At 33.0% G+C, this 230,301-nt stretch overlaps 19 protein-coding genes and 1 long non-coding RNA gene across 30 annotated transcripts; 8 read left to right on the top strand and 12 right to left on the bottom strand.

Annotated features, from left to right (window-relative positions):
- Nucleotides 1–37,267: 37,267 nt before the first annotated feature.
- On the bottom strand, nt 37,268–50,411 carry LOC144575643 (LIM domain-containing protein HDR3-like). Of its 5 annotated transcripts, none has more exons than XM_078325852.1 (15): nt 50,260–50,411; nt 49,423–49,522; nt 44,349–44,461; nt 42,437–42,517; nt 40,643–41,431; nt 39,827–39,975; nt 39,621–39,702; nt 39,420–39,534; nt 39,222–39,342; nt 39,027–39,110; nt 38,581–38,913; nt 38,435–38,497; nt 38,199–38,314; nt 38,055–38,113; nt 37,268–37,804 (listed from the first exon to the last, which is right to left on the bottom strand). In XM_078325852.1, the coding sequence occupies exons 5-15, from the start codon at nt 40,677–40,679 to the stop codon at nt 37,485–37,487; spliced, it is 1,479 nt and encodes a 492-aa protein (XP_078181978.1). In that variant the 5' UTR covers nt 40,680–41,431; nt 42,437–42,517; nt 44,349–44,461; nt 49,423–49,522; nt 50,260–50,411; the 3' UTR covers nt 37,268–37,484. The 5 variants fall into 5 exon arrangements, with proteins under 5 accessions (XP_078181978.1, XP_078181980.1, XP_078181979.1 ...); XM_078325854.1 differs by having other exon boundaries at nt 49,423–49,482; nt 50,260–50,406; XM_078325853.1 differs by lacking the exon at nt 50,260–50,411 and having other exon boundaries at nt 49,423–50,189.
- Nucleotides 50,412–53,041: 2,630 nt separating this feature from the next.
- Nucleotides 53,042–58,522, bottom strand: LOC144575486 (protein S-acyltransferase 8-like). Its single transcript, XM_078325650.1, has 5 exons — nt 58,269–58,522; nt 57,309–57,494; nt 56,059–56,343; nt 54,637–54,870; nt 53,042–53,759 (listed from the first exon to the last, which is right to left on the bottom strand). Exons 1-5 carry the CDS (start codon nt 58,305–58,307, stop codon nt 53,319–53,321), a joined length of 1,185 nt encoding a protein of 394 aa, XP_078181776.1. The 5' UTR covers nt 58,308–58,522; the 3' UTR covers nt 53,042–53,318.
- Nucleotides 58,523–63,573: 5,051 nt separating this feature from the next.
- LOC144575781 (uncharacterized) lies at nt 63,574–68,085 on the bottom strand. 4 transcript variants are annotated; one of them, XM_078326028.1, is made up of 6 exons: nt 67,955–68,085; nt 67,787–67,873; nt 66,120–66,576; nt 65,662–65,881; nt 64,290–64,366; nt 63,574–63,789 (listed from the first exon to the last, which is right to left on the bottom strand). In XM_078326028.1, exons 3-6 carry the CDS (start codon nt 66,573–66,575, stop codon nt 63,703–63,705), a joined length of 840 nt encoding a protein of 279 aa, XP_078182154.1. In that variant the 5' UTR covers nt 66,576; nt 67,787–67,873; nt 67,955–68,085; the 3' UTR covers nt 63,574–63,702. The 4 variants fall into 4 exon arrangements, with proteins under 4 accessions (XP_078182154.1, XP_078182152.1, XP_078182153.1 ...); XM_078326026.1 differs by having other exon boundaries at nt 66,120–66,594; XM_078326027.1 differs by having other exon boundaries at nt 66,120–66,594; nt 67,787–67,854; nt 67,955–68,037.
- A 2,376-nt stretch (nt 68,086–70,461) lies between these two features.
- LOC144575276 (uncharacterized) lies at nt 70,462–71,757 on the bottom strand. The gene is made up of 5 exons (XM_078325370.1): nt 71,354–71,757; nt 71,129–71,238; nt 70,896–71,041; nt 70,748–70,792; nt 70,462–70,635 (listed from the first exon to the last, which is right to left on the bottom strand). The coding sequence occupies exons 1-5, from the start codon at nt 71,415–71,417 to the stop codon at nt 70,629–70,631; spliced, it is 372 nt and encodes a 123-aa protein (XP_078181496.1). The 5' UTR covers nt 71,418–71,757; the 3' UTR covers nt 70,462–70,628.
- An 11,120-nt stretch (nt 71,758–82,877) lies between these two features.
- On the bottom strand, nt 82,878–87,351 carry LOC144575796 (uncharacterized). Its single transcript, XM_078326043.1, has 8 exons — nt 87,088–87,351; nt 84,740–85,207; nt 84,470–84,650; nt 84,055–84,361; nt 83,878–83,950; nt 83,656–83,746; nt 83,490–83,569; nt 82,878–83,353 (listed from the first exon to the last, which is right to left on the bottom strand). The coding sequence occupies exons 1-8, from the start codon at nt 87,097–87,099 to the stop codon at nt 83,120–83,122; spliced, it is 1,446 nt and encodes a 481-aa protein (XP_078182169.1). The 5' UTR covers nt 87,100–87,351; the 3' UTR covers nt 82,878–83,119.
- Nucleotides 87,352–112,246: 24,895 nt separating this feature from the next.
- On the top strand, nt 112,247–118,348 carry LOC144575869 (putative serine/threonine-protein kinase At1g01540). The gene is made up of 8 exons (XM_078326119.1): nt 112,247–112,892; nt 113,226–113,401; nt 114,710–114,814; nt 115,858–115,980; nt 116,120–116,290; nt 116,673–116,802; nt 117,503–117,712; nt 117,880–118,348. Exons 1-8 carry the CDS (start codon nt 112,506–112,508, stop codon nt 118,027–118,029), a joined length of 1,452 nt encoding a protein of 483 aa, XP_078182245.1. The 5' UTR covers nt 112,247–112,505; the 3' UTR covers nt 118,030–118,348.
- A 3,679-nt stretch (nt 118,349–122,027) lies between these two features.
- On the top strand, nt 122,028–124,545 carry LOC144575314 (subtilisin-like protease SBT3). The gene has a single exon (XM_078325408.1). It carries the CDS (start codon nt 122,194–122,196, stop codon nt 124,462–124,464), a length of 2,271 nt encoding a protein of 756 aa, XP_078181534.1. The 5' UTR covers nt 122,028–122,193; the 3' UTR covers nt 124,465–124,545.
- Nucleotides 124,546–125,512: 967 nt separating this feature from the next.
- LOC144575277 (pentatricopeptide repeat-containing protein At4g08210-like) lies at nt 125,513–127,630 on the top strand. The gene has a single exon (XM_078325371.1). It carries the CDS (start codon nt 125,513–125,515, stop codon nt 127,628–127,630), a length of 2,118 nt encoding a protein of 705 aa, XP_078181497.1.
- A 6,390-nt stretch (nt 127,631–134,020) lies between these two features.
- LOC144575433 (chromosome-partitioning protein, putative (DUF639)) lies at nt 134,021–139,837 on the bottom strand. The gene is made up of 11 exons (XM_078325581.1): nt 139,518–139,837; nt 138,794–139,031; nt 138,357–138,504; nt 137,772–137,876; nt 137,517–137,674; nt 137,261–137,423; nt 136,792–136,928; nt 135,871–136,525; nt 135,564–135,676; nt 134,915–135,170; nt 134,021–134,469 (listed from the first exon to the last, which is right to left on the bottom strand). The coding sequence occupies exons 1-11, from the start codon at nt 139,711–139,713 to the stop codon at nt 134,167–134,169; spliced, it is 2,472 nt and encodes an 823-aa protein (XP_078181707.1). The 5' UTR covers nt 139,714–139,837; the 3' UTR covers nt 134,021–134,166.
- A 2,342-nt stretch (nt 139,838–142,179) lies between these two features.
- Nucleotides 142,180–144,708, bottom strand: LOC144575852 (uncharacterized). Its single transcript, XM_078326099.1, has 4 exons — nt 144,369–144,708; nt 144,154–144,214; nt 143,076–143,220; nt 142,180–142,586 (listed from the first exon to the last, which is right to left on the bottom strand). The coding sequence occupies exons 1-4, from the start codon at nt 144,616–144,618 to the stop codon at nt 142,332–142,334; spliced, it is 711 nt and encodes a 236-aa protein (XP_078182225.1). The 5' UTR covers nt 144,619–144,708; the 3' UTR covers nt 142,180–142,331.
- Nucleotides 144,709–150,001: 5,293 nt separating this feature from the next.
- Nucleotides 150,002–154,008, top strand: LOC144575597 (magnesium transporter MRS2-F-like). The gene is made up of 6 exons (XM_078325794.1): nt 150,002–150,538; nt 151,453–151,707; nt 152,021–152,149; nt 152,434–152,609; nt 153,089–153,224; nt 153,553–154,008. The coding sequence occupies exons 1-6, from the start codon at nt 150,164–150,166 to the stop codon at nt 153,856–153,858; spliced, it is 1,377 nt and encodes a 458-aa protein (XP_078181920.1). The 5' UTR covers nt 150,002–150,163; the 3' UTR covers nt 153,859–154,008.
- A 3,064-nt stretch (nt 154,009–157,072) lies between these two features.
- On the top strand, nt 157,073–160,928 carry LOC144575315 (uncharacterized). Of its 2 annotated transcripts, none has more exons than XM_078325409.1 (8): nt 157,073–157,230; nt 157,710–157,822; nt 158,415–158,486; nt 158,738–158,773; nt 159,663–159,708; nt 159,844–159,931; nt 160,027–160,084; nt 160,611–160,928. In XM_078325409.1, the coding sequence occupies exons 1-8, from the start codon at nt 157,152–157,154 to the stop codon at nt 160,659–160,661; spliced, it is 543 nt and encodes a 180-aa protein (XP_078181535.1). In that variant the 5' UTR covers nt 157,073–157,151; the 3' UTR covers nt 160,662–160,928. The 2 variants fall into 2 exon arrangements, with proteins under 2 accessions (XP_078181535.1, XP_078181536.1); XM_078325410.1 differs by having other exon boundaries at nt 157,094–157,201.
- Nucleotides 160,929–161,680: 752 nt separating this feature from the next.
- On the bottom strand, nt 161,681–174,834 carry LOC144575316 (ARM repeat superfamily protein). The gene is made up of 31 exons (XM_078325411.1): nt 174,630–174,834; nt 173,985–174,182; nt 173,555–173,736; nt 173,161–173,281; nt 172,655–172,867; nt 172,200–172,416; nt 171,723–171,868; nt 171,410–171,567; nt 171,146–171,295; nt 171,020–171,068; nt 170,648–170,839; nt 170,097–170,279; nt 169,669–169,820; nt 169,311–169,437; nt 168,946–169,095; nt 168,395–168,463; nt 168,018–168,154; nt 167,672–167,789; nt 167,202–167,336; nt 166,657–166,856; nt 166,173–166,320; nt 165,548–165,685; nt 165,044–165,118; nt 164,290–164,637; nt 163,203–163,270; nt 163,064–163,115; nt 162,894–162,983; nt 162,794–162,822; nt 162,608–162,694; nt 162,411–162,532; nt 161,681–161,905 (listed from the first exon to the last, which is right to left on the bottom strand). Exons 1-31 carry the CDS (start codon nt 174,711–174,713, stop codon nt 161,736–161,738), a joined length of 4,308 nt encoding a protein of 1,435 aa, XP_078181537.1. The 5' UTR covers nt 174,714–174,834; the 3' UTR covers nt 161,681–161,735.
- On the top strand, nt 172,861–173,333 carry LOC144575317 (uncharacterized). The gene is made up of 2 exons (XR_013518385.1): nt 172,861–173,004; nt 173,133–173,333. It is a non-coding gene; the product is annotated as an uncharacterized LOC144575317 (long non-coding RNA).
- Nucleotides 174,835–192,362: 17,528 nt separating the features above from the next.
- Nucleotides 192,363–194,524, bottom strand: LOC144575732 (BTB/POZ domain-containing protein). The gene is made up of 3 exons (XM_078325970.1): nt 194,301–194,524; nt 193,846–194,147; nt 192,363–193,437 (listed from the first exon to the last, which is right to left on the bottom strand). The coding sequence occupies exons 2-3, from the start codon at nt 194,144–194,146 to the stop codon at nt 192,512–192,514; spliced, it is 1,227 nt and encodes a 408-aa protein (XP_078182096.1). The 5' UTR covers nt 194,147; nt 194,301–194,524; the 3' UTR covers nt 192,363–192,511.
- A 2,955-nt stretch (nt 194,525–197,479) lies between these two features.
- Nucleotides 197,480–198,152, top strand: LOC144575588 (zinc-ribbon domain protein). The gene has a single exon (XM_078325784.1). It carries the CDS (start codon nt 197,544–197,546, stop codon nt 197,874–197,876), a length of 333 nt encoding a protein of 110 aa, XP_078181910.1. The 5' UTR covers nt 197,480–197,543; the 3' UTR covers nt 197,877–198,152.
- Nucleotides 198,153–199,042: 890 nt separating this feature from the next.
- On the bottom strand, nt 199,043–205,558 carry AUG7 (nuclear matrix protein). 2 transcript variants are annotated; one of them, XM_078325999.1, is made up of 10 exons: nt 205,206–205,558; nt 202,647–202,806; nt 202,253–202,338; nt 202,111–202,172; nt 201,916–202,007; nt 201,464–201,589; nt 201,050–201,140; nt 200,183–200,290; nt 199,996–200,094; nt 199,043–199,478 (listed from the first exon to the last, which is right to left on the bottom strand). In XM_078325999.1, exons 2-10 carry the CDS (start codon nt 202,778–202,780, stop codon nt 199,290–199,292), a joined length of 987 nt encoding a protein of 328 aa, XP_078182125.1. In that variant the 5' UTR covers nt 202,781–202,806; nt 205,206–205,558; the 3' UTR covers nt 199,043–199,289. The 2 variants fall into 2 exon arrangements, with proteins under 2 accessions (XP_078182125.1, XP_078182126.1); XM_078326000.1 differs by lacking the exon at nt 205,206–205,558 and adding an exon at nt 204,820–204,843.
- A 3,173-nt stretch (nt 205,559–208,731) lies between these two features.
- LOC144575885 (uncharacterized) lies at nt 208,732–210,529 on the top strand. The gene is made up of 3 exons (XM_078326137.1): nt 208,732–209,079; nt 209,372–209,649; nt 209,948–210,529. Exons 1-3 carry the CDS (start codon nt 208,824–208,826, stop codon nt 210,248–210,250), a joined length of 837 nt encoding a protein of 278 aa, XP_078182263.1. The 5' UTR covers nt 208,732–208,823; the 3' UTR covers nt 210,251–210,529.
- Nucleotides 210,530–214,449: 3,920 nt separating this feature from the next.
- On the bottom strand, nt 214,450–216,251 carry LOC144575748 (BTB/POZ and MATH domain-containing protein 2-like). Its single transcript, XM_078325984.1, has 3 exons — nt 216,122–216,251; nt 214,930–215,781; nt 214,450–214,851 (listed from the first exon to the last, which is right to left on the bottom strand). The coding sequence occupies exons 2-3, from the start codon at nt 215,763–215,765 to the stop codon at nt 214,623–214,625; spliced, it is 1,065 nt and encodes a 354-aa protein (XP_078182110.1). The 5' UTR covers nt 215,766–215,781; nt 216,122–216,251; the 3' UTR covers nt 214,450–214,622.
- A 409-nt stretch (nt 216,252–216,660) lies between these two features.
- LOC144575505 (uncharacterized) lies at nt 216,661–221,637 on the bottom strand. 2 transcript variants are annotated; one of them, XM_078325671.1, is made up of 5 exons: nt 220,814–221,637; nt 219,694–219,913; nt 219,037–219,263; nt 217,215–218,813; nt 216,661–217,043 (listed from the first exon to the last, which is right to left on the bottom strand). In XM_078325671.1, exons 1-5 carry the CDS (start codon nt 220,928–220,930, stop codon nt 216,843–216,845), a joined length of 2,364 nt encoding a protein of 787 aa, XP_078181797.1. In that variant the 5' UTR covers nt 220,931–221,637; the 3' UTR covers nt 216,661–216,842. The 2 variants fall into 2 exon arrangements, with proteins under 2 accessions (XP_078181797.1, XP_078181796.1); XM_078325670.1 differs by having other exon boundaries at nt 217,206–218,813.
- Between the last annotated feature and the right edge of the window lie 8,664 nt (nt 221,638–230,301).

The following is a 230,301-nucleotide window of genomic DNA, read 5'->3' on the forward strand; positions in this document are numbered from 1 at the left end:
TATTCGCAAAAACACTATTTACGACAGTTGACACTATTCACAAATCTCGAAAAAACTGATTCATGACAATGTGTAAAAACAGAAACCACAACTTTCGTAAAAATACTATTCAAGACTACCGTAAAAACACTACTCACAAGAATATACGTGGATTACGTATTCTTTTCTGAGAGGATAAAACATGAGAAAAAGAGAATGATATTCGAATCGATCAGACACGAACTATCGGAATTGACAATCTCTTTCTTTCACCCTACATGCCTATTTATAGGCATATGAGTTGGTTTCAAAATTACCAAAATGCCCCTGATCTTTTTGGAAATTACCAAAATTTCATTGGGTAAGATAAAAAAATTACCAAAATACCCTTGATGGATAAGATTGGAAAATTATCAAAATACCTTGATGGATAAGACTGAAAAATTATCAAAATGCCCCTCGAGCCATAAGCCTATAATTCAATTGGTTAATTCTGATTTGGGCTTTTGTATTTGGACTTTTGATTTGGGTTTGAATTAAATTCTAAATTTAATTCAGGCCCAAATTGAAACGGATTTCAAGCCCAAAATATTAATTCATAATTAATATTTGTTATCCATTTGATATCTATATAATTGTTCTGAACAATTATATTTCTTGCGTATGTTGTTGTGATAAATTTTGTACAACGTGTCATACACTATTATAAATTTAATCTGTTTAAGCTTGTCATCTTTATGATATTTATATTAATTATAACATTTATAATTAATCATAAACTTCTCTGATTAACTTCCTATTGGTGTGACCCGATAGGATCTGTGTTATGTTGGTAAATAGAATTAAAACATTTTTAACTTCTACAAATCATAAGCAGCATCTGGCAGAATGCATTATGATCATCCAATTTACTCGTGTTAATTCTTTTGTCTCATAGTATCAGATTATGATCTTGTACAGTACAATATCACAATCCAGTAAACAATTTACTCGTGTTAATTCTTTTGTCTCATAGTATCAGATCAGTTTCAAGGTAGATGTGTGTCATCCTTGCAAACTTAATATTTTCTCGATCTTCAGCAGATTATCAAATATGATTAACTCTGTAATCATACCGCGCGCTGATAACCTTACTTCATCAAGAGGCCTAGCGATACTATCACTCGTATTATATACAAGAGAAAATAGTAGCCATGTATACTGAAGTGTCACCTGTATAGCTACTTTTTACGGATATCATTGAACAATACTCACGAATACACACTTCTCATGTAGGAAAGACAAATACCTCATATTTTAGAATTTAACACTGAATGAAACATTAATGACCTGAACACAATCCATTTAATGTTTTATTTAGGGTCTATCAAATACCATGTTCTGTAACATGTATCTATGTAATTAAAATGACAACTCATTTGTTTATGGTCTGTAATACTTAACCATCATTTAATCCACATACTAACATTTTTACGGTCAATTAGTATTCCTGCTAATTGCCACTGTTAAGACTATTAACAGTATTTATCATCTATATTATGAAGTTCTACAATTTCAAGTCCTTAGCTCGAAATGATTCATAAATCCGATAAATCTTAAGAAACAAAATGATATCTTTATTAAGCATCCAATTCATAAACAAAATATATATAATACAATGATCCTATAATTGACTTCTAAATTATTACATTAACATTCGCTTCAAGGTTCGTGCTAATCTAGCACGCACGGATCTCAAAACAATTTTGATCCACATCCATCGCATTAGGATCTGTGCACATTGCTTCAATATTCGTGTCTGTTCACTTCAAGATTTGTGCTGCTCTAGCGGGCATGTATATTAAAGCAATTCAGACAGTAGAGGAACCTTCAGATTCAAATTAGAGTCAGATGGACGTTTTATGCTTTTTAATAAAAGGGTAAAATAGGTATTTTATAAATTTAGAATGTGTTTTAATATAAAAGACAATAAAATGGGTAAATATGTTAGTTTTTGAAGTTTAGATAGGGAGAATATGTAATTTTAAAATTTAGAGGGGGAAATACATAATTTTGAAGATTTTGAGGGGTATATGTGAAATTTTCCCTTTAATATATATATATATAAAGAGAGAGAGAGAGAGAGAGAGTTGGGCTACGATACTTTGCAAAGTAAAGCGAGTGTTTTACTTCACGTCTATATCTTCAATTTCAAAGTTTAAAACGTCGATTCGAACCGTTTAAGTTTATCTTCATATTAAATTGTGCTTGGAGACTCAATTTTACATTTTTTTTTAACTTTTTACTTTTTTTTAGAATTTTTTAAAATCACTCATTTTGTATGGTCCGCGATTTTTTGAAAAACAGTGATTTTAGAAAATCCAAAAAATAGTAAAATTTTTTTCTAAAACTTGTAAAATTAATTTGGTCTCCAAGCACAATTTAATATGGAGATCAACCTGAATGATACAGATCAATGTTTTTGAACTTTGAAATTGAAAATTTAAACCCTCGCTTTACTTCGCGAAGTATGTAACTCATCTATCTCTCTCTCTCTCTTTTTGATATCTCCACAATAGCTGCCAAGTTGGAAATTTATTTAAATGTGAAAGTAGCCATTACATCAAGATAAAAGAAAAATAAAACATCTAGAATGACACACATCACAACCTCAAATAAATAGGCAGCATACCTACCTAAATAAGCTGAAAAGAAAAAAACATCCTCATTTTTTACCAGTATCACATCAGCACAGCACAGATCAGTCTGGCTCCTCTAGCAAGTTATGATCCCTCTTTCTTGGAGTACAGTACCGCATCCATAATGTCGCATATTGCACTACTCGGTGTACCAGTCTCTGTACCGGTACATTCCTTGAGGCAAACACCTTCTCATTTCATTGCTTCCACAGTGTCCAGCACACACACAAAAAAACTGATTTCCAAATCTCCTCACCATTTTGAACGTTAATAATTTAAATTTAAAATTTAAATGGCAAAATAAAATCATTAGATTTGATCTATTTCATCTCTATGTATATATAAAAGATTACAATATTTACATACTTTGTTTTGATCAGTATCAAGAGTTTGCAAAATACATTAATATTGATAAATTTTGGACGTTGATTATCATCTTATTGATTTATATAAAAATAAAACCGAAAAATGATAATTTTTTATGTGCATATAGGGACACAAATATATATCACATCTGACTATTTTATTTTGAAATACGAGTTTTGTTTTTGTTTTAGAAAATAAAAAAGTGAAAAAGACATGATAAAAAGCATAAAAAATGAAGGCTTTGGAACCTTCCACGTAAAATTATAATATGCATGCATCTTTGGCAAGTGAAGTAGTCTAAGATAAAAATAGTGCATAATTAATTTTATTACACTTGTATTTTTATTGATGTTTTGGGGATGAAGGCTAGCTAGTCGACTATATAGTGAGATGCTATAATATATATATATATATATATATATATATATATATGAGTGAGTCTATGGTACTATGCATATCACGGGTTGTTACCGTGCTACGGCTCTATATTTGAGTTTTCAAATCCTAACGGTTGATCCAAACCGTTCATCTTGTTCTCCATATTAATATGTGTTTGGAGACCAAATTTTATATTTTTTGAAATTTTTTTACTATTTTTTTAGATATTTAGAAAATCACTTGATCTGAAAATTCTAGACCATCCAAAAACAGTGATTTTTAATAAATCTAAAAAAATAGTAAAAAAATTTCAAAAAATGTAAAATTTGGTCTCCAAACACATTAATATGGAGAACAAGATGAACGGTTCGGATCGACCATTAGGATTTGAAAACTCAAATATAAAGCCGTAGCACGGTGCCAAATCGTAATATGCATAGTACCATAGACTCACTATATATATATATATATAGAGGAGGGTTCAAATGCCTCCATGTTTTTGTGCCTCCATCTCTCTCCATCATTTTCAAAGTTCAAACAGTCGATCCGAACCGCTCAACCTAACCTCCATACTAAAATATGTTTGGAGACCAAATTTTATATTTTTAGGAATTTTTTTACTATTTTCTTAGATAGGTACAAAATCAGTAAATCTGAACCATCTAAAAACAGTATTTTTTTACCTATCTAAAAAAATAGTAAAAAAATTTCTAAAAATATAAAATTTGGTCTCCAAACATATTTTAGTATGGAGGTTAGGTTGAGCGGTTCGGATCGACTGTTTGAACTTTGAAAATAATAGAGAGAGATGGAGGCATGATGGAGGCACAAAAACATGGAGGCATTTGAACCCTCCTCATATATATATATGGTTGTTAATTAGTATAGAAAACTAAAAGGTTCATAAAGTTCGAATTGTATATGTTAAGGATGATGGTTTTATTGATTAATGATTCTTTTGGATAAAGAAACCTTACATATCACGTACGTTTGTGTACCTAAACTATTTCAGCGTTTTAATATTGATGTTGCATAATGCATGTATATATGATGAAACGTGATTAAAATAGGTTTCACCTGCTAAATCGCTATAATTAATCCACGTGCGACATGTGAGGTTGTAGAGAAATTAAATAAAAATTATGCGCTAAATAATTGTACAATATGAAGAAAATTTAGAGATCGAATAAAAAAGCCGTGCTAGTACTCGTGCAAATACGGAGGAAAAAAGAAGAACCGCTTTTAAATTAAATAATATATAAAGAGCAGGACATCCATATTGGGAATGTTAAAGTCTCAAAAAGAACACTTTTTTTTGTCAAGGATCATTTTACTTTCTTCTTAAGAATAAAAAACAGGGACATAGAAGCACCTTGTATGTGATCATACTCAGGGACGGACTCAGAGTAGAACAGGGTCTCTCTCCTAGATTTTGAATTTTAGTGGTGATTTGTTGGTACCGATCGATTTTGCTCATCTCTGAAAATTTTTGATGTTTGATCTGTAATTCGGGTTAAATTTAGTGTTAAAATTAAAATAATTTTTTTGAATTATGATTGGCAATTATAATTATAAGTTAAAGCATTATAAATTATAAGTCAGAGTATTAGAAAATATAAATCAAAACATTATTTTTTTATCAAGTAATCAATTAGTTAATGAGTTTAAATCTGATAAGCTATTTAAATCCGATTTGATTTTTTTTTTTTTTGCCCTCCCGATGAAAATCAGGGGTCCGCCCCTGATCATACTTTGTGCGTAATAATTAACATTAAGAACCATAATATTGTCAATTTGGTAATATTTTTTTATTTGGAGGGGGAGGTTGGAAAAGAAAAAAATACAAAGAAACTTTCCGATCATAATAGCCGAACAAATTTTATCAGATAGATTGTCTTTTAACGTTTCTTACTTATCTAAATAGATTTGCTTTTATTCCAAAGGAATAACATGAACATGTTAATTATTGTCCGATTTCAACCTTTGATCTTCGTACAGATTGACGTGTAAAAAAAATTCTTTGAAATTCGCACGTGAAAGAAAAACTAAACGGTTAGAATCACAATAACAAGCTTCTGTTGTTCCATTGAAATAACAACAGATTTATTTCTAGTCTCCACATGATTATGCATGATAAAATTTTATAGATAAGAAAATTTATTCTAGTATAATTGTATAAATTGCTTATACGGAAATGATTATTAAAATATATTGAAATAAATATTTGATTGTATCGTAAAAATAGCTGTACAAAATACTGATGTGTGAAATATTTTAAGGGGCAAATGTATTTTTCTTTTTGAAAGATGTATTATCGATATTCATTTTTTTATTAATGATTATTAATAATTTCTTATAGATGGAAAAATACACCTTTTTAAAGTTTCATGATATAGATGGAAAAAATATACGTTTTATAATTTCATTGCACAATTGCATTTTTAAAATAATAATATACGACTGTCGTTATATTTACAAATGTTTATATTAAATTGTTTATTTCTATACTTGATCTAACCTCCTGATCAATTTTAAGGATATACAAACATTGATTATTAATATCCACATAAAATGACAAAATTAAGAAGAAGAAAAAATGAATTAAACACATTAAATATTATAATACTACAACCAGAAGTGAGTATGATTGCGCAAAAATTAATAAAAAGCTGAGAGTACAAATAAAATATTAAATGACAAAATTAAAAAAAATTGAATTAGGTACATTATAGTATTATAATAAAGCAACCAAAAATGGGACTAATTGCGCAAAAATTCTCTATATTAAATGAGAATTTATCTTCCTATCAAGTAGAATTAAGAAAGCGCTGAGGAATAGAGATCTTAAGAATCCAGATCCTCTGTTTCAGAGTCCCTGATGCAATCCCTGTTATGATTCACTGACAGCGAGTATCTTGGCCGAAGAAAGCTTTCGACTTTCGTGTTTACTGTTCAGTAATAGATAGACACCCGCTAAGTTCTCAAAAAATAAAAATATCTTGTGGATCCACCCGTCAGTAACTTGCTACAGTAAAATTTCAGAGAAGCTGGAACAGGGAATCCAGACTAGAGATGTAAAGAAACTAAAGAATGCCGACATCGATTTGAATTCGTATCCTCTGAGATATCTCAAACTTTGTGTGACTTTATGGAAAATCTTAACCGTTGAAATTAGCTATGCACGAATCTTAAAGCACACATAATATTGACCCCCTACATCACCTCCGAATAGGCACCGGACACGTCAGTCACGCAAAAGTTGAGATATCTCAGAGGATACGCACTCCATCGATATGGCTTGGTCTGGGTGCTAATATAGTCAAAGCAGTGACGTGGTTAGTACGGTCAAAGTGCTTAATAGCACATAAGCCCCTGTTAGTTTTCATATTTATAATAACGGTTTTGAACAAAATTTACTTCGACTCTCATTCGTACTAAAAATAAATTATATTTAAATTTAAATAAAAAGTAAGAAATTGCATTAATATATCACAATTATAAAGTTCGTTCCTAGTTTATTATGCTTTGTTAGTGTTTGTTTGTTCTACCAACAAAAAGTGATTGTTTTGTTTTTTTATGGATCGCCATTTGAAGTATTGTTTCTATTGGTCTTCTTATGTCAGGATATAGATCGAATAATAAATACTTCTTTTCAAGTGGTCTACGAGCTGCTGCTCAATCTATTAGTTATGAAATATTATAACTCTATGTTTATTATCAATATATCTACATGTAATTCGTTGGAATATGAACTTTTACCTCTTTTTCTTTTAGGAATCAAAGAACAAAAAGAGGTTCAATGTATTAAATAGGAGTCCAAATCTGTTGTAATTCTGAAAGGAATTACAGGGACCTGAAATTCCAATATCAACCATCTATTTTTTCAGTGCACAGATCTCAAAAACATTATAAAAAAGTAAGTTTTCATACACACATCTCAAGAAAGACCAATGGCTGAGATCAGAATTACAGGGTCCTGAAATTCCTCAAGAATTACAGCAGATTTATTTTCATTAAATAGTAGATGTTTTCATTTTTTTATTCAACATTCAGGTTAATGAGTTAAACCATATAGTTATATGAGTGAAACAAAACAGCTTATTCATTTGTAGTATCATATACCAGTTTTCTTGCTAAATATATTTTCAAAGACTTGATTTTTTATTATGATCATATACTATAAAGTGATAGTTTTGAAGTCAAAATATTATTATCAAATAGCTTTTTCTCTCGATAGGCATCTTTCACTATTCTTCTTTATACAGTCATTTTCTCTCTCTTTTTTTCTAGTTACAAGTGATAACAAAGTTCATGAGTAATATATGTATTATATTCGTTTTATTTTTACCAACATATCATCTGAATTTTTTAGAATTTGACGAATTGTAAGGACAAAATGTTATGTATCTCATAATGCTTGTACAAACTACGATCTTTTTGTTCTTTTCTATGAATAATAATAGTTTCATATATTATTTGTGCTAAGTAAATAAAATGTATTTTGATATTTTCAATTTATATTCTTACTATACCTAAATCAGTAATCCGAGATTTTGCTGAGTTGTTTTAAATTATTTCACTATAACTTGAAATTATTGTAATTTAATGAAATGCATTATCGTTATTTAGACATAATACATGTATAATTTGGGATTAGCTTGTTTTAATAAATCATCATAGTAATATTTTGTACAAAATAAATAAAAACTTTATGATACCGAGAAAAAAATTATGTTTTGTGCATATAATTTGTTGAACTCGAAAAAATATCAGAAAAACAAACACTTCAAAAGAATAATTCAAGTATAATGTAAATATTAATAAAAAGCATTTACAATGGTTATTACAAGTTAATTTAAAAATTATAATCTTTTATGCTAAATATTAATGAAACTAGCTGAGGATCATTTATAAATATTTATTTCATTCTCTATCCCAAAAAAGAGTATTGAACAAACTAGCATTGAGCAATCATGGAACGAGTCCATGCAAAACTTCCTTGAAAAGGAAAGAGACCGGGTCCACGGTCTACCGATTTGAAAATAACATTAGATAGAAATAGATAGACCGAGTCTTTCTGGCTGCTGGAGGTGACCATTTTGATCATGATTAGCTACTTCTACATTTGCGGTCTTAAAAAAAAGAGAGTAAGAGTTGAATGCTATGAATATTTATCCGTGCTATGGTTTTAAATATTTATTATCGTATAAATTTTAAATTTTAATTTAAATAAATTAGTTATAAATAAACTTGTAGAATATTAAATTATACTATTTTTTATTATTTATAAAAAATAGCAAATAATAATCTAAAATATCGACAATTTTATTTTATTTTAAAATTATTTTAGCCATCTTTCATAAATCATAAAAAATAAAAATAAAAAATAGTAAAAATTAATATTCTACAAGTTAATTATATAACTAATTTGTTGAGCTACTTAAATCAAAATTTAAAATTTATACGATAGATTTTTTATACCGTAATAGCCTTATGTTATTCATATAGCACCCAAGCCTTACTCTTCAAAGAAATAGAGAAACAAAATACAAAATTTCCTTCTTTGTTTGGAAAATAATTAATTTCTACTACATGTATTGCGTTATGAGATTTTTACAAGATGAAAAACTATTTAATGGCTAATATATCCTCAGTTCCTCTTATGAATGAATCCGGGTTAGTTCAAATCATAATGATTTCGTAATGTAATAAAGCAAAAAATGTATTTGACTACGCAATCAATAAATTATGTATGAAAATGCGAAACATAGTCAAAGATGTTGAAAATATTTGATTAAATTTAGTAGATTAAGTTGATATTCAAGACGGAGCCACGTAGGTTAATCAGGAGATGACACTTGTCACCTCATGGCCCAAAAAAAAATCAACAATATATTTTATTACTACAATTTCTTAAGAAAATAATATACAAATTACTCAAATAATTATTAAATTATGTCTTATTTTAATAATTTTGTCCCACTATATCACGTTAACTAACTCTGCTCCTGTTGATATTACTAGATTTGTCAACAAAATAATTATTCAAAAAATCTCTTAACAGAATAAAGTGAATATTTTCACTGAATTTTGTCCTTTGTCATTAACTTGGTCATTCAAATTTAATATGTCTCTCTCTCTAAACATTAAATTTTTTATTTGTTTCAATTAAGTCACTCTATAATTTTTTTCATCTAAACTACTAAGAGCTTTGTCCAGAAGGAGATACGTGGAGAGAGGGGAAGAAACATTGTGTAGAGGGGAGATGTCCCCAAACCACACCTCACCGAGCGACTTCACTTGCTCCAAAAGAAAAGAATCGAAGAGAGAGCGAAAAATTTGCAAAGGGAAGCAGAGGTTAGAGCCGTGTTAATTTTTGGCTAAACTAAACACTTTCAAATTAGAATGTAGAAACACTGTGCGAAGGGGAGCCTCACCTCTGTCTCCTTCTCTTTCCATTAATGACATTTCACCTCATTGTTGTGGAGCACAGCCTAACAGAATATACTCAATACTCAATATATGTTTGATCCTCATAATTTGAATATATGACTCATGCCCAACTTTCTATATTCTAAATAGACACTAAATTAATATTTTTAATAATATCATAAACTATCTATCTTTTTTCATTCAAAATAACTTAAATATCACAGCATAAACTATCTTTTTTTTCTATTAGAAAAAAACATAGGCATCATAGAATAAACTATCTTTTTTTTTTCTATTTAAAAGCAAAATCAATATGGATCTTGAAAAAATTGATCTTTAAAATTAATCTATTTTTTTTTCTATATTCTAAATAGACACTAAATTAATATAACTCAACTGAGAGTATTCTTCTAACTCTATGCATGAGTGGATATGGAATAATTATCATATGACAATAAAATTGCCACGTTTTTAATGGCATGTGTTGGATAATTATAATAATAACTAAGTGTCCACATCATTAATTGAGCCATCGAGTGGCTGACGTGGACACTTGTGGTCCGTCAAATGATTTGGTTGCCATGTGGACGAGTTCAATTTGTTAGTTTCCTAGTTTGGAATTTCACATGATAGCCGAAAGATTTTGGTTGGCTGAAATGTATCTATCAAATTGTTTTTCATGTTCTTTATTCGACACATTTTTTTGCAGTATATATTGAACTTTTTTTTAGAAACCACAAATAAATAAATAAATAAATTAACCAAACCAACTTGATTGATTTTTTTTTCTTTTCTTTTGAGATCGAATTGTCATTTCGGTCCCAGCCGTTTTCATAAATTTCGAGAAAAAAATACGTTGAAAAATTGTGAAAATACATGGGACTGAATTGCCATTTCGCCCAAAAAAAAAAAATTCGGGACCGAAATGACATTTCGATTCTTATTGTTTTGTAAAATAAAAAAGTAATTATGTTGATTTCATAAAAAAAAATTTAATTATGGTTTATAAAAAAAAATTGGTATATATTCCCTCTTCTTCTTTTTTATCCGTATAGAGTATCTGTTGTATGACATATGATTCTGTCTTTATCATTTTGCTCTGTTTACCTTATTATATTAGAAGCTAATATATCGGTATTATGATTGTTATTATCATTGCTAGCAACTTATTTTAATCAGTCAATATTTTTTTTTACTAATTAATATTTTAAACAATATATCTCTCTTCTAGTGTCCGAGTCAGACTTTTAAACTCTAGAGGTCAAAATACATATTAAGGATAAATAATATAAAATTTTCATATTAAATATGAAATCAATTTTAGAGTACGAGAAGGGATCAAGTTACAACAATTTTTGAGTTACAACAAGTTATAACAAGTATTTTCTACATTTTTAAAGTCCGAATCGTCGATCCAAACCGTTAGATGTGATCTCCACAATAAAATGTGCTTAGAGACCAAATTTTACATTTTTTAGAATTATTTTACTATTTATTAAGATGGGTACAAAATTCAATAGTCTGAATTTGACTAGTTTTTGTACCCATCTTAATAAATAGTAAACAAATTTAAAAAATATATAAAATTTGGTCTCCAAGCACATTTTATTGTAGAGATCACATCTAACGGTTTGGATCGACGATTTTGACTTTGAAAATGTAGAAAATGCTTGTTGTAACTTGTTGTAACTTCCCTCCTTTTAGAGTACACATAGTATTTTACTCAAAAATACATGCAAAATATTTTACGGTGCATATAATATTTTAAATTGTACATATAGTATTTTACAAAATACATATAATATTTTACCCTCATTCATTGTACATGGATCCGCCATTGCTCTCTTCTGATGAACTTTCGATGGACTTCAATAAAAACATTTAAATTGAATAGATAATTATAAACGAGAAAAAGTAGCGTAGAATATTAAAAAAATGATGTGACATAATAAACGATTATAAAATTAACTTTATGTATATCTAATTGTTGGTACAACAATCTTATTTCTCCACGTGGTTACATTCAATTTTTCAAAAGTCGGTGACAGGTCCTTCTTGACGCATATTTATAGTGTATTTTTATTTTAATATTTTACTTTTGGTCATTTAAAAAAAATGTCCAATAAACATAGAAATTATTTAATTGTAGATAATTATCTCCTAACTTCTGAGTTCTGATAGCAAGACAACAAAATGATCCAGGGGATGACAATGCATCCATGATCAGAGGCGGACTCAGAATTTTCGTCAGGAGTGACAAAAAAAAAATCGAATTGGATTTAAATAACTTATTAAATTTAAACTCATTAACTAATTGAATACTCGATAAAAAAAATAATATTTTAACTTATATTTTTCAATACCCTGACTTATAATTTTTGATCCTATAACTTAAAATTAATATTACCAATCATAATTCAAGAAATTTATTTTGATTTTAACACTAAATTTAATCCGAATTACAAATCAAACATTAAATAAAGGGGGCAAAAAAAATTTCAGAGAGAGACAAAATCGATCAGTACAAATAGATCACCACTAAAACTCGAAATCGAGAGAAGACGACTGCCCCCTGTGGTACAGTATATCCGCCCCTGCCCATGACCCATCTAATCTATCTTTTTCTTCGAGATCCTTATCGATTTATCACCAAAAAATTATTGGCCATATATAATAGTACAATTAGATCTCAGGAGCGCACTACTGAGATTGCAGCATGTGATAGGCACAGAAAATGCAACTATCAAATCCTTGATCTTCTATGGCACCTACGTGTAGTAATTCCTTATTCCAAGTTTCCAACCATAGTGACAAATGAATTATTTGGGCTCAGTTCGGCGTGATCAAAAATTCGTGATTCGGGAATAATTTAGATATAATTCGGGAATGATTTGGAATTATCCGGACCAGAGATCTCAGTCCTGTAAGAGAAAAAAAAATGTTATGGGAAAAATTCGGAAAAAATTCACGAATAATTTGGAAAATTCGGGAAAAATTCATAAAATTCAAGAATTATTGGGGTTTAGTTCGGTTAAAGTTCGGTCAACCAAATAATTCGGCGTTCGGATCGACATCACCAAAAATAAAAAATAAATTATTCATGAATCTTGTAACTGATTCCAATAAGATTTTTTATTTTTTTGGATTAGAAATATTAATTGGATATAATTAAATTAGCTGGAACTATTATCCCGACACAAATAATATGCATTAATGTTTAAAAATTTAAGAATAAGGTTTTTATCTAGTGGTAAAAAAATATTTTATGCGTGAGAGATTACAATGTTAAGTTTTAGGTGGCCTGAAATGTTTTTTAAACCTTAAGATTTACAATAAGCTCTTCTACAATGTTAAGTAATAAAATAATAAACTATAGAACTAATTAACAGCGTAAGCTATAATCTGGGAAAAAAAATTTCAATGCATGAAAATAACATTTATTTAAAAAACATTGTTATTTTTTCTACAGAGTAGCAATAAATTACCGTCATTTTGTAAGAGAAAAAGATATTAGAACTTTTGTAGTCTATTCCAAATTATACAATTTTAATAATAATTATACTAATTTATTCCACATAGTTCAAGATAAACATTATTTCCACACCATTAAATTACTACTTCTTTCACACTATTTTTACAAACTAATCGGACTCAGTGTTGTAAAAAACGTCCGTTCATACCGATTAATCGGCCGATTAGTCATTGGCAGTAATCAAATTGTCATGAATTTTCTCGATTAATTAGCTGACTATTTCCAATTATAGTCGATTATTTTCTATTAATCGCTTGACGGTACTCTGTTCGTCTGATAACCGCATACCATTATTTACAACACCGATCGGAATAACAATTCTCACATTATTATCTTCTCTGACAATCCAAACAATATTAGCAAAGTTAGTACCAAAAGATTCCAATTATTTAGTTCCTAGCCTTTTTCTTTGTCTTTTCTGGTATTGTCAAATGTTTGCAGAGTCACTTTCTAAGAAGATCAACCCAGAGAGAGGGAGGGTATCTATACAATCATTTATAATCAGCTTTTCATGTTTCGGCCAAAAGACTAGGATGTAGATGATGTGTGATCCATTTTAAGATTCTGATAATAATAACCAAGCATGCTACTCAACTGAAATACATGAATAAGAATCAAAGGAAAAGGATAAAATGGAGCCTACTAGTTGTTCCACTAGTTTTAGATAAATACCAGCGCCAATAAATGCTAAGATTCCACATGGATAGAGTCAGAGTGTCAGACAAATTGAACAATTAATTAGTGCTTTTAATAATCGTACTTTATCACTGTATGTCATGTTTATCGTTTTTTATTTTCTTTTTTGTAATTTTGCCGCATTGTAATTACACAAGTTCACATTTTATTTTGAAAGAAAATAGGAAATATAGTTGTTGTTTTTTTTTTGGTAGTTTGGATCTCATCTTCCAATGATTCAAGAAAAAAAAAAAATTGCTTAAGACTTTCTTTATTTTCCAATGGTAATATGAATAAGTTATATTATTTACCATAGATAATTCATATTTAGAGTAGAAGTAGGGTGTTCTTAAGTTCATCAAGCTCTTTGGTGAACTCAAGTCTAGAACCCGTCAAATCAGCTTCAAACGATGAATCCGAACCGTTGAAATCCGTCCATCTTACGAGTGATGCGTCTACATTTAAAAAATAATAATTTTGCAAAAAGTCAAGTGGTCAAAATACGTTCAAAAAATGAATGCATTAAACTTAATTTACTAACCTTCTAATTTTGACCGCTTGATTTTATACTAAATTAATTCAAATATTTAAAATTTTCACATGTAAACGCATCACTCGTAAGGTAGACGGGTTCCAATGATTCAGATTTGTTATTTAAAGCCGATTTGATAGATTTTAGACTTAAGTTCACCAAAGAACTTGATGAACTTCCCTGGTTCTACTCTCATATTTATATTGACCATCCTTGAGGCATCTAAGAAAGTTAATTTAATGAATATCGTTGCTGGTATTGCAATTTATTGACCGTTTTATCATAACTGAAACGCTAAATGTTTTCAAAATTTTAAAAAATGAAGGTCAATTGACCTATTCATACTTCTAGAGGTGCTACTTTTATCCGATTACCTGGATCCGATTCGGAACCGAACCGGAACCGACCCGGATCCGATTAATTTGGATAGGATATGGTTTAAAAAATATAACCGGTTAAATTATGAGTATGGTTACAAAATTAATAATTTAATATCCGACCCGAATCCGAACCGGAACCGATACTGTAATGGGTAGGATATAGGTTTCATTTAATTATCCGACCTATAATCGAACCCGACCCGATACCCGTATAAATACCCGATAAAACGTATATTAATAACTATTAATATATAAAAATACAACTTTGCATATTAATTTTTGCATAAGCCGTGGTGAGTCTATTACTTTTTTTAATATGAGAAAATAGAATGCAGCGACATATTTGTTGGGGTTTCTTCGGTGCTAACCGGAAACCGTTTAGGCTTAAGGTGCGGAATGAACGTAGAACAAAAATTTCTACGGCCAACTTAAGCTCAGGATTAAACGGGGTATGTCAGGAAACTTTCCAAGGCGGTCCACCTTCAGTATTCCTTTGGCATCAAAACCCAATTTAATCCTTTTACAGATCTACTCCATGATTGATTTCTAAAACTTTAATCTACTTACCAATTAAATAGATTAATATAACATATTTATACCTTGTTTCCAAATCACAGTTGGAATGCAGACCGAGCGAGTAGAGCCTCATCAGGGAAGGAATCGACTCGGAGTATCACAGTGTGATACCTCTATCGGTTATCCACCAGGACTAACCGGAGAGCGGTTTATTTCTTCTGCCAGAAATACCGTAAACCGCAAAATTCTGCAAAAAACACTATTCACGGGGAAAAGACGAAAACCCGTAAACACGAATTTTCGGTTGCTCAGTTTCATCAATATGCAAAACTGACATACCGCTAAATTTGGTAAAACACTATTCATCGATCCCGTAAATATACTCCACAACAACCCGCAAGATTATACGTCAAGTATGTATAACTTTCTTTTCTCAACCGAAACACTATTTGGGAGAGAAACCGAGAAAGAGAGAAAATACCGATTCGTTTCGACACGAAACCGGTACGAATGAATTAGTTTATTTCTCTCTACCCCTCCACCCTTATTTATAGTGTTTAGGGTCGGTTGCAAAAGACCAAAATGCCCTCCAAGTTCGGCCTATTTACAAGGTATGCCATTGACACCTCATCCTTTTATATGTGAAATGACCAAAATACCCCTTCCACACCCTTCCACACTCTTCTCCATGTTTCTACACATGCAAGGTGGCATAGGTGTGAAATGACCATTTTGCCCTTGTGGATAGGATTGATGACATTCATCTGGATAGGATCAATGACATGTCATGCGGATAAGGACGAATCTGAAAAGACCCGAATGCCCTCGGCCCGAACACAAATAATATTCGTATAATTATTCTGAACAATTATATATATATTTTTCTTGCGGTTTGTTGTTTCGGTAATTTATACAACGTGTCCTGCACATTTATAAATTAACCGGTTAACTTTTATACAACGTGTCACACACGTTTATAAATTAACCAATGTTTTTGCTTGTTATTTTTACATAACATTTATAATTTAATTATAACACGTATAATTAATTATAACCATCTTAATATTAATTATAATCAATTTATAATTAATCAGTAAGATTCTCCAAGTAGCTCCTATATGGTGTGACCCAATAGGATCTGTGTTATGTTGGTAAACAGAGTTAAAACTGTTTTAACTTCTATAATCATGAGCGGCATCTGGCAACACATCATGACCATCCAATTACACAGATGATGCTGTACTGTACAATATCACGATCCAGTAAACAATTTACTTGTGTCTGTTCTTCTGTCTCATAGCTATCAGATCAGTTTCAAGGTAGATGCGTGTCATCCTTGCTAACTGAATCTTTTCTTGATCTTGAGCAGATTATCAAATATAATTACTCTTGTAATTATACCGCTAGCAGATAATCTTACTCTATCAAGGGGCCCAGTGATGCTATAGCTCGTGTAGAGATACGAGGGACAAATAGTATTCTTGGTAAACTATCACTTCCTCAGCTAAGCTATACATATGGAAAAGCTACCGTTATGACTGCTTTTTACGGACAGCGGTAGATAACAATCACACATACATATTTCTCAGTGGGAACGATAAATACCTCATACTGTAGAACCTGACACTGAATGAAAACATAAATGACACGAACACAATTCTATTTAATGTTTCATTCGGGGTCTGTCAAATACCATGTTCCTAGAACATGTATCTATGTGATTAAAATGACATCTTGTGTCAGGTGGTTTGTAAAACTTAACCATCTTTTAATCCACATACTAACCTTATCGCGGTAATTAGTGTTCCTGCTAATTACCTTGGTCAGTGACCTTTTAAGAGTATATATCATCTATATTATGGAGTTTCACAATTTCAGCTATGAACTCGAAATGATCCATAAATTCAATAATACTCAAGGCAACAGAATGATATATAAATAAATATTCAATTCATGAACAAAGCTTTATGATAATTTATCGTATTATTGACTTCTAGATTATTACAAACTAACAATATTCGCTATGTTTATACACATAGATGGATGCCAAATTTATTCCTTCTATAACAGTCGCATTAATTTTTTAAATAAAATTTATTACTATGGATACATGATACATCCTTCAATATTTGTCTTGATATCCTCTGCATAATAATGAAAATTTATTGCTCTCATTGATATGTCATTTCTACAAATTATTAGTATTTCATTCATAGATTTTTTGAACCATAGAAAATAAAATTGTCATCTCTAATAGTTTACTTTTTAAAAATTATATCTCTTCTTCAATATTTTTTTTTCAAAAGTTATTTTCTCTCCATCTTCTTGATTTTTTTGTGACATATACCCGCTCCGGATCCGGAACCGCCTCGTATCCGAACCGGACCCGATCATCTACAAACAAGTTATGGGTATATAGCTACCCGGAACCGAAAGACTGGACCCGAAATATCTACGAGTCGATAGATACCCGGATTCGACCCGAATTGAAACATATAAGTGTATGGATCGAAATTTGGACCCGAAAACTTTTAGGGTACGGGTCCAAATATAATAGTATCCGGACCCGACCCGACCCGATAGCACCTCTACATACTTCTTAGCTCCGCTCTTGACACTGAAATAATATTAACTTAAATGATAGTTATTCCATCCCACGTGGTACCGCAGAGGATAACCCTAAATATGGCACCTCCCATTCTGATATGTTGTAAATCTATCCTTCATTGAAAATTCAATTTTCTTTATCTGTATCTTAATTTGATTTAGAGTACAACAATATATCCATATAAGAAAAGGTAGAGGGGCAGTGACGCAGTGTTAGTTAGTATGATAGGAGCCTCCAAAATGCGAATTCGCATTCTCTGAGATATCTCATATTTTACGAGACATTTTTGGAAAATCCCAACCGTTCAAATACGTTCTGCACGAATCTCAAGATCAAATAATACTACCCCACTGCGCTATCCCGAATAGGCACCGGACACGTCGGTCACGCAAAATATGAGTTATCTCAGAGGATACAAACTCCCACAATGCACCCCATAAGGCAGGAAACAACTCAGAAAAAAAATGTAATAGTTCCAAAAAAATATAAAAATGACTAAATTAGCCTTCACGAAGTGAGAAGAACAAATTGTAGGCTGCATTGCAGTTAGAACCTCTCGGGTAGCTTATTTAACGACTAATTTGGGGGTAAATTTGTAATTTTATCAGAGAAATTCATCTATAAGTACCGCACAACATAACACTATTTTAATTCCCTTCAAAACTATCTGAGTCTCATTGTCTATAATCAGCCAAATTTCTAAATCTTTCAAGCTCTCAAACGTTCTGAATTTTTTTTTATTTTATTAATTTATTGAGATGGAAAATATATTTTTAATTTATTGACAGATTGTGAGATTGAATTAAATCATACAAAAATTATATATATGGGTTATGTAAAATTGCTTAGTTGATATAGTGAGTACTGTACTTGTAAATATCTTTTATTTTGTGGTTCTTACCTTTTTTTTTATCAATTTTAATTAGGAATCTGCAACTCATAATAATTAGGAAAAGTAAAAAAAATAAAGGAAAATCACGTTAAAGATAAAATTGACTCATTTTCCTCATTTTTTGTTCACTTTTACTAATTTTTTTTTATCTTCAACATGATACAGGTCGAAATAATGAGAAATAGAAATCTATATTAAGTTTCAATTTCTTCTATTCCATTGTTTTATCGTCATCGCAAATCGATGATGTTATCTCAAATTTTTAGGGTAATTTCATGTACACCCTTCAAAAACTTTGAAATTACTTATTTCGTCATATAGAATGCATGACATTATATTTATTCTTTTAAATTTTAAAAACTCACAAATTTATTTATTTATTGTCTTTTTTATTAGCATTCATTTTAAATTGATAAAGTACTTATTTGATCCTTTCTTAAAAGAAAAAAATATGTAGCATATTTAAGAAAACTGTCATCCATCTAATTAGTATGTTTCTGAGGGTAAATGGTTAATTTCTCTACTTTTGATCTATACACAGTGACATTTAGCTATACACTTGTGTATGCATCAGAACTTACAAGTAAAGAAATGAATCATTTGCTCTCGGAAACTGACCAATTAGAAGACTGTCATTTTTCTTAAATATGTTACACATTATTTATCTTTTATGATAATGGGTAAAATTGTTACTCTATAAATTTACATGATTTTTATAGAAAATGCAAAAACATAGATAAATTTGTGAGTTTTTTAATTTTTAGAAGGGTAAATATGATATTATGAATTTTAGAGGGGGGAATACGTAATTTCAAAGTTATTGAAGGATATACATGAAATTTCCCCCAAGTTTTAATATATGGTTACGTTTTCATTCTTTTAATTAATTAATAAATAAATCTGACTAGGATTGGTAAAAACATACCAAAATTAGGGACATTTTAAGGTGGTTTCTCCAACAAACGTCGGCTCTTACCAAAATTAGAATGCAATTCAACTCAATCCTCTTGAGGGTTGTTATAAGTTCAAGTTTGAATACTATTTTCCATGAACAAAAACCAGCTAGATACAAAGAGTTCAGAAAGTTCAGCATATGACCGTTGAATCTCTGAAGCATATATATGAGCGGTTTCCGCTGAACCAAAAATGAGGTCAAAAGAATTAAAATTGAAACATTAACTGAATAACAATAGTGGTAATGATGATGCTTAGGTGATGATGATGGTAAGAGTGAGACTATGATACTATGTATAACGCGGATTGATCTGTACTTTGATTAATATTTTTGTTTTCAAAATTCATATAGTCGATGTGAACTTTCAATATGATCTTTATATAAAAGAGGAGGGTTCAAATGCCTTCATTTTTTGTGCCTCCACCATGCCTCCATTTCTTAAAATTTTAATAACTTAAAAGTTAAAATAAAACCGTTAGATGTGATCTATGTTATTTTCTCTATGTGCTTGTAAAAAATTATCATATTTCAATTTTATTTTTATGTGAATCAATAAGTTCAAAAATCAATGTCTAGAAATTATCCAAATTAGTACGTTTTTTGTAAGCTCTTGATGACAACTAAAATAAAATTGAAATGTCAAAATTTTTTACACGTGTATAGATAAAATGATATAGATCATATCCAACGGTTTTATTTTGACTTTTAAGTTTTAAAAAATGGAAGCATGATGGAGGCACAAAAAATAAAGATATTTGAACTCTCCTCTATATAAAAATGTATTTGTATACTAAATTTATATATTTTTTATTATCTTTTACTATTTTTTTAGGAGCAGGATTCAAATACCTCTATTTTTTGTATTTCCATCGGGCCTTCATTTTTTTTCTAATAACAAAACTTTTAAATTTATATGTCAAAATAAAAATTGAAAAATCAACGTTACAATTTATCTATATCAATTTATTTTTCTAAGCTCTTAATATCGATCAAACAAAGTTAAAATATCATAATCTTTTGTATGTACACAGAGAAAATGATATAGATCAAATCTAATAATTTTATTTTGATATTTGAGTTTAAAATTTTAAGTTATAAACGTTTAAAATAAGAATTTATTTGAACCCTCCACATTTTTTAAATAGGTAGGAAATCACTATTTTGAATGGCCTATAATATAGATCAAGTGACTTTCTACCTATATAAAAACAGAAAAACAAAAAGAATCTCAAAAATAGAAAATTTTATCTACAAGTATATTTTCATGTTGAACGGTTCAGGTCAAATTTTTGACTTTATAAATGGAGAATATCAATTCATAGCAAAGACCATAACCTTCTTTTATCATTATTGGCACTTCAATAATCTTATATTTTTCATTGATTGAGAATTTCATTTGTGAACATGCATTTATAAGAGTCTCATTAATTGTGTCTAAATCTCTAACTTCCCTTTTATATATGAAGCACCATGTAAAGACTATAAGCCAATGCTAACCTAAATGCCCAATTAAAATGTCCTCCCTAGTATATAATTTTTCAGTTTTTGTATTAACATGCGGTAACTCAATTAAAATAAAATAACGGCTTTGTGTTAACAAAAGCTAACCCAAATAGAATGAAGCATCGATTTTTTTTTTTTTTAATAGAAAAATAGAGGTCAGGCCTTCAAATTTCAAATTCGGATTTCGAACCCATAATCTCCTACATCAGAGACCATGTGTTCTTATCATTAGCTCTTAATTATTTCGCGCTAAAACAGCTAATAATGGAATTACTTATTCCTTGAAATATCGAAGTTAGATATAAAGTTGAATAGATTTTCTAGCTATTTTAAAAAATAGTAAAAAAGTTCCAAAAAAAATGTAAAATTTGGTCTCCAAGCATGTTTTAATATGGATATCATATTGAATGGTTTGAATCGATTATTCAGACTTTGAAAATGCAAAAAAAACTTAATAGGCATATGATGTTGAAGTACTTATCAAATTGTATTAGCTTGTCTCATAAAAAAATTAATTTATATATATGAAGGGCCCAAAATTTTTTCCCGCCCCAGACTCCAAAATCTTCAGAACCAGCTTGTATGAACAAACTACTAACTAGTAACTACTAATTGTAGAAATGACTTGATCAAAATTTAATTACAATAAGTCTATTTCATAGGATAACTGATAGAGGCAGTGTCAAATTTTCAAATTATAAAAATCACATGTAAATTGAGTCAATCATATAATTTTTTTGTGTTACGAATATGAATTAATTTTACAAAAACTATAACATTTTACTCTAAACTTGATACAAATCCGTATACAAAGTACATAAATTTTAAATATAAATAAGGTCAATTAATTCTTATTTTTTTAATGTGCCTCCGTCTCTGATAACTGATGTCAATCGACACAACCAAACGTACCAAGATTACATCGGTAAATGCATTGTTTTATAAAAGTTTTGTGCATGTTTATTGGAAATTTAAAGTTAAAAGAGTTAAATTTAATTACTTCAAATTAGGTCGGCATGAGCTATTTTTGTTTGAATAATTATAACAAACCCCCCACTCCCATCCCCCAATTTTTCCCGCACTCTCTCTCTTCCTTAACTGCCATATATCCCCCCACTAATTTTCCTAAAAGTTTCCTTTTATCCCCCCCACTAATTATAAGAAACCCCCCACTCTCATCCCCGCATTAATTATGCATTCCTCTAATAACAATTCCCGCATTAATTATTGTTTTAAAAACAATATGCACATTAATTATACTGTTATCTAATAACAATCACCGTTAATAAATGCTTATCTGTTAATTGATGTTCAAAAAAGTATTTATCATTATTTCTGAGAAGTATTTACCCTTGTAAGATAGAGTATTTATCCATGTAACATAGAGTATTTATCATTATGTCTGAAAGTATTTATCATTGATGTTTTACTGTAAGTTGCAATTATGTCTGAGAAGTATTTATCTATGTAATACAAAGTATTTATCCATGTAACATAAAGTATCTATCATTATGCATGAGAGTATTTATCATTGATGTCTTACTGAAAGTTGCAAGTATACCTGAGAAGTATTTATCCATGTAACATAAAGTATTTATCCATATAATGTAAAGTATTTACTTATGTAACATAAAATATTTATCATTATGTCTCAGAGTATTTATCATTGGGTGAGAGGATTGTTTATTTAATGGTCTCCAGTTGTGCGGGGACGATTCAAAAAAAAAAAAAAATTTGTGCGGGAACAATTAATGGATTGATTTATTCTTTCATAAATAGAGATCATTGCATAGGGTTTAATACCTAATAAATTCAAGTTAAATACTTTGATGCTTCAAGTTAAATACTAACAGTTTTTTAAACGCTCATTAATGATTGAGCGGTCCCCCCATGTTTAATGGTCCCCAGTTGTGCGGGGACGATTCAAAAAAAAGGAAATTTTGTGCGGGGACAATTAATGGATTGATTTATTCTTTCATAAATAGAGATCATTGCATAGGGTTTAATACCTGACAAATTCAAGTTAAATACCCGCAGTTTTTTAAACGGTCATTAATGATTAAGCGGTCCCCCCATGTTTTTTTTGGCAGTATCTGCGGGGATAAATGCGGGGATAAACCTGCGGGGATTGTTATCACTGTCCTTTTTGTTTAATGAAGACATAAAATTAAGAAAGTTTAAATTAAGAAGAGGAGAGAAAATATTAAAAATTCTTTTTTTTTCACTGATAGTGAGATCAACAGTCGAAATAATTTAACTATCTAAATAGATAATATAATTTAAACTAACATAAAATATTAAATTACTCATTCTTTTAGATAGAGGGAAGTCGAACTTTTCAAATTTTAATTAATATTCATAAGAACAAAGATTAATTTTTAAAATTACTTCATTTTAAGCCGACCTCATTAGTCCGTTTCTTCTGGACAAATTCAGCATTCAAAATAAGCATTGTCTAATGTTATTAGGAGTTTTCTGATGTTGTCTGATATTATTTTTGATGTTTCAGTTCTATACTTTGGATGTTTGACTAGGCATGTTTCTGTGTAACAACTTTTTTTTATTTTTTTGTTTATTTTTTGGTACAAATTGTATGTGTTTCCTTTTTCAGTTGTTTGAAGTTGGAAGCAAACAATATTATAGTTTTTAATAAAATCGATGGGTCACCATTTTTTCAAAAAAAAAAAAAGAATAACCTCAAAATTGTTATGGAGAGCAAAATCAGATACAACGCTGATTTTTTATTTTAATTTTGTTATTTAGATTTGAGAGGCTGCATATGATGTTGTAAACAAATTTACTTTTTGTAACTTGATAGTCACTACCAAGCAATTTATATATTTTTTTTTAAAATGATAACCTAAAAATCCAGCACTCTGTGAAGTTCTGTCATTATCATAGAAAGGGATACATATTTTCTTTATTAACGACGTATTAAAGGTCGTATACAAAAAAAGTTGGAATTGCAATTTGGTCCCGGAATTTTCTTGTATTTGCAGGTTTTGAACTTTTATTTTTTAATTAAAAAGTAATAAGTGAAGGCAGCATGCGAACTTGCGAAGCGTCTTAACTTAGTCAACCAAAGAGATGTTGCACAATAAACATTGAATTCTTTATCCATTAAATTATTACTTGGAACTTGGAACTCCAAAAGAATGATTTAAAAAAAAAAAGATGATGGAGGCATGCGCATGCAGCCTCTTCTGAGTTGGGAACACAAGTCAAATTTAAATGCTCAAGGAATGCCTGCTTTATATTTTTCTTTGCTACTGAAACTTATGAATATTTTCAGAATGGCTAGTTTTGCGTTGAAAAATATGATGTATGTGTAAATAGGAATCTGTATTTTTTGGAGGAACTATTAAATATCTATGAAGAATATTTTATTTGAATTTCAAATCTATTATTTTTTACACAAAATGTGTAGTCTTTCTCACTAGATCAAAGGTTAATTGGCCTATTCATACTATTTTTCATGGAGAACAATTGACCTATTCATACTTCTTAGCTCCGCTCCTGGCACTGAAATAATATTGACTTAACTGATAGTTATTCCATCCCATGCGGTACCGTAAAGGATAACACTAAACATGGCACCTCCCATTATGATATGTTATAAATTTGAATTCACATCCTCTCCAATACCTGATAAGAGAATCTTTTATAATTACTAGATTTGGACCGTTCTTTTTAACTTGGCACGAATCTCAAAAACCAAAAATACTGCTCCCTATGGTGACTTGAATCCCAAACTGGTTGAGATTTAATCTCAAACCCTAAAGTAAGGATAATCCTCTACAGTACCTGAGAGGATGCGAACTCTTGTAAATCTATCCTTCGTTCAAAAGTCATTTTTCTTTATTTGTATCTTTGATTTAGAATACAACAATATATTATATATCCATACAAGAAATAGCAGAGGGGCAGTGTTAGTATGATAGGAGCCTCCAAAATGCGAATTCGCATTTTCTGAGATATCTCATATTTTGTGTGACTTTCTGAAAAATCTCAACCGTTCAATACGTTATGCACGAATCTCAAATCTCAAATAATGCTGCCCCTGGAGTAGAACTAGGGTGCTCTTAAGCTTACCAAAGTTTTGGTGAGCTTAACTCTAAAACTCATCAAATCGATTACAAATGACAAATCCGAACCGTTGAAACCCACCTACCTTACGTGTGATGCATCTACATGTGAAATTTTTAAATATTCGAATTAATTTAGTATAAAGTCAAGCGGTCAAAAACGTTCAAAAAATGAATGCACTAAAATTAATTTATTAATCTTCTAATTTTGACCGCTTGACTTTATACTAAATTAATTCGAACGTTTAAAAATTTCACATATAGATGCATCACACGTAATGTAGGTGGATTTCAACGGTTCGGATTCGTTGTTTGAAATTAATTTGATGAGTTTTAGAGTTAAGCTCACCAAAACTTTGATAAGCTTAAGAGCACCCTAGTTCTACTCCTGCCCCTGCGTTATCCCGAATAGACACCGGATACGTCGGTCACGCAAAATATGAGTTATCTCAGAGGATACGCATCCCCAACATGCACCCCATAAGGCAGGAAGCAACTAAAAAAAAAGTAATAGTTCCAAAAAGCTATTTTGTTTAGGGTTTAGAAGTTAATAGTTCTAAACTGACAAAAACTAGCCATTCTGAAAATAATAGTTATTTATGATGTATGCGTTGAAAAATATTAGTTTTTGAGGATAACTGATTAATTTCTCTACTTTTGTTTATGATGTATGCGTTAAAATTAATTAGTTATCCTCAAAAACTGACAAACTAAAATACTGATATTTTTCTTAAACATGTTACATATTTTTTATATTTTTTTTTTTAGTAAAGCATAAATGAGTACTTCATACATTCAAAATGAGATTTCATAGAAAAGAAAATAAAATAGGTAAATTTGTGATTTTTTAAAATTTAGAAGGATAAATATCATATTAGGAGGGTTCAAATGCTTCCATTTTTTGTGCCTCCACCATGTCTCCATTTTTTAAAATTGTAATAACTCAAAATTTAAAACTTAAATGTCAAAATAAAACCGTTAGATGTGATCTATGTTATTTTCTCTATCTGCTCATAAAAAAATATTACATTTCAATTTTGTTTTTATGTGAATCAATAAGTTCAAAAATCAATGTTTATAAATCATCCACATTAGTGTGTTTTTTACAAGCTCTTGATGACAATCAAAATAAAATTGAAATGTCATAATTTTTTACACGTGCATAAATAAAATGATGTAGATCATATCCAATGGTTTTATTTTAACATTTAAATTTTAAATTTTGAATTATTAAAGTTTTTAAAAATGGAGGAATGGTGGAGGCACAAAAAAATGGAGGCATTTGAACCCTTCTCATATGATATTATGAATTTTAGAGGGGAAAATACTTAATTTCAAAGTTTTTTTTTTTTTAAGGATATACATAAAATTCTAGCAAGGTTTTAGCTATGCTTCCGTTTGTCATTGTTTTTATTTAACAAATATAGGAGTCTAGAACTGGTAAAAGCCTACCAAAATTAGAGACATTTTTAGGTAGTTTCTCCAACAAACGTCGGCTCTTACTAAAATTAGAACTCAATTCAACTGAATCCTTCTGAGGGTAGTTGTAAGTTCAAATTTGAATATTATTTTCCATGAAACATAACCAGCTAACAGTTTTAGATTCAAACAACAAAGGGTTAAAATAAAAAAAATGACTAATTTGATCATTATTTATTTGTTTATTTTTATGGAGAGTCACTCTTTGACTAGTAGTTAAGATAAATGTTTTTTGTGTGTCCCTTTTTAAATTTGAAAGCTTTGAAAAAAAAATCTTATTCTATTTGTGAATGATGTAACCACATAAAATTTCACCCGATACAGGTTTAACCATTGTTTTCGTTCGAAAAATGGCGGAGTACATTTGAAGACTGAACCCTGCAAAAGATATATATAAATTAAAAAAGTAATGAATACCGGCTTGTAGTATTTTTTTTTTTTTTTAAATAGCAAAGGCTGTTAAACACTAAGGGCGTGTTCGGCCGACAAATGGGAATGGGCGCGGGCGCGGGATTTGAACTGAAAAACACTGTTCCCGTGGGAAAAAAAAAATTCAGTTGAACTGAATTTTTTTTTTCCCACGTGAATAGTGATCTGGCCGAACACGCCCTAATTGTTTGTTTGGTGTGTTTAGAGTGGGAAAAATAGCACGGCGGAGCTGGTTCTGTTACGGAACGACATGTTTAAGGCACGTTACGTGTGACTGTTTCGTGCCGTAACTCGCGTGTTCCGTGCTGTGATCAGCTTTTGAAAATTTGGCACGGCACGTCACGCAAAAGATTCAATCACAACACGGCACGACACATAATCACATGAGTCACGTGTAATTAGGACCGTTAGGTCTTAATCAAATGTTGAATTTTGAATAAACTAGCTTAAATTATGAAAAATTATAGTTAAACGTGAAAAATGTAACCAGTTATATTTGAACACGGCACGTGAGTCACGGTGTGACTCGCGTACCGTGATCACCCCTCAACATTTTGATCACAGCACGACACGACACGTGTTTTCCACTCTAGGTGTGTTATTGGAAAAAAATAAATATTTGAACGCGAGTTATTGATTTCTGTTCAAATTTTTATCTGAATTAGTTGTCACGGTCTGGTCCTTCTAGTAAATTAAAATTCTAAAATACTATATCTATTTTTTTTAAAGTCTTTTTAAAAACTTAAAAAAGTTTTTTAAGAAAATAGATGAATTACTCCGTCTCATTCGGGTTAATAATCATACAAAATTTCTTATTCAAATTTCAAACGCACGATTTCTCATATAGAAAATATTAAGATAAAAATTAAGTCGTTTTATACCGACCTCATTGGTCCGTCTTCTTTTGGCATATGCTATTCATCCGGAGAATACATGACTATTTCGATGCTTCGTAACAAATTCAACATTCAAATAAATAAAGAAAAATAAGCATTAAGGATAACCTCAAAATCTAGAACTCAGTGAAGATTTGTCATTATCATAGAAAGGGATACATATTTTCTTTATTAACGACGTAGTTGTGGTTAGGGCTGGCAAAAAAAAAATCGTAGTTCGTGATTCGATTCGGGTTTAATTCGAGTTTAATTCGATTCGAAATGGGTTCGAATTGAAACGAACAAAATCAAGTTCGTTTCAAAATTAATTCAAACCAAATTCAAACCTAGTCTGGCTCGATCGAAATGGATTCGCGAACTTTTATAGTTCGAATTTCATAATAACATCGGCTATTCATTTACCTGATAAAATTAAAATCCAAGATAGAGAGTCATAATTTAACTTAGCCGATACTTCCTCACTCTCAAATCTCAATAATCTAGTTCTCTCTCCACCTCTCCCTAACTCACTCTCCCTCTCGCTCTAAAACCTAACCGACGCTCTCGGCGACTGGTTGTCTCTCCGGCCGTCACTCCTCTCTCCGTCCTAGACGGCTGTCTCTCCTCTCTCTTCGACTGTCTCTTCTCCGCCTTCTCTACCTTTCGGATTCTCACTTCATTAGATGGTCCGATCGAGGATTTGATCGAGTGAGCACTTGAGGTTCGATTACTTGTTTTACTGCATATTTCAATTCTTGTACTTAATCCTCTTTTTACGATTATTTATTGTGATGTATTTTTTAATGAACAATTTTTTAACTTAAAAACACTCATTTCATACCGGTAAAAGGAAGCCATGTGAATTTTGTCCCGCAAGAAAAAATAATGTATAAACTACCGGTATAATTAGGGTTGCTAAAAAATAATTTAGTTCGTGATTCGATTCGGGTTCGATTTGAAAAATGTGTAGTTCACAATTAATTCGATTCGAAACAAATCAAACCAGGTTCGGTTCAAATCTTATTCAAACCAAACTCAAACCTAGGGTAAGTTCGATTTGGTTCGATTCGTTGCCACCCCAGTTGTGGTCGTATACAAAAAGTTGGAATTGCAATTTGGTCCCGGAATTTTCTTGTATTTGCAGATTTTGAACTTTTTTTTTCTTTTAATAAAAAAGTAATAAATGAAGGCAGCATGCGAAGCGTCCTAACTTTGGTCAAGCAAAGAGATGTTGCACAATAAACATTGAATTCTTTATCCATTAAATTATTACTTGGAACTCCAAAAGAATTATTAAAAAAAAAAGAGATGATGGAGGCATGGAGCCTCTTCTGAGTTGGGAACACAAGTCAAATTTAAATGCTCAAGGAAAACCTGCTTTATATTTTTCTTTGCTACTGAAACTTCTGAATACATTCAGAATGGCTAGTTTTGCGTTGAAAAATATGATGCATGTGTAAATAGGAATCTGTATTTTTGCAGTAAAGGTTGGAGGAACTATTAAATATCTACAAAGGATATTTTATTTGAATTTCGAATCTGTCACTTTTCACACAAAATACATAGCCTTTTTCACTAAATCTAAGGTTAATTTTTATAGCAATTTTTGTTTTTTTTTTTAAGGTTATAATAGGAGGAACCCACTTACGACATTTGTAACTTATAATATATTATAATAAATTGGTTTTGTGATTTTTAAAGTCCAAATAGTCGATTTAAACCGTTCAACATGATTTCTATATTAAAATGTGTTCGGAGATCAAATTTTACATTTGTTATTATTTATTAAGTATTTTACAAAACTGTTATTTTTCAGTGCTCCATAATTGTCTAAAAACAATAGCTTTTTTAAAATACTTAATAAGTAATAACAAAATTAAAAAAAATATATAAAATTTGATCTCCAAGCACATTTTAATATAGAGATCATATTGAACGATTTGGATCTACTGTTTGGACTTCAAAAACCACAAAATCAAATTGTTGTAAGATATTGTAACTTACAAATGTTGTAAGTAGATCACTCCTCTTATAATAGAAATCTTTATTAATCTTTATTGCTGATACATTTTTGCCTTGCACACAACACTTCATGTAAATTTCGTTTTTACAAACTCAAATTAAAATGTAATTGTTCTATCAGTTGTCAATTTGATCCAAATTTATAATTATGTAGAGCTGATAATTATGAGTGTAAATTGCCTTGCAATTGGTTTGCTCAGAATAAACGCAGAGTATAATAAAGGCGATGTACATAGCTTAAAAAAATATTTATTTGAAAATCAGGAAGGTGTTAAAGTAATGCAAAATTAAATCTGCTCTGTAGAATTATGAGGCTACATGTAAATCGTGCAATCAATTTAACTTTCAGATTATGATAAGATCTTAAGTTCTTAACATTGGTTTGCGCAATTGAATCCATAAACAATTTCTTTATAGATGGGAAAACAAGCTAAGTTTCAACGATTCCATAAAAATCCATGATTTAAAGTAGAGAGGTGTAAGGTCGTAAGGTCAAAGCTATTCTGCTGTCATGTGATCATCAATAAGTTGAACGGTCAACAATCCAATTCAAAAGTCCTAATTTTTGAATGCAAATTCTTTTGTCTCCTTTTGAAATTTGTTCTCTGTTCCGCTCAAAAGTTGCACGCCACAGAAGTTCAAAAGAATTGAAAAATAATTTCGATGTCCAAAATGTCAAAAGGTTGTCAGTCGAACATGGTAGATTTAGAACTACACATTTTTCGATTAGATCCTTTTTTATCTACAGGAGTCAAAGAGAACGAAAGATGAAAAGTTGAAAGAGACTGTACCAAACATGACTTCTTAAAGAGATGGTTATTATTTTTATTCATAAGTTGCAGTTCAATTTAAAAAAATAGTAAAGCCACTAACCTTTAAAAAAAACATTTTTTTTAAATAGTAAAATATATTTTTAGGAGATTATGAGTTTAGAAGAAAATTTCCATTAACCTTACTTGCATGTGAAATATCCCCGAATTTTTTATAAATATCCAAAACAAAATTAAATTTAAAAAACTAACCAAAGTTGTGCAGGATTTCAAATCGCAAAATTTTTTGCGGTAATTCAATCTAAAACTGCAAAAAAAATTGTAGTTTAAAAAAAATAGTAAAATTTTTTGTGGTTTCATTTTTTTTTTTTTTTTCAGATTTTTTTATTTAAATAGAAATATTTATAATTTATTTATTTTTTGTATTAAAATATTAGAAATATTTAATATATATTTCTTTGAAAATAGATGGAATACTATATAATTTGATTTATTAGAAAGACTGCTACATCAACATTTTTCATGCCGGGTTTTTTGCGGCGGTAAGAAAATTTAATATATTTCTTTGTGTTATTGAAAAAAAAAATGTTTGAATTCTCAGTTATTGATCCCGGTTCAAAAGTCACTTTTAAGTAAATACATAAATTAATGTCATCCTTCTAGTACATTTAATTTTATGAAAAGTTTTATCTATTTTTGAAAAATAAATAAATTTTTTAAGTTATTTAATAATTATTATTAAAAAGAATTCTCAAAATAGATACAACTTTTTATAAATTAAATATACTAGAAGGATCACAATATTTTCTATATTACCTAGAAGTGATTTTTAAACCGGGATCAATAACTCAGAATCCAAGCATTTTTTTTTTCCAATAACTCATAAAGAAATATATTCATTTTTCTTACTACCACAAAAAATCCGGCATGAAAAATATTGATCCGGGTTATTTGTAGCAGTCTTTCTAATAAATCAAATTATATTGTATTCCATCTATTTTTAAAGAAATATATTCAACATTTCTAATATTTTAATACAAAAAAAAATAGAAATTTATGTTTTTAAAAAAAAAAAAAAATTCCGGTTAGTGATTAACCGGTTAAAAAAACAAAAAACAAAAACCAACTTTCCGGTTAGTGGTTAACCGGTTTTATTTCTTGAGTTCGGTGAGCCACTAACCGGACATTTATCCCAAATCCGGTTATTGGATAACCGGTTTGGGTAAATTTTAAATTTCACTCGCAATTGGGTTATTTTTTTAAAATTTTATTTGTTTTTTGGATATAAATAAAAAAATCGGCTATTGGTGCATCAAATAAATAAATTTTGGTTCGGCTGAATTTTATTTTTCAGACAGTTTATAAACTAATAATGAAGGATTATGTTGGATACATGAAGAATAAAATGTACAGCAAACCATGAGCAGGACTGAAGATTTTTTAGTTGGGATTGGATTTTGTCGAAAGGGTTCTCGACAAAGCTTCATTCAAACTCAAAATTAAACTTCTAATTTGTATTGAGATTCATACGAACATATTTAAAACTTAATAACTTAAATGGCTCCTTAAATTTAAATATTTATACGAATTTCGATACAAATTGAACGGTTTAGATCAGATTTTGTCCAAAGCCGTTTGAACAAAAACTCCACCCTTTTTAGTTAGCTCATATGTTGGAAATTTTTTTTTTGATAGTCCATATATAATTCACAAATTTTAAATATAAACCCAACATCCAAATAAACCAATATTGATTAGTGGAGTAATTTATTTTCCTTCAAATAAAATTACCCTACAATTTCATTTTTTATTTTAAGAAATAAAAAAAAAATCAAATTATCGAAAATATGATGAATTACACTTTTTCCAATAAAATAGATAGGACCGCCGCATCACAAAAAATCCAAAAACTACTCGTCCCAGTAAAGAATGTGAAATTCGCACCTCCTCCTTCCTTTTCTCTCTTTCACCGAACCTCCAATTGAGAGAGACCAATAAATAAAACTGAACTAATAATTCGGTCCTATTGATTTTTCACATTGTGTGATCATTCGTACGGTACATGTGAAAAATAATGGGACCGAATAATTGATTCAATCTCATTATCTTCCTTGATGAAACCAGACCAATAATTCAGTTCCATTAAAAATAATCAATCACTGTGTAGATAATTTCATTTCTTAAATTTCTAAAAATAAAAAATTGCCACAATTTTGGGTCAAATCAAGGATCCCTCCAAAACATACAAGGTCAAAGTGTCAAACCTTCAAGAGCACTTGTGCAAGTTGCAAGAATATTACGCCAATCACTGCCCATAAATAGACATTAATTCTATGCATACCTCTCAACTCATATCTCATATCATTTGGAATAATTAAGGACTGAAAGGGACAGAAGTCACAGAAGTACACCTCCAAAAATAAAAAAGAAAGAGACAGAATGACAGCTTGCATTGACTGTCACTTTCAAATACAATCATGGTAACTGACTAACTAATACAATACCACCATAACATATGATTGACACAGCGTTTACTAGATCTCATTCATGCATGATCCACACAAATCACGATTTTTGTTTGTACACTTCCAAATTTATACTGGTATACTGAGATATCAAGAGACGTGGATATATATATATATATATATATATATATATATATATATGGGCGTAAAAGGGACGATATGAAGTCAACTCTGACATTAAAGCAAGAGAGAAATGTGAATTTAATTAAAGACTTGAGGTTGACCTCAACCAATTAAATTAAACTTTGAGTTGTAATAAAAATTCACCAAAATGTGTGTTTCATAATGAAGTGATCTGGTCAGACACTACTGCCTTAGTAATATCTGCATCAAGAGGATGTTCAACAATCAAATGATAGATACCAATCACTGAGCTCTCATTTTCAACAAAGAGAATGATAATAGAGAGACCATTAGTTGCAAAGAGACTAAGACCCAAAATAAGGACTCCTGCAAGTTGATTTAATTTGCACGAAAATTATTGTGTTCCACCTAATATATTCTAATTTTAACATGTTCATCCTAGAGAACAGAATCTATGCTCATCCTATATGTTGGTATAGGAGGCAAACATAATAGAAAGAGAAAGAAGAGTCATCAATGGTCCAATTCCAATTTACATAGTGGCAGAGTCAGATTTTCAAGCTATGTAATCAAATGTGAATGTGAATTAAGCATATAAAATTTTCATATTGCGTATGGAGAACAATTTTACATTACTCATAATATTTTATTCTAAACTATATAGAAAATTATGCATATGTATACAAATTTTGAAAATGAATGAGATCAATTGACCTCCATGTGTTGAATGTACATTCATTTCTGAATACGCACACAATAACTTGATATAATAATATGCATATTACAAATAAAAAGTTACTTGATTTGAAATTTTTGAACCATTCAAAACCAGTGATTTTTATCTATCTAAAAAAATAGTAAAAAATTCTGAAAAGAAAGTAAAATTTGATCTCAAAATATATTTTTATATGGAGATTATATTTTATATTTCAAATTGATCAATCTGTCGTCTGTTGTGACTGATCCGGATTCGTCAAACTCGGACAATGACTTTGTTCCATGTACGTTTAAGGCTCATTATAAGAAGTAATATGTTGTTCAGTTTGTTGTCGAATTTAGTTTAGTTTGTATTTCGGAGATTATGTTGTACAATTTTGATTTATTTAAGAGTTCTGAATTTCTCATTTTATTTAGTTTGTTATTTAATTTTGTTTTCATTTTTAAGAGTTTATTTTTTGGAGATTATTTAGTTCGTTATTTAAGAGTTTTGAATTTTTACCATTGTTCATGGCCAAAACAGTGTCAGTTCCTGCCAAAACAGGTTCTATTCCTGGCTGTTCTTGGACGAAATAGGCTATTCCTTGACAATGCATAAAATGTTATTGTTTGGCCAGAGCCGAAACAGTCTGTTCCTAACCGAAACAAGCTGTTCCTGGACAGTGTAGAAAATGTTATTGTTCGGCCAGAGCTGAAACAGTCTGTTTTTGGCCGAAATAGGTTGTTCCTAGATAGTGTAGAAAATGCTATAGTTCGGTCAGAGCCAAAACAGACTGTTAGTGCCGAAATAGGTTGTTCCTAGATAGGCAGAAAGCATTTATTTTTATTATTTCTGAACCATATAAATTCTAATGCATTTATTTTTGTTATTTTTGAAACATGTTATTTTTTAACTATATTAATTCTAATGCATTTATTTTTGTTATTCTATTTTATATTTGTTATTTTTGAACCATATTAATTATATTGCATTTGTTTTTGTTATTTTTGAAACATGTTATTTTTGAACCATATTAATTCTAATGTATTTATGTTTGTTATTTTGGAAACATGTTATTTTTGAACCATATTAATTCTAATGCATTTATATTTGTTATTCATTTTATTTTTGTTATTTTTTAACCATATTAATTCTAATGCATTTATATGTGTTTGTTATTCTATTTATTTTTGTTATTTTTGTTATTTTTGAACTATATTAATTCTAGTGCATTCATGTTTGTTATTCTATTTATTTTTGAAACATGTTATTTCTGAACCGTATTAATTCTAATGCATTTATGTTTGTTATTCAATTTATTTTTGTTATTTTTGAAACATGTTATTTCTGAACCATATTAAGTCTAATGCATTTATGTTTGTTATTTTTGAACTATATTAATTATAATGCATTTACGTTTGTTATTCAATTTATTTTTGTTATTTTTGAAACATGTTATTTCTAAACCATATTAATTGTAATGCATTTATGTTTTAGTATAATAACCGCATATAAAATAAACAATAAATCTCAAAGATAAAGCAAATAACCAAAGATAAGGCTAATACCTAAAGATAAAGCAAATCATACAAAATAAACTAGATAGATCCTATAGACAGTACATCTCCAAAACGATAATAGATCAATGGTCAGGATATTGTGAATGCGAGAGAAGCAGTTTGGTTGACCAACATTACGCCGCTGTCGCTGTCGTGGCCGCTCCTCATAGACCTCCGGTTGAGTCTGGGACAGTGGAGGAGGTGGTTGAGAAGGCAATGCCCCTTCATCACCCAGATTGCAGTGCCATGCTGGAGTCGTCGGAGTCCTCGGAACCTCATGCATCTGTAACTCCTCCAGTGATGCTATTCTGGCTTGTTCAAACTCTTTGCTCCAGATTCTGCACCTGATACTGATCCCAACTTGGATACTGATAACCCACCTGATCCTGTGCCTGATTGTACACTTGATCCTGGATCAACTGCATTTCGTACACATTTTTTTATTTAGTAAATTGTACATTATAAAATAAAATTACTTCAATTAAAGTAGTATATACCTGTCCGATGTCACTGCCAAAGATCCCATGTAACCAGTGCGGTATATCGTACGCCTTCGCCTCCTAATCCTAGGTCTGCGCCTACCCTTGCGCCTCCTGATCCTAATTAATTATATTCTAAATTAAAATTAAAATACCTAAATCGAAGAGCCGATCGATTAGAGAGTCAGAGCTCTGAAAAGGAAAGATCCGAGGGTGTGGAGGCAGTGTGGGTGGAGGCAATGAGGAAAGGAAAGGAGGTTTATAGGCTCTCCTCCGAAACCGCAAAAAAAAAAAATTGCGATATTGGGACTAAAAGCTGCAAAAAACAAATTGTGGACCGGAGTTACCTCAATTTTTTTTTTTTTTGCAGTTTTGGATTCCTTTAACCGCAAATTTTTTTTGCGATAACTTGGGCCAAAACCGCAAAAAAAGTTTGCGGAATGGGTAGATTTCAAAATATTCTGAAATTGTGGTTTGTTTATGAAATTACATTTTTTTTGGATATTAATAAAAATTTCGGGATATGGTTAATTTATTTATAATGCAATACTATACAAAGATATTGATTTTGTGTGTGTAGGTATAAACCTGATATTGAGTGTAGGTATAATAATTTTTATTGTATATAAATGCAACACTAAATGCGCTTAATGACATTATGGTTCTATTCGTATAATAAAGATATCATTGTAAGATTCATTAAATAATTGCTTAATTCGTGGGTTTTTTTCAGGGAGGTAGGTGTTGATAAAAAATAATAGAATTGATATCCAAAATTTAACTAACATGATTTAGAAACCAATTGCATATTTGCATTGAAGAAAGAGTTTGGTATTCTTAACCACATCAAGGTCGGCAATCATATGCGGTTCATCTTAAACTTTAGTGCTTCAACAACTTATTTCACAACAATACAACAATTTGGCCTCTTTTTCACTCAAGAAAGCCAACAAATGAATTGATTATAACATTTTCTTTGCGCAACACTAAATCTCGATATCATTTTGTTTTCGCATAAATGGTACACTTTTAATACTCGAGGGATTATGTTAAACTAAATAGGGCACCGTCCGGTGTAACGAATGTGATCGAGTGTGCGGCGCAGGCCGTATTTGGTGACGGATGCATATGCTGTTCTGAAGCCTTCACCATAAGCAGATGATGTGTCATGTTGGATCTGATGCTTGAAAAATTCCCCGAGTTTCTTCTCCGTCGCCGACGTGCCTCCTTTCTTTGACGAGGTCGACGATGATGGAGCAGAACTGGAGGAAGATGCCCCATTATGTGTGTCCGGCACAATTTCTGACTCGAGCCATAGGTAAGATAGCACTTGACATATACCTTCCTCTACTTCTGGGCTTAGATTGCGGTATCCTAATTCACATAAAGGGAATAAAACTGTGTGTTTGTTTCATATTTTCAAAACTAAAAGCAAGTGACTAAACCAAAAGAAGAAAATGTAATTTTTTAGATAGAGGATGCTGGTAAATTAATGAGAATCACTAGTGGAAAATATACAAATAGTATAACCTCATTAGGTTTGTCCTGATATATTGAGGACAACATCTATTGATATTCTCTTTGACTAGGTTTGTCCTGATATATTGGTAAATGCAGTAAATACCTTTGAGGCGTAGCCACCCATGCATAAGTTCGTGAGCAAGAATGGAACCCGTTAGAAGCCTGAAATAAAAGAAGATCTGTCAAATATTTCATGTTTGTGTGATAATCTCAATGGAATAGTAATAATCTTAAACAGTTAACTAACCGGGGAAGGCCATACAAAACTAGAATTGCTGTCACTTCGCATCTGCGGGTTAGTTTTTGTGGGTGGGTCCTCATGTCAATTATTCTATTCCCGCCTATTCTTGGCCGCCTTTGTATCTGTATAATATAAAAAAAAAGGTTAGTGGTGAAAGCTTAAGAAAAAAGTTAATTACAAAAGCTGGTATCATATTGTAAATTTTTTTTCAATCGAAACAGTTCTTCAGACAAATTACTCACACTGCTGACAGTCTGCTCCTCAGAGAGACACAATCCCCTTGTTTCAGGCATGTGATGTGTGCCCTAAAGAAGAAAAAAAATAAGATTAAGATAATCACAAAAAATAAGTAGAACTTGTAAATTTAATTATGGGTAGTTTATATTACATCCTTTTCTCCTTCCATGGCATCATTGAGTGCTTGCCTCTCAACCAAAAGCATAGGAATTTGTTGATCTATTCTCATATTCATCCCCTCGTAATAATCTCTTATTGAATGGTACAACGGCTGACAATCGCCTGTATCCATTATTGCCGAGTCAAGGCATTCTAGACACAAACTCCTTCCATCTCCAAGTGCAATGTACTTTATGCTCCTTGACTCCATCCTTTCGCAACTGCAACAGCGGGGGGTTTTGTCATGCTCGTGCGAAGGACAGTACTTCTGACCCCAAAATGGATGCGCTCTGTACTCTATCAACCCTGTCCTGTTTGTTGGTATCTGCCAATAAACCAAACACATCTTCTTTTCATTTCCAAACTTATCATTTCATGTATCATACATTCAAAATCATAAACATGTGTGTTACTCAACAGAATGGGTATGATTCTTACAAACTGATGGCACACATCGCATTTCGGGTGATGCAGCTCCTTGTAGCACAGTTTGTGGTACGCGTCAATCCCTAACAATGTAAACTGCAACACCAATGCCACAAGAGGATTTTATATACCCGTCATAAGATAATTGGATTAGAAAAGCATATAAAATACAACATACGACCCTAAATTTCATACAAATGAGTATACCTCAGTCTCACGAATTGCATGGCCACACGAAGAGCAGCGGAAACACTGAGTGTGCCAAAAATTACCCATGCAGCTTAGGTAATGGCCATATCCTATTTCTCGTTGACAAGCCGCACACACTCTGTAAAATGCAGTTCTCATTTAAATGACCCGAAATATTAACTTGCCAGTTAAATGAAGGAGAAAAAAAATAAGTACCTGTGTCCCCTTGGCAAGAATTGTACAGGTGCATTTGGGTAATAAGCCGATGGTCCCAAGCTCTGTTGCAGTTCTCTGGCGAGTTCTTCATCAGTTTTCCCTGGTGCATTTTGACCTTCAAGTCAAACATATTGCAAAAGATTAGTCCATCATTGTGAAGTTTTGAGTTTTAAAACTAAGAACTATGGAGAAAGTATTTGCCTTTGGGATGCTTGTTCTCCTCTGCAAGAGAAAGTGCAATGGCACGGTCCAGTTCTTCATTGTCGGCTTTAGACTTATCATCCTGAAAATTTAATTACATGAACCAATTTAAGCATTCCTTGATCTCTTTTCAAATTAATCTTTACTCCAGGATACAAGAAAAAGGTGAAAGAGAAATTTCAGGGTAATGAAAGGGAAGAGATTACTCTTGATTTGTTGGGTTCTCGCCAGAGCATGTTTTCTTCGCCAACAACACGAGGTGACCGCCTCCCACCAGATTCGGCATGATTCCTTCCTCTGAGTAGTTTCCAGAGCCACTTTATTAAACCAGATCTTCTACTTGAACATGACGTATCTGCCATGAAATCAATTCAGCTCCAAATTTATAAGCCAGCATGAGTTTATTATCCCTCCTAGGTTATATATTTACTTCTTTTTGAAATTTCAAGGGGAAAAAGGAAAACAGATCATGCAAGTTAACACAGTGATACTCTTAGGTCTTAACAGCAAATTTCTTACAATATAATATTTTGATGATTAAGGCACATCATTCAACCCCAATTTTGTCCATCATCAGCAGCCTACTGGTTTATTGATTGTGAGTTTGAAAAATACAATAATGAGCATGATCCAAATTATTGTGTAATATAATTAATGTTCTGTCTTTTGGATGAAAGAAAATTAAACTTGTGGAAAGCATCTACGACTCGAAGGTGATTGTTTAACATCTTTTGTGGATTATAAATTGCAATATTACCAACAAATCACATCGAATTGATTGGATTATTGTTCTCTTCTTTTTTTCTTCTTTTTTTTAATTCAGATGCGTAAGCTAGCTGCAGGGTGTAATACTTCGTAGGATAATAAATTATGTAATAATGGGGGAAAGAAAAAAGGAAATTATATATTATACTATATAAATTCTGAATGGCCCTAGCTACAGTAATTCTACAGAGAATGAATCTCAACCGTTCATCTTTCTATACGATTTGAGTTGACCTTCCAAATTCAGTTTTACATACCGTGGATGCAGGAAGAAGAGAACGAGGAGGAGGCCATGGGGGCAGTAATTGGAGTTGATCCCACCAAAAACCAAAAAAGAAACAAGAAAAAAAAGTAACTTTGAATCGAGGAAAATGGGTGAGGAAGGGGCGGGGGTCGGAGCAAGCGGTGAGGTGAGGTGAAGAGAGAAAGAGAGAAGAATGAAGTGGATGGCTAGCTGCTGGTGTAGGTACTATAGGTAATATGAAATTAGCAAATTAGGATTGAAGGAGGAATATAAACAATTGCTCCTCCGCCACCCCAGGCATCTTTTATACTTTGGAATGGAAAAAGAAAAGGTGAAACAAAGGGAAAAGGTAAGGGAATACTAGATGTAGAGGAGTCAAATTGGATCATTGAGTTGGAGGTGAAGATGGAGGTGGAGAGAATAAATGAGGTGGTGGCTAGGAAAGGAAGAGATTCTTGTCCCCCCTCACATGTCATCCTTCTCCTCTTTCTTCTTCTCTCTTCCTGCCTCTCTCACTATCTCACAAGTTGCAAATAAAATTAAATAAAGAAAGAAATAACAACAAAGCAAAGCAATGAAACAAAGAAGAGAAGATAGAAAATGGGAATAGGATGCGACAAGAACACGCTTGGTGCCAATTTCTTTTACAAAACAAAACAAAAGGCAACTTTATTGCCTACTGGGCGTCGTTTGCGATTGCGGGCCTCTCTCTCTCCCCTCCTTCGCTTTCAATCTTTCTTTCGGCTCTATTTCAAAACTAATCGTCCGTTGCTTACACTTGCACAGTTGCACTTCCAGTCACCTGTCAGGACTTAGGAGTTAGGAGTGTTATTAAAATTCAAAACGAATCTATTTCATTGCATTATACGCCGTCAATTCCATCTCCCATTCTAATTCTACTACTTTATCATAGCAACAGTTTCTTATGGACCGTCAAACAAAATTTTATTAGACCCTTCTCTACGAGTCTATGAAGGCATAATATTTTTGTAATGAATAATAAATAAGTGGGCAAAACTCGATACATAAAAGAAGGAAAGCGAAAGATATACATGTCTGAATGCTTGTTATTATCATTGTTATCATTAAACTGTATCGCTCTATGATAAATTATTTTAAATAAAATAATATTTTAAGCTATTAAACTGCATAACACTATCAAGTTCATTTTTAAAGATGATTGCGATGATGATAGCGGTGAAGATGTATTGAACAGGAGCAGATCTATCTATCTCTCGATTTTCAAAAATAATTTTAGCTCATCTATGTTGGATCATATATCCAACTTTGAGCATATATGTAATATAATTATGAATTGTATACTGTCATGTATGATTAATCTAGAATAATGATGTTTTTCCTTGGTTGCTGTGCTGTTGGTTTACTATATTGGGCTGTGGAAAAATTTGTTGGTACCAGCCCTTGTGTTCTTTGTTGCTGGATGTACTTTGCTGGTTTTTTTCTTTCAGATTTGGTGCTGGTACCAGGGCTTTTTCTTATTTTTTGTGTTGGATGTGAAGTTATAATATATATGCTCATATAATTTGAAGAGGTTGGAATCAAGGGTATGAACTCAGGTTTTCCAGGGCAAGTTAACTACAATTATCTCTAAGGTTTTCATCATTAGGTTGCTAACTATGATTGGGTAAAGCACTCTTCAAAATAGGGAATTTAACTGCTGGGTAGGACTATTTAAAAAAGAAAAAAAATCGAAGACACAACCCCCGTCAACCAGGGGGGAAATAATGAAAAATAAAAACGAAGAAATTTATTCACATGGATTAAAGAAGTTGGTAGGACCGGCTACCTTTTTTTCCCCTTCTTTAGATATCTCTGAAAGCAAAGCCACAGCCAAACTACCTTATTTTCACCTTGAAATATTTCTAACCTGTAAAATAATTAAAAAAAAAATGTAACCAACAGTTCGCATAAGAGCAGTGGCACATATCTTCAATTATTGTACTTTCTAATTAAGTCAAGCAATATATATAAGATGATGTAGCATGCCAAAAACAATTCATGACCAATGAGTGGTAGAAGAACCATTGATTCAAATATAGATTGATGTGCTGAAATCACAACACAAATTGCGGGTTGGGTCAAATTTCTGGTAATATTTTAGGTCAATTTAGATCAAATTGCTTTAGCTCACCATTGTTTGAGGTTTTAGGTTGGGCACCTTAGTTTCCATTAGGGATCAGGACTTTATTCTCAGTCCAGGAAGTTCTTTCTGGTTGATACCGATAAATGGTTAAGTATATACTAAACTGGAACAGGCATGACCAGGTAAAATATCAAGGACATTTGCATATTTAATAAATTGAGTTAACGACATTTGATTATTACACTTTTGGAACCTGAAATAAGAATATTAGGTTCAATTCAGACAAAACAATAGACATTGGTTCCATAATAATAAGCAAATTTATCATTTCCTATAATAATTTGATCTGTTAATAGAACTAAACCATATTCAAAGAATTCTAAGTGTTTTCGGGGGAAAAAAGGTCTAACCTTGAAGAAATAGGTTAGAAAATTTTCTTTGGTGGGATGTTCCGGTTCTCTAGTACTGGTCCACTATTCGCATGGTACAACAATGAATAAAGCTCTTGAAAACATATGCGTCATTATTAATATCATAAGCATATAGGTATTTAAACCTCATATGCTCCAGCTTTTGAATCAAAGCATTTGTTCAAACTGGTATATACAGTTTGGTACAGTACCTGTATTGGTCATAATGCATTGTGAATATGATTCAAATTATTAGGTCCAGCAAGTTACTTTGGCTCTTTATTACACACAATTAAAGATAAAATATTTTCCACATATCAGGCCTAACAATAACTTAACTGGAACTGTCACAGTTTCATGCCACACTACCTAATCAATGCTTGCTTGTCAAATACAGTGCTATTTATTTTCCTACTATGAAGCAAAAGAAGGATAACAAACAATCATATCCTCAAACTGGAGCTGCCACAGTTTCATGTCAGCCATTTTTAGGGCGTGTCTTTACAAAGATAAAATTATCTTGCTGAATTTCATGTAGGGCACTCCCATATAATGCAAACTGGAGATGTCAGACTCTAATGTCGACAACACATCTATAGAGAAAATGTCTAAGATATGTGAAATTGGAAAGAAATTGAATTTTCCAGACATCATCTTTTGTAAAAGGTATGGGTCTAATGTCATGAAATTTAGCAGATCCTAGTTTTTGTAGAAGTGTCACCTATATCAGAGCTATAAATTGCATAGGGAGAAAAAGTGTAATTTCATCATCTAATCAACCAAATATCATGAGCTACACCAAATTTGTAACTGGAATGTGGTAGAAAAGTGAGACTCCCTTTACGAATCATAGTGTGTAAAAAATCCAATGGCTTCTCAATTTCACCATCCTTGCACAGGTTAAGTGTAAGAACAAATTAAAGGCAATCTAACAATAATCATATTCACATATATCCACTTGAGGAAGATAAATTATCGTGGTTGCATCTTCTTTTCATCCTTGGAAGAGTAGGCGTGACGGCTAAAAATTGTTCGTAAAGTAAGATGTACACGGAGGAATTGGAAGGAGGAAAAGAGGGGATACCAATGGCAACTCAAACACGTACACAACAAATATCATGAGCGGAGACACGGGTGAAGTAAGCTAGCTATAGTAATAAATAAAAGATAGGGAAAAGAGGAAAAAAAAAAAAACCATAACTCACCGCGTGAGGGAGACTACTGTGGAAAGCAATGACTTCCTAACCGAGATGAAACCTGTGGCAAACAATGACTTGCTCACCACTGACAACGGCTCGCTCACCATGTAGAGAGAGACCTGTGACAGATAGTTAAAAAAATTTAAAACTATTGGAAAATATTAAGTTATTTACTCAATTAGTCCAAACTAACTGTCAAAAAAATTTAAAACTATTGGAAAATATTAAGTTATTTACTCAATTAGTCCAAACTTGAACACATGACCGCTGATTTGAGGGAAGGGATATCATTTGGAAAGAAGAAGAAAATATATATATATATATAGAGAGAGAGAGAGGGGAGTTGGCTACTCTACTTACATAAGCATATGAGGGTATATGCTTATAAGTTATTTTTTTGTTTTCAAATAAAAAAAAACGATCTGAACCGTTAGATGTGATCTCTATATTGAAATGTGCTTGGAGACCAAATTTTACATTTTTCTGAATTGTTTTACTATTTATTAAGCCACTTTGAAAATCAGTAATCCAACGGGGGCTTGACAAAACAGTAAAATCAGAAGTCACCGTTGGATCAACAATTTTCAAAGTGGCTTAATAAATAGTAAAAAAATTCAGAAAAATGTAAAATTTGGTCTCCAAGCACATTTCAATATAGAGATCACATCTAACAGTTCAGATCGACTTTTTAGATTTTGAAAACGAAAAAATAACTTATAAGCATATACCCTCATATACTTATATAAGTAGAGTAGCCAACCTCTATATATATATATATATATATATAGAGTTAGGCTGGGGTGCTATGGATAGCATAGTGGCCTCTATGCTACGGCTCAATATTCGAGTTTTCAAAATCCAAACGGTCGATCCGAACCGTTCATCTTATTCTCCGTATTAATATCTGCTTGGAGACCAAATTTTACATTTTTCTGAATTTTTTTACTATTTATTAAGTATTTTACAAAATTGTTGATCCAACGGTGGCTGCACAAAACAGTAAAACCGTTGGATTAGCGATTTTCAAAGTGGCTTAATAAATAGTAAAAAAATTCAGAAAATTATAAAATTTGGTCTCCAAGCAGATATTAATATGGAGAATAAGATGAACGGTTCGGATCGACCGTTTGGATTTTGAAAACTCAAATATTGAACCGTAGCATAGAGGCCACTATGCTATCCATAGCACCCAGCCTAACTCTATATATATATATAGAGTAAGGCTACCATGCTTTACAAATTAAAGTGGGTGTTTTAATTTGCGCCCATATCTCTAGTTTCAAAGTTCAAAACGTCGATCTGAACCGTTCAAGTTGATATCCATATTAAATTGTGCTTGGAGACCAAATTTTATATTTTTTAGAAATTTTTTACTAATTTTTTAGAATTTTTGAAAATCACTGTTTTTGATGGTCCAGAATTTTCTGAAAAACACTTATTTTGAAAAATTCTAAAAAAATAGTAAAAAATTTCCAAAAAATATAAAATTTGGTCTTCAAGCACAATTTAATATGGATATCAACTTGAACAGTTCGGATCAACGTTTTGAACTGTCACACCCCGAGACAACCCGCCACGTATTTACACGTAAGGCGTGTGCACATCACATACATTATCAATAATAAATATTCATGCAACATTTAAAAGTCAATCAAGTTTTCCAACACTACAATTAATTTGAGTACATAATACACATTCAACATAAGATCAAGACAAACATGGCAAACAAACCGATAATTGTCATATTAGTCAATGTATCCACTTTTAAAGAGAGAACTAGAGTTTAACTAAAAAGAAAATAAAAAGATACTCGAGTCATCTACTCGTTGACCTCCAGATCCTCATCCCTCTTATTCGTGCTCCATGTCGGCCTCGTCATTTCCTGGAACCCACATAAAAGTGGAACGGGTGAGAGATCGAACAGTCTCTCAGTACGAGATTTAGTTCCAGTCCCGGAATTTGTCAAATTCACTTATTAACACAAACAGGATATTAAAATTATATCCTTACGTGCGATCTTACTAATGAATATTTAAAACACACACGCGGGCACACACACACAAGCACACATACACTTTTTTAGTTATCTTTCATGTTTTTAACTGCCTCACCAGGGGGACTCAAACCCCACTAGATCTTGGCCGTGACACTAGACGGGGACTCGAACCACCGCTAGATCTTCTTTGCCTCACCAAGGGGACTCGAACCACCCCAGATATTGGCGTTTCACTAGGGGGACTCGAACCACCACTAGTTCAACTGTCTCACTCAACGGGGACTCGAACCACCGCAAGATATTGACCCGTGACGGAAAGTCCAACTAACGCCACGTTAACGAGGGGTCCAGTCGGACACTAGACCCAATGTATACATTCCAACATGCGTTCAACGCATATTGGCCCCTTTCCTTTAACTTATTCGTTACTTTCCACGTTTGTTTCGTTTAATCACACAAATATCATACTCTACACTACACATCTTAAAAATCCGTTGAGCAATCGAATAATCTTATCCTAGTATTCTAAACAAAACAAAAAGGATCGTTCGATTCAACATGCATAATTCCATAAATAAATAAATGCAAACAAAACGATCAGTAACAATTTGACAATGTCCAGGAAACCCGTACCTGATGTCGAAGTGAATTCTTGATCGTCTCTTAAGTTGTTTAAATCTTTAAACTTCGAATCTAAAACATAGACATATATTTTAATTAACGCTGTTTGAATTAAATGTTCATTTCTAAAAACCTTAATGTTATATGTCATTCACCTTACTTTACTATCTAGGCCAACTGTCAATGTTTTAGATTTGACTATTTCGATAAAATCCCATATATTAGATGTTATATATTATTTATTATTAAAAACTCTGACAATTTTAAATTCGGTTAAAATAATTTGAAATCTAACCTCTGTTTTAGTATAACGAGAATGAAAGGATTAAAATAAAATAAGATCAAAATAAGATCAATGATTTTGCTTCTGCCACCTTGATCGTTTTTATAAATCCAATTAAATATATAGGAAGTTTGAAATTCTAATATCATAATATAATTTAACATATCAACTCTACAAGAACAGGGGGTACTATTTTTAAGAAGATATATACATGTACATACATAGATCAAAGTGATTTATTTATATCATTCCAATAAAGAAAGCGGATTCGAAATAATTAAAATACTAATAAGAACTATTAATTAATTTAGACAATAACTATTTAGAGTTGTCAAACCCAACAAAATATACATCCTGTTCTAAGTTATAACAAACTATATGACGTTCTGTATATCATCAATTGAATAAAAAATCAAGAGAACAGTTTTAGAATAACTGAAGAAATTATTGTAAACTAGAAAAGTTTCAGATTATAATATCATAAAAGAGATAGATTTTCAGATTATAATTTAAATGAATACAATCATAAATCTCTACAATTTATGAACAATACTTGATTCGAATCGACATCTCTATTATCATATCCTAATCGATGAAATGCATGCATCAACTTATAAAGAAAATATCATAATTTAGGGTACCTTAATTTAGATAGTGCGGCAGCGGGCAGAGAATTGAAAAGGGTATTCCTCTTTGATTTTTAGCAAGGCTTCATTGCTAATTTACTTTTCAATTAAAACATTGAGAGATGGGAGTAGTTTTTGAGACAAAATAGGAACGGCAGAATTTAAAAGGAAGGTTTATGGTTTTAATTAAAAGGGATGCATCGGGATAATATTTATAAGGAACAGGGATTTGAAAGGGTGCTTAAAAAAATATAGGGGAACGGTTATATCTGAAAGGGTGGCTAATCAAGGGTGTGAGTTATTGGTAGTTATTTAAAAGAAACATGTTATATTATTATCATTATTAATTTTTATTTATTTATGTCTTGATCGCATAGAAGAAGAGATGATATTTTTTTTATAATAAGACAGTTATATATATAGTATTTTGATTTAACGTGATGTTACATGAACTTTGAAACTAGAGATATAAGCGCAAATTAAAACACCCACTTTAATTTGCAAAGCACGATAGCCTTACTCTCTCTCTCTCTATATATATATATATAAAGTAGAGGGGTAGAGTGGGAAAAACGTGCCGTGCCATGACTAAAATATCAAGGGGTGGTCACGGCACACAAATGGTCACGCCACGTGAGTCACACCATGCCTAAACGTGTCGTGACCAAACGTGACTCGCGTGGCCATTTAATCATAATTTAGGTTATTTAGGTTAGTTTATTCAAGATTTACCATTTGGTCAAGATCTAACCATCTTAATTACACGTGACTACGTGCTGTGCCATGACTAAATCTTTCGTGTGCCGTGTCATGTTGTGCCAAATTTTCTAAAGATGGTCACGGCACAGGACACGCGAGTCACGGCACGTAACCGACACACGTGCCGTGCCGGAACCGTGCCATTCCGTGATGGAGCTGGCTCCGCCATGCCATTTTTTCCCACTCTATAGAGGGGGAGGAAGAAAAGGAAAAAAAGAGAGGAAAAAAAAAATACAAAACAGAAGCAATTCCCTGCTGGTACAAAAGGGGAAAACATCAGAAACTATGAAACAGAAGAAAAAATGATGTGGAAAAAAAAGGAAGAATACATCGGAGTGCATTATCAAGTTAAAAATATTTGATAGATTTTGGTGACTCTTTTTGGATCCAGTTTTGGAGGATCCGAACCGGCGGGCTACCAAATAGAGTATTGTTTTTTATTGTTGAGGTAATAGGAAAGAAGAACACTTAATCAGAAGACTGCAGCACCCACAAATAAGAAAAAGAGGAGCTGTTCGAAAATAATGTACTCATTATGCTAGACATTGTAACTAACAAAACTGAAGCATTTTCCGGTCCTTCACAGTGAAACTTTTTAAGTGTATCTATTTTTTAACTATTAGAGGGGAAAAAAATTTGAAATTCATACTTGAGGAAATGAACTGATCATTGAGCGGTAAATTATTCACGCCAATGAAAGATGGAAGGACAGCTGAAAACGAAGCTAAGATGGTACAGTACACCATGGGTAAAATAAAAATACCAAATCAACTAATGAAGTATTTAATATATTACCATAAGGAACCACATCTCTGACGGATCCTGTGCCTCTCTTGCTCTATTTCCGGGCATTAACTGGTACAAGTGATTTCGTGGGACTTCTCCTTAGTTTTCCCTGTTCAGTAAAATGCAGTACATGCAATGGAGAAAAGTAGTCTTTCTTGAATTATACCAGAGAAAAAAAAATGGAACATGTTCAAAGTCCAACAAAATAACTGATATTAAATGGTGTAAAATTTTCAGATCAAGTGAAGAGTAATGGGACTCATGCATACTTGACTGGCACATTGCATCACCTGAAAAACACTCTCAAAGAGTTGGAACTAAACAATAGCATCTCACCACTTTTGAGCTTCCATTTACTAAAATTTATAATGCTGTCATTGTAAGCAATTGTTAAATCCTCTCAGCCATAGCACGGAACAATCCATGCTTTGCATAGTACCATAGCATCACTAACTCATAAATTCACAACCAAGCTATGTCATAGAAAATCCCTTGATCTAATTAAAGAAATTACACTCAAGGCCGTTTTTTTTTTTTTTTTTTTTGTTAAATTGCAAGCAGAAGGTAGAATATGACCATATTGTACATGCTCCTGACATAATCAAGTACCCTTATAACAACGCGGGCGCACCCCAATCGAAGGCAGTAAACATTTAAATGAACAGTACAGCTGGGACTCAAAGATTGCAAGTTAACCTTAAACCCTAAACTCATTTACTTTAGCAACAGTATTATCGGTGCCGTGTTAACTTACTTCTCAGAAGTAAGTATTGTCTGTTGAAAAAAAAATTTCTTTTTTTTTTTTAGATTAAGAATTTGGATCCTTTTCTGAACAAAATAACTTACTTATTGAGTAGTCTTATTATTCCTGCGAAGCACCAGAAAGAGACGAAGAGGGAGCCGGAGCAGTAGACAGCCGCGCAGAGAACGATGAGCAGGATGAGGGGGGCAGGCCGGAACAAACAGCAGTGGAGGAAGAGGTGAATAGGGGAAAGTAAAATGGAGACCGCAATTGGAAGGAACTGACAGCTGCGGAGGCAACACGTAACACGTTGCGAGAGAGGGACAACGTGGCATTCGGACGAGAGCAGCAGCTGACAGGTGGGACCCAATGTCAGCAGAGGGCGAGATGTGTGTGGGATTTGGGGGAAACCGCGCGGCGCAGCTAAGGAAATGTCGAATTTTTTTTAGATGACGGAGGATGAGGTATGGTTGAGGCAATCTTCACCGTTGTTGGAAGATCAGATGGGAAATAGGTGAGGTGCCAGTCGCGTCCAATAGACAATTGTAACTGAGAGGGGTTCAAATGCCGTGATTTTTATATATAAGAAAATTGAAAAAGAAAATATTAAAAACGAGAATGGGTCTGTGAAAATTTTAAAAACAGGAAGGGGTACACGACTCATGGCGTCCCTGAGGGACGCCATACCAAATTTAAGTCCGACGAAAAAAAAAAAAAAAATTTGAAAAACCAGGGACGCCATGGCATACCCCAGCCCAAAAAAAAAAAAAAAATTAATTAAATTCCTGGGACGCCATGGCATATCTAGTCCCATATACAAATCTCACGTAAAACGCTAAGTCAAATTTCAGCTGAAAAACGCTAAGTAAAGTTTTATTTTCAGCTTTTGTATATGGGACTAGATATGCCATGGCGTCCCTGGAATTTAATTTTTTTTTTTTTTTTTTTTTTTTTTTTTTTTTACTGAAATTCTTGGGCTGGGGTATGCTATGGCGTCCCTGATTTTTCAAAAAAAAAAAAAAAAAATTTCGTCGGACTTGAATTTGGTATGGCGTCCCTGAGGGACGCCATGGGTCATGTACCCCTTCCTGTTTTTAAAATTTTCACAGATCCATTCTCATTTTTAATATTTTATTTTTCAATTTTCTTATATATAAAAATTGCGGGTTCAAATGCCTCTAATTTTTTGTGGCCTCCATTATATTTTTATTTTTAAAAACTTAAATAATTTAAAATTTAAAACTTAAACGTCAAAATAAAACCGTTAAATATAATCTATGTTATTTTCTATATGTGTCCATAAAAAATTATTACATTTTGATTTTGCTTTTATGTGAATCAATAAGTTAAAAAATTAAGGTCTAGAAATTATCCACATTAGTATACATTTTTATAAGCTCAAGATAACAATCAAAACAAAGTTGAAATGTCATAACTTTTTACATGTGTATAGATAAAATGATGTAGTTCATATCCAACGGTTTTATTTTAAATTTTAAGATTTAAATTTTGAGTTATTAAAGTTTGGAGGCATTGGAACCCTCCTCATTGTAATTTTATTTAAGTGAATAACTTTTATTTTTTATGTGTATAAATGATTTAGAATAAAAAATTAAGTGTGGAATTTTATTTGCTAAAATCAGTGTATATATATAATAGTTCTAACATATGAGTCTTTTAAAAATTATTATAAGACATGGTATTAACTTATTTTATAAAATCTAACATATAAATATTTTTAACATACGACATTTTATCTAGTTTATTCGGTATAAAATTTCATATTCCTGGTTTTCACAATTATAAAAATTTTATCAATCACATGTTCAAATTAATTTAGTGAGATATGCTTCAATAAAAATATACTAATTATGTATATGACATAATCTTAAGAAATTAAGAAATAAATAACCAATGAGCTCAAATACTATAACATTGAGTGGTGTAGATGGTTTGGGTACATTTTTTATACTTTCGAAGTGCATATCTAGTCCGATTAATAACCAAATTCAGCAAAGTTTAGTTTTTAATTTTTCACCATAATGTATTTATTGGCGAGTCGTATTACTTGCATTGTAACTGATTCAAAGCTGCTAGCATTATTTCTTGCATTGGTTATTTATATTCTTAATTTCTTAAGATTATGCCATATACATAGTATATTTTTATTAAAGCATAAGTATTTCACTAAATTATTCTTAACATGTGATTGATAAAATTCTTATAATTGTAAAAACTAGAAATATAAAATTTTATACCGAATAAACTAGATAAAATGCTATATGTTAAAAATATTTATATGTTAGATTTTATAAAATAAGTTAATACCATATCTTATAATAACTTTTAAAAAGGCCCATACATATATTCTTCAAATAAATAAAAAATATTCTTCATATACACTATTACTATACTTTCTTATTTTAGCAAATAAAATTTCACACTTAATTTTTGTATTCTAAATCATTTATACACAAAAAATTAAAAGTTATTCAAAACTTAAATAAAACCACAATTGTATATTTTACATAAGCAAAGAATAAATGAGAGTGAATAGAGAGAAGGAAGAGGGAGGAAAAGAGAGGGAACATGTAGGATAGACATTTTGTTAAAAATAATTGGAAGATATTTTATTCAAAGAACGATACTTTGTAAAATTTCTCCCTATTTTTCTGGTCCGCCTCCACAATAACCCTTATTATTGTTTAATGTTGTTTTGCTTTTAATAGCATCCTCAGTTATTATATAATTAGGCGGCTGACAAATGTGAAATACTCTTACCAAGGAATCACAGTGTAGACTGTGTAGTGGAACAAAAATAAACCAAGATGGGGGCAAATAAAAGACAAATGTAAGTTTCATTAGAGGCCCATTTTAGTGATCATCTTTTATAAAATGAAACCTAACTATGATCAATCTAGCAATGCCATGTCATGATACTTTACACTAAACTTAAAAAAAATTAAATTAATCATCCATAAGCCTGAAGCCTCAAACCAAACAACTAAACACTATAAACCTTAAACAACAAACACAAAACAACCAAGGGCACAAAAAATATACTAACCAGGTTTTCAAATGCCTAGCCCATTCCTTCCACCAAAAGATAAGAAAATGGATGCAAAAAAAAAAAAATACATAGCACAAGTAACAAGTAAATACACTAGTTTACTTCTTTCCGACCTGCTTCAACATCAAAATCCCAAATCCTATCCCCATCAGCCCCCCTCCTGATTCCCGTCTCCAACCCTCTACCTGAATTGACACCTGGCAAGGATTCTGAGACAACACTTCTCAACTCCTCATCTCCTATGTCCTCGAAATCACGCCGCCTCGAGATCTTCAACAAATCGTCACCGATCTCCAAGTCATCCTCCACCTTGGCACGTGGGGCTCCACATGGCGGTTCATCCTCTTCTGCTTGAGCCTGCCTGTGACTGACAGGTGGGGCCCTTGTTTGTTGCTCCTCTTTTACATAGGCTCGGAAGTTGTTTCTAGAAGGTTTGACCTCTGTGAAGAAGACTTCTAGGAAGTTGTTGAAACAACCTCGGTCATAATAGTTGGGTCTACTATCAGATCGATACCGAAAGTTCTCATATGTGGTCTGAAATTTTAATAACCAATTAAAATTAGTTTGAATAAATAGTCAGCAAGGAACAAGAAATAAAGCTAGTAGTTTAAACAACTTTAAGGAACTTCGGCATTTTTATTTTATTCTCCCATAAGATATAGCCCCAGAGTATCTAAGAAACTTATATAATAATTCGTCTTTTGACTAATAAGAGCCGGTGGCTAACCCAGGTTACAAATCTCGAGGCACAAATAAAATAGGCCCATTCAATAAAAATTGTTCATGATTTTAGTACATGGCGAAACAAGAACAAATTTTAAGCCTAAGAGAATGATAATTGGCCCAAATAATTCAGGTTGGATGTGGGCCTGTTAAGTTATTGGGTTTTAGATCAATAAATGATATTCCCCATGTAAAGGCCATACTGATTTCCCATCCACTTTTGGCAGGTTTGAGGGATCAGGTCTGGATTGATTGTGTTTTATAGTTAAAAAAGTCAAAATTGCTAACCTTGTGTTTTGTTACTTTTCAAAAGCATACAGATGGTGTTCCTAGTATAGATGCAACTACACTTAACTGTTCCAGAAAATAAATAAAAAATCAACCGAAGACAAGTAATCAACCCCCCAGTAACCCCAAGTCACTAACCAAAAACAACCCCAAAACCTCCCTTGCATCAATTTCAATCACCATACAACCAGAATATGAACCTACAAAACTATACAAAATGAAGAAATAACCTTTACCATGCATTATAAAAACAACTGTATGAGATAATAGGTCAGACCCAACTCAGAATTTAAATTTGAAGGCTTTCCAACACAAACATGACACATTGCATCTCCTACAAGGACCGATAAAGAAGTAAAGACACGTAAAATGGTAAATGAAATTGGTAAAAAAATGAAACCTGATTGGTGCTGATAAGGTAGAGATGAAAACCGGTAAGGCCACCGACAAACCAAAGAGAAACGAAACAGTATATCATGAGTGCAACTGAGGCAGGAGAGTGTTTCATAGCCTTCCATACAGTAGGGTAGTCCCCATCCATCAGAAATTTAATATAGAGTGCTGACATGGCGAACACGTATATACATAGCAGTGTTGACGATGAGACGAACATGAAAAAGAACCGGTAGTTTCTCTGCAGAGAAGAGAAAAATACTTCAGTAAGGTGAGTCTATAGAAGCATTACATAGTGATTAGCTTAAGCCATTTGATATGGATAATTCATTTCCAGCACCATCTGTTGTTTTTTTTTTACCAACCGCTATTCATCCCTCGGAAAGTAGTAATAATAGGAAGATTTCATGTGTATGGTTTCAACCTCTACAAACAACCGCAAAAAAAAAAAAGGAAGGGCATGAATAACATTTAGATTGGAAGAATCAAATTTGAATAGTGGGGTCGTACAATTGAAGGCATGAATAGCAGCAGATGCAGAATCCTTGATTTGTATTTACTTCTGCTCCAATAATATAGAACTAGTAGGATAGCATTGTAGAAGCCTAGCTTTTAATATATTTGTTTTGTATTTACTTCTGCTCTAATCATTTTATTAATAATTATTGTTTATTATTTCTCCTTGATACCAGTACTTTTATGTGAAGCAACGGTGCTTCACAGTTTTCCATAATCTCAGAAAAAGATACACTTATATGTATAGATATATCTTTAATTTCTTTTAAGCATGAGAGTAGTTATTTTGTTATTCATACATATTTTTTAAGAGTGTAATCCAGCCAAATCCAAATTCATTATCCAGAAGACATATATATCGAGATGTAAAGATAAGTCATCTGAATGCACAAGTATTTTCTTTATCCTAAAAACATTTTCCATCTGATTTTCCACTATGTTAGGAAAGCTAGAAGTCTATCACAATTGACAGGATACTGTACCGATTGAATTTCTGATGGCTACTAATAACTAGCATATTCAATTACTGAGGTACTCCACTACTACAAATCTAAAAATATACAAACGCCCTTTCAAATCACAAAAATAAATGAGAGTGGAAGCAGAAGTTCCCATATTAGGTAATGTTGATATTTTGTTGTGTACATGGAAATTTTGGCAGATTATAGGATCATATAGGGTACTTTTTAAAAAGGAACACCAAAAACTAACCCTTCTATAATATTGGACCATTATTTGGGTGTTATTTGCACAAAGAAAAAGGAAAACCATACATTGAATACCAGTAGCCACTGGATGAAACTACAACCAGGTTTAAACAATTGTATAGATAGACTTTGTTGCCAGGTGTTATTTGCAAATGCAATAAAAACAATGGGGCCGATTTTCAATAGTGAAAAAAAAAGGTATGTACCTGGCCAATACATTGACCAACCCAGGGGCAGTGATGGTCAAAACGTTCAACACAATTGTTGCAAATGGAGCAGTGAGAACACCGAGGCGGGCGGTATAGCATACATGTGTCGCAATATTTGACCTTGACCGGCATGCCATTGACCGTCACCTCCTTCGTGCGTGGGAACTGTAGACCAGGTGTATGTGAGGAATTGTCATATGAGAACTCCTCCTCAGGTGGATGTGAGTTTCGAGGAACCACCCCTGGATCCCGTGCTGAGGTGAGAAATAGGAGTATAAGTACCTGAAAAATAATGGATGGTTTTAAAAATTTGAGCAAATTTATTACCCAGAAAACCTCAAAATATCATGTATCCTTTTTGGAGAAATTCCATGCATAACCCTGGGTAATGCAAGAATTCATGTAAATATCCCTTGAAATCGTGGAATTGTCCTTTTTATGGACACCATCCTCATTTTTTTAAAAGATCCGGAAAAAAAAACTCCTTTATAGTATTTTGCTATGCAGAAATGATAAAGGGAAGGAGTAGTTCCAATCTTGTATATAATTACAAGACAAGGGCAACATAGGGTACTTTACATTTCTCAATTAGAAGGGATTATGCATGATATTGTAAGATTTTTAGAGCAGACACAAATAAAGCTAAAAAATTAAATAAAAGAATATGAAAAAAGTTAATTTCTAGAAATGAAACAACATTATTTTTATTAGGCCTAAAACCAGTAGGAGCCTCTGTGATGCTGGCATGGTTCTTCAAATTAGGCCATTTATTACACCTTTTGCTGTCTTTAGTCTCTTATGGAATCAACTGTGTAACCAATTATCAATTGTTCATGCTTAATTGAGGTTGCATCGGCCAACTTATGCTTGATTGAGCCTTGCAACTGATGTATGATTAGTTTAGCAGGGGCTTAAAATTCCAGACAGTGTGGAATCAGAGCTATACTTTATCATTTCTTTACAGGTTTTTGCCTCGGTAATTTATTGCATTACTTTCATTACATGAGGTAAAATTGGACTGAAATGAGACTTGATTATAAATCAGGGTTACTTAAGGCCAAAGCATGGCAAAAGTCAGGTTTTATTAACAGGTGAGGCACAACTGTTACCTGTCAGTTAGACAACCTGATACCATCTTGTTCGGGCAAATTAAAATCTTTGGTCCAATAAAATTACACAAATAAGCAACTCACTAACAATCAATTATCAACATCCAGAAAATAATTGATAGTGAAAAAAATACTCACATATATAGTAAAGGCTATGGCCACGACTAAAATAGCATAACCGGCATCGTATGAAGGAAACTGATGAATTAAATGCCTCGCCACAAATATGCAGAAAATTATAATAGGCACAACTATAAGAGAAACCGTAACAAATAGGGATTTTGCATCAGGTCCAAATATTAATCTTCCCCCCAATATAAATATCTGCATAAAAAAGATAATTAAATACGTAAATGAAAATTCAATTCTAAATTGCAACAATGTAGCATGACATTGAAAGAATTGTACGAGTCAATACCAGTATAACAACTATGCCAGTTGCAATGTTTAAATGATTGCAACTACTATCTGCAGTTCCGGAAGATTTGTTTAATTTTCAATTTTTGGTTACTGGATTGAGTGATGATTGACCAAAACTAGGGTTTAAGGCTCAAAGCATTCCAACCAACAAATTGACCGAAACTACCTATGCAATCCAGCAATTTTTTTCTTATTAGAAACTTTTTGTGTTGAAAATAATCAAGACAAACAATTAATCATATAATTTTACTATATCCCACTGTAAGTTTCATATCAGCATTGCGAAACAACCTGACAACCCATTTTAATTGCCCCAAAATTTCAAAACAACCATACTATCTCACTGAACTTCACCAACTTAAAATTCGCATCCCTGACAAAGAAAGCTATAATCTTTAAGTAAGTATTCCTTAAATTTGGGTGAAATTAAGGAAAAGAAAATGTGCAATTTTAGGAATAATTTTGTTAACCAACTAAACCTACTTCAATACCCAACCTAGAAAATAATTTCAGGCTAGTATCGAGTATAAGCAATCTAAAATTCATCTACCAACGAAGAAATTAAGTGCGCACCAAGTAAAACGCCACAAGAGATTATACCGAACAAAAAGAATTGATAATAACATTTGTAGAGAAACTTTATAAGAAAAAATTAAAAAAAAAAACGATAGAACTTACATTGTTGCCCTTCCAAACTTCGTATACCCGCTTGGCCATCAGAAATTAAAAAAATAATTACGTCGAAATTTTTCTATAATCTAAGCTGGAAAAGAATTGAAAATTTGGAAATCATGCATCATATGCTCACTCTCCTTTTCTCTCCTCCTGATTCTCACCCTAGAGAATTAACTTCTTCGATGGAAGGCTGCTGGAGAGTCGAGAGAGTGAGGTGTAAAAACGGGGGCTTTTTCGCAAAAGGAGATGTTCTCTCAAGCAAGTGGGGGAGGAGGACGGATGAATGTCATTAATTTTCAATTTCAACCTTCTATTTTTAATAAATGGTACAGGTTAGAATCATTGGCAATAAATTAATTTGACAATCTTAATAAGGAGTATGGCTAATATAACATTAGTGTCATTTAAGTCTATATAACACTAATTCCAAAACCTATCAAATCGAGTTCAAATGGCGAATCCAAACCGTTCACACCAATTAACTTTATGAGTGATGCGTTTACATGCAAACTTTTTATATTTTTGAGTTATTTTAGTATCAAATCAAGCGGCAAAAAAATTGAAAAATGAATGTATTAAATTAACTTAAAAACTCACACATTTGACCGCTTGACTTGATACCAAATAAACTCAAAAACTAATAAATTTTACATGTAAACGCACAACTAATGAAGTCTATCGGTTTGAACGGTTTGGATTCACCATTTGAACTCGATTTGATAGGTTTTGGAGTTGGTGTTATATAGACTGAAATGACACTGATGTTATATTAGTCATACTCCTTAATAAGTGTAAAAGTAATTTCTAATTATAAAAGAGTTTGGCTAGTATAACATCAGTGTCATTTCAGCCTATATAACACCAACTCTAAAACCTATCAAATCGACTTCAAACGACTAATCCAAACCGTTCAAACCGATTTACATTATGAGTGATGCGTTTACATACAAATTTTTTATATTTTCGAGTTATTTTAGTATCAAATTAAGCGGTAAAAATATTGAAAAATTAATGTATTAAAATTAACTTAAAAACTCACACATTTGACCGCTTGACTTAATACTAAATAAATTCAAAAAGTTATAAATTTTGCATGTAAACGCACAACTAATGAAGTAGATCGGTTTGAACGGTTTGGATTCACCGTTTGAAGTCAATTTGATAGGTTTTAGAGTTTGTGTTATATAGGTTGAAATGACACTAATGTTATACTAGTCAAACTCATTATAAAATCTTATATTTCGAACTACACCATATATAGTTACATTAGCATCTGATCTACAGATGAATGATTTTCATTAATTTTTCATTTGAACCTTCCTTTTTTTATAAATTGATACAGGTTGGCTTAGCTCATAATGAATTAATTGGCAATCTTAATAATTTAAAACATAATTTATAATTTTAAATTTTAATATGTCAAATATGTTCCAAGCTATTTGTGGACAGATGAAAATAATGAAACCTAATATAAAATTTATTATTTATCTTGAGGTTTTAAATTTTCAATGTTCTATATTTAACATTTTTTTATGAAATATAAAATTACTCTTAAATTATATAAAATATGATACATAATTATATAAGGCTAACAATATGCTTGTAAACTAATTTTATTTTAAAAAAATAAAATTATTAGACTTCATTTAAACAATATACATAATTATAATTATTAGACTTTATTTAAAAAAATATTATCAAAATTATCAAGCTATTATCCGTGAATTCCAACTAATCGATAAAATGCCTTAATCCCTCTCCAACTATTGTTTTAAAACTTTCATCTAATTGCAATAATTTTTGTTGGATACATTAATGCTTACTAAAAAAATTCTTGCAAATATTTGTTCGTCCAAGTTTTTTTAATGATAAAATTTACAAGTGTCTCTTAGCATGTGCCTTGTTTTGTAAAAAAGAAGAAGAAAAGGTACTGGTAAACTTATGTTTGATGACATTACATTGCTTTACTAGGGCTAGGGAGGTCACAAAGCTAGCTTTGGCTAAGAAATGCAATTAATTGGTTATATGGTACAATATTTATGTGATATGGTTCCTCGTTTTACCCTCAAATTAAAAGAATAAGAACATAATTTCTTTTTTTATAAAAAAATATAATATGCAATTATTTATAGGTGAGAAAATATGTATGAGATGGTGTATCATTAGGGGTATATATGGAATGGATATGAAGTAGATATGTTAAAATAATATTAGTATTTGTATTCAACACAATGGATACGAATATAAAATAAATGTAAAATTAATAACCTATATATTGCTGACAAATCTATAAAAATAAATATAAGCTTTTCATAAAAGTTTAAAATTATAATTTTGATAACAATTCTGCAAATATTATTTGATAATTGACAATAAACAGTGAGCATACAACATATGAGAATACTTCAAAAAAGAAAGAGAAAAAACGATAATCTGAGATAGGTGGATTAAATTAGATATTTATATATTTTCAAGCGACAAGAATATCAATTCTACGTGTATATTTTTTTTTCTTACCTAATAATCACATGTATATGTATTTACACGAATATATCCATTCTTATCACATCCCTATTTATTATTTTTTCTTCATATAGCACAAAAAATATTTTTGAAAAATAATACAAAAATAGAAGGGCCAAGTTGCAAGTGTCCGAGAAAAAGTGCCTCATGCTCTCAAAACCATGTTACTGGGGCCAAATCCTTGCTTGCAATCCCGGGTGTATAATTTAAATAGTGATTATTAAATTATTGATTATGTTATGCACTGTGCACTCCCTGGTATCTAGAAACAAGAGGGTTTTTTTTTTTTTTTTTTTTGGTTTCTTACAAGAGGGTCTTTTTTTTCGCCAAACATTTAGTGCGTTCATTTCTAAGAGCGCCCATATCCAGCCCTGGCATGTCCCCCAGCGGTGCGCACAAAAACAAATGAGTAATGATAATAATATAGAGTAGAACTAGAGTGTTCATAAGTTCATCAAGTCCTTTTGTGAACTCAAGTCTAAAATTCATCGAATCGGCTTTAAATAACGAATTTGAAACATTGAAATCTGTCTATCTTACGAATGATGTGTCTACGTGAGAAAATTTTAAACATTCAAATTAATTTAGTAGAAAATAAAGCGGTCAAAATTAGAGTGTTAATAAATTAATTTTAAAGCATTCATTTTTTGAATCTCTTTTGACCACTTGACTCTATGCAAAATTAATTTAAAAATTAAAAAAATTTACATTAGACACATCACTCGTAAGGTAGATGGGTTTTAATGGTTCAGATTCGTCGTTTGAGACCGATTCGATGGGTTTTAGACTTGAATTCATCAAAAGACTTAGTAAACTTAAGACATCCTAGTTCTACAAAATAATATAATCTTTAGGGACCCCCAAATACTTTTGACATTGTTTATTTAGATGATTATATTCTCGTTCCACTTTTGTAGTACCTTTTAAGTCTTAAGAGCAAAATTGTTGTTAATGAATTTATTATAGTTTGGTAGCAAATTTAAATATGCGTGAGTTAGACAAATGAAAGATAACAATGAAATAGTGTCATTTGAGTTGGAACAATGCTATCCTTTTACTATTCAAAAGAATATAAATACTGTTTGATAATATTAGTTGGAATAGTAAAATGGTAGATTGCATTAATAATAATAATAATAATAATAATAATAATAATAATAATAATAATAATAATAATAATAATAATAATAATAATAATAATAATAATAATATAATAAATATATTAATAATTATAGTTGTGATGAAGAAGATGAGAAAAAAAGATAAACTAAATAATAATAACTGTCATTTCTCACATATTTTATTGACTCATTCGTTAGAATACATAGTAGTCACATCTGAACAAGTATCCTCTGTAGTATCGCACGGGTGGAGCTTACTACTTTATGGTCCAGATTAACTTAAAAGATGCCTATTTGGAATAGGACCGGTATTATTTGTGCTTTGAGATTCGTGCAAAGTTAAAAGAACAGTCCGGATTCAACTCCACATAATACACCTCTGTAGTACTCAAAGGATACGATTACAATCAATTCTAGTATTATTCTAAATTCTCTAATTTTGTGTTTGACAACTATTTTCACTAGAATAGCGCATTATTTTGCTATTTGCTACTTTTACATAATTCTTCCAAAATAGTATGGGTCCCATACTCCCTATGTCTTTTACAATTGAATACATTAAAAGAAAAGTTTGCATAATCTAATGATAACTTCATCATAAGTCAGCAACTTGGTACAAATTGGGAGTAATGAACCATTCTGATTACTTAAGTGCCTCCCAAAGACCGAAGTATACTTTAATAGCTCACGAAGGAAGATCATAAAAAATAGTCATGGGAATTATAAAAAATGGAATATGGTACGTTTGTTGGACTGAATGATAGGATGAGGAACTTTACCTCAATATTTTATTAATCAGATACTCTCAAGCTAAAACACAATAATAAATACTATTAAACAAACACATTTCGTCACTGCAGAGCGTTGCCTTTCCTTTTCCTCGGCATATTCCAGGTTCTTTACTTAACAATGAATTTGATCAGTGCCAAGTAAGCTCGGTGCACAGCCTGTAAACACACAAAAGTAACACAAAACACCTAAGGCATAGATATCAAATTACTTATAGTTATGAGGGTATATATGCAAAAGATAGAAGAATGAGAGACACCGGTGGCATTAAGTTGTTGTCGTACGGTCTTGTTAACCATCTTTAATGTATATCTGGTCCAATTTGGTACCTTTATTTTTTATATTTGAAACGTATAAATTCCAAACCCTAGTATGAACAATAAAGCTGTTTTTCAGCTTTTGACCAGACGGCTGTTGTACCTTGTCGGCGTGTAGCATTTCCCACTGTTACGGTTTCTATTGGTCGCGCTTCAAATTTATAGGCCTTCGGTATCCGGCCCATTGGGCCTAAATAGCACTTGTTATACAAGCCGAAATTTATCTAAGAATAATATAGTTTTGTCGAAAGATCAAAAGAAAGTCCAACACAATCTTGAGACAATTGAAATTTATCTAAGAATAAATCTCGCAAAAAGAATTTTTTTTTAAATTAACTTAATTAGTGTCCTATAATATGGATAAGTTATATCGATACTTGAGACAATTGTACATCATGCATTTTATAAAATGGTAACACCTATTTGCGCTATCAAATCGAGACAGGACAACACCATTTTGTTTCATCAAACCATCGACCAAATTATTTATTTTTTCTACAAGATAGCTCAAATATTATTTAAGACATGTTAAAAATGTCGAGGAAACACAAAAAAAAATTGAAAAAAAGAAGAACAAAAGTACTTAATGCCAACATCCAAGATCAACGGACAACATCAACATTACAAGCAAAAGAAAATAAAACCCAATAAATTATTTATATTTATCCTTGCAAATTATGTTCAGATCTAGTTCTCGAACTCTTCATCAAACACAGGCTTGTCAGCTAAGGTCTTCGGTACCCACGGCCTGTATGCTCCGTCATGACACAAATTCTGAGCACAGAGAAGAAATATAAATTCAAATTTGATTGATCTGAACTAAAATCATAAATCCATCTGCATAATTTTTTAGAACGGTGAAGATTACTTTCTGAATGTATTATTACTTGTGGCTTTTTCATGTGTAAATAATAGTTTATAAATGAAACAACACGAGACAAGCGGATGCTGTATGGAACCATCAAATAATGATCTGCCATAATAGATCACTAAAACAATCAAGTCACTTGATGATATTAGTAAGTAAACTTCTACATCCATTCCATATTCCATTATTCATACTGTAATGTACAAATAAGATAAGATTTTCATCAAGAAAAACAAATAAGATAAGATGTTAGAGGGCTTTTCTTTTTAATTAGTATATGAAGAGCCTGCTATTAAAGATATTAATAAGTAGAAAGAGAGATTAAAAGAATAAAGAAAGAGAGATTGCAACTAGAGGAAAATGAAGAACACAAAAATAAGGTTTGCTAGGAGAAACTTTTGAGTACCTCTAACCAGAAGAAGAATTTACGCAAGAGGTTCAGTCTCTCATACTTGTTTGCTTCAGAGATCTGGATTGCCAGGTCTACAAATTCAAAACAAAGAAAAAGGTGTATAGTCACTAATATTAATAGATACCGAAATACCTATTTAAATTTAAAAAGCTACAAACGCAGAATTGAATTTCTGCAAGGTACAGGCCTCGAAGTGCATTTTGCCTAATAAGTATAAATCTTAGAAGGTTTCAAAGATATCAGTTAAGTCTAAAGCAACTTAAGTAAGAAAGAGATCATAAAGGGTGTCAGAACAGGTAATTAGTAAATTAGTGTAACATATTGGTGCTGAGTTGTCAGACGAACAGGTTTTAGAAGTTTATATTTTGAGAAGTTTCAGGGGTATTGGTGCTTATTCTGTTTTTTGTGATATTTTGGTCTTGTTGTTGTTGAATGTTTACATGTTTTGTAGTTCATAGGTATTTTGCTAAAATACCTATGCTTATCTCCTTTTTGTTTTGTATGATGGTACCAGCATGTTGGTATCGGTCTCTGATAAACTTTGTATGACTGGTTTTCATTAATATGGAAATCGGTGGGTTTTCCCACTGTTATAAAAAAAAAATACATATTGGTGCTGAGTTGTACCATTACCTCTACTGGTTAATTCCATTTATAACTCAACTGACCCTCAACTATGCTAAAGAACCACAAGTGTATAAATTAAGCCCAGAGTAACCCTCTATGGCTCTATCTTCTAACTGATAGTAATGGAACTTATGGCAAATTGCTGAATTATGTACAACAGAAGACCGATGCTAAACATTTACCATCAAATTTTCAACTATATGTATAATAAGACAGAGAGTGGTAACAAACCATCATTCGACAAATGCAGTTTGGCAGGTACGTACATAAAAAAGGTACCGGAACAGTACAAGACCTACCACAGCTGACAAGTGAACTATTATGGCTTTGTACAATTTGAAATGACAGTGAATCATTTTATAACCCGACTAGTGATTGCTATCTAAATGCTCCTTCCAACAAAAAGAAGTATAAAAAAAAAAAAAGGTTGCCTGCTGAATTGCAGTGGTGGCATCATTACATTAATTATTCCAGTAACTACAATATTTTATCCCAACAAACAAACTGTGTTTTCACATTAACAATTTTCCATTATTAAACACTGAAAAGGTAATTTCCGCTTTGCGGCTAGATTGAAATAAAATAAAGAGCAGATCCGATGCTAGGGTGAACTTTATATGACAGCCAAGTGTCAATAAACCCATGTTCTTGCTAGGAAAAATTCTAAATCGAGAATTTAGTTGGAACTCCAATTTTCAAAGTCCCAATAAAATGTTATAGGAGGGTTAAAATAATTTACCAGGGTAGTAGTCCAGATAGGATTGGCCGGCTTCATGGGTGTGGTACCGTTTTGACATGTTGCGCAAGTTTCGGTGCTTCATCACCGGCTTTCTACGGATCGCTTCATTCATTAGAGCCTCATACTCACGCTGGTCAAATGGCTCTCTCAGCACTGCTCTCAGCTTTTCATCAAAGGATCGCATATCGACTGAAATCACAGCCAAATCATTCTTTTCTCCCTGATAACATTTAAAAATAAAAATCTTATCAGCATTGTGCTCGCCTGGTATTTTTGGAATTTTCTTATAAAAGCTCTGCAATCTCAGAATGCAAAAAATAACATGTAGTAGGTCCAGTGTACTGGTACAGAGGAAAAAATAATAAAATAATTAGAGGCATGTTTATCCATATAACAAAAGTAAATTACCAAATAAAGAGAAGGTAATAAGGTGGATAAACTCGTAGAAAACATCTTACATTGGATCCAGAAGCGCCATTATAAGGCACAGGGCCCTGCTCGTCGGAACGCACGCCATTCTGTTGTGTCAAATTCGCTGACATGTTCTTCCTGTGTTCTTCATAAATGACTTTACGACCCCCTTCAAGCTCTAACATCATTAGTCCTTCTTCAAATGTGAGGTGCTTTAGAAACCTCTCATAAGACTCTTCAGTTGGACTTGGAGGGACAATGTGGTCGCCTCCCATATTTTTGGCTTTCTTTAAAGGTTTGGTCTTATGCTTATAATAAGAAGAAGAAGTCTTCACTCCTCCATACTTCAAGTACACTGGTACACCGTACTCTGTATCATCCATTTGTAAGATGTACGAGGTACCGTCTAGCCTGACATGGTCCAAGAATATTTTGTAGACAGGGTCCATGGAGTTAGATGTACGAGGCACCTTCATCTTCCTTTTAACTTGATAAGGTTTCATTCTGAAAAATTGTGAGGCACTACCAAAGAGATCAATTTATAAGCGAATATTCAGTCAACAGAGTAGCATGCAATGTAAAAATGCAAAAATAACCATCATATAACACAATTCTCAATTCTTTTATTTATTTGCTCTTTCTTAGTTTGATTGGGTTGTTGGTGTTTAATTCCACAGTTAGAGTTAGACGAGGATTATTGACTCTAAATCAACAAAATTATGGCACTGAGAATGCATAGATGAAGAAAGATACGCTTGAATACAGAAGTTAGCAAGTTACTTTTAACCAATAACACAAATTCTTCAGGCAATAGAATATCAATTCAATCAGATATTTTTTATTAATAAAGTAAAATACTTTTCCTCAACAAAAAAAAGGTAAAATATGCAAGTTTACCAAAATATATAAAAAATAGACTAAGAAAAAGTTGTTCTATTTTATTTTTACCAAGGACCAACAAAAATTGAATCAGTTTTGAATAAGGTTACTAAACGAACCCATGCATTTCTTATAAAATGTAGTAAATAAATGAATTTTCTGTACAATCACTCGCAAAGGCTAAAGCTGAGACACTGTACTCATTTGAAACCGATTTATTTATGCAAATTAGAGTCATTTTCCAAGTTGCCAGAAGGAATAAATTTAAAAAAGATTAAACCCCAATCTTACTTTGCTGTTGCAGGCTCATAAGTTCCAGTAAGAAGAATTTGTTTAAATCCAGGAGTGCCAGAAGCAAACAAGTTGCAAATGAGAAGGGATTGAAACAAGTATTCTAAGAAATTAGATCAGTTCGATGAGAAAAAAGGAACAAATAAAATGTAAAGACCTTTCGTTTTTGTTTCGTCTCTTTCTCCTGTGATCATGTATAGAGTCGAAGCTGGAGCAAGTGTGGAGCGATCAGGTAATGGTAAAACCGTCCAAGGGACAAAATGAGAAAAAAAAAATATCCTCTCGATTTCTAACAAATGGATGTATCTGTTTTTTTAGTTTCCCTTCTTCTCGCAGTCGCACTTCTCGCCTCTTCTCACTCTCTCCTCTCTCTTTCATATTGATCATAGTAGGGAGAAATCAAAGAGGGTATTTTCTACATTGAGTAACTATTTGAACTCACTATTTCAGTTTTTTTGGTTCATTGATTTTGATAGGGCATATTGCAGACAGTGAAACTTGAATTTGGATGTTTCCATAAAATCCCCAAAACAGGAAAAAATACCTCAGTATTCTTGAGAGTGTCGAATAAGGTCAGAATTATCTGGAATCAGAACTGAAGATTGCAACCTTCTGCAATAAAAAGAGTTGCCTAGGCAGCCATGAAAATGAAATTCATAAATCGACCGTTAAGAACTTTGAAATTGATTTGGAGGTGAAGCACGAATCTTACCTTAATCTTGTGCTGTCCAAGAGAGGAAGAGGGTTTACAGGGCGGAGAAGGAGAGGTAGACGAAGGGTATAGACTCGCCTAGCGAAGAAGATAACGAAGTGAAAGTTGTAAAATTTTCCGTTTCCGTGTCATCAGATTGATGTGTGAGTGATCCATGATAGCACAAATTTTAAAGGAATCTGACGGCCATAAGATAAACCTGTGAACACCCTAGTTTTACTGAATTCGCCTCCTCTGAGATATCTTATATTTTGCGTGACTTTCTGGAAAATCTCAACCGTTAGAATACGTTCTGCGCGAATCTCAAAGCTCAAATAATACTGGCTCCCTACGTCACCCCGAATAGGTACCGGACACGTCGGTCACGCAAAATATGAGATATATCAGAGGATACGCACTCAGTTTTACTCAGATACAAATCTGCTGTGATTCTTTGGAATCACAGAACCCTGCTATAATAAATCTATCCATTCATATATTTGGAGATTCGTGCATAAGAAATAAGTGATTTTGAGATTTGTGCATTCCGAAAAGTAAAGGGGTGGATTTAGAATCATAGGGTCTGCGATTCTTTTAGAATCACAGCAATCACAAACAGTTATCCTAATAACCCTAGCTAGCAAAGGCATCTTGTATCAATCATGAGTTCATGACTATATCAATTCTTTTTATCTTACATTTTCAGAATTGAAAATTGAAGAAGAAATTAAGAATAGAAGCAAGCAAACATTGAGTATAATTAATTTCTTATTTCCTGTACATGGATTCTCTTTTTCCTTAAAATGAAAACATAATCTTATCAAAATCAATGATTAATGTAAAGATTTTGGAGGATAAAACTCGATATTAGCTGTCATTTTACGGGAAATTTTACAAAATAACCTCCTTTCAATATCTATCAAACAAAATACTCTAAAATTACTAACAAAATATCCTTGTGAGTTTCACATTTTCCATCCCCTCCATTCTCTTCCCTTCTAATTAATTACTTCCTCTTTTTTGTCCTTCCTCAACTGTCTTTTACGAAGACAAACCTTGTACCGCTAAAAAAAAATAAAAAATCACAATGGATAAAATAAACTATTTGAACTTCCACTCGGAGGCCTCTTTTATTGCAAATTCTTTTTGATAAATCTGGCAGTTGCTGCCTAGGAATTCACACAGAATTCATCAGGCATAAAACAAACTATTTTAGCTTCCACTCGAATTTTGCAAGGCAACACTGGCCTTTTGTTACAAGTCCCTCTTCATTTTCTCAAAACCCAAGTAGTCCGGCAAATCCTGCAAATTATACCGCTTAGAGATTCAGAAATCTTACAAATAAAACATGGAAAATCAAATCGAAAGTATTGTAACAACTAGTTCATTGTATTTTCTATTTCTCGTTTCTCAGTTTTAGGACCAAATAGGGCATAATATTCGTACCTTAAAATTTCCAGCTTTTGTTGAAGCAATCTTAGCAATTGTATCTCCTACAAATATAATGGATAATAAACAAGGTGCGGTTCAGGCTGGATTTTCTCCAAAACTTGAGAAAATCTCTAACCTCAAGTTTCTGAACTAGCATTTTTTTTAAAGCTATTATTTCTAACAAGATAAAAATGCAATAACAATAATAATGTAAGGCAAGAAACTTACCTCAAATCTCCATACGATCCATCCCGAGTGAAATTACACTCCAGACAGACATACTCCTTTTTCTTTTTTTTTTTGATAAAAGTGGAGTACTCTACCGATTTCATAAAATGAAATCATACATTATTCAACAAGTACTGGTACTAGTGGTACCAATCCTGACTTATAACAACCAACTACACAAGTACGTATGACAGACATACTCCTTAATCTATGCATTTCAGAAATTCATAATAATTAAACAAAGCAGATCGTTAAGATAAAACTAAGATACAAAAGGAGTTAACGCATTGTTTGAGTTCAATTTACGTTCGAGTCCAGCTTCACAATAATGGCAACACCAACTTAGATTAAGACCCTGTTCAGCGCACCGATGGGAATGGGTGCACTACAACAATGTAGACATTTTTTGCGAGGAAAAAAACGCATTTATGACGGTAGTCTGTCGCAAAAAAAAAAAAAGCTGAACAATGAGGGTAGTTCGTCGCAAAATGTCACTTTTTTATCCTCGCGAAAAGTGTCTCATTCTTGTTGTGGTGTGGGCATAGAAAAAGTGAAAATTTGAACTGCTTTTTACTGTTCCTGTGGGGAAAAAAAAATTTCAGTTGAAATGAATTTTTTTTTCCCACGGGAACAGTAACGCGGCCGAAGAGGGCCTACAAGGATATTTTGTTAATTATTTTAGAGGAGAGGTATTTTGTTTGATAAATTTTGAAAGGATAATATTTTTGTAAAATTTCCCGTCATTTAACACTTGTGCTAAATGATGAAAGATACTTCCAGATAAAACATGGTAAAATATAAAAAATGAAACAAACACCTCATTTATTTGTTACTTAAAATGCAGATTAATGGAAATAAATTTTTGATACCGTCATAAATTACTTACTCATGTGTTGGTAATGATATTGTCAATAAAAATTTGAAATCAAACGTACTATATATATAGTATACTTTAACTGAAGATCTACGACTGAAAAGTCTGAAATCCAGTCCTTTATTATTTCTCAACAGTCATTGCAGGGTAGTATGCCCATTCCTAAATGCTGTCATAACATTTTCCAAGGTCAGTGCATCTACACTTAAATCTCTGTGGTACTGAAAGCTGTGTGTGTGTGTGTGTGTGTGTGTGTAAGACAGAGATAGGAGGGAGGTTACCTTCTGTCGACCAAGACCATGGACCGGAGCTCACAGTTGGCAAAGCTGCAGAAATCCATACATTATGTTGAAATTTTTGGTGTGTACGCGCATGCACGTGTGTGGGAGTGAGACTGTGAGAGAGAGAGAGAGAGAGAGTCAAGCGTACATCTTGGAGATCTCCTGTTGAATGACAGGATGGCAGTCCTGCCCAAAGTTGTTCAGCATATAATATAAGAAACCGCTATGGCTCACTATTGCTATTTCTTTCTCTTCTCGTGTCCACAACCTTAATTGAACAACAACAAAAAAGGGGGGGGGGGGGGGGGGACAAATTCAATGGTTTTATCTACCTATCCAAGTAATCTCAAACCGAATTGATATACATAAACAGAAAGAAACCTGGCTCCAGCCGAGATCAGTGAGATGTGCATCCAAGTAATCATTAGACAGATATGAACCGAAATCCAATTCTCTCCTGCTACATTGTGGATCCCTTGTGCATGCCTCACCTTAGACATTTTTTTAATTTAAATTTCAATTAGTGCACTATATGTGTTAGTGTGGTGTGGAGTTAACTATGCTATACTATACATGTATGTTAAGAGCAAAAAGAGGAGAATTAACTTGCCAGATGTAGGATTTTACAACGATGCAGAGGGTACATACCAGTGCTGGTTGTGCCTTCCATCTCTACACAAAATCAAAATCAGAAGAAACTGGTATACCTACCTTCAAAGAATAAATTGAACAATAATATTCGATACATGATATATTCCATATATTTGTTGTTATAAATTTGATGCTAATTGTTGCACATGTATGGCTTGTTGGAATATAATTAATATGATGCCATTATGGGGAAGAGGGATCAAATTAATATACAACCATAACAATGAATAATGAGCGTAAAAAGGGTAAGAAGAACATTAAGTAAAAGTTTGCCAGTAATATGAAAGAAAGAAAGCAAGTCGGATGAAAATTGGGTTAGGCTCTATCTCATTTAAATTGGAAATGGTTGGTTTTGGACTTGGTGGATGACTGTATATATGCAGAAATAATTAAATAGAAGCTTAAACTTTACACTCTTCTGATATATATATATATATTAAGAAAATTCTGGTGAAATATAAATTAGGAGGAGGTACAGCCGTACAGGTACCTAACCTAACCTAACCTAAGAAGGATCGAGGAACAGCTAATAGATTATAGAGGAGCAATGGCCACTTGATAGAAACGAATTGGAAAAAAAAGTGATTCATTAATCGAGAGGAGGAGGAGGAGGAGGAAAATTATCATAAAATTTGCATTGCAAAAGTTTGGCGGACTGAACATCGATCAGCTTCGTTGAGATCTTCAGTGACAGTGGTATTATATCTCTTCTCAACTTTTGCTTTTGCGTGACCGATTCGGGGATAGCGCATGGGCGGCCAGTATTATTCTTTGTGCTTTGAGATCCGTGTAGAACGTAATTGAACGGTTGAGATTTACCAAATAAAGGATGCGAAATCGTTTCAGCGACGGTGAATCGCTTGCAGAAAAAAAGTGATGAATTTGTATACTCTAAAATATAATATTTCAGCCACTGTCAGATTTTAAAAAATATATATATATATTTATACATATAGAATAATATTTGAGAAGGTGAATTTCTTCCTTTCCTTCTTTTTTCTTTTTTCATTACGGCTGACCGATATTTTTATTAATATCTAAAGTTAATTATAAAATAATAAGTATACTTACGTTATCTGGACAATCTTAAAAATGTTCAAATTAACCGGTCATTTAATGACCCGTTGAGAATTAAAATGAGAATCAGCCATTAAATGGCCGGTTGGGAATTCATTTTTCTTTTCTTTTTTATTTAGAAAAAAATTATGATTTATCTATTTTTTGTATTGAAATATTTTTTATATTTCTTCGAAAATAGATAGAATGTTATATAATTTGATTTATTAGAATGACTACAACAAATAATCCGGATCAATAATTTTCAGGCTAGATTTTTTACGGCTGTAAGAAAAATTAAAATATTTGTTTTGTGTAATTGGAAAAAAAATAAAAATGTTTTGAATCTGAGTTATTGATCCAGGTTCAAAAGTCACTGCTAGGTAAATACATAAAATATTGTGATCTTTCTATTTTTGAAAAAAAATAAAAACTTTAAGTTATTTAATGTCTTTGTCAAAGTTATGTGAGAGTATTTTTTTTCAAAAATAGAAGGATCATAATATTTTATGTATTTATTATTTTGTCAAAAAAATGATAAAAAAAGAATACATAAAACAATTTAAAAAATAACTTATAAAATATTTATTGTTTTGACCGCTTGACCATGTGCTAAATGAATTCGAAACTTTATTTTTGTATGTATATGCATCACTCACGAAGTACATGGATTTCAACAGTTTGAATTCGTAATTCAAAATCAATCCGATAGTCTAGAATCAAATTCCACAATATAAAATCTTCAAACCAAAATGAGCAAAACATAATAAAAAATAGAACAAAATGATTCTATAAACCGAATAGAAACAAACATAATAGCTGAATGAATTATTTTTCCTCCTTATTTTTAGAAAAAGAAAAATTTATTCATTATTTGAATTTATCTTGTTCCATCTTATTTAAGTCCTCCGTTATGAAATATATTTTATTCATTATATGTCTTTTTCTCGCAAAAATATAGAGTGAAAGAGTAAGGATTTGTTTTATATTATACCATCAATATGAAAAGAAAGAAAGTGTCAAAGGAATAATCAAATTCCACAATATAAAATCTTCAAACCAAAATAAGCAAAATATAATAAAAAAAATAGAACAAAATGATTTCATAAACCGAATATAAACGAACATAATAACTGAACAAATTCTTTTTTTCCTCCTTATTCGGAGGTGTGCTCACCAACCTCTCTTAGTGAGCACATCATACCCTAAGTCATTTTGTCATGTCAAAGAAGTTTTTCACAAAATACTGAAGTTAAAATAAAACAAAAGTTGGCAATAAGTTAATTAATCGATTCATTCTTCTCTTTTTGAATGGACCTTTACTCTCTCGCTCTCCCTCTCTCTCTCCAGCATAATTAAGAATCATAGTTAACAAAAGAAGTGGGTTCTAGGTAGGGGTGCAAACGGGTCGGATATTACCCGTCTGAATCCGGATCTGTATCCAAATTTTTGCAGATTCGGATATTCGGATACGGATAGTTGCGGATTCGGATACGGATTTTTTTATGCAGATTCGGATATGGATACGGGTTGAGTTTCAGAATCGGATACGGATAATTATCCGGATCCAGATATTTTAATTTTTCGGATATCCGGATATGTTAAGATTTGAGAGAATTTTTTTGTGTCTATTTATCTTTTGTATTAGAATATATTTAAAGAGTATTTTTTGTGTTGGTATTTTTAATTAAAGTTATAGTTATGTTGGTGAATTAGTTAATCAGATATATATTTTGTAATGGTGTAACAAGTTAATTAGATATATATTTTGAATTAAAAATTCGAATTATATCCGTATATATATATTCGTATCCGAAAATATCTGATTCGTATCTGTATCCGTTTAATATCCGATCCATATCCATATCGGATTACTTCTGATCCGTATCTGAAAAAAAATACGGATACGGATATGGGTTGAGCACTATCCGATCCGTTTGCACCCCTAGTTCTAGGAAATCTTATTTCTTTCGTATTAACTAATTTTTTTTATGAATATATTTAAATTTTATCCAATTCACAACATCAACTCGATTCATAATAAGTTAATTATTGGTTTTACCAGTAAAAAATGAGATGAAATAACTAGAAAAGTTAAAGATACTACTCAAGGAACCGGTTACATACCAGTACTATTAATCAGAAAAAGCTACATGTGAAATAATTCATTTCATCACTGCCACAAATTATAAAAATAAAAGTTTAAATAAAAATACATTGTTTTCTAGGAAGAATGCTATTCAATGCTTTGCTTTCCTACATCAGGTTTGCACTATTACCATTTCACCTTGCATTCTGTTTATTGTGAAATTGATATTTCCTTCATACCAACCTGTCAAAAGTAATATTAGTCTACAAAAGATGATGTATGTATACTCTGTTGTAATTCAATATGAACAATGGGGGCATGTGTCGAGAGGTACATATATCTAATGGCTATAAGCAATACTTGTGTGGTGCATGATTCGTAATAGGCAGCAGATAATAATGGTCTGAATATCTTGTATAATATATCGGTACCTATACATGCTGGATGGCATGCACAATTTATCATAGACATGATCAGTACTACATCCTATACATGATTAGCTAAAGTTTCAACTTTCCCAGGTTTGCTCTGGTTTGCTTTTCGGTGGTAAGGAAACACTTTGTACCAGCTGAACCTATATGATATTGTAATGAGATTAGATAGAAAGAAATGATGAATAATATCTATTGATTAGAATTTCTGTTGATATAATACTTTGTAATCCCTGTGTATGTTTCTCTTTCTGTTTTTATTGTCAAAAAAATTGTATTTCTTTGTAATACTAGTAGAAAACTTGACATGTTCAATAGCATTATTCATAGAAAACAATGTACTTTTTTTTTTTACTTTTATTCATAATTTATGGCAGTGCTAAAACAAATTATTTTATTATGTAGCCTTTTCTGATTAATGGTACTACTTTGTAACCAGTTTCTTGAGTGGTATCTTCAATGTTAAATTTATGAATCGAGTTTATGTTATGAATTGGATAAAATTTAAATTTATATTATTCATAAAAAACATTTAGTTAATACGAATGAAAGAAGATTTCTTCGGACCCACTTCTTTTGGTAACTATGATTCTTAATTAAGTTGGAGAGAGAGAGAGTAAAGGCCCACTCTATTTCTTAATTAAGCAAAGGGTAAAACTGGAATTAATGGTAAATATTTCTCTCAGCTCTCAAAAACTTAATTATTGTCCTTAGAATAGCATGCCCCAAAAATTAAACTCATCTGATAGTTTCATTTTCTATAGGCAAGGTTGGTACACCCAGATAAAAATGCAGAGGACCCACAAGCTGCCCGCAATTTCCAGATTTGTCCCCTTTTTAGTGCTTTAAGTAACAATTTTAGTTCTTACCTTAAGTCCTTAACCACATAATGTCTAATGTTTTCTCTAACATAAGATATTATGCCTCAGTGATGCTGATGGTGTGAAGGACTTGAGCTTGTTGCCAGTATTTCTAAATGCATATTTTGATATCACGCCAGAGAAGATGAGATGTTGTATGCATTTTGAAGGATATGTGTTTTGAAAGTTATCTTTTAATAATAATTTATGTGTTGTTAATGATTTTATTACGAATATTATTATTCTTGTTCCTTGAGATTTATATGTTATATCTTTGGAAGTATTCAAGAAGATGCTCTTGGTCTTGAATCATAGAACTCTTAAGATGAGAAACATTTAATCACTAAATAAGTTCACGATCGTGGTAATTAAGGAGGAACATTAATTACCGAGGAAGATTGTCATGTAGATTAAAGTACATTTGTCACACCCCAAATCCACCGGGTCTGACAGCCTGCCGCGTGTATAAATCAATCGTCACATATACACGCAAGGCAGTGGATCTTTTATATGCATTACCAATATCCTCATTCGCTGTGTCCGTGTAATGAACCTGAAAATAATCGGGGAGAGGGGGTGAGAATAAATTCTCAGTGCGAAATTTGCCACAGTTTAGATTATTGGACTTGCAATCAAACTCTATATTCAACAATGAAACCGAAATAACAATAACAGTTCAAACAGATATATTTAATCATAAACAACAGAATGCCAATGCTCGACAACAGTTAATCAACCTGAAACACAGTTCACGGAATTTCCAAGATGAGTTTCAAAACACAACATATATTTTGGCTTAACTCGATTCATAACTCAGTTCATTAGGGCTTGTAGCAACTACAGATGTTCTTTCGAGCCGGACCGTTATCAAACCCACATCTGTAGGGTTACAGGCACCTACAGATGGCCAACCAAGCTGGACCCTTTATCTGACACCCATCTGTAGCTGTTTGGCTTAACCATTTCCTAAGGTCCGGTTACAAGTCACCAATACAGGTCAACTTGACAAATGCAATCACATGGAATCAAAGTTACCTATACAGGTCAACTTTGTTAAATCTCAAGCAAATATATCAAAGCCACACATACAGGTCAGTCTCGCAAAATCATAACAGGTCAACGCATAAGTCAGCAGCGTCACCTTATCCAGCCACCTAAACAGGTCGGTCTGGCAAATTCTAACAGGTCAACGCATAAGTCAGCAGCGTCACCTTATCCAGCCACCTAAACAGGTCGGTCTGGCAAATTCGAACAGGCCAACGCATAAGTCAGCAGCGTCACCTTATCCAGCCACCTAAACAGGTCGGCCTGGCAAATTCATAAACACAGGTCAACGGATAGGTAACCGTTACCTTATCCAGCCACCTAAACAGGTCGGCCTGGCAGATTCATTCATATCAAGAACAATTAATATAACTAATCAAATAATAACCATACCAACATGCCAATTAACCTTAACCGAACAATTCAATCATTCTCATTTATGCAAGAATCAATATGCAGCATGAATTCCAAACTATGCAACAATTAATCATTCAACATGACAAACGAATAAACAGTTTAATTCCTGAAAATAAAGTATCAAACAAGTCCAAGAATCCCGCACCTTATTATGACGAGCGTACCGCTTAATTTAAATATCAGGCGTCTCGAATTGCCTCGCGAAATCTGGCTCGACTGAGCCTACACCTATATTATACGATTACTTGGTTTAGTTCGGTTACATTCTCAAAACTTAAATTCCAAAAGTCGTATTTCAATTCGTCAATTCTTTTATACCTTTCGGCTCATTTATAATCATTTTAATTCAAGTTCAATTCCAAATTTACATATACACATCATGTCATATTCATTTCAATTCGATTCCTTATAAAACTTAAACTTTAAGAGCCACGTTTTTATCCGATAATTACGCCATTTGGGAAAAACCCAAGTACCATAATTAATTAATCCTTTTAAAATCTGCCAAGCCCATTTATACTAAGGCCCAAGCCTTGTTCTAATTTATTAATAAATTAGATATAGGTCCAACAAATCAAAGCCCAATTCCAATTCATTTGTTTCTGTTTTTATACAAGGGCCTAAGCCCAACTTAATTTTTCAGCCGAACCCAACAAGAAAAAGGGCCAAGCCCAAATTTAATGTAAAATTGCACCTTGGCCCCTTAGATTTTAAATACTTCCAAGGGTTTGTATTTTGCACAAACAACCCCCAATTTAATTTATTTACATTTTGGTCCCTGTCAAGTCAAGGTCTGGTACACAACAATTCAGCACAGTACCATAACAAATCATCTCATCCAAGTAACTAGGCCAACCCCGAGTCAGTATCAGAATAGGAACTGGTACGGTACCAGCCAAGCAACCAGAGACAACAACAAGGAAGCAGAACAGAATTTCACCGAGACAGTACCAGAACAGGTACTGGGACAGTACCAGTCAAGCAACCAAACCAAGCAGTAGCAAGGCACAAGCACATCACACATACAACACCGAGCCAACAAGGACAGAAAAGGAAAGGGAAAATAAAAACAAGGGGGGGCGGCCATGAGGACAAGGCAGCACAGACCCAAGTCAGATCCTTGCCGAGAAAATCAACAACTCGCGCGAAGAACAAAATCCGATCAATTTAAACGAGCGTTTCAGAATTTTACCCGATTAGAGCATGCACAGAATGGAGGGAGCAAAAAGGAGACCAACACCAGACTAGCAACCACAAATCACCAAGCTCACCAACGAGCACGGCAACAGCCAAGTCACAGAACCGAAACCCTAACTTCTAGGGTTTCACGAGAGAGGAGGGGAGGCAGAAAAGGGAGAGAGGGGGCGGGCGGGTCTGGCGGGTCGGACCAAGAAGGAAAGAGAGGAGGGCGTAGGGCGGCGGCGGAAGGGGAGGGGGCGGGGCCACCCTGGGTTTGGCGTAGAAGAGAAACAGAGGGGGGGGGCTGTCTCACGGGTAGGGAAGGAGAGGAGAGAAAGAGAGAAGGAGAGGAGTGGGGGTGTTAAATGGTCTGCTTTAAGATTCGTGCTGGGTGGGATGGGTGGTTAATAAAATTCCAGCATTTAATTTACAACATTCAAGATCCGTGTTGAAATAAATCTAAGGGTCCAAACAAATCCAGAATTTCAACAAGGTTATTTAATTGGTTTAAGAAATCTGTTTCTACTCTAATTCGAATCGAAAGTTCATAATATTTTTGTAACTATATTTGTACATAGAATTCGTATATTTATTTCTAAATTTAAGATTCGAATAATTTGATTTCCTTTTATATAATTATGTATATTCAATTAATTATCTAAAAGTTCTAAATGAACGAGCTTTATAAATTCTATATTTTATTTGTACGAATATTTTCGTATAATTATACTTTTATTTGGAATTCAATTACTTATTTATTCACACGAATCCAATTAAATCAATTTCTTCTTTTCTAAAAATTCAAAGGAATTGTAACGGATTTTCTAAGTTTCCAACTTACCGATTAATTATAATTTACTATATAGTGCTATATTTTATTTTATTTCTAAATCTCTAAATTTTATTATACATAGTTTTATACATTATTTACATTACGAAATTTTAGTTTCGTTTTAGTCGTTCAGAAAATTTCTGAACGATCGTTAATTTAATTTAAACTTTTTATTTAAGCCAAATATTCGATTTAGAAATTTAATCATGTTTTGAAATTTCAGAATGTAACAACATTGAAGTTCTATAAATGTTGATAAATGATTATCATTTAATTACATGAATATATAAAAATGTGTATTTTATATATTGAACATGACCTAAATGAATGGAACATTATATGGATTGTGTTTTGTGTCATTAATGTTTTAATTGTGTCTTTAGAATCTTAGATATGAGATGTGTAGGTTTTTTACATGAGAAATATATAATGTGATTGTTATTTAAATACTATCTTATGATAGAAATAAAATAGTAGTTCGTTGTGTACAACTTGTGCGGGATAAATCTATATGTTAATATTATCATTGTTTCTCAATTTGAGTTATGATATTACTGGGCCCCTTGGTAAAGTGGAATTATATTGCATGCAATATAACTTATGTAGTTATAATTATAATTCACTTGAGAGACCAAGAAAACGAATATAATGCAAAAATGACACGATCCTATTTTACATATTATTCATAATATCATGTGACAAGGATAGACACAAAATTAGTGGATTGAGTAAATAATTACTATGTCGTTTGGATAACTATAATGTAATGATAGAACCTCTTATAGTCAATAATATAAAGTTTTATATTATTGCCAAGATGACATAGATCCTCTATACGGTCACACCAACTGAAGAGAAACAACAAGTATTTTACATTTCATAATGATGTATAAGATAAAATACATGTGATGAAATGCTAAAATAAAATGTCATAATATGACATGCTTAGACCATAAATAAATTTATGAAGTTATGCAAATATTATTCAGTATAATGTTTGAATACATTATAAGAATAATATAAATATTGTATAATAGAATAATATGAATAATATTATTTGTTCATAAATTAATTTATTGAACCAATCATAAGATGAGATTAAAGAGAGCATGAGATGACTAAACAAGGCTAGTGACATTTGTGTAATTGATTCAAACCTTACACAAAAGGTTGCCCTAACCCTTGCCTATTTAAGGAGGCTCATTTGGGAGAAAAATAACCTAATTTTCTGCCTATAACCCTTGCCAAAATCAGCTCCTTTGAGCAGCCACGTTTTTCCTTTCTCCTTAGTCGAAACTTTGACAGGAGGCTCTCATCTCTCATCTCTTCTTGCTAGGTGGTTGGATCTAAGCTTTAAACTTCACATCCATATATCTAAGAGGTGTGCTAGTTTGTTGTTTAGGTTTAAGGTGAACCAAGAAGTGGAGAGGCGCTTCAATCGAAGAGGTGGTTTCCAAGAGATCTAGAAGGGAAATCAACTTCCCTCTAATTAAGAGATTTGACAATCTCTTTAGGTATAAATTATTATCTCCTCTTGTGTGAGAAATGAATAAATTTATTTATTTTATTTAGTACACATTAGGTGCTTGATGAAATTATTAAGAAGTTTCTTGTTTGCTATTGTCATATAAATAACGTCTTTTGTGTATTGAGCCAAGTGGTGATAGGAAAAATTTTAAATTCTCACCACATAGGCACATGAAATCCTTACACATTTTGTATAGTGGGATAGATTGGCTTCCATGTACTTATCGGGACGATCTGGTGTAGAGTGTGAATTAAGGTGGTGCTTATTATCTTATTTATTTATTTGTGTTTTGTCCCAGCTCTCAGCAGCTTTTATCAATATGAGTGTTGTTGCCTCAATTTTCATTTAGTTCAAATTTAAACCTCAAGTAATATTTGACTTCAGAAAAATAAAGTGAATCACAATTTTCCATGGATATAAGAGAAGCAACGATTGTGCAAATTTTCATTGTCATTTCATCAATTAAAAAAAAAAAAAACTTGGGCGCTGAATACATAGTATCCCTATTAAGTTTCATAAGTGAAAATTGACAATTGTCAGTTAGACCTTCACAATCAGAACCAGTTTCAATATGCAATTTCATGCACAACAATATTCTCTGCCATGTCCAATAGTTACTTAGGAAATTAACAAAACCCCAGGGTCCTCCCTGCATAATGCCAGAGTGACAAGGCAATTTGAAAAACACTTTTGTTCAAAAATATGTGACTCATTCTCTGAAATTCTAGTTTTCCATGTATAAAGCTCTTTATTCAAGGCTTAAAATGTGTAGAAGTGAATAAACAGGTCCACCAATATGCTAATTATATCCCATACTTGTATATCAGGTTGTACCATCCCTGTACCAATGTTATGAATAAACAAATCCAAATGAACACCAACTGGTACATAGGAAACCCCAAAAGACAACAAAAAAAGAAAGAAAATAGAATACATAACTTGACAAATAATTTGATCAAACTCTTTTACAGGCACATAGAAAACTTCGAAACTAACATATTAGAATTTTATTTTGAATTTTTAGCATTTTTCTGCTATTTTAAATGTCCATCTGAATCTCATCTTTCAAAAAACTAAAAAACTGTTAAATTAGTAAGCTAAATTCCCTAGACTGCCTCTAGAAAAATGCATAAAAAACACAGTTTCAAGTCTCTTAAAATCTTGAAAATTCTTAAGCATATAGAAAAGGTTTAGACCTACATTTTCATAAAAAGAACAAAATATTTAGTTCAGTCAATTGAATATTGGTTGTCAGAATAGTGAACAACAGCTAAAAATGAATTACCAGCAAATACCCTTTTACAGAAGTGTTCATTTGACCAAGTTCTAAGCATCCAATGGACCTGGAATTTCTTTAGCATGTAATATACATATTGAGGTGAAATTTCATTATAAGAACAAGAAAAATGGATCGGCCAATTGATCAGAATAAATTCCTGAAGTTGCATCTGTCTAGAAACATTGAACAGCAGGGGTACTGGTAGAAATTTGAGTGGAAACCTTTAAAATAAAATCCATAAAAATCTGAGAAAATCTGAAGTTGCAATATTCTTAGATTTGGGCCAGTTTGTATATGAATGAGAGAGCTTTATCTAAAGTTGCAATATCCATAAATGTAATTGTCACATATTATGAATGAGAGAGCTTTACTAACAATGAGAGAGCTTTACTCACATATTATGAATGAGAGAGCTTTAATATTTCGTTTGTTCATTTTCAAAAATGTTGAACTACATTGAAGAGGATCATACTAACAATGATACTTCAAGAATTTTTTGCATTTTATGTTTAATCTGTTTATTTTTCATTTATTATTGTTCCTTTTGCTGTTATTTATTATTTGACTCTCTATTCAATTTTAGTGTATAATTTTATAATGTCGCTGTTACAATGTACGGGCACAGTTTATAGTATATTATAAATTGGGATCAAGCTATCCAACCATCTAAAATATTCATGATCCGATTTTTTAATCTAACTGGCTATTATTGCCACCTTAGTTTTTTCCTCCTTTAAGCATAACTATTGTCTCTGCACCAAACATAGCCAAGAATGAGATAATATATTATTAGGAACTTCAATTAATTGCAAGAGAAATAAACACTAACAATACATTCATATAATTAATCTTGAGGGAGCACACAATAAACAATCTGCTTCCTTCTCCATCTACTAAGAACACCTGCCCATACCTAACTTTGCTGTTAACTTACATACATATGCCATCTTTTACACAACAAGAAAAAAAATGAAAATGAAATAAAAAATCACTCTTTAAAGAAGCATTAAGCTTGTGATATAACTATATTTTCCAAATTACCAGTGCCACGCAGTTCATCACGTGGCTGTTGTGTTGGGAGCGTGTTGTTATGTACTGGACGATGGGTCCTGGCATGTGGGACCCTCCTAGACCTAGCCCTCCATCTCAGTATCTCAACTATTATGGAATTTGCACTCATAGCAACTCCAAATCCAGCAAAAGTTGCAAGTATTATGGATATAACTGCTTGGATATGCAGCTGCAAATCCAGCATAGATTTATTTAAAGTGAGATGTAGTTACGGATCGGAGCTACACAGTCTCAACCCTTTCAAGTATATATATATTATAAAAATTCAGATGATTGTTGAAAGGTGAAAATTAAGGTATACTCACATAGGAGTAAAACAGATGAGCAAAGAAAACAACAAGCAGAAATTGGACGCCTGAATAAATCCACATGTACTGTCTCATTGCTGCATCACATATCATTTCCTTCATCAGTACCAAATTTAAATTAATAATTTGATTTTGCACATCTTGGATGTAAAATTGTGCAAACCTATGGTGGTCGAAGTAAGAGAAGCAAAAAGGCCGAGAATGCAAGAGAAAGGCAACGATATAGCCAGTGCAGCTGTACCAAAGTCAACTACCTAACATGACATAACAACAAATTACACTAATTAAAACAACTTCAATACTTATGATTCTGGTTGTTGTACGTAGTTAAGAGCATGAATAAGGAACAAGAAAAGAAAGGGTGTGATAGAATATATGTATGTACCATTAGTTGCTCCAAGAAGCAGAAATATGCAAGCATGCTCACTATTGCCAGTATAGGCATCGCCTGAAATGTACTGAAAATGCAACAAAAGAACAATATTACATATAGAATTGCACTGCACAACAAGTTCAATGACAAAGAAAACATGGTACCACACTGAATAAAGTTTATACTCACTTATATTGATAATATATGTCTTGGTGGGCCGGGCCGCCAACTCGTGTATTACCAGCAGAGGCATTCTGAATACGAAGTAAAGTTACAGGCAAGTTTTTGACCTCCTCCTTGCACACCTCACAATCCCTGCTTCCCTTGATGCTGAACCATTTTATAGCACATTCCTTATGGACTAAAGCCATTTCACCCTTACACAAGCACTCTAATCTTAGGGTTGTATCATTCCCTTCAGATAACTCTTCGAAACATATACGGCACACTGCCTCTTCCTCTGGTATATCCTCTCTGTTATCTCCATCCTCGTTCTCTGACACAATAACAAGATAAATTAAGAATAGACTGAACCAAAAATTTACTGCCGAATAACAATTTTCAAAAGTATTCACTAAGATCTAGATAAGGTTTAGACAAGTACCAGTTTCCACTGATACGATTTCTGGAGTAGGGCCACTTGTATCAGTTACTCGTGGTGTAGTGGGAATAACTCGAAATACAACACCTAATGAGTCCATTCTCTTCAAACTGTTTGCATTGGCTACTTTACCATTTAAAGGAACCGACTTTGACCGCCATATTTTTCGTTGTACATCTTTTTTCTGTCAATTTGAGAAAAAGAGAAATTACAATTTGATTGCATATCTGTTTCATTTTGCTTTTCTGAAAAAGAAAAAAAAATACTACTTACTGCACTAGAAATGCCTTCTGCTGTGGTAGCTTCTTGCAAAGTCTTCTCTGCCAAGTCCACTTCTGTGTCAACAGGAAGTGAAGTTGCTCTTCTCACTGAAGGACTGAGTATCTTAGTCAAAGATAGCGACCTTATAATAGAACTTCTCTCCCTACTTCCCCGAGATGACCCATCTGTACCTGACAAGTCATTTCTCACATCAGATATAGCATCACCGGTTGCGAACTTGAAACTCGTAGCTAATAAGAGCTTTTTAATGGAGCTCCTGGATCTTTGGACTTTGGTAGAAGTAGGGCGAGGTGGAAGCCCAATTCCTCCTCTGGTAGAAGAAGAAGAAGAGCTGGTTGGTGGTGTAGATGCATTTGCACTTGCAGGATTTGGGGTTACACTTCTTGGAGGTATGTCAATGGAAAGATGTGGCCTTTTCCCCTGACTTTTATGTCTAATCTCGCTCGAATTACTGTCAGCCTGCAGTGTGATTGATTGACAACCGTAATGAATTAATTTAAATTTGAAAATTTACTATACATTGCTTGAGTCTAGACAAGGCCTGGAGGAAATTGAGCATTATAGAACTTTTCCTATTAAGTTGTAATATTTAGGTTTGTAATATAGTTTTTTATTTTGTTTTGTTGCTAATTAGTTTGTTAGTTTAGGCAGTAAGATGGTAGCAGATGTTTGGTACCAGTATCTGTCATGAACTATGTTAAGTTTCAATGGAAAGTACTGGTGGGGTCTACGGTCTACCCCCCCAGTTGAGCTAGCATTAGTAAACTTTGTCCTTGAAACCTATTTTATCTTCAAGTCTTGTGGTACGTTTGGATCGAGCAAAGATTAGTGTAAGAATAGCGATTTTTGGGTTAGTGGTTGAGAATAGTGCTAATCCGAATGGTTTGAGAATAGCACTAACTTTGGACTATTCAGGTTAATGTCATTTGGATTGTATGTTTGGAATAGCGATGGAGAGAATAAATAAAATAATGATTAATCTAATATAATATTTAAACTAATATTATACTACATTTAATATCTAAACTAATATTTTATTTCATTTAATATTTAGACTAATATTATATTACATTTAAACTAATATTTTTAATACTAATCGAATATTTTATTTAATACTAATCTATTTAAATATTATATTATATTTATTTATTGCTAATTTAATATTTTATTTAATACTAATCTAATATTTGAACTAATATTATATTACATTTATCATTTAAATTAATATTATATTATATTTAATATAATATTTTATTTAATAATAAACTAAAATTTAAAGTAATATTATATTACATTTAATATTTAAATTAATATTATATTACATTTAACATTTAAACTAATATTATATTACATTTAACATTTAAACTAATATTATATTACATTTAATCTAACATTTTATTTAATATTAATCTAATTTAATATTATATTTATTTAATACTAATCTACATTTTAAAATAATATTATATTTAATTTAATATTTAAACTAATAGTTTATTTAATACTAATCTAATATAATATTATATTATATTTAATACTAATCAGATGTTTTATTTAATACTAATTTAATATTTAAACTAATTCTAATTGAGATTAATCAAATATTTTATTAATATCACTAATCCCACAAGCTCTATTCTTGCCAACCCAACATTTTTATGGGTTAGTGGAATAGAGCTATTCTTAAACTAACCAAAATTGCTAATTTATGTTTGGATCAACAAGAATTGAGAATATATAGTAGAGCTAACCCAAGATTAGCTCTATTCTTGGTTGATCCAAACGCAACTGTAGAGAAGGAGTCAGAGTATAAGAATAAATAATAAGCTTTATTTATTTATTTTTTTCCTTATTTGATGGAACTCATATTTAATTAGACATAAATTAATTAAGTAGTACTGGTGAAGGCTGACGTTAATGATAGCATGCCCGTCAGAAATTCCTGACCAACCAACACCAACACCAACACCTACACCTACAAATTAAGTTGTGATAAATATTGGTCTTGCATATTAATTAAATAATACAAAATGGCAAAATTCTTCTTTATCAGCTCAAGTCAAGGTAGATACGTACCCTGATAGATAGGTACTAATGAAGGTTTTATTTCCAAAGTAAAATTCGTTTCTGCGAGTTGGACCTTGCGCGCAGTTTAATCAACCCAATTCGTCAAAGAGACATTCAGGAGAGAGGTCAATTTAGAATCATAAACTGAGAAATTCAGGAGAGAGGTCAAAGAAAAGGGAAGGGGAGACAACACGGCAGAAAACCAAAATAAAATAAAATAAAATAAAGAGAGGGAAAAGTTGATTGAGATGCAGGTGGATAGAGAAGAGAAGTACCTTGTGTTCCATGGTGTAGAATGAGTAAAGGAAGAAAGGAAGAAGCAAGTTGAAGTGGAGGTAATAAGCAACAACAGAAGAGAAACAGCCTGGGAGGGGAAAAGAGGCAATTAAGTGCCTTCCAGCGCTGAAGCACTTAATTTTATCGTTTCTTCGTAAATCTATCTCAGTAAATAGGAAAGGAAAGGAAAGGAATGGGACGTTGGAGAGTGCAGATGTGTGAGAGAGCGAGAGAAGAGAGAGATACTGATCGATTGATGTTACAGGTTAGTGGTTACACATACATAACCCACCTTTGACCTTCCTCTCCTCAGTGTCTCTCCAGCTCCAGGTATATATATATATATATATATATATATATATAAATAATTAAAATTAATTACTGATTATGATGATACGCCATTACGCCATTACGCCACGCGTCCTGTTAATCATTAAATTAAATTAATTACTGATTATGATGATACGCCACGGCCACGCGTCCTGTACTTACTTCCCGGCCGGTGAGGTCTATAGTCTGTACCTATCAGTAATTTTGTTTTGTATCCATCCCGATCGATCCCGCAATTACGTGTCTCTCTTTCTTTGGTTTGCCTAATTATCTTATCTTACCTAGGCTAGCTAGGGTCCACCATGGCGCAGAAACCATAGCATATATATGTCTCTCTTTAGTTCGTGCTCTGCTCTGCATGAAGATAAAAATTGCTCCGTTAATTCTTTACCCAATTAATTCCTTGCCTACCCGGCCCGCGCTTTTTGCATTTCCACTATCGCGCATTTCCTTTCTACTCCCCTCCCGTACAATTATTATAGTTCTTGCTTGCCTTGCCTAAATCATACATGCATTGGGTCCACTCCACGGCTCCACCATAGCGCAAATCCTTGCCTACCCATATGCATGTTTTCCTTTTCCTTTTCCTTTTATTAATTTTGCTCTCCACTATCAAGTCTTTAAAAATCAATGACACGTTTGATTTCAAAAACTTAAATTTATATGGAGTTAACTTGATTGGATAGTCATTCAATTAAGATTTTTATGGGTTAGTAGAATAGAGCTCTATTTTTGCCTAAAGATGTACTGAGGGAGTAGGGGCCGAAGGAGGGAAGAAGAGGGAATGTGGTCAATTGATCTCCAATTTTTTTTTATTTATGTATGATTTTTTTTTATATAATATAGAGTTAAATGACACAATATTGTAAAATTAACTTCTATTGAACGTAGAAATTTATTAAATAATTGACTTTATAGTTCAAAGATCTAATTCTGCCTGGGTGATAGAGTGGTGGTAGATTTTGATTTAGTTTTTGCTTGATTCATGCCATTGGTTTAACTAATTCGTATGCTTCATACCAAAATTAGAGCTGCATCGATCTTATTTTTAATATCTGCCATTTTATTTACCTAATTTAGATATAGTATATTATTGGTACAGGTTTTGGTTTAAACTAGAGGTTGTTTGCTTGATACAAACATTTAGTTGTTAGTAGTTGCAAGGAGAAATGAGTCGACAAGGACAAGATCGATGTCAATCCTTGTCGATCCAAACATGAATCCGTCCATGATATACGGACAATATTTTTTTTGTTTTAGGTTTATCAAACAAATATATATAGATATGTCTTTCAATATCTACATCTCCATTTTCTTATAAAGTACGTAGAATATAGATATGTCCTTCAATATCTCCATCTTCATTTTCTTATAAAGTACGTAGATATTCTGGATCCGTCAATGTTTTTAATTAAAAAATTAAATTTCGGATTAAACATCAGCTCTATCTGATCAAATATTTTATCATATGTATTTTTTTTTTATGTTTTTTACGTGTACAAGTTTAAATTTATTTAGATACGTACTCGTCACATGCAAATTGTAACGTCTTTCTGATTAGTCCTAATTTCTTTCTACTTTTTAGACATTATTTAAGAAATTTTTGAATTGATCGATCATGTCTTCATTTATTTCTATTTTTTTAATATCATTTTAAAAATGCTATTTGTCATTTAATATATTATTTTGTATGTCATTATTTTTATGAAAATATGTTAAAAACATAAAAAATATGTCATATAATATGTTTCTTAAGAAATATTATTTACGTGTAGATGTTATTTAAGAAATGTTATTTGTCATTTAGTTTTTTTTTTAAATATGTCATGTTGTATGATTTTTTTTGTTATCTTATAATATGTCTTTGTTGCAATGCACATACACTATACTAGTCTATAAATTAAGGATCCTCCATCTAAATATCAAATTTGTGACAATTCATACAAAGAATGTTGCCTTTGTTTGTAAACCAAATAGTAATTCTCAATATATATACAATTTAATATAACTTTTAAAGATTTATAGGAAGCTATGATAACAAAATAATACTAATAACGAAAATAATAATAATAACTATAATAATAATATGATGATGATGTATTACCTATATGATCGTATTATTTTTTGCTATTTTATTTTGTTTTATTTAGGGTTCCAATAATACAGACTGAATCTCATCCATGTAGAATAAAAATATATAACTTCACTTATATAATAAACTATTTTATTTCTTTTGATCTTCAGAAATTGAGAACAACTCAAAATTTCATTTTTAAAATGAACGAGCGAATGTAAATTAATAATTTTGCCAGCATAACGTTATGACAGCAATTAAATGGAAAAAAATGTTTATATTTATAAAATTACCATACATCTCTAGTCAACAATTAGAAATGAACTTTTGACTTAGAATTTATAATTAATTTAAAATGATATTATGAATGAGAATCCTCTCCTTTTTGGGTTTCTACAGCTAGGCTAGGCTAGGGTCCAAGTAAAATCTGAAATACAATATATATATAAAGGACTTGGCTACGGTGCTATGGGTAGCTAAGAGGCCTCCCGTGCTACGGCTCAATATTCGACTTTTCAAAATTCTAACGGTCGATCCGAACCGTTCATCTTGTTCTCCGTATTAATATGTGCTTGGAGACCAAATTTTACAATTTTTGGAAAAATTTTACTATATTTTTAGATTTATTGAAAATCGCTGTTTTTCAGACAAATCTGGACCATAAAAAACAGCGATATTCAATAAATCTAAAAAAATAGTAAAAAATTTCCAAAAAATGTGAAATTTGGTCTCCAAACACATATTAATATGGAGAACAAGATGAACGGTTCGGATCGACTGTTAAAATTTTGAAAAGTCGAATATTGAGCTGTAGCACGGGAGGCCTCTTAGCTACCCATAGCATATTAGCCAAATCCTATATATAAATGGAAATATATACATTGCTAGTGTAAATGTTTCAAGACAAGACAAAAGAGATAGGAGGTCCGATGGGCATAGGACCTACTTTTAGGTTCAATTAGCTCTAACATCATACAATTAGCATTATGATATGTGCACATGGAAACTGATACAGACACGCACAGATTTTAATACATAGCACACGAATCCTGATGTAATCAAATGGTGTCTACACCCATTGAACCAAGGTAGGTCCGATGGACATCGGACCTACTCTAAACACGCTATATATACATAGGCTCCTATAGCTATATATAGTTACTAACCGACCCTCTCATCTCATCAATCATCATTCTAAAATAAAATCTAAAGCCATTTTTAATTTTTAACTTGCTACGTCATTGTACATGTGAAAAGTAAAAACTTAGTTGTATTGCTTTTGAAATAAAATAAAATAAATGTGATATTTTAATATATATTAATTAATTTCATCTAATCAAGCCTTATTACAAGAGGTCCAGAGCGATGGCCAACTAGTTAATTTGCATCTAATCAGACAGACAGCTTGGTCGAACGGATCGGTGTGAAAATTGGTAGTAACGGAAAGATGCAATTTTATGCATTGAAACAACCAACGACAACTCAATCTGCTTTCTTCTTCTTTTCTACATCCTGACACTCTGTAGTAAAGCTTTTGTTGTTTTAACATATAATTTATTCTTTTCTTCTTTTAACAAATTATTGCTCTCTTAAATTTGTATGCACTATATGTTGCAATATATATAATACCAATTACAAATGAGATAATAATTAAAAAAAATATACAAAATGTAATAAACTCATTAATGCAATTGAAGCACAAATAATAATATAATACTGTTAATCTCCACCGCAACACGCCGACTTGTGACTAGTAAAAAAAAAAAAGTTATATAATTCAGTTTATTGAGCGTTCAAAATAATCATTACTAAATAATGAAGATCACATAACCTATTTTTTTGATAATATAGCTACAAAATATCAGATGGCAATGTAATTATTGAAAAAAAAAAAAAAAAAAATTCTTCATAATCAATTTTTTTTTGTCCTCCAAAATGTTGGCAGATTATATTTAAGAAGGAGAAAGGAGAAAGGAGAAAGGAGAAAGGAGAAAGGAGAGGAGGGAAGCTATTGGAGAGAGAGGAGGGAGGGGAAAGAAATGGAAAATTGGGGCCTACAAGGACACTTGTTAATTATTTTAGAGGAGAGTTATTTTGTTTGATAAATTTTGAAAGGATAATATTTTGTAAAATTTCCCTTCATTTTACACTTGTGCTAAATGATGAAAGATACTTCCAGATAAAACATGGTAAAAAATAAAAAAAATGAAACAAACACCTCATTTATTTGTTACTTAAAATGCAGATTAATGGAAATAAATTTTTGGATAGGCACGTCGACCCTATTTCAACTATTTTACTTTTAAAACTAAAACTATTAGTTGTTATCCATCAATTTCCGTTCAAAGTTCACAATATTATTCTTAAAATAGAACATGCATTTATGATTTAAGAGCAAATAACATTTGTTAAGGAAAAGGAAATCATCCTCATTGTCCAAACAAATATTATATTAAAAGAAAAGGGAAACATAAATATGCCATCTAGCACTTACAGAACATTAAATAAAATTTTCTGGATCATCATCATCAACGCTGTTATGGAATGTTCTTTTTATTTTACATATAAAGGAGAAAATTTATATAACGCTGGCCTAATTAAGATAGCTTGCAAAAAGTAAAATTGATGGGAAATAAATTAAAGACATTTTAATAGTAAGTTATAAACTGCTTTTTTTTATTTATAATTCTTCTAGGATAATTAAGTAGTGCTCAACATAAAGTGAAAAGTGATGATCAAATAATCCTAAATATTTTTTTATCAAATACTTACCCTAATATTGAATAATTCAGAACAAATTTTGCATAATTAATTTTAATCACGAAATCATTCATAACCTTATTAAAAATTAATATATAAACATTCACAAGCATTAAGTTTAATTCTTAACATGCACTTTATTTCCAAGAGGCAAATTCCAAAATCCTTAAACCAACTCCTAAAAAACGCCATAAAATCCACGGTGAAATCCGAACCCCGTATGAAGTGGCTGGAAAGCACTTGCTCCCGGCATGAGGCCGCTAATTTCTTGCTTAACGGGCACACTGAATTGTGGGACCTGTTGCTGCTGCAGCTGCCTGTGGGCCATTGCTTCAGGCAGGAGTTGATTGGTTCTTTCCGCCATCGAACCACTCAACTTTACAAGCGCCTTTTCATACGCCTCTAATTCCAGCAAATTCAGCTCGTCTACACCGTCGACAATGGCCTTGTTAAAACCACCCTCACGTTCCTTCTTTACAATAGCCACCTCTAGTTTCTCTCTTCGCTTCCTCTCACTCTCCAACTTTCCATTTATTTCAGTGCATTGTCGGCTCAGCTCCCTTGCGATGGGTGATCCTGCCACGATCCGCCCCACCTTCGGTCCATTTTGGTTGTGGCCAGCTGTACCTATTCAAATCATATATACTAATCATTACTAAATATTTTTGGATAAATATATAATAGGTTTAAAGAAACAAGAATAAAAGAGCATGTTCTAAGAGACGGAAACAGGATTTTAATCTATATGAGGTGATCAATATATTATGTACATAAAAATTTCTAGTAAATATAAGTATAACAATTAATTAACTCAATTGAAGTTAATATGAACATAATATTTTTAATCTATGGGGTCAAATTTAACATAGATATAGCAATTTTATCGTTAATATTATAATCTATTGTACAAGTTTAAAGAATTTTCATATTAAATAATGGAGGTGATCAACTGACCTCTGCTATTTAGCGAATGTAAACCCGCCCCTAGATGTTCTATGACAATAAATTTGTTGAGCATTTTTCAAAGATATCTATAGAAACAAGAAGAAATTAAGGAGGACATGTAAATATAATAGACATAATTTACCATAGTTAGAAGCAACAGAGTTGGTTTTAGTGGAGGAAGAGAGGAAGCGGTCAGCAACAGAGTCGACAGAGGGGTGGCCAAAGGAGAAGGCCTTGCCGGCTGGAGAGAAGATGACGATGCAGATCTCGGCCCCACATAGCGTCGACAATTCGCTTGCCTTCTTGAACAACCCGTTGCGCCGCTTTGAGAAACACACCTGCCTCGCCTCCTCGTTCTCGATTTTCTTTATCTCTATCTTTTGCCTCCCCATGCTCACCCTTTTCCTCATCTTCTTCTTCTTTATTGATTTTGTTTTGGCTAGGGTTTGATGCAAATATGAGAGAACTGCGTTGAGTCAATTGTATATATAGAGAGGGATGGATCATGGATGAAGTAATTATGCGTAGCTTTTAGTAGGAGCATTTAATGCTTCCAAGTAGAAACGCCAGATCATGAACCATCAACGGTACATACTAATTAGCATTTATCCGTTGAGCAATGAGCAGCGATTTGATGCAATTGATTATTCGGTACGGTCAGGTTCCAACTGTGGAATTTCAATAATATTTCTTATATGAAATTAATTACCAACAGTAGCATATAAGCATTGGGCCAACTTTCAAATTTCATAGGCCGTATTAGGCCCAGAAGGCCTAATTAAATAGCACCAACCGCAATGAGCATGTCATGCAAGCTGAAAATTTAGCTAAGACTAATACCAGTTTTGCCGCAATATCAAAAGAAAGTAAGACAAGCTATGCAAGCTGAAAATTATTGCTTTGAATTAATTTAATTAGTGAAAACTCGTAGAATATGGATAATATCCATTGATACTTGACATGACTATTGCACATTATGCTATCAAATCGAGACAGGATTTTACACTCTCTGATAGATTTCAATACATCTTATATAGGTAGTTTTCATAAGGGAGAGGAGGGCGTCCGATGCCCATCGGACCACTTTTGTGTTCGATAGGTTCTCTTCACTGTCGAATCTGTTTTAGGATTCGCGTCCGCAATTTCGCGTCTACTTTAAAATCCGTACACACGAATCTTAAAGCAGATCTGACGGTGAGAGAACTCATCGAATACAAAAGTGGTCCGATGGCCATCGGACAGCCCCCTCTTCCTTTTCATAATGCATGTGCTTAGCGACACTAATTAAAAAAATAATGTGAATGAACAAAACAATACTAAGAAAGTAGTCAATTCCAATTCGAGTGTCATGTGAACCGAGTGTCATATGATCAAATTCTTTTATTTTTTTTGTCTTTGTTATGTCTTTATTTTTTTTAATATTGATAACTTTACATTTAAAACTCAAATATCAAAATAAAACTGTTACATTTGATCTACATCAAAGATTGCGATATTTCGATATTATTTTGATCAGCATTATCAAGATTTGCAAATATACATTAATAGAATCAATTATGGACATTGATTTTTCAACTTATAATTGTTTCATATAAAAACAAACTAACAAAATAGTAATTTTGTTACGTACATGTAGAAAAAATAATATAGATCAATCACATCTAATGATTTTATTTTAACACATAAATTATAAAATTTTAAGTTATTAATGTTTAAAAAATAAAGACATGATGAAGACAAAAAAAAAATTAATCGTTCTCTATAAACACATGGAATGAATAGTAGTATCGCGGCTCTTTGATGGGATTTAGATAACTAGCAAAGTGATTGAATTGAATCAACACAAAGTCACAATCATGTTCGGTCCTAGCCAAGGGCGAACCCATGTTGATTCAGGGGTGGGAAAGTGTCCTATCCTGGATTCTGAAAATTAGTTTTCAGGTTTAGGTCATATGAATTCTTGCCATACCCTAAAAAAATGGTTTGTCCTATCTCGAGCAGTGGCTGAGCTAGTAAGACCAGGGCTGAATTTTGAAAAAGATTCTTAGGTCACCATTTTCAATTTACCTTCCGTTTCTTACGCTAACCTAGAACCAACCAATTCAATTTTCTCTCCCATTTTCTTTCACTCTCTCCATTTTGGTGGGTGCATGATACCTCCATTGCCTCTGAATTTTGCTTTCCGATTTGCTTTTAATTTTTTTTCCATGTTTCATTTTTTTATATTTTTGTTGCTCCTTGTGTTCTTTATTTTATTTTATTTTTTATTTTCATTTTCCTTTTTTTTTACACTCTTTTTTTTAATTGAAAGTATACGGTTAATCATGATTAATTTCTGAAAATCCTAATCTAAATAATTTTATGAATATTATCTTGATAGTTATTTGAGATTTTCAAGTGATCAATTTAGGATTCAATTATACACAATAAGAGTTAACGTTTAGGACTTAAATTTATCCTCATAATTATTGTTTGGTTGTCATATTTTTTTAGTATTTTATGAGAGTGCTTCTAATACAACAACAACAACAACAACAACAACAACCACCTTTAGTCCTAAACGAGTTGGGATAGGCTAGAAATAAAACTCAATCATAATCATACAATAAAGATAAGTAGTAATAAAGTAGTCATAAAATAAAAGTAAAAGTGATAGCAATAATACTAATACTAATACTAATATTAACTATATTATACCTAATCGTAGAGATCAAGGTCCTAAACTTACATCATAGACTCCAAATTCTTACTCCTATGATCTAAGACCTATAATACTATCTCTAAATAATCCCTAACCAGCACTAGGTCATGGTTCTGGTACGTGGATCGCTAGCTTCCACGCGCTCATGTCCGAAGCCGACTCCTTAGTTATATTCCACTCCTTCAAGTCTCTTTTTACTGCTTCGTCCCATGTCAATCGTGGCCAACCTCTGCCTCTCCTTGTGTTTTCGATATGCCTTATAATTCCAGTACGCACCGGTGCTTCAGGAGGTCTCCTTTGGAGATGTCCAAACCATCTCAAACGATTTTGGATGATCTTCTCTTCAATCAGTGCTACCCCAAGTTTGTCACATATATCATCATTTCTGATACGGTCCCTCTAATGAGATAAAAAAAATTCATGAAAATCTTATCAATTTTTTTTGCTTCAATTAGTATTTTTAATTATTTTTTGGATATAGATTTTGAAAATTAAAAACTAATGACTAATTTAGCTAATAACCAAAGTTTAGATGCATATGGATTTTTTTAATCAATTTTGTCCAACTTTCTATTACAAAATAAGCTTTTATCTAGTACCTGATTAATTAATGGGTTTGAACTTAATTGACTATTTGAATCCAATTAGTGCCCTACCCTGATCGAAATCTTAGATCCACCCTGGTCCTAGTGCAGGATACCCAAGGCGATGGTTTCGGACCTCAAGATCTAAGGGGGCCCAAAAAATAAAATTTAGTTTGTATATATTAAAAAGATTTAATTTGTATATATTAAAAATAAATAAAATATTAAGACTCAAACTTTGTATATTTAAAGAGTTTAATTTTTTCTATAAATACAATAGATGTAAGTATAATCTATTGACATATTAATAAAAAAAAATATATATATAAAGAATCCAATTTTTTTTTTCGCACCGGATTTCAAAATTTTCAGAACCGCCTGATAACGAACAAATGGCAGTATTCCACTTTCTGAGTGTGTTGTGCGTTAAAACACGACAACATCCTGAAAATTCCGACTTTTGCAGTTTACGCGTTACAACGCACATGATCTAGTGCATCAAAGGAACAGAGATAGCAATACATCAACACAGTGTCACGTTGTCATTGTGTAATGCACCTAGTTAGGTGCGCTTAATGTACGGTTGGCCAGAGCCAGAGAGGCGTTTCTTTGTCCGTTTTATGTAGTATTTGATCCTATTAAGTTGGTCCTTTCTCGTCCAGAGAAGTGTGATATATATATATGTCTAGACAGTAGACACTATAGTCTGGAGAGAGGCGAGATAAATTAAAAACACTATATTGGATTATTGGCACAATAGTACCATGTTTGCTCTTGAATTTGGAGAGAGAACATATTATGCTAAACATGGTGAAATAATAAAGCAGAAAAATTGTTGTGTTGTGACTAACATGCATGCAATGACTTTGGTTACGTGTTTTGATCAAGTCAATTTTCCATGTGCCGTGTCATAACTAAAATAATAAGGATTAGTCACGTCCATTGGAGGATTCAAGAAGAAACAGAGGTAGGCACTTGTTTACCCCTGGATTTGAATTTTTTTTTCAACCCAGTACTAATTGTTCAGTGTGCCTACCCCTGACCTGAGTTAGTATGATTCTTGAACCAATTCTTTCTAAGCTTTGGTCGATTTTGAGTATTTCATTTTTTTTTTTTTTTTGGGATCTGCAATGCTCTATATGTTTTGTAAATAGAATGAAGAAAAGGAAGAGAACAAGAAAAGTTTGACAATAGGACCTATCATTACAATTCTAAGAAAATTGACCGGCCGAATTTTTTGAGCCTTTTATTATTCAATACATATATTTCAATTAAATTTTTCTCTAAGTTTTGACTTCAATGTGTTAAGAACAGTCCCACTTTGAAATGTGCCAAACGAATTTTTAATTAACTTAGAAAAAATATTTTAATGCTGTATCAATTGATTTTATAATTATAACATATTTTTTAAACATAGTTATAATGACCGAGTTGTAATTGTTTACCCGATAAGTTAATGAGTTTGAACCTGATTAGCTATTTAAATACGATTAGTTCTCTATTCTAACAGAATTTATGAATCCGCCCCTAGTCATGCCATGTGAATCACATCGTGATCAAGTCGTATCGTGACCAAATGTATCATGATCAAACTTTTGTAACTAGTTATGTTAGTCACATTTAATTATATTTAATTATTTTTCATAATTTAAATTTGTTTATTGAAAAAAAAATTAAAAATGTTCTTAAAAAATATGGAACGATTTTTGAAAATTTTAAAGTGATGAAAAACAAATGTTGGAAAAAATGTGCCATGTGGTATCTCATATGTCTTTGTATCATTCTGTGCCGTTTTTTGTACTATTTTGTGCTTTGTTTTGTGTTGTGGTCAGGGCAGTTTTAGTATCATGTCTTTTTTGCGAATAACTAGTCACGACACGCATGTCTTGACATGCCATTCTGTGTTATAATTGTTCTGTTCCGTTCCGTATCGAAATTAGCTCCAATATGTCATTTTTTCACTCTAAAGTGGATTCAGTAAGGAAAAATAGAGTCAATTAATCTCATTTATTTTCAAAAATTATGTGTTAATTTATACATAATTTTCTATGTAAGTTTAGAGTAAAATATCATGTGTATCATAACATTGACGTCCTTACTCACATGAAAATTTTATATGATTTGACTGTCGTATTTGACCTCCATAGCTTAAAAGTTTATAGCTCAAGTCCATTTGATCAGAATATTTATGTTTAGATCCGGATATTTGATCATAATCCAGACCAATTCGGTCCGAGATGGAATGCACAGACCCCTTTAAAATTCATGCCAAAGTTGAACGGACGATCCGATCTAAAATCAAAATTTCTATTAGCATCCATGTAAAATGAATTCGTTTAGCTCCGCCCCTGCTAAAGACACGTCTCTAATAAAAGTTCTTTGCTGAGGTTGTGGATACAGTAAGATGAACTCGATATAGGTTAGTCTATCTTTCAACTGAGTATGAATTTAAATTTTCATTATGCAAAAAAAATACATCATATGCTGGAGCTTGAGATATATTTTTTTTTTCCTAAGAATGTTAATAGAAGCTACCAAGCATATTTGAAAGAGACCAATGTGAAATACATTATGCAAAATGTATTAATATCTCACAATCCGATATCATTTCACTTGCATTTGTCTCACAAATAACCAGCCCCCTTAAACCAGACAGAGTGTTTGCAATTAACCGAATGTATTAATTTCTTGTCATAACAATAAGGATATTTACTGTGTTATTTGGTTATTAAATGCGTGCATGGTCTTCTTTTGTAGGCATGCATTGAATTGGTAGTTGGAATTGAGATATTGTGTGACCATTTTTTGCACGTCTTATAATCTTATCTCTGGTCCACTGCTGTTTACATAATTACATCATCTTAATTCATTTAGCATACTCTAAACAGAGAAGCTCTTACTCTTTTATAGGATATAAAGTACGGTGGAGGTCAGGTGTGTTAATTTAAAATTTAATTGATCATCATCCATCATTAAGTCATTAAAATTATATCATTTCAAAAATTTATATTGTTTGATGGAAAAATTAAACGATTTCAAACAGCTACAAAATTGACATGTACACTATTTACGAAATAAAAAAGACATTTATAAATTTAAAAAATAGCGTGAACAATATTATTAATTAAAGATATTAAATGAATATAAATAACTTAGAAAATGATTTACAGTCAAGATGACTCAATGTAATAAATTAATTGATTCAGAATTTTTGAGTTTTAAATGCTTACTAACGACACTATTGATAAACAAATATTTACAACAAATCAAATGACTATCATTCTCAGATCTAAACTTTTTTATTCTCATGAAATTATCTAAACTACTATTATTATCTAATTCTACTTATCTACACTCTTTTTTTTTCAAAATGAAAAAAAAAGGATCAAGCCTCAAAATTTTATATCATTGTTATTATAATAAAGAATTTTTTCCATCCAGATTATGAACCCATGACCTCTCAAATGGAGACCATGTGTCTTTGTCACAATACCAAATACTAGTTCTTATCTATACTGTTAAACACCCTATTACCTTATTTTTCATCTTTCTTTATAATTGGATCCGCTTTCATCCAATAGCTACTGTGTTCCGATAGCCAGATGTGCTCATTGATGCACTCCGATCGAGATAGGGTAGAGACTTTATGCTTTGAGCTCTGACAATACTACATTCTCAACTCCGATTGACTCTGCTTGACTTGTCTCTCTTTTCTCTTTCATTCTCCTCTCCGTTTAAAAAAGTAAAAACAAGAGAGAGAAAAAAAAGTATCGGCGTTAGAGATGGAAATCTAAAAAGAGTGAGAAGACCATAATAATAAAAACGATTAGAATTTGAATCGCCTCTCTTCAATTTTTGGGTTTTTAAAAAGCTAAATAAGAAGTAAGGATTATCAATATAACAAAAGAATCTAACTCCGAACGATGTACGCTAAAAAATGATGAAATAAAAAATGGAACACAAGTAACTTGATTTTACATTTTATAGCATAGGAGGATTTAATGAGCGAGGGTATAGAATTTTTTTTACTATTACTTTAGATAACTATAAAATTACTTGATTTGAAAATTCTAGGAACATCCAAACACAATAATTTTCTACCAATGATAAAAAAATATAAAATTTAGTCTACAAATATAATTTTATATGAAAATCATGTTTAACAATTTGGATCGACTGTTTGAGTTTTAAAAATAGAGATATGGATCCATAGCAAGGGTCTAAACAGTAATATGCAGATTATCATATCCTCATTCATAAATGTTTTATTTTATGTCCTGCAGTTTTAAATATTTTATATTTTTTTTTTGTAAAACTCGAATAATAAAATAAATTAGATGTGATTGATATTGCTTCCACACATGAAAATATATATTTTTTTATAATCTTTTTGACAGAAAATACTAGCTCTATTCATGTCAATTCAATAGATCCAGAATGTAGTAATTTTTCTACATGTGAAAGAAATGATAGGAATCATATTTATTAAAAAAAAGTTAAACATAATTTTAAATTTTAAACTATTAAGGTCATGTTTGGTTGGGAAGTATGAGGTGGATTAAACTCCTTACTCTACACTTAATCCACCAAACAAGACGTAAAATTAATGGAGTAAGTGGGAGTAAGATTTGAATTAATCCAGTTTAGCTTACTCCACCAAACATGATTAACTTACTCCACCTTAACTTGGAGTAAGCAATTTACTCCGGATTAAAGTTACTTCACAACCAAACATGACCTAAAGCTTTAAAATTAAAACATAGCGGGGAGCGAAAGACGTCAAATGTGAGGCATATTATAATTTTTTTTAGAAAATAAAAAATCAAATTATCAACAAAGTTATTGATTATTTTTTTTCCTCAAAAATATAGATGAAATCAAAACCAATGGTTCAGTCTCAAGAAAATAAAACCGAATCAATAGTTAAATTATACTAATTTCCACAATAACCACACAAACGATAACAAATCCAAAAACTGTTCAGACCAACCATTGATCGGATACTACTCGAATTCGCATCTTCTGAGATATCTCATATTTTGCGTGACTTGTTAGAAAATCTCAACCGTTCAAATACGGTTTCTGCATGAATCTCTAAGCTCAAATAATATTGTCCCCTGCGCCATCCCCGAATAGGCACTGGACACGTCGGTCACGCAAAATATGAGATATCTCAGAGGATACGCACTCGTAGTATACATACTAGTATACTACTGGGACGTACGTCCCAATAATTTTCAGATTTTCTGTGGCCGAAACACGCTTCAAAGACCGAAGATTTCACCTATTTTTTAAAAAGGAAAAAAATCAATCACTATAATGAAAATTTGATTTTTTTTTTTTCTGCTGAAAAACAAAAAATGTGCATTTTAAGCATTTCTTTATATGATCAGCAATAGAGTGGAAAAAATGGCACGGCGAAGCCGGTTCCGTCATAGAACGATACAGTTACAGCACGGGATGTGTTACTGTTCCGTGCCATGATTCGCGTGTCCCATGCCGTGACCAACTTGTAGAAAATTTGGCACGGCACGTCACACGAAAGATCCGGTCACGGCACGGCACGTAATCACGCGAATCACGTGTAATTAGGACTGTTAGGTCTTAATCAAATGGTGAATCTTGAATAAACTAACTTAAATTATAAAAAAATAGTTAAACATGAAAAATGTGACTAGTTATGTTTCGTCACGGCACGAGAATAGTCATAACATACGAGTTACGCCGTGACAATTCGCGTGCCGTGACCACCCCTCGACATTTTAATCACAGCATAGCACGAAATCAAAATCACGACGTGTTAGTCACATCACGGCAAGCATGTTTTTTCCACTCTAATCAGCGAAGAATGTAAATTGCAACAATTATTGTTCCAGTTATCACATGTTCAACAGGACCAACACCAGTAACACCACGAATGATCAATTTCAGAAAAGCTACATAGAAGTATCCGTTCTAGTGGCCTACACAAATGAAGTCGCTCCAAAAGTGAGCAGGGTAAAAGCTGAAACTAGTACTAGTGCAGCACTAGCCTGTGAAACTGGGGTCACTTAATTATTCTAAAGTGTCTATCATGACAGCTAAAACAGTTCTTAATAATAACTTCGATCCTCTGCGGCTAGTACGAAGATGGACCATCTATGTAGTGGGTCATTGCTGAGCTATTTTTTTGTTAGAAAAGTAGTAAATTAGTATTTTTTAGATGTTATTTTTTAAAATTAAATATGCATCTCTTCATAGAGAGACGAGAACTCGTGTCACTCCACTAAACTTGCACTTAAGAACTCTCTTAATTCTAAATTGGTTCGATCCAACCCGTTCATTTTAGATCAAATGGTCTGATTTAGGATAGTATGTAGATATGGTTTTATGGGTGATTTAGTGATGATATATAGACCTTTAATTGATAATTGAAAACTACAAAATGATGTGGACTTCATTTTCACAGGTCTGGATTTGGCATTGCACATTATTTATTTATTTGCAACCAGGGTGAGCTCCAAGCTAGAGTTGAGTCGATTTATAAATTGTGGTATTTTTCCTGGTTAGAACTTACAACTATTATGTCTTATGGGTAGAAGTTTGCTCCCGGGTACTTCGGGCCGGGCACGGGTAAATCCGTGGCGGGCAACGGGTAGAACGGGTACGGGTACTCGGGTAGAACGGGCACGGGTAGATGGGTTGTTTTTTTCAAAAACTCTACCCTACCCGTTTCATACCCGTCTCGGATTCTGGGGCCGAGCGATCCGGGTAGGGGCGGTCTGGTCTGTTTTTTTTTTCTTTTTTTATGTTTTTTTATAGTGTCGTATGAAATATTATTACGTGTTTATAATTTGACTTTTAAAATCTGAATAGTTCAATTCCAAATAGTGTATATATATACATAAAATTATCAAATCACATCTTTATAATTCCTAAATAAATAAAATTTGTAACTTATATATAAAAATTATCCGTGCGAAAATTTGTATATTTATTCGGCTAAGTACAAATCTATTTATTTATTTCTTTACACGAGTCATTTTATTTTAGTTTCAAATTCTCATTCTAATTATATAGTTTCATAATTTATTTATATCTCGAAATTTTTAGTTTATATTTTAAATTGATAATATATTTTCTAAACATTCATTTTAAATTGATAATATATTTTCTAAACGTTCATTTTAAATTGATAATATATTTTCTAAACGTTCATTTATTTTTAATAGGTTAAATAAAATATAAATAAAAAATATCTTAAATCAATTACTTTAAAACAATAAAATATAAATCAAAAATTTATTAAATCAATTACTTTAAAAATAATTAGGAATTATTTTAAAACAATAGATTAAAAAATAAAAGTTACCCTCCTCCTTTATTCCGGGCTTGAGACTGTTGTTCGTACAATAATCATTTTTGTCTATTTGACTAATTTGTAAAAACATACAATTATTGAATTTTACGATTTCTTCTATTTTAAGATTATGTAGGTCCAAGAAGAGTTGGAATTACAGAATAATATGCTTGGACTGAAGAAATCATGAAGACTTTTATCAAGAATACAAATTGTAAAATCAAAGGTGGTAAAATAAGTTTGAGGCTGTTTTTGCAGAAGTAAAACGTTGGTAACGTTTATAAAACGTTGTAACGTTTTAATTCTGCCAGAAACACTAAACTAAAAGCTTGATTAAAACTTAGAAATAACTTAAAAAGTTATAATGTTTTTACTAAACGTTGTAACGTTTTAGGATTAATAAAAACGGCTGAAGCACTGGTGTACCGACCAATTAAAACGTTGTAACGTTTTTTGTAAAACGTTATAACGTTTTAGTATTGTCAGTATTTCAAATGGAAAACGTTGTAACGTTTTCATGAAACGTTGTAACGTTTTAATTAAATCTGAGCTTCAAACAATTCCTGTTTTTGATCAAAATTTTACAGCACAAAACGTTATGTAACGTTTATAAAACGTTGTAACGTTTTTGAACGCTTTTTGCTGAGCTGTCAGAAATCTAAACCCTAAATCGCAATTTGAATTAAAACGTTGTAACGTTTTATAAAACGTTGTAACGTTTTGGTTCAAACAGCTCATTTTTGAGCTGACACTATAAATAGATGAGTGAGGTTTTCTTCTCACTTATCTCAGCCGACCCTAATTAATTCAAAAGTGATTTTCTGAGAGCTTAGCCTACTCCATTGTTGTGAGAGCTTAAAACTTCAAAATCCCTCAAGCAACCTCAAACCTACTTCACTAATCTTGATATATATTAGGTTAGAGTGATCTATTGAGTGTTTCTCTTGTGTTTCTAAGACAATCGAGACCTTGTTCTCATCTCTTTGAGTTGGTCGTTTGACTTCCCGCTTGGTGTGTAAGGGCTCAACGGTTCACAAGTTGTAATCCTTTCGTATTGGGTAATAGAAAGGCGCACCTCACAAGGTTGCGAAGCCCCGGAGACGTAGGCCTTTGTTTTGCCGAACTCCGTTATCACCCCGCGTGTCAAATTTCTCTAAACTCATCTCTTTACTTTCAATTGCAATTTAATTTCAGTTTTTGAGAAATTAGAGGTGCCCCTAAGTTCAACAGAGACCGGCTATGTAAAATAATATAGGCGGAGTTCTAACTTTTTTTTTGTTAGTAATTCTTATTTACAATGAATAATTTAAAAACTAATTGAAATGTTTAGAAATTATAATTTAAAAAATAACCATAAAGATTAAAAGAGGTTAGAAATTTATACCGACACTACCTATCTAGAAGTTTGGATTTATATACCATTGTTTGCTCTCTTCTGCACCGTCTAAATTCAAATTAGCCCGGGCCACGGTTCGGTACCACTTTCTTCAGTGTCGACTCCGGATGATGATTCTTGTTGATCTTGATGTTGATTGCGCTCTTCAGCATCAATCCAATCTTTCAAGTACACAAGTCTCTCAAAAACATGTGCACCCAACTTACTGCGTTTATCGGAGAGGATCATGTTCGTCGAACTAAAGTAACTTTCAGAAGGGACAATTGACACGGGTACGGCAAATACGTCGCGGGCCATCATCACCAGTGTTGGATAGGCCCTTGCATTCCTCTTCCACCACGTCATGATGTCAACATCTTCATTTTCGTTGAGCATCGACATATATACATTTTAACATTTTTAAAATAAAATCTAATGTAACATGTATAAATTTTAACATTCAACAAATTTTAATCTAATAATCTAACCATAGTCAAAAATATTTCTAACATTCAAAGATTTCTAATTATCTAACCTATTAAAAATAAATCCGAATTTGAAAAATAAAATCTAACCTATTCAAAACAAATCTAATTACTTCACATATTCACAAAAATAAATCTAACATTTTTTTCTAACCTATTAAAAAAATCCGAATTTGAAAAATAAAATCTATTCAAAACAAATCTAATTACTTCACATATTCACAAAAATAAATATAACATCCTTTTTTAACCTATTAAAAATAAAATCTAACCTATTCAAAATAAATCTAATTACTTCACATATTCAAATAAATAATTCTAACATATTTTTTTAACCTATTAAAAATAAATCCGAATTTCAAAAATAAAATCTAACATATTCAAAACAAATCTAATTACTTCACATCTAATAAATCTAACATAAACTAAATAAATCTAACATATTCAATAAATCTAACATAAAATAAATCTAACAAATCTAATTACTTAACAAATTTAACAAATATAACATAAAATAAATCTAACAATTTTAATTACTTAACAATTAACATTCAATAAATCTAGCATAAACTAAATTTACTCTACAAAAATAAATTAATCTAACATGAAATAAATGTAACATTTAAATCTCGCGAAAGAAATCTTGCGGGAGGTGCCGAACTTCGTAATTTCGATACCTTTGTAATTCCGTTTGCGTATTTGTAGAATGAATTAAATTTAAACATTGAGAATAATAAAATTTGAGATTGAGAGCATGAAAGAATAGAGATATTGAGAATTTGAGAATTGAGATGGAGATGTGAAAATATTGGAAGGAAGAGGGGTGTATTTAAAGAGATTTGATTGGGGAGAATGAAATTTAAATTTTAATAGAAAAAATGTCAAATCTGGTCGGTCCGGGTACGGGCACGAGCACTGGCAGGGTCTGGCCGGTCCGGGTTTGATTTGACCGGTCCAAATTTGACTTGAACCGGGGGGAATTTTGAAATTAAAAAAACGGGTACAACGGGTAGGGTACACAGGTACAACGGGCACGAGTTCAATCCGGTCCGGGTTAGCCCGGGTTTTTTCTAAAAAAAAACCGTGACCGGCCCGTTTAATACCCGTACCCGTGTACCCGTTTACCCGTCTATACCCGAACACGGGTGGATCGGTCCGGATTTTAGCAAACCTCTGCTTATGGGTGAGCCTCCTTTGTGCCAAAAAAAATACAGATGGTCATTATTAATTTGATTAATAAAATGTTTTCGGACAAAAATATTATAATAATTGTATAACGATCGCAATATTTAATAAGAACTAAAATTATCTAAACATGGAAACTTTTTATTCTTTCATTCTAAAAATAAGATTTACTACAAAAAAAAGTTAAATCATTGTGTTTAGTTTTTTAATATTATCTTGATTTATAAAATGGTTGAAGTCGACTTTATTATCTTTTTTTTTAAGAAAAAATATAGTGGTCTAGGCATCTAGCCTCTATGTTCCATTGATAGGGACACCAGTGGTGTCAAATTTTACAAAAGTTTCACTTTATAATCTTTTTTTCTCTAAAATAATAGGCTTTTCGTCTATTTTTATTAACGAGAATTACTAACTACACAGCTACAATATTATGAATTTAACCAACTGAAGTATAGGCCTTTCGTTATTTCGAACGAAGTATATATTATGCAGTTTTTTTTCTTCTTTAATTGTTTAGTTGCTCAAAGTTTTGCTTGGGATTGTTAATGATAATTATAGATAAGTAAGATAATATTTTTTGTGTGGAAAGTCGTAGGGTCAAAATCCAAAAATAATATTTTTTTTATGAATATTAATTAGTTAAATAACTTGACTTCCAAACTTTACAGTAAAAAAATTATAGACGAATAAATTTTGCTACTTCTGGTTTGAATGTGGCAACGAGGCAACGTTGTATATATGATGGTTTTATATCTACCACAAGACACAATGTCTTGTCAAATGTCATGTTTTCTTGCTTTTCTGAAAATTAGCCTAATTTGTAGAATTTTTTTTCATAAACCATAATTAATAAAACGAATTTTACGGAACCAATATGATTGGTTTTTTTTTTCAAAAACCATAAGGACCGTGGGGTTTCCACGGTCTCAAAATTGTGTTTTCTCCAGACCGTGGGGTTCCCACGGTCTCAATTTTTTTTTTTTTATAAAACATATTTTTTTTTTTTTTTGTATTTAAATATTAGAAATGTTGAAAATAGATGAAATACAATATAATTTGATTTATTAGAAAGACTGCAATAAATAACCCGGATCAATATTTTTCAGGTCGGATTTTTCGCGGCTGTAAGAAAAATTAATATATTTCTTTATGTGTTATTGGAAAAAAAAATAAAAATGCTTAGATTTTGAGTTATTGATCCCGGTTCAAAAGTCACTTCTAGGTAATCCAGAAAATATTATGATCCTTCTAGGACATTTAATTTATAAAAAGTTATATCTATTTTGAGAATTCTTTTTGAATAACAATCATTAAGTAACTTAAAAGTTTTTGTTTTTTTCAAAAATAGATACAACTTTTCATAAATTAAATGTACTAGAAGGATCACAATATTTTCTGAATTACCTAGAAGTGACTTTTGAACAGGGATCAATAACTCAGAATCTAAGCATTTTTATTTTTTTCTAATAACACATAAAGAAATATATTAATTTTTCTTACAGCCGCGAAAAACCCGACCTGAAAAATATTGATCCGGATTATTTATTGCAGTCTTTCTAATAAATAAAATTATATTGTATTTCATCTATTTTCATAGAAATGTATTCAACATTTCTAATATTTTAATACAAAAAAAATTTAAAAAAATTATGTTTTATAAAAAAAAAAAAAAATTGAGACCGTGGGAACCCCACGGTCTTTATGGTTTTTGAAAAAAAAACCAATCATATTGGTTCTATAAAATTCGTTTTATTAATTATAGTTTATGAAAAAAATTCTAATTTGTAGGTCTACTAATTAACTATGACAAATTGACAATAGGAAGCAACCATAACAAGTACAAATTATATAACTTTAGAGCAAAACAATTAATTTGACTATTAATTGTGCTAATAAAAAAACAATTAATCATGTTAAATACTTGAAAAATAAAAGGCATTTAAAGTTATCCACCTAATTAAAGCTCTAGCTAGCTTACGCATTGTTGCTCAAATTAGATCAAGAGTTGAATGGCTATCAAAAAGAGAATATTTTTTTGGAGAAGTAGATCTATGAGGGAACAAGGATTGTGAGAGTACATGTAACGATGATTACGTACAGAGATGAATAGTGTTAGTGTATGGCAAGAGAGAGAGAACAGAGAAAACGTACAACATTGTCTAATATCAATCACCAATCTCTATTACAAGTTGGACCAAATTTAATTAAACAAGAGAAGAGTTAAAATAGAGTAGAATTAGGTGGTTCTTAAGCTCACCAAAGTGTTTGATGAGCTTAACTTCAAAATCTATCAAATCGATTTCAAATGATAAATCTGAACTGTTAGAACCCGCCTATCTTACATGTGATGCGTCTACATGTTAAATTTTTAAACATTCGAATTAGTTTAGTATAAAGTCAATCGGTCAAAATTAGAAGGTTAATAAATTAATTTTAGTGTATTAATCTTTTGAACGTTTTTTGACCTCTTGACTTTATTCTAAATTAATTCAAATGTTTAAAATTTTAACATGTAGGCTCATCACTCGTAAGGTAGGCGGATTTCAACGGTTCGGATTCGTTATTTCAAATCGATTTGATGGGTTTTGGAGTTAAGCTCACCAAACACTTTGGTGAACTTAAGAACACCCTAGTTCTACTTGTTAAAATATCTATATTTTTTATATTTCTATCATGCCTTTATTTTTATTTTTTACTAACAAAAGTTTTAGAGTGAGTCTATGGTACTATGCATATCACGGGTTGTTACCGTGCTACGGCTCTATATTTGAGTTTTCAAATCTTAACGGTTGATCCGAACCGTTCATCTTGTTCTCCATATTAATATGTGTTTGGAGACCAAATTTTACATTTTTTTTAAAATTGTTTACTATTTATTTAGATATTTAGAAAATCACTTGATCTGAAAATTCTGGACCATCCAAAAACAATGATTTTCAATAAATCTAAAAAAATAGTAAAAAAATTTCAAAAAATGTAAAATTTGGTCTCCAAACACATATTAATATGGAGAACAAGATGAACGGTTCGGATCGACCGTTAGGATTTGAAAACTCGAATATAGAGCCGTAGCACGGTAACAAATCGTAATATGCATAGTACCATAGACTCACTCAAAGTTTTATATTTATTTGTCAAAATAAACTGTGAGATGTGATCTACAGTTCTACACCATGTGTGTATATTTTTTTTTCACTTTTTGATTTTGTTTTTGTATGAATCAATATATTGAAAATTAACGTTTATAAATTATCCACATTGATATATTTTTGCAAGCACTTGATAACAATTAAATAAAATTAAAATACCATAATTGCTTACATATGCATAGAGAAAATAAAATAGATTATCTATAACGGTTTTATTTTAATATTTAAATTTTAAATTTTAAGTTTTTTTAAATTTCAAAAATAAAGAAATAATGCAGGCACTGAAAATAAAAGCATCGGAACCTCCTCATTAAATTAATAAAATACATAATGTAATGAAGACGAAGAATAATCTAAAATATAAAACATATATTAAAAAAAAACAAATATAGTTATTTTAAAGAGTCGGTGCAGCAATAACAGCTGTATTTCTTAAAATTATTTTAATTCTTGTTAAATTGCAGTATCTTGCATTAAAAAAAATTATCACAGCATTATATCAATTTTTTAGAAGACAACTAATAAATGGTTATTTAAATCTCTTGACTGGAAGCTACTTGTTGCCTGCTTGATATTGATGTAGCATTGTAGCTCTCTAGCATTTAATAAATTGTACCACAGGTAATCAATCAGTTCGTTAGCAAGCTCGTGGAAAAGAATAATAATGCATGCATGTATTACATAAGAAAAGGCCAAAAAATGGCCAATAAATGGTGATTTAAATCTCTTGACTGGAAGCTACTTAGGAATTCCCTCCATACCAAAAGCAAACGCTTTGGATTTCACACTCCTTGTAATTTTATCATTTTTGAGAAATTAGCTCCAACTGTTTCTGTGCCTCACTCATTAAATGCCAGGGCCCCGGTTGACCGGTTCTATGTGGCATAGTTTACACTACCACATATGTGGTACTTCACTGTTTATAGGTAGGGTTGTTCATCAGGTTCGGTTTAATTGGTTTTAAACCGAACCAAGAGAGTTCAAATTAACACCTTGTTTGGATGGAGAGTAGAGGAAGGGAGGGAATGGAAAGGAACAAAAATTTTCTGTTGAATCGTGTTTGGTTGATAAAATTATGTCGGAGGTGAAGGGTACAGGAGGTGAAAGGTTTAACCTTGTATCATTATAATTAATAGAATTGGTTTCCCTCCCAAATTGGAGTGTAACGGATGGAAAGAAATTTTGTTACAAATATTTTTAGAAAAAATGACACAAATGTCTAACTCTATATCTTACATATATAATTCTCATGTAAGATTTTTTTTCTCAAACCTACAACAGTCACCGAATTTCTCATTAACCAAACAAAAAAGGAAAGTTAAATTTATTTTTTCTCATTAATCATCCAAACACGAAGAGGTTAAATATGTTAATCTTCATTTCTATTCCATTCCCTTCTCTTCTTTACCTCCCATCTCTTCCTCTACTCTCCATCCAAACATGGTGTAAAGGGTTTGACTATTTCGGTGAAATGGATCATTTTTTTTTAACCGGTTTAGTTATTTGGTTTAGCTCAGTTTAGAAATTTTTAAAATTGGTTAGACTGAACTGACCGAAAAGATGAGTATAATTGTTTTTAACCTATAAAAAATTTAATTAGGAACGTTTTCATTCTTCTTGAGTATGAAAATCACTAAAGTCTAATTCAATTATGTATATTGAAATAAAAATCCTTTTGAGTCTATAAAAAAATTCAAAAAAATTAACAAAAACTGTTTATTTTTATTAATCTTCTTATCTTGATTCAATCGAAAAAACCAAAATTTAATTTAGTTTGTTTAATTCAGTTTTATTTCGATTGATAAATTTATTTTTGTCAGTCCAGTTGTATTTTGGAAATCAAATAAAATTTTACTTTGCCTATTTATTTTAAACTTTAACTAAACTGAATCGATGAACACCCCTACTCACGGGAGGCTTATGTTCTTTATATCACAAGCTGTTCTCCTTGCCAATATAACGCTGCATGAGAACGTGTGTCGGCGTCTGCCACATAAGATCTACACTCAATACAAAAAGAACACTGTTGAATTTTCTTTTTCTATTTATCTGCTCTTCCTACAGCCTGATTATAAGCAATAAATCAGATGTATCCCCCATATAAAATGGCAATTCCCTTTCAATCTACAAAAAACTGACCTTTCATTTCTCCAGTATTGCTATTTCAATTTCAAAAGAAATAAAATAACTACAGAGACCCACTATTGGTGCTGTTATTTACTATTCCACACTATTCAGTGCCACTCCTTTTCCCATGCAACATTGTCATAAACAAAACCTTCTGCATTTCCTCTATCTTCTTCCCAAATCTCTCACATTCTGACATGTAATCCCTCCGTTTCTGTTTTTCTATTCTTCCTCTAAAAAGCTCTCATCTTTTGTACATGGAAAATTTTTGTTTCCATACTAGTGATGTAGCATAAAGCACATCTTGCATTTCCACTTAGACCCATAATTCTGCCAGAATTACTATCTTAGAAAACAGAGAAAATGTCAGGTTCCAATTCTCCATACTTAAAGGATATACTCTCGAAACACACGGCAATACTCGGCCTTCGTCTATGGGTCATTCTTGGCATAGCCGTTGGTGTTGCATTTGTTCTTCTCTTAATTTTCTTCTCTCTGTGGCTTGCCTCGAAGCGCCGCCCCAAGAGGCCATCAATCCCTGTTTTCTCCAAAGAAATACCAGAAATTGAACAACTCCCTATTGAAACGCAGAATCAGAATGTGGGTGAAATCGATCAAAAGGCAGCTTTGTTAAAGGATGAGATTGGAGAGCTGAGTATGAAAAAAATTTATGCTGAGATAGGTAAAGGGTGTCGGATTGAGCACCTAGAGAAACAGGGAAGCTCTGTAGATAGCAGGGCCGGCGAAATGGTGAGAATTTTGGTATTATTTTGTGCATGTTTGGTTGTAATGCATAAAAAAAATCTCAGATATCAAAATTTAACAAGAAGAATAATTGATAATTGCTAAGAGACACCTAATTGTATTACTGTCTTTTTTTTTAATTATTGGCAGGGGCTGTCAAGGGGGTTAATATTTTAACAGAGTAGTTTTGGCTTTATGCAGCGCACTGACTGTAGAATCCAAACTGCGCTGCATATGGTTGTGCGCTGCATGAAGCAAAAAAGACTCTGTTAAATCTTTACCCCTGCCAAGGTTTAGCTGTATTACAGTCAGTTCACTTTTTTCAACTTATTCTAACAGGGCCCAGAAGTGTCACCCCTGGGGTGGGGACACTGGTACACGTTGCGCGAGCTTGAACTGGCAACAGATGGTTTTTCAGACAAAAATGTGATTGGAGAAGGAGGCTATGGCATTGTGTACCGAGGTGTTCTCCATGATGGGGCCCATGTAGCTGTCAAAAATTTGCTTAATAATAGGTAATTATATACATCTTTTCGTCTTGTTGTCTTTGTTTTGTTCTCTCTTGGCAGTGGCTTAGCCAGGTTTTAGGTAGTTAAAATAAATTATTATTATATTAATTATTATTATTATTTTATTTAAATTATTATTCTATAAAATATTATTAAATAATTTTTATTGAAAGCAGATTCGGTAATTGACTATGAATTAAAATCGAGAAAATTGGTACAAATCAACCGAATTAAATCAAAAACTCGATTTTTTTCGAAAAATTAATCTAAAATATTGAAGTACTAAATTTTACTTTGAAGCATATTTCACAAGACTCTTCTATTAAAATTCTGCCCATTTTGAATAGTTAAACCTAATAAAAATAATTTAATCCATTATATTAAATTTGAGTATATTACTTTATAAAATATTTTAGTCTATTCCTTTCAAAAAAAAAAATAACAAGTTTATTGTGGTCCCATTATCATAACATTCTTAATCACCTTCCTCTTGTCGATATATTTCAAAATATATTGATAAAAGACTATCAAATTTGTAACAACTCGACCAATTTCATTAATCGAGAGCCTTGATTCAGTCAAAAGTCGGCAAAACTCAAATCCAAACCAACTATATACGAACTTGGTACCGTATTCCAAAATCCAGGGATAGGCGACTGCCCTGTATATAGCTAGCCGCCACTGTCTCTTGGTTATGATGGATTGGAGATACTCCAAAATTGAATACTGAAGTGCTTCATAATTTTCGTGCTCCAATCAATACCTCACACCTTTATCTCTCTTTTCAGAGTCTAAAAAGCTCATTCAAATGACCTCCATATTAAAATATATTTGGAGACCATATTTTTTTTTTTTAAATTTCTGTACTAATTTTTAGATATGTATAAAATCATTATTTTTAGATGGTCCATAATTTTTTGAAAAAACATTGACCTATCTAAAAAAATAGTAAATAATTTTAAAGAATATATAAAATTTGGTCTTCAATCACATTTTAATATGATAATTATGTTGAGCAATTCAAATAAACTTTTTAGACTTTTAAAATAGAGATAAAAATGATAGACATAATTGGAGTACGAGAACAATGCGACATTTTAACCTTACTCAAATTCAAATACAATAGTACGAGATTCAATTTCTACACTCATGAAAAGAAGTTTTCATGTCTCATAGCATACCAAGCGATAAGGTCTGTTTGTAATCTAATCGTTCCTGTTAATGTTCTTGTACCAATTCGATATATCGGATAACTAATTTTAAAAGTTTTAAACTTGCATCTTAACTAAAACTAAATTTTCATTTGTTTGCAAGGGGCCAAGCTGAAAGGGAATTCAAGGTAGAAGTGGAGGCAATTGGTCGAGTTCGGCATAAGAACTTAGTAAGATTATTGGGCTTTTGTGTTGAGGGGGCAAACAGGTACTTTTTTAATTAGAATAATCATATACAGTATGATCAATACTCTATATTTCAATTTGAGTTTTATAAAAAAAAATACATATATTACCAGTTCTTACGTTCATCACATTGTATTATATTTCTATGCTTATCATTTTAGTAATATTTTTTATTTTTAGCTCAATATCCATTTAGCTATTAAATTTGGAGTAGAACTAGGATGTTCTTATGAGCACCAAGTTTTTTGTGAGCTTAACTTCAAAATCTATCAGAATGATTTCAAACAACAAATCCAAACCATTGAAATCGATCTATTTCATGAGTGATGTGTTTACATGTCAAATTTATAAATTTCAAATTAATTTCTTATAAAGTCAATTGGTAAAAAAATGATGAAAAATGAACGAATTAAAATTAACTTATAAACTTTTTTTTTTTACCACTTGACTTCGTACTAAATTAAGTTGAAAATTTATAAATTTGACATGTGAACGCATCATCGGTTTGAACTGTTTGGATTCATCGTTTGAAGGCAATCCAATATATTTTGAAGGGCTTAGGTGAGTCTAAAAACAACCTAGTTATAATCGTACTTCTATGCTTATCATTATATTACTATTTTCATTTTTAGCTCAATATCCATTCAGCTATTAAATTTGCATGCCGACAAGTAAGATCATTCTCACCTGTGAATGAACATTTCTTCAGTTCCTATTGGGTCACTACCATCTTCTTTCAGTAAAAGAAAACAGGATAGATCCTTACACATTGCAATGTAAAATATGTCCTTTTTTTTTTTACCAAATCATCTCTCTTTGAATAAACCATGCAATGCCATGTGCTCAGATATCTATCCATTTTTAAATTAGAAGATGTGGCTGGACCAGAATATCATAATGTTTAAAAGGCAAACCGCCAAGTTTGGAATTTAGGGACCATTTCTAATTAACAATTTTATAAAATACTCATATGTGGGACTTTATTTAATTATACATTTATTAGCATTGCCCTGATTATCCCTAACATCAATTGTTTGTGAAAATTATGTTTTCAATTATCTTTAGGATGCTTGTTTATGAGTTTGTGGATAATGGCAACTTAGAGCAATGGCTTCATGGAAATGAGGGACCTACTAGTCCTCTAAATTGGGATATTCGCATGAACATCATTCTTTCAACTGCCAAAGGGTAAATTTTGTATTCCTACAGGCTAAATTGCAAATTCACCACTTGTATTCTTCAATCTTTATACCAAAGTAATGAATGCTCTCTTCCTGTTTGATTTTGTTCTACCAGTTGATATAATATTGGCTTTCAATTTGACCAGGATTACATATTTACATGAAGGGCTTGAGCCGAAAGTGGTACATCGTGACATTAAATCAAGCAATATTTTACTGGATAAGAATTGGAACTCCAAAGTCTCTGATTTTGGATTGGCAAAGCTTTTGGGATCTGAAAGAAGCTATGTCACTACTCGTGTGATGGGCACATTTGGGTCAGTTTCCAGTTTATCTTTTATAATTGAATCAACTTATTTATCTGAGAAGCCAATCAAAAGTAACTCATTATTCTATAATTTTGAGGAAGAAGAATTAATTAACAATCTGTAGGAACTGGGAAATATTAACTTAAACTAGTTAATACAGTGTGTGTGAGTTGACAGTTAATTGGATCAATACAATCTAATGGTCCAGATTTTGAAAAAAAAAAATAGCCCTTTCGACATCCAATCTCTCTCTCATTTTACAAGGAGCAAGGATATTTTACAGTGGAGTATTCTCCAAATTCAATGGGGTTTTCCCTCTTGTGCTACATACAAAAATATTTGCTTGTTGTTTTGTATTTATACTTCAATATGGTATCTCTCTATTATGCAGTTATGTAGCACCAGAATATGCAAGCACAGGCATGTTAAATGAGAGAAGTGATGTGTATAGTTTTGGGATACTTATAATGGAGATTATATCAGGTCGTAGCCCGGTAGACTACAGCCGTCCACCTGGCGAGGTTAGTAAAACTTTGCAAAAACCACCCTTAACTTATCACCGAGTTACAACAAAAACCTTACCTATATTTGCTTGTTCGTAACCTCATTTTTTTTTAATAATTTTGATTCCAAATCATAATATTTTATTCTGGTAAGAAGTGGAACTTTTATCTTTTATTTTTTGCCCATTACTTGGTTGTTCAAAATGACAATCAGTACCAGTAACAATTTCAACTAGTAGCAATTTCAATTTCACAATGAAAAGTGAACTAGTAGCACTTTCAATTTCACGATGACAATCTGCATACAACTGGTAGCAATTTCAATTTCACAATGAAAACTAAAAAGAGAACTCACAAGCGATATCAAATCCCTTTGTACCCATACCTATCTTAAAGCTGCCTGTTTTACTTGAACCCACTTCTGAAACTCGATTATTGATGAAGGAGAATTAGAAACCTAGACATTATAACATTATGTTTTAACAAAAAAAAAAAAAAGCATCCATGATTTAATCCATATTTAATTTCATGAGGCCCAATATGGTTTAATCCATATTTAATTTCAGAAATTCACATATTAATTTCGGCCCAAAATAATTTGGCCCATAGGACATTTCTAATATTAAACCACAAACCATACTAAAAGATTCTAGCATACCAAAGATGGTTAACACTGTCTTCTTTTTAAAATACTAGTTATTGGAAATCTACTTTTCAGGTTAATCTGGTAGAATGGCTGAAGATTATGGTGACAAATAGGAACTATGAAGGGGTTCTAGACCCGAAATTGCCAGAGAAACCGTCTAATCGGGCATTGAAAAAGATCCTTCTAGTTGCTTTGAGGTGTGTGGATCCTGATTCACACAAGAGACCTAAAATGGGTCATGTTGTTCACATGCTTGAAGTTGATGATTTCCCTTATCGTGATGTAAGTCACCAGAGTTGATATATTCCTTAAAAATTATGAAAAAATTATTTAAGGATCACTAGGTTATCTGAAAATGCACATTGATTCTACAATTATCTAAAAATATTGATAGTTTTTCCCTTACGATTCACTGCATTAATAAAAAGCTATCAACATATTATTTACAGGATCGCCGGCCTGGTGCAAATTGCAAAGACAGCCCCTTGGAAAAGGCAAGCTTGCTACAAAAGTCTGTATCAGATTCTGGCGATAGCAACAGTTATGAGAGTAGCACGCGCACTCAGGTCTATAATGCATCAGCTCGATGGAGAAATTAATGTACCTCTCTCTTGAGTCTGGCAAGTATCAGCTATCAGGTGGTGGCCATGTTTCGTTTGTTAATGTAAAAATTTTGTGTGCCTTTTAGTAAAATGTTTGTGTTAAATAGAAATAATGAGAAGTTTTTGCATATATTTGAGTAATATGTGTGACTTAATTAAAGACTGGTAAGGAGTGAGAAGACAATTCATTGATAATTTCTCTCCTGAGAATACAATTCTATTATATATATAGATCTAGTCTGACAATCTAAGGTATCCATATCAAGCAACATATTGTTATAAGATACAATATTAAAAATAAGAAATTTTTATGAAATTACTTACCAGTATTTTCAGTTTCTTTGTAACATTTTATTTTTCAGCAGAATACTTTTACATCTCAAGAATTGAAATATTGGCATTTTAGAACTGGTACAGGGTGGTACACACGTTCTGATACAAGACTAGCTGCTGATATTTACAGAATCCTAAATTAATAAATAGAAGATATTAATCACAGTACGAAGAGTTCCATATCCCCCTAAGATGATTCGGATTTTGTATTATGGAGAGTGGCGGTTTGAAATGGTCGATGTGAAATACGCGGATAATAAGAAATACTGTTCAAGTACAACCTCAGATAGAAACATGCACTTCAAGTGCGCAACATTGAAAGGGTTGATTCATTTAAAAGCAAGTCAAATGAAGATAATAAAGATACCCATATTTATTGATCTGCATAAGAATTGTCAAATCAGCAATAAAATAATGACCTCTACAGTAAAAAGTAGGCATGTTCATAACAGTATATTTGATAGAAAAAGATCAGGTGCATTATATCTAAACTAAAAAGAATATATCCTGATACTCAGTAATGAAGATAAACAGATTGAGTGAGTCTATGGTATTATGCATATCACGGGTTGGTCCGTAATATGGCTCAATATTTGACTTTTCAAAATCTTAGTGGTCGATCCGAACCGTTCATCTTGTTCTCCATATTAATATGTATTTGGAGACCAAATTTTACATTTTTTGAAATTTTTTTACTATTTTTTTAGATATTTAGAAAATCACTTGATCTGAAAATTCTGGACCATCCAAAAACAGTGATTTTCAATAAATCTAAAAAAATAGTAAAAACATTTCAAAAAATGTAAAATTTGGTCTCCAAACACATATTAATATGAAGAACAAGATGAACGGTTCGGATCGACTGTTAGAATTTTGAAAAGTTAAATATCGAGCCGTATTATGGGCCAAATCGTAATATGCATAGTACCATAGACTCACTCTAAACAGATTTTAATTAGTTTGGCAATGGTTTTTAAAAGGATGAAAACATTTATGTGAGAAAATAGTGGGTGGATCAATCGTCACGCCCCAATCCCTGCAGTGGTCCAGCCCAAACCGTTCCTTGTTTATTCATTTCATGGAATTGTTTTTTTTTATTATTATTATTATGATTTCCTTCTGGAAATTATATATGAATGAAGCTATGGTGCTATTATGCATAGCGTATATTGGTCCGTGCTATGAATTCATATCTTCATTTTGAAAGTTTTAATGGTCGATCTGAACCGTTCAACGTGATTTCCATATGAAAATGTACTTGCATACCAAATTTTATATTTTTCAGAATAATTTTACTATTTTCGTAGATAGGTGGAAAATCACTTGATCCAAAAATTCTGAACCATTTAAAAACAGTGATTTTCTACATATCTAAAAAAAAGTAAAAAAAAAATCTAAAAATGTAAAATTTAGTTTGCAAGTATATATTCATATAGAGATTATATTGAACGGTTTAGATCGACCCTTAAGACTTTTAATATGAGAATAGTGATTCAAAGTACAGACCAATGTGCGCTATGTATAGTACCATAGACTCACTCATTATGTATGCAAAGCGATTGAGGCTATGGTATTTTGCAATGTGCCGATTGGTTCGTACTATAGGTTTATATTTTTGTTTTTAAAATTTAAATAGTCTATCTGAACAACTCAAAATGTTATTCATATATAAATGCACTGACATATCAAATATATAGATCATGTGATTTCCTACCTGTCTATAAATTTATAATTGTTTTTTTTTTTAATATAAAATTTGATATCTAAATATTTTCATATGAAGATCTTGTTGAGTGGTTCATATATATTAACTGTATGAATTAAAACAAAAATATGAATCGATAGCGCATATCTATGTGCGCTTTGCAAAATATTATAGACTCACTCATAGAAAGCTACCAACAATTTCTTGCTTCTCCGTTCTATTCATATAATTAAATTATGAAATCATTCAATTTTTGCAGTAAATGACCCAATCTATAAGGTTTTCTACTTCTTGAAGCAGAAACAAGATAGTTTGTTTTTCTTTTGAGTGAGTCTATGGTACTATGCATATCACGGGTTGTTACCGTGTTACGGCTCTATATTTGAGTTTTCAAATCCTAACAGTCGATCCGAACCGTTCATCTTGTTCTCCATATTAATATGTGTTTGGAAACTAAATTTTACATTTTTTGAAAAAATTTTACTATATTTTTAGATATTTAGAAAATCACTTGATCTGAAAATTCTGGACCATCCAAAAACAGTGATTTTCAATAAATCTAAAAAAATAGTAAAAAAATTTCAAAAAATGTAAAATTTGGTCTCCAAACACATATTAATATGGAGAACAAGATGAACGGTTCGGATCGACCGTTAGGATTTGAAAACTCGAATATAGAGCCATAACACAGTAACAAATCGTAATATGCATAGTACCATAGACTCACTCTTTTCTTTTTCTTAAAGATGTTTAATTTATCGTCACAGGTTAAATAGAGCTTTCGGTGTAGATAACGATGACAAGCGCTGTCATTATATGATTTTCTTAAAGGAATAAGGCTTAGTCTATAAAATTAATTGAGGGGCCTAAAGTCAAAAAGGTTACAGTCATATTTAAGATGATGCTTCCACGGTTCCATATCTAAGTCAGAAACCATACTCTTTCAATTGCTACCTCATTATAATATATAGCAAATTAAAAGAGTAGAACTAGGGTGCTCTTAAGCTCACCAAAGTGTTTGGTGAGCTTGACTCTAAAATCCATCAAATCAATTTCAAATGACGAATCCGAACCGTTGAAACCCGCCTACCTTACGTGTGATGCGTCTACATGTGAAATTTTTAAACATTCGAATTAATTTAGTATAAAGTCAAGCGGTCAAAAAACGTTCAAATAATGAATGCACTAAAATTAATTTATTAACCTTCTAATTTTGACCGATTGACTTTATACTAAACTAATTCGAATGTTTAAAAATTTCACATGTAGACGCATCACACGTAAGATAAGCGGGTTTCAACGGTTCGGATTCGTCATTTAAAATCGATTTGATGGGTTTTGGAGTCAAGCTCACCAAACACTTTGGTGAGCTTAAGAGCACCCTAGTTCTACTCAAATTAAAACACCTTATAAGAAAGAGACATGAGAATATGATCAGATATGCAGACTTGATTATCTAGCAATAAATTAAATTAACTGCAATTCACAACTTCCATGTTGCCTTTTTTTGACAAATATTGTTTATTTGTTTTGCATTAAAATAGCAATTGATTGGGATTTCCTTTGCTGATATGTTAGTAAGTTATTTTGATTCCTAAACCCAAAACAATATATAGGAAAGTAGAAACTAAATATCTAGGAAATTAACTGTATGGGACAAGCAGACAGCTCCTATGAAAATATAAAATGTACCTAATTTGCATGTGCAATTCCATTGCTTAATTATTCTACGGGTAATTAATAAAGTTATCTTTCCACAATTTTCTATGAATTACATCATTCATGAAGGAGGTATGGTAGATCCGTGAAGAAATTATAAACGAGTTTTGGGTCCATTTATATATGCGTTATACACGCCAATAGTCTCTCCACCACACTTGCAAGTCTCCCTCTCATATTTAAAAAAACAAATTTAAAATCAAATTCTATTCTGGACCCTACACAACTTGGCCTTAGCTTGTGCAAATTGTGACTAACCACCCACCAAAATATAATGCAAAATAAAATCCTATATTCATAACCCATATTGTCTTCTTCTCCTGAACACTGACATGCCTCTCGATTTCTTTATAAGTACCATGTGTGCTTCCTCATAATTATCATAATCCAATAACCAATTCATTATGACACTCCATATACCAGTAATCACATGGACTGTTACTGTACTAGCACTAACATGTGTGTCAGCAGATCCTACCATTCACATTGTCTACATGGACAAATCTCTCATGCCGAAAGCCTACTCAACTCACCACGACTGGTACAATGCGATACTTGCAAACACTGACAACACGTCAGATCCCGTGCAGGATATTCTTTATGTATACGATAATGTGGCACATGGATTTGCTGCACGACTCACTCAATCGCAACTTTCTCTCCTTAAAAGCACACCTGGAGTGTTGTCATATCATTCTGACATGCCGGTGAAGCCTGACACGACATACACCCCAAAATTTCTTGGTCTTGATCAGCCAGGTGCTGGTTTATGGCCTGCATCTGGTAGAGGGGAGGATGTTATTATTGGTTTAGTTGATACCGGTGTATGGCCTGAGAGCGCAAGTTTCAATGACATGGGTTTTCCACCCGTGCCAAAAAGGTGGCATGGTGCATGTGAAACCGGTCCTGGGTTCGGCCCCTCATCATGCAACAACAAACTTATAGGTGCACGAGCGTTCAACAAAGGGCTGCTAGCTAACAACCCTAATCTAACACTATCCAACACTACACCACGTGACACTGAAGGTCATGGTACACACACTTCATCGACAGCTGGTGGCAGTGCTGTACCTGGGGCTTCTTTCTTTGGGTATGCTGAGGGGACTGCTAGCGGTATGGCGCCACGAGCAAGGGTAGCAATGTACAAGGCGCTTTGGGACGAAGGCGCCTATACCTCTGATATTCTGGCAGCAGCCGATCAAGCCGTTTATGATGGCGTTGATGTGATTTCCTTGTCGTTAGGGTTTAATTTTGTGCCTTTTTACAAAGACCCCATAGCCATAGCTGCTTATGCCGCAATGGAAAAGGGCATTGTTGTAATTGCCTCAGCAGGTAACGCGGGGCCTGACCTAGGGTATTTACACAATGGGACTCCCTGGCTAACTACAGTAGCAGCCAGCACAGTGAACCGGGTCTTTAGTGGAGAAGTACGGTTCGGAGACGGCACATTGATTGATGCTGCATCGATATACCCTGGAAAACCTGTACTTTTGAAAGATTTGCCTCTAAAATTTATGGGCAATTGTACTGATGAGAAAATGTTAAAACAAACTCGGCATTGTATTGTGGTATGCAGCATGAAAGATGACATCAGTTTGGCCCTACAGACAGTTAGTGCCGCCAAAGTAGATGGCAGTCTCTTCATAACAGATGACATATACAGTGAATTTTATGTCAGTTTCTCTTTCCCTGGGGCTATCGTAACCCTATCAGATGGGGCCATACTTTTGGGCTACATCAATAAGAGCTCAAATCCTACGGCTACTTTACAGTTTCGAAAGACCATTTTAGGTGTGGGTACCGCTCCTCAAGTGGCAACTTACACCTCGCGGGGTCCATCAGCCAGCTGTCCAAAGGTTTTAAAGCCTGACATAGCGGCACCGGGATCCCTAATTTTCGCATCATGGGCTCAAAACTCATCGGTAGCTTATGTTGGGTCCCGTGAGCTCTTTGCACCATTCAACATTATATCTGGCACTTCCATGGCGTGTCCCCATGTGTCAGGTGTGGCAGCATTGCTCAGAGCCGCACGGCCGGAGTGGAGCCCGGCCATGATCCGTTCAGCAATTATGACTACAGCAAGTTATTTAGATAACACTCTCAAGCCAATTAAAGATATAGGAACAAAAGGCCACGTGGCAACTCCTCTAGCCATGGGCTCGGGACAAATCCAACCCAATAAGGCACTCGATCCGGGTCTAGTATACGATGCCGGGCCCAAGGACTACATGAAGCTCCTATGTGCATCCAATTTTACTTATAATCAAATCAAGGTTATCACCCGTTCTTCGTCAATCAATTGCAGTGATGCTTCGGAGGATCTCAATTACCCGTCTTTTATCACCTTTTTCAAGGGTAATAATGGAAGCTCTTTAACAGAAAAGGCTGTTAAGGTTTTTAAGAGAACTGTGACAAATGTTGGGGATAAGGAGGCCACTTATAGTGCAGTAGTAAAGGGGGTTAAGGGACTCTTAATCACTGTTAATCCGGATAAGTTGGTTTTTACAGAGAAGTGTGAGAAGCAGAGCTTTGAGGTCAGAATAGAGGGTCAGATCAGGAATAGAGCACAGGAGGTTGTTCATGCTTCACTGACATGGGTAGATGATAAGGGGAAACATGAAGTGAGAAGTCCCATTGTAGCAACTACCTTTATGGGTTATTCTCTCTTTGATTAATTTCAATTTTCATTTTGTAAAGGCAGTCTCAGTCCTCAAATATGGGTTTAATTATTAGGTGGTAATAATTGCATTAATCAATTATGCGTTAATAAAAGGCTATTTTCTTGCTGTTGCTTGTGTGGTGTCCCTTGTTACCTAGGAGACAAAGTAATTAACGAAAGGTAAAATGGGTCGATGCAATAGGAATTTAATAGCTGAATACTGGATAAATATCAAACTAGCCCTGGCTTCTGGGCCGAAAAGCCTATTCATCTTTCAGCTAAAAACAGGAATACAGGATAGGCAAAGATAATAAGACAAAACAGATCTTTAACAATAAAAATATAATACGACCCGCAAAATTGGGAAATAAATCCACTTGGCAGCTTCTGAAAAAAATCTGATGTTATTCAAGACTGGAATATAGCTAGTATAATGTCAGCGTCATTTAAGTTTATATAACATTAATTTCAAAATTTATCGAATAGATTTCACACGGTAAATTCAAACCGTTCAAACCGATCTACTTCATTAGTTGTGCGTTTAAATGCAAATTTATAAATTTTTGAATTTATTTAGTATCAAGTCAAGCGGTCAAATGAGTGACTTTTTAAGTTAATTTTAATATATTCATTTTTCAACATTTTTACCACTTGATTTGATACTAAAAAAACTCAAAAGTATAAAAAATTTGTATATAAACACATCTCTTATAAAGTAAATCGGTTTGAACAATTTGAATTAATCGTTTGAAGTTTATTCAATCAATTTTGAAGTTAGTGTCATATGACACCAATGACATACTAGCTGGACTTAGGAATCTGTTATTCCGATCCCAACCATTGATATTAGTTGAGATTCGCTCATACAAACTTTTATCATTAAGATTCTCGCATGTAAAATTTTGAACGGTTGAGATAGGAATAACAGCAGAATTATTTCCGCAAAAGTAATAACACCGCTTCTGAGTTGTGATCCATGCTCAGTCTTTCTTTCTCAACTTTCCCACGAGAGCACAATAAGTCAGGAAAACTGACTAGAAGAGAGAATTGAACGGAGTGTATCAATGGCGAGATTATGTTCAATTAGGCCTCACAGTAGCGCCGCTTCAATTGGCATCTCCTACCCCCTTGTGGATTTTGAATTGGTCGCTAAAACGATACGCAGTTATGCCAAATCACTCTCCATTGAACTGGGTCTTTCTCTCCATTCTCACCTGGTTAAAGTAGGCATCTGTTCTGACACTTACGTAGCAAACCACCTGATTAACATGTACTCAACATTTGCCTATCACTCCCACGCACACAAGTTGTTTGATGAAATGCCGCATAGAAATGTGGCTTCTTGGACCACCCTGATTTCTAATTACACACGTAATGGAAATGCAAAAGAGGCACTGAGGGTCTTTAGTAATATGGTAAATCATGGTTTAGAGGTGCCTAATGCACATACCCTTTCAATTGCCTTAAAAACATGTGCCTTGGCTCGTGACCTTGAATTTGGTAGGTTCATACACAAATTCATCACTGAGAGAGCAATACAGTGTGATACAATTTTAGGTAATACAATTATTGACATGTATGTTAAATGTGGGGTTTTAAGTGAAGCCCGGAAATTTTTTAATGCATTTCATTTGGCTAACACTAATTCTTGTAACACCATGATCTCGGGTTATTTGCGAGAAGGTTATGTAAATGAGGCAGAGGAACTATTTAATTGCATCTCCCCACCTGATGCTGTTTCATTTAATACCATGATAGCTGGTTTGGCAGAAATTGAGAGTGACAAAGCATTGAATTATGCTTTGCTGATGCATAGGAGGTGTTTAAGATTTGATGGTTTCACATTTCCTTGTATGCTCAAGGCCTGTGGATCCCTTGAGTTGGAGAGAATGGGAAGGCAAATTCATTGTTACCTTTTGAAATCTGGTTATGGGTTGAACTGTCATACCAGTTCAGCTTTAATTGACATGTACGCAAATTGTGGCAATATTACTGATGCTATTCGTGTGTTTGAATTCCATGTTAATTGTAGTGAGGAAATTTCAGAAAGGCTACCACTTGTGAATTCAATGCTCTCTGGACTGGTGATTAATAGGCATGATACTCTTGCACTTAAAATGGTTAGATGTATACATAATTCAGGTATAATGCCTGATTTCTTTACCTTACTAAATGCATTAAAGGTCTGTTCAAGCATGGAAGATATCAAATTAGGGTGTCAGGGCCATGCTTTCACAGTGAAAACTGGATATGATTTAGATCATGTTATCGGGACATCTCTTTTGGATTTTTATGCTATGTGTGGAAGGATATATGATGCATTAAAAATATTCAAGGGTTTAACATGTAAAGATGCTATGGCATGGACCTGTATTATATCAGCCTGTGTGAAACATGGCTCAAACCAACTCGCATTTTCTTTGTTTAGAGAAATGGTCACAATTTTTAAAATAGAAGCAGATCAATACATTGTATCATGCATTCTTAAAGCATGCTCTTCTCTTTCCTGGTTGCAAGGTGGTTCACATGTACATTGTTACACTATAAAACTAGGGGTTGAATTAGATAATATAATAACCCTTTGTCTAATAGACCTGTACTCAAAATGTGGAATTATCAAGGATGCCCTTAGGGTTTTTGAATTAGCAAAGACAAAAGATGTAGCTTGTTGGACTGGCATGATAATGGGTTGCAGCTATAATGGGTTATCAGGAAAGGCATTAAATTTGTTTAACGAGATGATGGAATCTGGGGTGAGACCTAATGAGATAACCTTTTTGAGTTTACTTTATGCTTGTAGAAATGACAATTTGGTCAGTGATGCATGCAATATTTTTGAGAACATGGAGAAAAATTATGGCATAAGGCCTTCACTAGAGCATTATTGTTGCATGGTTGATATACTTAACCGGGCTGGGAGATTAGATGAGGCTAAGAAGTTGCTTTTAAATATGCCTTATAATGAAAGTGCAAGTATGAAGCATTCATTGGCCGGGGCTTCATTGATGAATGGAGGTGGTGGTGAAATTGGTGAAGGATTTTTCTCTAGAGATGATGTATCAGGTTATGTAACACTTTCAAATGCATATGCAAGCGTGGGTTTGTGGGATATTTCAGCTAATATTAGAGAGGTGATGAAGAAAGCAGGAACAAAAGGAGCAGGGGTGAGTTGGATTGACTAATGTTTTCTATTTTTTTTTATTATTTTTTTATGACATATATAATTTCCACTTTGCATATACATCAATGTAGTGGCGTGCTACATAAATTTCCTGTTGTTTAGCAACGTTGTCATGATCTTCAAATTACTTTAAATTTTGATACACAATTGTAGTAAAGATATGCTACTATGCAAAGTCCGGATTGGTCTGTATTATGGATAAAAAAATATACTTGTAGATCAACATTTTTTACTATTTTTTTAGATAGATAGAAAATTAATTGATCTAAAATTCTAGTCCATTCAAAATAGTGATCTTTTACCTATCTAATAAAAAAATAGCAAGTACATTTTTGTATGGAGATAATGTTGATATATTGATCCATAGTTTGGACCAATCCGCGCTATGCGTTGTACGTACCATAACCTCATTTATTTAATTTTTATATTTCGATTACTTTCAATGTTGATTATCACTGACTATCAAATATACTCATCCTTAATATGTCATAATATACCTATGTAATTGTAAATTTCTAGTTCGAAAAAAAGCAATGCTTCATTCTTTCAACTAAATAATAATATAGTAATAAAAAAAAACTGTTCTTAAGTAAAACATGTTTTTTTTTTTTTTTAAGGTTAGTTATACTGACATTTTCATTTATCAATAAAAAAGAGTTATTTACAAAATCCCTAAATATTTACAAATCATTACAAAAATAAAGCCATCTCCATCCAGAGCCCGAACCACTGAATAGTTGGGTTAGTCTAGTATTTGTTGCCAGTTGGAGATCTCAACCACCGCCTGGTTGATGAGAGCCAAGAGCCTTGCCTTGTCGTGTAAAATATGTTATTATACGTACGTTAAGGATGTTGACTACATAACCATAATTGTCGCAGGCGGTGGGATTGGTACATTTATTTGTATGGTCTAAAAGTTTCAAGAGGAGGGTTCAAATGCTTCCATGTTTTTGTACCTCCATTATGTCTCCATCTCTCTCCATCATTTTCAAAATTCAAAAAGTCGATCCGAACCGCTCAACCTAACCTCCATACTAAAATATGTTTGGAGACCAAATTTTATATTTTTAGGAATTTTTTTACTATTTTTTTAGATAGGTACAAAATCAGTAAATCTGAACCATCTAAAAACAGTATTTTTGTACCTATCTAAAAAAATAGTAAAAAAATTCCTAAAAATATAAAATTTGGTCTCCAAACATATTTTAGTATGGAGGTTAGGTTGAGCGGTTCGGATCGACTGTTTGAACTTTGAAACTGATGGAGAAAGATGGAGGCATGATGGAGGCACAAAAACATGGAGGCATTTGAACCCTCCTCAAGTTTCAATGGATCCTCATATATAGATACTTATCCTTGACAACAGAATGGGGTGTCAATGATACCCTTTTAGCCGTTTACCTGATCCGTACCATATTCGATAAGGCGGATATAGATAATTTTTTTTTTTCGTTAGTTTATTGAATATGGGTATGGGTAAAAAAAAAATTTCATTAGCTAAACAGATAAGGATACAGATAAAGACTATTTTGTACCCGTTACTCTATAGGGTAATTATATAATAATATAATAATGTTTGAGCAATAATTAGTGAGTACTTTTGTTATTTAGTGTATTGTTTTTGTTGTAAGAAAAATATTAAACATATAATTTTCATTTGTATGTCTTGTTTTTAATTAAATAATTAAATTTGTCGGAAGATATATTTTTGTTTTTGAATTCGCTTGTTTTATAAAAAATACAATTTAGTTGAAATTGATTGCACATTTATTTTTATTTTTTTATTAGTAATATTATTGCATATGTGAGAAATAAATGAGTTTTGATATTTTATTTGTAAAATATAATAAAACTAATTATTATAGTAGTATCATTCATTATTCACCGTTACCGTTTCGTTACCCGATAATTTTAACAGGTAAGGGTAGAGTAAGGTAAAATCAAATCTTAATGGGTAAGAGTAGAGTATGGATAAAGTCATTCTTAGTCGGTATGAGTATAAAAATGCTTCCACCCTACCCGTATCATACCCATTGAAACCCCACTACAGAACCATATATAATTGTCGCAGGCTCATAAATGTATTTATTTGTATGGTCTAAAGTTTCAATCGGTCCAGATATATATCTCAACAGCTTCGTATATATAGCCAAAATGCAAAAAATACTAGTACTACTTGATTTCACAACTTGCTAGAAGATAAAGCTAAATATATGTCATATCCTTTCAAATATTGTCTTTGAGCTGAGTTTTGGGAATGCCAGAGCACATTCAATCCGGGACCATCTTTATTGTAAACAGTTTTGCATATATAATTTGTAGGAGCTTATAAAAATCTTATATATAATGATTTTTCTATAATTTTCTTTTTTTTTGCATTTTATGGCTTCATAGTTATTTAATTAGGTGTAATTTTGCGTGTTAATTTTTGTTATCAGTACACAACGGTTGTTGTAGATTCTGCATGGTTACAAATAGATTAAACTTCTTTTTTTAAGTAAAGATTGAAGGTCAAGTCATCTAACTATTTAATATCCGTAAAGAATTTCTCCATTTGAGTTTCAAACCTGCAACCTTTCACACGAAGAGTATTGTCTTTGCCACTAAATCAAAGACTGATTCTTAGCTATAACAAACTTTGCATAAAGTTTTACAAAATATAGCCATATAGGTAGTGCCTAAAAATCCTTTACTATCTTTTACCTACTTGAGCTTATACACAAAACATGTGCTACCATTGAAAGTAATACTTACTACGATGATTAATCCACTCTTTAGTTCTACTACCTAATAACAGTTTTTTCGAGTAAATATATACTACCTAATCACAGTTACCCCTCATAAACTAGTATTTAGGGAGACGTACAAGAAGCAAAGGTTTGAGGTTATAATACAGGGTCAAATTAGGAATAACACGTAGGTGGCTCATGGATGGCTGACAATGATAAGGGAAAGTATGAAGTGAGAAGTTCCATTGTAGCAACTACGTACCTTTAGCATTTATCCTTTTTGATTTATTTTTCGTAATTTTTTTCATGGGTTCAGACGGCCGGAAATGATATGGCTTTAAATCATTTGGATTAGTGTGACAAATTATCATTTTCTACTATATGTTTGTTTTTTTCTGAGAAAAAGGTAGCCGGACCTATTTCATTAGACTAAACCTAATCATCTTTAAGACAAAACACAGAAGCCCAGATGAGTATAAGGCCTCAGCCATCCTAACTGTATCTCATCAGCCTCTCTCAAATTAATTTGTCAACGTACAATTTGTACTGGCCCAGCTTACCGGTACAATATCGGTTAGCTAACAGGTAGGAAAAAGGTTAAAGAGTTTTGCTCCCGGCCATTATCGGCCCCGCATCAGCATATCTACAAAAAGCCTACATAAGACTGGTACCATACGCTGTACGCTTGCAGGGCCGGCCTGGGACTGGGCAGCCAGGGCGGTCGCCCTGGACCTCAAGATTCAAGGGTCTCAAAAGAAAAAATATATTTTGTATATATTAAAAAAAATTAATCTGTATATATTAAAAATGAATAAAATATAGGACCCAAACTTTGAATATATAAAAGGGTTCAATTTTTTTTTATAAATAGTTATGATTTATTGGCATATCAATAACAATACTTATCAGTATTGTAAATAATGGTATGCGCTTGTCGAACGAACGAGATATCGTCAAGCGATTAATCGGTATGCGGCCGATTAACCATAATTATGCAGATAATTTTGTATTTTCATTAAAATTATGTGTATATATTTTTAATTTTTTTTAAAATAATTTATTTAATTCATCAAACTTATCAAATAAACTTAATTTAACTTAGTTCTATTATTATAACATGACACTACGCTTAACAGTACACGTGCACTTTGCATGTGTAAGTAACACATTTATTTAATGAAAAAATAAATTTGAGAATTAAGCGTTTTCAAATACTAATAATATAGTATTTGAAAGACATGAAACATTCCAACATAAAATCACTAAATTTAGTTTGTAATAACAACTTAATTAAATATATGAACATCTACAAGAAAAAATTACATCAGGAAGTAAGAAAAATATATGGTATATAAATAATAGAGGAATTAATCAATTAATTCAAAATAAGTAAGAAGAAAAAACATATATAAAAAAATTAGATGTATAGCCAAGCACAAATAAAACTACAATATATGTTTATGAAATTTATTATCACATAGTAACAGAAAAAAAAATGTAAAAATAAATAATCACTGGAATAAACGAAAATAAATGGGAATAAACGGAAATAAATGGGCGACCAAACGAGAATAAACGGAATAATTGAGAATAATAAAGAATAATTGGCCGATTAATCAGAAAAATTCACTAATAGACATCTGATAAGTGTATTCATAGCAGTTTAACCATCGTTAACAATTAAACATGCATATAATCGGCCGTTAAGACCGTTTTTTACAACACTGGTATATATAAAGAGTCCAAAATTTTCATCCGCTCCGGACCCCAAAATCTTCAGAACCGGCCATGTACACTTGTACCAATTCAGACAACAATCATACCAGTGTCAAACCTTATTACATACCAGAAAGCCACAGCATTAAAACCTATTTAGAAGTTTTTCAATTTTAGAGGGACTATTACCCTTGCTCTATCAAGAATTTTCAGAGTTGCTCTTTTTGCAATTAGTTCCCTCTCAAAGACTTTTAATTACGTTTCTCCAAGCACCAGGTGCCCATCCCCGATGCATATCCTCGGAATATTATTCCGTGCGGAACTTTTAATCGTTCGTTTCGGATCGGACGGAACAAATCAGATCTTGCCCGAATAGAAAAACAAAATTCTCAAAATTTACGGAGCTTTTAATCTGATCCGTCCGATCTGAAACGAACGGACCAGATTAAAAACACCGCACAGCTCTGCACGAAACGACTCCGCAGAGGATACCATTCCGCATATCCTCCCGGGTACTTAGTAAAATTATATTTGAATAGATCTCAACTGAGCGACTGGAATTCGGTGCCTATTTAAACATAGGGACGTGATATGAGTACCCGCACTCTCATACCCCCATTATCCCCCTAATTTTATTTGTTCAATCTCATCCACATTTCTCATGATCTATAAGAAATTTTGCGAATCTAAAACCACAAATGTCTTCTACGCAATTTTATCTTTCAAATGAGATCCATGATGACATACTTTCGAGCTCGTCATCACACAAATATTTATACCTCGTCATTTAAGTATTTATACCTAGTATTTTTCACATATGACACTGCTGACATTTAAAAGTATTAATATCAAGCATTACAAGTATTTATACCTATGCACGGAAGTATTTATACCTATGTGGTCAACTATTTTTGTTAGAGAAAGGTTGACGCATGGACGATTAGGGAAATGTGATGCGAAGATGCGGGGTCCACGATTGGGGCTAAATACTTACAAATATAGGTATAAATACTTGCACGATGAGGTATAAATACTTGCACAATGAGGTATAAATACTTGTGTGACGATGAATCCGAAAGTACGTCATCATGGATCTCATTTGAAAGATAAAATTGCATAGAATACATTCGTGGTTTTAGATTCGCAAAATTCCTCATAGAACGTGAGAAATATGGAAGATATTGAAAAAAAAAAAAATCCCACCTCTAAAAACGTGTATGATTCTTCTCTCATGTAGTTTGAGTGGTCCCTCTATATAGTTATATCAAGTTAGACATGCAAGTATTAATATCTTAATTTACAAGTATTAATTTATTATCTTCCAAATATTTATACCCATTAATTTAATTAAACTTGGAAGATCACAATGTTGTGAATAAATTTAATTAAACTAGTTAGTTAAGTTAGTTTATGGGAAGTTAAAATATATTTAAGAGATGGAGGTACAATGCGGGTAATGGAGTGTGGGGATTGAAATAATTATTCTTAAACATATGGGTCTGTTTTGAGATTTGTGCCAAGTTAAAACGGACGACTCAGAACTAATTGTACACGATCAGGTGTTGCACCGGATCTCAAAACCAAATATGTTGAAATATCTTGTTTACAATTTTTTATACAATTTGAGATATATATCAGAATCTCAAAACCAAATATGTCGAACAAAAAAAAATGGTTTACAGTTTATTGGAAATTGAAATATTTGTTTTTATACTACAGGACACGGATTTAGGGAAATTATAGAGAAATCCATGGGAAAGAAAAAAGCTTAACAAGTAATTAAAGCGAGTTGCACAAGTTATACTGGGATTCTTTTTTTTTTCTCTCTCGGATCTCTGTCATCAAGCCAAGATTTAATATTTTATTGTATAACAGGAATCAAGATCTACAAACCAATAACATAACAGAGCTAATGAATGAACTGAACAGCACAAATTTGAAACTGGTTTGAAGTTCAAAAATTACCCAATGGCCGTCTCAAAATTTTCTAAAATGTAAAACATATTTCTTTTGTTTTCTATGTACAAGTGATGCCTACACAATACACACACCAACACACACTATCTACAATCTCAAGGAGGACCTCTCCAGATTAAACACTACCATTTGCATGTTTTTGCACTTTCTCTGAATTTGCATCCTCATTGGGATCTTTTATGGCAGTCATGGAAGAATCAATTAGATTACTTTTATACGGTAAAATTACCACAGGTGTGGCATCAATTGATTCCCACTTCTCCTTTATAAAAGTTCGGAATTTCATCACCACTTCCTTGCGAAACTCAAGTTCTCTTGTAAAGAGATCAAAAATGAGAAAAGATAGGATATATTTGAATGGTATCACAAATAGAGTTAAAGAGCCAGCTAAAAGCACCAATGCTACTTGTGTTGTGACCTGTAATGCCAAGTTTCAAATTAGAGGTTATGTATGTTACAGTTGTTTGAACAGATATAATTTGGTTTCTCTAGATCTGTGCTTGATGGCACAACTGAAGGTAACAGGAAAAGATAAGTAAACAGTCTAAATTGCATATTTTTGGGATTCAATTCAGGTGAATCTGCAAAACGAGTTATTGTATTTTAATAAGCAAACTTACCCAGTGGTACCAAGTTACCACCGTTTTTTTTTTTTTTAAAGTTGGAAAAAATTAAGGCTTAGTTCAAGACATTAAGATTTGAGGAAGCTACTAAGACGAGAAACCAGCTGAAACTGAATTGGTGAAGAGCCTTAATAGCAAATATCAAGGTTTAACTGCAATTGGGCAGACTGTACCCACTCTGTACAGGTAGTATTGGTACATAGGTAGAAAGTGAAATCCTCATAAAGTAAAGACATATACCTCGGGTTGACCCGCTAAAAAGATGGTCCGCAGTTTGAGAAGGGCAACATTTAAGTTCTGAAGATAGTTTTCCATGGAAGCCATGGCCTCTTTAAGACCTATTATCTTTTGCAATGTGTTAGAAGGAGGCTGATCTCTTATTGTTACTTGGCCAAAAGATCGACCTAACCGGCCTTGTTCTTTCAACCCCTTTAGTAAAAGCATTGTAGTTGCCATTACAAACAAGATAGTAGGAAATATGTACACAAGCATATTCCTGGCATAAAAAGAAAAATAACTTTATGAATTTACCTTGGAATTTCTTAATTCTCCATTAGAATAATTTCTTGATGTATTTTATTTCTCAATTTTTTTTCTTTTTGAAATCTTCATTGTAACAAGATTCCTGTCATTTCAAAGGCTTAAACAATTGACCTGTTCCTAAATTTATTAGCAGTTAAAAAGTTGTTTTATTTGAAAGTTAAGATCAATACATATATTTTATCCAAATGCTTCATGTTATTGTTGGCAGTACAATACGCCATTTTGAAAGAGGTTCAGTAGAATGATCAAGTACAGTTCATTTTCCTTCTTTGTACAAAAACTACAAGCTGGATCCTAAATAACTACAGTAAGTTTGCACAATAAATTCTAACAGGAGGGCACTTACCTGAATATTATCGTATAAGAAAAAAGAAGAAAACATGTGGTTGATTGAGGCTCCTCCCATCGGCGGAGCTTGTTAAACTTTTCAGCTATTATTACAAATGGAAGCATAAGCTCCTAATCAAATCAAGCAAATAACACATCAGTGAAAACAAATTTTTAGTTTCAACAGCAATAGAGAGAGAGGTCTAATAAAACTCCAAAAATTTAGGTGTACTATGCAAAATATTCAAAAATGTTGGGAATCAGTTGCAGCTATGGTAAAGAATATTTTATATGCAAAAAGAACAGTAGAAAAAATCTCCAATTACCTTAAAAAGATTAATGTTACTTGGAATTCCTTCAATTGTAGCTGCAACAATGGTGGCTCTAGTTCTTTCAATCACCTCACTTCTCTCTTTGCATGTAAATACCGCTTTTTCTACAAGGTTTCTCTCTCCTACCACCAAATGTTTCCCCAAAATAATCCCGCTTTTTACAGTACAGTTTTTCCAAAATGCGGCTGAATGTTTTGGCCCCCAAGTATCTGATCTCATCCACCTCTTTAAATACACACTACCGTCAATGTCATAAACATGCCCATTGCCGATATGCACCTCTTCATAAGGCCGAAATTTTGTAATTAAAGGTCCACCCCAAAATTTCACAGCTAGGGTTTGTAGAACAACATCACCGAAAGGGGCACTTTGCAAATATGTAAATGGGACTAGCTTCAAGGGATCTTCGTGTAATTTTTGCATATACTGAAGGGATTGAAGTCTTGCTATGGTATTTTCCATGGATTTAGTGGCTCGAAATTTCCCTCTGTGAGAGTCATACACATGACGCACTGTTGGATCATCATCTGATGGACCATATTCACGAATAAATTTATATAGAGATACTACTTCGCTTATGAATGCGTGCCACACATCTCGTCTAGTTTCTCCTCCAAAATCAACAAATTCTAACACCCATTTTTCTGACCTGTTTAAGGAGTTTAGTTGAGTAGTTTTTCAAAGGGTATTTTGGGTTTACTGTGTATCAGTAAAAATTACTTAAAAGTTATAAAATGCTGCTTTTGTTTTTGGCACCATACTTGCCAGTATGCTTTTCATCTATTTGGGCTTCAAATTTGATTGAGGCAACAAATGTAATTGCTTTAATTTTTTTGTGCTTTTTTTTTTTACTTTGCCAGTGAAAAAGTTAAATCAAATACAAATTTACTGCAGAAGTAATTGAAGTGCACTCACGATAAACTAGAAGAAACCTCAACGGCCGAGTCGAAAAGTTTAGAATTGAAGGGCCCTACTTTGGCCTTTTCTACTCTGGTACCTTGATTTGTCAGGTCAATTCTCATTAATTTTTTTGTACCTGTCAATCCAATTGCCTGAAAATATTCATTACTTTAAAAGTACTAGAACCATGCCGAATGGAAGCTACAAGATTAAGATTTGGTTCTAACTAGTATTAATAGGTACTTTTAACATTTACCAGGAACTTCCATATCTTATGCTACTGAAATTATGATAATGGTGACGATGTTGATTATGACGGTAACAGCAATGACAGCATAGTAATACAACACACAGGGACACTATATCTTTTGGCAATTTTGCAATTTATAATCATTCTTGGTTTCTTCTTTGATCTCATAATTTAGGTTGTTGGATAGAGTAAATAATTGAAAACACATAATTTGGCAAAGCTCAAAAAATTTACTTCGAAGTAGAGAGCCTTCTCAGTTAATGTCAGGTTTCCTGGCCATGCAATGTTATTGTCCCATTTTAAAACGGGTCTTTTTTTGCTTGAACCAATACATAAAATATTCTCATCTGTAATCATATTTTCTCTGCCATGGTATGTTCTCCTCCCTTGATGCACCCTAAGATTGAAATTCCAGAAAAAATTAATAAGTTGGAGCTTTTGTTACAGTTTTCTTATCAATTCAAACATCTCTTTATAGCAAGCAACAAACCTGAACAGTTCATTGAGGTAAGTAGACCATAGTTTAAAAGATATTCCTTTTTCGTCTCCCACAAGTACTTTAAATAAATAATGTGATGTCGTTATATCAGCAACACCCTTTACAGCTGGCGCTATCCTTACAAATGCTTCTTCACCAACTATCCTGCCCTATATTTCAATTCAAGAAACAATTTATATTTATCAGCACAAAAAGAAAATAAAAATAAAGTAAAAATAAAAATTTGATTTCCAATAAACTATATACTTGTAAGGAGTAGCTATCAATAGAAGCCAGCTTATTAGCAGAGTCTGCATACGGGTTCTCCCAAGCTAGCATTGTTATAAATATAAGCCTTTGAAATGCAATATCCTGCACAAAAAGTTAAAAACAAAAATTTGATAAACATAGAAGTTGTACTAGTACGATAATAGGAAGCACTAATTTTAAAATGAAGCTTAAAAGGGGGTCATTTCACATCTCCGGAAATTGTCAAAATGTTGTGGGTGCCACACGCCAAAATGAGAAATTGCCGAAACAAACAATGGAATTATAAGATGTAAGAAAAAAAAAATTAAAAAGAGCTACCTTCCTTTCTCTGTGCATATTTCTACATAAAAGAGTATTAAAAAGAGGAATTATCGGGTTTCAAAAAAAAAAAAAAAAAAAGCAATTATCATTACTTGAAGATATCAAGAAAGTGGGGGTGCTGATATATTGTCTTAGAACAGCACACGAGGCATATGAGAAATTCTTGACATTTCAAGATATGTCAATTTAATGTTTTGGAGGAGCATACATCAGATTGTTCCTCTTAATACATCAGCATATGGAAGAAAGAAGAGAAGAGACCTTCAAACTGGGATGAAAATCAGAGCTGTCCTTTGAGAGGTACCTAAAGCAGCAATACTCCACCAAATTTCGGGCATCATTGTTTATATTTTCAGGTGCAAGGGACTTAAACATCTTTTGCATTTTCTGACCAGTTAGCCCGTTCAACCTGTTGTCAATTTTCAAATAAAATTAGTAATTGGGAATAATTATTGAGGGTATGAAACCAATCATAAACTAGCTAACAAAAGCTTTTTCTTGACAATTCTGGTTGTTGCCATCATCTATTTAGCCATAACAAAATCATGTTTTTTTGCAGTTGCGCAGAGGTGACATGTGGCAAAGCCTTAATTTTTTTTTTTTTTTTAATAATGTAAACTCAAAATAGACTCTATTTAGCAGTCCAATTCTGACTTGTATCCTAGGAAACCAACTTGTACAAAAGTATCAGTGTCTACCTTGCAAACTGCTCAATTGAAATGACAGCATCTAGTGAGAGTACACCACATGGCGTCTTCCTCTCTACAGTCACTTCGGTATCCAAATAGACCACTTCTTGATCAATGGTAGCTTCTGATTCAGACTCAGATTTGATTATTTTCCCTTGAGTAGGCTTATTAATTAGAGGCACTGCTACTTCCTGGATCAGTGTCCTTGCCTTGTGAAGAAAAGAGTTCATGTTTTCTTGAATACCATCTAATAAAAGGAAACTAGATGAGAAATTTACACTTTGTATTAAACCAATAGAAAATAGCTTTTGCAAATATCTAGGAAAGAGAAGCTCCCGAGAACAAAAATTGAAAACTGAAAAAATAAAATTGTTTCTTTCTGATTGATCATTTACAAAAGACTAATGAGAGACATAATACGTAGTTTGTTGGATAGGTTTCACTCTAGCAAACTAACAACAGGTACGTTGTTAACCAATGTAAAAGGAAAACTCAATTAGCTCTGCTATTTGAATCAAGAGAGAGAATTAATATTAATGGGATTCATTCCATTGCATCAGTTCTGTACAATCCTGTATTACAAGTCATTATTCTATACATCCATGACTGAAAAGCTCATATTTTTCAATTCAGGGCATATATTCAGGTAGTTTACTATTTTCTAAAAATTGAAATCTCTAGCTTATGCAGATATAATACTACAACCCAGAGAGAGAGAGAGAGAGAGAGAGACCTGTGTTAATGTCAGCGGGGAGCTTCCAACGGTCGGCAAGGGAACTGAGCATCTGACTAGCGGAAGTCTGCCATCGGCCGTGATGTTGTTCCGGCGATCCACCGGCGGAGGATCGGACCACTCTCCGGAGCTGCCGGACCCTCTGGAGAGAACATGGGGCAGCGAAACCTGTTGACGGTTGAAGTTGCAGATTCATTATCTACCTATTTGACTTTCTATTCATCCAAAGTGATTCTCTCACTCGATAAATTTCAATCTATTATTTTTTCCTCGTGCTCCTATTGTTTGATTGTAACTACGAGAGTGGAAGAGAGGTCGTTGCTACCAATTGCCGACCAGAGAGCATGAGAGAGACGGTGTGAAACAAGCGACTGAGCGAGTGGATTTTAATGCGCTTATGGTCCAATTATCGAATTCGGATCCCCAAAAGTAATTTAAATTTTGACTTTAGATCTGAACCGTCCGATCTGCTTTGGCACATATATTAAAGTGACCCGTGCTTTCCAGCTCGGGCCCGATTGGGTCGGATTCTGATCGGACAGTCCATATCTAAACTCAAATTTTGAGTTACTTGAGGGAATCCGGACCGCCAATTATCTCCGTTTACGACAAAAATGGAGAAGCCAGGATTAGGTACCGTTCGATTGGGATCGGACGGGAGGGGACAGGAAGCAGCTTGCCTCATCATTTTCACGTGTACTAATGAACGTGATTCATATCTTCAATCAGAAGAAAAACACGACCCGAATGAAAAATTGGAGAATTTCATGAATATCTCGAAAACTTGGAAATTACGTATTTTTCTCTTTTGTTTCTCTTTAAAATTCATAATATAAAATTTATTCATTTAAATTTTAAAAATTTATAATTTATTGACTTTTTAATTAAAACTTATTTTAAATTTATAAAGTATATATTTTATCCTTTATTTAAAAAAATAGAAAATATGTAATACACACCTGTTTAAGAGATATTTAGTCTTCTAATTAGTTAGTTTTGTGAGCAAATAATTTATTTTCTTACATGTAATAGACACAAGCATATGTCTAAATGAGACTTTGTATGTGTTATAATAGAGAAATAAATTATTTGTCGTCAAAAACTAATTAGTTAAAGACGAAACATTTTCTTATACGGACTTTTTTTTTTTTAAACGTAAAATGAATACTTTACAAGTTAAAATGAGATTTAATAGAAAAGACAACAATTTGAATAAATTTGTGGGTTTTTAAAATTTAGAAGGGTAAATATGATATTATGAATTTTAAAAGGGAGAACATATAATTTTGAGGTTTTGAGAAGTATACATGAAATTCGCCCACAAAAATAAAATAGAAATGAAGAATTATTTCGGATACAGGTCGAGATTAAACAGCTTATAAAATCTCCAACGTGTACTAAGACCAGATTAATCTATGATTGTCTAATTGATCAAATCAAACCCGTTAAAACCAACTCAGAGAAAATAGAAAGGAAAAATTCAAATCGAAAAAATTTGTCAAATTTTTGTCACTTTGTGAAATCGTCATATTTCTTTTTGTATTATCAAAACTTGTATCTAACAAATCTATTTGAGATGGTCCTTAAAATTGTCAGCTTGTGAAAGTAGTTTGATTCACGACTCACCAAGCAATTTTTAGTCTTGGAGCTGATGCTAATAAAAAGAAAAAAAAAGGTAAATTTGGTATCTATTCATAAAAATTTCTTATTTCTCCATCAAGATATTAAAATATTATATTTCTCTCTCAAAAAACTAAAAGCCTTTCTCATTTCTCCGTTCTACATATAATTTGAAAATTCTTACTTAATTTATTATGCATCTTCTATTGAAAAGCATATAGCATTGATCGAGCGTTTTCTACCCCTTTTTAATTCTTGTTGGATGTATTCGGAACAAGGTCTCATTTCAACCTTTTTTTTTTCTTTATCACCATCTAAATCTGAAGTGTTGCACTTTTGTATTTCACCTGATTGATCATTCACCGCCAGTGTAGGGGTAGGGACGACTGCCTATACACCAAAATTGTAATTGTTGTATACATTAGTTTAGAAGAAATTTGGTGCATATTTTAATTAAAGTAATTAATTAAATGTTATAAATATACAGTCATTTTTTAATAATTATGGATGTATTTGGATCGTCAAGAATAGCATCGGATTAGCATTGTTTTTGGGTTAGTGATTATTTTTCTCCATTGTTCTTACTAATCCATTCAAACTATGAAATAGCACTAATCTCATATTAGCGTTATTCTTACTATTTCCAAAGTTGCATCCAAACACACCCTATATGTTAAAACATGACTAATTAAATGTTTTAGATAACGATAAATGCACGTTCATTTCACTTCACTTTCTAATTTGCATTTTGTTGTCCCGCAATTTTGTAAGAAGGCCTCCTACGCATTTGCTCAGTGCATCTTAAACATTTTCAGTAGCGCAAAATAAGTTTTGACAGTTTCAACAAGTACCACAAAGATTTGAAATATTTTTAGATTTAAAGGAAATCCCCAAAAAAAAAAATCAATGTAGATCAGAGTTACCATATATTGCATTCACAATCCAAGACTTGCACCTTCATTTTCAAATCTATAGCATCAAAAACCGAATTTGACAGTATTTGAGATTCTAATTTTACTCGAAAAGGAAAAATTATGCCGAATTTGAAATCCAAAAGTTAATCATCTTTCTCAAAATTGTAAAATACATAGTTTGAGAATAGGCTACAGGTAATTTTGGGGAGAAAAAAAAAGCAGAGCTATTATTTTTTTTTTTTTGATAAATCCCCGAGCTGCAAAAATAAAAACAATAAAATCATTCACTGGTGCCGGTGGCCATCAGAAATTCTCCTTCACAAACAACTTCACCCCCGACATAGGCTTTACCTTCCATCTTTGCAATACCAAATCTCTTCTGGAGTTTAATAAGTGTCATGCGCATTACAAGTGTGTCCCCAGCAATAACTGGTTTGCGGAATCTAACCTTGTCTATTCCTGCAAAAAAGAAGTTTTCACGGGACCCACCGACTTCAGGTTGAAGCATCACCAGGCCTCCTACTTGCGCCATTGCCTTCACCAACAAAAATTGAAGTTAACAGGGATCAAATGAAAACAAAAGGCAGATTAATAGATCAATTTCTGGTCTTGCATCTGGTACCGTTTTCTAATGGCTGATGCATGACTGATAACAAGGTAAAAAGAAGAATGTGTGCGCCTATTAAATAATGAAAGGCCTGTGAAACCAATAAAGATGTATAGGGTTGCACAATCCATGTTTCTCCAAAAAAATATTACAAAAACTCCTGTCATGCACCTGCCACTCAGATTAAAACAAGATACTTTGGCACTTTTTATTATTTCTTGTGCTTGTGACAGTTTTTTTTCAGCTGTAATACTTCATTTATACACTTGGTAACTTTATTAACCAAACTATTACCATTTTCTATAAAACTAATATCACTTGTTGTACATAAACAAAGAAATCAAAGAAACCAAAAAAGAGAGTAAATAAATAGACACACAAATAAAAATAATATTTAAAAAATAATAAGATAAGTACCTCAACCATGAGAACACCAGGCATGATTGGGCGTTCAGGAAAATGTCCGGGGAAAAAATTATCATTTATTGTTACATTTTTAATACCAACAGCTGTTACACCTGGCTTGTATTCTATCACTCTATCCACTAGCAAGAATGGAAACCTATGTCCAAAAAGATACAAACAAAAAAATAAATATTTAACATTAAGCTACTGTGAGGAACTCCTTTATGTCTGGAACCAGTAATCCTAGATCTTCAAATCCAAACTATGTTAAAGTTGCTACCATGCAAATGCTCAGAAATTAAGATCAGTCACATCTTTTTCTCTTTTATAACAGTATATTTGACCTCCCCTAATAACCCAAATCCAACCATTTCACACATATCTTGTTAGATCTGCTAGGAGTTTCAATTATAAATTTAACCCAACAAAATTGGAAATATAAAAGGGAAAGACAAAGATGATGCTCCTATATGTACTATGCAATGTTTATACATTAGACGGAAAAAAATACGGTACATGGCTATTATTGCATATCTCAAATCCTGTAAGATTGCATGCTAACCCAGAATTTACATGAAAACACTTCCTTGACAGCTTAAATTTGGTATGGTTGAAATGTTCATATCACAATGATGCATATAAATAGGTTGCATTTGGTTTGGCATTCTTTATATGGGTTCGGGGCGTTGGTGGATCCACAATGCATCATTTGGTGTTACTTGGAACGCCCAAAATTTGAAATATAAGATGAAGTTACTAAGATTTGTAACTTCAGTTTAATAAGTTGAATTACCAATTGCAACCAAGATATGCACTTATTGTACAATAGGTTTCTATTAAATACCTTCAACAAAAACCTTTGTCTGGTTAGAGTTAGCTTTTTGACCCGAGAATTTTGAATATACAGGCTGACAGTAACACATGATGAATGGATTGGAAAACTAATTTGAACGGATGGAGATGGGAAGTAAATAATTAATGTCCGGTTTGTACTTTAAAACAAGTAAATTGGCCTTCAAAATGCATTGCGATTAATAGATTTCCCATACAAATACATTCACAGAGCACAGCTATCAGGAAAAAATATCACCTGTGAGGCAAAATCTCCCTGATCTGGTTTATATCCATCACGGTGGGAAATGCAGCGAATCCTACAACAAATTATCAAAAGATCAAAGAATAGTTCAAAATTCTAGTAAGGATCATACCAATAAATAAATGCTTCGTTAAAATAAAAGTAACATTTCCCTTGAAATTTATAGAAATAAGCAAATCTTATAAAAGAAGTCTGAAATTAATGCTTACTCTTCTCAATAGGAGTCTCCGCTTCAGTTTCAACTGCCGCCCTTGGACTACACTTGACCAAAAAGCGGCTCGATTTCATTGATGGGGAGATGGTCCTGGCTTTTGAAATGGATAAAGGCCTCACCTTTTGAGCTTGAAGAGTTGAATTAATGGAAGGCGAAGCAGCGAGTTTCGGACTGGAGAGAGAAGGGCTGGGCTGGAAGACAGCGGAAGGGGAAAAGAGAGATCTAGCCATGGTCGTCGCCTCCATTACTGCTTCGATTGAGAGAGAATGACTGGAGAGAGGAGGGGAGTTTGGGTTTTAGAAGGGGAGGCGATGAAAACGAGGAGGAACTTTGTTTTAAATTATGTGATTTGGAGTTAAATTAATTTCGATTCAATAAAATTTAATAGAAATAAATTTTGTTTATCGGAATTTAAATAAAATTTTATCTTTTTTCAAATTATTAAACTAAAAAATATCTATAATATAAGAAAAATCTTTTACTTGGATTTGAAATGACACTTGTGTTTTTAAACTGACTAGTTGCGAACTTGCGATGATTAAAATGAGACTTGTAAAGATATTAATTTGATATCAAGCCCCTGATCATACCGAATTCGTATCCTCTGAGATATCTCAAACTTTGCGTGACTTTATGGAAAATCCCAACCGTTTAAATACGATCTGCACGAATCTCGAAGCACACATAATACTGACCCCCTACATCACCTCCGAAAAGGCACCGGACACGTCGGTCACACAAAAGTTGAGATATCTCAGAGGATACGCACTCTGATCATACCGGTATATACCAGTGTTGTAAAAAACCCGTTTTTTTTTCCTACCACCCTCAAAAATCAGAATTAAATGAATACCATCCGAAAAATCAGAATTCAGATTCCGCCACGTTCGCATCGTGGATCTGCGGACGGGTTGACCCGTCCGCAGATCCACGGTGCGAACGGGTCGGTGCGCAGATCCACAGTGCGAACGGGTCACTCAAGCGGGTCATGACGCGAGCAGGTCAAAGCGAGTGTGTCAGTGCACAGATCCACGGGTTGGTGCGCAGATCCACGGTGCGAACGGGTCACACGAGCGGGTCAGGGCGCGAGCGGGTCAGTCCGCAGATCCATTTCGCGAACGGGTTGGCGATCCGTCCGCAAATCCACAGTGCGAACGTGGCAGAATCTGAAATCTTATTATTCGGGTGGTATTCATTTAATTCTGATTTTTGAGGGTGGTAGGATAAAAAAAAACGGTAAAAAACTTGTATGAGTATTATATTGGTAAGATATAGACTTTGATATTTGTGTTATTTACTTTAAAATACTTGTAACAATTTTTTTTTCATCTGTTACACTTTAAATTGAAAGGAAAAATAATTTTATTAATTACAATGATACAAGGTTAAACCTGTACTCTTCACTTTCGATATAATTTTATCAACTAAACATAATTTGACGAAAAATTTTCTTTTCTTTTCATTCCCTCTCTTCCTCTACTCTCCATCCAAACAAGGTGTTATCGTTACCCAATTTACTGCATATGCCTCTTGATTTACGTAAAAAGAGATATCAGAAGAAAATATATTATGGAAATCAGGGCAATTTAAAATAAATAGAGATGTAACTAGAAGACAAGAACAACCCTTGCATCTATTATTAAAATTTCACTTTACAGTTTACATGGTCTTGCGGGCCTCCGCTCCCATTTATCTTACTACGATGTTTTTAGGTTTCAATAGCATATGCGGTAAATAAGATGATAACTAAACTTTTTTAACATGTCACCGAAATCAATTACTCATTAAGAATTAATCATTCCGATAATTTAAATTCAATTCTAAATCATTTCTTCTCTTCTCTATTATATTGAAATGAATTGATTTTTGTTCTACTTTTATTCCGATCAGAGCTTACGTGTTCGTTTCTCATGAGATTACACGGGATGGGATTTAATGAGGATGGAAACCCACTTTTGAAAGAGTGGAAACTCATCAATAGAATTAAGCACGGGATTAATCATAGAAATGTAATCAAATGAGTGTTCGATTGTATCGTGGGATTAGTTATAGGAAATTCTATTTTATATTCCAAAATACTTGATATTATACAATTATACTTATTAATAAAAATTATAAGTATATAAAGTAGATTAAATAATAACATAATAATGTTTATTAATTATTTTTCATAAAATATAAGTATTTATTTCTATAATTAAATAAATTATATTTAGTGAGATGGATATAATCTAATGAGTGAGTCTACGGTACTATGCATATTACGATTTGGCCTGTGCTATGGCTCAATATTCGAGTTTTCAAAATCTTAACGGTCGATCCGAACCATTCATCTTGTTCTCTATATTAATATGTGTTTGGAGACCAAATTTTATATTTTTTGAATTTTTTTTACTATTTTTTTAGATTTCTTGAAAATTACTGTTTTTGGATGGTCTAGAATTTTCAGATCAAGTGATTTTCTAAAATCTAAAAAATTAGTAAAAAAGTTTCAAAAAATGTAAAATTTGGTCTTCAAACACATATTAATATGGAGAACAAGATGTACGGTTCGGATCGACCGTTAGGATTTTGAAAACTCGAATATTGAGCCGTAGCACGGGCTAACCCGTGATATGCATAGTACCATAGACTCACTCTAATCTAATTGTGTATTTATAAACTGAACTTTTAGTTATTGCATTTATTAATGAGTTGAATGAAATTGTTAAAATATCTCGTATCTTTTAGATGAAAATAAATCATATTTAAAAAAAAAATGTTTGATATTATACAATTATTCTAATTAATAAAATTATTGCATATAATTAATTAAATAAAGTGAAATATAACATATCAATAATTATTATTTTATAAAATACAAATATATTTTTTATAATTAAGTAAGGTGTATTTAATGAGTATGATAAATGGTTTCTTCTTAGTTCTTATTACTTAGTTTAGCATCATGATTAAATTTTTAATGTCCGCATAAAATGACAAAAAGGGAGAAAAATGAATAAAGTATATTAAACTAATATAAAAATCAATCAAAAGTTGGGTGCTTGTTCGTAAATTAGTAAAAAAAATAAGAATTAAGAAAAGATTCACGTGAATCTGTGAATAAAGTACCAATAGGAAATATTTGATGATGTCCGACTGTCCGCGTGTATTTTGTGTCCGGATTAGTTTTGGTCTTTAGTCCCACAATAAAAAATTATGAAGAAGAGACGGTGCTTATATACCCTTTATCAGACACTTTGACGTTGTATTTTATTGTGATGTAAATGAGCGAGAGAGAATTGTAAATGGAAAAAGACAAAGTGGAGAGAGAGAAATGGGAAAAGACGAATGCCGAACCTACAAATTTTATTTACAAATTTACACTGATATAGGAATTAACATAGGAAATAAAATATAAATAATGGAAAAAATCCAGTACAGCCGAACTTACAAATTTACACTGATATAGAATTAACCGATTTTTTTATTTTTACCCAAAAATATCATTATTTTAATTAAAATACTCAGCTTTTCGCTGGAATTTTAAAAATACCCAGCCCGTGGAAAATTTCCACGGGCCGAATTTCCCCTCCCCCCGTGGATAAATTCCACGGGCGGGACCTTTTTTTTTTTTTTTTTTTTGCGCTTTTTCATTATAAATAGAGAGAGAGAGAGGCAGAGAGCTTATTCTGAAAGAGAGAAAGGGAGAAAGAGAGGAAGGAGGAAGAGAATTGTTCGACTGCTAAATCAGGTTTTTTACGCATTATTATTTACTAGTCATTTACTATAGATTTATGTATGTACTGTTCACATACGTATTTACTGTTCATATACGTATTTACTGTTCATTTACTATTCCTTTACTGTGCACATACGTATATACTGTTCATGTATTGTATTTACTATTCATTTACTGTTCATGTACGTATTTACTGTTCATTTACTGTGCACATACGTTTTGTACTGTTCATATACGTATTTACTGTTCATTTACTATTCATTACTGTGCATATACGTATTTACTGTTCATTTGAAATCAGTAAACTTACAAAATATTTCCTTCTCCGAATGTAGTTTATTGGCCATGCCTATTGGAATTTCAATACATTTTGGGGGGAAATTCATTTTTGACCAGAATGGGGCACGTTACTCCAAACCTCCAGTAAATACGTATTGGGTTGATGAAAATTTCTCATTTGAGCAGTTGCAATCGCTTATTTATGAAGTGAGCGGCTACAATAGGAATCGTTGGGAATTACAGATTCAGGCCCGAATGGTCCATGCAGGAAGGTATGTCAGAATCGCATTGGGTGATGACGGGGCATTGAGAGGCCTGATCGCGCAGATTGTGCAGTCCGGTGACCCATTATTGGAAGTTTTTGCATGCAGAATTCACGGAGAGTCAGTGGCTGGGAGTTCAGGCCAGAATTCGGTTGCAGAAAATGATCAACCCAATTATGAACCACACACTCCTTTTATCTCAATGCCAGTAGCAGAACCGGAAGCAGAAATATACCGTAATTCACCTCAATCTCCACCTTTTGTCCCACCACGAGTACAATCTCCACCTTTTATCTCACCTATATCCATGCATGGAGGTCCTTCATCCTTACCTGGGCCTGAACCAAGTCCTGACCCCAGACCGGCACCAGTACATGAAGATCCAAACGAGTCAGAATTTGAATTTATGAACGAGGTACCGGAGGAAAATCTGCAAACTGGCGATGAATGGGAGGAAGGAGACTGGGACATTAATGATGAAGGAGATGAAGAAGATGACAATGGAATCCCCAAATCATAAATTATAAATCCCCAAATCAACCCATAAAACCCGATAACAATGGAATCCAAGATGCGGTCAACGCGATACACCTAATCAAATGAATCAATGAATTTCTAAGGTGCTCACTTACCCGATTAGCAACGAAATCCAAGAGCCGGCTTTGATAGAACGACCGGTACCGAGTCTCTACACCTCGCCGCTCGGAGTAGTGCAGGGAGTGGCGCAGGGAGGCTTCACTTGCTTCTGTGTTGGCTTCACCCAGACAGAACGAGAACAGAGAGAGAGACCACGGAGAGAATGAGAACAGAGAGAGAGAGAGATCACGGAGAGACAGAAACGATTTGAATTAAAGGGGTCGGCCCGTGGATATTTTCCACGGGGGGGAACTTCAATCCAGACCGTGGATAAATTCCACGGGGGGGGAGGTTTAAATCGGGCCGTGGAAATTTTCCACGGACTGGGTATTTTTAAAAATCCACCGCAAAAGTGGATATAAATATTAAAAATAATATGGTTTTGGGTAAAAATAAAAAAATCGGTAGAATTAACATAGAAAATAAAATAGAAATAATGAAAAAAATCCAGTAAAAATTTACACTGATATAGGAATTAACATAGAAAATAAAATAGAAATAATGGAAAAAATCCAGTACAGCCGAACAGGCCTTAAATGACCCAAATAATGATAACACAATTGCCGGTACATATGCACTAAACCTGTTTCCCCGACTCTGTATTTTGACTCCCAGGTACCGGAGTCAGTACAATGTGCGCTGGCAAAATCCCGACCGAGCGATTGGAATTCAATGCCCTAAATATAAGGGGTCTGTTTGAGATTCGTGTCATATTTAAACTGGCGACTCAGATTTCATTCATTCAGTCCGGTACTGCACTGGATCTGAATTCCATTTCCCCGCTACTGCTTCCGGTCAACCTCGTGGCAGTCGAAAGACAATTACTCTCTCTTGCTCTCTCATGCCTGGCCTTCTCTCTTTCCCTCAAAGACTGAAAACCTAACCTAATTCATGGAGCCACACCAGGCGCGTGCACAGGCCGTTCCTCCGCCTGGCGGGACTCGACGCAAGGCGGCGGCGGCTGCAACTCGCGAGTGGCTGGTCGTCTCGCCATCTGGCGGCGCATGCCTGGAAGAGGTGGGGAAGCACCAAGTCATGGCCCGTACGGGTCTCCCCGCGCGTGACCTGCGCGTGCTCGACCCTCATCTCTCGTATCCTTCGTCCATACTTGGAAGAGAAAGGGCGATTGTGGTGAATTTGGAGAGATTCAGGGCTGTAATAACTGCACATGAGGTATTAATCCCAAATTCTAAAGATCCAGTGGTGGCACCTTTTGTTCGTGAATTACAAGCCAAGGTTTCGGATTCCAGTGGGGCAAATCAAACGGTAATTGCTATGCATTTCTTCTCGAGTTTCCCTTATCTGTTATTTTTCTAAATTAATATAACTCATGGTTTATTGAATCTGCTAATTGCCTACTGATTGTGTTTATCGAGTACTATCAATAATTAGAATTTCTTTGTTTGGAGCTTTCATTGTCGTCAGTTCTGTGATTGTCCTTTTCTTGAACTCTTCATCATTGCTTGTCCTATTATCACCAACTTAATTATACTAGGGACTACTATTAGATCACCTCATATGGGTTGTTACTTGCTGTGACAATGCCAGGGGTCATGTTGCATTTGTTTCCTGGGAATGAGATTACTGATAGAGCCTGGTTATCCTTTTCTGATTCGTCAAAAACACAAGGACACATGAATGAATTTAATCTATGAGCATTAGAATGTATCCCGAAAAATCCTTCCATTCATATTATGCAATTTCTTTCCTTCTGGGAAGATTTCTACTATAGAATTACCTGCTTTGGATCAAAATTCAAATTGTGTTAGCAATCGAGATCATTACTACAAGTTATCATAGTTTGAAAACAATATAAGTATGTTGAATGTGTATGTGAGAGAGATAGAGAGAGAAGATTAAGGAAGAATGAAGACTCCTAAGGCTAGTTTCAACCAGTGTATTTAATTTATGGGATTACCTCTGATTGCCTTGAGAAATCCAATCACTGGTTATTGGTTATTTTGTTCTTACATTATAGATTATGTTTTTGTTGTCATTGCTGGACTGTGGAATGGTGTTACCACATTATTAGGGGAATCTTTTGCTGTCATAGATATTTTTAAGCCAACCTCACATAAGTGTTGCCCCTGTTTATAGTCTCATTGAGCACCGTTAAATTGTATTGAACATAATAAAAGACAAAAAAGTTATATAACTTTCTTTTGCCCTTTCCTTTCCAGTGTGATATAGATGGAGAAGGTCTGATGAAGGAAACATCTGCCTGGCCCGGAATTGCTGTACCTGGTGCAGGACAGAGAGATGCACTTGGGGCATCCAAACAATATAATAGCATTCCAACAGGAGATAACAGTAGTCTACCAGTCCCGCCACCTCTAGCACTGTGCAAGGATCGAAGCATGAAGAAGGTTCTTCCTTTTGAATTTAGAGCTCTGGAGGCGTGCCTGGAATCAACTTGTAGGTGTCTAGAAGCTGAGGTGCCTTTTCAAACTTTGAAGTTTTAGTATTCAACAAACTTTAATTTGATGCCTTTTCAGTCAGATTCTTAATTGTATGAATAAGTATCAGGACTCCAATATTTCATTTTGGTCTTTCTTGGTTTCTTGGTGCATGGCATCGAATATTGAGTGACTAGATGCAGCTAAAATGGGTTAAATATTGGACTGCTTTGCTCAAGTGCACAATCGTGGGTTAATTTACTGCATAGTTCATTTGAATCTTCTAAACCATCTGTAGGAGTTTTTGTGGGTTCAGGCAGAAAAAAACTATTAATTTTGCTCTTATTGTTAGACTTTGACTCTGGAACAAGAGGCATATCCAGCTTTAGATGAGTTGACTTCAAAAATCAGCACACTTAACCTAGAACGCGTCAGACAAATCAAGAGTCGTTTGGTGGCTATCTCTGGTCGTGTCCAGAAGGTAAATTGTATTGCCTTTTTTATTATTTGTAGTACTTTCTTGTTAGAAAAGATAAAATGGCAAATTGATAGTTATTGGATCGACAGATAGCAAATAAAGGGAATGGTAACTAGGACATAGATCTATAGAAACTAAAATTAAGCATAAATTCATGTATAGTATCAGTTTTGGCAGCTACCATTTTAATAATAAAGACGTGCACAATGCTGGATTCCCTATTTTTATCCCTTTTATTTAAGCTGTGTACTCGAGTTCTTTTGATTTTGATTTATTGGGGTGGAAAGGTGAGGGATGAACTGGAGCAACTGTTGGATGATGATATGGATATGGCAGAGATGTACCTCACAGAGAAACTCTTGAATCAACGCCTTTTTGAGTCATCTCTACCCCGTATTCATGAGAATGGCCGTAATCATGATGGCCATGATCATGATCATGATGACGTCACTGAAGAGAACAGGTTAGGCCATCTCTATCTTGGGTAAAACATTTCAATTTCCATTCTCTTATTGTCTTTTGCAAAATGCCTCCATCTTTATATTCACATGTATCACCTGACATGCTTGATTGAACTCAGTTTTTTTGTATAGCTTCCATATATATAACTTCTAGCTGTTTGAACTGAAGTGAAAAGATGCTTAAATTGGTGCAGCTTAATCCACTATTCTGATATTAGTTCAAATAAATTTCTTTGCAAGTAGAAAATTAGAAAATAATTCATTAACTCAGAAGCTTGCATCGGTTTCTGCAATGAAATGTTAACAGGTGATAATGAAATATTAACTTTTTTAACAAAAAAAACTCACTTAAATTGGTTGTTAATGTTATTTGCTCAGCAAAATGACAAGCATTCTAAGATATCGGGTCTGTTTTAAAAGATTTTTTTATTAGGTTAATACATTACATAATGCTTTTAAGAATCTGTTAAGTATATTTTAGGGGTGAAGACATACAATCAAATCCAGGTAGCAGCAATGGGAGCTTAACTGCCATCAAGCCTAACATTGAAGAATTGGAGATGCTTTTAGAAGCTTATTTTGTGCAGATTGACGGAACTCTTAACAAATTATCCCATGTATGTGCTTCCTCTTTTTGCTAGAGTTTTTGAAAAGAATTATTTTGTTTTTCATTCCATTAATGGAATTTGTTCATGCCATCTGTTGCTCTCAATTTATATGCAATTGCAATTAGATGTCTGTGTGGATTGCTACATGAAGCAATGAATAAGTATGGCTGAGACAATATGGTAACAAGTGGTTTTTATTGGATGAGAAACAAGGGTTTTACCTTGATCATTTTCTGGGGGAAAAAAAAGAGGAAGTTTGCAAATGATAAGGTTCACCTTTCAGCAATGTTTATTTTATCTAGTATATGGAATTTTTTATTAAATATTATTCTTATAGTTGAGGGAGTACGTGGATGACACGGAGGATTATATCAACATAATGCTGGATGACAAGCAAAACCAGTTGCTGCAAATGGGTGTAATGCTATCTACCGCAACTGTGGTCATTACTGCAGGTGTAGTTGTTGTGGGTCTCTTTGGCATGAACATCGGAATCTCCCTTTTCAACGATCCCAACACTCCAGAAGAAGTTCGAAAATCGGATATGAAATTTTGGGGCACTACTTTTGGTACAATTGGAGGTTGTGTCATCTTATACATTATGGCTATTGGTTGGGGGAAGAAGAGTGGATTGCTGCAATAATTGTTACAATCTGATATGCCCACAGCAGAGTGAGCTTATTGTTTTTGTATTACCATTTGCTTGTTTTCTAGGCGAGGTCTATTCATATATATGTCCATGACTGCAAAATAAGGTACGTAATAGAAGTATATCTTGGTGTATAGAAGGAAATAACTTGACGTTGGAATACATGCATTTGTCATGGATCGCAATTGACAATTATACAATAACAGAACAATGATGATAGTCTAAAACCTGAAGCATATACGAAGTGGTATTTTGACTTGTATTCTCTCATTTCATGTACACGTTATTACTGGAAATTGTTTTATCTTTTATATCTATCAGCCTAAACGGGAAATATGGTGAGGTTATATCTCTTCTGTAAACTCTTGCATAGTTTGACCACCACTCAAACGTGGGTAGTAAATGGATTGCAATAATGTAAGTCGAGATGTCTCGCAATTTTATTCAAGGACCAAATAAGATGCACATATGCGGCGTATTTGTGTGAACTAATAAAAAGGAGTATATAGTTGTAAAACAATAAGGGTGCCTTTCATAATTATTGCCTGATTATAATATGTTTCATTACAATATCAATTCAAATAAACTTTTTATAGTATCGTATCTGTTGTTTGAGTTATATTATCATTGCGATCAACATTCATGACATGCTTCATTGCGTCAATTAATGTACCATTTGGCATCAGCACCTTCACTGATTGCTACAAGTATGAAATCAATTTAATTTTGTGGACGTGCACTTTAGCTTAATAATCTAACTATAATTTTCATAAAAATAAGGATTATTTTTTTATAAAAATGGATCAAGTTTCTTAACTTAATAAGTCATGTACAACATGTATATATAGAAATTACACACGACTGTTTACTTTTCTTAATTAACATAAAACAGATGTTGCTGACAATTTGTTTTCACTCATTACCCATGTAATATCCAGGTACACTAAAATAACAAAAGCAGCAATCTCGAAGACTTTTTTATCTTGTACATTGTTTTCTTTGGAACCGACTCTTTCGCTTTTGTTGTCGCAATGTTGCTTTCTTCTTGTGCATGGTGCAACGAGAGAAGGAAATATGTAACACGCTATCACGTGACGTGACAAATATGTCGTGATTTGGTTACGTGACGTGAAGTGCGTGATCAATTTTTTATTTTCACGTGACGTGACTAAAATGGTGATAGATGGTCACGTTATGTATAGTCACGCTGTGTTCATATGTGATGTGACCACACGTGACGTGATGTGACGTAAATTAATCACATAAAATATTTTTTATATTTTAATTTAAATTGTTGAAAATTTAGAAAAAATATGAAAAATTCTAAAACTAGAAAATAATGTTGCCTTTTTTTAAAGAAAAACCTTTGAAATTTAATTTAAAAATTCAAATTACAAATATTCATTAAAATAAACTAGAGAAAATAAAAACTAGTACTACATGAGTACCAGTATCACTGAACCTACACTAAAAGATAAACCCGAAGACTCTATGCGTACCAAAAAAGTTGGATGCTCTATGTTCCATACCGTGACATGATGTGACGTGACGTGTAATTTTCGCTCGAATGCGGTGACGTCACATAATCAACACACTTGACGTGACTGATCACGGCGTGACAAATTTCCTTCTTTGGATTCCGCCCCCCTGTAACTTATCATTTGTACTTTAATACATAATACTCAACGTGAATGAAGCATACTTTAAAACATAAAAATCTTGTTGGCAGTTCAATGTTCTGAAGTTAGTCAGGAAAAAAAAATGTCGGTCTTCTTAAAGCATTGCCTCTAGGAGTGTCGACAACGTCCCTAACCTCGTTGATATTTGATAGGCATCCATAATTAAAAAACATGTTAACTTTACAAGGGTACAAGTAAAAAGAAAAAATATTAGCTAAGGTTATGGATTGAAGTTATTTCGTATCCATAATGCTATAGAGAAATTGATAAATATAAAAGTATATATTTAACTGTATAATTTGTGTTATTTATGATTGCTTTGATTTATACAACATTTAATATTTTTATTTAGTAATTTATGACAAAATTTATTTATCCAATATTTTATATAGTTTTTTAATTAGTCATTTTATAACAAAATTGATTTATATAATATTTTATATCATTTTATTTAATTAATATATTTTTCTTTAAATGATGGAATTATTAATTAGAGCATCTATATCTTTGGTATTATTAGAATTTCTAATTGGACGTGACAGATTCTAATCCAGTTTTAGAGATGTGGAAGAGTTTCTTATTTATAAACTATGTAATAAAGTTTTTTATTAAGAAACTGTTCATATAAACTCCATATTGGCCAAATAATTGGCTCAAAATAATTTTTTTTTAATTTATTGTTGACATGACTTAATAGAAACTCTAAACTTAATTTCAGAAATGTGAGAGTTAGAAACTTTAGAGATTTTAATTTCTAAAAAGTAGTTAACAATTATTTAGAATCTTATTTGAGTTGTTGGGATGTTGATGTTCATAACATATTTTTTATGATGTTATGTGTTTAATACATTTATTTCTTTGCTATTTTGGGTTAAACTATATAAACTATTAATTGTTCGATAATTATTTAATGTTTGTTATTTGTTAACTTTAACAAATAATAATAGAATACAAAAAAGACTAATACTTAACAAATAAAAATATAATAAAAATAAATTTAATTTATTATTTGAATATGAATATAAGTATGAAAATATCTCCACTTTCCTAGCGCATCATTGGCATTCCTAATTGACGGGTAAATTTTTTTTTTTTTTTTATGGTTAGTGGTTACTAATTGACGGGTAAATTCTGATGTCACTAAACTTTGTTATTTGTCACAAAGATTATACAAATTTGATTTGTCGCTATGTAGCCATTAAAATTTTCATTTGATCTGATTAAATTACTCTATTAAGTAATATAAATATGGATAGACATATTTCGTTAGTATTGTAGACGGAATGAGCATATTTTATTAGTATTTTCAATAAAAAAAATTATAGAATAATTTAAATGAAATAAATAAAATATTCAATAAATATACAGAAATTAATCAAACTTCAGTAATCAATACGTTTAGTGAGCTCCACGAAATTTATTCCTAATTGCCTCTCTATTGTTGTTTATAAAAATATCGACCCAAACCTCTTCGGATCCATCCGGCCCGGCCCAATTCAACCTATTCGTCCCCCACTCTCTCGCAAGTCGCAGGAGTGAGAACCTATCGTCCCAACGAAGAGGAGATCGAAGGAGAGAGGAGAAGGAGAAACAAGAAGGTGAAGAAAAATGGGGTTTTTTGGGGATTCGATCGAGTCGATCCGTTCTCTCCAGATCAGGCAGGTTCTCACTCAGATCGTCAGTTTGGGTCCGTTATCATCTCATCTTATAATCACATTTCCTTTTCTTTTTGTGCTCGGGGAGGTATTTTAGCGTTTTCAAGAGTATAAAATTGCTTCCTAACGTCGTCTTGATATGCGAAGTTTAGTTTTTAAAGGTATAGTAGCTGGAATAATTTCTAGAGGATCAATTACGAAATTAGTAGTTTAGTACTGTATTGACTGTATTCTAAGATTGCGGGAGCACCCTTCAAATGAAGCGTTTGTGTTACACATTGTAGTTACTGGTTTGTGATGATTTATTTATCAAGAAGGCTTGGTAGTAGCTAGTATTTCTTAGTCCCGTCCATTGTTTCGTAATTTGTTACTCTTAGTTAGAATTACTTAGATTGGAGGAATAAAATGAATAAAATGAATAGAAGTTTATTGTTCTGTTTTTATCCTCTCAGAAAAAAGTTTCAAAAGAGTTTTATGTTTTGTAATTGATGTGAAATAAAATAACTTTCAGGGATGATTGTGACATCGGCACTGATAATATGGAAAGGTTTGATGTGTTTAACAGGAAGTGAGTCACCAGTTGTTGTTGTTCTATCTGGAAGTATGGAACCTGGGTTTAAGAGGGTCAGTTTTTTTTTTTTTTTCCATTTCCCAGTAATGTATCTTTTCTTACTTGAATTCAGCCAAATCATAATTTGTTAAAGAGTGAGGCTATGGTACTATGCATTGCGCATAATGGTCCGTACTATGGATGCATATCTCTATTTTCGAAGTCCAAACAATCGATCTGAACCGTTCAACATAAAAATATTTTAACTACTTTTTAGATAGGTAGAAAATCACTTGATCTAAAAATTCTAGACCATTCAGAAATAGAGATTTTCTACTTATATAAGAAAATAGTAAAAAAAAAAAAACATAAAATATAGTGTGCAAGTACATTTTCATAAGGAGAACATGTTGAACGGTTCAAATCAACTATTTGGACCTTAAAACAAAAATATTGATCGTAGTACGGACCAATCTGCGCTATGCATAGTACCATAGCCTCACTCTTTGTTAAATATCCAAGTAGTTAAGCCCTTGATATTCGTTTTATTACATTATCATTTCAATGATTAGATCAGCGTGGGACATTGAATAAGGTGTTTTTTTTTAAATTCTGCTTTAGTTCTTATGTTTGTATTTTATAACTGATTCTTTGTTATTTTTGCAGGGTGATATACTGTTCTTGCACATGAGTAACGATCCGATTCGTACTGGTGAAATAGTTGTTTTCAACGTTGATGTAACTTTCTCATCTACATCGCATGTTTCTCATTATAGAATTAATTCTCATAACTAACCTATTCAAATCCTGAAATTGATACTCCTTCAACCGGATGAAACTACAAACAAAGAAATATAAGATTACTAATGCTGTTTGTCACTTCAGTCAAGCCATAAGAATTTATTTCTGGTGCTATATTATTTGTTTCATTGTGAGTAATTAGAATATCGATCCACTAATTATTCGTGCTTGTTATTTACCACTTTCAGGGGAGAGAGATCCCGATTGTGCATCGTGTAATCAAGGTAACTAATCTAGCTTCATTTTTATACAAGGGGCTTGAGAGTTCTGTTGTTAATGTAAAAAATAAAATGGTTGAGGAGAGCACTGCAACCCTGAAGTTATTAGTCTTTGCACATGAACCCCAAAACATGCATTCGTGAAATATAATAGGTTGAACGACCTACTTCATGTAAATTACCCTTTTACGCTAGATTTTCTCAGGTTAAGTGCAACAAGTGAGTTTTAAGGTTGGTGGGGGTGGAGTGCAACGTGGAATTGAAGACTGAAATTAATAAATACTTCTTGATATAAACCAGGATTTTAATTATTGTTGCAATGTGTATCAATTTGCATTTAAAACCAGGTTGTAAGCATGACACATTGATACTACTTTTATATTTTAGATGACACATTGACACTACTTTTATATTTTAGCATTTACTTAAAGAGGGATCAAAACCAGCTATTTTACCATCATGCCCATTTTTCAATTTTGTATTACCAATCCAAATTCAGATACAACAATTTGAATCACTGATCTTGCCCACTTTAAAAAAGCAATGCATTCATGTCCAAAATTGTAAAATTTACAGTTTGTTCTTTACAAGATCAAGAGTTGGGTATCAATGCACCAAAATAATTGCAACCAAACTATTGATTTTTATGCCTCTTGTTCTTATACTAAGTGGAATTAATTTAACAATTATTGACATATATGTGTTACTGGTAAGTAGAACTAGATGAATAATCAAGTTTTATTATTTGGAAGTTTAATTTTGAATTATAACACAAAAATGAGTAATGGGCATGATGCGGCAACCAGATGGTGAGTATTTGATACCTCAACTTTGCTTATTTAGTTTAAGATAATGACTGAAGAAAGCCCAATTTAAATTTTAATATACTTTGTAGCTTCATGAACGGCAAGACACTGGAGAAGTTGACATCCTTACTAAAGGTATATATCAAAATTGTTCCTTTCATTTCAAATCTGTTTCTTAATGCTGTTACTAACGCTAGGTATAATACTCATGCCTAACTCCATTTTGATACTAAATGTATCTCCCCCTTATTTTTGTTTTCTGTATTTGAGGTGATAATAATTTTGGAGATGATCGCCTTCTTTACGCGCAAGGCCAACTGTGGCTTCAACAGCATCACATCATGGGCCGGGCTGTTGGGTTAGTGCATATATTATATAAATCATGTCTTTCATTGACTAACGATGAATTGATAAATATTAAGTACTAATATCTGATTGGCTTTTGAGAAATAGGTATTTGCCATATGTTGGGTGGGTTACAATTATCATGACGGAGAAACCACTTGTTAAGGTGAGCTATGAGCCCGAAGTCTGAACTAAGGAATACAAGTTTCATAAGAGAAATTTCATGTTTAACCCTGCAAAATGTTAACATATAATTGATAGACAAAAGAAGATATAAAATAATACCCCGTAAACTGTTAAAACACCACTCCACCTGACTTGTCTCTAATGCCCAACTTCCCTACTTACTATACATCTTTGAACAAATGAACAAGAAATGAGAGAACAGTATTTAAAAGAAATCAGGAGAAAAGGGCTGTGTTGTAATTTTATATTTTGAAGTCAGGCTGATGAAATAATTTCACTTTTTTGCAAATTTAGGCCTGGTAATTTCATAAATTTGAAATGGTGTACAGTAAATCAGGCTGACAAAATAATTTCACTTTTTTTTGCAAATTTAGACATGGTAATTTTCATAAATTTGAAATGGTGTATAGGTTTGCCTTTGAAAAAGGTTATTCCTCTTTTTACAAGTTTACCTTTAAAATTGTTGCATTAATACAAGCACTTACTGGCATACTGTCTTATTTCAGTACTTGCTAATTGGGGCACTGGGGCTGCTGGTCATAACCTCAAAGGACTGATCATTATTGGAGCCTTCTGTGATTATTACTGTTACGTTGACTTGACAATTTTGCAGTACTTTAGAGAAGCAATTTTTTATATATTTTTGTTATCAGACATAGAATGGTAAGCTTTAGCCCTTTCTTTTGAGCATGTTACTTGTGCTGGCTCAAAGGAGTTCAAATTGTCTAGCATTTGTCAGGTCAAGGTTAAGATTGATCGTATGTAATTGGCATAAAAAGGATGCAGTATCGTTTCAATTCACCAAACTGAGAAGATTAGAAGGTAGTAGGTGTCATTAATATATGGGGTTGTAGAACTATTGTTATGATTTGTTGTAGATCCGACTACCGTATGTGGCTGTGCTCCAATTGCATGGGATGCCCACGCAACTCTAAATACAGTTTGTTGTAAAGGCCAGTCGACAAGTCTATTAGATAACATTTGGACGAGCTTAAGAATCTTGGTTCTAAACTAATATTTGAAATAAATAAACGAAGCACAATAATGGGTAGTCAAGGCTTTGCTCGAGCAACTAGAATTTCCCATGTGATTTCATCTTTTATGGCAAAAAAAAAAACAGAAAAAGAAAAATAAATTAATCTGACGTTGCACAACTGGTGTGTGCCTGGATCGATTTAAACCTTCTATTTTTCCATTTCTAAATTATCCTGGTTGCAAGCAAAACTCTGAAAACTGGTCTAAGCGGGAACATTGATTTAGTGCCAAAAGCTTGCTAACAAAATTGCCCAATCAAATAGCTGTATGCGTTAACAACATAATAATAAAAGCAAACAAGTCCCTCAAAATTCACGTCCACGAGAGAATAATCCAGCCTGACATTATTCTTTCAAACATATTGATGAACGTTAATTTGACACATCATTTTGTATGTGGTTATGCCTAAAATCGGTTCTAATTATCATGTTTTGTTGTAATTTTTATTCGCTTTTTTAATGTTAGCCAAAAAACGAGATATTGCACAAGTTGTTTAATTATAACAACAAACATAAAAAAAAAACTAACAATAAAATGAGGTCGGCAAGCCATGCTATAAACTGTGTACCATTTTGTACATCAAAACATCTAATATCCTATATTTTAAGGCAAGTTTTCCTAAACCGGGAGAAAGATATTGACAATGTATCGTATAATGCTATAAAAATCTTAGGTAAAAAAATATACAATAGTTTATCATTAACTGCTTTCATTCGTTGAGTTAGCTTAATTGTAATGCCTATCCCCTTTTTCGAGCTCTTCTGCCCTGAAAGCAATGCAAAAACATGAAAGGCTTGTTAATTAATGGAAAAGAAAATTATAAAAAGTAAAGATAAAACAATCCTCAAGCCTGTAAGTGTAAGACCTTTGGTAATGAGGAGGTCACTGCCTTGCTACTCAAACCTGCCATAAAATAAATAAAATGAATAAATAAATTAAAGATAATGTCTTTAAAATATGGAATTTTTCACCTCTTTGATCACCTAGTTTTATGATGGAGAACAAAAAGGAACTGTAGTCCAATCTCAAGCAGAAAAAAAATGGAAATTTTAAAAAATTAAAATATTAATCCAGCAGGAACAAATGATATTTAAGATATGTTAAGTTGGGTACTTGGTAATTATCACTTCTGTTTTTAGGGACTTTGTCAAAAAACTATATTTTACGTTATGGCATCAGATGGCTTTGGCCATTTTCTTCAAAACACACACAAAAAGGAAACTCTCTCGATGAAGAATGACTAGCAAAGAAAATAAAAAATAAAAAATTACCTGAAGGAACCTTTTTTTTCTTCAGATGAATTAAAGCTTCATCAGAAGAAGAACACTGCTTTCCTGACTCATCTGCATTACTTTGAGTAGCAGCTTCGCCAATGCTATTAGAAGACTCTGACCTATATTCAGCATTATGTAAGATGTGTGAATTTGTAATGACATAAACCTAAGTTCTTTGTTTGCGTGTGTCATACCTTTCTATTCTACATGCTTCCCTGTTGCTGAGAGTTCTTGACTTGGAAGGATCAGACACATTTTTTCCCAGAGTTTTTTTGGAGCTACTGAAAAATCATCATAGAAAATTAAAGAAAAGGTATTACGTCAACTTTATAAAAAAAATAAAAATTAAATATTTTCAAAACTAAATTTAAACTGCTTACCAGTCTTTGGGACAGAATTTCGACAAGTCCTGAAAGGAATAAACAAAAGGATGTCAACATTTTGCTCTCTTAGACACAACATAGACAAAAAGATGCGAACCTCATCTTTAAGAGCTGAAGTATCTTCAAGAATTTCCCACTTCTCATCCCCTAGTATGATCAAATCTTTTTCACCACCATCAAATACAATCTACAAATATAAGAGTTAGCAAGTAGAAATTGGCACGTCTCGAAGAATGAAATCAATATATATCAAAAGAACTTAAGTACCTCATGGCATGAGTTTTGAGAATAAAAGGATCTGACAGTTCCACAGCTATAACTGGAATAAGAACAAAAATGGCATTTAAGAAAAAAAATCAATCATTGTGTATTTACAGATATGTTTCATGTCCTTGAGAGATCTTACCGCATGTCAAAAGGATCCCATACTTTGATTCTTCGGCCCACAAGTCCTTCACCTGAGCCTAGCTTTTCCTAGTATATAAACAAAATGTATAAAATATACATTTATTCTTAGGCTAACATAAAAAGGGGTTGATAATAATTTATGCACTTGGTTTTCATAGTTTAAAATTTCTTGAAGCTTTCATTGTCCAATGAACTTTAATCGATTGTTGAAATGCCTCCATTTTTTGTCTCTCCATATTACAATTTTAGTAACTCAAATTTGAAACTTATTTGTCCAAAACTCCAAATAAAACCATTAGATATGATCTACATCATATTCTCTATGCACATGTAAAAGTGATATTTCAACTTTGCTTTGATTGTTATCAAAAGCTTACAAAAATGCACTGATGTTGATGATTCCTTACGTTGATTTTTCAACTAATTGATTTACATAAAACAGAACCAAAAAGTAAAAAAAAATATTATGTGCATACAAAGAAAATAACATAGATCGCATTTAATGGTTTTATTTTGGCATATAAACTGTATAATTATTGTTATTAGAAAATTAAAAAATGGAGGCATTTGAACCCTCTTTATTAATTTATAGAAGTTAATTTGCCGTAGGTGGGTTCAAATGTTTGTCCTTCACGCCTCATTCATACCTCATATCCTGATCTCAGTTTTCAAAGTCTGAACAGTCTATCCGAACCGCTCAACATGATTCCGTATTAAAATGTGCTTGGAGACCAAATTTTATATATTGTTGGAAAATTTAAACTATTTTTTTCGATAGGTACAAAACCACTGGTTTTCACAAGATTCTGGACCAACCAAAAACAGTGATTTTTACCTATCTAAATAATATAAAATTTGGTCTCCAAGCACATTTTAACATAGAGATCATGTTGAGCGGTTCAGATGGACTTTTCGGACATTGAAAATGGAGGTAAGGATTTGAGGCATGAAAGACATGAGGCATTTCAACCCTCCTCAATTTGCTATTAGATTTCTATTCATAGATCCCAACTAAACAGAAACCAAACCTCAACAAAGAAAACAGTGACCAAGTTCTTACAAACAAAAAAGGCAATTCCACTTACTATGCAATCCTTGCTATGATTAGGATTTTCCATTCCGGCTTGGAAGGTCTTCATGCAATTTCTCTTCTTAACTGGAGGATTTTCATTTTCTATCCGAGAAACAGAGCCTGATTCAGTCCCAGTCAAGCATTGAGAATTTACGATCACAGGATTGGCACCGCCTGATCCGCACGAAGACACCTTGTCCTTTTGTGAATTGTTTTCATTTTTATCGCTTCTATCAGAACTTTCAGTTCTTTTTCTGGAATGAGTTTTTGGTGCTCCGGCATCTAAAGGTTTGTTCTGAGAGCCTGATGATCTACTGGTCTTTGCTTTAGATTGAGTTTTCACCACCAATTCACTGGAGGTCTGATTAATTGAAATGATTATGTGACAAAGCTGTAATCGGTCATTTTTTATAAGGCAAAATAATTACTAAAAAGAATTGTAATATGCTTTTGTTTTTATGCATTTCTTTGCATTGTGGTAGTTTCTGGGTCTTATCTTACCTTGCCTGGGCTTTACCAGTGCTTTTGAGGATATTTTGGTTTGTAAGTTGACTGATAAGCTATTTGCATATATGATACTGGCTAGATTTTAGCGATACTGGTACTGGAGAATCCAAGCCAGCTAGATTGAGATCACCCTATTGCAAAAGCTTGTTTTCTTTTGTTCTAAATGAAATTAGGTGACCCAAATAATGCCGCTTTTTATTTGAAAGATGGAAGAAGGAAAAAAGGTCATCTTAGCAATTGAAACAAAAGCAACACTAAACCTGAGTAGAGATTTCATGAGCTTGAAGGATTCTCTTGACAAAGCTCCCATCAATGATATTGATGTAGGCGTTTTCCTAAATATAAAATAGCCAACAGTCAACATTTTTCCAAAAGAATTTAACTACAAAAAAAAAGAAGTTCAGAAATAAAATACATCTACTTCTAAGAAATGAAAAAATATCTAAATGCCCCCAGCCTTTCCCCTGATTTCTTAGAAGTATGGAACAACCTTCATCCTCATACTTCTGAAGAGAGATAGTTAGAAAGGAGCAAGGAGGACAGTAGAGGAATGATGCAAATGCGTATACGTTTCATGTTTTATAGGGTATGCATGTCTTTTAAGATATTAGATAAGTAAGAACGAAATTGTGAGGAAAAAAAGTGAAAGAGGTAAGGGTAATTTGATCATCTTGGGAAAGAGATGCGAATCAAGGGTTATCAAGCATATGAAAGTTTAATGGTTTGGAGGGGCAGACTTAAAGCAAAAGAGAAAGCAAAATTACCTCAGCATAACTTTCAGGTTTACAAGCCTTATAATAGGAAGAGGGCAACAAAATTACTAGAGAGTCTGACGACATCTTGCAGCCCTTACTTAGTTCTTTTGTCGCAAGAAAGCCAATTTTTGCCAATTTATGTAATTTCTGCATCAATAAGAAATACAAATTTTAACTTCTCAGACAAGAGAACATGGTCCCATTATACTACACTGATGTGGTAATGGGCCTAAAAGGTGCACATTGACTGTCTGGTGCAAGGATCAACCAAATGGTGCAAAATTTGAGAAGGTCTAAGTGCATCAGCCATGAGCACTTACTGAGAGCCAGATTTGAGGTATATGACAAAAAGTTAACACAATCTGCTTGGAGAACTCAAGAAAAATTTAACCAAGAAACATGGAACCAAGTCTAGAAAAAATGGAAAACTAAAGCTAAGTGAAGGAATTTTGTAGATAACAGTACAAATTCCTCCTACATAAAAAAATATTCCAATTAAAATGGAATGAATCCATATAAGAGATCTTGTACTGAGACTGAGCATTATTAGCAGTGGTTGATGCAATTACTCCTACAAGAAGAAGTAAAAAAGGTTACCAGAGGAGATTGAATGAAGAGAAAAGGGACTACTTACTGGAGTACTGCTATTGTCAATAGCATCTTCAGCTTTCAACATAGCAGAAAATATGCCCACAAGAAATAATGCTATGCTATCAACTCCATTTTCAATGCCATCTAAAATATCTGATCCAAGCAATGCTTTCAGGAGCACAATTAATGGACTGCATTTGAAAACAAGAGAGAAAAGGAATTAAAACATATTAATGTATTCCTAGAATAAAATCTCTGTGGACCCTCACATTAGATGCAAAACTAATACTTCTCATCTTTTGATTTTCTACAGTCAATGGTTTGGTCTGAAGTGAGATTTTGCTCAATTCCAATTAAGACAGAGACATTGAAATCTCATACATTGCTACATACAACTCAAGTTGTACCGAGTCTGTTGCCTGGACATAAAATCTAACTAGCAGAAACATGTACCTCAAATTGTACTATGCTGAAAGATGAAAAAGTAACAAAGTATACAAAATGAAAAAAAAAAATTAAACAGGTACCTAGAAAATTCTGCATAGGCACCTTCATCTAGAGAATCATCAGATGGAAAATCCTCCAAATGCACAAGAACATGGACCAAGTAAACAACAATATATGCCGGGTGATTTGTTAATTTTTCTTTTTCTGTCGCCGAGTTTCTTTGACTGGTTAGATATTTTTCCCCCAGTTTCTTTAAGACCTCAGTCATGAATCTTTTTGCCTGCAAGTAGGAAAAAAAAATAGAATAATAGATAAGATAAATTTACACTAGAAGAATAAACAATTCTAAGCAACATAAAAGGACTATAAATTACAGTTATCACCAGTTTTGGCTCTTTGAATTCTTTTATTTGACTTCGACATTTTTGACGCATTTTCTATCAAACTTGTCTACTTGGACAGCTGTACCAGACCAATTTGTCTGTGTGCAGAGTACGTGGATAATTTATATATAGGAAGATAACAATTAAAGCAACTACAAATCTTATTTCAATCTTCAGTATTATGTGAAATTTTACAGAAAAAAAAAACATTATATATTATTGAGCTTGTAAAGGTGACACACATCATTACGAATATCTCCAACAGAATCCATTGACGCCAATGCAAAAGCACAAGCATATTTGTTGGGAAGCTTGTTTTCATTTAGGAGGATGTACAGCTTCTTCATAAAGGATATGCGCACAGTACTGGCCGGATCCTATAAAAACATTCAGGATAAAAAGGGGGAATTATTTGCAGTCTTTTTTAACATAAAACCACATTTACCATAGCAAACCGTAATTAGTGCTGTATTAAAAATATGCTAAAATTGTTAAACCGAACTTCACATATCACACTTGGCCTCGCCATACACTCAACTGTTCAATTGACTTTATATGTACCTCAATTGTGTAATACAGCACAACAGAAAAGTTAAGATGCAGAATAAAAGAAACTAGGCCTCACGTGTATGGTACTAGCACCAGCTGGTACAATGTTTTGATCCGGTATAGAAAATTTCAATGGAAAATTTGAGTCCTAAAATATACACACCTTAGCCCTCAGGATTGTTAAGCAAAAAAGTTTCGGCGAGATGTAGGAATCCCATCTAGTCGCTAATTTCAAAATAGATTTCGCAGCCACTTCTCTTAGGTAAGGCTTGTCATATTCACTACAATTTAATAAAATCAAAAGAAAATAAACCAATGAAAAAATCTTTCATTGTAGCATATTTAAATCAAAGAAACCATTTTCAACATGAGCATACATACGACAAGGTCAACAGCCAAAACTTTCTGTACCATAAATTAATGTTCAAGTTAGACAACAACGTCAACAACCAATCATTCTGTACCATAAATAACTTTAAAAAGTTTTAAAAAGAGGAGAGGGGGGGCACCTTTTACCAATTGATTTGAAAATGCCTTCTTCTAGAATTATGCCTGATAGAATATTAAATACTTCATTTATCTGTTGCCGCACATCAGATGACTTCTCTGGCAGATAACTCTTCACAAGCGCTTTAACCCCATAAATCTGCATTACAGCTAACATGCTTTCTAAAAAGAAAAAAAATATCATCTTGGCCACTTGGACCGGTAAGCTACCATTTATGGAATACCAGCACTGTTGCTGTGAAAACTATACCCCACAAGAATTGTATGGTAAAGGAGCCGTCTTTTTCTCTTTTCTATTTAACTTATTGCTTTTTGTTACAATGCAAAACAAACCAACTTATGACAGCCATGTATCTGTACCCAGTCAATACTAACCCACCTTATATTTGCAAGAGAGGCTGCAGAAGCCATCTTCATAAGAGCTTGATTCTTCACATGCTGGTACAAGCTGGGCAGAGAAAATAAAAACATAAAGAAAGTTCCAATTTCTCTAAACAAATATGTAGCAATCTATGGTTCTCTGATCATCAACCTTTGTTGCACAAGGAGGAATTATTGTGAACTTATTAGGATTGAGAGTCAACAAAGTTTGTTAACCCCCATTAGAAGGAATTCTCAGGTTCCCCTAATCAGGGGCGGGTTCAGTGTTAGTGAATGGGGTCAATTCATTCATTTTCAAAATTTCTGTGCTTATACATGATTTTCTATAAGTTTAGAGTAAAATGCTATGGATACTGTAAAATTGACCCCCATGCATAGTATGAAAATTTTATATGATCGAACCCCCATTGTGTATTTAACCCCCGTAGCTTGAAAGTCGGGCTCTGCCCCTGCCCCTAATAAGGCTTTCTTCAATTTTGATGCACCACAGAAGCTACGCAAGAATTCACCATGAGCCACAGAAAGGATAACATCAGAATCTAAAATTACCTCATCAGAGACGATGACCTTGTTCCTAATAAACGGTACAAATTCTTTCTCATACTTATCATATGTAGGAGGAGAATATTGTGCTATCTGGCCTAAGGACTGTAATGCTGTGGGAACATTGCAACCGTCAAAAAGTGCATCTTTAACTATCTGCACAATAGATACGAATGATACTCAAGAAACACATATATACATGCGGGAAAGCTGTACTGAGCATCATACAAGTCATTGAGGCATCTAACAAATAGAATAGAGCTTTTTATTTAAACTTTGTGTTTTAGAACAGTATCAAGTTTCCAACAAAAAGAGCAGCAAACTGACAACCAGCTCAGTACAGCGAGTCTTACTAGAGGAATTGTCAATACCTTATACAAAATAGTAAAAGTTTTGTCAAGGGGTTGCACAAGAGAAGAAATCACTGCGATTGCGTATTTGGCTTCGGCACGGGTTCCTTCGTGGCATTTTCTTTCCAAATACTCGTAGATATCACTATAAACCAACAGAGAAATATGTATATTACAAGGTAAATTGACCTTCTTCCATGCAAGAATACCTCAATTTAATCTACTTTAGCCCTTAAATATGACATCGCCCTAAGTTTCAATCCAGAAAACAGGTTACCAGTTATCAAATATAAGGTAGCTTCCAGTATTAGCACTCAAAAACAAGTGAAAAATTAAATATATCCAAATATATAAGAATAATAATAAAATGTTTATTTGCCTGAGCTTAATGGACAGATGACGGCACGATTTAGCTAAAAGCAGAAGACACTTATCACTAGTCATATTTGACTCGTCAGATATCAGCTTAAAAATGTCGACTAAGTACACTTCTGATTGTTTTAGGAAAGATGGAAAAGTTGTTGACACTGCCTGCAAATACAATTGAACACACCACTATCATTTACAATTATATAATAAACTATAAGGAAGGATTGGCACCAGACCTTGTATGGTATAGGGGTTTTGCGGTACATATTTGGCCATTTCTTGATTTTTGTACATCAACTAAGCCCTTGTTAAGTCTAGACTTGGGTTGATTCAGAATAAAAAAGAGAAGTAAAAAAAAAAAAAGCAATCTGAAATGCAATAGAATGAACTAGTATACAACCGGCTAGAAAAGATATACAGGGGCTGAGAAAATCTTACAAGCAGCAGCTCAAATATAGAGTCAGCATCTTTAGTTTCCCTATTTCTGATGCATGTCTGGAGTTGCTCAACAATGCATTGGACAATCTCACAATTAAGCAAAGAATGTGAACACTTCCACGACAAGGCTTTGAAAAAACTATTACTCTGATGCTTGCTCCCTATTTTTTTCAGAAACGAATCCTGCGTGTGTAAAACAAATAATTAGGCGAAGTGAAAGACAAGAAAAGAAGTAGCATAAAAGAATAGTATATTGTTTTGTGTGTTCAGGGATGCCACAGCAATCCAGAAACGAATCCTAAGAAAAAAAAAAAAAAAATCCAACAATGTGTTCAACAATAGCAAGAAATAGAAGGGTAATGAAATGCAGAAGATAGGTCTAAAAAAGATGCATATTCCTAAGAAATAAAAGCATTATAATGAAAAAAGGGGAAAAGTGGGTTCAGACATCTGATTAACAATCTTTTTAGTTCAATTTTCTTCTCTTTTAGTGACTTCCTTTCTTCTTCTTCTTTTTTCTTTTTTTTGGAGGGGGGAAGTTATCCACTTACACGTGTTGATTTTGCACTAACTAAAGTGCTGGATTCATCGCACAAGTCCTGTAAATCCTTGAAAATGTTCTTATCCTTCATCCGATGCAAGCTATGGAACAATTCGACAGCTTTAGAAGCATCCGGAAAGTGGCATGACATCTTAGTGAAGCATGATAAAATCTTATTCTGTGCTTCTTCTGACAAATGGTCCTAGAAAAGAACAAATAATAATCTAACTAAATAAAGGAACAACCGGACAAAGGATATGCAAAACACTGCGATCTATTTTTAAACATGTACAAAATTAATTCCTATTTCTCTTCGTAGAATTAGCCAACCTAACAGAACTTCAACAATACAAAAATGTTATATACAGAAAAATTGACAGACCTTTGCTTGTAGTCGAAGAGCCAAGTATGTTTGCATCTCTGAATGCAACCTGTATGAAAACTGTTAGGGCAAGGGGAAAGGGGAGGAAGAAAAAGCGGTAAAAGGATGAAGTAACAGCACAAGTACCTCTTTTTCTGAGAAAGAATCGTACTAAACACCTTAATATGAGGTTGTATGAAGAGGGAGTAAAAAGCAATCCAGTGGCTTGCTCTTTCCTCAGGCGAGAGAGAGGGTGGGAACAGATCCTGAGCAAACAATAGCTCCAAAATTTTTGGCCTACGACGTAAAATAGCCAGGTTTTATATATTTCGTCATAATAAATTATGATTATGCCCCTTAAAATGTAGTTCTCGAACAAAATGAGATGAGTTTCTAGGAGATAGAACTTACCTGAAAGCATCAGTGTCTTTGTCAAAACAGAGCAGAAGAACATTGCACGGGATTTGTTCATAACATGAGTTAATCAGAATAATGCCCTTCGAGCACTCGTCACAATAAAAACGATAGAGATCCAATAAGCTATGCAAGACATTTTTTCGTACTGAAATCTACAAAGAGAGAGTAATGCTCAACTCGTGCAAAGGCAAATTATTAAGCTTGTATATTGCTTAGGTTGTATTTCATGTGCCACATCATTTCTATGACAGAGGACCATCATTTATAACAATTGTTTAGGTTGGATCATAAGTTACCATAATCATACCTTCCTGTCACGTAGCCGCTCAGTTGCTCGCAAGACAACTTCTGAGGGAAAAGATTGTATGCTTAATTTAGCCAATTCACACACAGTAGAAACAGCCTGAATTCTCACCTTGTCTTCAGCATCTAATAATCTGCCTTCAATAGCGTCTGGATACATTTTTACAATAGTTAAGACACAGTATGTGACTAAGGTTGGTTGCACATTTGGATCCTTAAGTTAACAATATAGCCTTGTGCCCATGTAAGTTTTAAAACATAAATGCAAGCAGCACTATTTGCAGTTTCCACACACTAACTCTAATAGTAATACACACTGGTAAAGATACATAATTTGTTTGTATGTTTTAGCAATTCCAAATTGTAACAATATCCTTTGTGTGCTTGTTACTTTATATAGAATTTCTTTATAGGTCTCAGCAGAAAGTTATTGCACCAAAATTGAATATTAATAATAAATAATTGCAAGTTATGGACTTACTGAGAACAATAGATTCTTCGCCTCCAGAAGGGTCCGAAAAAATACAAGATCTAACACATTCTACAGCTGCAATTCTGACTTGCATTGATTCGTCAGAAAACCTTTCTAAGAACTCAACAAAAATCATGGGGTAGTCCTTTCCCAAGCGAAACTTAGAAAGAGAAACAAGCTCTCCTATCAACCGTACTGCCTCCACCCGCACATCAACATGATCAGACTATCACAGAAAGATGAAAACATTTAAATATTCATTACTATGTGTTTATTATACTCTTTAAATGTTTGTATTAGTAAGGTCCTAACATCTGGTACTGACAAACAAATTTCCAATTTTTCTTACTTTGCCGGTGTAACTTCAGTTTCCTGGTACTTTGATGTTCTCAGGTACAGAGATCTTACAACTTTCAAGGGACAGAGTTGAAAATTTGTAGCTTCATTAGAGATGCAATGCGTACCACTAATTCATTAATCAAGTTTGGAATAACTGAGAATAGAATTCGAGGAGAGCATCTGAACACTTCAAGAATAATTCGGTGGTGAATTTTGCCAAACACCTTTCCTGAAGAGTTCCCACTTCGCAAGCAAGAACTCATAGAACTTCTGATGAACGGCTCCAATTTGTCCTCAAAATTTTTAACAACCAAGGAAGCGAGCTCGTATGGTTTCCCCTGCAAAAAAAAAGTTAGCTTGCCATTTTTGCACCAAATTTTGAAACTGTCAGCAAATGTGCGGCTTATTTCTTAATTCAGGTCAATCACAGCTCCGCAGTCTGGACAAAATGACAGAAATACCCTACTAATGGCAAGTACTATAACTAATAACTGACCCTGTGCAGTTTACAGAAACAACTTATTCATCCTAAGAGGGCCAAAATGCCCATTTCATTTAATATCTGAAATCATATTTAACTTTGAAATGCAATAAAAATTGCAGGCAATAAACAAGAGTAATAGAGGTTTACCTTTCCCTCCCTCACTAAGTTCCTCAATATGACATCAACAAGAGATTGAGATATTTTCTCATCTAGAAGTTGAGTCATGATGGAAAGCATAGCATAGAAAACATTGTTTTGGTGACCTTGGCTGTAATGAGAAAAAAAATATGGTTAATTTTAGAAACTAATCTTTGGAGTTCCCTTTGTTTTCCATCAAGCCTACATGATACACTTGAGGCTAAAATTGTCCTATATTACAGGCAGTTGAACAATTAAGAGTTTATTTTATAGCAAATTAGTTTAAATTGGCTCAACGTTGCATAACAATTCAAAATTGGGTTGACTAACTATATTGTAAGACTTGCTATGTTGCCGGTTGAAGAGGTTGTATGTACATTTAAGAGTTTTAGGAAGAACTTGCCTCAAAACAGAAAAAAAGGTCTTGAACAGTTCAAGAACCAAGTCCTCGCAGCCTATATCTAGCAGGATGACGTAGCACTTAAGAGTTGCAGCATTCTCTATTATTTTCATCCTCCTTGGAAGGTAAGGGCTTTTTGTGTCACCAAGGTCATTAAATATTCCAATAAATAACCTAAATATCTCCTGCATATTTATACACATATATCATTCTCGAAGAAAGAGTTGGGGGGAGGAGGAAAAGAGAGAGAGAGACGCAACAAAGACATTAGGCATCAGCTTAGTGTTTCCATTCTTACTGTATTCTCCTGCATATTTATACACATATATCATTTATGTCTTTGCAAATGATATCTTATAATATCAATAATTAGCGACCAAACCACCTACATTACATGTCTTCATATTACATCAGCTGGTAAATAAAAGGTTACCTTAAGTATGGTATCACTGAAAGGGGGTTCAGGTGCAAGAACACGCATAACTTCACTGCAACAAACGCCAATCAGAAGTCTGACATCCTTGTCCTTGTGATGAAGTAAATCATTTTTTGACAAGGACTTGCATAGAGGGGCTAATTGGGATTGTAACTGAGAATCTTGGTTCAGCACTGACAACGCACTCTCAGCTTGCTGTGTGTTTTTGTGAGTGTGCATGAGAGAGAGAGATTACAACTTAGGATTCCGATATAGCACAGAAAAAATAAAAAATATTAAACCAGGGACTACAATGCCCTGATTTTGGCATTTTACCAGTCACTAGCACCAGGTAGTGACAAGTGAGAAATGTAACCACTGGTGCTTGTAAATTGTTTAGGTTTTCATTTTTTTTTTTGTATCACATTATCATTTTTGTTTGTCGAGGGTTTTTTCAAGTATTTCGTTTTATTGTAAACTGGTTTTGAGGGAACCAAACGTAAACCATCCATAGGCTTGATTACAGTTCCATTCAGAGAAATATAACCAGACATTAGTTCTTTCACTTGCGCTTCCATTTGACTGTTATAAGCTTGAATTAGGATCAACTAAACACCGCGTAACAGCTAATCCGCCATCGCGTCAAGTTGAAGCAAAATTTACCTTTAGTAACTTAACTAGAGTGTCCTTGTTGAGGCGAGGTTGCGAGAGTGATCTCCCCACCTCTTCTATAGTTAGCTCGGACATTGTTATGCTATCTCGATCTTTCGTTTTCTGTAATTTACGCAACCTCCATTCGAAACCCTTGGTCGCGAAAGCTAGCCCTAGATAACTCGAGTTCTCAGATAAACCCTGGCGGGATTCAAGTGTCCATGGAGATGATCTTTTTATTTTTTATTTTGTTTTTGCGCTCACCTGGGCGCCTGACAAGAAAGGGTTTAGGCTGGACGTGGTCTATTCAAAGAGAATAGACTAACCAACTGAAATGCGGGTCTGGTGCGATGGACGGTAGAGATAAGAGACGGATGTGTAACTCTCTCTTTTTTTTTTCGGAGAATTTCACGCCGATTTTTTTATATATATCCAAAATTTCAATTAAATTTTAAAAAAGAACCAATTTGTTGTTGGAAATGCAAAAATATCCAAACCGGTTAACGGATAACCGAACAAAAACAAAATTTCCGGTTACCCGGTTCCCAGACCCGTTAAAATTAACCGGTTCACGGTTAACCGCAAATATTCGGGACCGGTTAACCAATAACCGGAAGTTTTGGGTCCGGTTAACTACTAACCGGAAAGAATTTATTGGTCCGGTTAACTGGTAACCGGAAAGGTTTTATTTTTTTTTTCCCGCGTGGGGGGCATGCACCGTGGGGCTTCGACTCGTGGGGGGGCATGCAGCGTGGGGCTTCGACGCGTGGCAACTCCTCAGTCCGGTTAATGGTTAACCGGACATGTCGTTTTTTTTTTTCCGCGTGGGGTGCATGCAATGGGGTGCGGACGCGTGGCATTTACTGTAGACCCGTGGCTGAATTCAATATAGCTGAGTTGCGGGACTGAGGAGTTTGAATCAGCAGACATTTTTCGGTGAAACGCGGGGAGAAGGGAAGAGAGAAGAGAAGGTCTCCAAGCAGATCAGGTTTTTTTTTATTTAAAAATTATTAAAATAGTTTGTTATATTAATTATCATTGTTTAGAATTATTTGAAATTTGTTTAGGTTGTTTAAACTTATTTGAAATATATTTGAAATATTTATTTTGAAAATTATTAGAATATTTATTTGAAATTTATTTGAAACTCGAATAATATCCGGGATCAAAATAATTTAAAAGGTGCATAATTGCAACAATGGTTTGTTCTATTTATTTTTTATTTTGATAAATATTGAATTGTTATGAGAGAATTTTTTTTTTTGTAAGATAAATTAATGCATACAAAATAAACTATGAAAATGAAAAGTTTAAATTAGACATTTTAGAAACTTTTGTCAATTTATTCAACTTTTTTATTATTTTGTGTTTAAATTAAACATTTTTTTCTCTTTTGTGAATTTATTATAATTTTTTTATTATTTTATGGAATTGTCTATTTAATTATTAAATTCGATAAATATTAATTTTTTAAATAGATAAATATTAATTGTCATGAAAATGGTTTTGTTCAATTTAGAAAATTCAAAACGGTATAGAAAATTTTAAAATAGTAGCCCAAATAATTTAGAAAGTTGCAAAATAGTGTAGAATAATTTAGAAAAGTTTTAAAATAGAGTAGAATAATTTAGGAAGTTCCAAACTAGTGTAGAATAATTTAGAAAATTGTAAAGTGTTGAACGGATAATTTAGAAAAGTTTCAAAATGGTTAAGAATGATTTAGAAAGTTTCAAATTGGTTTGAATAATTATTTGGAAATAACAAAAATGCAGGTGTAATATGCCAAAAATGCATGTCGAGAATAATTTAGAAAATTTAGAATAATTTAGAAAATTTTAAAATAGTGCTTGAATAATTTAGAAAGTTCCAAAACAGTCGAGAATAATTTAGAAAGGTTCCAAAATGGTATAGAATAAATTAGAAAATTTTAAAATATTGTAAAATAGTTTAGAAAATTACAAATTGGTTCCGAAACGGTTTAGAATGATCTAGGTAATCTAAATTGGTTTAGAAATAATTAGAAACATCCAAACCAGTTTATATTAGTTTAAAAATTTCGAAAACAATGAATTAAGTTTGAATAAATTTTGTAGCATGGCAGATGAAATAGATATGGCGCGGGATAATTTTAGTGATCTGTTGTGGATACCGCACAGCAGTCACAGAGTGTGTCAAGCTTCTGAGGAGGTAACCAATTAGTTATTTCTATTTTTTACTTGTTCAGAAATATATTCTTGTTTTAATTTCTAATTTTTATTTTCGGTAATGTAGAAAAAAGAGGTTATAAACGTGAAGCACTACCGTTGCCAGACCGCGTACCACGCTGCATACGCGCCATTCTTGATTCGATTGGGTTTATACCAGATTGCAGTCATGCCTCAAAAAAAAATTGATGCGGCGCTGATACACGGACTTGTGGAGCGGTGGCGTCCTGAGACACATACCTTTCATCTTCCCTTCGGAGAGATGACTGGTATTAACTTCAAAACTAATTTAAATGAATTTGTTCTTCGTGATAATTTACTGATAATTAAAATGAAGAAATTTATATTTTTTATTTGATAAATTACAGTTACTTTGGAGGACGTAAGTTGTTTGTGGGGTTTGCCCATTACGGGGGTCCCAGTGACGGGGAGTACAGACGGTAGGAATGCAAAAGGCCGGCTCTTCGAATTGTTAGGAATCAAAGAGCATGAGCATAGTGGACTTATGAAAAAACGGGGGCCTGAGGGAAATGAAAGAAGCATGGAGTTGATTTTCCTGTCTACGGACATGCAAATAATCACGTACCTGTCTACGGACCCGACTGGTACATGGTCGGGATGTGCTTGGTAGATCCACAGAGTTTCGACTGTGTCGGGGTCTAACTGGTAGATCCACAGAGTTGCTACCGATACTGGGTCGGGGTCTCACTGGTATATCCACAGAGTGCCGACCGGTACTAGGTCGGGATCTAACTGGTATTGGGTCGGGATCCACAGGATTCCGACTGGTACTGGGTCGGGATCAAGGTTCAGGAATCTGATTGGTGTAGTTCGGTTCCAATTCTACATATAACTCCAGAATCGGTAACATTTGTGAAAATGACGACACAATTCCTAAAATCATTTCGAAAGATTGTTGGTTTATTACAAGTATTAACTGATGGTCACATCCCCCGTCGGTAGACATATTAAATCTGGCTTGGATTTCCATATTTGCTTGGCTAACATTATACCCAACCAATTTATAAATCTCATTCCGAAGATAATCAAAGTTGTGGTTCACGGTTAGCGGTAATGAGTATTTAGCTCGGGTACTGTAAAATACCCCATCATTATTGTATTGGATTTCTCCTCCAATATAAATCTTGACACAAATAGTTCTATCCATTTTTAGTTTCAATTGGTCTGGCAAGTCAAAAAATAACAACATATAAGTAATTAAAAATTGTCCGGACCTATGAAAATAATTCTATATTATTTTACAATTTCCTAAATTATTCTAGCCCATTTTGAATATTCCTAACTTATTCTGCACCATTTTGCAATATCCTTAACTATTTTTGAATTTTATAAAATATTCTAAACCATTTTGGAATGTTAGAAAAAATTCTAAATTATTTGGACAATATCCTGAACTAGTTGAAATGAACTAATTTATTATATTACAAATTAAAATTAAAATAAAAAATAAACTATTTTTAGTCTAAACAATATATGTAATTAACCTATTTTTAGTTTTGATTGGTACAAATAACAACATAAATAATTACAAATTAATTATAAAAAATGACCTTTTTCTTTTTTTATCTTCCTTTATCTTTGCCTGAGTGTGTTCCTTTCTCTCCGTCTGAGTGTGATCGTGTGCTTCGTATCTGTAGCAGATTACAAAAACGATTAGAATAAATAATAATTAACATAATTTCAAAAAAAAAATAGATAGTTAAAAGATAAAATAATTAACATAATTATTTACTTACTGATAGAGCAAGTAATATTTGTTTACTGATTTATTTTTGTATGGATGATTATAATTGATTCTAAACAATCTAAACAAATCAATTCTAAACATTCCAAACAAATAAATTCTAAACAATCTAAACAAATAAATTCTAAACATTCCAAACAAATAAATTCTAAACAATCTAAACATTCCAAACAAATAAATTCTAAACATTCTAAAAAATATTCCAAATAATTCTAAACAATATTTCAAAAAATTCTAAACAATTATATTGCAAAAATTTATTAAAATTTTGACATAATTTGCATACAAAGAACTGGAGGAGAAATCTTAATTATATTTCAAAAATCAATAGTTTAAAAAATAATAACTTAATTATAAAAAAAAACTTACTTTTTTTCTTCATTTCGTTCCTCTCTGGATGAGAGACTCTGATTCTTCAGAGTAAATTATGAGATTTGTATGCGGTTGCATTTCTCTTTGGCTTCAGGGGGGGTTATTTAACGGAAGTTAATTTCCGGTGCACTGTTAACCGAACTTCTTTCCGGTTATCGAATAAACGGAAAAATATAAACTTTCCGGTGCTCTGGGTGCTCTGTTAACCGAACAAATAACCGGTTAGCTATCAACCAAACACATTCTAAAGGTCCGGTTACCCACTAACCGGAAAAATCCATAATCCCGGTCACCCGCTAACCGGAAAAATAGCAAAAATCCGGTTAACCAATAACCGGATTGGGTACATTTGCAATTTGATCCACTAAATGGGTAAATTACGAAATTTGTTATTAATTTGGGATATTTATAAAAAAATTGGAATTTCACGTATACTTTTGGGCGCGTCTGAATGAGATAAAGAACAGTGCTAATCCGTTTTGTTATTTTCCTCAATAAAATCTATAATCTTTTTTTTATCATTTTAAAATTTTTCAAAAAATCACAAATTTACTTAATTATCATTTTTTTTCTATTAAAAGTCCTTTTAAATTATAATGTATTATTTTACCCTATACTAAATATATATATATGAGTGTGGCTAATTTGCTACCGGAAGCACTTCGACCGAGGTGCTTCCGGGGCTATATTAGCATATGTGATGTTCAAACAACAAATCCAAACCGTTAGATGTTTAATCTATATTAAAATCTACCTGGAGACCAAATTTTATAATTTTTGGAATTGTTTTACTATTTATTAAGATGGTTTGAAAGTTGTTGTTTTTTACGGTGCAGAATTTTAATAAAAACAGCGACTTTCAAACCATCTTAATAAATAGTAAAAAAATTCCAAAAAATGTAAAATTTGGTGTCCAAGTAGATTTTAATATAGATTAAACATCTAACGGTTTGGATTTGTTGTTTGAACATCACATATGCTAATATAGCCCTGGAAGCACCTCGGTCGAAGTGCTTCCGGTAGCAAATTAGCCACAATATATATATATATATATATAGTAGAACTACAGTGTTCTTAAGCTCACCAAAGTGTTTGATGAGCTTAACTCCAAAATCCATCAAATCGGTTTCAAATAATGAATCCGAACCGTTGGAACCCGCCTACCTTACGAGTGATGCGTCTACATGTGAAAATTTTAAACATTCGAATTAATTTAGTATAAAGTCAATTGGTCAAAATTAGAATGTTAATAAATTAATTTTAGTGCATTCATTTTTTGAACATTTTTTGACCGCTTGACTTTATATTAAATTAATTCGAGTGTTTAAAATTTTCACATGTAGACGCATCACTCGTAAGGTAGGCGGATTTCAACGATTCAGATTCATCATTTGAAACCGATTTGATGGATTTTGGAGTTAAGCTCACCAAACACTTTGGTGAGCTTAAGAACACCGTAGTTATACTCATATATATATATATATATATATATATATATGTAGGGCGCAGAAAGTTGCATGGCGTCAGGTTAGCTAACGGTGCGGGATGTCTTAAGTGTGGGTGAGTGGAAATATTCCCAGCTGGGTTCAGTGCTCTGTTTCTTTGAATGTGAGCAGGTCACCGAACTCAGGGGAAGGGATTCACTCGGAATTTGCTTCCTGCATTCCTCCTGGTTCACCCCTTGTGACGAACTTACGTTCATGATCGGTTGTCGGAGATTTTATTATTTTCGATTGTGGGGACGTTTTACTCCCGACGGGCGCAAGCCCCCGCCGTTAATTACATCAGAAAGACCTTTCGGGTCTATCTGAAGACCTCGTGCATTCCAGGATTTGTGCCTATTTAGGTTGAATTGAATAACGGGGCTAAAAGGGCTCATGTATAGTTTGTTTTGGTCATGTGGTTGGTTCTCATTCAATTTATAGGCATGTTTTGATTGATTGTCATGATGTATGCATGAAGACATGGATTTCATATGTTTAAAATGTGAGAAAGTTATTGAGAAATATCATTTTATGTGTTTTTAATATGAAAAGAGCATTTGGATGTCATTTTTATATTTTTATTTATAAAGATATGTCGAGAGAGGGGCATTTTGGTCATTTCAGATTATTTGTGGGACATGAATATGTTCAAATATCATTTAAGATTATAGAAAATTGAATTTGGGTTCATTTGGGACTGATTTGAGTTGATTTGGAGTTAGTATGAAAAAGTTATGGTCAAAAAGGACTTAAAAGGACTTATTTGTGAGGATTTTATACTTCCAGGGACTTGTTTGTAAATTTTCAGGGACCTGAGGCTGTGATTTGGGCTTTTAACAGGGTCTGGAATGAAATTTGGGCCTTCAAGGGCTTGTTTGAGAAGTTTTTATTCTGACAGGGGCCTCTTTGTAAATTTATAGGGGCTTCTCTGCATATTTTAAATAAACAGAGGGGTTTATATGTAAAAGAAGTTTGTTTAATCATTTCTGGGCTTTGAGATTGGTGTTGGGCCTTCAAGATTCGAGCTTTGGGCCTTTGAGATGTGCACTAGGCTATCAATTAATGTACAGGGCTTTAGATTGATCCATTTGGGCTTTGAGATTAGTGCCATGTCATTTTAATTCACTTGAGCCACTGACAGAGGGGTCCCATGCTGTCAGGAGCTGTTTGATTTATCAATTTGAACATGGGTCGTTAATCACAGAGATTGCTTCAAGATTCGTGCAGAAGGGTTTCTCAGCTAGGGTTCTTCCCCGATGAACTCCTTCCGGCCGATCTAGGCCACGGCGGCGCCGGCCAAAGACATGGTTGTGATCGTGAGGCTGTCAGGAGTCTATTGGTACCATTGTCGGCCGTCGGCGACCATCGGAGGCGGCGGAATAGGCATCTACAGTACTAATCGGTACCGATTGAGTCCCAGATCGATTTCTATCGATTTCTTTGCGATTCCTTTCAATCAATTGGTTGTTTAAGATCGTATGAGACTATAGAAGGCTCTAGAGGCATCAATTTCCCATTTAAATAGGTTTTGGGTATGATTTAGGTTTTGTCACTTCGGTTCCAGTACCGAATTGGTACCAATAGCAGGTACAATGGATTTCAAGTCAAATTGGACATTCAGAGATGCCTTTTATGTCATTTAGATTGTATTGGAAGAATTTGGGAGCTTTGGTTTGCATTAGATCAGAATCTGGATCAAGTTGGCATAAAGAACATATATATTTTGATATTTCTAAATCATTTTTTCTTGAATCTTGTACAGGACATGTGGTTTTTATTTCACAGATTCAAAGATATACATGTTAGGGATTTTTGTTCCAAATTTGGGATTTTTCTGAGCTCACTTACTCAGTCAAATGGCTTGATCAAGTTCAGGGGTATTCATGGTAATTTTACCATTTTAAATACATAATTTCCATTTTAAAAAGATGAACTTTGAAACCTCATAACTTTTCATAGGAATGTCCAAATGAGATGAAGTTTATATCAATTTTGTGTGTTTTTATGTGTTCTATCTAGCTGTGAAGTCCAATTTTCATTTTGACTTTTGTACTGATCTGAGCTGTCGGATTTATCAGCAGGGGTCATTTTACTGTTTTTTTGGATGCTTATGCTGTACCAGTTGTGCTTCTAATGCAATTAAGTGCTGAAGCTAGGTTTTCCATGGTACCAGGGACTGGTACAAGTTCATTCAAGGTCTGGTTTGGTCCAATACAAGTTTTCAAGGGCATTTAGCCACTGTTCTCATACCAGAAAAAGTGAAAAATAGAGATCAAAGGGTTCAAAGTTTATAAAATCATCATTTTAATGTACTTTTAACATGTCAGAACTTGTAATTTTGCAGGGAAGTCCCTGATTGTTTTAAAACCATGTTTTTATACCTTCTCAATTGATTTCAAGAGGCATTATCACCAAAACTTCATGGATTCATAGATGTAAATGACATATGGCAATACAATTGCTGTCTTTTTATACTTTGAACCTCAGTTTCTCACTATTTGCAAATAAACCCTTGAAAATAATGAAATTAGCCATTTTTGGTAGCATAACCTCACTATTTCTCTAGTTTTATTTGCAATTAGACCTTCTCAAGTGATCATTAGGTTGAGAGTTGCAAAGGATGCCTGTGGCTCACTTTAAACAACCCTTGTGTATTTATCTTTTATTCAAAGTCACTTTATTCCCTTATTTTGATTATTTTTGTAAAGAGATCAAAGGGTCAGATGAGCAAGGATGCCTGTGGCTCACTACACTCATCTTTACCTCTAATTAATTTACAAAAAGAATCAAGGGAGGCAGAGAAGAAGAAAATGAAAGAAAATAGAGAAAAGTGTACAAAAATATAACTTTTTATGAAAGGTTTGTGTCAAAACAATACATTTTATGTTTTTAATGTTTAAATACATTATTTAAGTATTTTTAAAGAAGATCATTGCATCAGAACAGAAAAGAAGCAAGTGCTATAAGAAAAGAAGATCAAATGACTAGAAATAAAGCTTTATTAATGAAAATAATGTACAAACAAGGTCCCTAGGGACTTTACATTGCATCCAAGCCCTAATTACCTATGAATTAGACTTGTACTCACAGAGGAAGCTTATGGTGTGTGTGTGCACCACTTGTATGTGTGTAAATGTGTGTGTAATGTGTAGTTGTATGCTCAGAGCTCAATGTGTGTGTTTTCTCTCTAGCTGTGGGTGTCTTGAACTTCATTTGGGGTGCCCTTTTATAGGCTAAGAGCTCAGCTCAGGATTTGGTAGGGCTGAGGTGGTCTCATCTTGGCCAGAGGTGCTTGATCAAATGCCTCTGGTTGATTTATGTTTATTTGAATGCCATCAAGGCAGGGGATCACCCAATTATACTTTGCCATGTCATTTGAGTGTGTTGGATGCATTTGAGCCCTTATATTGCATTAACAACAGCTCTGGGCATCAATAGCCCTTGATTTACTGCCATATGGATGAGGTATGAGGGAATGCGTGCTCTCAGCCTCCAGGAGTATATTCTCCTATTTTGTCATGACCTTAGGCCTATTTGCCATGTGTCCAGGGGACCAGGAAAGGTGTTAACAGCTGCATCAGCTTTGTTGTGTTAGACCCGAGCCATTTCAATGCTTAACATGGTCCTTTCTCGATTATTGAGCTTTATAGTATGTAAGAGTGACAGAGAGCATCGTGTTGCCTCCCTTATCATGTACTAAGGTCCAATTTATCATCTACATAACCAATTTGATGCTCTCAGCCATGGCAGAAGCTGAGCTGGCATTCTTTGTTCAATTCACCTTTCTAAGTCCATTGAACCTCAAATTGAGCACCCAGGTAGTGTCGTCTATGCTTAGTTGGCATCCCTGTTGAGTTTCAAAGCTTGATTGCATCTCTGGCTCAAGTTCACAACTTCACCCTTTTTCTCTTCTCGGTTCAAATTGAAGCTTGTGAGAGAGAGACAATCCTTGAGGTTTGGGCAGAGAGAAGAGGGAAGGTAGCTCTTTCAATCTTATATAAGCTTTGCTTCAATCCCTTCTTAATTTAGGCGAATTTAGAGCTCAAAAATCAGCTCAGGCCGCGAGAGGAGGGAAGGAGAAGATGTCAGAGAAAGGGGCCCGCATGTCGGCCTCACTGGCCTGTGCCTTCTCTCTCTTTCATTTCCTTTTCCCTCTGTATAAGCTCGGCGCATTGTAGGCCGCACAAGGGGGCAGTGTTATGGTGTATGGTGCTCTTAGCGCACTCAAAATGAAGGGTTCAAAGGCGCTGAGTTTAAACTCAGCGCTCCCTTGCTCATTTTGGCTGGTCTGGGCGCATGGTGCACCATTCCGCTGTCAGCTTGGTGTATGGAGTTCATTCTTCATGCACTGAGTTCACCCATATCCGAGTTTCAGCGAAAATAGCCATGTGAGGCTGACAATGGGTCCCAGGGGTTAGGTTTAGGCTTGGTATACCCCATATTGCACCCAGAGAAGCCAGGTTTAATGCTAGGGGTACCCTGTGCCATGTGGCACCAATCAGGAGCTGCCATGTCAGCATTTCCTTTGAAAATTCATAACTCTTTAACCATTTGGAGTTAGAATCTGTATAAAATATCAAAATTCATGGTTTTCAATGTAGAATATTACCATGAACTTTAATACGTCATTTCCCTTCATCTTGGGAAGATTTTATGCACATTTAGCATTCTTCAAGCATTTAAATTGGTGCCAATTTCCATTTATTTAAATTGGCAACTTTCTAGGGTACAACAATATATATATATATATATATATATATATATATATATATATATATATAGCATGTTTAAGATAAATATATGGTCTTCTAATCGGCTGGTAGATAAATGCTACTATGCATGATAACGATAGATAAATTAACTATTTGTCTTTAATAACCAACTAATTAAATGATCAAACATTTTTTTTTGCACATACCGTGTATTTTTATTTTTAATAAAGAGTAAAATGAGTTTTATGAAAAATGCAATAAATTTGATAAATTTGTGAGTTTTTTTTTATTTAAATGAGTAGATGTGATATCATGATTTAGAGAGGGAGGTATGTAACTTTGATGTTTTTGAGGGGATTATGAAATTTCCTTTTTTTTTAAATAATACGCAATAATATTTTTTAATTACTTTTGAGAAAAAATTGTTAGGTATGTTCTAAATTTTATAAATCAATTCGATATCAAATTTCATACATTAAACTTTAATTTGATATTCTACCAAAATATTAAATTTCATGAATAAATATAAATTTTAACTCATTTGATGAAAGACTAACTTAAATTAAATATTTAATCATTTTTTATATATATGATATGCATCGAATATAGTACACTGAGTTCTTAAAATTATAAAATAATTTTTAAATGTTGTCAAAATTACGAACCCATTGTCTCCATTGATCCTTCAAACAAAAGAGAACATAAGACCTAACATACTAACACCGGTTAAAAAAAAAAAGATAAGCCGCAATTATCGTGTTTTAAAGCTAGTCATGCAAAGCAATCAAGATTCGTGTACCTAGTGGCGGATCCATAAAGGCCCAGGGGTAGGCACTTGCCTACCCCTGGATTTCAAATTTTTTTTTTTGACCCAGTATAGAATAGCCCAAGTGCCTACCCTTGAATTATTATTGTGCCTATCCCTGGGCCCAGGAAGATTTAAATAGCAAGGCCCGCTTCGCTCCGTTGTTTTGTTCGCCAGAGAAATGAAACAGATAAAAACAAAATTAAGACTTCGGCAGCCCATGCAAACTTTACCTATATCAAATTAATATTTATTTGGTCTGATCCCCTTGGCATTTTGTACACAACATAGGTCAAAAAATAAGATTTCTATTCTTATTTGCTTCTGTTTCGAGACAGAGAGCAAAAAAAACAAAGACCGTCTGTTCACGCGAATATACAAAGACCTTGAACTATCTGAGAGAAACTCGGCCAGCACGCACGCGCCTCTGCAGTTCTGTTCTGTGCCTCTACCCTCTTCACGCGCCTCCGCCCTGTCCACCTCTCCGCCCTCTTCACCCCCAGGCCCCAGCACGCCTTCTACTCCAGTCTCCAGACTCCACCTCTTTCGTATTTTTTCATAAGATCTCAATTTCTGATTTGAATTGATCAATTGAATTTATTTCTATCATAAATAATGTAGAAAATTCATTGAAGATCTTGAATTGTGCTTGAATTGAGTATTAAAATATTGAAGGTCTTGAATTGTGCTTGAATTGAATTGTGAATTATATATGGTTTGGTGTTTGAATTGTGAATTACTTGTTTTGCTTGAGGGGTTGCTTGAATTGCTTGACCTAATGATATTAAATTCTACATTTTAGGATATTAAAATGGACAAGTTTCATAAGAAGATACCTAAAGTTCCAATTGGTTCAACTTCACAAGAACCAAGACAAATCGAGTCTAATAGTGCCCAACAAGAACCTCCTTCCGATCCTGGTTTAAGGTTACCTATATCTCAATACAACCCAAATGAGCAAGATCGTATACGTCGCTATTATCTAATAAGAAAACCAATTCAACCTTACAACCATAATTTTCCCTAAAGAGATATAGGTGGTAAAACGAGAAGATTTAACAAAGATTGGTTTAATTAGTACAACACTTGGTTGGAATATAGTGTCGAAAAAGATGCGGCATTTTGCCTTTGTTGTTATCTATTTAGACCGAATTATGTTGGTTCAGGTGGAATGACTATTTTTGTTGGAGAGGGTTATAGAAATTGGAAATCAAAGAAAGGGTTTGACGAACATGTCGGTGATTCAAATAGTTTGCACAATCAAGCATATAGGATGTGTATGAATTTGATGAACCAAAACCAAAGCATTCAAACTGTGTTAGATAGACATAGTGTTAAAGAAGATATGGATTATCGAGTACAACTAAATGCCACTGTAGATACAATTCGACTTCTTTTGAGGCAAGGTTTGGCATTTCGCGGGCATGACGAGTCCGAAAACTCTAACAATCCAGGAAATTTTCTAGAGTTTATGAGATTTTTAGGAGATCATAATAAAGAAATAGATAAGGTGATTTTGAACAAAGCTCCACAAAATCTAAAGTTGATTGCACCCTCAATCCAAAAGGATATAGTGAATGCTTGTGCAGAGGAGACAATTAAGGAGGTAATTGTAGAGCTTGGAGATGAATGGTTCTCTGTTTTGGTTGATGAGTCAAGAGATGTCTCAGTCAAAGAACAAATGGCAGTTGTGATTCGATTTGTGAACAAAAGAGGTTATGTTGTTGAACGGTTTCTAGGTATTGTTCATGTTCCCAATACTACATCCCTCCAATTGAAAGTGGCACTTGAGAGTTTATTGTAAGGATTTCATGTGTATGCCTATGTGGTGAGAATTAAAAAAATTTCCTATCACCACTTGGCTCAATACACAAATGACGTTATTTATATGACAATAGCAAACAAGAAACTTCTTAATAGTTTCATTAAGCACCTAATGTGTACTAAATAAAAATAAATAAATTTATTCATTTCTTATACAAGAGGGGATAATAATTTATACATAAAGAGATTGTCAAATCTCTTGTTAAAGGGAAGTCGATTTCCCTTCTAGATCTCTTGAAATCACCGTTCTCTTGGAAGCACCTCTTGGTTCACCTTGAACCTAAACAACGAACTACCACACCTCTTAGATAGATGGATGTGGAGTTCAAGGCTTAGATACAACCACCTCTTGATCTTTAAATCAACAAACTATTTGATTTCTTGGTGGCTAAACCTAACAAGAGAAGATGAGAGAGCAAGTTTCTCAACTTTCGGTCAAGGAGAAAGGAAAAACGTGGCTGCTCAAAGGGGCTGATTTTGGCAAGTGTTATAGGCAGAAAATTAGCTTATTTTTCTCTCAAATGAGCCCTCTTAAATAGGCAAGGGTTAGGGCAACCCTTTGTGTAAGGTTTGAATCAATTACACAAACGCCACTAGCCTTGTTTAGCCATCTCATGCTTTCTTTAATCTCATCTTATGGTTGGTTCAATAAATTAATTTATGAACAAATAATATTATTCATATTATTCTATTATACAATATTTATATTATTCTTATAATGTATTCAAACATTATACCAAATAATATTTGCATAACTTCATAAATTTATTTATGGTCTAAGCATGTCATATTATGACATTTTATTTTAGCATTTCATCACGTGTATTTTATCTTATACATCATTATGAAATGTAAAATACTTGTTGTTTCTCTTCAGTTGGTGTGACCGTATAGAGGATCTATGTCATCTTGGCAATAATATAAATCTTTATATTATTGACTATAAGAGGTTCTATCATTACATTATAGTTATCCAAACGACATAGTAATCATTTACTCAATCCACTAATTTTGTGTCTATCCTTGTCACATGATATTATGAATAATATGCAAAATAGGATCGTGTCATTTTTGCATTATATTCATTTTCTTGGTCTCTCAAGTGAATTATAATTATAACTACATCAGTTATATTGCATGCGATATAATTCCACTTTACCAAGGGGCCCAGTAATATCATAACTCAAATTGAGGGACAATGATAATATTAACATATAGATTTCTCCCGCACAAGTTGTACACAACAAACTGCTATTTTATTCCTATCATAAGATAGTATTTAAATAGTAATCACATTATATGCTTCTCATGTGAAAAACCTACACATCTCATATCTAAGATTCTAAAGACACAATGGAAACATTAATGACACAAAACACAATCCATATAATGTTCCATTCATTTAGGTCATGTTCAATATATAAAATACACATTTTATATATTCATGTAATTAAATGATAATCCTTTATCAACATTTATAGAACTTCAATGTACTTTAATCTACATGACAATCTTCCTCGGTAATTAATGTTCATTTTTAATTACCACGATTGTGAACATATTTTTAGGATTATATGTTTCTCATTTTTAAGAGTTATATGGTTCAAGACCAAGTGCATCTTCTTGAACACTTCTAAAATATAACATATTAATCTCAAGGAACATGAATATATAATAATAATATTCAAAATCATGAATAATACATAAATCATTACAAAAAATGATAACTTTTAAAACACATATCTTTCATTTATTTGCTAAGTATGGTCTAACCTTTTCTAGATTACGTGGCCAAGGGTATGATGGAGCTAGTAATATGCGAGGGGAGTTCAATGGTCTCAAAACATTGATTATGCGGGAAAACGGGTCCGCATACTATGTGCATTGCTTCGCACATCAACTTCAACTAACTCTTGTTGCGGTGACTAAGAAACATAATAAGGTTTGGCGTTTATTTCAAATGATTTCTACTATTCTCAATGTTGTTTGTGCATCTTGTAAAAAGCGTGATCAATTACGTGAGAAGCAATTGGAGAAAATTGTGGAAGCTCTTTCAAATGATGAGATTGTAACCGGAAAAGGTTTGAACCAATAAATGGGTCTTGCACGTCCATGTGATACTCGATGGGGTTCTCATTACAAAACTTTAAATAATTTAATTAAATTATTTTCGACCACGATAGATGTAATTGAGGAAGTAGAATTGGAGGGGATAAGGGATGAACATCGAGGAGATGCAATTGGATTATTGGAAACGATGCAATCTTTTGATTTTGTATTCAATTGTCATCTTATGAGAAAGTTATTAGGCATCACCAATGATTTATCGCAAGCCTTGCAAATTAGAAACCAAGATGTGGTTAATGCTATGTGTTTGGTGAGTGTCACTAAATCTCAGTTGCAAAAAATGAGGGATAATGAATGGGGATTGTTATTCCAAGAAGTGTGTGCATTTTGTGGGAAACACAATATTGAAATTCTGGACATGGAGGGTATCCGTCTCGGTATATCACGGCGTCGACCAATGGGATTTAATAATTTGCATTACTATCATGTTGAAATATTTAATACGGTTATTGATATGCAATTACAAGAGCTTAATGATAGATTCACGGAAATAACTACCGAACTTCTTATATGTATGTCATGTTTAGACCAAAATGATTCTTTTTCTTTATTTAACAAAAACAAGTTGCTTAAACTTGCTCAATTTTATCCCTCGGATTTCAACTAATGGGAGCTCGATACTCTAGAAAATAAATTGGAGAATTACCATTTGGATTTGCAAAATAATAGTGATTTTTTGGAGGTAAGGGGATTAGTTGAACTTTCTCAAAAACTTGTGGAAAATAAAAAACACATTGTTTATCCCTTGGTTTACAAATTAGTGAAATTAACATTGATATTGCCGGTGGCTACCGCTACTGTTGAAAGAATATTTTCGGCAATGAATTTGGTGAAAAAACAACTCAAGAAATAGTATGGGAGATAAATGGTTGAATGATTGTTTAGTTACTTATATTGAGAGGGATTTGTTCAAGGATGTTGAGAATGAAAGAATTATGCAAAGATATCAACATATGAAGAACCGTAAAGGCAATCTTTATCCATTGTCATCGACTTGATTTGACTAGCTAGGTATTACTATTTTTGTTGTTTTTTATATGTAAAAACACTCTTACTTTTTATTTTATAATTTTGTTAGCATTTTGTACTTTAGCTCATGAGATTATATAGTTAAAAAATATTTTGTACTCTTATTAGTATTTTGTGCCTACCCCTGAACAAATTCCTGAATCCGCCCCTGCGTGTACCAGTACCACCCGTACCAGCAACCAACCACCTACCCCTCGAGTTTTCAAGCTGCAATGGAAGAATGTGTATCTTCTGCATTAACTCAAAAGAAACCTTTTGAGTTAATGAATCTCAACCATTTGATTTTAAGCGGAGTCAATTCGGTTTTTGTCTATAACATAGGAGATCCTTTAATATTAGTACAGATATAATTTGCACGAATTTTAAAACAAATTGGATAGTTGAGATGTATTAACTCAAAAGATTCTTTTGAATTAATGTAGGGATATGCATTCGCAATGGAAACACTCCACAGTCCACACCCTCTCAGACAAAAATAACGTATAGATTTTGTTGAAATAGTTTTCTAGATATCGTACAAAGCATATTTGTAAAAGAGGAGGGCATTTCATGCTTTAATCATGTCCCACTTATTTATTTATGATTTTAAAGTCCAAAAAAAAATTCAAATTGCTCAACGAATCACATTAAAATGTGCTTAATGACCAGATTTTATATTTTTTTAGAAATATTTTACTATTTCTCAAGATAAGTACAAATTAATGTTTTTAAACAGTGATTTTGTAAGTATCGCCCGCTCTTACGTTCTTTTTATATAACTATGATGTATACACTAAATCTTCAATTTTTACTAGTATGTACGGTATTTTTTTTAAGGTTAGCGACTTGTGAATATGTACGGTACTTCTAAATTCTAATATAGATAATTTCTTTCTGGTTAGATTTTTAAGCTTCTATTTTACATTCATCGTAAAAAAAGATTACATTGAGAATTATGGATGGATGGTTGAGTTTGTAATTCTTATTTTTTTATTTTTATGATAAGAGTTTTTTTTTTTCTGTTTATCTGAACTTTTAGACATTCCTAAATTTTTAGGCATTCAAAAATTTGGTGAATACTTTTTCTTAAAAATTATATCTGCACTAATTTTTTTATAATAATAAAAATTGAAAACACTGTTCTAAATTACAAAAATATATCGTTGATCATAACAAATAATGTGACACGATAATAAAATTAAAATAACAACTCTAAATTGAATTAATAACATGGTGCCTTGATCAAGTTGTTGAACGGATCGTTACTTCTGGTTCATTTTGTATTCGATATATTACTTTTCACAGAATTGTAATATGGTGCCTTAATTAATTTACCAAAAGAAAAATATATATTAGAATTGCTACGGGTATTTATAAGAGTATTGGGTCGGGTTTGAATTTGAATCCGATAGGTAAATTGAAACCACTCCTACCCCGTTATAATGTCGGGTCTATCATTTGAATCGAATATAAAACTAAGAAGAAGCCTAATTCAACCCCTTTTCTTTCTCTTTTCTCTCTTCTCTATTTGTAGATTCAAAGACCCAAAAGGAAAATACAAACACATAATAAACAAAATGATCTCATCTCCCCTTAAATCAAACTAAACCTTCTTTTTGCAGATTTAGCTCTATAACACCAAACTTCAAAAACTTCAAGTAAATCAGGATACTGCACATTTTCTGAAGCAAACCATTTTGACAGAATCTCTGCTTGCCACTCCGATGGTAACGTCAAAATAACCGAAACAAGACCCAATTCCAAAGTTTGAAAAATTTCGCCATCAAAATTTTCAGTCTTTTTCTCATCCTCCATCCAACCTTTTGTTCTTTGCAAAATTGGAATCCAAATTTTGACCAAATCAAACCGTTTCTCAGGTGGTAGAATAACATTTCCAAAATTGATTGATTCTAGCACCTTATTTGTTATCTCAATCACTTTTAACCTCATCTCAAATTCCTCCCCAACAAATGTATCTACCAATTTTTCCATCTTTGAGGATAAATCTACCCAAATTGGAACAATCACTCTCATCATATCCAATTTTGTCAAAATCTGACAAACCCACAAAATATCAGAAACTACAACACTACATTCTTGGTCAGTTTCAAAACTTACCCCTGCCATGACTAAATTCCCAAAATATTTCATCAATTCAATCACACAATTTTTCACCTCGCATTTCAAAACATCATTATTAGTTACTGAAATCAAAGGAGAATCGTCATCTTCAGTTAATAAATACTCGATTTGTTCTTGGTAACTTTTCTTGGCCTCGATTTTCAGTTTATTAGGTGCAGATGTGGCAAAACGGAAAGCTGAGAGAAAGATCTCTGTGACAGGTGGCAGGTTAACGGGTCGGAGCCTAGAGAGGATCCGCTCGTACTTTGTCCCTAGAGGAGGGACATATCTGAGAATTTCCTCTTCATCCGTCTCGTCCCATGGTGCTGATTCAAGATAGTCAGTACAGCATAAGGCAATTTTGTGTAACCCTAGATGGACAGCGGCAAGAAGGATACCTGTTGTAGGGTTTAATACCAAAATGGCAGTTAGGTCAAGTGATAGTAGTAACAAAATAAAATGACTTGTACCATGACAGTGCTAATAATTCCTACTTCCTAGTAATAGCTGATGAGAAAATAGATGGGACAAAAAGAAAATTAAAAAGCTATTGCATTGAGAAATTGGATATTCTCATGGCACAGTTTCAGCAATTTAGCAGTATCAGTAGTCAATACTTGGATTATTGCACGGCTAAATTATAGAATTAAGTCTCGTTCTTCTAATTATACCATGGATGAAGTTGATACTGTATGGAACATATATACACTTGTATAGAATTGGTAGCACCATAACAGGAGTGTTCCGGGACAGAATTGGTATACATGCAGTAGACTCTGTAGAGAACACTATGAATCAGTACGTACCTAAAGTGCCTCTGACTCCGTACCAGTGACAGGGCTGTGGTTTATAAATCAGGCGAATGACATTGACATAAGAGTTGAATTGCGAGTAGGTACACTGGACGTCAACACAGTAGCGTGCATCAAGGATCTGACAGGTGGGCCAGTCATTAGACAGCCTTTTGCGAAAGTAATCACTGTTATCTGAAAGCAGGTGAGAGTGGCAATAGAGACGGTAGTCATGACCTTCATTGGTACGCACCCTTACAACAACATCACTGGTGGTAAGGTCCCCGATTTGACCCAAATCTGGTTTCATTTTCATACTTTGTTGGAAGATAACAAAAGAGAAAAGAGAAAACAAAAAAGAAGAAGAAGAAGAAGAGTTACAATTTACAGAATAATCTGGCTAGATTAAATTATTTATGGTCAGTTGTGTGATTAAGCAATTGGTACGAGCCATTAATTTATACCCTTACCCTTAACTGTGGAACCAAATTTACTAGCAGCTGTAGCTTAGCTTAGCTATCTCAATCTGGATTCTGGAAGTGGAATTAATGGAGAGCAGGCTTTCTTTTTCCCACTTTTGGGCTTTGACTCTGGCAAGCGCTTCTTCACTGTCACTGACGGCTCCTAGCTCCCACCTACGGAGAAAGACTGGACGAGTCCGGTTCCTTTTTTGATACAAATACAATCAGTGAACAAATTTCCGGAGGTTCCGCGACAGGAAAAAGGGAATAGAGGTGTTGAAACTTGAAAGTTCCAGAGAAGTGAGGACTCGGAGATACTAAAAATTGGACCCGCCTGTCAGAGAGGGTACGGCAGAGAATATCGTAGATGAACAGTACAGTAGAGCATAGCGATGATGAATTCATATCCTCTCCAATACCCGTTATCGGGAATCTTTTACGATTACTAGATCTGGATCGTTCTTTTTAACTTGGCACGAATCTCAAAGTCCAATAATACTGTCCCCTATAACAGCCCTAATCTCAAACCAATGTTATCAGAATCAGACCGAACATCGAACCGCTAAAGCTCCGGTTCAATTGTTTACTGGTTGGACTGGTGGTTCAACCGGTTTAATTATTGATTTTTTAAAATATACATAACTTATTATCTGAGTGCCAAACTGATTATATACTTTTACATCTTCTAACAAGAAATAATGAGAACATGTATGGTTAAATAAAAGCTCTAACAAAAAAAAATGTCAAGAGAAAGTAAATAGAAGCTCAACAGCATAATAGAAGTTCAATATTCTGATTATCTGATATAGCTGATAGTTGACATATAATATGTCACTAGCCTCACAAGTTTGAAGTAGCCTCATAACACAAAATAAAAGTTTAATATTTCTAAGAAAATTAATCAACAACAAATTTAAAATGCTAAAATGTAGATCTACATTGTAAATAACTAGGTAAAATGCCACTCAGTAATTGAAACACCCTGATAGATATCATTGTTAGGATCTACATGTCCTAGGTTCTCTCCTATGGTTTCTCTAGTCTCGACACTTTGAGTTCCTTGCTCTTGGACTCTTTATGTGTTGTTTATGCATGGATCTTGAATCTCATCATCAGAATCAAATTCATCTAGATTCAAAATTTCATCTACAAAATGAGAAGTGCAAGTAATAATGTAGTAAGATTTTAAAAATAACTTACATTGAAGTTCATAATTCAAACTGGGTCATAAAAATTTTACCATTGTTTTCATTAGTCTGTATCCTGAGTCCTACCATTTGTTTGCGAAATTCCTTAATTTCATCAGCCGTCAACAATGGCGGATCATCCTCCAAAATCCACTTGCCATTATCAGCAAAATCTTCAAAGCTAATTGGATCATAGTTTTTCCCACAAAATGATATCCTACAGTTCAATAACTTCTATTTAATTTAATTTTACTTGTAATATCTTTCATACCTTTGATGCAATCTCAAGTTGTATCGAACATACACAAGATCATTCAATATTTGGTGCTCCATTGGCGCTAAATGGCGCAAACTAGCTCAAACTTATGCCAATTATCGCAAACTTGCCTCCGATTCTGGTTTTGGAGCTCAGTCTGGTTTTTCCTCCGGATCAAGTTTCATCGAGGTAATATTCTCAGTTTGGTTGTATTCACTCGTTTTAGTGAGACGATAATTTGGTGAATTTGTATGAATGCAATTCGTCCTTCTACAAATAATTTGACTACTTATTGGTTTTCAATGGATAGGTGACGAGCGCTGTTAAGCCTTGTTGGCCCTGAATTGCAACCCACCCTCAATTAAATTCAAGTATGCAAACTACTGCCAATTAGTACAAACTAGCTCAAATTAGCGAAAATTAGTGCAACTAGGGCAAATTAGCGCAAATTCCGCTAATTACGCTAAATTACATTAAATTAGCAAAATTAGCACAAATAATGCTAATTATGCTAAATTACATTAAATTAATACAAATTACGCTAGTTACGCGAATAGCGCAAACAATTTGTTGGGGCCGATTTGCAGGTGGAACTGGCCCAATCGGTCTAGGATGAATTAGAAAGGATGGGTTAGTGGCTCCCGAGGTTCCCACAGGTCTGGGATCTAGATTAGCAATTGGAACCGATACTCCCCCTGGCGGGTGTCTTGCGGGGGGAATATTAATGTTCCCAGACGGGGTCATTCCGGACGGGAAGCCTGGTCTCGAGCTAATGGAAGTGATAAGCACGATCCGGGCAGACTCGTGCGGCTGGGGCACGGTGTCAGGTAGTCGCATGTCCGGCTCGAGTTGTTGGACGACGGTTTCCGTGTCTCGAACATCCCTATGGGGGAGCTATTACGGTCTGTCCTGTGCACCTACTAGTAGTCATAGCTCAGAAAGGAGCTAGCCCCACGGTGGATGATACGTGTTAGCCCTCGAGGTAGCTGGACGCGACTCTCGAGCTGGACACGCAGTTCGGGTGTAAGGTATTTGGGCTCTTACCTGTGATACCTTTCATGTGTAAAAATGTGAACCCCTTCTTAGGCCCAGAAGTGGGCCTTATATAGATCGGGGCTCGGCTATCGCGTAGTGCACTGACCTGGGGGCCTGATAGTTCTGTTTGGCGAGACAGACAGTACGGAGCCTGTCATAGAGATCACTCCTTGCGAGTGACCTCGAGTTGGGCCGGGCCATCTCGAGACTAGAGGACCATGTGGCCTCAGATGTTCCTTGTGGGCCAACCTGCGTTTATATGGGCCTTAGCTTATGCTTCAGCTTTTAACTTACACTTGTTATACTTGTGGCCTTGTTTTTGGGGTCCAAGGCTTAGGCCCTATCACTAACACTTAAAAATTTTAGAAATAAAGACACAAATACCTGTTTTATTCTAACACTTAAGTTTAAAATTTTATATTACTAAATTTTTAAAAATAAAGACACAAATACACGATGCAGGCACGTAAAATGGAGTATATCGGAACCTCCTCTCACTAATATTGTTGAGCTCATTTATTATCAATGAAACTTGAATTTTTAACTACTCTTTTTCTTTTTGTTACTAGATAGATTAAAAGCTTAATGGTCGAGATCCGAATTGGCGAATTGTTTCTAGACAATTACAGAGGAACCGAGCTTCTCTAGAAATATCCATTTACTTTACGCCCATTTATAAATCAGCCCATATGTTTGCCTACAACAGATCACAAAGGAAATACATCGCGATCAATCTTCGCTTACAACAGATTGCAGACACTAAATCAGCGCATAATGTTCTTCTTCTTTGTCGGAGGAGTTGAACCCGCCGCTGGAAGGGTTCTGAAGGAGGCGGCGGGGCGGTGCCTCCGATGCGGCGGCGACGCAGACCTCGTGGAAGTGCAGAAGGTTCTCAAGCTTTTCTTCGTTCCAGTCTGGCGATGGCAATCCAAAGACCCCATGTTCTACTGTCGCGATTGTTCTTTCCTCTTCCCTCATTCTCTGCCTATCAGTGGAGGAGAGGAGCGAGAGGCGTTGGACTTCCCCAGGGATGCCACGTGCCACGCTTGTGCGAGAGGAGTCGATCCGAAATTCCGATTCTGCCCATACTGCGGCTCGTCTCTGTAAAAGGAGATTTGGTGCGAAGGGAAGACGGCGAGGCTGTGGGGCCCTACTGTCATCAACTTGACCGTTGCTTTTGGTGCTTCTGTTTTTCTTGTTTAGAGAGGGTGGTTAGATTAGAACAATGAACAAATCTTATGTTCTCTTTTTATTTGATAGCTGTACTTGTAATTTGTAAAGGTGCAAGTTCCTCTCTTGTGGCACAGAATAACATTTTTCAAAGAGGTTTTTCGTTTTTGATACAATACAAACAGAAACCAAAAAAAAAAAATACAATACAAATGATAGAGTACAATCTATTACAATTCTCTTGTGGCACAGAAAAACATTTGACATTTTGTATTGGAATTGTAAATCACACTCAACCAAGGAATATTTAGTACTTGTACAGTTGTATATAAAACAGGTACCAGTTCTGGAATAGAAGAGTAATGTTGTTAGATTTAAAGAAAGTTTTATGAGACGTTGATATATCCCTATGATAAATAAATAAGGGGGAATTTCACGTATACCCCTCAAAAACTTCAAAATTACGTATTTCCCCCTCTAAAGTTTGAAATTACGTATTTCCCCCTCTAAACTTCAAAAAATCACAAATTTACCCATTTTGTTGTATTTTATATTAAAACTCATTCTAAAATCTTAAAATACTCATTTTATCCTTTATTAAAAGCATATAAAGTCCATCAAACTCAAAATTGAATCTGGACAATTTTTCTACCGTCCAAACTGCTTTTAAATATGCGTGCGCAAGATCAGCACGAATCTTGATGCGAACACGCACGCATATTGATGTGACCTGCACAGATCTTAATGCGATGTGCACCAATCAATATTGCTTTAAGATCCGTGCATGCTAGATCAACACAAAATTGAAGCACTATGCACAGATCTTAATGCGATGCACACAGATCAAACAGTAGATGAACCCTTTAGATTTAAATTTGAGTTTGATGGGCTTTATATGCTTTTAATAAAGGGTAAAATGGGTATTTTAAGATTTTAGAATGAGTTTTAATATAAAATACAATAAAATGGATAAATTTGTGAGTTTTTGAAGTTTAGAGGGGGAAATACGTAATTTCAAACTTTAGAGGGGGAAATACGTAATTTTGAAGTTTTTGAGGGGTATACGTGAAATTCCCCCAATAAATAAAAGCGGCCTGTTGCAATTGTTACGCATGAAGCTCCCTTCATCTGAAGCCATTGAAATTTCAAAGTTCAGAAGAAGCATGTACATCCCCGATATATATATGAAAAACATTGAAAATAGACCCACAGCACAAAATATCACAAACCACTACACACACACGCACACACAAAAAATGACTAGACAAACAAGGAAAATGTGTTTTGGGGGTCAAAACAAACAAATTAAGCAATGCGGACCTACGGCATAATAAGAAAGATGAAAGCAAGTCACTGTTTCTCTCCTTGCTCTCTGGCAACAGAAGTTGAGAGGATTGTGAGGCTTCGGTTAAGAAAAGTGAGTGCTGATTCACAATCCATTATTATTTTTGCAACCGACGAGGGTTCATTTGACGTGACCATAGATCCTGCAGCCATTGTTGCGTACGACTCCCGCAATCCCCTCAAGTCTCCTAAGAACTGTCGAGAGAACAAAAAAAACTTTAATATTTCACAAGTTGCCAGCAAATCAAACAATTTATGCAATGCACCATCACAAAACATAAAAATACAATGTTTCCCCTGCAAAGCTTTTAAAAGGCCCCTCCAAACAACACATATTCCACCTTTTTATGTCTTAACAACTCCCCACACACAAATTATCCCTCCTTTTTCTAAACTATACAGAGAAAAACTATAAATTTGGTGCTTGAAAAAAAAAATGAAAGGGAGAGTGCAGAGGAACTTTTTCATGCTTTGCAAGGGCAATACCTAGTGGCATGCGTGTATTTTTAACAGTTTTGATGATAAACACAAGATTGCTCATAAATAAAACAATTAACGCATATTAAGAAATTGAGAAACTGAGTCCAGTACAAAACTCAAATTACCACAATTACTGGAGCAACATTATAAACCATTCTAATTAGATTAATGCCATACAAAATTGATGATATATCCAATTATGTCCGGTGGATGTACCAGTATATGCACGTACCTTTTGGAGAGTATTATATGCCTCCAATAAGCGATTGGCTGCTGGCCCAAAACCATGCAATTGTGGCACCTCCATCATATGTGTCCATGGCCGAATCTCCTATATAGCCCCACATTTAGATTATATGAATAGGATTTTAAAAATACATGTTCTCTTAGTAACCTTTAAAAAGGGAAAGGGAAAGTACCTTTGTATAAATGGAATTGAAGTTTTTGACAGTTTCTAGAAAGGTCTCAAGATGCCCTCTCAGCTTCATCTCAGTTTCCGCATAGTCTTCATTTGGATTGTACTCGTACTGTACCACAGAAAATTACAAAGTTGGTAAAATAACATGGCAACTAAAATCTGGTGTGTTTGGATGAGGCAAAGAATAGTGCTAACCCGGGTTAGCTACTATTTCGAACTACTATTTTATGTTTTGATGTGTTGGGGTTAGCAAAAAAGGACAATTATTTGTTTGTCTTTTGTGGGTTAGCATGCTATTCTACTAACTCAACTAAAAGTTGAATTAGCTCACTATCTCAAATTTGGGTTAGCTCACTATTCTCACTAACCCAAGTCTTCATCCAAACACAATACAGGTTTGGTTCCCACAGGAGGCATCAAAGAAAGTCAGGAAAATGGGCCCCTTATTATTTAAAAAAAGAAAAAGAAAAAAAAATACTATAATCTACAATCTGACTAGCATATTATAGAAAAGAGATATTCATGTTCCCTAAACTTGTTAACAGTCATTTACTCTACTAATATCTTATAAAAACCCACATAAGTCCTATTTTCTTCATTTTTCATAGAGATGAAAAAAAGAAGAGGATTGGTTTTTGGGTGAAGTACAATGAATGAAGGGTATAGAAGATAATTCCCTTATCCGCATGTGATATTTTGTTTGTTTTGACGGGGTATACATGATATTCCTAGTTTTGCAAGTGCATATATCCTACTTTGACAATATGCAGGGTAAATAATAAAATGTGCCTTGTTCACCAAAATGACCCCCCAAAAGAAGTAAAGATAAATCAAAGAACAAAATAAACAAACAGAAACAGAAGTGAACCTTAGAGGCTAGGTCTTTAACTGCCTGTTGCACACTTGAGAATTTCTTTGTATATTCAGCAAGTGTAGACTCCAGTTCTGAGATATTTGGCCTGAAAAATATAAAACATTGTTTAATAAATATTATTATTACCCAATCATCACAAGATATACCAGTACCTAGAAATTTCCAGTATGATACCATACAAATTTGGTATGACCTCTACCAGGTTTTGCAAAACATAACATATTACTTTTCAGCTATAACCAGAAAAAAAAAAGAACAAAAAAATGGAAATAACAATATTTTACTTGGCAGGATAATGTACAGTTAAGAATAACACGAGCGAATGCTTAGGAAAAATCAGAACTATGAACTTTCAGACTACATCTATTTGTAATGGAAAAAAAAATGAAGACTTATAATAAAGCTTACAAGGGATAAATTGACTGGATCTGTACATCAGCCGGAAAAAGTTTGAACTCTTCAGAGAATATTTGAGCTTGCTTCTCTGCAATTAAATCTACCAACTGCACATCCTTGGCTAGTTGTTCATCCACACTGCAATACAACAAATATATTTGGAAATTGACAAAGTTTCTTAAGAGTTGTAGTTTTATATTTGTAATTAAATGGTCCTTTTGGAGGAACATGTATTTTCAGCTCTTGAGAAAACCAATATAATTCTAAAGCCTCTGAAAGTAAGAAACAAGTCTTAATAAACCATGTTCAAGAATAATTCCTCCTAGTGAGAAATACAATTTTGTTGGGTTGAGCTTCTAATCACCAAAGCAAATTCTTTTTGCAACCAAACCAAATTTTCAAAAATTTCTTCATAATTGGGTCTTTATGCAACTTCCCCCATGAATAATACCCAAGTTTCTGACCTCCATTGTGGGTTATCAGCAAAGGTGCAGGCCTCTACAAGATCTACAATCCTACGAAGCATCTCCACACGATCTTCTATGTTACCCTTTCCCTGTAAAAATATTGCACCAAATAAATTATAATATTGCATAAACTTCTTTCAACAGCTAGAAATTAGTTGTTATCTGTTCTTAATTAATAAAAATGTTTTGTACCTGAATAGCTTCTATATCAGCTGTAGAAGTGATGCTTAAAAATTCTGCTATCTCAGCTAAGTCTGAAAATATTTAGATGGTATTGAAATGACATGCGTTTTAAAGAAAAGTAAAATTAAAAAAAAATAAAACTAAAACTCACGTTGTATTCTGTTATTTTCTTCATCTCGGTCTAGTGCATCCCCTTGCCAATTTTGCTGTTGGAATGGAGATCTGTCTCCTAGCAACCTATAAAACACAAAACATCACCAAATTTGTCTAAATCTTATAAAAAAAAATTGAATATGAGGAAGCATGTTTCAATTGAGAGTAAATGTACTTTTGAGTGTTTGACACTCAATCAAAAATTGGTTTGATTTGAAAATTAAAATACTCATGGCTGGTAACTGAAGTGATAAATCTGGACTCTAGACCTGCTGCATCTTATATTAACCTAATTGTATTTTAATACCAACTTCAGTATTCTAAAAGTTTTTGATTTCACGGGAAGCGATACAATTCCATAACAAAAAGAGGAGAGAAATATAGATAAAGACCTGAAGAAAAGCCACTCAAGAAGTGTGTAGCGCTCAATACCAGCAAATAAAAGAGATTGAGCTGGAGCATCTGCTCTAGGATAGTTCAGTGAAGCCAGTTTCCTTTGAATTTTCTCCATTTGTTTCGAAGCCATTTCTGGATGAGGAGATTTTCTCTAACCTGAAAAAATCCATCTGTAAGTAATTACTCAAGATTACCCTAATTTAACTAACACATTAAAGATCTGAACTTAATCTATTTAAATTGGTACTTTAAATCTGTAGACACCAAATAAAATAAGAATATTTGAACCGAAGGCAGATTTTGTTTCAGCATGAGGAGTTGGGAAATATTATGAACAATCAGTATTACCGTGGTAGGTGTTTATCACATAATTAATTCTCATCACTAAGTTACATGACATGTATACTTAACGTAAAAGAATATTTGGTACATGTATTGTTCTTAGTTTCTAATTAGCTACTATTGGGTCTAATATGCTATTTCAGTATAAAAGTACATAATGTACACAACATTGTCTGTGTTTATGATTGAATCAGGGATGCTTTCGCCAGCGACTGTTATTAAGTCATGTTTAAGCTCTGACATTAAAAGGTCCAAACTGAAAGAAACTACATCCATACAAGAAGATATAAATTTAAATATTACACATATGAACTGATATACATGGAAATGACGATATACGTAACAGACTTGGGTAGTACTGATTGAAAAAAAGCTCGTCCAACACCGCTTGAGATGGTTTGGGCATCTCCAACGGAAGCCTCCCAAGGCCCTGGTGCGTACTAGAATTATAAGCCGTATCAAAAACACAAGAAGAGGCAGAGGTCGGCCACGATTGACATGGGACAAAGCAGTGAAAAGAGAGTTGAAGGAATATAATGTATCCAACAAGTTGGCTTCGGACAGGAGCGTGTGGAAGTTAGTGATCCACGTACCAAAACCATGACCTAGGAAGGCATAATATAGTTAGTATTAGTATTAGTATTATTACTATTATTATTGTATTGATACCATTATTACTATTGTATTGATACCATTATTACTATTAGTACTACTACTACTACTATTATTATTTTATTACTATCTAACTTAACTTTATGATTATGATTGAGTTTCATTTCTAGCCTACCCCAACTTGTTTGGGACTAAAGGCTTGGTTGTTGTTGTAACTGGTATACATGCAATAACATGTGAAAGGCTGTTTATGTTTTATTTTCTGTTACCGATTTGATCACCGCCAAACTAATTGAGATTTGGGACCTGTGTCACTAATAATTTGAGATTGGATCGAACTAAATCCCTGGAAAGGAAACTATATATACCACTGAAAGACCTGGAACAATTTTATCCCAATATATGAGTTGCGACTTTAACCTCCAACATTGATTCACAGTTGGCTAAAATTCAGAAATGCCCGATTTAACTCTCAAAATTCAACTAATTGTAATTGTACCATAATGCAGAAACAATGTTTAATAGAAACAATTGAACTAACTTATAGTAAAGGCATCTTACCCAGTGGCGAAGCCAGGATTTGAGTTAGGAGTAGGCAGAAATCAGATTCATTTTTTTTTCAACGGGTTCGGGTTCAAAACACTTCCTAAATTACAAATGACAAATTGGTACATATTCTAAATTACATATTCTTATTTGTATTTGTATTGCCCAAATGAGACTAAAATGTTCTCTATTCTTATTTGTATCTGTATCTTATTACAGATTCTTATTTGTCAGCTAGTCTAACAGTAGAAAGTAGACAATCTTAGGAAAAAGTAAAACAATTATAGGAAAAAGTAAACACAATTCTAAACCAGAAACCAGTATGTAAACTGGTACCAGTAAGTGAACCAGAGAAAGATAACAGACAATACCAAAACCCGGTGCCAGTAAGTGAAAAGAAGAAAATAAAACCAGTACTAAAACCAGTAAGTGTGCTTCGTTTGCCAACTGTCTCGTTCTTCTAGCCCATTTGACTTACTAACTAAAATAGGTTTAAAATGCTCTTAACGCCTACACACTAAAATATTTCAAATTTGATCAGAACCTATCAAAATGCTCTTAAATCTTTAATTGATTGGGTTTAAAAACTGATTATTTCATATTTATTTTATTGCAATTCGATCTCAACTCACAAACAACACAGATTTGAAATAGGTTCAAGAAATATACTGTAGGTGGCTAGGCGAACAGCACTCCTTGTCTCCTTCTCTTTCGCGGGCACAGACGCACAGCACAAGCGAACAACAGGGTAGTCGCCTCTAGCTCCTTTCCTTTTCTCCTTCGCGCATAGGCGACGTCACCGCGTCAAGCGATCAAAATTTTTTTTTTTTCGCTCACATAATCGCCTATTCACGATTTCGCATCTCATAGAAAGGCGGAGTTTTTTTTTTTATTGATCTTCTCTCTGCCCTGAATTCTGAAATGGAATGATAGAATTTACGGGCCAAGAGTAGGCAAGATTATTTCTCAGGAGTATACAAACCCAACAAAAAAATCTGATCCCAAAAAAAAAAAAAAAAATTCAGGGGTAGGCATAGCTTCGCCACTGATCTTACCTAGATAAGCACCAGTAAAAATGGTGCTGAGAGGTGGCACTAGGAGGAAAGAGAGAACGGGCGGTATAAAACAGAGAGACGACGCACAGAACCAGTGAAGGAGGCCGTATTTTGGTTTAGATCTGGTGACAAAAGCGATTTGGAGGAAGCTTTGGTCGGATTTAGGCCCTGCCCGGACTTGGCATGTACGCAGAGTAGAGAGAGGATCCTGCCCGTTAGATCGGAGGTGCAGAGGAGTGGCAGTTGGTAACAAGAAATGTGTTTTATGGTAGGGTGTATAGGATGATTTTAGAATCAATCCACAAAAGATTTCAAATTTGAACTGCCCGTTTGCTCGAGTCGTTGCAGACAGGCCATAGGCCAGGAGCGGAAGGGAAGGCGAAAGCGGAGGGGAAGAGAGGGGAATCGCGAAAGAGAGAAAAAAAAAAAATGGAGGGATCGGGAGAGAAAAAAGAGGCTGTATACGCGGGCTGGGTCCAGTCTAGATTAGCTCGTTACAAGGGTTGGACCGGAATCTTGTCACAAATCCGGCCCAATATTCTTGAAGACAACATTTAATGAGAAAGAAAATCTGATCGTGTAGTTACTACAAAATTTTGAGAGGATTCAGCTTATTGTTTCTGACAAAAGTGTGACAAATTTTCGTGTTTTTTTCCACACTTTACTAAATGCACCAACAATACATATAATAAATGCACCTATATCTATAGTTGCATTCGTGGTGATAGAAATCACTTTTTATATTTTCCGTAATTTATTTATATTTCTTGAGGAACTGTAATTAGGATTCATTGGTAAATTCTGTTTTTCAATAAACACACATGGAGCTAGCTAATACCATACCAGCAAAAAAAAATAACAGATCCAACTCTTAATTCTAAAAACAATGTCAGTTCCATTACAAGAATAACTCAAATTAATTCAATTTTCAGTAAAAATAAATTGAAAAAGAGAAGACAAATTTCTAGCTTTCTTGCCGATTTCTGAGTAGAAATCACACAAAATCCACAAAAATTCACTTGTGGATCTCTTGCGAGAGACGGAGAGAGCCAGAGAGTTCACTCGCTCCAACCAGCCGCGAGGTGAGATAGAACTAAGCGAGAGCGAGAGACTGAGACTCTGAGAGAGCTAGAGAGGGAGAGACTACTTGTCGCTCCAGCCAGCCGCGAGGTGAGAGACGGAGAGAGCGATAGAAGGAAAGAGGTAGCGATGGGCTCATAAGCCGGCTCGGCTCGAATCCGGTTTGGTTTAAGTTATGAATTTTGAGTCAAGTCGAGTTCAAACTTTTTTCAATTTTGAGCCCAATTTGTTATGAAATATTAAACCGTTCAATTTATTGATTCACGAGCCGGCTCGACTCATTAACAGTCTTAATACAATCTTGCTTGGGACGGTTGTGACAAAGAAAAACAACGAAACAAACAATTAATCATAATCAATTATCTCTTCTTCTTTTTTAATTCACAATGTATATCTCGTCGAATCTTCTCCTCTTCGCTTTCCATTTTCAATCGCGAAATTGATTAACAGCAAACTTTCTTTAATAATTTTCCCTCTAGTCCAATTAGAGGGGCATTCAGTCCAAAAGAAATAGAAAGATTTGATATGTGAGATTGGTCTTTATATTTAGATGGTTTCTACTCTGTTGGTGATGTAAACCTAGTGCAAAATCCAAAATTAGATACTTTCTAAAGAGAAAATTGACCCAGATTTTGTAGAAATTGGATCTGCTAGGTTCTTTTTGTTGGAACTTGGAACTAACCTTGACATGTTTGGATCTTTTTTTTTTGTAAATAAACTTTTTTTATTAATCAAAATCATTGTTGGCGTATCTTATCGCTGACCATAAAAAAAAAGCTTGAATTTTTAAAAAAAAAATACGGTGCATTTAATGTTTAAGCGGCCAGCATAGATTTATGTGGTACAATATCACACGCATTGTATATGAGTGAGTCTATGGTACTATGCATATTACGATTTGTTACCGTGCTACGGTTCTATATTCGAGTTTTCAAATTCTAACGGTTGATTCGAACCGTTCATCTTGTTCTCCATATTAATATGTGTTTGGAGACCAAATTTTACATTTTTTGAAATATTTTTACTATTTTTTTAGATTTATTGAAAATTACTGTTTTTGAATGGTCCAGAATTTTCAGATCAAGTGATTTTCTAAATATCTAAAAAAATAGTAAAAAAATTTCAAAAAATGTAAAATTTGGTCTCCAAACACATACTAATATGGAGAACAAGATGAACGATTCGGATCGACCGTTAGGATTTGAAAACTCGAATATAGAACAGTAGTACGGTAAAAACCCGTGATATGCATAGTACCATAGACTCACTCCATTGTATATTCAACAAAATGTGATAATTTTTCAGTCTCATTCAATTATAATAACGAGATGGAAAATCCGACTTTATCATTTAATATATTTAATATTACACTAATCCCTTATTGCAATTTTTTTATCCTAAAGAAAATTCTAAAAAAGAAAAAAATATTCTAGTTCATAAATTTTTGAATTTTTTTTTCATGAAGATCTAACTTTTCTGGACAGACTATCTGTGAGTAAAATTAGGGTGTTTTTAAACTCATTAAAAAATTAGTGAGCTTAATTCTAAAACTTATCAGAATGATATTAAAATGACAAATATAAACTATTGAAACTGATATACTTTATGACTGACATATTTACATGTCAAACTTATAATTTGTTAATTAATTTAGTATAAAATCACGTCACGTGATAAAAAAATTCAATAAGTTAATTTTATCACGTTCATTTTTCATTGTTCTTATACCATATGATTTTATACAAAATTAATTTGAAAATTTAAAAATTCGATATATAAATACATCACTCATAAAATATATTAATTTCAATAATTTAAAATTGTTACTTGAAATTAATTTGATAAATTTTAAAACTAAGCTCATTAAAAGAGTTGGTGAATTTATCAACATTCTAATTCTACTGTTGTTATCATGTACTGAATAGTCACAAGTAGATTTAAAAATCATAATTAAATGACAAAGACACATGGTCTTTATATAAGAGGTCATAACTTTGAAACCAAGATAGAAGAAATCATTTGTTGTATTACAAAAATATTAAATAGTTGAATAATTTGATCTCTAACCTTTACTTAAAAAAAAAAAAATCACAATTTAAGACATTTTAGATCTAATTTGACTGATTCAGCATCAACCCTGAGGTTTAGAGCGCGCGTCGTGTAGAAAAGGACGAAAATGGTTTTTACGAGGGTTTTCTCGAATCTCAGAGCAATATACACCGTACGATTCACATGACGCGCGGTGGAAGATCCCAATCGGAGGACGGATATACTGTAGCTTTAGGCGGATCTGAAACTGATGGTTAGGTTGGGGGTAACTATTTTAACAGAGGAAATATGACTCCATGCAGCGCACTAACCATATGCCATATGTTTTGATTCAATAGTCCGTCCGATGCATGAAGCCAGAACTACTTTGTTAATATGCCTGATCAGAATATTTGATGGTCTATACTCTATACACCATTACGCCACTGGTCTAAGGCTAAAAGCCTAGAACAAAGCGCTCTCAAGCTCACCTGTCTTTGCAAGCCAGAAATGGCGCGAGCAGAGGGAGGTGAAGACAGAGGCAGTAACGCCGCCGCTTTCTTCTTCAGCGCCGCGCTGTTTCTCTGGGCGGCATCGATAGCCTTCGTAATAACCTTCAACGGCCGTCGTGAGCTGACGGTCATCGCCGTTGGTTTCTTCTTCTTCCAAACGGCGAATTTTGTAATTCGTCGCTTCATCTCCAAAGACCCCCTTCTTGTAAATACATCCGTCTCTCTTCTCCATTCCTCTCTCATTTCCGCCTCAGGTAGGTCAAGTCACCTAATTGCTCTTCTTTTGTTTTGTTTGTAGCAATTTCCTGTTACTTTGTGGAACTTTTGCTTCTATCTCATGTAAAAGTTTAAATTTGAAATTCTAATTCTAAAGAAAAAAAATAACTTATTGGTGAAATTATGCATGCATAGCATACAGAAGATTAACCAGAAGCATGAGATCTTATGAATTCTTCCAATTGGTATTTGGTACTGTTACAAGGTGTTATAACCAAATAATCAATTATGATGTTTACTTACTGAAATTTAGCTATCTACATATTTCAGTTGTATATATACTTGTAAATCAATGGATAATGAAAGGCCTGAGAGAGATGTTTACACACGAGGAGCTAGTGACTGGTACCTGGTATGGCGCGCATTGGGCACTATGCTTTTCATGTGGGTACTTTGCATATGACCAATTGGATATGCTTATGTACAGGTTGTATAGCGGGTTCATACCTGCAATCCTTCTGCACCATTTGATCCTTTTGGTTTGTTTCACACTGGCTCTCTATAAGGATGTTACAATCAACTATCTCATTCTTTCGCTTGTATGTGAGGTACATTTGTCTTGAGTTCTGACAATCAATTATCTTTTAATTTTCTTCACTTTAGCATTACACATTCTAGAAATGTTTATTCTAGCCAGAGTGCCTTGTAGTTTATACCACTATATATACAGCATCGCTCCCGCTCCCTCCTAAAAGTAAAAATAAAATAAAATGCAAGAACAGCAATACTACCACACCCCCAGAAGAACCCATAACAATGATAAGGCAGAGGAGCGGAGGGAGATAATTGCTCTTTTCCCATTTCCTTTTGTTAACTCTTTTATTAATCAATTTACTTTTATTTCAGCTTCATTCTATATTTCTACATACAAGGAAAGTGAGACGAATGGCGGGGGTACGAGATGTAAACAGCCCACTGGTGTTATTTGAATGGGTTCTTAATTGGTGGACCTTCATCACTACTCGGCTTGTATGTCACATATTGATAACTTACAAGCTGATTATAGATGCGCATAAATTTGATAGAGGAATTGAGCTTCCATTAGCTCTCTTTGGCATGGTTGGTATGAACATTTTAAATGTATCTTTGGGTCTTGATTTGTTCAAGGCTTTTAAAAGGGAGCGGAAACAACAAAAGCATCAAGAGTAGCTGTCTAGTTCCTCTGCTTTTTTCCTCATCTGATTGAACTTTGTAGTCACTAGACTATACATTATATGTTAAACCTTTTAAATGTTCTTGTTTTATTAGCGGCTCGCTGTATTTATTTGCATTATGATGTAATTAGTCTTTTTTTCTCTCATCTTTTTAGTCTTGTAAGGCTAGTTTTGTTTTGTACTAGTTGCAATCTTGCACTGACTTGAAATGCACAAGAAAGTTGTAAATGTACTTTGTTATTGTTCCTTATTCGATAGAATATAATTTCCACAATGCGCTTGGGTGGGGATAATTCCCTTGGTTGAACAAAATAATTGATCCACAGCAATTTTTTCTTTCACAGAATCTGCCAGTTGTGATTTATAAAATAACTAATTTTAATTTTTGAAAGCGTCTCTTTGAAATTGTGCTCTGTGCTGTTTAAGTGGGACTAATAATGGGAAATCGGGACCTTAGGAATCTTCAGTTATCATATACATTATTATTACAAGAATGGTCTAAGAGGTCGAACACTTGAACTTCATGCAAAAGATCTCGTACAAAATAATGCCCTTCCCAACATTACAAAAGACACCACAAAATAGGATATATTATAACTAATAAACGTTTTATGTTGGTGCTAAACAATTGGATAAACTAGAAAGCTCCCATTGATTATATTTTAATTGATACTAAATTATAAAATTCTATGAATAACTATATTAGAGGTCAGCAATATTATTTAGCAATAAATGGTTATCTGTGATGAAGGGCGTGGTTAAGTTAATCTGGATGATTGCATAATTCTGATAAATTTAAGTAATGTGATTTACGTACGTACTAACATGTGCAGCAAGTATTTTACAACTGGGTAACTGTTAAAACTGAGAATAGAGAGAATAATTTTCTGAGAGGTTTATCCAAGGACAACACCACTAACTGGACTGGCAGGAGGGAGTGGCATTGATACTATACATGACCAGATGACCATACCATGTATGGCCAACTTGGACCTGGTTCGGCACGCCCTATAGTAACTCACCAACGGGTTCTATCAGAAAATAGTGGACAACAGATCTTGAAAAGCTTACTATCATAATTTTGAAAGAAGAAAAACCAAAGATCAATAGTTCCAGTATGGCCAGTGGGTCATCTATAAGGTAGGAACTCAGAAAAATATTGATCTGGAACTGTCTCAAGTAAGCACTTAATACCAAGTATAAATGAAATGATATGGACAAAGCCATTGACAACATTGTGTACCCATTGACACCCCATTGACAACATTGTGTACCCGTATTGTGCCCATTGACACCCCTAATAATAACAAAACAGTAACAACATTTTCATAGTTAAAACTAAACGTCAAAGCCATATCAAATAGGCCATTAAACCAAACAAGGACTAGTGCTTAGCTGGTAAGACTTGTACAACAAAGAACACCACATAATTAAATTGCAAAGAAGTTATAGACCTTCATGTAACTCAAGATCAGCTAACTTCACCTCCACAGATCCAACAGACCCAATTCCATTGAGTCAATTCTCTGGCAAGACCATATATTCCTATCTCAGCACCACAGAGAGGCGCCAGAGTGTTGAGACATTTTGTGTTATAATTTGTTGCTTGCTAGTTGTTTTTATTTTTTATTTTCAAATTCCAAGATTGTGGGTTGTGTATATATATTCACTTGATCATTCGTCTTTATTTTTTTTTTGTGTGAATATTTCTTTGCTACCTGATTCATTGTAGTTTATTATTATCTTTATTCTTTCATTTAAGTCGCTAAATGCTAAATTTATTCTGGTGCTTTTTTTTCTTTTTCTTTCAAAACGTTAGTGTTACTCAATTGATAGAAAGAAAGATTCATTTGGATTCATTATGAGATCAAAGCGACAATTAGCATTTGATTTAGTAGCAAATTCAAGTTTGAAATCCGAATAGAATAATTATTTATAAATATTAAATAGTTGGATGGCATGACTTTCAATATTTGCTAAAAAATATATAATAAGAAAACCAACAAGTTGAGGTTAGATTTGAAACTATTGTCCTGCCGAACCGAAAATGATGGGTTTCGATGGGTGCCAATTTTAACGGCACTATCTGAACTCACATAGCGCCGGAATTTGTATCTTCTGCATTAACTCAAAAAGGAATATTTTGAGTTGATGTATTTGGACCGTCCGATTAGCTTTAAGATTCGTGTCAATTAGAACCACACTAATATTGAAGACACCCTTATGTTATAGGTGAGAGCCGAATGAGCTCCGTTTACAATCAGATGGCCGAGATGCATTAACTCAAATGCGAACTCATAGCGGCCAGGGGAGAAAAAGTTGAGATTGTACTCTCTTTTTACCAAATTGGATCTTATGCACGGCCAGGCATTTGATTAATATCAAAATTTGTACGTCTTACATGGAATTAAAATTTTTATAGATATGTATAATATAACTTTATCAGATGGTTCAGAATCTCCTTAAAAAAGTGATTTTGTTCTATCTTAAAAAATATAGTAAAAAAATTCTAAAAAATATAAAATTTGGTCTTCAAGCATATTTTATTATGAAGATCATGTTGAGTGGTTCGGATCGACTGTTCGGACTTTGAAAATAGAGTGAAAAGATGTAGTCCATGTGAAACATTTTAGAGCACCAAAATGATGGTGCATTTGAACTCTCCTCTTCTAAAATAAGCAAAAACCCAAATATACCTAAATCTTAATATCAATTTTCAAATTGCAATAGCAGCATACTCTGAAACCATTTATTTAGTAGAAATTTTTTCACCAAACTTAGAAGGTTCGAAAATTTTGCTGGATATGAAAGGGCGCGGACAGCGATAAAAACCCACTTCCCTTTGTTCGCTACTTTTCTCAGCACTCGCTCCCTTTTTTCCTCGCGCAATAGTACGAAATTGTATAAAGTTAATCTGTCAAAATTTTAAATATTTAAATTAATTTAATATAAAGTTAAGTAATCAAAATTTTAAACATTTAAATTACGAGTGATGTGTCTACATGTGAAAATTTTAAACATTCAAATTAATTTAGTATAAAGTCAAGCGGTCAAAATTAAAATATTAATAAATTAATTTTAATACATTCATTTTTTAAACGTTTTTTAATCACTTGACTCTATCTCTATGCAAATTTTTTTTTTTTTTACATGTAGACGTAGGGGTGTCAATGGGTACGGTACGGGTCGGGTGGAGACATTTTCATACCCATACCCATTAAAATTGACCTTACCCATACCCTACCCATACCCATTAAAAATTGATCTTACCCTACCCTATCCTTACCCGTTAATCTTATCGGGTAACGAAACGGTAGCGGGTGAATAACGGATAATACTAGTATAATAATTAGTTTTATTATATTTTACAAATTAAACATCAAAAACTCATTCATTTTAACACATATATAATTGCATTTCTAATAAAAAATAAAATAAATGTGCAATCAATTCCAACTAAATTATTTTTTATAAAGAATAAAAATTCAAAAACACGAATAAACATTTAAGTGGGTTAGAAATTGAATTAAATATACATTTAAGTGGGTTGGAAATTGAATTGAATACATATTTGAATTTTATAATTACCCTATAGGGTAACGGATATGAAATAGTCATTACCCATATCCTTACCCATTTATTTAACGAAAAGAAATTCTTACTCATACCCATACCCAATAAGCTAACGAAAAGAAAATCTTACCCATACCCGCCTTATCGAATACGATACGGGTCGGGTAAAAGGCTAAAAAGGTACCATTGACACCCCTATGTAGACGCATCACTCGTAATGTAAGCAGATTTCAACAGTTCGAATTCGTCATTTGAAGCCGATTTGACGGATTTTAAACTTGAGTTCACCAAGGAACTTGAGAACACCCTAGTTCTACTCCTATATAGTCAATTATAACAGAGAATGTGTAGGTAACATAAGCAAGTAGGAAACCAGCTACTTAGAGCTTTCATAAAAAGTGACAAACACAGACAACTTAAAAGCATAATTAATCTTGTAATTATCAAAGACACTCAAGGATATCAATTTTCAAAGAAAGAACTTAGAGCATCTTCATTCCAGCGATTAAAATAATTTTTTATATAACTGTCAACTTCTATTTAAAAATTAAAATCTCTAAAATTTCTAAATTCTTATATCCCTGAAACTAATTTTAGAGTTTCTAAATAGATCACGTGGTGATTAAAAATAATTTGAGCGAATCATTTGTCCGGCATAGCGATTAGAAACAGTTTCTTAATAAGATATTTTGCCAAATAGTTTCTAAATAAGATACTGGGGTACATCTCTGAAACTAGAATAGAAATCGCCATGTTATGTTAGAAATCCCAAAATTTTTGGGATGGAGATGCTCTTAGATATCTTTCAGAATTGATGGAAAAATCTTAATCAAATTGTAAAATCCATCAGTACGTGCAACAGCTTTAAAAACCTCAGGAGAGCTCATAAATTTGAGACACTCTGCTTTAAGTTGACTGCAATTGTGTTGATTTGCCAAAAGTAATGTAGTTCCAGCATTGCTCACACAGAGACGTTTGCACAATAAATCTTCACATATCATCCTTAACCTCTGCAACTGATACCTATCATTCATGTATTTGATCATTATTTCAAAATTAGTAAGAAAAAGAAAACGAAAACGAAAAAAACTTAATACATACCTATCTGCAGCTACGAGCAAATGTTGAGCCATCAAACTTGGATCTTGATTTTCACCATCATCATAACTAGTGCCTTCAAAATCAGGCACTAAATCAGAATAAATGAAGTAAAGCATGGATTTGAAAACCGGTACTTCAATGTCATGAACTGGTATGATGTCTGTGCATTTCTCTTTCATGCAACCAAAAAGCTCGGCATTGAAGACAGCTGACCTCGCTGCAAGTATCAACGGATGAGCCTTAAATCTCTCTCCCTTCACTATAAATGTAACGTCAGCCCCCTTTCCACTTTCAAGTATGCTAGCCAAATTTTGGTTCAAATTCGACGGTGGCACAACAACACCATAGGGGTTGGTTACTTCAAGCTTTGTTCCTTTAATAACAGTAACTGCACACTTCACTGTGAAAGCATCATCTTTCAAATATTTTGATGCCTCAAATTCAGTTCTCTTTGCAAATTGTGTAAAACCGGAAGTTCTCACAAAATCGAAAGTCCTGACTGGGGATGCAAGGCTCATGTCAGAAGGGGAGCCATTTTGTTGAAGAATGGTGAAAGTTGGTCGTGCCTTCACATCACTAACGTTACTTACAAGTCGCACAAAAATGGATAAAAAATGTTGATCATTCTTAGTGTAACCATCAGGATAGAATTCAATTATCCAGTTATATCCACCAACAATAAAAACATTAGAGTCAATACTTTTTCCTATGCCGATCCCTTTAGTCAGGGAATAATCGTAAATCTTGAACAGATGTGTTCCAGTTATCGTCACTGTTCGAATTGCTGAGGTTGTCTCAAGGTTTTGATGACTAATAGCTTGAGCGGATGAATCCATTTGGGTATATCTTCCACTGTAAGAGTATATATATATATATATGAGACACAAATTATAGCTCTATACATTCTACACTAGAAATCTTTTTCTTGTTATGTAGGATTTTGATTAAGTTAAAAAAATAATTTAATTGAAGGGGATGTATCAGTTTGGAGAAGAGCAACGAACTAGGGAAATTGAACCGTGATACTGTTGATATCCTCACAACCTTTATTTTCCAAAGCTTTTTTTTCTCTCTACTTGTGTGTCCCACTCTTGTATATGGAAAAGGCAAATTATTTAGAATCAATTCTAAAAGGCGAATAATACCAACAGTTCAAAGAGTTTTAGGCAAGTATAAAAAATCAAGGCACAACCTTGTACGGAGGTGGTCGGAGTAGAGAGAGAACCTTGAAGAAGAGGAGAGGAAGAGACGGAGGGAGCGCGGAGGAGGGGAGGAGGCGGGAAAGGACTTGGAGAGATGCGGTGGAGAGGAAAGAAGGCAAACGAACCAGAGATGTAATGATAATTTCAATTTGTAAATGTTAAAGTCATTTAATTTATTAAAAAAAATTAGAATATAAGTGTTCAAAAAATGCATGAAAAATTTATTAGAATATTAGCTTTTTTTTCTTTTTATAGAAGATTTAATACTAAAATTAAACGTCATAATAGAAACTTAGCTAAAATTAGCTTAATCTATTAAAATTAAGTGTTGTTAGTTCAATTATGCATATTTAATTAATTTTTTGTATTATTATGTTGTATTTGTTTAATTAATTTTAGTCTTGTTTATTATATTATTAAAGCAGATCAGATAGCTTATGATGTAATAATATTTAGACTAAAATGACGCTAATATTATACTAGCCGGAGTCTTCAATAATTACAATGGGTTAATCCCTTTTAAAAGCACTCATGTAAAATTTTATATTAAGCCTGAAAATATAGTTTGCACTTGATCCCACCGAGGCTATATACAAGGCATTACATAAAAAAATGTGAAAAAGGATGTAGCAAAAGTTTATATTACAATTGATAATTCCTTGATTCACATTATTAACAACTCGTATATGTTCATTTCCTTAACGTAAAAAGTCAAACGGCTAATTTTTCGGAGTAGGCTGAATGAAGAAACAAATTCGTATCTTTATCGATTTCATCTTTTACTATTCCAGCATTTTCGATTTCAAGACCAAAATCATCCAAATTTGACAAGGATTTCAACTGCTGGCTAATAGAATCAATTGTTTTTTGACATTCAGCTAGTTTTCCTGCAGCCAAGACACGCTCCTTTTCCTGAAAGAGATGATAAAAATTTTAGTTTAACATAAATAAAATGCACATAAGCTAAAAATGAACTGCCTTTTTCTGATTATCACAAGTTGCTTAGTTGCATCAACAGCTACTTCTATCAGTATGGAACTAAACAGTTTTCATGAAAAAAGAGAGAAAATTCACCTGATTAACCTTAAATTTTTTGCTATCGGTAGGCTCTTTAACACGACCTTCCTCCTTAATCCCATGCAACTCTTTTTCCAGCTTCTTACACTTAACAGTAAGTTCAACCGCAACCCCTCTCTCCTTGGTAACCTCTTTTTGTAGAGTACCAAGTTTTACACGCAATTCTTCAATTTCTCTACAAGTGATCTCATATTGTGCTGCTAATTTATTTCTCTTTGTTTCTGAAGCTTCTAGGCCCTCAGCATATACTAGAGATACCTTCTTCTCTTCTTCTATTTTTTTCTCTAATGAAGCAACCTTTTCCATTAGTTTATTTCTCCTTTTCTCTTCAATTTCCATGCTCTTGTTCTTGGCTAAGAGTTCTTTATACAATTCTCTCTCCTTTTCTAGAGTGCCTTCAAGCAATTGGACTTCTCCCTGCAGTTTTGCCTCATTTTCTGTGCTCCTCTTTTGCAAGGAGCTTACATTCTCTCGTAAAACTCCAACCTCCTCTTTAGATGACAACAACCGGAACTGAAGATCCCGTTTCTCCAGTTGTGCCGCCTCCATTTCTTGCAACTTGAGTTTCAGTTCTTCTGACAAGCCCCTCTCCTTTTCTAATGTTTCATCAAGTAACCGTGTCTTTTCTCGCCAGGTGGCAACCTCCTTCCGCAGCATGAGAAGTTGTGATTCAAGTTTATGTTTCTCCACTTCCATCAACTCAATTTTCGGCAACTTGGCTTTCATTTCTTTAGATAATTCCTTCTCATGATCAATTTCCCTTTGTAGAATTTTCACCTTTTCTCTGAATTTGGAATTTTCGCCACGAGTTGATTTTAATTGTGATTCCATCTCATTTCTTTCAGCTTTCAAATCTTTCAATTCCAACTTTGCCCTTTCGAGGTGTAACTCTACTTCCCCCTTCTTAACCTCAAGTGACTCTAGTTCCATCTCAAGAGTACACTTCTCCCCATTTACCGAATTCAGAGTCTTCTGCAACTCGGCCGACTTTTTCTCCATTGCTTTCAACTTCACTTGTGTGTCCTCCAGTTGCCTTTTTACCTCATTGAATGCCTTCTCTATTCCCACTTTATCCATTTCCTCACCTTTATTTCTGAATTCATCACTACTAACCATCCTCTCCATTTCAGAAAAATCATCCAACAAGGATGCATCGAGTGAAGTGCTGATACTTCTCGCAACTCCAACTTTCTCATTTATTTTAAATTGATCGAGCTCTGTCAAGAGAGCTGTGGCCCACGAGTCAGAGCAGCTCGTCTCATTATCTGATTGGCTGTCAGCTATAGATTCTGTGTAAGTTGAGTTACGTGAAGCCACTCTCTGGAGAGGTGAGTGGGGATTATGTGCTTTTACACGCAGCTTGCGACACTCGTGTTCTAATTTGGCAACCTTTTTAAGGCTCTCTAGCCTCTGTTTACTAGCCTTTTCTGCTGCTTTTATGCTAAATTCTTTCTCTAGAGTGCGTGAGTGGAGTTCTGACCTCAGACTGGATATCTCCTTCTCAAGGGTAACAATTTTTGAATTTGATTCTTGATTTGTTGAAGTGGTATTTCTGGGAGAAGCGTTCTCGGCTTGAGCTTCAAGCTTTGCTCGTAGCTCAGTGACCTATTTTTCATAGTAATAATAATAAAATAAATAAAGGAAACAATTAGGTTTCATTCACAAATTATAATTGTGTCGAATAGAGACCAAGAATAGCAGCACAACTCAGCCAGTATGGTCTAATAATCAGTTACCTGTAACTCAGCCAGTATGGTCTAAATAAACAAAACCCATACACCTGCATTCCCATTCCAACTAACTGAAACAACTACAAATAGTCATTTACCTGTAACTCAAGATCTGATTTGTCTGATTCCCACTTGCAGGATTGCTGGGAAAGGGCTTCTTCCAGTTTCCTTTCTTGATCTGACCTCACTTGCCGTAGCTCTCTTACACACTCCTTTAAAGCACCATCTAGGTGACGTATTCTGTCATCTAATTCAGAGTTTCTCTGATTTGCAGAATCCAACTGTGCTTTCAAACCTACAATATCTACCTCTGCTCTTTCCCAACCTAGCACATAATTGAAGCATTTCATCTAGTATTCTAGTTAAAAGATTATATGACAGGTGCAGTTTAGGTGTTTCCATATTTTATTATGTGATTTTGGTGGGAACCAATAATAAATTTGTTCAATGGCCCTTTTACTGACAAGGGTAAACTCCATTAGAAAGAAATAGTGAACCCAGTCATATATCATACTTTTGCCCCTCAAAAATTTCAACCACAATAGTTTTGGGTTTTGTGTAAGTTTAGTATTTGATTTGGAAATGGATGAGTCATCATATTTGTGTAAATATACTGATACATGTACTTTAGTATTGAACCAAAAAATGGGTTTAGTTTAGTATTATATCAGTGGTCCCTACCAGTAATGTAGCAGTACCAGCAATAAACCACATGTAACAATTATGGTCTTTTTAATTTTTTAATGGAAGTGTACCAAGAACGGCCTCTTCGGCTACTTTGGCATGCTGCTTCACTATGTCATCTTTCACATTTAGGTCAAGAATCGCAGCAGATAGCTTCTCACTGAGAATTTTTACAGTTTCATCCTTGTTTTCCTCAGAATTACTTTTGGACAACATGTCAGGCAATTTGGATTCATTGTTGGATGTTATGTCAGGTGATTGGGTATGATTTGGCGAACCCCTTTGTACCTCCTGTATAGTAATCAGAAAATTATTTATTGATAACTTATTATTAGACTAGTAGATTAGCTAAGCGTGCATTTGTAATGCATTTAAAAGACCAGTTAATTAAGGATTCCAATATTAAGGAGACCTTTTTTTCTTTTACCAATTGAGTTCTTTGCTACCACTTATTAACAGAAGGTAGATAGGTGGAGAGAGCAATCATGTATTGTTAAGGAGAAAATTGAAATCAATTAAGACCATGGAAAAATCAGAATCTTTAGGTACCAAGAAATTTGTAGAGAGAAAGAGAGGTACACCAACTCTTCAGGTTGGTGTGAGAAACTACATAGTATGTCGTGCAACTAGGGACCAAAACAACCAAACCCATATGATACAATAAGTTACAGTTCTGGACCAATAACAACCATCCTATATGGTAACAGTGAGATATACAAGGATAGTACTTCAAAAGATTTAAAAAACCAAACAAAAACTATGCTTCATTAATTGGTCGTGCAACACACTAATACAATAAATGATTACAGCAAAAATTTTAACCACCAGACTGAAACTATAAACACTGATTAAATATATCAAAAACAGTTATAAACTAAAATGCAAATGCATTATTCAAATTAGAATCGAAATGTCTTGCAAAAGAAACATTCTGTCACAAGCCTTTCTAATTGTTGCTAGGTTTAATTAATATCTTCATTAAAAGCTTAACAAACGAAACCTTCTCCATAACCAACTGTTGGTCCATTAAAGTTGGAATGTTTTCTCAAAAAACAAACAAACAAAATCTTTTCACCCAAAAAAGGAAATCAGGCAAGGTAACTCTCTACTAAAGCTAAATATACAAACAACAAGCAATCTACTCTAGCTACAACTCAAAGATTTCAATTAACAACTACAGAAATGAAATACCTGTTCATCAGAACATCTTTCAGAAAGAGAAGGGGACGAAGCTGAGCCAGAGCTCTCGGTTTCTCCACTATTTTTTTCTGAAGATTTCTTACGCCATAACCAGCTTCTCCTCTCCATTTTAGCGATCTAATACGATTTCCAGTTCACCATTTCTGATTCTCCATTCATTGATAAGAGTTCTCCACTTTCCACTAAATCAAAGCCCATCAGAGAAAGAAAAAAAAAAGGAAATCGATTTGTTTTTGTTAGAAAATCTAAAAGAACATTAATCGAGAGGGATACAACAATCGAACGAAATGCGATGAGTTCATACCACCGATAGAAGAGAACTAAAAACAACAAAGATCAGAAATACTCAGATGAAGAAATACCAATAAAAGGCACGAAAGATCGCTCAAAATCTGAACTCGAGCCACTAAATGTGAATTGGAATAGAGAAAAGAGGGACAAGAGGAGGCACCTCTCTGAGTCAAACACCAAAAATTGGGTAAAGGTGGCTTTGAAACAGTAAAAGAGAGAGATGGCGTAAAACACAAGAATGACTAGATCAAACGAGATATAATAAATAATGAGGATTACTTTTACAAATCCAGGAAATAAATTCTTACCTGTTTGAGAGAAAATGGGTATTACTCGGAGAAGAGATGGCCAGATAAAACTTCCAAATGGGTATATTGATTAATACTAAATAGTGAGAGAGAACAAAAAGAAATAAGAAAACGGTGTTAATTTTGTTTTTTTTCAAAATGGAGATTAGCTTTATTCGCGCTCCCGCGCCTCCCTCTCTCGTTCTCTCGCCATTCTTCCTTTTGAGAGAGAGACTTCTCTCACTGCCACTAGAGATTGCTTGGGTTTTAATCATCTTTTCTTTTTTAATTCAATAGTCAATTCCTTTGATAGTCGTAGATTCTTTGTGGCGGATATCTGCCTTCCACGTTGCAGAACCATGTGACAGTTGGCGTGGAGCCTATGAGGCTATGACCGGTGGAATTCAGCTCCAGTGCAATACCTGATCGTTTACGATGAGATCTGATTCATCCGTTTTGATCTGACACGAATCTTAAAGCAGATTTTTCATAGGTATCAAATTGATTTTGTTCCGGCCAATTCCGATTAATTTTTCTTACCATCTTGTCGAAAATAATAAACAGAGTTGACAAGGTTTTTGTAAAAGAAATATTTTTACTAGGGACATAGATATAATTTACGTGAAGCGCAAATTAAATCTATGCTGTCTTTTAGAGAGAAATAGTCAAAAACTGCAGTTTTATGTGTTGTCTTTATTGAAGCGCAGATTTAATCTGCGTCCCTCGTAACTTTCAAAAAAATAGAAAAAAAATTTGTTAACTTTGTTTATTAACTTTTAGAAGATGGTAATTGTTAACAAAAAAAAATCGACATGCAATTAAGTTATTTTTGTGTTAAAGACAATTAATACCTGTGAAATTTTAAACGATTATGTATTTTTTTAATATTTAGTAATCTAGATATTAATGCGTATATAAATAGTACGATTGCAATGTTATTACATATTATTTGGAGATTTTTGGTAAAAAAAATATATATCATTATTATGGTTCTTTTAATTTCTATTCTTCCACATTCGGTATATGAATTTTTAAGAAACCGTAGCACTTTCCTTGCTATTTGAGTTTCTCAAAGAACCGTGCTACTGTTCGAAAAATCATGCAATCATATCTGTTATAAAAAATATCTTTGAATTTAAAAAATATATATATATATATATGAGACAGGACCGTTCTATTGTGTTTTACGATAACGAGATAAACTATGATATCAGGCTGACCTGGAATTTGGCGCCTCCTATTTTGGATATTTGCACAAAATTGCTCGTTTTTTTGTGGATGTAGATGCAAATATCAATCTAGGTTTAATTAGCTGCGAAGCTTGTACTTTTTCCTCATAATACGCTATTAGGGGATTGATTTGATATTTTAATTAGATTAATGCCCTTTTTTTTTTAAAATAAGACCCTTTACCTCATTTGTTGGCCCATCACAGTGGGTAAAGATTTTAAGGTTAGAGGAGTACATTGGCTTGAAGGTTTTGATATTTTTAAAAATGGAGCCGTACATTAGCTTGGAGTCTCTCAAAAATAAAGCCGTACATTGACTTGGAGGTCTTGATATTTTTTTTTTTAAATTATAATGGAGGATTTTTTTAATATGGTATAGATACAAATTTGGGCAACAAGAAGTTAGTTGTATATTTTAATTTCTCTTTCATTTTCCCTGCCCAGGTGAGTGCGACCTGACATGCACAGCCTGCCTACCTTATAATTTTCAAGTACTAATTTGTTTCAATGATGATGGCAATAATCTCAGTCCTAATGATTCATTCCGATAACAATCAATAATAATCTCAATTCGAATTAATAATAGCATGAGGTCACAACTATGTTATTTGAAGTGCATCATTGATTGATAATTTGATAAAATAAATATTTTTTTAAGGTTAGTGGTTTTAAATGCCAACTAACAAATTCATTAATAAAAAAACGTATTTACAACAAGTCAAATAACTCTAATTCTTAAATCTAAACTTGTTTATTCTCATTAATATATTTAAATTACTCTCATCATCTAATCTTACTTATTTACACTCTTAACACTCTAATACATCATTCTCTAACTCTCTCCATAATTGAATTTATTTTCTTCCGATAGTCACTGCACTTCGACGGACCTATTTACTCACCACCGCACTCTGAAAGTCTGATCTACTTGCCGCGGCGCTTCGATGGCCGGATCTACTCAATGCGGCGCTTCGATGGCCAGATCTACTCACCGCCGCACTCCGACAGCATAATCTATTAACCGCGGTGCTTCCATAGCCGGATCAACTCACCGCCTCGCTCTGATTGAGATGAGAGATGGATAGAGACTATACGCTCCAAGCTCCGATGATACTGCACTTTCGGTTCCAGTTGGCTCCGTTCGGCTCGGCTCTCCCCTTTCTCATTCTCTTCTCTATTCAAAGAGATAGAAACGAGAGAGAGGCATATACCCGTGTATTGGATTGAGATCTAGAGAAATATAAAAGGAAAAAAATGGAGAGAGATGGGAGTGGGGCGACTAGGTTACTGACCTCCTTCGATAAAACAAACATTTAAGTAGTACTGTACTGGGTAAGATTGGGTAAGATTAGATTAGATCGAAGCTATATATTGAGGATTAATTATAATTTAAAAAAGAACCTGATCATATGTCTTCAATCGTGCATAATTACAATTGTGTATTTATTTCCTATCACATTAAATTAACATAAACGACATGTGGGTGCTCTGGGTTTGGCTATGGAAGCAAAGGTTCTCATCCTCTGCGTTACCTCAGATTTATTATTTAGAATTTTGACCGTTGGATCAGAATTTGAGCTAATCTGGTTCACGCGTTATGCACGGGACTTCTTAATATTTGTGTCAATACAAATCAAACGGTCCGAATTTATTCTGCATAAACTCAAAAGTTAAGTTAATTCAAACGATATGAATTCATGGAAGCAACAGTCCTTAGACTTTTCACATTTTTATTTATTGCATGAACGAATAAAATATACATTACGTGCATGCACGTCTTTCCCCTGTCAAATTTTTTAGCATTTTTTTTAGAATTTTCTGTTAAATTGGAGCTTTTAAATCCAACATTCATATCTTGTTAGATTTATACTGCGGAAATTAAACCATTATATTTTTCATAAAAAAATAATAATTAAAATTTATGTGAGACCTACAATTATTACCTTAAAAGTTACTAAACGCTTCCAACTTTACATATAAAGTCACGGTAAAGATATTGACTGAGTTAATTTAACTTTACGCAACACATTAATCATATATATATTTTTTTCATTTTGTCTCTGTTAATTGTGCATTGCATAAAGTCCAATAAGCTGTCAACATCTTTATCCTGAAATTTCCTCCGTGTTTCTAGAATTTCTAGATGATAATTGTGTTTGAGCCGAAATTTTTATTTTTACCATCTTTCAAAAAAAAAAAAAAAAACTTTTTTCTTTGGAAATTCCATAAATATCGGGATTACATATTATTTTATTTTATTTTGAAATCTCAGGATTACATATTCAATATGTGATATCGGTGTCTAAATAATACCATATGGTTCAGCATTTAATGGGTCGTAAATTCAATCTGCGACGCCAAAAGGATCGCTAATAAATTGCAGAGTTATAAATAAACCAAATATTTTTATGGTTTTAAGGATGATTCTAATATATTCGCAGAGTTATATTTTTTGCATGCTATATCACAATATTTTTAATATAAAAGAATGTGATCAAACTAATCAAAATTTAGCCTAAAAAATGTGTGGAAAAATTAATAAAATTGCATTAATTAAACAAAATGACATGAAAAATTAAGACAGAAAGTATGATTTTTTTTTTTTTTAAAAATACAAAAATACCAAGTAACAAGAATAGTATGCTGTTGACGTTGAAAATAAAAAAGCAAAATCAAATTATCTTCAGGAGCACTGACATTAGGAATCTTACAATAGATGAACAACCAAACCAACCCAAGAGGAAAAACAATTAATGAAAAAAAAAATTCATACATCCAGATCTGAAATCATTATCAATTAAAGGGGTCATGTACTTTGACACGAATATTAAAGGGATCATGTACATTCTACCTCAGATCGTAGCGACCCAGATTCTGATTGGACGGTCTAAATTATCATTATCAATTAAACATCGATATGCTTACATGCTTGTCTACCAAAAGAAAAAATAAATAACCGTTAATATTTACTTATTTAAGTACTGAGCATTAATTATTCAACTTTAAATCTTTAATTCTTAAATTGCACAAGTTTAGTCCCACTGTAAGTCTGCATATTATATGTAGTTTCACATCGTCTAAATCTATGTTATCATTCTTAATTATCTACATCTGTATTCACACGTACTGTAAGTAAACTCCATATGTATCTATATAAATGCAGATATATATCGATAGGGGTGTTCAAATGGTTCGGTTTTTCGGTTCAAAATAAATAGCACGCTATAACATTTTCGGACCATAAAAGCTATGGTGTTATCAGCGTTACAGCGCGTTATTCTGCGCTATAGCACCGCTATTTGAGTATAGCAGTGTTTTTTTAGCCAGTCCGCTATGACGCGATAAACGCTATTTAAACCTTTGGTTCAAATGGATTAGTTAGGTTGAATTTTTGAATTATTTCAGTTTAAATGGATCGCTTCGATTTAAATTTTTCAAAATCGATCAAACTGAACCGATCAAATAATATTGTTCAAGTATGGTTTATATTATGTCTGGTTCAATCATTGTTTTCTTTCTTTTATTTTAGTTTAAATATTTTAGAACATCTACATATTTTGTATGAAATTTATCAACATGTGTATGAACATATGTAATTTTCATTAATAATGACATCAATAAATTTACTTCGGTTTGAACCGAACAAACTGAATTTTACTTCGGTTTGTTCAGTTCGGTTCTTACTCGGATTATAAATTTAATTAATTCAGTTCGGTTCTATTTTTGAAAACTGAATAAATGTTTGATTTGATTATTTTAGTTTAGTTTTAACCAAACCTACAGTTTAAACACCCCTATATATTGATAAGTTTTAGAACATATTGCCAATATGGATCAAATTCATAATTTCTTAAAATCAGATATTGGTATGCTATTTAAATTCTATCAGTTTATATATTAACGTGATTTTTCTTATAATTAACGTATTTCAAAGACCTATCATGTTATTACACTTTTATCTATATAAAATAGTAACATTTGTTATCTATTTTGTAATTTAAAAGTGTACATTATTATTTTAAGATTTTTTTTTTATACTTGCTCATTTGTTGTCAGCGTCAATATTTATAAATTATCTGCATTGATATGCATTAATTACATAAATGGGAGGCAGCACAGTTGACTAGGAAAAAAATCTTACGTTGTTGGTTATCTATCATACAAACTTCAAATGACGAATCCAAACTGTTAAGACCGATATAAATAACTCGTGATGTGTTTATTACATGTAAATTTATAAATTTTCGACATCATTTTAGTATAGAGTAAAGTAATAAAAAAATTATGAAAAATAAATACATTAAAATTAACTTATAAATTTGTCATATATATTTTAACCATTTAATTTTATACTAAATGAATTAAAATAATATATAATGTAAAGTAGATTGTTTTCAACTATTTAAAATCTATCAAATACATTTTCAAAATAATAACCCAAAACGTCTTATACAGTCAATAAATGAGATGCTAGCAAAGCTCAAAATAATTGGTGCCAAATTTCAAACTTGTACTTCACCGAGACACCGACCAGTCGACCAGTCGACCAGTGCTGCTTTAGAAAGACTGTACATAACATGTCCGGTATTGTGTTTAATCATGTAGCTAGTTGTGTAAAGGTTTACACTTGCTGTTACTGGAGAAGAACAATGTTTCATTTGATTGCATTAGTTGACTCTAAGACACACCGGGACAAAATAAAAGCTATTGTTTTTCACCATACATCAATCCGCTATATTCCTTTGGCTTTGTTTCAATTTTATTCTCAGACAAAATTATTCATACCTGGAGTGCATCACGCCATAAATTTCGCATCTTTATTTCTTGTGAAGTTGCAATCTGAAATTCTAGTACGATGATATGAATATTCAAATTTTCAAAATAAATTAACAAGGAAAAAAAAAATCAGAGAGCAGGCTGTTTCACATTTCCAACTCCTTCCTTTTTGGTTCTGTTTTTAATTTTTATTGTTCTCCGAAAAGTAACACTTAATTGACTTGAAAATTTAATCATTCTATATTTCTATTTTCCAAGTATTTTGTGGCCTCAATTTGTTGGGTGAAGATATTTAGAAAAAATGCAATCTAAAAAATAACACTTCAGAGGAATTGTAATTTTTAGGCAGATCTGTGGTTAGATTATTTTTTTTTTAATAGTGGAGGTTCTTTTTTTTTTTATGTTCAATACAGATAAATGGTATATTAATAAAATTAATCGTAATAATTATTTCCAAAAATAATTTGTAATATATGCTAAGAGGCGAAATATTTTATGTTTATAAGAAAATTTGACCATCAAACAATTAATTATTATTACATTAAGTATTATTAAATATGTATCTTTACAACTTTTGAATGTTTTCACGAACGGCAAAACTTATTTAAATTTCTTCATTTTTTATGTGCATGGTAAACATGTACTATAAATTATATTCTTTTTTTTAAAACAACTATAGGTTATATTATAAAATTTTATTTAATTTTGATTGTGAAAATTATCGAATTAATTTATTATCAATCGATTTCAACCTTTTCCTATTTATGGTGGAAACAATAATATTAAAGCTTTAATTATTAAGGCAACATAGAGAGGGAAAATCGTGTTGTGTCGTGTCGTGTCGTGCAGTGACTAACACACAATGACTTTGGTTCTCTTCGTGATCAAAATATCAAGAGATGGCCACAGCACGTGAATGGTCACGCCACATGAGTGACACCATGACCAAGTCGTGTCATGACCAAAAGCAACTTAATCAGTCATGTTAGTCACGTTTGATCATGTTTGACTATTTTTTTATAATTTAAATTTGTTCAATGAAAACATTCATATTATATAAAAAAAATGGAACGATTCTTTGAAATATTAAAATGAAGAATTAATATTAGATAAATACGTGTCGTGACTATCTTGTGCTGTGCCATGACCAAGGCGATTTATGTGTTGTACCGTATCATTTTTTTCCTAATATTTGACCACAACATGAGACGCACATATCGTACAGTTCTGTGACAATGCCGGCTATGGCGTGCCATTTTTCCCCTCTAAAGCTACACTCAGTTTGTGTCTTAAAAGAAAAAAAAAAAAAGGTGAGGCTATAGTACTATACATAGCGCATATCTTCAGCTTGAAAGTTCAAATATTCTATCTAAACTGTTTAACACATTTTTTATAAAAAAAAATAAACTTTCATATTAAATTTTATATTTTTTATAGAAGATAGAAAATCACTACTTTTGAATCATTTAGAATCTTTCAGTGTTCTAAATAGCGCGCTATAGCGGCGCTATAGCGTTTTTGGACCCAAAACGCTAAGCTATACAATTAAAACACGCTATTTGAGCTACAGACGCTATAGCGGTAATAGCGGTCCGCTATAGCGCATAGCGTGTAGCGCAAATAGCGCCCGCTATGCAACATGATGTTTTTTTTTTCTTTTCAATTTATATGGGCTTTAAATAAAGGCTCAGATTGGATTTTAACCGTGATTTTTTTTTATAATTGACATACTAAGCTTTATATTAAATTATTAATTATTATTTTAATAAAAAAAATTATTAATTATTAAATGAGATCAAATAAGGAAGTTACAGCGCGCTATGCAACATGAGCTGTTTTTTTTTTCTTTTTTTAATTTATATGGGCTTTAAATAAATGCTCAAATTAAATATATTAAGATATTTCTTGAAGTAACAAAATGATACTTACTATATGGTAGTTTGAATATTTTGAATAGATTAAGATAATTAATTATGCCATGATGTCTAGGTTATTTTGAAATTTAAATAGAAAAAAGATAGATTATGTCATGATGCTAAATATATTTTGAATAGAAAAAGATCGATAGTTTATGATATTAGTAATACTATGGATATTTTGAGTCCCAATTTGGACTTTGTATTGGTTCAATATGAATACTATAATTTTTTAATCAATTTGATGTTATTTATTATTCTATGAGACTTATATAATGTTGATATTTAGTACAAATATATGATATAATTTTTATAAAAATAAAAAAACGCTATGTGGCATAGCTTTCGCTATAGCGACGCTATTCGCTATAGCTTTTTTTTTCGGCTTCCCGCTATGACGCGATAAACGCTATTTAGAACCTTGGAATCTTTAGATCAACTGATTTTTTAATTATATAAAAAATAAAAATAAAATTTAAAATTTGATCTACAAGTACATTTTCACAAAAAAATTATATTGAACGGTTCAATTAGAATGTTTAGACAAAAATGAAGATATTGAATTAATTCGCGCTATGTATAATGCAATATCCTCACTCAAAAAAATATATTAAAAAAGATGGATTAAATCATCTCGTATCAATGTATCATGTTTTTGCTAGATACTTGTGTCTATATCCATGTTACATAACTTATTGTCTTACATTGACAACTTTATTAGATTAGCATGAAAATTAGACTTATACGAATCGTCTTACTACCATTAAGTGTGAAATAAATATACAATTATCGGTCAACCTAGATAGTTCATTAGAACTTAAATATTTTTAAACCATTTGGCATTGGTATTAGATTTCTTCTCTTTAAATTATACCTTATGTCCTTATATATAGGGAAGATAAAAGTATTTGTTATCTCATATGATTTGTCCGATTTTGATAGGATAACCAGCATGCAATTATTGTAGCGAGCTACCATCA

This window comes from Carex rostrata, chromosome 24, assembly GCF_964058835.1.
Source record: "Carex rostrata chromosome 24, lpCarRost1.2, whole genome shotgun sequence".
NCBI classification, from domain to species: domain Eukaryota; kingdom Viridiplantae; phylum Streptophyta; class Magnoliopsida; order Poales; family Cyperaceae; genus Carex; species Carex rostrata.

What these genes read in the sequence shown, in the direction of transcription:
- LOC144575643 (XM_078325852.1), bottom strand. Translation starts at nt 40,679, where the DNA reads ATGGCCTCCTCCTCGTTCTCTTCTTCCTGCATCCACG. An exon ending in GAGAACCCAACAAATCAAGA is followed by an intron (nt 39,703 to 39,826) that starts GTAATCTCTTCC and finishes TTAAATTTTCAG; the next exon opens with GATGATAAGTCTAAAGCCGA. An exon ending in GGAGAACAAGCATCCCAAAG is followed by an intron (nt 39,535 to 39,620) that starts GCAAATACTTTC and finishes TTTGACTTGAAG; the next exon opens with GTCAAAATGCACCAGGGAAA.
- LOC144575486 (XM_078325650.1), bottom strand. Translation starts at nt 58,307, where the DNA reads ATGGCCAAGCGGGTATACGAAGTTTGGAAGGGCAACAAT. An exon ending in AAGTTTGGAAGGGCAACAAT is followed by an intron (nt 57,495 to 58,268) that starts GTAAGTTCTATC and finishes TTTTTTATGCAG; the next exon opens with ATATTTATATTGGGGGGAAG. An exon ending in TTGGTCAATGTATTGGCCAG is followed by an intron (nt 54,871 to 56,058) that starts GTACATACCTTT and finishes TCTTCTCTGCAG; the next exon opens with AGAAACTACCGGTTCTTTTT.
- LOC144575781 (XM_078326028.1), bottom strand. Translation starts at nt 66,575, where the DNA reads ATGAAACCTTATCAAGTTAAAAGGAAGATGAAGGTGCCTCGTACATCT. An exon ending in CTATCTGGACTACTACCCTG is followed by an intron (nt 64,367 to 65,661) that starts GTAAATTATTTT and finishes TTGAATTTGTAG; the next exon opens with ACCTGGCAATCCAGATCTCT. An exon ending in AATTCTTCTTCTGGTTAGAG is followed by an intron (nt 63,790 to 64,289) that starts GTACTCAAAAGT and finishes CTCTGTGCTCAG; the next exon opens with AATTTGTGTCATGACGGAGC.
- LOC144575276 (XM_078325370.1), bottom strand. Translation starts at nt 71,417, where the DNA reads ATGGAAGGCACAACCAGCACTGGTATGTACCCTCTGCATCGTTGTAAA. An exon ending in CTGATCTCGGCTGGAGCCAG is followed by an intron (nt 71,042 to 71,128) that starts GTTTCTTTCTGT and finishes CCCCCCCCCCCC; the next exon opens with CCCTTTTTTGTTGTTGTTCA. An exon ending in CAACAGGAGATCTCCAAGAT is followed by an intron (nt 70,793 to 70,895) that starts GTACGCTTGACT and finishes GGATTTCTGCAG; the next exon opens with CTTTGCCAACTGTGAGCTCC.
- LOC144575796 (XM_078326043.1), bottom strand. An exon ending in AATCGTATCAGTGGAAACTG is followed by an intron (nt 84,362 to 84,469) that starts GTACTTGTCTAA and finishes TTATTGTGTCAG; the next exon opens with AGAACGAGGATGGAGATAAC. An exon ending in TCTTACTTCGACCACCATAG is followed by an intron (nt 83,570 to 83,655) that starts GTTTGCACAATT and finishes TATGTGATGCAG; the next exon opens with CAATGAGACAGTACATGTGG.
- LOC144575869 (XM_078326119.1), top strand. Translation starts at nt 112,506, where the DNA reads ATGTCAGGTTCCAATTCTCCATACTTAAAGGATATACTCTCGAAACAC. An exon ending in CGTGTGATGGGCACATTTGG is followed by an intron (nt 116,291 to 116,672) that starts GTCAGTTTCCAG and finishes TCTATTATGCAG; the next exon opens with TTATGTAGCACCAGAATATG. An exon ending in ACAGCCGTCCACCTGGCGAG is followed by an intron (nt 116,803 to 117,502) that starts GTTAGTAAAACT and finishes TCTACTTTTCAG; the next exon opens with GTTAATCTGGTAGAATGGCT.
- LOC144575314 (XM_078325408.1), top strand. Translation starts at nt 122,194, where the DNA reads ATGACACTCCATATACCAGTAATCACATGGACTGTTACTGTACTAGCA.
- LOC144575277 (XM_078325371.1), top strand. Translation starts at nt 125,513, where the DNA reads ATGGCGAGATTATGTTCAATTAGGCCTCACAGTAGCGCCGCTTCAATT.
- LOC144575433 (XM_078325581.1), bottom strand. Translation starts at nt 139,713, where the DNA reads ATGAATCTGCAACTTCAACCGTCAACAGGTTTCGCTGCCCCATGTTCT. An exon ending in TACCTCAATGAACTGTTCAG is followed by an intron (nt 137,424 to 137,516) that starts GTTTGTTGCTTG and finishes TTTCAATCTTAG; the next exon opens with GGTGCATCAAGGGAGGAGAA. An exon ending in GAGGTTTCTTCTAGTTTATC is followed by an intron (nt 136,526 to 136,791) that starts GTGAGTGCACTT and finishes CTCCTTAAACAG; the next exon opens with GTCAGAAAAATGGGTGTTAG.
- LOC144575852 (XM_078326099.1), bottom strand. Translation starts at nt 144,618, where the DNA reads ATGGAGGCGACGACCATGGCTAGATCTCTCTTTTCCCCTTCCGCTGTC. An exon ending in GGAGACTCCTATTGAGAAGA is followed by an intron (nt 144,215 to 144,368) that starts GTAAGCATTAAT and finishes AATTTGTTGTAG; the next exon opens with GATTCGCTGCATTTCCCACC. An exon ending in AGGGAGATTTTGCCTCACAG is followed by an intron (nt 143,221 to 144,153) that starts GTGATATTTTTT and finishes TTTTGGACATAG; the next exon opens with GTTTCCATTCTTGCTAGTGG.
- LOC144575597 (XM_078325794.1), top strand. Translation starts at nt 150,164, where the DNA reads ATGGAGCCACACCAGGCGCGTGCACAGGCCGTTCCTCCGCCTGGCGGG. An exon ending in GACGTCACTGAAGAGAACAG is followed by an intron (nt 152,610 to 153,088) that starts GTTAGGCCATCT and finishes AGTATATTTTAG; the next exon opens with GGGTGAAGACATACAATCAA. An exon ending in CTCTTAACAAATTATCCCAT is followed by an intron (nt 153,225 to 153,552) that starts GTATGTGCTTCC and finishes TTATTCTTATAG; the next exon opens with TTGAGGGAGTACGTGGATGA.
- LOC144575315 (XM_078325409.1), top strand. Translation starts at nt 157,152, where the DNA reads ATGGGGTTTTTTGGGGATTCGATCGAGTCGATCCGTTCTCTCCAGATC. An exon ending in CACTCAGATCGTCAGTTTGG is followed by an intron (nt 157,231 to 157,709) that starts GTCCGTTATCAT and finishes AATAACTTTCAG; the next exon opens with GGATGATTGTGACATCGGCA. An exon ending in TGGAACCTGGGTTTAAGAGG is followed by an intron (nt 157,823 to 158,414) that starts GTCAGTTTTTTT and finishes TTATTTTTGCAG; the next exon opens with GGTGATATACTGTTCTTGCA.
- LOC144575316 (XM_078325411.1), bottom strand. Translation starts at nt 174,713, where the DNA reads ATGTCCGAGCTAACTATAGAAGAGGTGGGGAGATCACTCTCGCAACCT. An exon ending in CTCTTCGACTACAAGCAAAG is followed by an intron (nt 170,840 to 171,019) that starts GTCTGTCAATTT and finishes GTTCTTTTCTAG; the next exon opens with GACCATTTGTCAGAAGAAGC. An exon ending in GCCTATGCAGAATTTTCTAG is followed by an intron (nt 166,321 to 166,656) that starts GTACCTGTTTAA and finishes TTTCAAATGCAG; the next exon opens with TCCATTAATTGTGCTCCTGA.
- LOC144575732 (XM_078325970.1), bottom strand. Translation starts at nt 194,146, where the DNA reads ATGAAAATGAAACCAGATTTGGGTCAAATCGGGGACCTTACCACCAGT. An exon ending in CGGAGTCAGAGGCACTTTAG is followed by an intron (nt 193,438 to 193,845) that starts GTACGTACTGAT and finishes ACCCTACAACAG; the next exon opens with GTATCCTTCTTGCCGCTGTC.
- LOC144575588 (XM_078325784.1), top strand. Translation starts at nt 197,544, where the DNA reads ATGTTCTTCTTCTTTGTCGGAGGAGTTGAACCCGCCGCTGGAAGGGTT.
- AUG7 (XM_078325999.1), bottom strand. Translation starts at nt 202,780, where the DNA reads ATGGCTTCGAAACAAATGGAGAAAATTCAAAGGAAACTGGCTTCACTG. An exon ending in ATCCAGTCAATTTATCCCTT is followed by an intron (nt 201,141 to 201,463) that starts GTAAGCTTTATT and finishes TATATTTTTCAG; the next exon opens with GCCAAATATCTCAGAACTGG. An exon ending in TCAATTCCATTTATACAAAG is followed by an intron (nt 200,095 to 200,182) that starts GTACTTTCCCTT and finishes GGGGCTATATAG; the next exon opens with GAGATTCGGCCATGGACACA.
- LOC144575885 (XM_078326137.1), top strand. Translation starts at nt 208,824, where the DNA reads ATGGCGCGAGCAGAGGGAGGTGAAGACAGAGGCAGTAACGCCGCCGCT. An exon ending in CTCTCTCATTTCCGCCTCAG is followed by an intron (nt 209,080 to 209,371) that starts GTAGGTCAAGTC and finishes TACATATTTCAG; the next exon opens with TTGTATATATACTTGTAAAT. An exon ending in TTCTTTCGCTTGTATGTGAG is followed by an intron (nt 209,650 to 209,947) that starts GTACATTTGTCT and finishes CTTTTATTTCAG; the next exon opens with CTTCATTCTATATTTCTACA.
- LOC144575748 (XM_078325984.1), bottom strand. Translation starts at nt 215,765, where the DNA reads ATGGATTCATCCGCTCAAGCTATTAGTCATCAAAACCTTGAGACAACC. An exon ending in TTGCTCGTAGCTGCAGATAG is followed by an intron (nt 214,852 to 214,929) that starts GTATGTATTAAG and finishes CATGAATGATAG; the next exon opens with GTATCAGTTGCAGAGGTTAA.
- LOC144575505 (XM_078325670.1), bottom strand. Translation starts at nt 220,930, where the DNA reads ATGGAGAGGAGAAGCTGGTTATGGCGTAAGAAATCTTCAGAAAAAAAT. An exon ending in AAAGATGTTCTGATGAACAG is followed by an intron (nt 219,914 to 220,813) that starts GTATTTCATTTC and finishes ATTACTATACAG; the next exon opens with GAGGTACAAAGGGGTTCGCC. An exon ending in AAAAATTTAAGGTTAATCAG is followed by an intron (nt 217,044 to 217,205) that starts GTGAATTTTCTC and finishes CATCTCTTTCAG; the next exon opens with GAAAAGGAGCGTGTCTTGGC.